The sequence below is a fragment of the Myotis myotis genome, unplaced genomic scaffold (genome assembly GCF_014108235.1).
Source record: "Myotis myotis isolate mMyoMyo1 unplaced genomic scaffold, mMyoMyo1.p scaffold_m19_p_13, whole genome shotgun sequence".
In the NCBI taxonomy this organism is placed as follows: domain Eukaryota; kingdom Metazoa; phylum Chordata; class Mammalia; order Chiroptera; family Vespertilionidae; genus Myotis; species Myotis myotis.
In genome coordinates, this window is record NW_023416317.1 from 13,260,962 (window position 1) to 13,481,163 (window position 220,202).

The following is a 220,202-nucleotide window of genomic DNA, read 5'->3' on the forward strand; positions in this document are numbered from 1 at the left end:
GCGGGACAGCGCCATCCCGCTTGCCCTGCCACCATCCAGGCCTGCTATCTGTGACCCGGGGCAGCGGGAGTCCGTGTGCGACCCGACCCGACCCGGGGGGGGCTGGGCGGGGCAGCAGCGATCCGCCAGCCCGCCTGGCCACCATCCAGGAGTCCCATGTGCGACCTGCCCGGGGCATCATGTGTGCGACCCAACCCAGGGCGGCGCCCCAACCCCCGGATCGGCCCTGCGTGTGTGCGTGTGTGCGACCCGGGGCGGCGCCCCAACCCCTGGATCAGCCCTGCCATGTGCATGACCCGGGGAGGCGGGGCAGGCACCGAGGGATCAGGCCTGCCATCTGCCACCCAGGGAGCAGGCCTAAGCCAGCAGGTGGTTATCTCCCGAGGGGTCCCAGACTGTGAGAGGGCACAAGTAGGGCTGAGGGACACCTCCCCCCCCCCCCCCCCCGCCAGTGCACAAATTTTTGTTCACTGGGCCTCTAGTATGAAAATACAATAATTAATAAATAATAATACAAGAATAAACTGTTTATGTACTCACAACTGTACATCTCTTTCCCCATCCTGTATATAACTCAACTTTAGGAAAACAAAAATCCAATAAAAAATGGGCATAAATGAATGGCCAATAGCACATAAAGAGATGCTCAACATAATTGGCCATTTGGGAAATGGAAAACAAAACCATGATGAGCTATCACTACACACCTATTAGAAAGGCAAAAAACAAACAAACAAACAAATGATAACACCAAGTGTTGGTGAGGATATGGAGCAACTGGAACGCTCATACATTGTTGGTAAGAATACAAAATGGTAAAACCACGCTAGAAAATAGTTTGGCAATTTCCTAAAATTTAAATATTACACTTACCTTATGACCCAGCAATCGCAATCCCACACCAGAGAGAAATGAAAATGTATGTTCACACAGTATTCTGCACAAAAAATTTTATGCCCTGGCCAAATAGCTCAGTTGGTTAAAGCATTGTCTTGATATGTCAAAGTTGCAAGTATGATCCCCGGTCAGGGCACATACAAAAATCAACCAACGAATGCATAAATAAGTCGAACAACAAATCTATTTTTTTTTTCTGTTTCTCCCCTTCTCTCTCTCAGAATGAACTAACAAAACATTAATAACCTGGATAAATCTCAAAGGCATTATTATATTGAGTGAAATAAGCCAGTCTCAAAGACGTATAGAGTGTATAGTATTATTTATTTAAAGTTCTGGAAAAAGCAATAGTATGGCAACAGAGACACAGATTAGTGGCTGTCAGGGATTCTGAGGGGAGGGATAGCGTCACAAGGACAGCAGGAGGAACTTTGGGGAGTCATAGGACCATTGTGTATCCTAATTGTGATTATTACCCAAATCTATAGCAGCTTCAAAACTCAAAGAGCTCACAATTTTTCTGTATGCTCTTTCAAAAACAATATTCTTTTTTTTTTTAAATATATTTTATTGATTTTTTACAGAGAGGAACGGAGAGGGATAGAGGGCTAGAAACATCGATGAGAGAGAAACATCGATCAGCTGCCTCCTGCACACTCCCACTGGGGATGTGCCCGCAACCAAGGTACATGCCCTTGACCGGAATCGAACCTGGGACCTCTCAGTCCGCAGGTCGACGCTCTATCCACTGAGCCAAACCGGTTTGGCCAAAAACAATATTCTTGAAAAGCTCACATTCGTGTAAAGAAAGGCAAATACAGACATATATGCTTATATACAAATAGCCCTTCTCTGTAAATACACAGAAGAAATGAGTCACAGTGGTTGCCATGGCAGGGGGAAGAAGGAGGATAACTGAGGTTCAGGGATGGATAGGGAGATTACTTTATACTTCTCTGGACTACTTGGATTTCCCCCCCTACAATAAGATGAATTTCCTATTCAAAAATATTTTTAAAAGTAAAAATGAAATTAAAACATAAGCGCATATGAATATATGGAAAAGAAATATGCAAAAATTATGAGATACTTTGCTAATGAGTGGGATATACCTTTTGGGGAAATGAGCAAGTTTTGAAGATGGTGGTGGTGGCTGAATAACAATGTGAATGTATTTAATGAGACTAAATGGTATACTTAAAAATGGTTAAAATGCCCAGAGGAAAAAAAAGAAAAAAAAAATGGTTAAAATGGCCCTGGCTGGTATGGCTCAGTTGGTTGGAGCATCCTCCAGTACACCAAAAGGATGTGAGTTCAAATCCAGATCAGAGCACATGCCTAGATTGTGGTCAATCCATGGGGTGTGTAGGGGAAGTAACTGATTGATATTTCTCTCACATTGATGTTTCTCTCCCTCTCTCTTCTTCTCTCTCTCAAATCAGTAAGCATGTCCTCCGGTGAGGATTAAAATAAAATGGTTAAGCCTTGGTCGATGTGGCTCAGTTGGTTGGAGTGTCATCCTGTGCACCACAAAGTCGCTGGTTCAATTCCCGGTCAGGACACTTACCCAGGTTGTGGGTATGGGAGGCAGCCGATCAATGTTTCTCTTTGACATTGATGTTTGTTTTTCTCTCTGCCTTTCCCTTCTGCTCTCTCTAAAAAAAAAATCAATAAAAACATATTATGTTTAAGAGGATGCTTATAAATATGGTTAAGTAACATGCAAAAATATATTTTTTAAATGGTAAAATTTATATTATGCATATTTTACAATAAAAAACAATCTAATTAGATGTTAACAAAAGACTTGAACAGACACTTCACCAAAGGATGGCAAGTAAGCACATAAAAAGATGTTCAAGATCATTAACCATTACAGAAATGCAAATTAAAGTCATGAGGAATACCACTATGTATCTATTAGAATGGCTAAAATAAAATAAACATTAATATCAGATGCTAGCAAGGATGTAGAGAAAGTGGATGTTTCATACATTGTTGGAAATAATGTAAAATGGTACAGCCATTCTGGAAAAAGTCGGGCAATTTCTTAAAAGTTAAACATACACTTACCAGACAACCATACTACTGGGTACATACGTGAAGAAATGAAAACTTATGTTCAAACAAAAACCTGTAAACCAATGTTCCTAACAGCTTTATTGGGAATAGCTAAAACTGGATACAAACCAAATATTCTTCAATGGATGGACAAACTGATTATAACTATCATACAACTATTCACAACAAAAAGGAATGAAATGTTGATACAATTTGAATGGATCTCAAGGGCAATAGGCTAAATGACACTCGCCAATACCAAAGAATTACATAGTGTATGATCCCATGTAAAAAAAAAATTCTTGAAGTAACAAATTATAGTGCTTTGAGAACAGATCAGTGGTTGCCAGGAGTAGGGGAAGGGAAGGGGATGTGACTATGAGGTAGCATGAGAGCTTCTTTGTGGTGGGACAATTCTGTATTCTGATTGTGGTGGTTACGTGAATCGGTACATGTGGTAAAATTCTACAGTGCTACACACACAAAAGAATGCATATAAAATTGGTGAAAGCCGAATAAAGTCTATCTCTACTTAATAGAATTGTACAAATGTCGATTTCGGAGTTTTGATAATGTGCTATGGTTATATAATATCATTGGGCAAAGCTTGGTGAACTCAACTATTTCTGCAATTTTTTTGTGAAGCTTAAAGTCTTTCAAAAGACCCTAGCTGGTTTGGCTCAGCAGATAGAGAGAGCCTCAGCCTGCGGACTGAAGGGTCTTGGGTTCAATTCTGGTCAAGGGCTCATGCCCAGGTTGTGGGCTCGATCCCCAGTAGTGGGCTTGCAGGAGGCAGCTGATCCATGATTCTCTCTCTCCCTCTCTGAAACCAATAAAAAAATTTTTTTAATTAACATTTATATGCCACTATGTGGCAGACACATTCTAGCAGCTTTACAAACATTAACTCATTTAACCCTCATAACAGTCCTATGGGGTAGGTACTATTATTATCCCAATTGCAAGAGATTAAATGTTTTGTTCCCCCAAAATCCGTACGTTGAAACCTAATCTCCAATGTGATGGTATTTGGAAGTGGGGCCTATTGCAGATGATTAGGTCATGAGGGCAGAGCCTTTATGAATGGGATTAGTGTCTATAAAAGAGCACCCAGAGAGCTCACCCTTCCCATCATCTGAGGACATTAAGAAGATGACTCTCTGCCCTGGGGGGTGTGACTCAGTTGGTTGAGCATTGTCCCATGTACCAAGAGGTCAGCGGTCAGGGCACATGCCCAGGTTGTGGGCTCGATCCCCAGTAGGGAGCATGCAGGAGGCAGCTGATCAATGATTCTTTCTCATCATTGATGTTTCTCTCTCTCTCCATCTTCCTTCCTCTCTGAAATCAATAAAAAAAATATTTTTAAAAAAAGAGTAAACTGCCGAAACCGGTTTGGCTCAGTGGATAGAGCGTCGGCCTGTAGACTGAGGGGTCCCAGGTTCGATTCTGGTCAAGGGCATGTACCTGGGTTGCGGGCACATCCCCAGTGGGAGATGTGCAGGAGGCGGCTGATCGATGTTTCTCTCCCATCGATGTTTCTAGCTATCTCTCTCCCTTCCTCTCTGTAAAAAATCAATAAAATATATTTTAAAAAAAAAGAGTAAACTATTGATACACTTAAAAATATGAACCTCAAAAACATTTTGCTGAGCTAAAGAAGACAGAAACGAAAGAGTACACATCCCTAAGTTCCCTTATTTTAAGGTCTAAAACAGCAAACTAAAATATGATGAGGGAAATCAGATCTGTGGTTGCCTGTGTGGTGATGTGTGTGGGATGACTGGGAGGAACATGAGGGAACTTTCTGGGGTAGTGGAAATGTGCATTTTACTGTTTAAGTTACATCTAAAAAGCTGGAGGGCAGGAGACAAAAAGCCCTCTTTAATAAACTTTGCTTGCAATCACACACACACACAGGGTCAAACCCATAGAGATTGAAAATTTGGCTAAAGTACTACCTGGCAATCTAAAGTGTCTTGAAGATAAATGTTCCTAAAATTTTAGAAAGCTTTAATTCTGAGAGGGAAGTGCCCCAGTTGGCCAATTTACACTTTCTAATCCCTTTATGTAAGATCTACAGCATATAAATGTAGACTGGTTTGGTAAAGATTACGTGTTAAAAATTCAGCACTTTAAAAAAAAATTCTTTTATTGATTTCAGAGATGAAGGGAGAGAGAGAGAGAAACATCAACAATGAGAGAGAATCACTGATGGCTGCCTCCTGCACGTCCCCCACTGGGGATCGAGCCTGCAAAACCAGGCAGGTGCCCTGACTGGAATCAATCGGTGACCTCCTGGTTCATAGGTTGATGCTCAACCATGGAGCCATGCCAGCCAGACAAAAATTCAGCACTTTTATCCTTTGTGCCTTTAAACAGAAAAACTGTGCCTGGCGTTTCCAAAGTGGGCATTTGTAGAGTTTGAAAGGAAAGCATCAGAAGTGTGCACAGTTGTTATCTCAAAGGAATTTCTCAGCGGAGGCCAACTGAGTCCCGAGTGCCGCTGCCTGGAGTCAGCTGGACAGACTAGCTGGGGTCGCAGCTTTTTGGGGTCTCTATGAAAATACGGCTCAGAACTACAGTCCTTTGTCTAGACCACAGTCCAGATTCTGGCTTCTCTTTGGGTCCCTGTTCCTTCACCTGAGGTCTCCTTTTGCTTTGTAATTCTAATCCTGAAACCGCTCACATTCTCATTCTAAGCAGAACTCCGGAATCCCTGAGCACTGACATCTCAGATCCAGGGGTTTCTCCGGGAAGTGCTGGGGCCTCCTCCAGGGTCTTGGCAGGTCTTGACTCCACACCTTAGAGCACCTCTCTTCGTTTTACAGATGACGAAGCAGCGGCCCCGAGATTAAAGGCCATCTCTAGGCAGCTGTCCCCAAATTTGTGTCTCTAGCCCGCCTAGCCTCTAGCTGTAGGCGCCTACATCCAGGCGGGGTATGGCCCAGTCGCCTAAATGCACCCGGTGGAGAATGGACTCTTCCTATCTGCTCCCAGCCGCCCCCACCCCCAGCTACCCAACCACACACAAACCCCCAGCTACCCTACCACACACACAAAACCCACATCTTCAGCCCTGGCCGGTTTTGTTCAGCGGATAGAGCATTGGCCTGCGGACTGAACGGTCCCAGGTTCGATTCCCGGTCAAGGGCACATGCCCGGGTTGCAGGCTCAATCCCCAGTAAGGGGCGTGCCAATCAATGATTCTCTCTCATCATTGATATTTCTCTCTCCTCCCTTCCTCTCTGAAATCAATAAAAATACTAATAAAATAAAGTGAATAAATAAAATGAGATGTCATATCGCTCCTCTGCTCAGAATCCTCCAGTGCTTCTTCTCAGACTCAGAGTAAAACCAAAATCTTTAGAACAAAACAAAACACCCCAAATCTTCAACTCTCGCCCTTCCCACACAGCAATCCTATTTATTCCCTTTGCAAACAGATCTCAAACCTGCCCCCTCTCTTCATCCCCGAATTGCCCCCGGCCCAGCTCTCCCTGCTGTTCCCGCCCTCGCCCCCTCCCCTTTCCCACCAGCAGCAGACACCCCTGTGATCCGATCCCAGGGCCCAGGTGAAACCCAGGCTCTCGGCGTCGCGGGGAGTAGGGGAGACGCAGGGATCCCCCGTGGCCCCACTCGACTCCCAAGGGCGAGAGGGAGGGGAACGGGAGGGAGCTCCCGGAGGCGGCCCGCCCTAAACGGGGGCTGCTGGGAACCTCCGCACAGGCAGGACCCCGACTTCTGCTGCAGGAAGCGGTGAAAAAGCCCACTCGTCCGAGTCAAACAGTCCCAAATCCAAATCCCGGCGCCTCCTCCGCAGCCCAGCCGGCTCACTTCTACTGCCTCTAACTTTCTCAATAAACTTCCTCTTATCATTTGAACAAAATAAAACTAATCCTGGCTCACGCAGCCAATCTCCTCTTCCGTTTACTCCTTTGTGAAATGGAGACAATAACGCATTACCTGCGAGGGTTCCCGGGAGGAGTCAATGAGCTCCAAAGCTCTAACCACAGCGCACAGTAGGCGTTTCATGCGTCAGCGAAAGCTCTCGCTCGCATTCTAACGAACCCACAGCCTGGACTCGCGCATGAGGCGGAAGTTGCCTGTCACTAGTGTGCAGGCGCTACTTGTGCCCACAGGATTTCAGTGCCCAAAGGGTTTCATGGCCCGGGGCACAGGGTCCCTCCAGCCTCCAGTTCAGCCCTGAGGCTGCCTCCTGGTCCCCGCGCTTCAAGCCGCACCGCCCAGGAGCGTGCCCTCGGCCCGCAGCCCGCATACCAGCAGCCGCCGGCGCGCAGAAGTGAAGTGATTCGCAGTCGACCCAGGAAGAGCCGCAGGACCACCCCGCGGGGAAGGGGCGGGGCACGCCCGCGCCGCGCTCTGCCATTGGTCCGCGCCAGCGGGAGGCGGGACCCTATACGACGTCGCAGCCCCGTTGTGTTGTCTGTCATTCGGCGGCGGCTAGAGGACACGGTTAAGATGGCGGTGGTGTCTGCGCTGGTGCGGAGACCCCTGGAGCAGGTAGGCGGCAGCGGCGGGCCCGACCACCCTGCGTGGTCCCTGTCGCCCCCTCTGAGCGCCCTTTTTCTCTCCCCGCCAGGTCTCGGGGCTGCTGAGGAGGCGCTTCCACCGGACGGCGCCGGCGGCGCTGCAGGTAACGCCGGGACACCGCAGGGGCCCTCGTCCCCGGTGGAGGCCGGGGTCGCGCCTGCGCGGTGGCGGGTGGGCGCCGACGGGGAGCGGCGGCGGTGGCGGCGGCGGCCTGGGAGCGGCGTCCAGCGGGGAACTCGCGCTGCGCCTGCTGCGGCCCAGCGTCCGGGCCCCGCGCCGAACCCGGCATGCTGCCCCGGCGATGGGCGACCCATCGGAGGGCCCTGGACTGGACGCTTTCCCCCTGATCACCCTTCCCCCTTTATTTTTATTGTGGCAAAATGTACGTAACAGAACTAAGCGCTTTAACGTGAGTATTCAGCGGCAGGAAGACCATTCGCCGTGTTTGGCAGCCATCGCCCCGTTTGCTAAACACTGACGCCCCGTCCCACGGCCCCCGCCACCTTCTCCGGCCCCTGGACGTGGCATCCGGCAATAGTCGTCCTTTTTACCCGGCTCCTTCCACTCCGCATAGCCAGTAGCCCGGGACACAGTTCCAGGCTTTCTAAAGGCCGAATGCCCTGCCATTGTGCGGATGCACCACGTTTGGTTTAATCATCTGTTGATGGACATTTGGTCTGTTTCCACCTTTTGGGTTTATAAATAATGCTGCTGTGGACATGGTTGTGCAAGAAGCCGAGTCTCTGTTTTCAGTTCTTTTGGGGAGAGATGGCGAATTGTTGGATCATATGATAATTCTATGTTCAACTTTTTGAGGACTCCCCCCCCCCCCTTTTTTTTTTACTAGAGGATTTTACCAACCTATATAGTAAAATAACTTCCTAGGTCCTGAAGGCAACGTGTGTGGCAGTGCCTGGCAAGTGCTGAATATGTAGAATTACTTGGGCTTCCTTAACAGTTCCCTGAAGTGGGGAGTAAAACCACCCAGGGTACGTTCTGCTTGTGAAGTTTCGCCTCTGAACTGGCCAGCCAGCAGGCAGATCTCGTAAGCCCTGTGCATATCAAGCAGAGCCTCCGTAAACTTCTCATTAACACACCCAATCACAGACTAGTTCCGTGTGATGGAATTATTACTTTAGAATTGACCTTTTAAAGAGAAGCCTGCTCTAGAAATAATTTTATATTACATACTGTGGGCAGCCTAGGTGCTGTGAAGGGGGAGAACCTCAGTAGCACCCTACAAAATCCTGGAGCTTATCGACTCTTCCCATACCTGTGACAGGTGACAGTTCGTGATGCCATAAATCAAGGTATGGATGAGGAGCTGGAAAGAGATGAGAAGGTGTTTCTGCTCGGGGAAGAAGTGGCCCAGTATGATGGGGCTTACAAGGTAACCAAGATACGGGAAAGCTGAACAAAATTGAGGTGATGACCGGGCTCCCAGGTACACTTTATAAAGTAATGGGGTCACTGCTTAATTTTAGGTCAGTCGAGGCCTATGGAAGAAATATGGAGATAAGAGGATCATAGACACCCCCATATCTGAGGTGAGCCTGCCATCAGGAAGCTGACGGCTAAAGGGTGCAGTGTTATAATTTTTATGGGTTTTCACATGTTTGTGTTTTATTTTGTAGATGGGATTTGCTGGAATTGCCGTAGGTGCAGCTATGGTATGAATCTTTATGAATCTCATCTTAAGTGTGGAGTAAAACCTTTTTAACATAACCTTTTGAAAACATTATTTGAATGTTGGGGGAGCGCAGCGGTGGTTTGCCCCTCTTCATTGCTGTTTTAAGGCTTTTTAACATCTGTGTTTTTGATTTGACAGGCTGGGTTGCGGCCCATTTGTGAATTTATGACCTTCAATTTCTCTATGCAAGCCATTGACCAGGTTATAAACTCAGCTGCCAAGACCTACTACATGTCGGCGGGCCTTCAGTCTGTGCCCATTGTCTTCAGGGGGCCCAATGGGGCCTCGGCAGGCGTAGCTGCCCAGCACTCACAGTGCTTTGCTGCCTGGTATGGACACTGCCCAGGCTTGAAGGTGGTCAGCCCCTGGAACGCAGAGGATGCAAAAGGACTTATTAAATCGGCCATTCGAGATAACAATCCAGGTCAGCAGAGGAGCTCTTGGGTCTCTTTTGAACATTCAAGAACTAAAATGAAATCTTTGCATGGGAGGCACCAATAAAAGCTGATTGTTAGGCTTAGACATATCATAAAAATGTTAATGATTTACAGATATAGTGAAGAAAGTAAAAAATGTTGTTTTTCTTATTTCTGACTACATGAGGGCCAGTTAGGTAAAGGAGACACTTACTATGTACCTACAACACTGGTGTAACCTCATAGGTAAAGTTAGGAGTGAGCAGACTACAGAAGTCAATACCTAAACCATCGTCAGGGAAACTGGCCATGGTAGACACAGGCTTCTTAATCAGCACAGTGAAGCTTCACAAAATGGACTGGTAGTGGCGCTCTCCCTCTTGGGAGCATGCCACCTTTCTCCCTCTAGGGGTGCATCTCCTAAGCTCTATGGGTCCCACAAGACTTGCACCCAGGGGAGCAATGGGCAACAGCAGCGTGTCCCCAGCTAACCCCCTGAACCTGTCTCCAAGGCCCCCTTTTCTCTGACTTTCCCGTGAGCCAGAGCCGCCCTGCCCAGTCTCCTCTTGCTGCTTGTCCTCAGCCCTTGTTTCACTGTCCCCAGCTTGAACATACTCTCAGAAAAGAAAGTGGTGTGTGTACATATTTAGTCACATAGTTACTTTTCTTTAAATATTTGTATTTTGTAGTGGTGATGCTAGAAAATGAATTGATGTATGGAGTTGCTTTTGAATTTCCCCCAGAAGCTCAGTCAAAAGATTTTCTGATTCCTATTGGAAAAGCCAAAATAGAAAGGCAAGGTAAGAAAACTTAGTATACATTCAAACATTATTTGTACTATAGCCCCTGTTTGTGTTACTCAAATTCATTCTAGACTGTATTGCCCTTTACTTTGACTAGGGAAGTATTAAATGAGTCAAGATAAGAATATATCATGCCCCGATTGCTCATACACTTGTGTTTTTCTAAATCTTAATCCAGTAGATTTGTATTTCATTTCTAGGAAGGTTGCCACATGCCTCATATTACTAGAATGAAGCTGAGTTGAAGATTTTATAAATGAACTTAGTTTCAGCCTGACTTCTGATCTGTGGCCACTTTGTTTCAGGGACACACATAACTGTAGTTGCCCATTCAAGGCCTGTGGGACACTGCTTAGAAGCTGCAACAGTGCTATCTAAAGAGGGAATTGAATGTGAGGTGAGTGGACATTCACTTGTTCCGAAAGAATCAGAAAGATTCCCTTTAAATTTAATACCCAAAAATAGGAATTTGAGTTCTAAACAGGCTAACTAGATGTGTAAAATCTTTTTCACTCAGTTCTGTCTCTGCTTAAAGCTGGAAACCTGCTTTTCAAATACATAGTTTTTTTACCACCTAGGTTCTGGATCTTTTAGAATAGTCCTGCGTTTTGAAGTTAAGATCCATCCTTGGAACTAGAGGTTGGGAGAAGGGGAAACATAGAAGTCAATGAGTCGAACCCTTTTATAACCAGCACTAGCACTTGTTATACTTGGGCAAGTTATGTACCCTAATCTCAAAAGATTTGGAGAGACAGGAGCTTAGAACAGCTGAGGGCCCTGGCTGGTGTGGCTCAGTTGGTTGGGTGTTTCCCACGCCCTGGCCAGTGCTGCTCACTGGTAGAGCATCAGCTGAGCACCAAAGGGTCATGGGTTCAGCTCTTCGTCATTTACCTGGGTTGCGGGTTCATTCCCTGGCCCAGTCAGGGTGCATGTGGGCGGCAATAAATCAGTGTGTCTCTCACATCAATGTTTCCCTCTTTCCCTTCTCTTTGTAAAAATCAATTAAAAAAACTTTATAGAAAGAAAGAAAACAGCTGAGGGAGAGCTGGCTTCAGAGAACAGAGTGGGGATAGTATGTTTTCTGTCCGATCAGGGTGGTTGTGAGAATTACACTTAGTGTAAGGGACAGGGAAAGAGATAGAAACATCGGTGAGAAACATTGATTGGCTGCCTCCTGCACACCAAGCCTGCAACCCGGACACGTGCCCTGACCAGGAACTGAACCGCAACCTCATGGTTCCAACTGACCAACTGAGCCACACAGGCCGGGCAGTTATTATTTTGATGAGAAGGAAGTTAAAGTCAAGGGAGGATAAGTGAATTCTGTAAGGTAACAGCAGCTGCTGTGGTAAGAGATAAAGATTTTTGTTTTAATTAAATTTTCCCTCTTACATGTTGTTTATGAATAGGCAGATTAGATTTTCCTAGACCCAAAGATGAATAGGAAACCTAAAGTGGTATTATGGGGATAAGACTATATTTACGATGCAGGGGCTCTCTAAAGCTTATCTCTTACTTTATCTGGTTAGGTGATAAATCTGCGAACCATCAGACCAATGGATGTTGAAACAATAGAAGCCAGTGTCATGAAGACCAATCATCTCGTAACTGTGGAAGGAGGGTGGCCACAGTTTGGCGTAGGAGCTGAAATTTGTGCCAGGATCATGGAAGGTATTTCAGAAAAACTAGTTTTAATAGTCATAGTTTATAGTATACACTGTGTACCCTGATACTGCATAACGAGATTAAAAGCTAGGAGAGGCCAAATGACTTGAACCTCCAATTTGTCAGCGTGGCACTTTTTCTTTGGGTAAATGTTTTAAAAAGCAAAACCAGAAACAATCCCCAGAATTAACATTCCTTTAGATTCTTGTCTTTCGGCGGTGGCCACACCTTTTGTGCGAAGGTGTTGGTGTTCAGCTGGCTTTTCTTGGCTCTCATTACTCCTTCTCTCCTAGGCCCTGCATTCAATTTCCTGGATGCTCCTGCAGTTCGTGTCACCGGAGCTGATGTCCCTATGCCTTATGCAAAGATTCTAGAAGACAACTCTGTACCTCAGGTTAAAGACATCATATTTGCAATAAAGAAAACATTGAATATCTAGTTGGGACTTGAATATCAAGTCATTGGAATTTATTTAAATACTTGCTGACACTACCTGGATTGAAGGGTAAGATCTTACAAGTCGTTAATGTTTTTGTACTGGGAAGAATGTACTTGTAAGTGGAAAACTCCATTCTTACTGCCCTAGACTCCATGCCTGTTTTTTTTGTCTGTTACAATTGCTCTTTCTTTGAATAAGACTAATGTAAAATTTTGCCCTCTCAATGGAAGGACAAAGTATGAATGGCAGAGTCCTGATGAAAGATAGATAGATATATATATATATATATATATATATACACACACACACACACACACACACACACATATATATACAAAAAGACAATTTGTATGTAAAGAAAAGCATATGATCTACATTTACTGTTAGATTGTTTTGATAAGGAATAAAGGAATTCCTAACTATGACTAATTGTATTTTTATATTCTTGAAAATAAATGGGGTGAAAGTTTTAAAATTCTATTAAGAAATTAATGTCATCTAAAATCATTAATCTCCTAGCCCACATCAACCTTGTCCATCCCTATTCTAATAGGGTTCCCTTAAAAATTATTTTTGAGAGTTAATCCTGACCTGAGGATATTTTTTCTATTGATTTTAGTCAGAGTGAAAGAGGGAAGTGGGGTTGGGACACGAGAGAGAGAGAGAGAGAGAGAGAGAGAGAGAGAGAGAGAGAAAGAAAGAGAGAGAGAGAGAAACATAGATGTGAGAGCCACATCAATTGATTGCCTCCCACACCTGCCCTGAATAGGGTGGGAAACCTGCCACCTAGGTCCATGCCCTTGACTGGAAATCAAACTCACAGCCCTTTGTGCAGTGGTTCTCAACCTTGGCTGCACATTAGAATCACCTGGTAATCTTTTTAAAATCCTGATTTCTGGGCCTCATCCTCCGGAAACTCTGTTTCTTTGTTATGGGGTGGGGCCACAACATTAGTAACAAAGAAACAGAATTTCCGGAGGAGGAGGCCCAGAAATCAGGATTTAAAAAAGATTCCCAGGTGATTCTAATGTGCAGCCAAGGTTGAGAACCACTGCTTTAGCGCATGGGGCGACACTCTAATCACTGAGCAACACTGGCCAGGGCAGATTCCCTTTAAAATTAAAGCAAAATTCATGTCAGGTATTTTTCTATTGCCAAAAAACAGACCTGCTATACATTGCCTTCTTCAGAAGTTACAATGGAAAAGACAGGTTTAAATTAGTTATAAAAGCATACAAATGGTGCCTAATTTAAACAGCAAGACAGGATTGCTTACTAACAGGGAAAATATGCCCTAGCTGGTTTGGCTCAGTAAAGAGAGTGTTGGCCTACAGACTAAAAGGTCCCAGGTTCGATTTTGGTCAGGGCATGTGCCCGGGTTGCGGGCTGGATGAGGCAGCCAATCAATGATGTTTCTATCTCTCCCTCTCCCTTACTCTCTGAAATTAATAAAAATGTATTTTAAAATAATAAAATATTTAGCCAAGCTATAGACAACCCATTTTCTTGACATGGTTTATTTTAATAAAAAATACAGCTGAACATATTTATCACAGATTACATGAAACTATAGACAATGACATTCTCTCTGCATAGTAACCAACACTGATGTGTGTACTTTAAGTTTTAAATGGATTACTTATAATCCTTTAAAGTGCCGTTTACTTAAGGATTAAGCAAATTATAAGATAAAGGATCTTTCTAATAAACGAGTAACATTTAAAGATGACGTATTTGAATAAACCTTTCCAAAGTCAGAATTCTATAAATGCCAAATTCGCTTATGTTGTAACAATAACTCCCCACAAAACACAAACTTAATTGCTCAGGAGTAAGGTCCTCTAATAGACAAGAGCATTTTCTGATGGTGACAGTTTTGTCTATTCAATGCATTCTAACTATAAGGAAATATGAGTCTAGAGTAGTTGCTTTAGCAGCCCAAGTTCTATATCCACAATGGTGTTCCCATTAGAGAATAATACACATTTTCCCCATCCTATTGGAGGGGAAAATGAAGACATCAGTTGCTTCTCTGACTCAGTTGCTTTGGACTACTGTGTTAATGTCTAAGATGAAATTAAGGGAGCAGGTATGGGAGTTACAATCTAAGAATAACCAGAAAATGCTTTAGAGAAATAAACTTAGGAACGTTTCTAGGAGCTGCCTGACGACATAGGAAGGATTGCAATACAAAGGCCATTCACTGCTGCGACTGAATATTGTCATTGTTTTTGTCCGTTTCAGTTGGTAGAAATATTTATTCTGATATGCTGCTGCTCCCCAAAGATGCCCATTAGAGGATGAACAACTCCTTTAAAATAGTAATAAAGGAGCAAAAGATCTCTTAAGGCAGCAATGCCAGCCTGATTTTATCATCTACTTGAATATTTCCCTCTTGAAAAGCCACTTACATGAGCATCTGCAAAACAACGTGGCTGTACTGGCTCAGCAGTTCTTCATCCAGGAAGAGGGTACTTTAGTGGTTGGAGGTGTGTAGAAAAAAGAACAACTTTTCCCTCCAAGTGTAAACACGAAACTTTAGCTGATCTTAGGAGCACTATGATCACAGGTTTCGGCTTTCCTCAGAGTTCCTTTTTGGAAATTCTGGATGGAGCTGAGTAAGGCCCCTCGGCTCATGCCATTCACAGCCTGGGGCTGCGGCTGTGTGGCTACCTCTGTGCTCAAAGGAGGCAAGGGAGCTGCTGGTGGTGGAGGCGGAGGTGGAGGAGGTGGAGGTAATGTGGAAATCCCTGTAGAAAAAAAAAGGGACAGTCAGCATCACCTCCTAACCCCCTGCATGCATGCTACTGCTCAGTCCTGGGCGGAACAGACTTTAGTGAGACAAAGTGTTTTCCCTCAGAGGGGCAAGATGCCCAGCACTGCATGATTTTTAAAATACTGAACAAGAAAGCTAGAAGCATCAAAGGGGAATTTTAATTAAAGGTTGCCACTTCTCCCAAATAACAGTCATGTGTGAAAAGACTGAATATCACAGATTACATGAAACTATATAGTGACATTCTCTCAGGATAGATGAAGCTCTAACTCCATTTCCAAATTTTAGTAATGATCCCCAAAGAAAAGTTCCATCAGCTACATTAACTAGGCCCACCAACTCCTGAGCTAGCAAAGACAGACATCTGGCCCTAGCTGGTTTGGCTCAGTGGACAGAGTGTCGGCCTGCAGACTGAAGGGTCTTGTGTTCAATTCCAGTCAAGGGCACATGCCCAAGTTGTGGGCTCAGTCCCCAGTAGGGGGTGTGCAGGAGAGAGCCGATTGATAGTTCTCTCTCATCATTAATGTTTCTATCTCCCTCTCCCTTCCTCTCTGAAATCAATAAAAATATAAATATATGCTCAGGTGAGGATTAAAAAAAAAGATAAACATCTGTATGCAGAGTTGAGCTACCTGAATATCTATATATGTAAAAGCTCAGCAACCAGAACAGCGGAACGATCAGAACAACCAGTGGCTATGACACACACTGCAGCAGCCAACCAGCCTGATCTGGGCCCTGATCAGCATCCCCACCCTGGCTGTCCTGGCCCCCAATTGCCTCCCCCCCCCTCCCCCGAACCCTGATGGGGGGTAGGGTGGGCCGGCCAACTGCCTGCGGCCCCTCCCCCTGGCTGGCCCTGTCCCCACTTACCCCCGCCCCTCCCCCGATCTGGGGAGGGGCCAGCCGGCCCAGCCCGATGGGCCCCTGTCGGGGTAGGCCGGCCGGACCCCACCCATACACGAATTCATGCATTCGGCCTCTAGTCAATTAATAATAAAGGGTGAACAGTTCTTTAGATGCTTCAACACACACAATATTTGAAGGATGTGATTTAATATAAAATGACAAACCACTCAGTATTCTTGGCAAGACACCAGTGCCTGCAGGGTTATGGGTTCCTCAGGGGCATCTATCTCAAATAATCATTTCCTATTAGGATGCATTAAAGAAATATAAAAAGCTAATAATTGTTGCAATGCAAAGTAGAGGGCAAAGAGCTCTCTCTTCCCAGCAATGGGATTCTCGAGGAGTCCTCCTCCTCAAGCTCCCTTCTTTCCACTGTGGCCCAACCCAGGAACAGACACAACTGCACTAACCCTATATCTTCGCTAAAGCATCAGGAGAGACTGGAATGTTGAGCTCTACCCTGGTGGGCAAGAAGGGAGCTAGACATGTGTTTCAAACTTCCCTTATCTTCCAGGCACACAAACATTTGGCACTTGAATGTTCTGAATGAATGAATGAACTGCTCTCCCAGAACAAAATAAAGACTGAATACAGAAAAAGCCCTGCCTTAAGGGACCTGCCTGTGCCACAGAGTTCATTGCCCCATTTCCTGGGAACCTTGCAGCTCTCAGTGACTCCACCCACCTGTTTCGAGCCTTACCCTCTACCCCTTCCAAGGGCTACACCATTCTGCCAGGTGGTTCCCCCCTAAACTGCTCCTGGGCTGTGGTGTTAACAGGTAAACATACCAATCACCCCGTGCATTTATATGGATGAGTGGTTCAGGGTTGCCAATAAAATACTTAGGTAAGTACATGACAGGCAATGGTTAAAATCTTGTGTTTCACAGAAAACCACTTACCTTTCTTTATATCTTTACCCAAACCTAAGGCAGCTGAAATTAAAGAATCACACAGACACACACACTCATGCTTTACAGTCTTGGAATTCTCAAATGATAGAGCAATACAAACAAACATTAAACAGACAAATGAACAAAATGTGGTTTCTATTTGTTCTATACAATAACAACTAATGAATGAAATTCGATTATGTCAGGTGGAGTGTGGGAAAATGTCCCTGGCTTTATGTTTCTGGGTTATAAAGATAAAAGGGACTTGAAATGAAAAACGAGTGTTGGGGTATGTGATACAAGCATTCCTCTGAAGGGCGTTTCAGACAGTGACCAGTGAAAAACCAGGAGGAAGGGAGCTTGCACCTCTGAAAGCTCTCGGAACTGAACTGCAGCACGGAGCCTGGAGGACTGAGCAGCACCAATGTCCCCTCCCTCCCCACTTGCCATGCAATGACCAGAAAAGGGCAGCAGAATCTGGACTGATGTTCAGGGCCTAACATGTATGGGTGGGCATTGGCGCTTCTGCCTTCCGGCTTTGTGCTCTGAACCTGGCAGAAGAGTCCCTGTGGGTTACAGATGAGACCGGGTCTGGACTGCAACAGCACTTGTGTCCTCACGACATGGAACTGGCCATCCAGAGAGGATGCCCCTCCGGCCCAGGATCCTGGGAGGCTAGCAATGGGCTGCCGTCTGGACAAAACTGCTTGGTCTTCATAAGGAACCAACCCTTGACTTTGGCCTCATTACCAGGAGCTCAAAATTAAAAATGCAAATTCACTACCACAAGGTTTGGGAGTTGGGGGGTGGCGTTTGTAACTGAATCTTCATTTCCAAGTAAAGGCTGAGATTGTTACCACTTGCAGTGAATTTCCTGGAATATGTAGGTGGTATAAATAAATACACTGTCCAAAGTGCCACAGGGTAACCTGTGTCTGCAATGCAAATGGGAAGCTGAGGGCCGTGCGAAAGGAGAGGCTGCTCATCCAGGAGCATAGAGCAAGGTCCCAAGGTCACCCTGATGTCTGCCCACAGAGGGCCGACCAATCGCAGGGCCTGACATCCCATGACGTCCACTTTTCCTCGCTGGGCCTGCGACACCTGGGGCAGATACTGATGTGTACCATCAGGACAAGGGAACCCAACTTGCCAGCTCAGAGCACTTGGGGAGGGGAGAGGAGGACCAGGAGTCAGAAGGCCTCCTGGAGGAGGCAAGGACACAGACTCCGGGACTCCCAGTCTGACTCTAGGCCCATCAACTTCTTTTTGTCTTTTCTATAGTCCACAAGCTTCCTTTAAAGTTCACTGGGGCTTCAGCTACAACACATTGGTAACAAAGGGAGGAGGGGAGGAATGGTAACAAGGGCCAATTCAGAGTTGGCTCTTTGGCCCGTGACAAACCTGAGCGCCCCATTCCTCAAATGTGACTGAGCTCCTGGCCAACAAAAGGCTTCCACAGCCTTATCCCCAGGCCACAGGCAACACCGGACAGCTTCCCTGCTAGGTTACTAACTGAACTCACACAGCTTTGAGAAACCGTGTTCTGCAACAACCCAGGATGAAGGAAGCGCCAGACAGCTTGTCTACAATCACAACCCAGTCAGGCCTGACTTCTCTGTCTCACTTTGTCTTAGACAAAAACCTCAAGAGTCAACTACTCTACCCTCCCCAGAGTCCCATCCACCAAACCAAATGGGTACCTGGCAATCCAACCGAGGCCTGGAACAGGCCACCGACGGTTGCAACCAGAGCGTAGGTTAGAAACATCCTTGCCAGCCTTGTGGCTCCCCTTGCCTTGGACCAATTTAACAATCTACAGGTGTCTGTGAGTCTGTGTTCCTTTGTGGTCCACACACAGAGGTGGGGAGGCCACACAGCCACCAGACCTGCCAACTACCCTCGAGGGAATGGAGAGCAGGACCCTGGGAAGCAGGCGGCCCCAGCTCTTGGGATCTGCCTTCACCTTTTGTCTCAGACAGACGAGGAGGCTGCAGTCACGTCCCAACTCAAGAATTATTAAGGATGTGTGAAAAAGAACCGCTTTTCCCAATAAGCTGTCTCTCCATAGCCAAGAACTCAACTGCCAGCACCCTTTCCCCTTCATCAGAGTAACAAGGAACAACATTTTTACAGGGACAGGACTCTGAGAGCCTAGTTTCCAAAATTAAAATTTACCAAATGCCATACAGTTGACTTGTAGGTTTTAGAGCTGTATTTTAAAACTAAAATCAGAGTGAAAAGGAAGATTTTGAAGGTCATGATGGAAATGAAATGAAGGTAAATGAAGTCACTTGGGTGCATTTTAAAGATGCTGCATTTCATTTAATGCTCAGTGAAGGAAATGGTCTCAAGTCTCCTTCCCCATTTGTTCATCACTTCAGAGACTAGATGTACTGGGTCCCATTTCACATTCAGAAACAGCATCTTTAAAGTGAGAGGGATCAGTATAGTTTACTTTACCAAAAACTCACGTTCAAAAGGGCGCATGCTCTACTGAAAACAGCAAAGAGAGAGAGAGAAAGAGAGAGAGGACACAGTCATTATTCAGATTTTAGTGTCATTTAATCAAATAGTAAGAGACAGCAAAATATTAGTCTGAATCACATGCTGGTTATTCTCACTGCCAAACTAGGAGACATGTAAGTTAAGCACGAGATGCACTGGCTAGTACACGACTGTGACCCTTTTAGAACATGGCAAATACACGAATGTGGTAACCAATGAGTCGCTTTCTTCCTTGTGGTCTTTTTCTTCTTTGGAGCCCGTTGGTTGCTATTTTTACTTACTGACAAGCACAACACTCCCTTCAGAAGACCCAGGAAGCTTTTTCCTTCCCAGAAAAGTGGAATGAGCACTAGGAGTATCCTTGGGTCTCTTATTAAATAAGAGGGGAGAAAAACTAGAACTCATAACTTTTTCCAAGCAAATGTTCTATAATTTAAAATGGAGACACGGCCTGGCTGGTGTGGCTCAGTGGTTGAGCATCGACCTATGTACCAGGCCACTGGATAGATTCCCAATCAGGGCACATGCCCGGGTTGTGGGCTCAATCCCCAGCAGGGGATGTTCAGGAGGCAGCCAATCAATGATTCTCTGTCATCATTGATGTTTCTATCTCTCTCTCCCTTGCCCTTCCTCTCTGAGATCAGAAGAATATATACTTCTTTAATTTTTTAAAAAAGAAGCCCTAGCCAGTTTGGCTCAGTGGACAGAGCAATGGCCTGCAGACTGAAGGGTGCCGGGTTCAATTCTGGTCAAGGGCATGTACCTTGGTTGCAGGCTCCGGGCTCTGGTCAGGGGCGTGAGGGAGGCAACCAATTGAGGTGTCTCTCTCACATCGGTGTTTCTCTGTCTCTCCCTCTCCTTCCCACTCTCTCTAGAATCAATGGAAAAAATATCTTTGGGTGAGGATTAATTAATTAATTAATAAGATGGAGACATCTTTTCAGAGTTGGGAGAGCAAGGACGCAGGGCAGGTCTAAGGTGGAGCGCCTGGGCAGGAGCAGGTGGCCCCTCCCCTGAAGGCTGCTAGGGCTGGAGGCTGAACTGGGCAGTGGGTGGCATTAGTTTACGTAAGATATAAAACCGTTATAAAAGAACAAACAAACCAAGGCCAACGTCTTTCTTCCTGTCTAGATTGCAAGTGAAATTTAAGAGAGAACACTTTCCCTGACAGTGAATCCCGGAGTCCCCACTGAACCAACCTGCCCGCTGCCCAGAGGAAGTGAGGCCCCTGTGAGGCAGGTCACATGGTGCAGCAGGGAGGGTGCTGGGGACACTGCCCAGCCCCAGCCCCACGCCCACCCCACCAGCAGAGGGCTTTGGGGAGAGCCCCACACTTGGGCGTGGAAGGCGCTGGGGAGGGCAGGAGAGCAGCACTGCAGGGCAGACCTGTTCATCCCAAAGACGGTGACTGCTCTGTGTTGTGTAGGTTTTAATAAACATCCTTAAGGCTTGAGACATTGATTTTGAACCTAAAGTGGGTTTCAGACTTTGATTTGGCTACACAAATTCTGGTCCAACATTCTCAACAACTTCATCTCTTTTTTTGTGCCTTATTTATTCTTAACCCTTCGTCCTGTTACTCAAGTCCTCAGTCACCCAGGGCCATAGGCTCTGTTCTCCCTCCTCCAGCTCCCGTCCAGATAGGAAACTTCCCTCTCTCCACTCATTCTTACAGACTGGGTTTCTACACACTGTCAGCCCTCTCTCTTTAAAATTATTGCTTAAAATTATAGACTGCAAGCAAGAAGGGCTAGAATTCTCTTGCAGGACATCCATCGCTTATACTTGATAGCATTTGACCTCTTTTAAAGCCTTGTCCTCTACATTATCTACCTAGTCAAGACCAGGACATCTTTCCAAAGGCAGCTCTGAAGAATGCGAATTGCTCGTCCAAGGTCACAGCTGGAAGGTGGTGAAGCCACAAACCAGGCCTAGGATTTCTGACTCTGCTTTCAGGGTTCTTCTCCCACCAACCATGCACAGCGCTTACCCATAGGCCGTGGGGTAAGTGAGCAAAGACAGAGCTATTTTAATCCTGGCTCTAGCATCCCCGACTTGTGTGACCTTGGCCAAAGTCCTTTAACTCCACTAGAGCCTCAGTTTCTTTGTCTGTAAAATGGAGCACCAGAAAAACCATTCTCCTTGGATAGAAAGTATTCATGGGGATCAAATGAAACAATGACTACACATCACTTAGAACAATACCTATCACAGAATAAGTGCTCAAAATGTGTTAAATACGATTAAAAACAAAAGAATCTAGGTCCTCCTGCTTGCTTAGCTTTCCCTAAATACTCTTTGCAAACCTGTTTTTTAAAAAAATAAAGACAATATTTTGCAAAAGCTGCCTGCTCCCAAAGGGAGGGTGAAAGGGAATATTGATGTGTATAAACTGGGACCTTCTAAATCAGTGGTCGCCAACTGGCGGTCCGTGAGGTCTGAAAGGTTGGGAAAGAGTGACCTTCTAGAGGCAGGAAACATAACCTTTTGCAGAAAACAAAGTGCTAGGAATGTTCTCACTGAAGAAGAGGTTTAGAGACTCGCACCCCACCTGCTGGAAGTGCCCACAGACTGAGGGGAAAGATATATTTCTCCTGTCAAATTGGTGAGGCCCTCAAGAGGAGGCCCGAGGGCAGGGAGGTACACACACCTGGACAGGCCCCAGTCCCTATAGTATATACCAGGGGTCCTCAAACTACGGGCCGCGGGCCACCTGCAAATACAAATATTGTATTTGTTCCCGTTTTGTTTTTTTACTTCAAAATAAGATATGTGCAATGTGCATAGGAATTTGTTCATAGTTTTTTTTTAAACTATAGTCCGGCCCTCCAACGGTCTGAGGGACAGTGAACTGGCCCCCCTGTTTAAAATGTTTGAGGACCCCTGGTATATACAAATGCTGGAAAGGCCTCCTGAGACTACGGCCACTTCACTCACAAACATCTGTCACCTCTGCCCCATCCTAAAAGTAACTGAGCTAGGACCACCCTCAACTACTGTTAGGGGCACAAATAGAATATTGGGGACTAGCTCTTAGTTATAAGAAAGAAGAGATATTAATCATGCCCTGTTAACCTGGACTGTTTTGTTCTGACTAGAGAAAGTACCTTCTAACCTGGCTGGGAGTCATCTTTGCCCCCTGGAGTCAACCTTGGAATGTGCATTCAGAAACTGCCTATTATCATGGAAAGATTGACAGCCTTGTTGCCCAAACAGTGGAGTCCCACCCAGCCTCCTACTTCCCCATGCCTGTAATCCCTACTTCCCCATGTAACCCTGGCCCTACCCTATATAAGCAGCTGGCTTATGGAGGGCAGGGGGCAGATTTTTGTGGATGACCTGCTGCTCTCCCATACTGTCAGCAGTACTGGAATAAACGCTCATATATGATTCAACCCTGTTTCTGCTTAATTGGCTCAAGTAGTGACAGGCAGACCGGACCCATTGGTTGTGCGGGTTCACCACCATGAATGTGCTTAACATGCGCTCTTTCAGGAAAAAAGGCAATGCTGTGACAATGAACTTGCCCAGGTTGAGCTATTGCTGTGCAAACTGTCAAAGGCAGGGTTCACAGTAACTGTACAGGGAGCCTGATTAGAAGGAACTGGGAGACAGTATCCTGTCACTCCCACCCTTTTGTCTGTTACAAAGGAGGTAAGGAAACCTGAGAAAGTGACTCATTCAAGGTCTCCTGGGAACTCAGTATGCCGTGGGCTTCCTGTGTGCAGGCACTGCCCTAACCTCGTCCTCACTGGATCCCCTTACTAACCTGACGAGGCAGGCACTGCTATTACCCTCCTTTACAAATAGGAAACCTGAGACACAGGGAGGGTTAGTGTCTTGTCCAGGTTTCAGAACCAGCAGAGTGGCGGCTCTCAAGTTTAGGCTCCTGGCCCAAGGTGTAATTCCCAAGAGCTCCCACACTGAGTTGCCACCTTTAACAGGGAATTCTTTTTTATACTAGCCCTTGAAAATGAAGAATTTTCCTTCATTTCTCGAGAAAATCGCATTTCATCAGAAAGTTGGAAGACACTCTCCTTGATTTAGTTAGACCATAAGCCTGGCCTAGAAGCAGAGACATCAATTGGAGTAAATGATTCCAGCAACAAGGTGGGCAGCGTGCAGGGAGGCAGCGAGAAAGCCGAGCCCAGTGAGAAGCCGGCCTCCAGCCTGGGGGGAAGGACCCCTCAAGCAAGGGGCTAAGGAACCAGAAGTTGCCACCCTGGGCTGACAGTCTGTTCTCACCCGGCAGAGACCTGGAAGGCAGAGCAAGTCCAAGCAAACCCACCCACAGGGTTGACCACACGCCTCCCATGGTACAGTCCACGAGGGCTGCCACCCCGGGCCTCCCACAGAACAGAAGCTCGAGATGTTGCTGTTGGTGAACTAGTTTTTCAGGTGGATTCTCTAGGAAGGGAACTACTGGGAGAAAAAAATGACCTGGCTGGGCCCCGGAGAATGCATTTGCTTGAATTGTGTCTATCATTCTGGGGCTTCTGACAGGTGCTGGAAACGTGACTCCGCTCCAGCTGGGGCCTTGCCAGTCTGTTTACCTGTGTGACCCAGGGCCAAGCACAGTGCCTGACATGCCGCAGGCTCCCCACAAATGCCTCTGGAGTAACCGAATGAATAAACTCACTGTGTGCCCCCCAGAGAGCCTCAGATGGTAGGTTGACAGTCAAGGGCTAGTTATCGCTTTTATGATATGCATTACAATAAATGCCCAGCAGAGGTCAGAGTGGAGTCTTTGGGGGCCGAGTTGGTAATTCCATCAACAAAATATTAAAGGAGATAATGGGAAGAAGGAGGCAATATTTGCTGGGGATGTCTCATGTCTGCCAGGCATTGTGCTTGGGGCCTCACTTGTGTTTTCCCTCTGAATTCTTAGGACTCCCCTTCAAGATAAATATTATCAAATCTGTGAGCAGATCTATCTTGAAGTGAAGCCCCCCAACTGCTCCCACTCTATGTTTTTCCAACATTGACTCTAACTACAAGACCCTTCTTTTCCTTCTCCTCTCATTCTAAACGTCACCCCCACTCATGCAAACCTGCTACATAGGAGATAGTTCCCTTCAAACCACAGGTAAATTAGAGGATTAACAACAACAAAAATCAAAATAGACTGAATTCCCCAAGACATTTAAACATGAGAACTAGCACTAACTTCCCAGGATCACATCCCATGCACGCTGAGTGCTCTGCACTCCAACAGGCACCGCCTTTGTTAAAGGAGAGCTCATGGAGCCTCGCTGTCCATTCTCCCCACTGTCCTTACTATGCCTAAGTGGTGTGAAAGGCACATCCTGTCTAGGAAAAAGTGGCTCAACATGATCTGGGCAGCAGATCTCCAGAAACTTATGATCAGCCGACACAGGTCACCTCTACAAAAGACAGAGAAGTCTATTTTCTGTCTTGATCAATATTTGGGGGCTTTCTTGTAAAAACCTGCTGACAAAGTCAGACAGGGGAAAGGAACATTGTCCCCACTAGCCAGGTATTTTGCTACTGAAATAGGTGCTGGCTCCAGCATGCTCGGCAGCGAGCCGCCAGTGACCATCCTCTGCCAGCCAGGACAACACCATGGCCAGAGTGAGCTGCTCAAACCAGTCCCCCTACACATGCTCGCCATTTTCAGGGAGGTCAGAGAGAAGCATGGGAGAGCAGTCGAGCAGTGATGCACCTGGTAGCTCCCAGGTGCCGCCTTAAACCTAGCGCATATGCTGTTGTCAACTCACACATCAACCGCAGCCAATGACCTCCTTCAGGTAGCTGCAGCCGCTCCCAAGCCCAGCGGCAAGCTGAGGGGCAGAGCAGCTCCGCCGGCATCTAGAACATCTGGCTCATTTAAGAACAAGGAGATACTGGGACTCCAGTGTGTCTTTATGGGGCTTATAAAATGGTGAGGAGAGAGGTAGTAGTTCAAAACGAAAGGAGTGGAGCTAGCACTGTGAGGCCACACCAGCGAATCAGAGACTTGTGTAAGTATTCCTGGGTTAACATTTTTCTACATTTTCCCAACAAAACTCGTAGTATCTGAGTAGTTCACAGGTGACACGAAGGCTAGCCACAGACTACCCGGATGACAGTTATCAGGAACCCAGGAGCGCCGCGGCTATTCCCCTCCCACACCTGGGCGTCTCCCCAGTTTTGCTCTGTGACAAAACCCACATAATGTCTGGGTTCCCTGAGGAGAGCGCTGGGGAAGGACAGGGCCTGGGCGTCGCTGTGACTTCTGTGTTCAGCCGCGTGGACCCAGAGCCTGTGCCCAAAGGAGCTCTCATCTGGGGAGCCCTGCAGGCGGCTTTTCGGCAGAGAGAGAAGCCTGGGGTAGAGGGTGGCTAGTGACCCTGAAACCAACCACTGCATTCCCAGGAGACCCGAGTCTGTAAATGCAGACGCTCTGCTCTCCCGATGGCACTGCTAACGTGCACTCCTCTGGTTCTCTGGAGAGGCCAGTACGGCCCCACCCTGAAAGGCTTGGGTGCAGGTGAGAAGAGAAGCCGGGCTCCTCCCCCTGCAGGTGGACTGCAGGGGGGAGCAGGCTACTTTGCCTCCATCACTAACCTGCTGTAGAGGGCGGAGTCGGCGAGGACGGAGATGTGAGAGGTGAGCTGGCCCCAGATCCTGCTAAGAGAAAACACAGAAACGCGTATGGGACTAAAGAAAGACACCTGGAGCTTGGCCCGCTGGGCCCCACCACTGTCGGAGAATCTGCCCGTGGCTGGTGTGTGGCTTGTGCTAAAAGTTGAGGAGGGACAGAGAATCCCGGGCCTGGACTAGGGACCACAGGCTTCCACGCCAGCACAGGGCTAGGTTAGGGCTGGGCTGCTCCCCCGCAGCTTGCTTATTTGAAACCAACCCTGCAAACCCACCAGCTATGCATTTGGCTGCAGTCCCTCTTCCTGACCCACGCCCCTTCCCTGGGAAATGAAGGACAAACGACAGTGCCTCAGCATGTCAGAGAAATGCTGGGACAGAGAGGTGCGGGGCCGTCCAAGGAGGTGAGTTCCCACAGCATCCACCCAGCAATGCTGTGTAAAAGCTCCACTTCATCCGCAGGCCCATTCCATTAGGTAGGGGCAGCCCATTCAGTGTGTGGATTTCCCAGGCCTTTTCTTACCCAAAATTCAATAAATACCCGTATTTACATTAAAACAATGTGCATACGCCCCTATGTTGCATGCATTTTCTGTACCCAGTCACCTTGTTGTATTTCAAATATTTCCAAGTTCCCAGCATCTCCCCAGTGCTCAGCAACTCCCAGAATACACGCTGCAGGCCTCACATGGAAGAAGCCCAATGAGCAGACAGAGGTTCCCACATGAGAGCCTCCCCCACGCAGAGGGGGTAACCACAGCTGAGGGAGGGCTGTGATCATGCCCTCGGGAAACCGCTAGCTGTTCTTCGGAAGCCTGCGCCATCCCCTCCCCCACTACCCACAGGACATGCCGACATGGCACAGGCACTGGGCACGAGGAGAAATGTCCTACCACACACCCTTCTTTCCACTATTTCCACTTTTCTCTCACCTTCCTGTAAACTATGAGGCGTTTTACTGGGAAAGGAGGTAAAGCTCAGCCCGCCCTGTTTCCTACTGCTTGGCAGTGCCAGCGCAGATGGTGATGGGGAGAAGACTGAACGTGTGGATCCCGTGGGATCTGGAGAAGATCTGCACATTTCCATCAACTGCTGTTTGCTCTCCTAAACTCCCGAGGGCACGGCCGTGCTTGGAGTCCCCGGGGCCCCATCTGCCGCATCTGGCACAGGGCCTTGCAGGCAGGCGGTGCCTCAGGAAGGTGGAAAACACAGTCAGGCTTTCTCTGCTTTGTAAGAAAGTGGCTGCTGGACAGGACCACCAGTCAGACATGCTGGTTGGAGACATGGGTCTTAGGGACGATAGTGACTGGCCATGTCCAGCCCATCCACCATGGAGAAAAGAGACCTCCAACTGTGGAATTGCCCACAGGCCACAGCGTCCTCCAGCCCCTCTCCCCTCTCAGCCTCCACACGCGTGCAGCCTGCCTGGGTCCTCACTGGGACCTCCAGGGCCTGGACTCTGCAGGCAGTGGTGTCAGCATGATTCTCACCTTCTTTGTGGAGTCCCCTCTTCTCCCAACTCTTCTAATTCCCAGCTCCGCCCACACCACCTTCTCTGGCTGGGGCTAGTCTGCCTGTGTGCCTCCCCCCCCCCCCCCCCCCCCCCCCCCCCGTTTCTCCCCTTCCCCCCAGCAGAGGCCCTCCTCCCTGACTTCCTGGAGAGGACCTGAGAACGCATGAACTGTGAATGCTCTCAATTTCCTTCTGCCTTTAAACGCCTCTACCTTTTCACCTGCCCCCCCCACCCCCACCCCCCGGCTCCTGCCTCCAGGAAGAGATGGATGGGCTTCCTCCAAGGCTGAGACTGCCAGCTGGGCTCTTGATGCTGAGTCCTGGGCCTTCAAGGCCTTTCACCCCATTACTCGCTCTCCTGTGTGTTCGGTTTCTCTCTGCTAGGTCCTCCTCCTGCCTAAAGCATATGCAGCTAGCCCGGCTGGTGGCTTGGCTGGCTGGAACATCGTTCCATGCCCCGAAATGGTTGTGGGTTTGATTCCTAATAAGGGCACATTCTCAGGTTGCGTGTTCAACCGCAGTCAGGGCACATAAGGGAGGCAACTAATTGATGTTTCTCTCCCACATCGATGTTTCTGTCTCTCTCTAAAATCAATAAAACAAAGAAAAAAACATATCCTTGGGTGAGGATTTTTTTAAAAAGTATATGAAGCTATTCCTGAGCCTAAAGAAACCTCCCTGTTCCCTTGGCCTTCCAGGGCTAAGCTCAAGCTGATTCACGGGTAGGAGAACTGGAAGGTCTCAAGGGATCATCACTTTGGCCCTAATTTCCAGAGAGGGAGACATTAAGGCCCAAAGCCTGTGGGGCTGGGTGAGGGGCAGCCGGGAGCGGCAGGGATGACTGCCTGCTCAGGACAGTGCTCTCTCACTGCCCGCCCTTCTGGAACGATGCTTTCTGCTATCCCACACACTATGGGGTCCTGCCCTTAGTGAAGAGGCTGCTGACCCAGTGACCTCTGAGGTCCCTTCTGTGAGCCATGATGCTGCCATACCCTTCATTAGGGACAGAATGCTTTTGTTTTCTTCACTTGTCACCATACTCTGGCTACCAGAACCCAAGGCCCCTCGACCAACTACAGACCCCTGGTCCTGGCCTTTGGGTGCTGGCTCCACTACAATCGATAACCAGTTACCTGAATTATTGGAGTTGCTATATTTTGCTGAATGTTCTTCACTATTTTCAATAGCAGATCGTTTTGACTTCTTTGAAAATAGAAAGAGAAGGGAGGGGGAGAGAAAGAGTAAACACACTGAAGCTGAGAGTTAGAATAAAAATATTTTCTAGGCATGTAGTTAAACTATCCACACGCAAGGTCATATCCACACACTCGGTAACTTAATACCAAGAAGAAGTCACAAGCCAAAACCAAAGGGGAAAATAACCACAATCCTGCTGGCTATTATTTCAGGCCAATCACTGCCCCCAGTTACATTCGGCCATAACCAGCCCAGCCAGCCAGGAAACGTACGGCCCATTTCTTTCCTGATGGCATGTAGCTCCTTTTTTAAAGCTGCAAACCAGTCATCTGCAAATAGTTTTGGCTTTCAAGGAGATACAGCACAAAACCCGCCCTTCACTAAATGTGCACCATTAGCCTAGAACTTTCTTTAGGTGGGACCCAGAACTCTTCTCCACACAGAGAGACAGCCGGCTCACCTTTCGAGCTAAAATCTTCCTCTTTTTTCTTTCTTCTTCAGATCCATGGTGCGACTGAGCTCTTGTCAGTCTTCGATGCTGGTGAATCTAAAAGAGAATGCAATTCGCCACAAATGTAAGCGTATCCTACACCAACAAAAACCTAATGGGTTTCGCCAAATCGAATTGTCTGGATGAAAAATCTTTCCCTGCTCCGAGGTCAAGCTTGGATGTCTGGGAGAAGGGTATACCTGAGGGAGGAGACCGTTCTCACTTCCCTCAGCTCCTTCCCGCCTCTCACACACAGAAGATGAGTGTGGTCCCCAGCACCTCTGAGCACGGACCATGCGTGCCCACCACGACCCAGCCCGCCCTGATCACAAAGGATGGCCACCCTGTATGGATCTGCTTGTTTCCCAACAGGCTGAGCTCCTCAAGGAAGGACAGCGAAGGATTCAGCTGTTTCATAGCACTGTGCCTGGAGCCTGGTTCAGAGCAAGTATGCAAGAAATGCTTGTGGCACGAACAATCAGTTAAAAGCAATCACTGGCCCTGGCCGGTTTGATCAGTGGTTAGAGCATCGACCCACGGCCCGAAGGGCTGTGGATTCGATTCAAGGGCATGTGCCTGGGTTGTGGGTTCAATTCCTGACCCTGGTCTGGGCATGAACAGGAGGTGACCAATCGATGTGTCTCTCACGTTGATGTTTCTCTCTCTCTTCTCTCCCCCCCCTCCACTCTCTCTAAAAATCAATGGAAAAAATATCCTCACTCCTCAGGGGTAAGGATTACAAAAACAAAAAAGTGAATCACCAGGAATTCCAGGCAGAGGGTGACAATACTTAAAGATCAAAGAGCAATGAGCAACCATGCGAAATTTACCTGTTTCTGTTCTTCAATTAGTCTCTTTTCTATACATTCTTTGGCAGTTCTCAATGCCTCTTTTAACTTTGTGGGGATCTGAAAGAGAAAGCAGATAATTTATTGAGGAAAACGGCTGGAGATTCTCCCAAATCTTGGTTTTAGAGAAGAAGCAATTGGTTATCAAGAGGGAGGGCATCTGGAATGAAATCATTTACAAGTTGTCCACTTGAATCCTGTCCTGGCCACTTCTGGTATCTCCCACAAACTCAGTTCATTAGCATTTCTTATCAATAAATATAACATGAACACAAAAACAGATATGATGTATGCTTCAAGTATTTCACTAATCCTCAAGGGACCCTGAATTACCAAAACAATCTTGCAAAGAAGATAAAAATTGGAGGCCTCGCCCTAACAGGTTTGGCTTAGTGGATAGAGCGTCGACCTATGGACTGAAGGGTTCCAGGTTCGATCTGGTCAAAGGCATATGCCTGGGTTGCAGGCTCAATCCCCAGTGGGGGCGTGCAGGAGGCAGCCAGTCAATGATTCTATCTTCTATCTCATCATTGATGTTTCTATATCTCTCTTCCTCTCCCTTCCTCTCTGAAAAAGAAAAAAAAAAATTGAAGGCCTCACACTTCTTGATTTTACAACATATTGCGAAGCTACAGGAAACAAAACAGTGTGCTACTGGCATAAAGAAAGACATACAGACAATGGAACAGAACAGAGAGCCTAGAAATAAACCCTCATGCATCTGATCAAATGGTCTTTGACAAGGGTGCCCAAAGCACACAATGGGGAAAGGACAGTTTTTGCAATAAATGCTCATGGGAAAATTGGATATCTACATGGAAAAGAATGAACCTTACACCACATACAAAAATTAACTCAAGGTTGGATTGAAGACCTAAAACTATAAAACTCCAAGAAGAAAGCATAAGGGAAAGACTTCATGATACTGGATTTGGCAATGATATCTTGGATAGGACACCAAAAGCTCAGGCAACAAAAGCTAAAACAGACAAATGGGACCACATCGAACTTAAAACTCCTGCACATCAAAGGAAACAATGACAAGGTGAAAAGGTAACCTAGGGTGGCAGAAAATGATTGGAAATCATATATCTGATAAGGGATTAATATCCAGAATATATGAAGAACTATACCTAAACAACAAAAACATAAGCAAATTTAAAATATGGACTTGTCACCAAAAACTGATTATACCACAATAAAGCTGGGGGGGGGGGGTAAGAACAGAAAATCAAAGAAAAAAGAAATGGGCAAAGGACCTGAACAGATATTTCTCCAAAGAAAAGATACACGTGACCAACAAGCACATGAAAAGATGATCAACATCTCTAATCATTAGATAAATGCAAGTCAAAACCACAATGAGATATCACCTCACACACATTAGAATCGTCACTATTGAAAAACCAGAAAATAGCCCTGGCAGGTTTGGCCCAGAGAATACAGCGTCGGCCTATGGACTGAAGGGTCCCAGGTTTGATTCCGGTCAATGGCACGTACCTAGGTTGCAGGATCCATCTCTGGCCCTGATTGGGGTACATGCAGGAGGCAGCCAAATGATGTGTCTCACTTATCATTGATGTTTCTATCTCTCTCTCCCTCTCTCTTCCTCTCTGACATCAATAAAAATGTATTTTTAAAAAAACCCAAAAGACAGAAAATAACAAGTGTTAGCAAAAATGTAATAAAACTGGAATCCTAGTGCACCAATGGTGGGAATGTAAAATGGCACAGCTGCTACGGGAAATAGTGTGGAAATTGCTCCAAAAAATCTAAAAATAAAATGTGCATATGATCCAGCAACTTCTAGGTATATATCCAAAAGGATTGAAAACATGATCGAAGCAACCCCATGTTCACTCACACCAGCCAAGAGGTGGGATGCCCATCAACAGGTAAATGGATTAACAAAATGTGGTAGATAACAGCACACGTAAGGGAATAGTACTCAGCTCAGAAAAGGAGACCCTGTCACATGCTGCAATGCGAAGAAAACTTAGTAACATTCTGCTGAGTGAAGTAAGCCAGTCACAAAGGACAAATACTGATGACTCCACTTTATGAGACACTTAGTTGTCAAAACCTTGGAAGCAGACAGTAGAGCTGTGTTTGCCAAGGCTGGGGCGGAGGGATGGGCAGCTGTCAGTCAATGAGTCTAGAGGTTGAGTTTGCAAGACGAAAAGCTCTAGAGATCCACTCAACACAGTGACGTGAATACTACTTAAAAATGGCTAAGAGGGTAAATTTTACATTTTATCATGATGAAAAGTAAAATATATATAAAGCTTATTGGAACACATACAAATTCAAATAATCATAATATTTTATTACTTCAGAGGGATTTGCTCTGTCAAAGATTTACTTTCTGAATTTCACAAGATTAAGCTTTTCCTGCTGAAAGATACTCTTTATAGCCTGGGAAGCTTCTGAGCCTCTCATTTCTGAATTTATTAGTTTTCAAACCATGAGAGCTCAGGCCTGGAAAACAGACACCCAGGTCATGCTTTTTATCTCTATTATTCTTTAAAAAATATAAACTTAAAACAAGTTTTAAGTAGGTAAGACAGTCATATGCTTCACAAGTACATATAAAAGGGTATGTACACAGTAAAGTCTCCCACCTACTCCCCTCCTTGGAGGCAACCAACCAATGTCACCGTTTCTTGTGTGTCTTTCCAGAAAGGAAATGCATTACAGGAAATTAACGTTGGCTTTTAAAATCATACTGTCTCTGGCCAGAGACTCTGGCTTAGGGGAAGAGTGAGGTCTGATGTCATCTTTGGGCTGGACCATCAGGGTCGGGGGAGAGCACAGTTATTCACAAGGCTGAATACATTTTCTGAGGAGACTCAATAAAGAGATAAATTTAAATGTTTTTATTTCCTACTTCAGATCTAAAGCAGCTATTATTGTCAGAACTCCTCTAACTGGTAAAGAAGGAGAGAGGAAAGCGCCTGTCACCTACATAGTCTTCTGACCCCACCTTGTTTCGGGTTTTTTCTTTTTTTCTAAATTTAATTTCATCATAAGAGTATTACATATTCTTGGGGACTATAAAGGGGAGAGGAGAATTCCCCTTCATTCTACTGCCTGAAACAACACTAACAGTGAGCACTGCGGACGCCAGGCCCTAAACTGGGTGTTCACGTAGATGGTCTGTTGTCCAATGACAGTAAACGGCATTACCCATCAGCCCCACACACTGAGTAAATGCAGACCAAAGGTGGCTCTCCAGTGGGGGTGATTTTGTCCCCTCCCCTTTCAGGGGACATCTGGCATGTCACAGGCATGTTTTTATCCTCACCCAAGGATATGCTTATTGATTTTAGAGAGAGAGAGGGAGGGAGGGAGAGAGAGACATTGATCAGTTGCCTCCTATATGTGCCTCGATTGGGGATCAAACCGGCAACCTAGGTATGTGCCCTGACCAGGAATCTAACCCGAAACCTTTTGGTGTACGGGACGACGCTCCCACCAACTGAGGAACCTGGCCAGGGCGGGGGGCGTTTTTGATAGTCACAGTGTGCGGGGCGCAGGGGGGTACGACTCACATCCAGGGTTACAGGCAGGGATGGTGCTTAATATCCTACAGTGCACAGGACAGCCCCTATAACAATGGCTACGTGGCCCAATACGTCAGATGCCGTGGCTGAGAAACCCTCCTTAGATAAACGGCTGGTATTTAAAAAGCAAAGCAAGGCATCACCCTGGTGTTTGGGGTTCCAAAGCCCCCCCTCGCTCCACAGCACACGCACCACTTCCCAGGACACCCCCTTCCAGGCTGACAGGCATTTTTTATAACTGTATTTACATCCTTCCCCCCCTTGGCCCAAATAATAATCATTTTCCATGCTACTGCGATGTCTTAATAAACTTCACTTTTACTAGATATAAATACTTTATCAACTAGATGCAGTATGAATCATTAAATTACTCCTTAATTGTAGGACATTTCGATTGTTTTCAAAGTTTCCTTATTGTAAGTACTAGCCTTCTCTGTTTTAATGAAAAAAGCGCTAACTTTCAAAGTCAACTTACGTCATAAACCAAAGCATGATATGATTTGCTTTACCTTAAACTGTGGCTTTTCAGAAGTGGTTAGTAAAACATCACTGAATAATCTGTACGGAGAAGGAAAAAACAAAATCTTACTTAAAACAGGTGCACTCTCAGAAGATGATCAAAGCAGAACGAGACATCTGTAGCCACGAAGTCCCACATCCCCCAGGCCTGGCCCAACCCACCATTTCATGCTTATCAACACACTCCAAACATCTATGGGCACCCAGGGAGCCTTGGGAAACCCCCACTCGTTTCCAGGGCACTGGGTCAGCTGCGTACGGGAGGTTAACCCTTTCATGCTGTACAGTAAATTAATTTACACCTTAATATACGCAATAGGTATTTCTAGATAAAATAACTGTCCCCCTCCTATCTTTAGTCTCAGAAGATAAAATTTATTCTAGAACTCATTAACATAAAAACATGCAACTAAGTAGAAAGGAATTGTTCTGATTAGAATCTAACGAGAAAACCATTTTCTTCTAAGAAAAGTAGTGTTTCTCGCTCTCTTAAAAAGAAATAGCAGCTTTTAGAGCAAATCTACTCTCTCTTCAAAACTATGTATTAAAAACTATAGCCTGAGGAATTCTGAACTGTTTTGGCTAAAACAGGTCGGAAAGTGGAAGTTGTTTGGGCAGCACCCGGAGGTCTGTGAGGGAGGCTTTTCCTTGACCAGTTCCCCTTTCATATCAGGAACCATGTGGCAAGGAGAGATGGCAGGCGAACCTTTCCCCACCAAGGCCCTGGTCCATGTACTCCCAGACAACACAGCTCAGCTGGACACAGCGCACACCTCCCCAAGTGCCATTCTCAAGGCTGAAGCCCACAGGGCAGAAAGACTTAACTAAGGGAATACTATTTGACTCACTTTAGAACTGGAGGATGGGAGGAAATACAAACCCAAGTAAATTAACATGGTTACAGGCTGTTGCCAACTACAAATGCATTTTGTCCTGAAAGCCAGTGAGAACTGTTTTGCTTCCCTATCTGGATCTATTTCCCCATGTTCAAACTGTTAACGGTGGCTGTCACATCCACGGGACAGGGACACAGGATGCTGTTCCTCACGGTGTCCCCAGGGCCTGGCACGGTGCCTGGGCTCTAGCAGACTCACTATAAGAACTTGAACTTGTCCTGACCAGTTTGGCTCAGTGGATAGAGTGTCAGCCTGTGGACTCAAGGGTCCCAAGTTCGATTCCGGTCAAGGGCATGTACTTTGGTTGCGGGCACATTCCCAGTAGGGGGTGTGCAGGAGGCAGCTGGTTGATGTTTCTAACTCTCTATCCCTCTCCCTTCCTCTCTGTAAAAAATCAATAAAATATATTTTTTTAAAAAAGAACTTGAACTTCCCGCTACCCTTGGGACTCAGCACTGTGTGCACCTCTCACTGTCCCCTGCCTGTTTCCCATTAATGCTTCTTCAGCACATTTGATCCTTTTACAACAAGCTGGCGCAGACCAAGCACCCAAACACTGGGTGTATCACATGGCATGTGATGCTCATAAAATAGAAGCTGAATCAATAGTAACCACAACTAACATTTAATAAGCACTTATTAAGTGCCAGGCACGGTACCGGGCATTGTCTCATTAAACCCTCCCAATAACCCTGTGAAATGGGGACTATTATTATCCCCATTGTACAGATGAGGAAACTGAGTTTCCAGAGGTTAGGGAACGTGCCCAAGGTCACCCAGGTAGAAGTGGTGAGGCTGGGTCCACCCCAGGTGCGTCTAATCTCAGACACACCCTTCTTTTTTTTTTCTCTTTTGAGGGGGGGGCGGGGGAGAGAATGTTCATTAAAGCTGGGGACGATGAAACAAGGAAGGGCTTACAGGTGTGACACACCTTTCTTAACCACCCTCATGCCTCTCCACAAAGGGACAGAAAATGTACCTAAAGGAAAGGCCCGAAGCTCTATTTCAACCTAATTACCTATTCACACCCCGCGTAAGAGTGAATGTCTTCTGAGCTGTACACCCTGGCAGTGCCTGGCCCCTGTCAGATGTTTAGTAAACATCACCCAGTGAGAAAACGAACAAACAAGTAGACGGGCGGCCAGAGACACCCTGCCCTCCTCACAGAGGGCTGACCCCAAGGCCAGTGGCTTGTGAACTAGCCACCGCTGGGATCCAGTGGTGCCCGAAACAGGCTCCTCAAGGACAGCCGTGTGAGGGGCCCTCCAAGTGGGGGGTTGCCACACGGACACACACACAATGCTAACACCAACAGGGAGAGCCATGAACACGGGGGTGTCAAAGGAGAGCAGTCAGCCTGAGGCAGCACAGAGGTCACAAGAAAAGGTCATGATATCATGCTGCAAGGGACTGTCAGCAAGGACCACAACTGAGCCTTTGCTAGAGCACCAGGCGCTTGGGTTAGTGGTCGGTGTCCACCCAGTCATGCGCATAACCAAGGCGTGGGATTCACTTACGGCATCTGTAAGAGCCGGGAGACGGTAGGCATGCCATTTTTACAGGCTTCACAAGACAGCGTAGACTCCAACACGGCCACTTGAAATGAACAGATACACACTTTAGTTCCACAGAACACGCTGGCAAACCACTGGGTGATGAAAAGTTTGACACCGCTTTGCAACAACTGTCTGCAGGCTGATCGGGACAGCGTCAAAACTCTCCTCGCAGACAGATGGGGGACGTGGGGAGGGGATACCGGCCGCACTGGCTGCCGGTGACTCAAACTGAGCGGTTTAGAAACCACATGCTGACCGAGAGCCCAATATGCTTCAAAGACAATGGGAGGAAGGACTCGCGCTATCATTCCTCAAACTGCTCTCTGAAAAGAGAAGTAAACACTAAACAGAAGTAAGAACTCTGAGCTCGAAAGACATTTTGCTGGTTGCCTGCTTTTAATCAAAACCAGCAAGCAAAATGCCGATTGCTGGTGCCGCATCACCCGACACCTTGGCTGACATAAACAAGCAGCCAGATTTTCCCACTCGGTCCCTGTTCAGTTTCAGCTGTGCAGACTCAACAGCAGTCTCAGCGCCTGTTCTCCTGATGCAAGAGTCCTGAACCAACTCACTTATCACAAAACTAGCAGTTGGTGGAGGGCTGACTCGCACACCTCGAGGCTCCGTGGTCCAGGAGCTACCCTGCCCTCCCCTCTGTGCTCCAGCAGTGCGGTCTGAGCGGGCTGTGGGGGGGATGAGAGGATGCCTGGTGAGTCTTTATCGGCTCCTCCATCCCTCTTTCCTAACGCTGCCTCTGCTGGTCCCCAGCTCTCCTCAGCCCCTCAGGTAATGCTGGGAGAGAGCGCTCCTGAATTCAACTGCCAGTGTCTGCTTTCCTGTCTGCCTTTCCTAGCTCTGGGCCTGCTAGGCTCCCACTGCCCAGGTAGCCGCCCATGGCTCCCCTGTTCCTGGCGGGTACACTCCAGCCCTGGTCTGACCTCTGACACCTGCCCGAGCCCTCAAGAATGGCTTCAAATAGCCCGATCCTGGCTTCTGTCTCCAGATCAGACTTAGTCTGGCCACACCTCTCTTTACATGCTCGTGCTATCAAGAGTCTAATGCCCGGTACAAAAATGCCCCTGACTCAGAGAGCCTGACAAATGGACAAGCCATCTGAAATCTCAGTGAAAAGCATGTAAGTAAATGACTCGGAACTGGTTAGCTTTCAAATTGGATAAGAATTTCTGGCTGTGGAGCATGACAACTTCCTCTGGGTCTTTCCTGGACTCTAGAAAGGGGGTGAGTAGCTCTGCAGACGACCAGGGCTCAGAAGACCCCTCCCAACCCCATACTGACCCACAGCCATAGACGGGGCCGGAGGGAAGGAGTCTACAGGCACCGCGTCCGGAGGCCGTCCGTAGGTCATTTCATACAGTAAGTGGCCAAAGCAGTGCACGTCCACACTCTCCAACGTCTGTGGAAGGAAAGAGGGAGCGGCATGTCCCTGCTCAGTTTGGCTTTGTGAGTCCCAGCGCCCCCGCCCTCGGCTCCCCCTGAGAAACAAGGCCCAGGGGGACTCCACTCCTGGTGGGTAGTGAAGACGCAACTCCAAAGCCTGTGAAAGCTCATAAGGCATTGCTCTGACCAAAGGTCTCGGTCCCGCCCTCCATGGTCTTCCAATCAGGGATCCTTGCCCCTCCTTGTCCCACCTACTGCTTCAGCTCAGCCTCTTGGAGATACAGCAGTGCTCTGTGGGGGGAACAGGCCACAGGCACCTTGCACCGCTTCATGCATCTTTCTTACATGGGCAGGTCAGGGGGTCTGGCCATGGGGATCATTTCTACCTCAGAACACCTGCTGTTTCATTACTTTCAGCAACTTACATTGATTTTCCTGAATTGTGAGAAGTAAGACCGGTAGAAGGAGGGAAGGCCCAATAAGGAATTCTCAAGGTCCAGCAGCCGACAAGTGTCCCCGTCCAGCATCACATTGGAGGCGTGCAGGTGCCCATAAGGGAATCCCTTGTCATGTAGAAACTTGAGCACCTTTTACAAAATATGTACAGGTTACATTTTCCCCCAACTCCTTCAGATATAAGATAGGTTCAACTTTGCTTTTTAAGTCAATATATTTTGACACAAAGTCTAACCCGTTGCTGGGGAGATTCCTAGAGAAAACTGCCCCCTCCATCCACTTCTCCGGGGAAGCAGCTGTGAGTGCTTTCCAGCTGTGAGTGCTTTCCAGCTGTGAGTGCTTTCCAGCTGTGAGTGCTTTCCAGCTGTGAGGTGCAATGCCACGCCCCTCGCGTCCAGAGAACAGAGAAGAGCTGCGTCTGTCTGGGGTTACAGCTTTCTGCCAAAGGCCTCTATTTAAGCACTTTCTCATCCCAACAGGCCAAGCCCCCTTCAGGGCAGAGTCTGGACCCTCCTCCTAGAGGAGTAAAGCTAGCGAGTCAGTGCTCCGGCCAGTTGTTCAGGAAAAGGGGCTGAATGGGAAGCATCTCTGGTCCAATCTCACCTTAGAATACACTTGGCTGCTCATTAACAGAAGCACATGACAGACTCTCACACAATGAAACAACCTTCTCAGCTGCTACTTAATAACAGAGGCTCGCCTAGTAGTAAAGGTGCCCAGGACAACCGATTGAGAAATAAAAAAACTATTACAATGTCTCTATTTGTCTTGTTTCTAATCTCATTCTTAAAGTATAATGTACAAAGTATGTTAATAGTAGTACATGAATATAATAGTTAAATATATACAACACTAGGGAGTTATGCTTAAACTGTATTTGCTGATAGGATTGCACAATCAAAGAGCTTGGAGAACACTGCTCTGATGGGATGTGGGAAAGGCTTTTCATGCTAATTACACTTGTGTAAGGGAGCCACATGGTTATATACATGCTATAACAAAATCAAGAATCTTGGCACAGCTCAGCCAGCGTGACTCAGTGGTTGAGTGTCAACCTTTGAACCAGGAGGTTGAGGTTCGATTCCCGATCAGGGCACATGCTCGGGATGTGGGCTTGATCCCCAGTAGGGGGCATGCAGGGGGCAGCCAATCTACAATTCTCTCATCAATGATGCTTCTCTCTCTCTCTCTCTCTGAAATCAATAAAAACATTTTTAAAAAAATCTTGGCACACAGATAAAGATCAACCAAAATAACACAAAGGTTGGTGCCCACATAGGTAAGTTCTTAAAAGTCAGACAAGATTCCAGCAGCGAAGCTTTTTGGAATTTTGTAGCTCTAAATTAGTCTTTGTCTCAAATATTGCTTTTTGGGATAAAATATGGCAATGCCATCAGTTTATAAACAACCAGACAACTTGAACTATTTTGGAAATTGCTTAAGAACTTCCCATGCCCGACCGGAGTGGCTCAGTGGTTAAGCCTCCATCCATGAACCAAGAGGTCAGGGCACATGCCCGGGGTTTTGGGCTTAATCCCCAGTGGGGGGCATGCAGGAGGCAGCCGATCGATGATGTTTCTCTCTCATCAATGTTTCTATCTCTCTCCTTTCCTCTCTTTCTAAAAAATCAATAAAAATATATATTTTTAAAAAGAATACTGGAATGCTGGGTGAAATTCCAATGCAACTTAAAAATTAAACACCTCTTACCTCTAGTATCTGCCGCCCATATGTTTTTATTTGCTGGAGTTCGAGGCCTTGAATCTTCTTAGGGTTGCAGTACTTTTTCAGGAAGGGCTCTTTTGGTTTTGACTTTGGAGAAAAACAAAGAGCACGTGAGAGAGCAGCAGCGGAGCGGCCGTCTGCTCGCAGGCTCCCCACAGGCAGGCTCGGCAGGGGGTGCAGGGTGCAGGAGGTGGGTTTTAAAGTACAGCGGTCCGCGCAGGGGGTCGAAAGAGGCTGACCTGGGTCTCGTCCCCTCTCTAGTCCAGTGAAGATGTGCCTGTCTTGGCCTTAGCTGACGCCCAAGTCGTATATACTGTGAGAATGTTTCACGATTATTTAAAAAATTTTCCGACTGCGCACGCGTGGCGGTTATAGTTTGTGAAATGAGTGACTTGGAAGATGACGATGTCCCCCAGCTTTCTTCCCACGCCTTAGCAGCTCTCCAGGAATTCTATGCTGAGAAGAAGCAATGTGCCTACCCAGGTGGGGATGACAAATACAGTGTTGGGAGAATAGAAGAGAATTGGCAATTGAGCCAGTTTTGGTACAGTCAGGAAACTGCTTTGCGCCTTGCTAAGGAAGTGACCGCGGCTGCTGGGGAAGGTGGAAGGTGCTGTCATGGAGGAAGAGGCAACAAAACTTCTTGGTGTGAAGACTTGCAAATTTATTCCAAAGCACACCCGGACCTTGGCAAATGAGTTTCGCTGTTACGTGAATTATGACTCTCAGCTAGACCATGATGTGTAAATGTAGGCAGTGTATAATGCAGGACAAATTAAAAAATAAATAAATAAATTTTTTAAAAAATAAAAAATTTCTCCCCAACTTTGAGATAGTTTGATATTGCTTTGTTAAATGAAAGACACAACTTTAAAACTAACCTAATGGAATGGTCATAATCATTAAACCTTCCCTCATGTGGGGAAAGGAATGCTTTTTAACCAAACTGGATAATTTTTATTATTAGAATCAAAATAAATTCCAAATAAAATTAAAATAACACCCTCAGCCTCTGAACCTTAGGGATAGAGTCTCCATAACAGGTTCTAAAGGGACTTGAAAACTTATTTCCGACCATAAACTTGTACTAAAAGTACCTTGTAGATCAGGTCCTTCAAAGTGCCTTTTTCATTAAACATCCTAATGAGCAGTGCCGAGGACTCGTTAGCTGTGGCAAAGGTGACCCGGTAGATGTAAGGGTGCTGCCAAAACAAAAAGGAAAGTCAGTTATTTGCATCGGCATGTGGGTCCTTTCACACCAGGGGCTGGTTATGCAGCGTCTAGGACCATCTCGGTGGCTCATTGCATACAAATGTGAGGGAATTCCCCGAACACATGGCATTTCCCAGTTTTCAGATGAGCAACCCGTACATCATTCTGTAGATGGAGAAGGAACATAAACAGTAAGGGCGAAAGGAAGTGGGTAACTGACATGCTAAGCTTCACAGGGAAGGCATCTGCTTTGATATACATGTTCTCATAGTTCAAGCAAAAGTGGGATGGAAAGTCTGAATTCTGGAATAGTGATTTTAATATTCTGCCTCTATAAACTGGTAAAGAATACGGCCAAACGTTAGGACAGCCAAGTGGAAACAGGATAAACGTGTCCTCATTCACAGCTTTACCCAACATTCCACACTGCTGCATGTGTCCAGCCAGGGGGCATGACAGCAGAAACACGCAGAAGCAGCATTCTGGGGAACTTGGTCATTTCCCAAAGCAGCTAGCATGAATCTTCCTGTCCTTCTCCTGAAATACACATTGTGATGACTCACAGTGTCCTCTTGAGATGGGGACTGACGTCAGCCAAGTGGGGTGGGGAGTGAGACAAATTATTAATGACTGAAAGGAAAGTATTCACATGAGCTAAAATTTTGGTTACATGAACCAGCTGGCTCCAGGTGTTACAATGTCCATTAGTTCAAAAAAGTACCATGAAAATGTAAATGCAAGGGAGCTGAGCTATGCAAAGATTTGGAGATCAGGGGTCAAGTGGGTTGAGGGGTGAAAGGGTGTGCCCAGGAAAATATGGTAATTGATTAAGTTTCTCTTGACCATCACATAAAAATGGTTGCTGGTGACATTTTAATAGCTTTACTGAAATATAATTCACATAGCATTCCAATTCTCCTATTTATTTTTTATTTTTATTTTTTTTGTTTTGGGTTTTGTGTGTGTGTGTGTGTGTGTGTGTGTGTGTGTTTTAATATTTTGTTGATTTTTTACAGAGAGGAAGGGAGAGAGAGAGAGAGTTAGAAACATTGATCAGCTGCCTCCTGCACACCTCCCTGGGGATGTGCCCGCAACCCAGGTACATGCCCGTGACCGGAATCGAACCTGGGACCTTTCAGTCCGCAGGCCGATATCCACTGAGCCAAACCGGTTTCGGCCCAATTCTCCTATTTAAAGTGTACAGTTCAATAGTTTCAGTATATTCAGAGTTGTGCAACTATCACACACTCTAATTTTAGAGTATTTCCTCACCCCAAAAAGAAACCCAAAGGATAAATAAAAACCCTTGATCTCTAAAGATTTAAATAAAAAAGGGACAATGGCCGGCCGGCATGGCTCAGTGGTTGAGCCTCAACCTATGAACCAGGAGGTCACAGTTCAATTCCAGGTCAGGGCACATACCGGGGTTGTGGACTCCATCCCCAGTAGGGGGTGTGCAGGAGGCAGCTGATCAATGATTCTCTCTCATCATTGATGTTTCCATCTCTCTCTTCTCCCTTCCACTCAGAAATCAATAAAAATATATTTTAAAAAGGAGGGGGTACAAGAGGAAGCTCTTCCTTACAATATAATGCCAACTAATAAATATAAGAAGAATAATAGGGTTAGAAAATCTCAATGAATTCTACAATTAGTGGGTTTGATAAAGAATGGGATATTTATAGTCTCAAAATATCTCCCTATAATTACTTATTAATTAATTCTAGTTATTTATCTTAAGAAAATAATTAAGGATGGATACAAACATTCAACTAGAATTGTTCACTGTGGATTTTTTTTAAGAGGAAAAAACTGGAGGTGATCCAAATATCTAGATTCACTGAGTAAACTGAGGTATAGCCAATGCTAATTCTATGCAGCCAGTAATAATGATATTATGCTATATTTTTGACAATAAAAGATGTTCAAGGTATACTATGAACAAAAAAAATCAAAATCAGGTTTTAAATCTTTATAGAATATATATGTGTATATATATATATATATTCATTCTAGAAAAGTAACATTTCTGGTTAGTTGAAAATAGGAATAAGTTTCCTTTTTCTTTTTTTGCTTATCTGTGTTTTCTGACTTTTCTGTAATTAGTATGTATCACTTGATTGCACTACCTTCTTTTTAAAAAGCACATCCATTAAAAGAAATTTAGAATTGAGCGCTGCCAGCCTGTGTCACACAATTAATCAAACTCAAAGACCACAGCATTTTTCTTGGCTTCACATCACACCTCATTCACAGCCTGGTTTTGCTAGCTTGACAAGACACTCTATCTTCAAAAACAAACTTGCCAACAGATTGGACAGGTCAGCGTCACTGCTCAGGCCATGACTGACTCCCTCTAGGGCCCCACATCCTCGTGCAGACCACAGATAAAGAGCATCAACACTAACTCAATTTCCTGGCCAGGTCAATCTTTTCCTGAAGACATCCTGCATCTATTCTGAAATATACTGATGTGGTTCTTCCCATCGAATGCCTTGGATCAGAATTGTGTATTAGCCACTTGTGTGGCCCCCAATCGATGGGACTGGCCGTAGGTGTTCTATGGAACAACTTGTCTGAACTGAAATCCAGTACAACTCTCCATTTGTTCGAGTATGTCCAGCACCTTCCGTCCACAGAAAATACTGCGACTATGTCATCAGCACCAAGAATAGAAGGACTTGTACTCACCAAACAGGAAGGCAGAAGTTTGATCAGACACTGAAAATCTTTATCTGACAGATATTTGTCAGGGCCAAGGTCAGCCTAAAAACATGGAAAGAAATGTCAAGGTGCTGCCTTTAGTCATAAAAAAAAGAAAAATTCCTTATTCTTATTCCTTATTCTTTCTCTCTTTTTTGTTTGTCCAAATATATGAATGTTAACCAAAGATGAAAACCACCTAAGTCTTGCTGCCTCAAGGCTTTTCTGAGAGAGAGAATACAAACCTATAAAAAGCAAAACTTAATTGTAACCTTACAGTTCCATTAACCACATGTATCACTAGAACTCCCAAAGTGAGAGATGACCAAGTAATGTCCAAGTACTTTCTTTAAAACAAACTGCAGAACTGCCAACCCCAAATGGTTCCAGAAAACTATTCCTCTTTCTTTCCAAATGTTTATTAGTTGATCAAATATAATCACATCCAAATAAGCAAATGTATAAGCAAAGTGACTTAAAATGACGCTCCTTTTGATGTGGGACTGATGAGGCCTTTATAACATCACTCAGGAGCACAAAATAATTTCATATTCCTCTTGTCCATATCTGCTTTCATGAACCCATCTAAGATCCCTGAAGTGAGGCTGACATAAAAAACCAGCTTACCCAGCTTAACACTAGCCGTTCCTTTGGCTGATTTTTAATCTTCATCAAGAAATATTTCTTCCTTATTCTCCAACCTGCCATAAAAGCAGAAATGTGTTTATAGCTACAAAATTTTTGTGCCAATTGATGCATTTCATTGACTAATTTTTTTTAAAAAATATATTTTATTGATTTTTTACAGGAGGAAGGGAGAGAGATAGAGAGTCAGAAACACCAATGAGAGAGAAACACCGATCAGCTGCCTCCTGCACACCTCCCACCGGGGATGTGCCCGCAACCAAGGTACATGCCCTTGACCGGAATCGAACCCGGGACCCTTCAGTCCGCAGGCCGACGCTCCATCCCCTGAGCCAAACCGGTTTCGGCTGACTGAGTAATTAATAAAAATTAAGCTTCACAACATTATCCATAGCTATATAGGCACAAATCAAACCACCATTTGGTAATGTTGACATGGTAAAGACTGCACTAAAAAAAACAGCAAAGAAATTACTCTATTCACAGAAACAGGAAAACAGCACTTCAGTTTAAATTTAGTGGAAAAGAAAGATGAGGAATGAGGGGGTAGGGGAGGCCAGGGGAATGTCAAGGGGGGGAAAAAGGAGACATACGTAATATTCTTTGTAATACTTTAAGCAATAACAAAATTAAAAAAAAAAGATGAGGAATGAGTGATTAAACTGTGCTGAAGAGATGTTACTTCCATCAAAATCCTCAGATAGGGCTTGAACCAAGATTCACTAAGTAGTAAGAGTTACGGACTGCATCCTCAAGCAATAGGGAAGCAAAAAGAAAAAGAAACCACCTGCATTTAAGAGCTCTCTTGGGATACATACATGGAAGCATGACAAAGAACCCAGTACTGGATGTGTCTTTTTAACGGAACGGGCATGCCAGTTTCTCACCTATGTCTTTCAATGGTTCTACTACCTCCCACTTTGGTTCGGATCGGAAGAACATGGAAACCTGTTGTAAGGCGATCTCTGCAAAGACATTTTAGAAACTCATTAGTCAAACATATCAGGAAAGTACCATATGCTTAAGATATCCTTGCAAATGAAAGTCTTATAGTCTATGACCTTCTTAATAAACTTAATTACACACACAGACACGCACAAACACACACAGAGACTACATGCAATGTGGGATTCTAGACTGGATCTGGAACAGAAAAAGGACATTATTGGGAAAATTAGTGAAATCTGAATAAAATCTGTAGTCACAAAGTACCAAAGTTAATTTCCTAGTTTTGGTAAACGTGCCACGGTTATGTAAGATGTGACATCGGGGGAAACTGGTGAGGGTTACATAGAAACTCTGTACTATCACTGCCATTCTTCTGTAAATCTACAATTCTTTCAAAGTAAAAGGTTTATTAAAGAAAAAAAGAGTTTGCAAACTAGCTGGTATACGCCAAAAATTCAATATATGCACCAGGCCCCACCCCACGCACAAAATTCAAAATGAGTTCTCAGGTCAGCCTGGAAGAGTACTCAGTGCTGCTCCAAGTGATATCCATCCCATCTCCATTCCTTGTGGAATTACAGCTTTCACCAACAAAGAAGCGATTAGCCTTAAATATATCCTGGGGGGGGAAAAAGCCAGTGTTTTAGAAAGCCGTCTACGTACAGCAGCAACACAGTCCTATTGTGGGAAGTGTGGTCTGCCTGTTTACTGGAAAAAGTCCATTCCTTTTGTGTTCGGCTATCATGAGAATGTCTGCTCCTTTTAAGAAGACAATGAGAAGAGGAAGTTCTTTGAAGTTCACCAAGTTAAGAAATTATCAGGGTAACTGTTCCTTGGTAGTTCCTACAAAAAGCAACATCTGTGCCCTGACCGGTTTGGCCCCGTGGACAGAGCGTCAGCCTGTGGACTCAAGGTTCCCAGGTTCGATTCCGGTCAAGGTCATGTACCTTGGTTGTGGGCACATCCCCAGTAGGAGGTGTGCAGGAGGTAGCTGATCGATGTTTCTCTCTCATCGATGTTTCTAACTCTCTATCCCTCTCCCTTCCTCTCTGTAAAAAATCAATAAAATATATATATTTTTTAAAAGCAACATCTGTAATTTGCTATTTCTCCTCAATTCAGTGAGTAAATGAGCCACTCCTGATCCTTGAAAGCAAAGAAATCATGCAGATGCACTGTGGACTGCACCTCTGCCTCGCATTAATTACAGTCCAGGCAGAGGCATGGGGATTGGCAGAAAGGCTCTCCATATGTCAAAGTTACCTGGTCTGGCTTCCCCTGCCTCTCGGGCACACATTATCATCTGGATGAACTTTACAGTACATGCCGAGTTAGGAGGTTCAGGGAAGAAAACCCACTAGCTATTTGTTTACTGACTCAACACGTAAAGTGTCAGTCCATCCACACAGAAGAGATGTGAGGACCAAATACAAACTGACTCCATTTACCTCGGTTCTAACTACTCCACGTGATACATAAACCATTTGGAGGGGCTGGGTTGACAGAAGCATATACGCTTTCAGTATCAGCACTGGGAACTCCGGACCTCCTCCATCATTAGTGTTGATACAATATGTTTTTAGTATTTACAAAATAATGTGAGTGTAAACAAACTTAAAAGGAATTTCTTTTAAGTGAAAATCATTCATATCAACTTTGAGAGAGATCATGAAAAATAACTTTCCAGATGCGGTACCATGTCGTTGTAAGAGACTGTGAAGGACAGCCTGTTCAAAACTAACAGGGACTCATTAGTCGGCGATATTTACTGTGTGTCACCGTGCAGTGTACAGTGTTGTCGACACCGGGTAATAGCTGTGAATAAGTGGAATGTGCTAGCTTTGTTACTGACACGCTGAGGACTGGGACATAGCTTTTATACCTTAGGGGCCAGGGACCTGTAGAGAGGACATTTCCTTTCCACTACACTATGACTTACTGTCAAGTAAATGACGTGACTTCTATGCTCCCAATTTTAATCCCCCCACCCCAGACTCAGCCACACACGTCAATCCTAAGAACCTATTCCTCAGCTTAGAAGCCTTCATTGGCACCTCATCTCCTACCAAGTCAAGACCAAGCTTCTCAACCCAGCACACAACCTGGCTCTGGCTCTGGCTCTGGCTCCCACACAGGGGTGCCTCCCATGCTTCTCGCTGAGATCTGCCTCCCTCAGCCCCTGCAGACTGGCTTGGCCCCACCCCTCAGCATTTTCCATTCTTGCTCATCTAGCCTTTGAGGCTCAGCCCAAATTTGCTGCTCCCTTAGCCAGAAGCCCTCCCTCCCTCCCGGCACACTCCCAGTGCTGCATCTGTCCCTCTCCTTTCACTCACACGCTGCCCTGTATTAGGGCGACTCTCTTCTACCAGACCAGAAACGTCAGCAGGAAGGACACACCTTAGTCTGGGTAAAGCCATATGGAAATGCCTCTCTCCCCTGGAGCTCTGCTCCTGCTCCTGCCTCTGGACCTGCCTGACTTCAACACCCCCTCCCTCCCCCCCGCCCCCAGATCTCCCTCCTTGAAGGTATCAGCTCTTCTGGGAAGCCTTCCTCCATCTTCAGATCTAAATCATCTGCAACCAGCCTGGGCCCTGGTCGGGGCTCATGCAGGAGCCAACCAATCAATGTGCTTCTCACACGTCGATATTTCTGTCTGTCTTTCCCTCTCACTAAAAATCAATGGAAAAATATCTTCGAGTGAGGATTTAAAAAAATAATAAAAAATAAAAAATAAATAAATTGTCAGCAATCCTACACCCTCTCCAACACCCCCTCCAAGGTGCTGCCCCTGTTTACCCTGCCATAGTCCTCTCCCTGCAGGGGGTGGGGGTGGGGTGGGAGAGAGACTATTCCTTCCTATTCCTAGCATCTGGCACACAGTAGGTGTTCAATAGGTGTTTCATGCTGTGGGAACTAAGGGTTCCAAACATGTTCAATGGGTGTGGATGCTCTTTCCTCTTAGAACATGAAAGCCATGAAAAGAACGGCATCTGGCCTCTATTTCTGTAGCACTGATAGACACGGGGGGGGGGGGGGGGGGGGATGCAGGCTCAGTAAATGCAGATAAACACTCCCTGGAGAGGAAACACAGAGCAAAGCCTTCAAGTCCATCCTGAGCTTCCCACAGAGCTCAGACCTCTCAGCTCGGAAGGTACCAGCTGCCCCCATGTGTGCAGTCTTTAGCTCCCAGATCCCAGCCCCTCGGGGTGACTACAGGAAACAAACACTGACGCCCCCGCCCCCCCAAGTCCTGCAGCTGGGCTCCAGGTCCCCAATCTACCACAGGAAGTGGTGCTGCAGAGGCCTGCACATCCAACAGCTTCCCCAACTCATCCTGCCTTGTTCTGAAGGTAACCCCACCCCCAACCTCTCCTTCCCTCCTTTTATCCTGGAGCCCACCACTATCACGCTGTTGAGGGATTCCTGGGGCGTTAAGACCAGAGGGAGCGTCAACACTCCTTCAAACCCCTCTCGAACTCTTGTTTTATAGGCCTGGACCCTGAAGCCAGAGCGGAAATGCTGCTGCCGACCAAGCTGGGACTAGGAGCCAGGCCTCCTGGTTTCTGGTCCAACTGACTTCTGTGTGGACACTGAACCCCCCCTTACTCTGAGGGAGTCTGAGGTTTGAGGTGGGAAGATGGCTACAGCGCAGTGAGGCTTTTACATGACAGAAGTGCCTTGTTAATCAGATAAGGCGGACTGTGTGTGTGTGTGTGCGTGTGTCCACACAACCCCTCATGACCGGGAGATGCTTGTTTTCCCTGTACAACAGCTGATCCTCAATTAGACTGTCTAATTCAAATGAACACCTCACAAGCCCCCAGAGGGCGATGAGCCGCACTGGTTTGGGGAAGCCTGGACATGTCCGCCCGGCTTGCTGGGGAATGAATGGCTCAGAGGAGGAGGCTGGGCGCCTGGGCATCGCTTCCTGAGACTACTGGTGAGTCAGCCCCAAAGCAAGACAAGTTTGGACATTTCACTTAAAGGGAGAAACAGATCAGCATTTCTCTGAAAACAGCCACTATCCGCTACGGCTCTATCACAGGGATGTGTCCTCTCATCGTGGCAGCCCGTGGAGTGTTTGGGTCCTGAGGGAGTCCCTAGTGGCCTTCTTGTCCCCCTGCTTTGGACTCCTGACTGTGCACCTTGCTGGGTGGGGGAAGGGAGACAAGGTCAAGGACACTGGCAGCACGACAGAGGTACAGCAGAAGGAGATATAGGGATCAGACCACCTTCCAGGTCTGAAAAGTGTTTTATTTATTTACTTATTTTTATATATTTGTATTGATTTCAGGGATAAAGGGAGAGGGAGAGAGATAGAAACATCAATGATGAGAGAGAGTCCTTGATCAGCTGCCTCTTACATGGCCCCTACTGGGATCGAGCCCGCAACCCAGGCATGTGCCCTTGCCCAGAATGGAACCTGGGACCCTTCAGTCTGCAGGCCGATGCTCTATCCGCTGAGCCAACCCAGCTAGGCTAAGCAGCATTTTAATCGGAAAACACCGAACACTGTACTCATACAGTCATGCAAATGTGCCACCCTAGGCAAGGCCTTCCCTCTCGGGGCCTCTCATCTAGAAAATGAGAGGGTGGGTCTTGATGTGCCTGCACTAAGATCCCTTCCAGCTCTGGCTCCAGGTGACTCGATGTTCTTCTGATACAAGCTCCCAGAGAGCAGGGGGAGTGTATTCCTCGCCTGCGCCCGCAGCACCCAGCCTGCCCCCAGCAGCCGCACAGGCCTAGTGGAGGCCAGGCTCGGAATGCACAGCACCATCGTGTGGGCACTGCACCTCGATGTGGCCCTGACACTAGCAGGAAACAAGGGGGACAAACCGATGAGCAGGGCTGGGTTGGGGCCGACTGGGTAACAGTCCATCCAGACGGCCCACGCTCTGACGGTCTGGGGAACAACTGAGGTGCAGCACAGCGGAATGAAAGCCATGAGCGATGCTACTGCGAGGGGTGCGAGCTGTGTCCTGTGAGGCTTCTCCTGCGTGATCCAAAAACCAGCGGGGCGTGAATGGAAGCCTCGTTAACAACTCAATGTCAGATCTGCAAGCTGCAGTCAACGGGAATTTGAAATAAACTTTCCTTCATTTCTGTGTGTTCTGCAAAGGCGTTTTTCTTGCTCATCTTGTGTTAGAAGATGGCAGGCACATTCTAGGGTGAGGAACCTCAAACTTCAATGCTCATGCAATCACCAGGGACCTTGTGAAACTCAGACCCTGATCAGCAGCAGGTCTGGGATGGGGCCTGAATTCTGCCTTCCGACACGCTCCCAATAACGTTAGTGCTGCTCACCCAAAGGCCACGCTGTGAGTAGTAAGGCCCAAGGGCTGTGGTCTTCAAACTGAGCTGCATAGAGGAATCTCTTAGGGAGATTTAAAAACCATGAGCCTGCCTGGTTGGGAGCTCAGCCGGTTAGAGCATCGTCCTAATGTGCTAAGGTTGCGGGTTTGATCCCTAGGCAGGCACATACAAGAATCAACCAATGAATGCATAAATAAGGGGAACAACAAACTAATCTCTCTCCCCGCCCCCCTCTCTCTCTCCCCCCGTCCCCCCAACTCTCCCACCCCCTCCTTCCCTCCCTTCCTATTTCTCTCTAAAATCGATAAAAACACCACCACGAGCTTCCCTGCCAAGTACAGCTGGGAGTCAGGTTCTGTGAGGCTCCCCAGTGGGTCTGTTGTGCAGAAAAGCTTGGTTCCTGACAAGCAGGCCTCTACTTCCCTCTCTCTGAAACAGGAACAAAGGTGCCCCCCCTCAAATTGCTTCAAAACTAGTGTTCTGAGTACCCAAAAAGTAGCATGTAAGCAATCTATTATTAACACCCAGAGTTCCACTTAGACTCTAAGCATGATTTAGCTCTAACAAGTCATCTGAATTCTAATCTTAGCTCAGTTCTACAATGATTTCCATTGGTCTCTTCAAGGCCACGCCAGGATGAATTTAATACTTAACCACCCATTGGGCGGACGCCAGGCTTAGGTTAGTGATGTCAGCTTTGTGTGGAATCGGTACCCTTCCCACCTCGGTCCCTGGCTGCCACCTGGTCCAGGGGAGGGATCTCCTCCTTATGCTCTGCACTGAGTCGATCTTGGTGAACGACTGGGAACACAGGGAGGACTCTTCTGAACCACTGTTTTGTTAAGTAATTCTGAGAAAAACCAGACACACTGTATAGCTATAAATACAAAATGGACCCAAATACAAATCAATTGATCACTGTATAGATTACCATGGCTTCTTTACTCTCTAGTCTGTCAGGGAAATTAACAAAGACAAGACTGTAAGGACAAAGACACAATAACTTCTCTTCCAGATTTTTCTGTGCAGACATTACAAACATGTTAGAAGTAACTATCTTCTTTTTATACATTTCAGTAAATTACAATCAGGCAAGAATTAGTAGATGAATAGTGCCCTATAACAAATACACACATCCTCCCATTTGGAAATAGAGTTCCTCCCACATGTTTTATCTCTAGCAAAGCACAGATCCCTCTGCTTACCAGTGTAGTTTGCGGAATAGTTGTTTGGATCTAAAAATTTCTTAACCAGCTCACAATTAGACAAGATGTGATTTGTGGTGATAACGTTGAGATAGTTCTGGAGACCTTTCTGCCTCTCGGCTATGAATTCACGATCCATGTTACCAATCAATTTCTTGGGAGGAAGAGGTAGACTTAGGCCTGCAATCTTTAATTAAGAAAAAAGGATTATACGCAGGTCATTCCCAAATAAGACATAATACCAGAATCCTGAGCCATTGTATTGCATTAAGTCTAAGACACCACAGATGTTAAGATGCATCCTAATTTTAGTGATATGAAAATGTGAAAAATCTATGCATCTTAGAATTCATAAAATATTGCATTAAGCAGAGCAACTATAAAACTTGATTTTTAAAAAGTGTTTTTCTTTTTATCAACCTTACATATGAATGTAATTTCAAGAGTCAAATAGTTCTTGTATTATTATTCAGTCTCATGACATCCCCCCTACCACCCTCAACACCAGATGACATATCCGTTTCCCAAACCCCAGAGACAGCCATGTTCAATTCTTTCAGCCAATCGTTTGGCATTGGGGAATGTTGAGATTGTTACGTCTTAATTTTTCATTTTTAGGAATTATCTATGTTTCTTATCATGGAAAATGAGGATTAAGTTCTTTCACTATCCTGACCTCACCCCCACGTGCCCCCCCCCCCGTGCCCCCCCCCGCCCCCCGCAACACACACCCTGTTCCTAATCCTTCCAGTACAGATACAACGCTAGAGTGCAGTTCTCATGTTTACATTAGGTAATGCTATTCACAACGGAGCCCAAATGCCATGCCTCCTATGCTAACATGCTTCCTTTCTATTTCTTGGTTTTCTATTCAACTTCGAACTCTCTGGCTATGCCTTTTCTCAACACATTCACATACAGAGATGCATCGATTTCCTCTCCGAGAAGTACCTTCCAGAACCCACCAACCTGCTCCGGGCAGGACTGACGGTCCCACACCTCCTGCAGAGCTGGCATCCGGGCCCTCCCTTCACCACCGTGCTGGAGGCACATGCGCCTCCCTCCTGCAGACCCCCTTCCCACAGCCACCCTTCTTCTTAGCTATTCCCGATTTTCGGTGGAGATATCCTCTGTAGACTTCCCAAAAGGGGGACAAGTTTTTGAAAACTTGTGTGTCTAAATCTGTCTTTCCTCTACCCTCACACTGGACTGATAGCAAGTCTTGATGTGGAATTCTACGTTGAAAATATTTTTTCTTCAGAATTTTTAAGCATTACTTCCTTCTTTTTACTTTTTTCAAAGAGAACAATTTTAAAATATATATTATTATTATTATTGATTTCAGAGATGAAGGAAGAGAGAGAAAGAGAAACATCAATGATGAGAGAGAATCATTGATCGGCTGCCTCCTTCCTGCATGCCCCACACTGGGGATTGAGCCTGCAACCCGGGCATATGCCCCGATCGGAAAACGAACCACAACCTCCTGGTTCATAGGTTGATGCTCAACCACTGAGCCACGGCGGCCTAAGCATTACTTTATTGATGCGTAGAACAGACTGAAAGATCTCATAGAGGAGGGGGAGGAGGGGATGGGAAGAAATTAATTAAAAAGCTTACATGCATACTGTTTATGTATAGCCCGTGGACATAGACAATAGTGTGATGAAGGCCTGGGGTGGGGCAGGGGGCTGAGTGGAGAGGGGCAAAGAAGGGGTAAGTGGGGGGACATATGTAATTCTGTCAATGATTAAAGAAAACTTTATTGTTGTCTGGTACGTGAGAACATGGGCCCTTTCCCAAGCTCCAACTCCCCCTGCACCCTGTGGGAATACAGTGGGTTAGTGCTGTGGGACTGGCCCGGGAGCCTGGCCAGCTGCTTGGTCAAGACATGGCCAAAAGAAACTGCTTCTATATGTGAACCTGGACGGTAAACTACGCAGAGAAACAGCTAGGGCCACCCCCCCCTCCAACCTGCCTGCCCCCGGCCCCGTGTCCCGTGTGCTTTGTTTTCTTCCTCTGTAGTGCCCGGTGCTGAGAAAGCCTGTGCTGCAGGAAACCTCACCAGCCAGCCAGCCACCACGGGGGCGCATGCAAGTCCTCACAAACCCATGTCTTTCACAGCCAGTCAGTCCTCTGGGTTATTTCTTCGGAATCGGCAAGCAGTACGCTGAGGTCTGACCTCCTTGCATAACAATTGTCTTCTGGTTTCTGGTGCTGCTAAATTCCAGATTCTGTTTTGTTTTTCCCTCTCTGTGTGAGCTTTTAGGATTGTCTCTTTGACTTCGGTTTGTGAATTCCATGCGCCTTCATGTGGGCCTACCTTCATCTTCTGCCGAGTGCTCGGCCCTTTCCTTTTAGAAACCAACACCGTTAATACTCTTACATTCTTTGGTGTCTTCCTGTATCACGGCATTACTTCTTCCCCTCCATGCCCTTTGCTTTCCTTCCTCGGAATTCCTGTTTTCCAATATTGGACCTTCTGGGCTAATCCTCTATTCTTATCTTTTTTCTCCTATTTTCCACTTTTGTTAACCTTTTTTTTTTTTTTTTTTACTACTGAAAAAGTTTTCTGGGATATTGCCTTTATTTTTCAGCCCTTCTAAAGAGTTTTAATTTCTACTATTATCGTTTTTATTTTTAAGCACTCTTTTCTCCCTGTCCCCAAATAGCATCCTGAATGTAAAACAATTTCTTATCTCTCTGAAATTATAAAAGAATTTTTCTGAAATGCCTGAATGTTCTTCTTCTTTTTTTAAAAAAAAATATATTTTATTGATTTTTTTACAGAGAGGAAGGGAGAGGGATAGAGAGTTAGAAACATCGATGGTAGAGAAACATAGATCAGCTGCCTCCTGCACACCTCCTACTGGAGATGTGCCCACAAGCAAGGTACATGCCCTTGACCGAAATCGAACCTGGGACCTCTCAGTCAGCAGGCTGACGCTCCATCCACTGAGCCAAACCGGCCAGGGCCTTCTTCTTTTTTAATATATATTTTTTATTGATTCCAGAGAGGAAGGGAGAGGGAGAGACAGATAGAAACATCAATGATGAGAATCATTGATCAGCTGCCTCCTACAATGATTGGCTGCCTTTTGCAGGCCCCCGATTGGGGGTCGAGCCCGCAACCTGGGCATGTGCCCTAGACCAAAATCGAACCTGGGACCCTTCAGTCCGTAGGCAAACGCTCTATCCACTGAGCCAAACTGGCTAGGGCTGAAATGTTCTTCTTACTGCATATATTCTGCTTCCTTATTCTTTTTTATTTTTTTTCCTGTTTGATTTGGTTGTTATCTTTCATGTTAAAAGTGTCTGCTCATATTTAAGAGGGGGCACCCAAAGCTGACTTGAAGCTCTGGGTGAGGGGCTGGCTTGTCTGCTGTGGGCTTTACTGTAGCACATGACCTCACTCAGCTGTTTCACTGGGAGAACGTGTGACCTTAGTGTTTAGTCTGAGTCTTTAGCTCTTTCCTCTTAGGCTGGGCAGACCCCTCAGAAGAATCTTCCAGCCTCCTACACAGAAGGTGTAAGTGCCAGTATTCTGGGAGCCGAGAGGAAGAAGAAGGCTGGGAGCGGAGGGGGGTTGGGTGCTGGGGTCCCTGCACCTGTTTACTATGTAAATATTTTCAGCTGTGCCTACAGTCTCCAGTCCAAAACTGTTCTGACCTCTCCTGGGAATAAACTTCCCGTTTTCTGCTGGAGCGAGAAGGGCAGGTGTAAGTTGCTCAGATAGGGAAGATTTGGGGACCTGACCGCTTCTTAAACATACTTTCAACTCCTGATTCTAGCTTGACCTTGGCCCACACCGGAGGCAGCACCTGTAGTGTCAACTGCTAAAACTTGTGGAGGTTCTGTGTAAATTGGACCCAGTGGGGTAATTCACCCCCCATGTCAGAATTCTGCCTTCCCATACCTGATTAATTGGTTAGTTCTCATCCACTGGATTTTCAGTTTCAAATGTTTTGTTGTAGTTTTCTCCTCTCCTATTTGTCCTTGAGGTGTGTGTGTGTGTGTGTGTGTGTGTGTGTGTGTGTGTGTGTGTATCAGACAGTTTACTGTTTAAGGGTGGCTTTGGGAGAGGAGAAAAATAAATACAGGTGCTCAACATACTACCATTTTCCAGATCATTTAAAACTTTAAAGTCTATTTTTCAAACTTAAAAAACGGAGCGTCAGATTAATATCTTAATTGAATGAGTAAAATCACGTTTAGAGAGCAGTGCTATTCTACACTTGTGCTTACATTAGGGCAGTGCAAGTGGCATGTGTACTGACTGAGGGAAAGGTCTAAAGAGAAGGCTGTCCTGAATTCAGACAAGGCTGTAACCTAAACCACCCATGTGGGCAAACCTAACTTAGCCTGTTCCACTCTGTATTTTTCAAATAACAATGAAGACCTTGAACTTGATATTGGACAAGATGAAAAGGTTGCCTGACAATTCCAAATTGCCTATTTCTCCAACTAAGAAAGTACGGCAGGGCACATTTAGAGTGAATGTTGTACTGTGGCATAATTCACTACCGGTAAGACACACACTGCAGGTGTTTTCCTTATTCACACAATGAGGCTTTACCTAAGAGCAGTTTCTTTAGTAGCTGAATAAAAATCACACTAATGAAGAAAGCACATCACTCAGCAGGTATACATCTAAGCAGTTACTTTATTATGTTTTCAGGAGCATTAAGTAATGAAGGGTAATCAAAGGTAATACATTACTGAAAACACAACTGATTTCTTTCTTTTTAAGACTCTCAATAGCCCTGACAGGTTTGGCTCAGTGGATAGAGAGTCGGCCTGCGGACTGAAGGGTCCCGGGTTCGGTTCCGGTCAAGGGCATGTACCTTGGTTGCGGGCACATTCCCAGTAGGAGTGTGCAGGAGGCAGCTGATCGATGTTTCTCTCTCATCGATGTTTCTAGCTCTCTATCCCTCTCCCTTCCTCTCTGTAGAAAATCAATAAAATATATTTTTAAAAAAAGACTCTCAATAAATTAAGTTGCAGAATATAATCTGGTGTGTGTGTGCATGTGTGCGTACTCACTCAGGATATCGATATATATGCTCAATAAATGTCTAAAATGACTCATACCACCTGCTTGAGAATGGCTACCACTGGGAGTGGGTTAGTCCAGGGGTGGGCAAACTTTTTAACTCGAGGGCCACAATGGGTTCTTAAACTGGACCGGAGGGCCGGAACAAAAGCATGGATGGAGTGTTTGTGTGAACTAATATAAATTCAAAGTAAACATCATTACATAAAAGGGTATGGTGTTGTTTTTTTTTAGTTTTATTCATTTCAAACGGGCCGGATCCGGCCCGCAGGCCGTAGTTTGCCCACGGCTGGGTTAGTCAATTAATTTTTCTTTCTTTCTTTCTTTTTTTTTTTAATATATTTTATTGATTTTTCACAGAGAGGAAGGGAGAGAGATAGAAAATTAGAAACATCGATGAGAGAGAAACATCGATCAGCTGCCTCCTGCACATCTCCCACTGGGGATGTGCCCGCAACCCAGGTACATGCCCTTGACCGGAATCGAACCTGGGACCTTTCAGTCCACAGGCCGACGCTCTATCCACTGAGCCAAACCGGTTTCGGCAATTAATTTTTATTTCTATACTATGAAATTATTACATTGCTCAACTATTACTTTTTTTCAATTAAAAAAAGGAAAAGGAAACCCTTTTTGCTTATCAAGCTGATCATATACACAGCAAGGACTTTTTTTAAATGCCATTAACAGGTATCAGCACATTTGCCTGCACTGGGTACCTGACCAACAGTGTACCCAGGAGAATCCCACATCTCAGAATGGAGAGACACCTCATATCCAATTCAAACCTCAGTAGGGTTATTTTTCATTCATGGTGGGGATGTGAGAATGAATTTGATACTGTATCTATTTCAAACTTTGTGGCCTCCAAGCTTCAACCAATCTATTTTTCAAGCTTCGTTTCACTTTAGGAAAATGTATTGATCTGCCCGGCAAACCATCAGCTCTTCTAAATCATCGGGTAACAGAGTCCTTTGCCAGCAGCTGCGATCACAGTGTCCCTGCTATGTCAGTCTGCTGGACATACTGGAGGTGTTTTCCTGCCCCAGTGGAAGATCTCACAATAAATATTCCTAAAAGTACTAAAACTATGCAATGTGTGTGTTATTTTTAAATCTTGTCTTTTAAAAAAGATTAGCATTTAAGAGACTTATTTTCTTTTTCAGTTTTCTCCTAGAATTTCTAAAATGCTTTCCAATCTCAGCATATAAAGTTTAGAACACCACTAATTAGAAGGGAGGGAGAGAGACACTAACATTGGTGACAAAATCACTAAGCCAGCAATTTCCTGGAAACCTCCACATTGGGTGGCTCAAAACCCTGACCCCCCATCATCCCATTTTCCATTGTTTTCCTCTTTAACGTGCCCTGTGGCCTCCTTCTTGAGTTCCTTGTATAACGGAAAGGGAACAAGAAAGGCAGCAGAGAAGTCCCGCAAATTTCCATTCATAACACCTACAGAGTGACAATGCTCATGGGAGATGATGGATAAAATGGGGTCTAAAACCCAGAATCTGTCCCATGCTGGGCTAGGAGAAGCCTCAAAATTATATGATAAACTATATTACAGTTTCAAGAAAACTAGCTTTAGTCTGGAGGGAAAACCTTCAGACTCTGAATGTTAATCTCTCACTTCCGGTGTCAGATCTTAAAAATCCACACAAAGCGTTACAGCATATCTCCATGAACATTCTAGAGAGTGCTACACTCTCCGCAGCGCCTTCGTTTGTCCCAATCTCCCCTTAGCGTATAAAGGGGAGTCTCTCCTATGTGAGCAATGGGCAGTAAAATTCAAATAACAAACTTTTGTGCTACAACAGACCTGAGGAGTCAGCTGGTTCAACCCTCCAGTTCAGAGGGGGCGTGAGGACCAAGAGAGGAGAGGAACCTGAGATGGGAGAGGAAGGACAGAGCCTGGGTCCCCTCCCACGGCTGAGGGTTCCCACCCAGTTCCTGTCATTTAACTCCTGCTTTATTCCTGTTCCTTCTGGTATGCTGTCTTCCTAGATAAGCAATTTCCCACTGTTCCCATCTCATGGCACACAAACTAATTACAAAAATTCTGCGGCACAACAAAAAACGTATTTTTTGCCGATCTGCCAAAAAATAATAGGTATAATTTTGATTCATTCACATCAGATAGCTATTATTGTGTTGGCTGCTGTCACTTTTTAATTTGACAAAGAGGAAAGAGGTCAGTGCCCTTGACTACACTGTCAGGTATTGCATGTTTTAAAAATTCTTGCGGAGCCCTGGCTAGCGTGGCTCAGTTGGTTGAGCATCGTCCATACACCAAAAGGTTGCTGGTGTGGTTCCCAGTCAGGGCACATGCCCAGGTTGTGGGTTCCATCCCCGGTCAGGTTGCATGCAGGAGGCAACTGATGGATGTTTCTCTCTCACATCAATGTTTCTCTCTATCTCTCTCTTTCCCTCTCCTTCTCCCTTCCTCTCTGAAATAAATAAAAATATATTTTTAAAAAATTCTTGTGGCCCACCAGTTGAAAACTGCTGCCCTAGATGATCACTAACTTGATATTAACTTTAAAATATGGTGGTGATTTTTCTTCACTATTACCACAAATATGCTCACTATATAAAGTGGGGAAGTGCAGCATTTTTCTGTTTTTTGTTCTGTTTTGTTTTTTTGTGGGTTTTTTTTGTTTACATGTGCTTGTTTATAGAGAACTTTGAAAGTACAGAACAGTATAAAGAACCAGAAAAAAAAACATAACCCATAATCCTACCACCTGGGTTCACCATGGTTAACATTTTGGCATATGTCCTTCCAATCTTTTTTCTAAACATTTCATGTAATTAAATTCTTCTGCATGTGTAATTTTACATCCTGCTTTTCTTTTCACTCAGGCATTTTTCCTATTGAACTCAAGACAACTCTGTGTATATTATATTTCTCTCTCTTCAGCAGGAACTCATTATCTGTCAGAAGGGTAATCAGACACTGAAAATCATGGTCACAGTTTTAGTCTGTGGTTTTGGAATACTCTGGGTCTGTTTTATAGAGGCTGTTTTGAAAGTATTTTGTTGCCAAAAAGCTGTATGTACTTTCTTCTGTTTGTTTACTTGGATCCAGAAAAACCTCCCACTTGAAATGCTGTCTGGCCATATCCTGCCCAACACAAGCCAACATCAATACACATGAATATTTGCATTTAAAATAAGATGCACGTAGAAAGTATCCATTTTAAAAGGGAAAATTACACTGAAGCAAAAAATAAAGCTCTATTATATTAAAAAGGCCATAATTAAATGTCACAGACATTCAACCTTGTATCTCCAAATAGGAGATAAAACCCTCTTCCCCACCCCCATTCTTAGGGGCTGGGCCTGGGCAATTTCAATTTGAGAAATATTTCTCCCACAACTCTTACTCAGCCCTGGCTGAATAATACTGTACAAAGATGACTCCCCCTTCCTTAAAACTTGTTCATAAAGGTAAAGACCCAAAGTAGGTTCAATGTTAACCCTCCAATGCTCACCCCACCGTGGGGCTGTCTAGAAGGGTTGGGAGACAATCCACGCTGGAATGAACTGCACATTGGTTGGTGCCTTATCTACAGTGTCATTCAGGCCCAGCTTTTTGTCATACAGCAAGTAATATGCTATTAAAATCCATATAGGAAACCAACTAAACCCATCTACGAGGAGAATTCAATCTCTGCCAATATACTATTAGGAGATTTAAATTGGTTATGCTATAATTAAAATTTAAAAAGACAACATGTGTCAAGTGCATGGCCATATGGCAATTACAAAAGGCTTGCAGATACTCAGGCCAACCTTACAGCAAGGCAAATAAGACAGTCATACTTCCAGCAGTGTTGTAAATAATGTCACAGTGTGGATGCGACACGTGCTTCAACACGGCCTTTGGATGGAAAGGAGGCATTATGCTCCCTCCCAGCCAGCAGTCCTGTCCTTTCTGGACAGGACCAGAGGCCACTCCGACTAAGTGACGATGGCTAGCTCACCAAAGAAGGGAGCAGTCCTTCACCTCCCAGCTGAGCTGGTAAGAAGCCAAGCGCCCTGGCTCAGGTTTAAAGGGTTTTGTGTAACCAGTCCAATCTGAGCTACGACACAGCCCAGTGGTGTTCAGTAACCCACGGCCCGTGAAGACCAATCTGCCAGGAGGAGACATGGTGGAATTGCCACTATTTCCCTTCGCACTAAAGCCCCTCCAGGACCAGCACTGACTGTGTTTCCAAAGGCTTTGCAGCTCATCTCTCTTTCCATTATGGCCACCAAGTTAGGGACATTTACGTCAAAGGGATTTAGAACTATGGATTTAAGAGGAAAAGTTACACCGAAAAGTCTCTAGTTAGTACTGAGCGTTGACCTGCAATGCTGACCATGCAGCCTGGTACAGAGAAAGCATCTGAAGGAGCTCCAGCTCCACCTCTAAGAGAACAACTCTAGCAATCCGTTTCATGCTCCCAGCCCTGAGAAAAGGAGGTAACTCACTTCCCATCGCTGTGGTAAAGGGTGCAGTGTGGCCCAAAGGTACGCAGTCACAGGGTCGCTATTGTAAATCACGTTTGTTCCCAAAAGTTCATTTTTAAAGCCACACAACATCTGTTCCATTGGCCAGGGAAACCTGCTAATTTCTTGTTCCCGAAATTGCCATTTCCAACTGGTTTCTAAGACATCTCAAGAAAGCAATGTATGTTGTTAGTGTTTTAAAAGACTTACCTGCAGGCTGTTGTTCAGCAAATCAAAATCACTGTATCTCCTAATAATCTGTAAGAGACAAGACAGTGGTGTTTTAATTCAGCAAAGACCATCTCTTTTCATTTTCTTATTTAGTATTTATTGGCATCGTAGAGCCTGGGCACTGGCACTAAGGTCCTTAACTTGCTTAACTTGACAGGCCCAGAAAACAGGCCTAGCAGTGTGCCCGAGCCGGCTGGGCCATGGGATACTGCCAGCCAAACTCATAAGACGCCAACAGGATGCCAACAGATAAGAGACAGCAAGGATGTATCTTTTCAGGGCAAATCACCATTTATTTCCTTTTTTTAATTTTTAATGTATTTTATTGAATTTTTACAGAGTGGAAGGGAGAAGGATAGAGAGTTAGAAACACCGATGAGAGAGAAACATCGATCAGCCACCTCCTGCACATCTCCCACTGGGGATGTGCCCTCAACAAGGTACATGCCCTTGACTGGAATCGAACCTGGGACCCCTCAGTCCGCAGGGCGACGCTCTATCCACTGAGCCAAACTGGTCAGGGCGCAAATCACCATTTAAATATCTTTCTTATCAACCAGGCACCTAGAAAGATGACTTAATGATTTACCAAAAAAAGAAAAAGTTTTACTGAACATAAAATCAAAATTAAGGAGGTGGACAGTTTTGAAGCCATTTCATCTTTGACTGAATAAAACGTCCCCCAATTAAGACCCCACCACGCTGGAGACTGGTCCACACCTGCAGGCAGTGAGCCTACAGCCCACACCTCTCCCAGGTTCCCAGTCCCCTGTGAGCAGACAGTCCAGCTTCCATTGTCTATACCTTCTTTCTTAGTTATGCCGATGCCATTGATTAGGCCAGTGATGTTCTTTTCTCATCTCATGGCACACATAAACTAATTACTAAATTTCTGTGGCACATCAAAAAATATATATTTTACCGATCTGACAAAAAAAAATAAGGTGTAATATTGATTCATTCACACCAGATGGCTATGTATTGACTATTGTCAGAATCAGTGCCCCTAAAAAATAAAAATAATAATAATAATAAATATATAAAATCAATAAAATAAAAATAAGTTAGTGCCCCTGACTAAATAGTCAGGTATAGCATGTTTTAAAAATTCTTGTGGCACACCGGTTGAAAATTGCTGTATTAGGCCATCACCAAATTCTACTAGCTCTTCAGGCTCTGGGAAAGAAATTATTTTACTGTTGAATAGTTTGACTTCAACCATTACTGATGGTTCTCAAATGTTAACGTGCAGAAGAATTACCTGGAGGTCACCTAGGACCCTACCACCCAGAATTTAATTCAGTAGGTCTAGGGAATCAAACCTGTGACCTTGGAGTATGGGACAACACAACCAACTGAGCCAAGGCCCAGGAGTGGAATTTTAAATCACTCAGTCTGGAACTGCCTGATCGACATTGGTGAGGTAATCCGCCTGATAAGACCCAGCCTTCGCCTAAGAAAAGGTGTCCTTGCCTGAAATAATCCATTCTTTTAACTTAGTCCCGGCCACCTTGTGCCTATAAGAACTTCCTATTTTGTACATCTCATCGGAGCACCTCTCTAGTTGCTAGATGGGATGCTGCCCAGTTCACAAACCACTTAATAAAGCCAATGAGGACTTCGAATTTACTCTGTTGAATTGTGTTCTTTAACAGAGGTAAGAGTCAAGCTGGGCTGTGAAGGACAAGGTAAGATGGGAGATGGGAAGAAATGGCCTCCACACAGAAGTCAGCCACCCTCTGCAAGTCAACTGGAAAGACCTCTAGATCTACGCAAGAAGTTCTCTCTCTGAGGCCACCACTGAGGAAAACAGAGCCACACCATGAGGGAACCAGCACTAGAAACTGCCCATGAGTGAACTCGGGAGTCCATGAAATGCAGTGTCCAAACTGTATAATGTCCAGGGCACTGTCTCACCTGCCCACCTGGTGGACTGAACCCTAACTTCCCCACCCTGCAGGATGAGGTTTTAACTACTAGGAACAAAACAAGTAACTTGCCTATCCTACTTTGGGTCTAGCCAGAGAACAAAGTCCTAGACACTCTCCATGGTAATATCATATACAAACTAAACCAAATAACTAGCAATAGAAAAGCCTTTTATAATATACATCTAAAAGCTAAAGATCCAGGGGCAGGCTGGAGGGAGTCACTGGGGGGAAAAGGGGACATATGGAATACTTTCAATAACAAAGTTTTTTTAAGCTAAAGATTTATATCTAAAAGAAATGTGATTTATATTTATGCGTGTTTCCATTTTTTCCTGATTTTTAGATGCCACAGTCAGAATTTTGTTGAAAAGTTTAAAACACTTTTCTAATCACACACACACACACACACACAAATGCTTACCTGCCAGCTGTTTTCTACAGAAATTCCTCTTTGAACCCGAATGATATACTCCTAAAAAAAAAAAAAAAAAAAAGCCTCATTTATAAGACATCCAAATCAGAAGATCAAAAACAAGTGAAAATATCAGATAGACTAAATTACTAGAGACAGACAGGGACATTATGTAAAGATAAAAGGGTAATCTACCAGCAAGACATGGCAATTTTAAATGTGTATGCACCAAACACCAGAAATGCAAAATATGTGAAGCAAAAACTAAGAGAAATGAAAGAAGAAACTGACAAATCCACGATTATAGTTGGAGATGTCAACACCCCCCTCTCAGCAATTAATAGAACAACTAAACAAAAGACTAGTAAAAATACAGAGGAACTCAACAATACCATCAACCGACAGCTGACTTAGCATTTTAGAAGACGCCATCCAACAACAGAATATACATTATTTTCCAGAGGATATACAGAGGGCAAATAAACACATGAAAATATCTTAAAGATTACTAGTTGTCAAGCAAATGCAAATTAAGATCACAATGAGATATCATTTTACACCTATAATGGCTGAAACAAAAAATAATAACACCAAATGCTGGCTAGGACATAGAGAAACTGGACCACTCATATATTGTCTATGCGAATGTAAAATAGTACAGCCACTATGAACATAGTTTGGCAGTTTCCTAAAAAATTAAACATGCAACTAGCATACAACACAACAATTGCATCCCCAGGCATTTAGCCCAGTGGAACAAAAATTTACATTCATACAAAAACTTGTACACGAATGTTCATAGCAGCTTTAAGAGCCCCAAAGTAGACACAAACCAGATGTCCTTTAACAGGTGAATGGTTAAACCTTGCTGCATCCAAAGCATGGAATATTACTCAGCAACAAAAGAAATAAACTATGAATACATGCAACATCTTGATGAATCTCCAGAGAATTATGCTGAGTGAAAAAAGCTAATTCCAAAAGATTATAAGCTACAGGTGGTCTCAAATTTATGATTTTTCTTACTACTTTACAATGGTGTAAAAGCGATAAGCACTCAGTAGAAACCCTACTTCAAACTATAAATTTTTATCTTTATCTGGGCTAGCAATATGCATGTGATACTTTCTCATAATGCTGGTCAGCGGTAGTGAGCTCCCAGTCAGCCCCAGGATCACAGGGTAAATCAGATACTCTAAAGTGTACTGCGTTGCCAGCGGTTTTTGAATATCCTGGTTGAGCATGTTTAAGGTAGGCTAGGCGAAGCTATGAGGTTACATGTATTAGAGGCATTTTCGACTTCCGATATTTCCAACTTCGGATGGGTTTATCAGGATGTAACCTCATCATAAGTTGAGATGCATCTGTCTATGATTTCATTTATATAACATTCATGAAATGACAAAATTATAGATATGGAAAACAGATCAGTGGTTGCCAAGAGTTAAGGCAATGGAGTAGTAGGTTACATGCCTCAGTAACTTGTTTCCTGAGCCCATTTCTTCTACCTCTGTGACTTTCTATTTTTTGTTTGTTTTAATCTATCTTTATTGTTGAAAGTATTACAGATGTTCCCTTTTTCCCCCCATTGGCCCCCTCCACCTGGCTCCCGCCCCTTCCCCAGATTTTCGATGTACTATTGTCTGTGTCTGTCTGTATGTGTGTGTGTGTGTGTGTGTGTGTGTGTGTGTGTATATATATAAATGAAAGCTTAGAATTACTCAATTATATGTGCTAATTTCAGCTCTACTATCAGAATGTAAACGCCCAGAAAATTTGCCAGTAAGACAGTTCTGAGAAAATTTCAAAGCTAACGGACTGATCCCATAGACACGTTTTTCTGATGTCTAAAGTTGGGGGGAAATGTTAATTCTCAAAAATCATTTGGAGCATCCACTGCTTCGCTATAATTTACCAGAGAGGAAGTTTAAAGTTTGCACCTGTGTTTTACAAAGATGTTACTGCCATTGCAAACATCAACCAGCACCTATCATGTTCCAATCCCTGTGCTTGGCTCATGCTGGGGATTAACTCCAAACAAGAAAGGTCTAGTCGACCACTGCTCCGTGTTTACCTGGTAGACACATAGTTTAGATTTTTCTTTAAAACTTGGCTATAAAATGGCACACGATAATGTTTGGGAAAAGCCTTTGGCCAAAGGGAAGCAGTAGCTACAAGATAGGGCCCAGCTGGGTGCTGATGTCGGACTGTAATATCCCAAAATGACACATTAACTAATGTTCCTGCCAACACACTCTATGTTTAGGCCAGTGTTCTCCAAAAAGGGTGACTGTGCCCCCGGAGGACAACGGGCAATGTTTGGAGACATCTCTGATTGTCACAGGGAAGGGGAGAGGGTTGCTACTGGAATCTAGTCGACAGAGACCAGGAATGCTGCTCATACCTACAAAGCACAGGACAGCCCCTACAGCAGAGGAGTTCTGGCCCAAATGTCAACAGTGCAGAGGTGGAGAGACTCGGGTTCAGGAGCATTGAGTACCCGAGTTATCCTGGTCCATGGAGGCTTGGGATGCGGGGTGCTGGAGGGGGTCACTTCTATCACCCTCTGCCCTTGGCCACAGCCAACCACAGTGGGTGGTACTTTGAGGCGCTGGTAACTGAGTGTACACACAAGCATTTGTAACATGTGCACATCCACTTAGAAGGTACACTCAGTTACCAGCGCCTCAAAGCGCCACCCACTGTGTTCTCCTGTGAAGACACCTTATGAATGAGGCTCCAGCCCTGGCCAGTTTAGCTCAGTGGATAGAGCATCAGCCCTGAAGGGTCCCAGCACTGATTCGGGTCAAGGGCAAGAACTTCCGTTGCAGGCTCAATCCCCGGCCCCGTCAGGGTGTGTGTGGGAGGCAGCCAATTGATGTGTCTCTCACATTGATGGTTCTCTCTCCCTGTCTCTCCCTCTTCCTTCCACTCTCTCTAAAAAATCAATAGAAAAGTGTCCTCGGGTGAGAATTAACAAACAAACAAAAAAGAATGAGGCTCCAGCCCTGGGCAGCATGGCTTAGTGGTTAGAGCATCGTGCACCAAAGGGTCTTGAGTTCAATTCTGGATCAAAGGCACATTACCTGGATTTCAGGTTCTATCCTGGCCAGGTCAAGGTGTGTGAAGGAGGCACCCCATCAATGTGTCTCTCTCATCTCTCTCTCTCTCTCTCTCTCTCTCTCTCTCTCGCTCTCGCTCTCGCTCTCGCTCTCTCTCTCTCCTCCCTCCCCAGCTCCTTCCTCCCCCCACCTCCTTCCACTCTCTCTAAAAATCAATGGGGAAATATCCTCTGGTGAGAATTAACAACAACAGCAAAAGGATTGAGGCTCAGTGTAGTCCCCACCCTCCACCCCATGCCATCTGCCATGTGGTTACAGATACAGAAAGACAATAGGAAATAAGATAAGGTGATGTTGTTCAGAAATAGTTTATTCCACTTCAGTGGAGCAAGTTCTTCCTTAACTATAAAACATTTGAATTATTTTAGTTTGTTTGATTCCACCATCCAGCCTGACCAAAAACCAAAAAAACCCACAACACTTTCACCTCAAATCTCCAATGCTATAAACTAAAAAACATAGTATGGCTGTCTAATGCTTACAACCAGGCCGCAGTTCTCATTAACGCAGAGAGAAGAGTGTGCTGGAGACCAGCAGAAACCCTACATTGGAAGCCTGGCCTCCACCTCCGGAGCTGGAGTCAGCAGCCAGAATCCTCCAGTGAATCATTCCCAGCTTCGCCACCCTCTGCTGTGGAACAGAGCCTGTGTGTGCAGAACACGGAGGCCCATCAGGCATAGAAGGGGGGCAAAGAGCCCTGCAGGGCAGCCCTGAGTCACACAGACCTATGCCCCCAAACTGTGCCATCTGTTGCCACTTCCCCAAAGGGCCTTCTTCCTGCTCCTCCTCAGGACACCACACCCTTATCTTGGAGGGGCAGGGTGGCTGCTTGTCAAGCCCTAGCATGTGGGCATTTTGGCAAGTCAGTGTGGTCTGGTGCTGAGTTCTTCAAACTGGAAAGGCACCAGGGCCATGTGACTTCTGACTTCAGTAAAAGAATTCATGGAAAGTGAGCACTGATTTTGTGCCAGGAATGTTAGTAAGCTCCTTACTCAATAGTCCTCATTCAATTCTCACAGCTGCCTAGACGGCTGGCGCTCTCAGCTCTCTCAGCTCAGCAAGAGAAAGTGAGCTCTCCAAGGTCACACAGCTAGGAAGCAGCTGACTGGGCACTGGAACCCAACTTGCTGGCTCTAAGGCCATCCAACCTGCCAGTCATGGCTGGCAGCCCCGTGCCCATGAAGATGGGGGTCCTCACTAGCCTGTGGTATTCAGGTGGTTCACCCCGAATGGTGTAGACCTATGGACTCTTAGCCCGAGACCCTGGGGGTAGAGCTGTCATTGCCACACCATTGATTAATGCTCCCAACATAAGCCATTTTCCAAGTAAGCGTCCTTATTGGCATTTTGTGTTTCCTGAGTTTCCAAAAAAGATATTTAAGATTTCACTACACAGTAGCTGGTATGTAAAGCTGCCTCAGTTTGGTGAGATTTTAGGAAAATCACGGAAGAAAATTTATTTTGAATCTGTCTGGCTCCAAATTACTTTAGTGAGGCTACAAACACAGACCACTTTGAAAGAAATGTGTTAAAAGAACTAAAGCCAAAACTTAAGCAAAGCTTCAAGCCAGCCTAACCCACGTAATTCTTCTCTAACCCACATAATTTTCTCTCTTCCCTTTTGGCACAGCGATTGGATTTACCCTGAGACTCAAAGTACAGAAAGACGGGGAAGCTCTTCGGAGAGATGTTACACAGAACCTGTCAGCGTTCCCACATGTCTACCTCTAAAGCACAGGCTCTCAACTCAGCTGCATTCTAGAATCACCAAAGAGAACTTAAAAAATGTTTTTAATGTTTTTATCTTATTTTATTGCTATATATAGATATAAAGATAAATTTTGTTTATTTCAGAGAGGAAGGGAGAGGGAGAGAGAGATAGAAACATTCATGATGAGAGAGAATCATGGATCGGCTGCCTCCTGCACACCCCCTACTGGGGATCGAGCCTGCAACCTGGGCATGCGCCCTTGAATGGAATCGACCCCAGGACCCTTCAGTCCACAGGCTGATGCTCTATCCACTGAGCCAAGCCCTCTAGGGCTTACTGCTTTTTAGAGAGAGAGGAAGGGAGAGGGGGAGAGAGAGAAAAAAATCTATGTGAGAAACATTGACTGGTTGCCTCCAGGTATGTGCCCTAACCAGGAATTAAACCACAACCTTTTGGTGTACCAGATAATGCCCCAACCCACTGAGCAACCCGGCCAGGGCACCTAGAGAATTTTTAAAAAAGATACCTACTAATACCCTACTGTCCGAGATTCTGACTTAATTTGCCTGGGCTGAGGCACAGGCATTAGTAGGACTTAAAACTTCCCCAGGTGAGTCTACTGTGCTGCCAGGGGTGAGAATCATGGTTCTAAAACCTCTTGAATAGGAAGCAGCTTCACACTACAAAAATAAAAGCCTTCTCAAGAGAGGAAGGAAACAAGTGAACCAGCACCCACCAAACCCACCAACCCTCGGTCTCCTGCAGCCCCCACCTCCCGCTCCTCAGGAGCACTCCGCTCTCCTGTCTTCTTGGGCAAAGGGCGTACCCATCCCAAGCCCTCAAGGGCCCTGTAGTGGTGGCTTCCACAGACACCACTCACCATCCGTCAATGGCCCTGTAGGTGAGCCCGGAAGAGCCGCTCGCTCATTTACAGCTGGGACATGCGTCTGCGAGAGGACGGGGGCCTTGGTTAGAGAGTGCCAGTGCTAGATCGGGGCCAGAGGTCTGTCTCCAGCGCCCACTAACTAACTACCCCGCTCCCCTGGGTTCCCTCCCAACCGGCTTCCTCCTCCAAAAGCCCTGCAAAGAACGCTGAGCACGAGTGGCCCTGCTGGACAGCCCACACTATATGCTACCTCACGGCTCAGGAGCCTTCCACGGACCCACGGCCACAGGATAGAACCCACACGCCCTGGCCTAGCTTCCACGTGCTTCGACCACCTGACCCTTTCTACCACTAGACTATCCTAGCTCTTTCTTTGTACGTAAACCCTCCTGTACCCAGTCAGACTTTTTGTATCTAAACACTCTTAATGCCCTTGCTTTGCTGTTCTGCCTATTCAAGACTTAGTCCAACCTTTTCATCATGGTACTGCTATTTTTGCCCCATGTCTGTCTGTGTTTGGGAATCTCTCCAACTGGATTAAGTTCTTCATGGGCTGGAATCACACATTTCTTTGTATTCCAAATAGCAACCAGCACAAGGTCAGGCCAATCGCAGAAGCATAACAAACACTCACTGATGAATATTTGTTGACGGATGGCTTGCACCTCTGGCAACGAGGAAGCATAATGCCCCTTTCCATGTGCGCCACCATCCAGGTCAAATAGCACTCTCAAGAAAATCTCCAGTGATCGCCCAAGCCCTCAGACTAAATCAATATTCAAACCCACAGTCACACAACACAACTGCAGTGGGCAGCCTCACCCTGAAGGACAGCAAGGTTTCTAAGGAAGTTCTCAGTTGCAGGACTTGTGCTCAGCTCACTGGCCACCTGCCTGGCTGCTTACGGTCCTTAATATCTCACTTAGAATTCATGATTACTCTTTGATCTGCTAAATATTCAGTATTTATCATTGTCTTATTTGCAGATTCTCAGTGCTGAAACGTACCTATGCTTAACTTTAATTGCTGTTCAGTCCAATAATGTGCAAAACCTGCCCTCCCAAAACCAACGAAAACATTAAGGATATTAAAAGCATCTGAAGAATCACCATTATCTTGACCTGCATTGTGGCAGGGGAGGGAAGCCAAGTGCATCTCCTTTTCGACTAAAATAAATTTCATTTGAAATCTAACTGTTGGGATCATAGAACCGTGTGCTTTAAGTTTATGCAAAACAAATTCTCCAGTTTCTAGTCTGTGCTCACAGAAGGGACGAGGAACACAGCACAAGCATGCTTTGATTCCTGAAGGGCAATGCAGGGTCCTATCCCCTGTGGCTCAGTCCTCTCCCTTCTTCCGGCCTTTTGAAGTCAATGCTCTTCTCTGTGGGACAGGCTCCTGCCCTGCCAGAGGGGGGCCAGTCTCCACACCGACTTCAAAGACAGCCCATGTTCCAGCGAGAGAAATACTGCAAAGCAGTATCACAAATTCTCCTCACCTCAGACATGACTACAGAATGGATACAGCACTTTCAAGAGCAGTTCCTGTAGCATTCTACAGTACAATGACCTTTAAATGACACCAAAGCAGATTACATAATTTGTAAGATGGGGACCCAGTATTCTATCTTACAACCAAGCAATAAAAGAAAAACCTTCAACAATATGAGGTTCAATTAAATAGTAATTAAAAATGAAATGTAAGCTTAACCAGTTCAATAATCCTCCCATCCCTTGCGCCAACACCCTAAAAGTGTAGAAACAGACACAGTGAACCACTCACCACATTGTGGGACTGCCAAAAAAGACAGTCAAATACGCAAACTCCAATCTGATTGGAGAGAGTGATTTTTCTGTGGGCTCTGGCAGCTCAGGTGGCCACCTCCCCTTCCCTAGTGCCCTCAGCTGGCACCAGCCCCGGTACCTGCCAGGACTGAAGTGCACCTCTCCTGGGGCCACCTCGCTGCGAGGAGCGCCGAGGAATAACAAAAAGCAGCCATTACCTCTGAACATGGGAATCCATTTCATCAGTCTCTGACTTCTAACAGGGAGTGCCACACTCCAGCCTCTACTGTCCCAGCTTCTGCACCACTTTCAAAGAGGGCTCATTAAAAAGCCTGCCCCTCAAATAACCTGGGCATCAACACCAGAGAAACTGTAAGTTACTTATGGTTTATCCATTTAGTAGAAGAATATGCAAGCCTTTATAAAGGTGTTTTAAAGTATTTTTTTATTACATGGGGAAAGGTGTTATGCTATAATGTTAAATATAATAAAAAGGATAAAAAATTCTGTGATAACTTTGACAGGAAGAGGGAATTACACCAAATGGTAACAGTTGTTGTCTCTGGAGATAAAAATTATGTGTTGCTTAAATTCTCTTAGCTAATTTTTCTATATTTTTCAGGATATCCTCAATGAGCATATATTATTTTTCTAATCAGGAAAAACAAGTTTTTAAAAAGTTCTTTGGTTTGCTACACATGTGATTTAAAACATGCTACTTTAGCCTGGCCGGCATGGCTCAGTAGTTGAGTATCAACCTATGAACCAGGAGGTCAACTGTTCAATTCCCAGTCAGGGCACATGCCTGGGATGCAGGCTCGGTCCCCAGAGGGGGACTTACAGGAGGCAGCCAATCAATGATGCTCCCATCATTGATATTTTATCTATCTCTCCCTCTCCCTTCTGCTCCGAAATCAATAAAAATATTTTTAAAAAATAAAAATAAAGCACACTACTTTAACATAAGGGTTCCTGAGTGATGAGATAAGGACTGAGACAATCTGAGCTTGGTAAGAGCACGGTGTGGAAAAAACCAAGATGGCGGCATATATAAACACCGGAGTTTGCTGCCTTCAACAACCACTTCAAAAATACAGCTAAAAGACTGAACAGACATCATCCAGAACCACAGGAAGGCTGGCTGAGTAGAAATTCTCCAACTAGAAGGAAAGAGAAAAGCATACCGAGACTCAGAGGAGGCGCAGTGCGGAAGTAAAATACTAAGATACAGAGGCACACACGGAGGGGGCTGGCGACTGAGGGCACAGTTGTCGTTTTCAATCGGGAGGGAGTCTCAGGCTCTGAGCTCCAGTTCTGGGCAAGTCTCTGGGGACCCAGACTCATACGGGAGAAGCGGGACTGTCTGGCATCGGTTGGAACTCGAGGGTAGCTTTCTCTCGGAGAGACACTGAGAAGCTGGGCCTCTGAGAGCAGCCATAACTGCTAGCCCCACCCCACATCCCTAGAGATCCAGGAGCCAGTGTACCCAGAGGTCAGAGTGGGACCATCCAGTTTGCAGCTCCATGGAACCATAAAGGACACACTCAGGGGGCAGACTCAGTGAGCACCAAAGCCCCATTGAAGCAAGTCTTGCCCCGGAGGGGTGTCTCCAGCACAGAAGTTCTCCCACTGCAGACACAGCTGATTCTCATAGCCAATTGGCCTGGAGGTCAATTCCTCCAAGTGATACCTACAACAATCAAGGCTTAACTACAACAAGACTGTGCACAAAGCCCACAAGGGGGTGCACCAAGAGTGTCCTCCTCAGGTAATTGGGGAGTCTGAACCACTGGGCCCTAGAGGACACTTAGCACAGAAAACCACTTTACCAACACAGGGAAGCATAAAAAATGCGTAGACAAAGAAAAAGGACACAAATGACAGAAATGGAGGAAAGAAAACGACTGGATATAGAGTTCAAAACCACACTTTTAATGTTTTTCAAGAATTTTCTAGAAACTGCTGATAAACTTAATGAGACCTACAAGAAATCTAATGAGACCCTCAAGGTTGTGACAAAGGACCAACTAGAAATTAAGCATACGCTGACTGAAATAAAGAATATTATACAGACTCCCAACAGCAGACTAAAGATCGCAAGAATCAAGTCAACGATTTGAAATACGAAGCAAAAAACACCCAACCAGAAAAGCAAAATGAAAAAAGAATCCAAAAATACGAAGATAGGTAAGGAGCCTCTGGGACAGCTTCAAGTGTGCCAACATCCAAATTATAGGGGTGCCAGAAGAAGAGAGAGAGCAAGATATTGAAAACCTATTTGAAAAAATAATGACAGAAAACTTCCCCCACCTGGTGAAAGAAATAGACTTACAGGTCCAGGAAGCACAGAGAACCTCAAACAAAAGGAATCCAAAGAGGACCACACCAAGACACATCATAATTAAAATGCCAAGAGCAAAAGACAAAGAGAGAATCTTAAGAGCAGCAAGAGAAAGAAAGTCAGTTACCTACAAGGGAGGGCAAGAAATATTCAAAGTGATGAATGCCAAGAATCTACAACCAAGACTACTTTATCCAGCAAAGCTATCATTCAGAATTGAAGATCAGATAAAGAGCTTCACAGATAAGAAAAAGCTAAAGCAGTTCATCACCACCAAACCAGGATTATATGAAATGCTGAAAGGTATCCTTTAAGAAGAGGAAGAAGAAGAAAAAGGTAAAGATACAAATTATGAACAACCAATACACATCTATCAACAAGTGAATCTGAAAATTAAGTGAATAATCTGATGAATAGAATGAACTGGTGATTATAATAGAATCAGGGACATAGAAAGGGAGTGGACTGACTATTCTTGGGGGAGAAAGGGGTGAAGGGGATGCAGGAAGAGACTGGACAAAAATCGTGCATCTAAGGATGAGGACAGTGGGTGGGGAGTAAGGGAGGAGAGTGGGGTGGGAACTGGGTGGAGGGGAATTATCGGGGGAAAAAAGAGGAACAAATGTAATAATCTGAACAATAAAGATTTAATTAATAAAAAAAAAAGAGCACGGTGTATTATCAATGATAAATGCAAACGATCAGCTTTCTTCCTTTGGTGAGGGAACTGTTTAGTCATTTTACGACTCATCAGCACTTTTACTGGGGAGACAAGGAAACAGGGAAATAAAAGTCAAATAAAGTAACCCTTTCACTGGCATCAGGGGTGGTAACCATTTGGTGGGAGCCCTAGCTGGTTTGGCTCAGTGGATAGAGCCCTGGCCTGTGGACTGAAGGGTCCTGGGTTCGATTCCAGTCAAGGGCACATGCCCCGGTTTTGGGCTTGATCCCCAGTAGAGAGTTTGCAGGAGGCAGCCAATCAATGATTCTCTTTCATCATTGATGTTTCTAGCTCTCTCTCCCTCTCCCTTTCTCTCTGAAATCAATAAAAATACATTTAAAAAAATTTAGTGGGAAAAAAGCTCGAAATTATGAGTTCAAGTCAAACGAGGGGAATCCCTACTGGTTTCAATAATTTATAGTAGAACCAGTCACCATCACTAAGGCTCACGGAGAGGCTACACATAAACTTATTCTACAGAAGCTAAAAATGTCAGTGTTCTCCTGCGACACTAGTTCCCATTCATAACCAGCCACGTGACTCTGAGCCGTGTGCCGTGTAACCCCTCAGAGCTCACGGTAGTAACTGTTTATGGAGCACTTACTCTACGCCTTCAGCTTATTGCATCTCCCAGCAATGCTTGGAGGTGTCACTACCTCTCTTTTACGAGAACCCCAAGGCTCAGAGAGCATAAATGCCTTAAACAAGTATACTGCTAAGTGATAACAGTGGACTTCACCATGGGCCTGTGTGGCACAGGGCACAACAGTTCCTACATTCTGCGGCCTTGGGCAGAATGCTTTCACATCACATACCCTCTCAGCTTGATGAACAGAGGTGAGCTGAACAGGCAGAACCAGTCCATCAGGTCAGGAAGAAGCTGGAGGAGTGAGGGGCGGATGCAGACAAGAACCCTGGGGAGAGGGGAGGGTGTAAAATGACCTAACATAGCTGTAAGCTCTCAGGACCCCGCCTGGCTTAGTCTCCTGACTTTAACATCCCTGCACTTTGTAACCCTCCTCCAACGACACGTACACAGGCTGCTGTCTGTAAACCTGGCGGAATGTGACCTGGCACTGCATAGAAGCCGCTGCAAATAAGGATGCAATGCTCTCCTCGCCATGTTAAATAAGCCACGTGAACATAGGCAGGTTCTGAAGAAGCGGAAAGGAGCATTTTTATATGAGTGTGCCTCAAGGAGACATCAGGGTTATGGAGTACCCAGCAGTGTGAGTGGCAGTTCATTTCAGTTGTGCCAAAATGGAACTGGCTCTTGGAGTAGGTTGTTTTGCTTCCACACTATGCTCCTGTTAAAAGTTAACCACAGCTTGTGGCACAGTGAGTGAGCCTCCCTCCTGTTACAAGCCACGGAGACTATGGTCGCAGTGGACACAAAGCCCCACTGGGGGCAGGGCTAGCGGGTCCTCTCTAGCTCAGCCTCTCTCTACGGTTCAGCGGTTAGAAGGAAGGACTGGCCTAAGGCTGTAGCGTCCAACATGGTAGCCACTATGAACATCGGGCTTGTACCACTGAGGGACCGAATTTTAAACTTCATTAACTTAAAGTAGTCTAGTGACAACAGTGCTGGACAGTACAGTTATAGCTACTTATTTGCAGATGTAAACATAAATTTTTTTAAATGTAAGCATATTAAACACTATTATGATTTGCTTTATTTCTACTTAAAATACTAAATGAATCTCTTTCCATACTAGTATTATTTTTCATGTCTATATCTGTGCTGTCCAATATAGAAGCCAAAAGCTATTGAACACAAGTCCAATTGAGATGTGTTGTAATTGTAAAATATACATGATTTCAAAAATTTTGTACGACATAATGAACATAAAACATATTAATAATTTTTAGACTGACTACCTGTTGAAATGATAATATTTTGGACACAATAGGTTATATAAAATTAATTTCACCTGTTTCTTTTTATTTTTTAAATGTGGCTACTAAAAACTTTTTAATTATATAGGTGATTTGCATTATGTTTCCACTGGACCGCACTACCTAAGGCCTCCACTGTATGTAATGAATTAACTTTGAGAACTGAGAAAACAGTTACCCAAATCAGTGTCTGGTGGGTTAGTAACAGTTTAGAACATGATGGACAACTAGAGGCTCTGGAAGGTGTTTCAGGATTTATGTGTTAATGCCAATGAGGTTTCTATTTTATTTCTACTTTTTAAAAAATCCATCAATAAAGTGAATTATTTAAATATCTTCTCACTTTACCCTTAGCTGGTTTGGCTCAGTGGACAGAGCATTGGCCTGAGGACTGAAGGGTCCCGGGTTCAATTTCGGACAAGGGCACGTATCTTGGTTGCAGGCTCAATCTCCAGCCCTGGTCAGATGCGTGCAGGAGGCAACCAATCGATGTGTCTCTCTGAGTCTCTCCCTCTCCCTTCCACTCTCATAAATAAATAAATAAATAAATGAAAAAATGACCTTGGGTGAGGATTAAGAAATATTCTCTCCCTTTAGCTGAGACTAAGAGCCTCAAGTATGCACTCAGGAAGTCTGGGAAGGGTCATGGAGATCAAAAGAGCGTGGTCATGATTCAGTTGGTTTATCATGGTTTTGACCATCACACAGCTTTATAACTGACTTTGCTCTTTGTCATATATGATTTCATTTACACCCATAATGGACTATGACTAAAGGCAGGCTTAAGGAATGCCAAAAGCAAAACATGAGTTAGTGAGAAGTTAGAAATATGAGAAGTAGAATCATCGTCAAACTGGTAATTCTGCCAATTGTTTGAGATGCTCTTTGCCAGTGCCTTAAGTTGTAGTCATTTTGTCACAATTCTTATGTCTTTAATATTTCAAAAACCTTATAATTCAGATCCCACACATTAATATCAGTTTTAATAATGCACTGATCTGAATAAAATACTTTTTAGATTTAAAATAATTTCCCTGGGGGTGAGCGGGTGCGGGGGTTCAATCAGTATAACAATGAAAGGAGTTTGTAAGTTAAAGAGAAACAGGGGCCTGGCTGGTGTGGCTCAGCTGTTGAGCGGCGACCTATGAACCAGGAGGTCATGGTTCGATTCCAGGCTGGGTTGCAGGACTCGGTCCCCAGTGGGGGGCATGTAGGAGGCAGCTGATCAGTGATTCTCTTTCATCATTGAGGTTTCTCCCTCTCCCTTCCTCTCTGAAATCAATTTTATATATATATAAATATATATATATATAAATAAATAAATATATATATATATACATATATATATATATATATATGTATATATTAAACCCTCCGACAAAGGTGTGTCTGTGGGTTTTGTCTTTGGGCATGTAAGAACTGGAGGCAAAGAAATGCGGACTTGGAGAAGTCTGGAGCCAGCTTGCTCCCTGCAGGCTCAAGATCAGCCATCCCACATAGGAAAAAAGAAAAAACAAACAAACAAACTATATATATATATATATATATGTGTGTGTGTGTGTGTGTGTGTGTGTGTGTGTGTGTGTATTTTTTTTTTTTTAAAGAAAAGAAAAACAGGGGAGTGGGGATTTACAACATGTCCTCTGAAAGGCTGTAAAGCCTTTCCTAATTCCCTAAACCCAGGGGGTCCTGGGTGGACGGAGCTACTCCCACAGTGCCCTCACCGCTCCCAGGCAGACCAGCAGCGCATTCAATACCTTCCATCACCTTTGGTTTCGGTGTCTGCCACCTCTGTGAGCTCCCTGTTTCATTCATCATTCATTGTAACTCACAGCACAGTGCCTGGCACACAAGACACTCTTCACAAGTGCTTGCTAATGTTCCCAGCCCCTTAGAGGCTTTCTGACATAGACACAGAGAAAACTGTCCAACCCCAGGGTACATACACGTCCACTTCGGGGAAAGGAAGCAGCTGGGCTATAGAGAACACCGTGCCTTTCCCAGGGAGCAGCATTCTGAAGGTGGCAGTCACCTCCCAGCCATTCCCTGTGTTCTGCTGGGTCTGTGGGTGCTGCACACTGGCCCAATCCCTGGCCTGACACTAAAGGTCTAGCGTGAGCAGGCCCAATTCAGGCTTCATTTCCCTCTGTTTGGGCAAACAGGAAAGGGTGCATGCAAGTGTGTGCCTGCGTGCGTGTGTGCATGTGCTTGTGCGTACGTGCTAAAGTGCAATGGCCTACAGTGCAATGAGTCCCTGCCCAGGAATCACTTGCCACGGCAGGGGGGGGGGGGGGGGGGGACGGCTCAAAGGAAGGCACTGGATGGAACACTGCTTTTCCTTTTCACCTCTGCAGGTGGTTCTTAGATATTTTTACATACAGGATTATGCCATACCAACACGCCATTCATCCCCTCTCTCCACCACCAGAAAAAAACCTCAACTGAATTAATAAGGAGAGAAATGACCTGCTTTTGATGAGCCATGTCAAAGAAATGCAGGCAGCCTTGTTTAGACCTCACAGACAGAGGTGCTGTGATAAGCAGGCGGAGCCCTGGCTAGGCCTCAGGCACCCTGCTTCCCGCACTCCAAGTCAGCTAGGCAAGCTGCAACCTATAGCAATTTTTCACACCAACAGGACATAATTCATCTGCTATTCTAAGTATAGGATTTTCATAAAGTAGGGTATCCTGTGGTTGTGTACACATTAAAATGCACTTATCTCACCAACTAAAATAAGTAATTCTCCAAGTTTACAGTTCTTAATAATTTTCCCAACAGGGATCCAGAGCCTAAGAGCAGGTTTTAGGTCAGTGAGGTTCTGAGAAACATGTGTTTATGGAGAATCTGTCCCTCTGAGAAGATCCTTAAAGGAGCAGATCTGAAGAGCTAAAGACCTTGTGCTTAGAATACATCCCAAGTTTAGCACCTTGCAATGTTATAAAACTTTCCAGGGTAAAGTCTAAAGGGCTCAAGGGTTCTTTTCAGAGTAATAAAAATGTTATAAAATTGATTATGGTGATAGATACAGAATTCTGTGAATAAACTAAAAGCCATTGAGTTGTTTATCTTAAATGGGTAAAATGAATGGTATGTGCATTACACAAAGCTGTTTAAAAAAAAAAAAAACTTTCCAGGAAGAATTCCCCAAACTAGCATGTTAATAAACAGAAGAGTACTCTCTTGGCCATCTCGATTATCTGAAGACAACAATGACAATGGAATTCCCTTTTGCTCTCAACTGCACCCCGTTAGTAAGTAAGCAGGAAGCAACACGATATCTTGACCTTCAGCCAGAAGCAGCCAGATCTTCCACGAATTTGGTAGTCAGCAAGATCAGCTGGAGACAAATGGTCCATCTGCACAAACTCTTCCCTTCCTGCAGTCCACGTATTTACCCTGTAAGTGCTTGTCCCGTGGTCCTTAATCAAAAATTTCAAACTGAAAATGATGGGCCCTGTTATCTCTTCTGAAAAGAAGTGGCACCTTCATGTCCCCCTCCCAAGTGCATGTCATTCATGAAAGAAGTCTCTGACAAGGACGGCTTCCAGTGTAAGAGGAAAAACAATGAAAAAAGCCTATTGCTCTCCCTCCCACAACATCCCAAACACTTAAGCACTTCTGAGCTCTAGAACAATGTTCGGGTCCAGGTCTCTCATTTCAGGATGCCAAAGGCTGGAACGTAAAGGAGCTTCATTTCTTTCTTTCTATTTTTAACATTTTTATTGATTTCAGAGAGAAAGGGAGAGGGAGAGGGAGAGGGAGAGGGAGAGGAAGAGGGAGAGGGAGAGGGAGAGGGAGAGGGAGAGGGAGAGGGAGAGGGAGAGGGAGAGGGAGAGGGAGAGGGAGAGGGAGAGGGAGAGGGAGAGGGAGAGGGAGAGGGAGAGGGAGAGAGAGAGAGAGAGAGAGAGAGAGAGAGAGAGAGAGAACATCAATGATGAGAGAGAATCATTGATTGGCTGCCTCCTGCAGGCCCCACATTGGGGATCGAGCCCAAGACGTGGGCATGTGCCCTGACCAGGAATCACATCCCAACCCCCTGGTTCATACGTCGACACTTAACCACTGAGCCATGCTGGCCGGGCAGAGTTTCATTTCATGTGAAGCCGCCAGAAACCTCTAGCAGCCTGAAAAAGAACCTGCGTGCAGTGGGTTTGTATGACTTACTCCAAACGGCCTCATTTAGACCCTAAATCAAAATTCTGTATTTTGGACAATCTCAAGATCACAATCCATATGGAAGCTGTGTACACAGGGTGGCTGTTTCCATGATTCCCCTAGGGAGCAAAACATTTAACTATCTTTCACATAAAATAAACTTCAGCCCCAGAATCCTACATCTCCTACTAGTAACTATAGCCAGCTTCTTATTTGTATTCCTACCACAGGAAACCTTTCTAGTGTGATAACCCTCAAAAGAGGTGATATATGAGGATTAAGAATCACCAAGCCCTAAATCTGGCTGCAAAAAATTATCTTCTTCAGTAGGAAGAGATGACTTACAATTTCTAAATGCTTCCAACTCCATCTGACTGCATCCATCCCAGGTTTAAAGGACAAGTGGGGAAAATTACATAACCAAGGAGAAGATGATTGATTAGCTTGCCAGAAAAGAACTATTATTATTTTATTATAATGTATGGAAGTGCTACAAGTTAACTCCCATCCTGTCTGCATCTGAACAAGACCACAATCCATATGGAAGCTGTGTACACAGGGTGGCTGTTTCCAAACATCTAATAATAATAATAAAAACTTTTTAAGTATTCAGTATAAATTGGAATTCTAAAAAACTTCCAAATAGTATCCCAAAGGGAAGACCGGAAAGATTCTGGTACTGAGCACTGGATCGCCTTAAAATGTCAGGATCTGCTGAAACCGGTTTGGCTCAGTGGATAGAGCGTCGGCCTGCGGACTGAGAGGTTCCAGGTTCGGTTCCGGTCGGGGGCATGTGCCTGGGTTGCGGGCATATCCCCAGTAGGAGATGTGCAGGAGGCAGCTGATCGGTGTTTCTCTCTCATCGATGTTTCTGGCTCTCTGTCTCTCTCCCTTCCTCTCTGTAGAAAAATCAATAAAATATATTTAAAAAAAAATGTCAGGATCTGAGGACAACTGGCCTCACATTTGAATAGGTATTGTGGACGAAAGGGGCCACACACTAACCTGACAAGCTCAGGGAAGGCCTGCATGGCGGCCTTACAAACTCAGAGACCTAAAGTAACCACAAAGGATGGTCTGAAATTAAACTTTAATTAAAAGCAGTTATGGTGGGTAGTTACTGCCTAGACTGCTATCTTCCCTGACAAGATCGACCTTTATCTTAACTGAGCCTATCTGTCTTTTTGCATCTATAATAACATACCCTTGAAATGCCTGGGTAACTTGTAACTTCCCTTTTTCTGGACCCTTTGGGGCACAACCTAATGTGCCTGCATGCCAGGACAGATACCACAAATTCCTTCATTGTTAATTGTTCCTGCACCCACCTAAGTATGTGTCCGTCATTCTACTTTTTATCCAATCCCAGGGGTTACCCCCCTCCCCCCACTCGCCCCCGCTTTGCTTTCTCCTGCCTCTCTAGTCTATCACCAGTGGATTTCATGTAACCTACCTATGTCCCTTCCTTTGATTGCAATGTATAAATATAGATGTAACCCTCCATCCTCCGGAGCATCATCTCAATTCGTTGAGGATCTGCTTCCCGGCATTTGTCAACAGTTTAGCTTAAATAAATTCATAAACATTCTTTACAGGTTTGAATGTTTTGGGGTTAACAGTATTCTGGTAAAGTATGGATAAAATTTTAAACACTATTAAAAAAGGTCACTGACTAAGAAGCTGAAGCCCAATAAACGAAACCACAAGAGGAACTTCAAAGCCATTGGTGTTGTGACAGATGGAGATCCTGGTCACCTGCACACACTTTGTAAAATGGGAGGCCTCAGAGTCTGATGGAACCAAGCTCTGCAGGAGCCGGAGCTGTCCAGCTCGCCACCATGTCTCCCGTGTGCGCCTGGCGCGTAGGCACTCACTACATTTTTGTTAAATGAATGAGTATTGTCGAATAAACAAACAGTGCAGGAATGCAGTTTCTAAAGTCAAAGGTTCAAGGGGAGATCCATTTTCAGTAAAGATCTTAACATGTAATCTTATCTGTTCCACAGATTTAGAATTTTTTCTGTTATGTCTAAATATCACTAAAATTATCTTTTGTTTCTCGAGAACAAAATGCACCAAACACAGAGAAAATAGGTCCTGATTCAGAGGAACCTCGGAGAAGAATATTTAAAAAGGAGAAAACTGAGATTGAGCTATCACACTACAGCATCCTGACCAGCAAAAATCGGATGTGCATCTTTGATAACCTCCCCAGAACTGTCTGTGTCCTCTGGTTTCTATTTCAGCTAAGTAAGCATTTTTTTTTTTTTCAGTCAACTGGCTTTTAAAAGTTTTCCTTTTCATGTAGCCAAGAACTTACAGATTTTCCTTGCCTTCTCTCTTAGTCCTCCCAGACTTTCCCACCATTTATCCAAATGGCTTCTTACCAGAATTCCTTCTGTTTGGAAAGTCCTTCCCTTTCCTCCCACCCCCTAAATGCTGAACACATCCTCTCTCTAATACTGTCCTTTCTGATTTTATAGAACCTTCATTTCCTTGCAGCAGAGGCCTGGTCTATTTTCTGACGCTAAAGTCACTGTGTTCCATAAAAGCAAAAATAAAATCATTCAAACCAGTCAGGCACAGAATCACCTACCAGCCTGCACCTTTCCTGCCAGTTGTTCATCCCAACAGGCTTTTCTGGTGGTAACCATGTGTTCCCATCATCCTTGTGGCAGCTCTACTTTTCATTTGACAAAATCTTTCCCTCTCCAGTCCATTAAGCCTAAATCATACCTGACTTAAAACTTTCTGCTATAAATTCTTGTTTCTCAAGGCTACACAACCTTGATCGACCAAAGGAACAATGGACAGAAATTAGCTTACCTGCAATGCTAACATTTTAATGTGTTTAACCCTTTGCATACATGTCACCAGGGAGGAACGCACTTTACAAATATTTCAGAAAGATTATTTCAGAAGGTAACTACCTATGAAGGTAACAATCTCGAGAGGCGAGTAGGGTAGGCATTTATTAACCCGTTTACAGTTGACAAACTAAACATCAAAAAGGTTAAGTGCCCAGCCGGCGTGGCACAGTGGTTGAGTGTCAACCTATGAACCAGGAGGTCACAGTTCAATTCCCGGTCAGGACGCATGCCCGGGTTGCGAAATTGAACTCCAGTGTGGAGCGTGCAGGAAGCAGCCGATCAATGATTCTCTGTCATCATGGATGTTTCTATCTCTCTCTCTCTCTCTCTCCTTCCTCTCTGTAATCAATATTTATATATATATATATATATATATATATATATATATTTTTTTTTTTTTTTTAAAGGTTGTGACTCGCCCAACCAATGTCACATGACTAGCAAGTATCAGCCCAAACCCCTACCTATGAAGGTCTTGCCTCTTCCAACCTCAGACTGTCTACTATACACTCTCTGTAGGTTTCTGTCCTCTAGCCAAGGAGTGGCTTCCTACAGACTCAGCATTTCAGAGAAGACGCCCCTCTGACTTCTGGGACACCATCTCCCTTGGCTAACAAGCCAGAAAGCCATCTTCAACCTTCCCACAGAAAACAATGCCTTTTTCTCCTATATACCACCCTCAACAATGACTTCTTTCCAAGATAATTCCCAGCAGTTCCTGTTTTAAAGGGACGTACTCAGAAGGCACTAGTAGCCCAAAACACATGCATCAGCATTTGATTTTCTCAATAAAGTTCAGGGCTGATGCAACATTTCTCAGTCTCAGATTTTACAGCGACATTGACAAGAACACAGAGGAATAAAAAATTATGCAAGACAATGCTACATTTTTTTTTTTTTTTTTACTCCAACACATCTGCCTCTATGAGTCTCCTGTGAGTCACTGTCGTTTGTGTTCAGTCATCGTTACAGGAACAGCCATTCTCTCTAGCCTCAATTATTTTACTTTATTCCTTAAAGAAAAGCTCTGCAATAGAAAAGGAATTCTATTACATCTTTTACCACTTTGCTGAAGCACTGATCCCTTAACTTAGCGCCTCAGATACGATGTTGTCCCAATTTTCATCCCTACCATTTTACACGAACAGAAGGAGAGGCCAAGTAAGGTTGTGATTCATTTACTAATCATTCAACAAACGCAAATGAAATCCTCAGATGCCAGGGACTGGGACCAAAAAATGAACAAGAAGTATCCCTCCTCTCACAGCCTACAGGCACTCTCCCCTCTCCCCCCCACCCCCTGCCCCGCCCAACCCCTCCCAGAAGACAAGAACGGAGGTCTCCTCATCTAGCCAGTAACATCTTTTTGGTGCCGTGACAAACCATGTATCTACATCACCACCTCTGTGTCAAATGATGACACTTCTGGAATTCCAGCCCATCCCTACTTTAGAAGAAACAGCCACCAGTCACTCTATTGCAGTCTCAGATCCCATTCCCCTGTCTCCCTTAGATCAGACATGGCGAGAGACTTCCATACCCTAACATATACCATTATCAGCAGGAAGCAATTACTGAAAACAGACCCTTCTCCCTCGTCAACCCTAACAGATTTTAGGGGTGGAAGTCCCTGAGGGGGAAATGTTATAGAATAGTAAGAAGCTAGGAAAATTCCCAGACAAGTGGAATCGGGAAACTGAGCCGGATAAACACCTAGTACATCCTATCTTCCTTAAACCAAGGACACTTAGAGTTAATGGTTTGCCCAACTGGTGCAGCTCAGGCTGGGATTCCATTCCCCCTCTTCTTCGCACCCCTCGCCCCGCCCACCCCCACCCCCACCTCCATATCCTCTAGCCCAGGGGTGGGCAAACTTTTTGGCTCGAGGGCCACAATGGGCTCTTAAACTGGACCGGAGGGCCGGAACAAAAGCATGGATGGAGTGTTTGTGTGAACTAATATAAATTCAAAGTAAACATCATTACATAAAAGGGTACGGTCTTTTTTTTTTTTTTTTTTTTAGTTTTATTCATTTCAAACGGGCTGGACCCAGCCTGCGGGTAGTTTGCCCACGGCTGCTCTAACCTCTAAGGGACCCCATGAGATTTGCAACCAGGGGAGCAATGGGCAGCAGCAGCTTGTCCTGGACTAACCCCCTCAATCTGTCTCCAAGGCCCCTTTTCCCTCCTTTCCTCTGACTTCCCAGTGAGTCAGGCAGCCCTGCCTAAGGCTCTCCTGCTGCCACTTCCATGCCCTTCTTTGTTTCACTGTCCTAATATATTTTTGCTGTGGTCAATAAATTCTTGCTTGCTTAAAAAAAAAAGAGAGAGAGAGAGAAGTTAGTACAGAATAAACTGGTCAACGTTAAGGTAGAGGTGAGCACGTGGCTTGGGGCAGGCCATCATGGAATGATGATTCCTGGAAGAAGTGATCTGTGGGCATTTACAAGCAACTCCTTCTTTATTCTCAGTTCAAAATAAACTTAAAAGACTCAACTCCACTTCTTAAAAGGTTATAAGATTTACTTGTCCACAGTCAAGTCAAAAATCTAATTTAATAGCAGAATTTATTCTTGGCCATGGCCAGGTAGCTCAGTTGGTGAGGGCGTGGTCCAGATATGCCACGGTTGCATGTATGATTGCCAGCTGGGCATATACAAGAACCAACCAACGAATACATAAATAAGTAAAGCAACAAATCACTGTTTCTCTCCCTAAAATCAATCAACCAAATTTTTAAAAACATTTAGAAAAGAATTTATTCTTGACTCCCTACCATGGATTTCAACCCTTAACTCACACTCCCTTAACACAAATTATAGAGTTTAACAAATTCTGTCCTATATACCACCTTCTCACAAGTCTGTAGAACAGGATTAAAGATATGCACAATGAAATAAAATGTACCTTAAAAAATACGATCATTGCCCTAGCCGGTTTGGCTCAGTGGATAGAGTGCCAGCCGGTGGACCACAGGGTCCTGGTTCCATCCAGTCAAGGGCACTGGGCTGCAGGCTCCTCCCCTGGTCCAGGCCCTGGGTCTGGGCATGTGAAGGAGGCAACCAATCCATGTGTTTCTCTCACATCCTTATTTCTTTCTGTCTTTCCCTCTCTCTTCCACTCCCTTTAAAATCAATGGGAAAATATCCTGGATTAACAACAAAAAACTATAAACAACAGAAGTATCATATTAAAAAAAAACACAAAAACACGCTCCTTTTCCTAACTGGAAATGAACACTGAACAATCCAAGCCCTACGAAGCATAGCTGTCGGAAGAGGAAACTGAGGTTCAAAAAGTCCCACTTTAATACAACAGGATAAAAGGTCTCTTTGAAGCCACCAGAACAGCTTGAACAAAAAGAGAAACAGAAGGCTATTGTGGGGCCCGAGCCTCCAGATGATGAACCCCAAACACACTGCAGTGGTAAACAAACAAGCCTGCGAGCCGGAATCTGATTTGGTGACCAAACAAAACACTACAACTTAAGGAATCCCTCTCTTCCCATTCATTATTTCCCAAAGTCCCACCGGCTGGCAGCTCCTGTTTCCTTTCCTGGTTCTGGGGTTCATTACTTGTAAATTATAATGGATGGTGTGCTTTTCCAAAAAAGGTACCGGCAAATGAAAACCACCATGGGTTTAAAGCCACATAAAAGACAGCATGTGTAACAGAAAGGAACTCTGCCTGTGTTTACTATGAGGACCTATTACCCCTTTATGCGACTCCAGTGGATTTTAAACTCCAATGATCGCTGCCGCTGCCCACTAAATAGCAGGTTAGCGCCGGGCAGGAGCACATGCAAACACCTGCCTCAGCAGGACCCCAGGCTGCTCCGCGGTCTCCCCGAGCCCAGCCGGGCCAAGGCCCAGCACCTGACCGGGACCCGGCGGCACGCCCCGGCGCCGCCGCCCCGCGGGCCCAGCGAGCGGGCTCCGGAGCCCTGTTTGCATGTGGCCCGGCACCCTCATCCCACCACTCAGACCCCGGCGGGAAGGGGGGAAACTCCGCGGCCCCAAAGAGGAGGCTGGCGGCGGGCAGAAGTGGATGAGCGGGTCCCGAGTGGTCTGCTTACCCCGCCGGCCCAAGGTGGGGCCCGGGGCCCCAACAGCACCCCCAATTCGGAGTCCCCCCGGGGCACCGCCGCGCCCCTCCCGCTCTCTGGCCCTGGGGGCTGCGATCCCTCCCCCCTTCCGGACCTCAGGGATCGCTCGGGCCCCGGACCCAGACCCAGAACCCCCGCCACCCAAAGCCCTCCGGCCGGGGCCGCCGACCCCTGCCCCGTCCCCGCCCGGGCTTCCCCGCCTCTCGGGGCCCGGGCCCGCCGGGCGGGCCGCGCACCGTGTGGGACTGCAGGCTCTGGCTCGCCTCGATGGCTGCTGTCAACGGCACCGTATCGTCCAGCAGCACCTTGCCGGCCGGCGGCTTCTCCATGAAGGCCATCCCGGGACGCCCGTCCGCCACCGCGTCGGGACCCGGGGCAGGAACCACAGGCGCCGACTCCCGCCTGCCCGGCTCCTCCGCCGCCGCCGCCGCTGTCAACACGCGCCGCCCCACGCGCCGCCGCCACCCGCCGGCCCGGCCCGCGGGGTCCTAGCGCCGCCCGTCCGCGCCGCCGCTGCTCTCAGCACTGGCCACACTTCGCGCCGCCGCCTCCCGCGGGGTCCTAGCGCCGAAGGCATCAGTCGGCGCTGCCTGGACGCGCTCTTCTCCAAGGTCCTTGCCGCCGCTCCGCACACCGGGTGGTGCGCTTGGCCCTGGCCCTCGGGCCCGCGGACACTTCACCCTCCCTAAGCATCACCTCCAGAGATCCTCAGATCCGAGGACACCGGGTCCTCTGCCCTGTGATCCAGGGACCCTCAGGCCCACAGGTCCCCCAAACCAAGCCGCTCAGTGTTGGGCTTGACACATAATGCCCTCCGAAGCTGGACTGTCAGACTTGAAACCTTTACGCTGGACCTTTCCCACCCAGGCCTTTCAGACCCAAGGACCCTAAGGCCCAGAAAAAAGGCCTTCAGGACGGGACCCTCAGTCTGCGCCCTGTAGATCCAGAGATTTTCTAAAAACAAGTCTCTCAAAGTCAGGTTTTAAGGGCATGTTTGCACCTCACTCTTCAGAGCCAAGAACCTAAGAGCGGGGCCCTCAGAATTAGACCTCACAGTGGGAGCCCCTGGACTCCAGAACCCTCAGACCCAAGCTCTTTCGATTAACTGGGAACCTTAAAAACTGGGCACTGGCCCAGGGACTCCCAGCCTCTACCCTTGGTCCAGCTCTTAGCTCAGTCCACAGGCCTTCAACCCTGAGCACCCCCAAACAAGATCCCTCAGACTTGGGGTCCTCATGAAGAATCTCAAACCCAGTGCCAGAGAACTTTGCGTCCAACTTCTTGGCCCCAAATTTGTCCCACAGTCTGTCTGAACCCAAGGCCACAATACTGGCACTCCTTACCAGTGCCCCTACCCTACCCCTTTATCCTTTATTCCCCCCACCACCACCCCCAACACACACATACACGTAGAAATCCCACCCACCCTGCTCTCTCCTAGGGCAGCACCCCAGGATGATGCAGAGTTAGACTTGGAATTAGATGACCAGGATCTCCAGGGCTCTGGCATTTCCAGCTGTGTGACCCTGAAGAAGTTACTCAACCTCTCTGAGCCGAGCTCCCCATGTGTAAAATAGAAATAATACTTGTATGGAAAGGTTGATATGAAGAATGAAGTAGGATGGGAAGGGGCTTGGCATATAATAAAAGCTCAATATTACTTTCTTCCTTCCCTTCAGTTCATATAACAGGCTTCTAACTCTTACCTTTGTATCCCCTAAATTTCTACATTTCAGACAAGAAAACAATGTTTCTTAGTAACACCCCCACCACCAATACCCCAAAATTTGATAACACAGCAAAGGCCTAGTACAGTGGTTCTCAACCTTGGCTGCACATTAGAATCACCTGGGAATCTTTTTAAAATCCTGATTTCTGGGCCTCATCCTCTGGAAATTTTGTTTCTTTGTTATGGGGTGGGGCCACAACATTAGTAACAAAGAAACAATTTCTGGAGGATGAGGCCCAGAAATCAGGATTTTAAAAAGATTCCCAGGTGATTCTAATGTGCAGCCAAGGTTGAGAACCACTGGGCTAGTATCTAACGGGTACTGTCTCCAGATCTCAAACTGAATGGGATTGTTGGGCAATTCTAAGTGGCTAAGGAGCCTTGACAGAGTGACGTAGGGGCCAAAACCCAATGGATAAAGATATGAGGAGGAAAGCATGGAACTTCTTGACTCAGTCCTAAAATAATCCGAACTCTTCCTGCATTCCATTTCTGTCCGAGTGTATTTATTTATTTTTAATTGTTTTTAAATGATTTCAGAGAGGAAGGGAGAGGGAGAGAGAGAGATAGAAACATCAGTGATCAGAGAGAATCATTGATAGGCTGCCTCTTGCACATCCCACACTGGGGATCGAGCCCACAACCCGGTATATGCCCTGTCTGGGAATTGAACCACGACCTCCTGGTTCACAGGTCGAGCTCAACCACTGCGCCATGCTGGCCAGGCCCAGAATGTTTAAAAGCATCAGTCTGTTAAAACAAAATCTTACATCACTTAGAGAGGATTCAACTTGTAACTTTTATTTTTTCATGCAAATGGATTATTTCATTGCCAGAATCACACATACCCAAATTCTGCTTTAATCAATTCTCCAATCATGTGCACTGGCCATGCCAAAGTTCTTCTGGCATCCTGCTGGTGGGACTCTGCAATGTTCCAACCTTTCTAAAGGCACTTGTTCGTTCAACAAGTACTTACTGAGTACTTACCATGTAATAGGTCTGGTGCTGGGATTCAACAAGATTTATCAAGGTCTTTGCAAATGTTCTCACTCAGTAATTCTATATCTAGGAGGGTATCCTAAGGCAATAATCAGACATCAGTGGAAATATACAGCATGAGGATAAGGATCTAACAAGAGGGAACTGGACGAATCATGGTTAATCATAAATGGAATATTTTTCCATTATTAAAAATAAGATTAAAAATCAGATTATCAAAGAATATGTAACGATGTTAAGAAATGCTCTTTATATAATGGTAGGAAAAAAAACAACACTGTTGATTCTTCAACAACGCAGGTTTGAACTGTGCAGATCCACTTATCCCTGGATTTTTTTCAATAAATATAGTCCACCCTCAGTACCTCCAGTTTTGCATCCATAGATTGAACCAATTATAGACCAAAAACAGTATTTTGATCCATGGTTGGAATCTGCAGATGCAGGGGGCTGACTATATGCTTTTTTCTATGCCTTTTTATATAAGGGCCTTGGGCATCTGCAGATTTGGGTACCCATGGCGGGGTCCTGGACCCAATCCAATACCAAGGGTTGACTGTAGTTAAGTTTTGAGGCAGGTAAAAGTTATTTATGGAATTTCAACTGCATGGGGGTCAGTGTCCCTAACGCCTGCATTGTTCAAGTGTCAACTGTATATGCATTTGTATGATACCAAGTTTTAAAAATGTATATTATACGAAAAACACCAAAATATTAACCTAGAAAGTGGGAGCACGATGCTTTCCATTTTTATGCTCTCCTGTTTTTCAAAATTTCTCTAATGGAGATAATTTACTTGTATGATTAGGGAAAAAAAACAGTATCATACAATGAGTTGCAAAGGTCATAAAATAACAGCCTTGTCTAGTCTTCCTCACTGGGAAAAGGAAACTGAAAGTGAGAAACCAGATATTGGATGGAATGAAACCAGAAACCAACTTTCAGTCTAGCCATTCCCTTTCTCTGGAAATTCTTGCCTGAACTAAGCCCCTCAGAATAAAGGCTATGGTGAACCTTGTAATTTCATTTTCATCTTCTCAAATCAGTGCCTTGTCAGAGATCCTCTTAGGACCTTCAACTTAACTGGATCCCTAGATTCACTGGAGACCAGGCCCCAAACCCTACAACTGCCTCAACACCTGTTTGGCTTTTGAAGTGGCTCACACAGCAAGGGGGGAACCCTCCCCAGGAATAACAAATTAGCTTTTCTTCCAGTCTCAGTCTGAGCAAAGCTAATGCATTATGCAGGACCTTAGTTTTGCCACATACACTACTACTCAGGGCTGGCAGGAAGCAACAAAAGATTTATATATCCTTGTATGTTGCCAAATGTTAGATGGCCCAAAGGTTATCTAATAACTTGACGTTTGGCCAGATGGGCTGAAGATGAGTTTTAGTGAGGATGCTTTTAGACCTGGCAACTGCTCCACAAATCACATCATAGAAGCTTGTGGAAAACTCAGTGCTTCCTAAGCAGCATCGCCTCCAGACTCAAAATGACTTTATTTCTTTAAATATTCAGACAGACAATCCTAACACTGGTGCTTGGGTGCACCTTCTCTTCTGGGAGGGAGGGACTTTGGAGCTGCCATTTATTTTCTCCTGGTGCTTTCATTTCCTGACGACTAGAAACTTCATGATCTGGATAGAAAAACAAAATTCAACTCAAATTTGATCTTATTTCTCTTACGTGTTGATATTGCCCATCACATTGCAGAGGAATATCCCCAAGGTTTCAAAGGTCATGTAAACTATTAGAGCTAAGAGGCACCTAGAAATTGACTATGGGACCTCCTACTAATCCATTTCTATTCATGCAGTGTCAACATTCGTTTTGGGTTTTCCTGTGATTTGAACTTAAATTTCTTCAAGTTGATTTTGCTCCAAGCTGAAGTTTCACTGAAGACGTTGAGAATTCTTCTCTGCTGTGTTTGTAACCCAAATGAAGACAAGCCAAGAACAAAGGAAGCAAAACATCTGGGGCCCTGGAGATGTTCAAGAGCAGCCCAAGAGACATTCCACAGTGCTCCCATTCTGCTCAGACAGAGCCAGTTCATAAATTCTGCCAACACATGAGGCATTCAGAGTGGCACAGCTGCTCAGAGTGACAGCCCTTGGTGGAGTATGTTTTAACATAAAAATTTAATAGATGTAATTTAATAGCAATTTTCTTTGGGAGTAAATTACTCTGAATCATACTCTAAGAACATTAAAAAAATTAGTAATTTAGCACAAACTGAAAACCTGTGGTTACCTAAGAGGTACCAGCGTGCATTTAGCAATTTCTTGTTTTTCTAGATGAATATACAAGTCAAGTCCACAAGATGAATGGTGGCTGTGGTGAGGCTTTCTCCACTGTTACTCAAGATTTGCTGCTCAGAAAAAGAAACATATTACCAATGTGGAAATGTTTCTAATAGAATATAAAAATCTGTTAAGCAATTTTCCAGTACATTAGGCTGAAATTGCTTAAGATGAGTATATCTTCCTGTGACAATCAAACATTGCATAAATTGTAGTCTTATAATGCCCCTATGTGGAAAGTGCTAGTACACTTTGGCCTGCTATTTTAGTCAGTCATTTGTACTCACTTCCATGTGTGACCTCACATGGTCAAAGCCATCCCTGTTATCTGGAAGATTTCCTAATTTCAGGGTCACCCACACTTTCATTAGAAGTCATTCTTTCCAGCAGCTTACCCGGACAGGATTCAAAATGAAAAAGCCAACCCGCTAGTTTTTCTTATTGCCAGCTTTAACATAGCTGGTTTGAAAATCTTGGCTCTGAGTAAAAATAACAAATTATCATTTACAGAGAAGCATCCCTAACTTCTTGCCTACTCATCTATTCAACTTTGTACTGATTTATAGAGATCAAAGATCATGACGCCTAGGGAGCATTAAAGAAAAAGGAAATGAGCTTGAGAAAATACTTTTGAGTTATACAATATAAATCAGCTAACAGCCAGTTCTGACACCCCTTCCCACCTACCCCCAAATATTTGGCCTGCACATAATTTTTCATCTTTAGAATAACTCTTTCAGTAAATCTGCTCTGGAGACAAATAATCACTGAATGTCAACTTAGAAAAGGGGCAAGAATAGGTATGGGTGGAAGGCATAAAGTAATATATAGAGGGAAATGCTACAACTGTAGCAGGGAATAAGATCTAGAACATTCTGAATATAAGAAAAAATTCTATAGAATGATGTCTCCAGATACTTTTAATGGCCATAAAAAGATACTATTATAGAAACTGACATTGCTTTAGTAATGGGAACATTATAAGACACAGGGTGATGTAAAAAAGAAATGTTTGGAGCCAGGCAGGCCCGTCTGAATCCCAGCTCTCCTGCATACCCGCTGTATAACCCTGGGCAAGTCACACAGCATTAGTCTGTTTCCTTGCCTATAAAATAGGACAACATAAGTTTAACTTCACAAAGTTGTTCAAAGGATTAATGTAGAAAACAGGCTCATTAAGTATTGAAGAAATGGTAGCTATTAGTATTAATGATGATATCACACTCCATTTCAAGACTGCTACTAAGTCAGAGAATGAGATCTATAGAATTTGAATGTGGGCTTCAGTCCACATTTTGTGCAAGTTCCCCATTTTTTCAACGTATATCAAATTTTCAACATGTGCAGTGTTTTATCTATCAGCAAGTCTTCTTCCGGTGGATCTGAGCCTGTGAATGCTGCCCACTCTGAAATGCATGAGAATGGCACCCTTGTTTCTCACATTGATTTTGATTATTTTTACTTCAGTCACAAACTAGAGTATGGTACAATATTAAACAAGTTTAAAAATACCTTATACACATCACTGCCCTCTAGTGACTAGAATTCTTTCAAGTAATCCATTTAACTGATCCCCTTAATGTAAAAAACTAAAATAAAAATCTAGTTATTGATCTACTAGCAGGAGAAAAAACCCTTTTCCAGGAAATGTGGGTTGATCCAACCAATTACACTTGATCTTACTTTCCTGATCAAAGCATCTAGCTATGGTCAGAGTCATTCAGGTGGGCCACATGCATGTTCCGTTACAGACTGTCTTAAAAGCATTAGCTGTGTTGGGGATGACTATGGAATACTAACACATTAGGCACATTTTCTCTTTAATGCCCCCCAATTCTGAAGAATGTGGCCTCCACGGTGTTCCTTATACTTTTTATTTCTTATAAAATTTTTTACAATAGGTATATATTATTTATATACGGGGGGGGGGGGGGGGAGGGGGGGGTCCACATTATCAAGGGAGGGAGAAATAACCTGGATTGCTAAAATAGAAATTTTGCACTCAAGAACTATTCCAGGTTTAAAATACCAAGAGCTTAGTTGACATCCTGAAAGACTGGCCTGTATACCTGCAGGCCAGTTAGCTTTAAACTCAGGAAAACCTCTAACCTCATTCACAGGGGAGAAGGAACAATAGTAGTAGCTACTGTTTATAGGCTAGGCCTTGTGCTTTGCTATTTGTATCTCCAACAATCCTGTGGTAGGTGTCATTACCCCCATTTTGTAGATTAGACCAAGAGTTTAAATAACTGACTTTAAATCTTTCTCTGATAACAAGAAACCATCTGAGAGGCACGTTCCACTTGAAGGTTAAGCAAGATGCCATCCTGGTATAAACAGTAACAAATTACAAAACACTCTGACCCAGAAACTACTGAAGAACAGTATCTAAATATTTATTGGTAAAGACAGGTGTTCAAAGATTACCCAACTCCTCTTCTAATTGCTGTCAAAAATTAAATGCTACCTAGCTATAAATTCACTGAGAAATTTATTCTATGCAGATATAGGTAAGTTTGTGTTATCCAAATGCAAATTTAACTTGGTTTGAAATCCTAAAATTAGAACCTTGAGCTAAATGATAACTTTCCCCATATTTTTTCAAATTTACAAACTTAGATGATAAATAGACTCATCTGTATGAAACATAAGGCCGAATTAGAAAGTGGGCATGTGAACCCCTCGCTACCTGCTGCCTCCCCCACTGTGGGCTGCTGGGTCTGCTGGCCACTCCTCGTTGAAGAGCAGCAATCCGTTTTCCTCAGAGGCTCTTCAGTAACAGTAACACTGATGCCTGAGCTTGCATCTTTAAACACATATTTCAGGGCTTGGAAGCTTCTGGGACCATAACTTTCACGCAGCCTTCCATAACAGTCTTTTCACTTTCTCTTACAAAGCATGACACAGCAATAACCGCAATGAACCGCTTCAGCCTTTGCACTTCTGCAGAAGCTACAACAACTTCTCCAACATATAAAGGGGCTGGAAAGTGAATTTCCTGGGAAATAAATACACAGCCTGGGCCTGGCATTTTAGTCCCCAGGAGAGCTGAAATAAGTCCATTGATCAAAACTCCATGCACAATTGTCTTTCCAAACTTGGTGTGCTTTGCAAAATCTTCATTTAAATGCAAAGGATTAACATCCCCTGTTAGTTCTGAGAAGGCAACCACATCCCTTTGTGTGAAGGCTCTGCTGAGTTCAGCCCGGTCTCCAACTCGGATGTGCATATGCTGAAAGTGCTGCCTGCTTACAACTGGTTGGTTCAGGCAGATTCTCCTCTGAAGGCTACACCACCAAAGACGACGGCTGGAAATTACGGGGAACATCTTCGGCACCCTCAAATTCCATCAACAGCAGCGCTGAGCCTGTTTCAGTCATCAAGCATTATGCTGGCACCAAAAGATAGTTTTGAGAGCAGAGGAATGTTTCTGAAATTGAAGACCATTCAATCCAATACTAGTTCCCTACTATTACCAGATAACGCAAGGAGAAATGGAGAAACCTATAATAGAAAGAAAAATGTTTACACAGTTATCAGGAGAAAATTGCACTGAAACGCAGGGCAATGTAGAAACATGCCTAGCTTACAGAATAAGCCAAGCTGACGCAGTAGCATTTTAACAAGCATTCTGAGAGGTAGCCATAGATAAGCAAGTGGTCATGATGAGCTCAGAAAGAGCATGCCAATACACAAGTCACTAGGCATTATGCAGTAAGTGAAAGTTAAGATTTCTCCACAAGGTTCCAAGTTTTATCCCAAAACTCTTCCCATACAATCTAAACTCTAAGTGCTTTGCCTCATGTTTCCAGAAGCAATGAATGCCTGGGTTCCCCTCCCTCCCCACTGGATGACAGTAACCAAACTAGAGTTATACAAGCAGAAAAATGGAACACATTTTAAAAAGCAGTTTGATCCACTACTCAGCCTTGTTTGGAATATGTGAAGCAATAGTCTTTACCTGAATCACTCTGAAGGCACACTTCTTGCCTTTATAGGATCCTAACAGGGTCAAAGAGCTCCACAATCTGACAAGGCCACTGCAGAAAAATTGAGAAAGCATAAAGATGTGTCCCTGCAACATCTCCCAAGTAGTTTTGTTTGTGACAGCTCAGAAAACTCAATTTAAATGAGAAAACTTTAAAGCACAGTACACTACCGGCAGAGAATACAATGAACCACAATTAGAAATGTTTCCAAAATATGTATTTCTGAATTTTAAAATAATACTAATTTCTTTTTTTAATATATTTTTTAATTTTAGAGAGGAAGGGAGAGAGAGAGAAACATCAATGATGAGAATCATTGATCGGCTGCCTCCTGCACACCTCCTACTGGGGATTGAGCCTGGAACCTGGGCATGTGCCCTTGACCATAATCGATCCCAGGACCCTTCAGTCTGTAGGCCAATGTTCTATCCACTGAGCCAAACCGGCTAGGGCTATATCTCTGAAGTTGCAACCATCACCATCAATTGGGAAACACTACAGTTGTAAGCAAATCCACGTTTTGCTCTCTAGGGTGTAAGCTCCTGCTAGGTGAATGTTCATGTTCTCCCCAGTTTAAACTTCCAAAAGCTGCTCAGAGTTCACAATGACAAAGCTCTTCTTATTCTCAGAAAAGAGCATTTTGGTTCTAGTTCCCCACCCATCTCTGCTCCGTTATGCTAGAAATGCTGTTTGTCGTACCTGCTACATATTCTCAATATGGCTGACAAGGTCTCCTCTTCGTAGGTTAGGATGTCCAAGGGTAAGGCAGCGTCAACCTAAGTATGGGACAATGCTATTAGCAGACTATTACCTTCATCAGTCTAGGCCAGCCGTGGACAAACTACAGCCCGCGGGCCGGATCCGGCCCGTTTGAAATGAATAAAACTAAAAAAAAAAAAAAAAAAAAGACCGTACCCTTTTATGTAATGATGTTTACTTTGAATTTATATTAGTTCACACAAACACTCCATCCATGCTTTTGTTCCAGCCCTCCGGTCCAGTTTAAGAACCCATTGTGGCCCTCGAGTCAAAAAGTTTGCCCACCCCTGGTCTAGAATCTAGTAACTAATCCTGTCAATTGCTTTCCTCCTCCAAAAAGAAGCAGTATTTTACTGAATGGCACTGGAGCATTTTTTTTTTTTTTATTAGTTAAGGTATTACAAATGTGTCCTCATCCCCCCCATTAACGCCCAACCTCCCCCCCCCCCTCCCGCACTGGAGTATTTATAACTCTTCACGGCCTGGGATGTTCTTCCTGTAACTCTTCACATTGCTAATGCCTCTTCACCTTTCAAGTCTTCATTTAAATTGTTCCCTCCAGATCCCCAAGATGAAGCTCAATCACTTGCTTTGCTCTCTCACATACAGGTCCCACATATTTCCCCTTTCATAATAGTCATCATTTTTTTGCCATTTATTGTTCAACCTGGTTGCCTACCCAACATAATCAAGACCATTAGTCCATGAGACAGAGGCCGTGTCGATTTATAGCTATCTCCCCAGGAGCCAGGTTTTATACCTGACATGGAAAGGATACAAAGATTTTTTCTTAAATTAAAAAAAAAAATCATTTAATTTTTTATTGAATTTATTGGGGTGACATTGGTTAATAAAATTATATAGGTTTTAGGTGTATAATTCTAGAATACAGTCTCTGTATATTGTTATTGTTTTTAAAATTGATTTCAGAGAGAAGGAAAAGGGAGAGATAGAAACATCAATGATGAAAAATAAATAATAATCAGCTGGCTGCCTCCTGCTTGCTCCTACCTGGGAATGGAGCTTGTAACCCAGGTCTGTGCCCTGACTGGGAATCACTGAACCGTGACCCCCTGATTCATGAGTCGACATTCAACCACTAAGCCACACCAGCAGGGCACATTCTCTGTATATTGTATTGTTCACCACCACAAGTTTTTTCTTAAACCTTTGACTTTCAAAAATTAGAGTCTCAGGCAATTACAAAGAAATGTACAGGAAGGTTCCATGCACCTTCTACCCAGTCTCCCCCAATGCTAACATCTTGTATAATATAGTACGATATTAAAACCAGGAAACTGAAATTGATAAACCAGAGTTTATTCAGATTTTACCGTTTATATATGCACTCATCTTTGTTTGCTTATGTGTGTGCATATGCATACTTCTTTGCAATTTTATCACATAGGTAGTTTCATGTAACCACCACAATCAAGATAAAGAACTATACCACTGCCCTAGCCGGTTTGGCTCGGTGGATGGAGCTTTGGCCTGCGGACTGAAGGGTCCCAGGTTTGATTGGGTCAAGGGCACATGTCTGGGTTGTGAGCTCGATCCCCAGTAGGGGGTGTGCAGGAGGCAGCCGATCAGTAATTCTTTCTCATTATTGATGTTTCTATCTTTGTCTCCCTCTCCCTTCCTTTCTGAAATCAATAAAAATATACTTTTTTTAAAAAAGGAGCTATATCACCACCACAGGCTCTTTCCTTCTATCCCCTTACAGCCACACCTACTCCTAAATTTCTCCAGTTTATACATTTATGTTATTTCAAGAGCATAATATAAATGAAATCACCCAGTCCATTTCATTTGGGATTGGCTTTTCACTTAGTAAAACTCTCTGGATATTTGGTCAAGTTGTTGTATCGATAGTTTGTTCCTTTTTATTACTGAGTATATTCCATAGTATGAGTGTATTATATATTATAGTTTAACTATTCACCCATTGAAGGACATCTGACTTATTTCTACTTTTAGGTTCTTACTAATAAAGCTGCTATGAACATGCATATACAAGTTTTGGTGGAAAGTTCTTTTCATTTCTCTAGAATAAATGCTCAGGTGTGCAACTGCTATGTTTTATGATGGGTACATGTTTAGTCTAAGACAGGGATGGGGAACCTTTTTTCAGCCAAAGGCCATTTGGATATTTATAGCATTATTTGCAGGCCGTACAAAATTATCAACCTAAAAATTAGCCTATTACTTCTTCTATCCTAGGCCCTTCTTTGCTTCACTGCCCCCAGCTTTAATAAAGGTGCTCTCAAAATAAAAAATAAACTGCCCAACTGTGTTCCAAAGAGGATGTACATCTTATATTCCTACAACCTAATGAATGAATAATTCAGTTTCTCTGCATCCTCGCCAGCATTTAGTGTTATCTCTATTTTTTATTTCAGTCATTCTTCTAGATGTGTAGCATTATCTCATTGTATTTAAAAAAATTTAATTGCCTTGAGAGAGGAAGGGGTGGGGTGGGAGGGAGAAACATGGATCTGCCCAATACATAACTCATTTATGTATTCACTAGTTGATTCTTGTATGTGCCCTGACCCGGGCTCGAATCTGCTACCTTGGTCTATTGGGACGACTCTCAACCAACTGAGCAACCAGGCCACGGCTCACTGTGTTTTTAATGTACATTTCCCTAATGGTTAATGATACTGAGTATCTTTTCACTCATGTGCTTGTTTGCCAACTGTACATCCTTTTGAGTGCAATGTCTATTCATGTCTTTTACCCATTTCCTTAATTGTACTGTTTGGTCTTAATTGTAGTTTGAGTTTTGGGAGTTGTTTTTTTTTTAAATATATTTTATTGATTTTTTTACAGAGAGGAAGGGAGAGGAATAGAGAGTTAGAAACATCGATGAGAGAGAAACATCGATCAGCTGCCTCCTGCACACCCCGTACTGGGAATGTACCCACAACCAAGGTACATGCCCTTGACTGGAATCGAACCTGGGACCCTTGAGTCCACAGGCCGACGCTCTATCCACTGAGCCAAACCGGTTAGGGCTTGAGAGTTGTTTTTTTTTAACACATTATAGATATTAGTTCTTTGTCAGGTATGTGGTTTGCAAATATTTCCCCTGAGTCTGTAATCTGTCTTTCCATCCTCTTAACTGAGTATTTTGTGGAATAAAAGTTTTTAATTTTGATAAGATGCTTAGCAGATTTTCATTTGGTAGAATATATGAATCAAGAAATAACTTCCTGAAAATTATCTGTCTTGGTTCTCTCTCAAAACTCCACTTGCTTTCAAGTGAATGCTAACACAGGACTGCTCAAATTGTTGGTCCGTGGTAAGATAAGGAGCTGCCTCAGAATGTAAATCAACAATGTCAGTAAGCACACCTTTTAGTTCAGCTGATTTGTTCACAGGGAGACTTTCTCAGTAAAGGAAATGTGTGCTAATTTACATTCTACTGGGAGCCACGAATCTTTAAAATGGGCAAAAAAACCCCATCAGCTGTCAGTCTCAAATGTACTTTGAATAGCACTGCACTAAAATAAACATTTGTCATAAAAATGAGTTCCTTGTCAAAAAGAACGCAGGTTAGCCTGGCTGGTGTTGCTCAGTAGTTGAGTGTTGAGACCTATGAACCAGGACATGGTTCATTCCCAGTCATGCCTGAGTTTCGGACTAGATCCCCAGTAGGGGGTGTACAAGAGGCAGCCGATCAGTGATTCTCTTATCATTGACTAGAGCAGTGGTTCTCAACCTTCCTAATGCCGCGACCCTTTAATACAATTCCTCATGTTGTGATGACCCCCAACCATCAAATTATTTTCGTTGCTACTTCATAACTGTAATTTTGCTACTGTTATGAATCGTAATGTAAATATCTGATATGCAGGATGTATTTTCATTGTTACAAACTGAACATAATTAAAGCATAGTGATTAATCACAAAAACAATATGTAATTATATATGTGTTTTCTGATGGTCTTAGGCAACCCCTGTGAAAGGGTTGTTCGACCCCCAAAGGGGTCGCAACCCAGAGGTTGAGAACTGCTGGACTAGAGGCCTGGTGCATGACATTTGTGCACTGGCGGGGGGGGGGGGGGGGGGGGGGGAGAGATTCCTCATCCCCGACTGCCCTCTAGCAGTCCGGGACCCCTCGGGGTCCTTAGCACTGCCGTGGAGGCAAGAAAGGCTCCCACCTACCGCCACTGTGCTTGCCAGCCATGAGCCTGGCTTCTGCCCCCTGGTGGTCAGTGTGCATCATAGCAACTGGTCGATCCACAGTTCAGTTGATTTGCATTAGGGTTTTATTACATAGGATGTTTTTATCCCTCTTCCTTTCTCTCTAAAGTCAATAAAAAATATATATATTTTAAAAAGCATATCAGAACATACCTACCAAATATTCATCATTTCTGACATTTCAAATATGGTTTCAAAGTTTAAAATGTTTGGAAAAATGTTCTTTCAGTATTTATTACAAAGATCTTAGGAATGGTCCAATTCACCAAGCGATTCCATACCTCCCCAAATAGGTCCTTCAGGGCTGAAATAAGCAGCTGTTTGAACTGTGCAACATTCAGTCCAACCCCATGTTCTTGAAATTCTCTGTAAAAAACATTGAAAAGAAAAAATACATTGCATTAAATTTCATGCTATTCAGATTCATAAAAAAATAAAAAGTAGAACTTAGGAGACTGAACTTACAGGCAGACTTTCATGTAGTGGTGCTCAGAGGGATTTTTGTAAACTATCCTCTCATATGTGGCAGCTGGGGCTGGCATCTTTTCCAATCCTGACTGCACCTACATTGAGTCAACAGGGCTAGAAATTAGCAAGGTACATGCTATTTTTCACTTTTTAAATGAGCATTTGACCTGTTTGATTTTTTAAAAGAACTCCTAAGGACAGTAACTCATCCAATTTTGATCAAACTAAGGTAACTCATGCAGACACAAAGGAAGTTTCTGTATTTTATAATATGCCAGACTACTGTATTCTTATTTAAATTCTAATAATATAATCCTCCGTATATTTTCCACTACTGAGTACCCAACTCTGCACTACATGCTTCACATGCCTTAGGTCATATCTTCAAAATGCTCCTATGAGGTAAAGCCGTTTTCATTCCCATTTCTGAGAAGAGGACACCAAGGCTTGGCAAAAATAGGCAACAGCTGCCCCAGGGCACCCAGAGATCCCAACTACGTCTGAGTGTCCTCAAGACCAAAGGAAAGGCTAAGAGTAAAATCTGGGATCTGAAGGCCCTCCTCTTGTTTTCCGTCAGTCAACACAGAATATGAACAGGACAATGAGAGGCCGCAGGTAGTTCCACTGTCCCCTCCCACGCTGGGTCTGCAAATGCTCTCAGTCCAGAGGCTAGGTCGGCACAGGTCTATTTGGCAGCCCCATGACGGAACTGAGCTTAAACAGCAAGGGGCTGAGAAGAGGAATTCCTGAATGGGCCCCCAATGCCACTTCTCACAGATCAGAAACTCTCAGGACGCCTGGCACATGCTAGGCGTTTATTTAGGTATGATGGCCTTGATGGAGTTGGCTGCCTGAGCTATGTATGGGAACGATCAGATCACGCTGATCTCCGTGTGGAGAATCCCTATCCTTGGCTCCACTCCTACGCCCCTCTCCTTCAGGACAGCTCCTGTTCATCCTTCAAATTTTAGCTTTGAGCTCACCTCTCCCAGGAGGCTCACCACTGCAGGGAGCCCTTCTCTGACACCCTGTTCTAAGTTAGGCTCCTTTTTATGCAATCTCTTAACACTGTCCATTTGTGTAATATCTGGTTCCCCTACTAAAGGGACCAGGAAACAGGCCCCCCCCAAGGGAAGGGACTTCCTGAAAGTCACAAAGCTAAAGACCAGCATTTGCCAAAGCCTCTTGTGGGTCAGGCCCAGTCCCACCATTTCCAATGACAACCACCAGAGAAAATGAGAAATCAGGGTCAAGGAGCTGTATCCAACTAACCATCCCACAAACATGAGTATCTACTGCAGCGGTTCTCAACCTGTGGGTCGCGACCCCTGGGGGTCGAACGAACCTTTCACAAGGGTCGCCTAAGACCATCGGGAAACACATATATAATTACATATCGTTCTTGTGATTAATCACTATGCTTTAATTATGTTCAATTTGTAACAATGAAATTGGGGGTCACCACAACATGAGGAACTGTATGAAAGGGTCGCGGCATTAGGAAGGTTGAGCACCACTGATCTACTGTGTCTGCAGTAAGTACTCAACACTTAACTGAATACATAAGTGACTGAATCAATGGTGCAAGCGTTCGGCCTTTATGTTCAACAGTATCTTTGACTTCAGGACCACAACGATGGTTACCTGGTGCTTCTTTCTCAAATCGCTGGTCCTCCCCGACTAGGTCAGGGAGAACAGAACCCTCGGTGAGTTCATTCACTGCCTGGCACGTGCTAGGCGTTTATTTAGGTATGACGGCCTTGATGGAGTTGGCTGCCTGAGCTATGTATGGGAACGAGGCTGGACCTGGGTTTAGGATGCCGATAGCAATGAAGACGTAGGAATGCTCCGGAAAGGGATGGCTGTGAGTGTACTCGATGCCCGTGAGCTGCACATTTCAACAAAGGGCTTCAGCAGCAAGCGCTGCGCATCACCTCTGGCTGAACAGACCTGAGCCGCAGGGTCCCCGAAAACACCGCCCTCTACAGGCTGCCCTGAGACTGCAAAGGCTGACGCCTGCGGAGCCCGCGCTCACCGGGCTCAGCACAAAAACGTGAACACTTCCACGGTAACTGTCATCATCATCATCTTTCAAGTTCGCCACTTTAATGGCCGCAGGGATGCCCTAGAACTTAGCCGTTACTAACAGGCCTCCCTGCTTCCCTTCCTAAACCGGCCTCCACTGCGGCCTGGGTGGACTTTTCAACCCCGATATTCACGCCACGCCAGTTCCCTGGCCCAAACGCTGCAACGGTACCCGTTCCACCCAGGGAAAGCCGACGCACCCAGACCCTGCGTCTTCCCTGCTGCCTCCCTCCCACCCACAGGCCTCCTGGCTCCTCATCACACACCGGTTCCCTCCCGCCTCCGCCTCCTCCTAGCGTTTCCGCAGGGGCCACGGGGCTCACCCCTCCGCTCCTCTGCCCAAGGCTCACCCCTCGACGTGGCCCCGGAGCTACGGAACCCGGCAACTGCCCCCCTGCCATGCACCCGCCCCTCTTCTCGCAGCGCTTCCCACCTGGGGTCCGACCATGGGACTCATTCATCACTGTGTCCCCGCCCGCCCCGCCCCGCCGCCTAGAACGTACCCTCCGCAAGAGACGGACCCGTTTCTTCCCTAAGAACCAAACAGGGCATCACACTCGGCAGGCAGTCAGTATATAATGTCTGAGCTAAATCACTGATTTTTTAAAAGCACTGAGGTCATTTCCAACTTCCCCGGACACACGTCAGCTATGTACTTCGCGCGCACGTGACGCCCAGCGCCCGCGCTCCGCACCCGGGTCCCGCTCGCCCCCGCCGCCACCCTCCCCTCCCGCGGCCGCCCGGTACAGAGGCCCCGGGGGCCGGGAGGTTCGCTGCCCGGCCTCGCCCGCCGCGTCCTCCGCCGAGGAAAGGCACTGCGGCCGCCCCGCCGCCGCCCCGCCCTGCGCACGCGGCCTGGGTCGCCGGCCGCCGTCACCCGCACGGCCGACCGAGCCGTTCCCGAAGGTCGGCCGTCCGCGAGAGCCCCCGCCTACCGCTCTCGCCGGACCAGCCCGACGCCTCCCGACTCCCGTTCACTGCGAGAACTTCCCAGGCCGGGACCTCCGCCGCCGAGCGGGAGCCTGGGCCCGAGAAACTCCGGGGCTGTTTATGTTCGGCTTCCGCTGCCCCGCCCCCCGGTGCGCGACGCCAGGCGCGGATGTGACGTCACTGCGCGGAGGCCCAGGGACGGGCGCGTGAATCCGGATCCGGAGCTGAGACCCGCCGCGCTCAGCGCCCTCTGGTGGCCACTTCGGGGAAAGCCGCGTGTGCCCATGCCCGCGTGGGTTTCGGCACTCGGGAATGTTTATTCCGGGTCCATAGCCATTCTTCACCCATCATGCATTCATGCAACAAGTTTACATCTCGCATCTCTTCTGCGGAGCATCTCCTAGGTCAGGCACTCCCCAAGGCCGGGACTCGCTCTCGGTGGCTCTCAGCACATAGTCTATGCATCTATTCATTAAGCTGAGCCCCTATAACTAGTATGTGTTAGGTACTGGGGACTCCGTGAAAAACCAGAAGATCCGGCTTCTGTTCTCATGAAACATAGTGCTTGTATTTAAAAGTAACAGCTACTAAAATAAATAAATAAATAAATAAATAAATAAATAAATAAATAAATAAATAAATAAATAAATAAATGTAACAGCTACTATTTATCAAGTGTGGGTTGCTTCGATCACAGGCACTATGGGGAAAACTTTCCACATGGAACTCTCACACAGTCCTAAGGTAGTTGTTATGATCAGACCCATTTTACAGAGGTGCAAACAGAGTCACAAGAGGCTAAGTTACTTGCCCCAAATCACAGTTGTAAGTGGTGGAGCAGGCCATCTGACTCCAGGTGGTGCCCTCCACACTGCACCTTATCACCATCAATTGTGTGGTATGAGTCAGGGGTATATGGGAAGAGGCTGGGGCTGCCAAATCTTCAGTGTAAGCCCTATGAGGAGGGGGCCTTGTCTGTGCTGGCTTACCGCTGCATTCCAGTGCTTGGCACTCACCCCGTATTTACTGAAAGCAGTGGTTCATGAATGGGGGTGCTGATTTTGCCTGGGTCAGGGGCAAAGGGCTGGCTGCCTTGCACACCTGAGCCTTAGCCAAGTGGCACCTTCTGTCTCATTTCTGTTCTCAAAATGCCACTGTCTGCTATTTCCTGAAGCTTCAGTCCTTGCCTGTGGACAAGTTCCCCAGTCCTGTGGCTTCTGCTTCCCTTCCTTCACCCCTCAGAGGAGACAGAACTTGTTCCAGATCCGGGGAAAGGGAGCGGAAATCAACACAGGCCCAGGCAGTGGCATTTTCCTCCAAGAGCTTGGACTTCAGAAGCTGCCAAATTTTATTTCAAGTCCATCCTTTGCCACTTATTCAGTGTCCTAATCTGTCCCATGGAGAGGTTAGTACCATCTCCCTCAGAGTGTTGAGGAACAAATCGTTTTTGTAAAGTGTCTGGCAGCCAGAAAACACTCTGGAATGAGAGAGAGTTCCCTAAACCCCTCCTGCCAGGCTGCAGCCCAGAGAAACCGGAGCACCTCATGCATTTTGGATTTCAAAGAACTGGGATAATTTTCACCGTCTTGCAAAAACCCTGAAAGTGAAGGCCTTCCAATCTGCCTGAATTCTCTCAGTACTGTCGGAGTTTGGGATCAAAGGAATACCCCTGAATGAGAAAAACAATAGTTGATTGACTTGTTTTTCAATTTTAAAAATTTTAATAGACATTTAGGCTTACAGCATACACTTCAAACGGCAGAAAGGAAGAAGCAATCAAGGGTAAGTCTCTCTCCCACTTTCCCCTTGAGCAACCACTGGTATGAGTTTCTTTTCTTCCTTTAAAATTCTTTATTGTTTAAAGTATTACATATTGGAAAAGCAGCCATGTAGGTTGGTGAAAAAAAAAATAAAGTATTACATATGTCCTCTTTTCCCCCGTTGACCTCTCCCCAGCCACTCCCCCCCTCCCCCCCGCCCCCCCAGCACATGCCCTCACCCCTCTACTGTCTGTGTCCATGGGTTATGCTTATATGCATGCATATAAGTCTTTTGGTTGATCTCTTACCTCCCTCCCTGGTATGAGTTTCTTAAGTGTCCCCTGGAAATGTGGTGGTGGTGGTGGTGCATTCCCTTCTTCACGATATATCTTCATATCACTCCAAATCAAAATACACAAGGCTGTCTGTCTCAGTCTTGACAGAAGTTGCCCAGCATCGCACTGGGTGGCCTCACAAGAGGCATTCCAGACTCTGTATCTGACATTGCAGAGCAACGTTTTGGGGCAGATCTGTTAGTATTTTATGTTCCTGGAAGCGATGCAGCCAAGAAAGAGTTGGATCCATACTCCTCCCCTCTGCTGTGTTCAGCTCCCCTCCCTGTCTTGTGAACTGGTGCTAAATGGATTTTGCTAAAGTTGAGGAGCATTCACAACTTTGGGGGCGGCCGATGGTGGGGGGAGGGGAGGCCAGTTTGCCTCAGTGGATAGAGCACTGGCCCACAGACTGAAGAATCCCGGGTTCGATTCTGGTCAAGGGCACGTACCTCGGTTACAGACTAGATCCCCGGCCCTGCTTGAGGCTCATGCAGGAGGCAACCAATTGATATATCTCTCTCACATGGATGTTTTTCTCTCTGTCTCTTTCCCTCCCTCCCACTCTCTCTCAAATTCAATGGAAAAATATCCTCGGATGAGGATTACAAAAAAAAAAAAAGACAAGAGAGAGGCCCTAGGAGGATGACAGTCCCTTATCATCCGCAGCCACAATTCCCAATGGAATTCGTATCCACTTATGTGGAGATAAGACAAAGGAGTCTAGCCGGGGTGGCTCAATGGTTGAGCATCGACCTATGAACAAGGAGGTCAAGGTTCGATTCTTGGTCAGGGCACACGCCCAGGTTGCAGCTTGATCCCCAGTAGGGGACGTGCAGGAGGCCAATCACATCAGTGTTTCTCTCTTTCTCTCCCTCTCCCCTCTCTCTCTGAAAAAAAGAAGAAAAAAACCTCACACCAATAAATCAACCATTTATTCGTATGCATGTGTGCATGTGTGCATTAGAAGGACTCCCAGGGGACTGATGGGGGAAGGGTGGGGTTGTTTGGAGTGAGGAGGAGATGCTCACATTTTCAGCACTTAATTTATTTTAAAGTGACAAGGCATCGCTTTTGTAAGTAAAAATCAGGAGCCGTCCCTTACGGTCACAAGAGGGAGCTGTGTACCACACCCATCTGCAGACCTGCCTACCTTTGATGAACAGACAGACTCTTCAAGGTGTCACCTGGCCGGTGCCTCATTGGTCAGATCCGCCAATGTTGCAGGTTCCATCTCTGGTCAGGGCACATCCAAGATGCAACCAATGAACACATAAAAGGAACAAATCGTTTCTCTCTCTCTCTCTCTCTCTCTCTCTCTCTCTCTCTCTCTCTCTGTCTCTCTCTCTCAACAAACAAACAAATGATGTCACCTCAGTGGACCAAAATGGGAAAGTAACCTCGCAGGGTGATCTGATCATAAGTTTTTAGCTGGGCAGGTCGTGCTGGGTAGTCATGCCCTAGGCCAGTAACTTTAGTGAATGGTTTCTAAGCGAGCCCTGTTCTTATGTGTCTAGGTTAACGTACTTTTAAAATGCCAGAAATAATACCCCTCAAAGGCATAACCACCCTCCAGAGAGCACAGGATCTTGTTAACTACCCTGACATTTCATGCCAGTCCCTCCTTGCTTTCTTTCACCTTCAAGCAATCTTTCTAAGTTCCCTTCTTAATTTCAAAAATATAAAAAACCTGCAAACTGCTACTCTGGGAAGCATTTGAGATCTTCTTTCTCAGCAATTGTCATCAATTTTGGCTCGGATAAACTCTTACAGACATTCCCCACAGCTCTGGGCGTTTTACGTCGACACCTCCCAAAGCAGAAGAGAGGCGGGCAGTGCAAGCTTACTGTCCCTTAGCTGCAGTCCTGAAATCCAAGAAAAATCCGGGAACCCGTTTTTTGTTCATCTGGTGCCAATGCTTACTTTGACTTGAGGCGAAGCTTTTTATAGCTTTTGTCCCATTTACTGTGGGCATTCACACGGTGCACAGCGGAAATATGAATACTGTTTAAAAAAGGAAACAACGGGCCAAAATGGAGTCACTTGTGCTAAGCCAGGTCACCAAACCAAAACTCAGTAACTAGCCCAGCCGTGGGCAAACTACGGCCCGCGGGCCGGATCCGGCCCGTTTAAATGAATAAAACTAAAAAAAAAAAAAAGACCATACCCTTTTATGTAATGATGTTTACTTTGAATTTATATTAGTTCACACAAACATTCCATCCATGCTTTTGTTCCAGCCCTCCGGTCCAGTTTAAGAACCATTGTGGCCCTCGAGTCAAAAAGTTTGTCCACCCCTGAACTAGCCCAATCGAAGTTTCAGCCTCTCCCAGGAGTGGGATCTTAAGCAAATTAGTCTGTCATGTCCTGATCAACTCTAGTGAGGCAATCCGCCTGAGGGGACCCCACCCCACCCCACCCCTGACTTCCCCTAAGGCAGAGGTTCCCAACCTGTGGGTCGCGACCCCTTTGGGGATCAAACGACCCTTTCAGAGGGGTCGCCTAAGACCATCAGAAAACACATATATAATTGCATATTGTTTTGTGATTAATCACTATGCTTTAATTATGTTCAATTTGTAACAATGAAACTGGGGGTCACCACAACATGAGGAACAGTATTAAAGGGTCACGGCATTAGGAAGGTTGGGAACCACTGCCCTAAGGGGAGGTGTCCTTGCCTGAAACAATCCATCCCAGCCTCCTTCTGCCTATAGGAACCTCCCATCTTGTACAGCTCATGGGAGCACCTCTAGTTGCTAGATGGGATGCTGCCCAGTTCATGAATCGCTTAATCAAGCCAATTAGATCTTCACATTTACCCAGTTGATTTTTTGTTCTTTCACAATATATCTGATCATGTAAGACGGTCCCAGGCTGTACTGGGGGTCTTTAGGAGTGTACATACCATAATACCTTCCTAAAATCAGGAAACTCCTGAATTACAGAATCCTACCTCGCTCTGTGAGATGTGGTCAGAGATCGTAGACCGACACTCCCATTAAATAGTGGCCCTTCAGCAACTTACCCCCAGCCAGCTTTGACCTTGGTCATTGGGATTATCACTTCAGTATCACTTTCTGCCCCTTCTCCCTTTTCTTATGCTGTGAGGAGCTTGCCAGCCCCTTAGATGTGCCTTAAAGGTCCAAGTCATGGCTTTGCGGGTTTAGGGACCAAGGATCCAGAAACTGATGAAGAAAGGTTCCTCTAGGAGTTGCGGACGAAGGAGCCACAGGCTGACCTGACCGCTCGGGGAGGCCTGCATGGCGGTCTCGCAGACTCAGACCTAAAGTCACCACCAAGGACGGTCTGAATTAAACCTTAACTAAAGCAGTTACGGTGGGCAGTCACCTCCTAGGCCGGTATCTTCACTGACAAGGTCAACCTTTACCTTAACCGAGCCTATCTGTCTTTTTGCATCTATGATAACATACCCTTGAAATGTCTGGGTAACTTGTAACTTCCCTTTTTCTGGAGCCCCTGGGGCACAACCTAATGTTGTGCTGGGCACCAGGACAGAGACCACAAATTCCTTCACTATCATGTTAATTGATCCTGCACCCACCTAAGTATGTGTCCATCATTTTACTTTTTATCCAATCCCAGGGGTTTCCCTTGCTTTGCTTTATCCTTCCTCCTTAATCTATCACCAATGAATTTCATGTAACCCACCTACGTCCCTCCTTTGATTGCAAATGTATAAATACAAATGTAACCCCACCATTCTCCGGAGCATTATCTCAATTCGTTCAGGTTCTGCTTCCTGGTATATGTTGACAGTTTGGCTCAAATAAACTCACAAAAATTCTTTACAGGTTTCAAAGTGGTTTTTTTTTTATGTTAACAGAGTCAAGGGAGAGGGGCTGTCTTCTTGCTGAAAAGAACCATCAGATGCCCTCCCCCTCTGTAGTCACACAAGATCCTCATCCCATCACAGGCACAGGCAACCCAGGCCCACATCCTGGTCATTTCCAGCCCAGAGAGCAGCAACTGTGGGCCCGTGGCAGCTGGGGTACCAGCACAGTCACCCCCCGAACTATTTGGTGAATGGACAACTGGTCACCACCCTCAGCCAGGGCCTAAGGTGTGGCCTCAGCGACCTGAGTTGAAGCTGCCACACGCTGGCTTCGTCCAGGTGAGCCAAAAGGGACCCAGAACCCACGAAACACCGGGCCAGAGAGCTCCTGCCTGAACCAGTGAAAGCGTTGTTTTTGCAGGTCACCTTCGAGCCTTAACGAAGAGGCTTCGCTCTGCGTGTTACCTGTGTCCTTGGGCAAGACCGTCACCTCTCTCCGAGCACCAGTTTCCTTGGTGCAGGTCACATGTACCTCTCAGTCTGTGTGACAGCTTAATACGGTGATACGTGGAAAACACTTAGAATAGCGCCTCCAAGCCTGGGTTGTCATACTTTAAAATCCCCAGTACTTTCTGGGAATCTCCTTTGGACAAAGCCACAAAGTTCTCTGGGAGGACAATAGTCAGGGGCTCAAATGACACACACACAGGCAGGCCCATCACACCGATGTGTTTCTCGCATCAGTCCCTCCAGGTGTCACCTCTGCCCTGGGCAAAAAGCTCAGACTAGTGGCACATTGAGCCCTAACCACTGCAGGCCCCTCAGCCCCTTCAATACCTGCCCCAGGGCCCCTCCTCAGCACCTGCAGGCCGACTCCAGGCCGTGGGAGCAGGAGCCCACTGGCATTGCCAGGCCTTTGCTATTTCAGAAGCTGCTGGCAGTCCTTCAGGCAGGGCTGTGATGAATGACCCCTTTCTTCTTCCCAAGGCGGTCATGAAAGGCACACACCAGCATGGTGTGGCTTGGGGGGGGCAGCCAGCTGGCATAACCAGCAGGCCCTTCATAATCACAAAGGCGGGAAGTGGGACACAGGGGGAGCTGTGCTTTTCCGCTTGGGAGTCTTCCTGGCACGGCGGGGCCAGAACTACAGGACCAAGGGAGACCCTTGAAAACTCACTTCATGCATTTGTCACAAGTGACTCGTACATGCTCTGCTCATGACTTCCAGGCGATGCTTTCCTGTGACAGTGAGGGGAGCCAAGTCCTGCTGCAGACCCTGCCCACTGTCCCTCCCGGTGGCTCCTTGGCAGGTGATCCTGAGCTGCTATCAGCCCAGGAAGCAATTCTTGCACCCAGCAGGGCTACTGATCTGAGGCTCTGACCCAGGCCTGGGCCTCCCTGTGACCCTGAGGAAACCATCTCTCACCACCCAGACCCACCAAGAACAACCTCTCCCCGAACTTCACTCAGCTCAGAACTCGTGTAGAGGTGGGAGATTGGAACAAGCAGATGTCTATCTACTTTCTTTTCTGTTTCACCAATTTTTGCTCTCTTCTGCATGGTTTCCTTCTATTTTTTTCCTAGGTTTGATTTACTGTTTTTTTTCTAGCTTCTTAAAATGGAAGCTTAAATTAATGATTTTCAGCTTTTCTTCTTTTCTAATCTATGGATCGAGGCCTATACAGTTCCCTCTGAATACTGCTTTAGCTGCAATCCCACAGGTTTGATATGTCACATTTTTATATCTTGTTTTAAAGACCCGTTTCATCCTTTTTTGATAAATTAAAATATTCAGACAGAGTCCCGAATTCCAAGTTAAACTATTAAGCTCATCTCACTTTATTTCCAGAATCACTTGGCTGTAGATTCTCTGTAAAAAATTTGAAAGAGTGAAGAAGCCCCTGGGGATTTTAGGGTCCCAAACTCAACAGAAGAGGGTCAAGGGGACAGCTTGATGGTGCTTGCCCTTTGTTTTTGTGTATGTGTTTTTTAAAAAATATATATTTTTATTGATTTCAGAGAGGAAGGGAGAGGGAGAGAGAGAAAGAAACATCAATGATGAGAGAGAATCATTGATTGGCTGCCTCCTGCATGCCCACCACTGGGGACCGAGCCCGCAACCTGGGCATGTGCCCTTGACTGATATTGAACCCGGGACCCTTCAGTCCACAGGCCGACGCTCCATCCACTGAGCCAAATCAGCTAGGGCTTGCCCTTTGTTTTTGATAAACCACTTCAACTGAATAAAAGTTGTAAACATGAGAGAGAGAGAAACATTAATTGGTGGCCTCCTGTACAGGCCCCGACCCGGGATTGAACCTGCAGCCTAGCTATGTGCCCTGACTGGGAATGGAACCCACAACCTTTGGTGTACTGGACGATGGTTCAACCAATCGAGCCACACAGATCAAGGCAGAATAAGCCCGACTTTATAACACACTTAACCCAGGGAACAGAAAATCTGCCCATGTCGCACATAATTAGGACCTTAGAAATAGTAACTGTCTGCATGCTGTTGATCTAGGCTTATTACGTTTATTTCATATCACTGTGATCATTTACAGCTGTTGAGACTGATTCTCGAGCACATGACTGTTCACAGAATTCACAGAATTCATCAGCTCACTGGTGTTTACATCCAAGGGTTCTCGTAGCACCACCACATAGGACAGGCCCATGAGGTGCTTGTGTCTGATCATTTAGGACCCGAGTCTGGCTATTTAGATAGATGTCTACAACATTATTGCTTCATTAGTCCTATTTTTAAAAAAGACTTTACTTTTTAAAAAATTATTGATTTCACAGAGAGGGAGGGAGAGGGAGAGAGAGATAGAAACATCAATGATGAGAATCACTGATGGGGCATGTGCCTTGATGGGGAACTGAACTGTGACCTTCTGGCTCATAGGTTAACACTCAACCATTGAGCCACATGGGCCAGACCATTAGACCTATTTTTAAAAATAAATTATTCCCAGAAACCCACCCTGCCAGGTGTGCTTCCCACTGTGACTGGGTTCCCTCGTGGCACAGCTGACACGTGGGGCAGATGGAACCCCCACGGGAGAAGTGTGTTCTCTGCTGCTCCGAGGGCTGGCCGAGGCGGAACCATGTCCCTCTGCAGGTGCAAACATCTCCTGCAGCTGCCCCTTCGCAGCCGGGTCTTGCAGCTGACGGACTGCACTCACACAGGGGCCTCTCTGTAAAACTTAAGACATAAACAAGAAGGGCTCGGCGAATGGCGGCTAATGCTCCTAAAACAGCCACTGACCATGCAGGGGAGAACGTCTGAAGCAACAGCAATACCTCAAGTCTCAGTCTGTAAAACGTGTTTCAAAGAAAATGATGTCCTCAGCGATTGTGGTTCAAGGGGACCGCGTCGTGAATGAACCTGAAGACTTCTCGGTAGGTTTCCAGGCTGGGTTTTCTGATTTTGTTCCATGTGAGTTTCTATTTCGTGAAAAAACATCTTGGAGATTTCTTCGTAGCCCCCAGAGCTCTGTGGGTCTGACCGGGGCAGGGCACTGGCTTCCTCAGGGCTGCTGGCGCTCTGGCCGCGTTTGGGGCAGGATCCCTGAGAAGTGGTGGCTGCGTCAGATCTGGAGACGGGAGCGGATGCGGCGTGCGGATGGCAGGCTGCGCTTGGGGCCTCAGTCCAGCTTCTTGTTGTTGTCTGTACTGTGCACAGAAGCTAAAAAGTCGACGAGGAGCTTGGCCGTCTTCCTAGGTCTCTCCATCACCACAGAGTGCCCACAGTTTTCCAGAAGTTCCACCTGGCAGCTGGGGATAGACTTGGCCAGCATGTCTGCCCCGGACACGTCGATCACCTGCAGGACAAGAATGGAAACTCGATGGAAAAGATTCAGACATCTGGGTGTACTCGGTGGACAGACTCCCACGGAGACCGCAGGGTGGTTTTGGGGACAAGCCGCTTAAGTGTTAGGGCTTGTGGCCTTCTGACACCGTGACTCATGGCTCCTGGTTTATTCTGCAACTCGGGGCCAGGAGTTGTGGTGCTGCCTGTGTCACTGAGGGGGAAACACAGTGCCTGCCCTTGAGGAGGTTCTGGACTGGCAGGGAAGGCAGACAGGTGGGCGGACAAAGGCGATGTCACAGAGCGCTGATGGGGGAGGATCCTGGAAGCTGAGGGAGCACAGGGAGTAGAATTCATGCACGAGGGTGGGAGGCCATGGCAAGCACAGGGACGGCCAGTATCTAGGGGCTGAGACACAGCATGCAGGGAGTGGGGAAAGCAGGAAGTGAGGGGGACTCGGCACACTGGGAGGGGGGAGGGCCTCGTAGGGAGGTGCGATGGGGAGGAGGGGCCCCACTCCTCCAACCATGTTGGGTGTTGACCTTAATGCCAGGACAGTGGGGAGCCCCGAGGCTGTGTTAGGGACAGAGACGTGGTCAGGCCGGGCCCAGAATGCACCCGAGGGCTGGATTCGGGTCGGTCAAGCACGGGAAGGACACAGGGAAGATACCAGAGGAGAACACTAATTACCAATGATCACAACCGGGGAGCTCTCTCTGAAGGTCTTTTGGGGTCCCCAGCTGTGAATTATAAGCAACTCTTTTCCAATGTGAAAGCCACAGGGCTGACACTTTTCAACAACTTCGTTAGTTTCACTTCAGTTACCTGGGTTGCCTTGCTAGTAAGCCAATCCAACTTACTTTTTCTCCCCAACGCCCTTGCTTGGTGATGTATTTGCATTCATTCCCCTTCTCTCTCTCTTTTTAATCCTCACCCATTTTTATTAATTTGAGAGAGAGAGGGAGGGAGGGAGAGAGAGAAACACTGATTGGTTGCCTCCCATACACACCCGACCAAAAGCCAAGTATGTGCTCTGAGATCAGGAATCAAAACCTGAAACCTTTTGGTGCGCCCCTTCTCATCACGTTCACCCTCAACTCATCCCAGACAAGAAGGCCCCTCCTCTCATCTTAACAGCAAAAGCAAAACCCCAACACACTTGAGTGCTGTCTGTTTTTGAGCTTCATTCTCATCACCCCACATCATGAAAATCAAGATTTCCCACCCATTTGGAAACGGGGCAAGCAGAATGCAGAGCACCCCTGAGCGGCAAAAAGAAACAGTGAATGGGGAGCTCAGCGAGAGGGGTGCACCCCCTGGAGAACCGGAACTCCTCTGCCTGTCACTCACTCATAGACAAGGTTGCTGTGGCAACCGCCTGAGCAGATAGAAAGCCTGGCTGCTGTGGAAATGCAGGTGGAGTCAACATGTCAAAGCATGAAAAAGCAGAAGCGCCCAATGGGGTCCCTGTCCTATAGGGAGATCAGGAACAGCTCACAGGCAAGAAGACCCACTGGAGCTTCCGGCTTTGACCCTGCTCTGCAGCTAAATGCAGCATTCCCATAGTCACCCACGTGAAACAGCTGGACGGGCCCTCACGAGGGATGCACGTCCGTGGGAACCATGTCAGCGATTTGTTGGCAGGACATACAGATAAATGGTGAATTTTCCTCCATCCCTACTAGAGTGAGGGAAGCGAGGCGCTTGCCTCTGGCACCAACATTTACCTGGGCGCCAAAAGAGTCGGTACTTAAGACGAATACTATTTTAATGCAATATGTAAAAAAAAAAAAAATGTTAGTACAGAAAGATCCATGATGAACAAAATATCAAAATTATAAAGAGACAGGATCCGCCCCTGCGTTACACGAGACACCTCGGAGTTCCAGCCCTGCCCTGTGCTATAGTGGCAGGTCCACTGTAAGCTGCTGGAGGGCAGATCCTGTCTGTCTTGGTCCCCACGGTATCCCCAGGGTCTAATACAGTGTCAGGCGCATAGTAGGTGCTCAATAAATATCTGTTAGCGGACTTAAATGTGTAGGCAGTCATTTGGTGGGTTTGTCCCTTTGCTAGTTTGTTCATTCGCTTTCTTGTTCACTCATTCTCTGTGTGCTCTGGGTCTCTGTGTGCCAGGCACTATGCTGGCAGGGAGAAGGGACCTAAAGAGAAATACGCTTTGCTGATCTCCCCACGGCCCTCCCACTCTGTGGACTGAACGGAGGAGAAGCACTTGAATGAGCGAGTGCACAGAAGTCCTCAGGAAGGTCTGCCAGGTTCCGTTGTGCAGGGTGTGTACTGCCCACATCCAGGGGGCATCGCTCACATCGACGGCGATGCACACGGCTCCCCTGCAGTTGTGCAGTACAGCGCCCGCCTACACGGGTCCAAAGCGGGGGAGACTGAATTCAGGCTGGCAGGGGCGTGTCTGTGACACCAAGTGATGACAGAGCAGGAAAAAAGCCAGACAGCTTGGGAAGCAAAAGGCTATGAAGCAAAAGGCCATGAACACCGGGCCCTAAAGTCTCTGCTACTTGGTCTCTGCCCTCAGGGTGGGCCAAAGGACATATCAGGGTCTGGTCATGCTTATAGCAGGCCCATGGGATGTCAGGCTCTTTTTCCAGAACCAAATGGACTTAAGAGCCCTGGAGGCAACTCTGGACCTTGGCAGAAGCCGGCTGTCAGAGGCAAAGGACATGAACAATAATTTGTTTCTGATAACTGGAGGAAGATCACCTTCATACACAGGTTTACCGTTGTGAGTATATGGGATAGTTTATTCTTGTATTATTAATGATTAATTATTGTATTATTTCCCACAGGAACAACTGTAGCCCTACTTTGCCCCACCCTATCGTTGTCTGGCTGGAGCTTCACAGTCACCTGGCAGAAGAGAAGCCAATGATTTAGAGCAGCTGACTGTCTTGCTCAAGGTCACAGGCTAATAAAGGGGAAAGGCAGGGCTGGACTCCAGACTTTCCGACTCCAAGGCCAGTGATCTAGTTTCTGCAGTGTCTCTGCAGGTCCTGGCCTCTCTCTCCCTGCTGGTCCCCGAGAACCCTGACCACCTTTGGGATTTTTAGAATGAAGAAAGGCCTCCATTGTTCTGACTCCGATTTCTGACTGAATGGCTCCCTGCTGGCCTAGCCCGAGCCTGCCTCTTGCACAGACACACACAAAGCTCCTTTCAGCGTCTGGGCGGCTGCAGAAGGGAGCACAGAGCCCGCCCCTCCCCACACCCTCATTCTGCGCTCTGCATCCTGTGCGTCCTCGGCCAACCTGGCTGACTTGAGGTAGCTACTCTCTGCTGATGCCCCCGTCCTTCCCTCACACACTGTGGGCACGGCCTGGCTTCTCCTCCCGTCTCTTCCTGGGTCATCGCACACAGCTGTGAGCCTGTGCGGCTGCAGCCTGACCTCCTGCCTGTGCTTTCATCAGCTGACACCGTTGGGATGTGCCGCAGGCCAGCAGTGCTCACATGGTGACTTTCACCTTGGGGTTCTCAGAGGATCTGTCTCAATGGGGACAGCTTTTCTCTAATATCCTTTGCTCACGGTATTCAACAGCCAAGACCCTTTAACAGGCACTGCACTGCTGTCTGCCCGTGGGCCTTGTGAGGGCCCCATTTCTCACCATTTCTTGCTTTTCAAACTTTAGAGGAACTTTCAATAAGAGATGATTTCTAAAGAACAGTTGCAAACAAAAAAAGGAGCTTCTGGGTATAAATCAGGATTTCTTTGAGGGTTTATTATGGTTTGATTATGCCTTCCCCAAATTCACATGTTGCAGTTCTCACCACCCGGTACTGCAAAATGTGGCTTTATTTGGAAATGGGGTCGCTGCTGATGTAATTAGTTAAGATGAGGTCATACTGGAGCAGGGTGGGCCCAGAATTCAATATGACTGGCATCCTTAGAAAAGGGGGATGCCATGTGAAGATGAAGGGAGAGAGCCGGGCAAGGCATCTATAAGCCAAGGGACGCCAAGATTGCCAGCAAAGCACCAGAAGCTGGGGCAGAGGCATGGGACCGCCTGCCCTTCCCGTCTCGCAGAAGGAACCACCTGCTCACACCTTGGTTTCAGACTTCTAGCTTCCAGAACTGCGAGACAATCAATTTCTATTGTTTACGCCACCCAGTTTGTGGTACTTTGTTGTGGCAGCCCTAGCAAACAAACCCAGAGCCATCTGACAAAACCTATTAAAATTTAAAAATGCACATGCCCTCTGACCCAGTGATTCTACACCTAAGAATTTACCCTTTAGATATGCTCTCACGCTCCACAAACACACGTATAATCGTGCTCACCGAGGTATCGCTTAAAAGCAAAAAGCTGGAAATGACCTAAATGGCCGTCAGAAGGGCACTAATTCACAACATCATGCAGCTCTCAGAAAGAAGACGGTGAAACACTGTTTTGGGCATGAATCACTCATGGAAACCTAGAGGGAATGTGTGATGAGGAGCAGGCTATCTGCACAGTCTCCAAGTGTCTTCCCACCAACCGCTTATTGGTTGCGAGGGGAGAAAGAGTAAATCTACAATGAAGAAATCAGACAACACCCTATTATGTGTCTGAGGATGTGACATTTATAACTCATCAAATATTTTATCCAGGGAATGTAATATAACCTGCGGTTAATCATGAGAAAGCGGCAAATAAAATCTCAAATTGAGGAACATTTCATAAAATAACTGGCCTGTGCTCTTAAATATCTCAGCGTCATGAATGGCAAAGGCAGACTGAGGGATCCACAGAGCCATCACCTGTAGCAGGTGACCCTGGAGTAAACCCTGCTTCAGGGGCCCGGAGGAGGACGAGGAGGCTTCTGTGCAGGACATTATTGAAACGACTGATGAAACTGGAATATGGATCGTAGATTAGATGAAAGCATCTCATCCACGTTAAATTTCCTGAATGTGATAATGTACTGTGTTTACAAGAGAGAATACTCTTGTTCTCAGTAAATACACTCTGAGGTATTGGGGTTCAAGGGGCATAATGTAAGCAACCTACTCCAAATGGTCCAAACATATATACTGCTAGGTAGATAGGTGAGAATGACAAGCCAGTGAGGCAAATGTAAAACACTAGTTACGAATAAAATGTGGTAGCAGAAGGATGGAATGACACTCAGCAATAAAAAGGGACGATTGGCATATGCAACAACATGGGTGAACCTCCAAAACATGCTTGAGGGCCCTGACTGGTGTGGCTCAGTGGACAGAGCGTCGGCCTGCGGACTGAAGGGTCCCGGGTTCGATTCCGGTCACGGGCATGTACCTTGGTTGCGGGCTCATCCCCAGTAGGGACTGTGCAGGAGGCAGCTGATCGATGTTTCTCTCTCAACAATGTTTCTAACTCTCTATCCCTCTCCCTTCCTCTCTGTAAAAAATCAATAAAATATATTTAAAAAAACCCAACCATGCTTGAGTGAAGAAGCCAGATGCAAAAGATTATGATACCACCTATATGAAAATTCTAGATAAGGCAACACTATAGAGACAAAAACCAGATCAGTAGTTGCGGGGTCTGGGGTGATGAACTGCAGATGGTCAGGAGGGAATTCTGGGAGTGACCGAGTGTCCAACACCAAGGTGGATTTTACGGCATGTCAATCTACCTCCAGTAAAGCAGGTAAAAATTTGGGAATTTAGGTAAAGCATATACAGGAGTAGTCTGTACTATTCTTATAATTTCAAAATATTTTAAAAAATAAAATGAGTAGATCTGTATGGGCTGATATGAAATGATTTCTAAGATATATATTTCCTATAAATATGAAGGTACAAAACTGTGTATATAGCATGTTTAAAAAACTTAAATATGTATGTAGAATGTCTGAAAAAGTACAGGTAAAACTCCTCTGTGGATATGTGTGCCTGCTAAGAACAGTAGGCGGACGTTGGCTGCTGGCTTTGTCCATAAAGGTCCTGGGACTCTGCCTGCCATTGGGTTGGGTGTTGTCAGTGGCTGCGCTGACACCACGACAGCAGAGCTGAATGGCCCACAAAGTGGAACATTTTACTCTCTGGCTTTTTACAGAAAAGGTCTGCCAATCTCTAGGAAATTAAAGAAATATACTCAGGACAGTAAGTGTTGCCTCAAGGAAATGGAAATTGGGATCTGGGATTTTCATTTTTAATCTCTTTATATTTTCTGAAGTTGTTGTTGTTTTAATATGTTTTTATTGATCTTTTTAGAGAGAGCATGGGAGAGGGATACAGAGATAGAAATATCAATGAGACCCCCACTGGGGATGGAGCTGCAACCTAGGCATGTGCCCTAACCAGGAATTGAACCAGTGACCTCTTGGCTCCTGGGTTGATGCTCAACTGCTGAGCCACACCACCAGGCATTCTCTGAAGTTTTTATACTCTATGGCTTTGATAAAAATAATTTGTAAAAATGATTTATAATTGCCTTTATTTTAAAGGACCAATGTTGTTGCTCTCAACTCACAGCACGATGCTGCCACCAACACTGGCACTGACCCAGGGGTGTCCCTCTCTTCCTGGTCTCAGACACCAGCCCACCAGCTGGTTTTACCAACGGCCTCCCGCTTTTCCTCAGAGGCGGGGGTACCTGGCACAGGTGGCCCCAGGGACACGCTACATACCTGGTCTTGTTTCCCCCAGATGATCTGCGTGGGGGCCTTGATCTTGTCCATGTTCTGATGGAGGGAGTATCTCGACTTCTCATTGATGATTTCCAAAAACACTTTTTAGAAAAGGAAAACAAAGTGAATGAATGCTGGGCTGTGCCCTGGGCAACACCGCACAGCATAGGAGTCATTGGGTCCAAGCCGCCACTTTCTCCCTCAGGGGCTCAAGAAAACAGACTCCGAATGTAAGAAATAAAAGCCAGCCACCCATGAAGCTTCTCTTGTCCCAGCTCAAAGCTCAAAGCAGGCTACTCACGCTTCCGGTAGAAGCTGTTATGAGGGATGCGGACATCGACAAGGCCTTGCAGGATCTGAGGACAAATAACCCACAGTTAGAAGGCAGGGGAAGATCCACGTCCTCAGGCTCCTCACAGCGCGGGGACAACGAAGGAAATGAAAGTCCAGACATTCATGGCATTGGCAAGGTTTTTAAGGCCTGGTACCCCGAATCCCCATGATACAGTACAATATGATGTAACTGCTCACTAATATCCAAATGCAGAATAAGGTCTATTTAGAAAATTAAACTATTGTGGATGGTGAGTCTCTTAAACGATAAAGAATTTAACTATTGCCCTAGCCGGTTTGGCTCAGTGGACAGAACATCGACCTGTGGACTGAAAGGTTCCGGGTTTGATTCCGGTGAAGGGCGCGTCCCTTGGTTGCAGGTTCCCCGGCCCTGGTTGGGGTGCATGCAGGAGGCAACCAATCGATGTGTCTCTCTGTCTCTCCCTCTCCCTTCCACTCTCTCTAAAAATCGATGGAAAAATATCCTTGGATGAGGATTAACAAAAAACAAAAAACAAAAAAACAAGAAAAGAAAGAAAGGGAGGGAGGGAGGGAGGGAGGGAGGGAGGAAAGGGAATAAACTATTGGGAGAATCTGGGAGGGTGCAGAGTCCCTTGTTTATTGCTCAACGTTGTCTTGGCCTCCCCTGCTGAGGTCTGTGAAGGCTGCAGCAGCTGTGGATCTCCTGGACCCAGACACTGACTGAGAGGTACATGGCCAGAAGGAACACAGCCCCCACTTCCCCTGCCTCGGGGCTCTTGAGGTAGGCCCTAGGTTCACATTAGCAGCCACCACTCCTCTCAACTTCCTGGGAATGGTCTGAACCTCTTAAATGCACTCTCAGGAGTCCTGTGCATGGATTGAAGTGGGAAAATCAGCCATAACTGCTCTGGACTAAACCAACTCCTGGAACATGACTAGAACCTAACAGGACCAGAGTGCAAGTCCAGAGGTGAGCCAATGGCAAGCTGTCAACACACTGTGTTCAGCGTCAGACATTTTCTTTGCTCTATCTATCTGCACCCACGCATCATATCCATCGGGCATCCACCCGTCCATCCTCCACCTCTGCTCCACCTACCTATCCATCCACCCATCCTGCATCTCTGAATCATATGTGCATATGTCTACTGATGCATCCAACTGCTTGTAATCACCAATCCATCTACTCTCCATCCTGCATTCCTAGACATCCTCCCACCCAGCCAATCAAGCATCCAGCCATCCACCTATCCTGCATCCTAAATCATCTATGCATGTGAATACACCACTTCATGAATCCATCTATCATGCATCTACCCTCACCTCCATGCTCCGTTCCTGCGTGATCCAGGCATCCTTGCATCCACTGACTCATTCAATCTACACCTAAGACCTATTTCATGCAAGTATTGTGCCAAAAGCTGAGGACAGAGCAGCAAATTAAGACAAAGTCCCTGATCTTACAGAGTTTAGACTGCAAGACACAGACAGACAGACAGACAGATAGACAGATAGACAGTCATAACACCGGTGCTTGGTTGCTCCTTCTCTCCTTCGAGGGGAAAACTTTGGAGCTGCCATTTATTTTCTCCTGGCATTTTCATCTCCCTGACAACTCAAAAATTGGAATTTTCTAGAACTGTTTGGCCACTCTATTGGGGGAAGAGATCGGTGCCTGGAGGGGATCAGCGCAGCTTCACAACTAAAAAGGATTCAGGGCCCGACCGGTGTGGCTCAGGGGTTGAGTGTCGACCTATGAACCAGGAGGTCACGGTTTGATTCCCGGTTTGATTCCCGGTTTGATTCCCCGGTCAGGGCACATGCCCCAGGTTGCGGGCTTGATCTCCAGTAGGGGGTGTGCAGGAGGCAGCTGATCAATATTTCTCATCATTGATGTTTCTATCTCTCTCTCCCTCTCCCTTCCTCTCTGAAATCAATAAAAATATATATATATTTTTTAAAAAAGGATTTTCAGGGATAAAATACAGGACAGAGTCTGGGTGCTTCCTCAGAGACAGGATACACCCAATAACTGAGTCATGCTCACAACCTCTGAATAGAGCCCATTCTCTCACCTCCTCCGAGGACCCATCCACCCTGAGGCAGGGTCCAGCTCTGACAACTGAGGGAGATCGTCTGCTGTTATGAAGCCTCTGCCCTGCACTTTCCTCTCTTGGTTTTCTATTCTTTCCTCAGATGACTCCATGCAGACCCAGGTCCTTTAGTATAATCATCGGCTGTGGCTCTAATTGTCTAGCTCCAAACAGACTTCCCTCAGCAACACCTGCCTGCTTGACATCTGCGCTTGGAGGCCTCACAGGCAGCTTGAACTTAAGGCACCCAAAATGGAGCTGTTAGCTTGTCCCCTAAACGCACCCTCCCTCTCCTTCCCTGCCGGGGTCCAACCCCAGCGGGTCCAGGGGTCCCCAAAGGTGCGGACGGAGTCGGCGAAGAAGGAATGACACGGAGACAGCATTCAGTTGATCAGCAGCCTAGCCAGGATCTCCAGCCAGGATCTCCAGCCAAGTTCTGGTCCGGATCTCCAGCGAAGTTCTGGTCCGGGGCCCCAGCCAGGTTCCGTGTCCATGCTCTCCTGCTAGGTTCTCCAGCCAGGTTCAGTCACCAGGCTCTAGTCAGGTTCTCTTGCCATGTTCTATTCAGGTTCCATAGCCAGGTTCTGTCTCTAGGTTCTTTGGCCAGGTTCAGTAGCCAGCATCTCCTGCCAAGTTCTGTCTGGTTATGTTGTTTTTCTTATCTTGTTACATCTGTTTTTATACCAGTTGATTCCAATCCTATCAATCTCTATTCCAAAGGTTAGGGTGTTTCTTATCTCCATTCCAGGGAGTAAAGATTATGTAGCTTAAGCATGATTGTTCATAGTTAAAGTGATTAATTACCCGCCTGGCACTTAGTTAAGTGGTCTTATTCCCTCCCTAACTTCAGGGGAAAATCCCTACCTGGGGAAACAACCTTTCTCGGAGAGGTGACCTTGGTTAAAACACATAGTGCCAAGAAGGGGAGCAAACGTATTAAGAACAGTATGCCATATATCCCAGGTCCCTTGAAACAGCAAGGATGGACCGGCTCCCGGCACTTCCCCTATTCAGGAAATGCTGCCTTTATCCAACTCAAGTACCGGAAGTCACCTGTGACTCTTCACTTTCCCTCATCGTCCACATCCAATTTGCTGGTAAGTCCTTGTTCTTCCTTCTAAAGCATTTCAGATCTCCTGTCTCCACTGCTGCCACCCTTGTCCATCATCTTTGAGCCTCATCAGCACCCTCGTGGCCTTCCCTGCTTCTGTCTGTACCCCCTACAATCCTTCAGGGGTTCTTCGATCCTACTTAGAGAAACCCAGACTCCTTCCCAGAACCCATCCAGTGCTACATGGTCTAGCCCAGTGGTTCTCGAAGTGGATTTGGGGAGTCCATGAGGTTAAACTATTTTCGTAATACTACTACATGTTATTTGCCTTTTTCGCTTTGACTTCCTCAAAAGCAGACTGATTTTCAGGGCCTACAGAACAAGGGACAATGTCACTCTGGTGGCTAATGAAAGGAGTGCATCTATAGTCTTGTGTTTGAAGTTTTTATGACTTTTAATTTCTAACATGGTAAATATCAACAGTTCTAACTTTCACCAACGAACACTCTCTGGGGTTCTCAATAATTCCTGAAAGTATAAAGTGGTCCTGAGATTTTTCAAAAATTGAGAATCTCTGGTTGAGCCCCTGCCTCCCTTTCCAACCTCATCCATCGCATTCTCTCCCTCATCCTCTGGGCTCTAGTCACCCAGGGCCCCTTTTAGTGTCTTGAACTTGCCTATATTTTTTCTAACTCTGAACGTGCTATTCCTTCAGAGAGGCTTATCCAATCTTCTGCTGCCTCCCTGTTTTTATTCAGGGCACCATCTTCATTTCCCCTAGAAAACTTACTATAATTTGTAAGAATCTATTTACTTGTTAACTGTCTGCCTCCCCCCTAGTCTGTGTCCACCCAGGAACCTCTTCTGCCTTATTCATTTGCCACGGTGCCCCAGCACAGTGCCTGACACATCACGGCCACGGTACAGACGCTTGTTGAGTGAACAGATAGGTAAGTGCAGGGAGGAGGGTGCATGAAGGGAGCTGTGCTGGCCAGTGCCCCCCTGGCAGGAGGCAGGCACCTTGCTGCTGCTGAGGTCCCATACCTGCTGGGGCACCTTGAAGCGGACGTAGGAGCAGAGTTGCAGCATCTCGCTCATCTCCTCCGGGGTGGACGGGATCAGCGGGATCTTCTCTACGGCGGCCGATTCCTGCAGTTCTCTGAGCCGTTGTATGAACTGGTTATCAGTTGGGTATTGCAGGCCTGGGGGATTCAAACCAGAACAGCTTGGCCATTCATCTACCTTCTTACCAACCCCCATCTTAGAAAGGGAACTTCTAGTATCAGCTAGTATGTTTCAGGGGTGTTTCACCAGATTCCTTTTTAATGGGTTCTGCCATCCTGGCTCAAGGTCAAAAGCACATTCTGAAGAGAAACAGAAAAAAAAAAATCCCTCCAGGTACTTTACAGATGGGTGACCAGCAGCATGGGGAGCCCGTAAGAAAACCGAAGCTCAGCCCCTCCCTAAGTCTCCTGAATCAGAGCTGCCCGTTAACAGCTGTCCGGAGACTTATCTGTATGATAGAGTTAAGAAGCATTAGCCTGGAAGACAGCGCGCCTGAGCCCCTTTCACATCTGTGCTGTTGAGAGGAGATATCACGAAATGCATGATGGTAAGAAAACGGAGAATTGAAGGAACTGACTACTCCTCCCTTTGTCCTGGACCCACTTAGTAATCTCTTATTTGGGGTCAATACACAAAACACAGTGAGAGCAAGTCCCCCTCTGAGCCATCCCCTATGCTGGGGCAGCGGCTGCCCTCTGTACAGTCTCCCTTCCTCCAGGAGAGCACCAGGCGCCATCGTGAGACTGGAAAGCTTTGAGATGGCCCTGGCTGGTTTGCTCAGTGGTTAGACTGTCACGGGTTCGATTCCTGGTCTAGGGCATGTATCTCGGTTGCAGGTTCCCCAGCCCCAGTAGGGGCACATGGGGGAGGCAATCAACTGTTGTATCTCACGTTGATGTTTCTCTCTCTCCTCTTCCTCTCACTCTCTGTAGAAATAAATGGAAAAAATACCCTCCAGTGAGGATTTGAAAAAGAAAGCTTTGAGACGGACCATTACTTCCTGCAACCTGGAGCATGGCACAAGAGAGTTTACAGAAACTGATGTACACAGGAGGGCAAAAATAATTTCCACTTCCAACAATGCGCATATCTCTAGGTGTTTAACTTAGCTACAGAACTGGATTCTATTTATTTTAATTTTTTTCTATTTGAAGAACTAGATTTTGGAAAGGCAATGGCGTTGATACTAAGCTGCAGAAACCCACACTTTACAAATCTACATTCAGTAGCTCCTTTAAATCCATTATGGGCACGGAGTGGCTTTCGCAATGCCATGAGGGCAGACTGCGTGATCTATTTCCTTTCACTTTAAAAATAATCCAGACTAAATGCCGTGTGGTATCTTGCATTGGGTCCTGGAATAAAAAAAGGGCACGAGTGGAAAAACGAATGAAATCCAGATAAAGCCTGGAGTTTAGTCAACAGCAATGCACCAATGCTGGTTTGTTAGTGGTGACACATTGACCGTGGTAGTGTGAGCTGTTAACAATGGGGAGGAAAACTGGATGAAGGGTAGATGGAACTCTGTACTACCTTTTGCAACACTCCTGCAAACTTAAAAAAATTATTTCAAAGTAAAAAAAGTTTATCCTTCCATTTTCACATACAAACAGTTTTAAATTTTCCATGGAAACTCAGGTGTACAACTCTTTGAGCAAATGAACATACACTCGAAAAAGCCAGTCAGAGCTGACCTCCCATAACCGATTTAAAGTCTAATAACCTTCCATAGGAGCGGCTTCTCCAATTCTCAAACTTTATTATTAAAAGAACAAATGATTTCAGACACGGCGCTTGGGAAGAGGAGGAGAGAAAACCCATTGGGGGCTTGACTTCAATTACAATCTCCTCACCAGACCTGAAATTATTTACTTTCAGAGTGACTGAAAGATTTTAAAGGTCCGTTTAGGCCGTAACCGGTTAGGCTCAGTGGATAGAGCATCGGCCTGGGGACTGAAGGGTCCCAGGTTCGATTCCGGTCAAGGGCATGTACCTTGGTTGCGGGCACATCCCCAGTAGCGGGTGTGCAGGAGGCAGCTGATCGATGTTTCTCTCTCATCGATGTTTCTAACTCTCTATCTCTCTCCCTTCCTCTCTGTAAAAAGTCAATCGAATATATTTTTAAAAAAATAAAAAAAATAAAGGTCCATTTAGTTACGTTTTAATGAGGTATACAGGTTTGGCTCCAGGCTGGGTTCTAGTGGGAAAAGGGCTTTTTTTAATCCTCACCCATAGATATGTTTATTGATTTTAGAGAGAGGAAGGGGGGCGGGGGAGAGAGAGAGAGAAACATGGATATGAGAGAAACATCGATTGGTTGCCTCTTGTAAGTGCCCCAACTGAGAAAGAACCTGAAACCTAGGTATGTGCCCTGGCTAGGAATCGAACTCGTGACCTTTTGGTGTACGGACGATGCTCCAACCAACTGAGCCAGAGCAGCCAGAGCTCGGATTATGGTTAGACAACTAGTGTTTGGTTAGTTTTCACAAAAGCGTTGCATATCTCGGAAGGACACATCAAAAGATGATTCTAAAAGCCAGTCACAGCAGATACTGCCGCTTGGTCCTTCGCAGATGCAGGCCCTGCAGTGCTCCACTCGCCCAGGGGGACATTCTAGCCTGGCAACTCACCAGCAGGGCACACGAGGGTCAGGCTGCAGATATCCGACGGGTAGTAAGCAGCGTACACGCCGGCCACGTTGCCGCCCATGGAGGTGCCCATCAGGTGGAACGGTTTTTTGTTCAGCTTGAGGCATTCCACAAACTGGGAAGGAAAATGAGAAGGGCGGTTGGTTATGCAGCTGTAGACAGTGGCACTCGTGATCGCAGAGCAAACAACCTCCATTGCCGCTGGGGACAAACGAAAAGCATATTGATGAAAGGGGGCCGGAACCTCTCCTGGACCCATGATCCAGATGGACCCTGAGGCAGGCAGGCAGGCACTCACCTTTACCTGGCACAAGTGACTGAGGGGTCATTTCTGAGTATAAAACCAACAAAGATTCTCCTAATTCTGAGTCAGCAAACTTTTCTATAAAGGTCCTGAGAGTAAACATTTTCTGCTTTGTGGGCCATCTGATTTCAGTAGCAACTACTTAGCTCTTTTGTTGTAGCACAAAAGCAACTAGACAATACGTAAATGAACGAACACGGATGTGTTCCAATAAAATTCGCTTACAAAAATAGGCAGCAGGCCAAATATAGCCCATGGGTCATGGTTTGCTGACTCTTGCCCTAATTTAAAGTCCTTCTCATCTTTCCGACCATCCATTCATATAACTATCCACCCATCCATCTATCTATTCAACCATCCAGCCAACTATCTATCCATCCAACCAACCACCACTGATGCTTTAGATAACTGTTTATCTTAAAAATATTAATTGGATATCTGTTATGTACAAGGAAGTATGGTCAGCTGCAGAAGATACAGCAAAGAGTCGAAGAGACAAGGTTCCTGACCTCATCAAAGTACATAGTTTAAAGGGGGCGGGGGATATATACACACATTAAATAAACATCCTTATCTGGGGGAAATACTAATATCAATGTAAAACTGTGGATTACTAAATTCTGAAATGGTCCATGAGCCCCAGGACCTTGAAAGCCCAGCCAGAGGGGGGCTGAAGATGCTGAAGCAGAACGAAATGCAAAGAGCATCCTCCCCATCTTCCCCAGCTAGGCAGATGGGCTACTGCGGTCACCACGTAGTTGGTAAGCAGAAACACAGACTCCAGGGAAATGGTCTTGAGAAACACTAAACTTCCTCAAAAAGCCAAGAAAATGCTCAGATTGTCGTATTTCTTCACAACAATTGCAACAGGCTTAGAGGAGAATCGTCTGCAATAAGCCCTGGCCCTCCACAGCCGACCAAGGAGACCACTGGGGTGCCACTTGGTGTGCAGTCACTTAACAGAACTCATTGGAGACTCATTACGAGTCAGTACTGCTCTCCAGGCGTAGGCATGCAGTGGAGGGCAAGACCCACACTCTTGGCAATTGTTGGTGGAGCCCTGCTTACCTGGTGTATCCTCTTGACTTGCCCGTCTATGGACAGGTCATCCAGGGGAGAGCGGGTGGTACCCTCATGTCCTGGCATGTCCACGCAGATCAAATGCAGGTTCTTTGGAAGGAACTGAGGACACACAGGTGCAGAGAGTCAGTACGCGGCATGCAGACAATGTCGGCCCACTTTTCTGAGAAGGCTGCGCCTACTTACCAAGTAACCTAGATAGACAACCCTGGGGACATATGGTCCTGGGCCACTCGGAGTTTTACCCTAGTGACATCTGATGGGAATAAGCATTGCCAGTCGCCTCCTAGGGAGCAGAGGCCTGGAGACTAATACATACATAGGTGAAGGGGACTCGGAGGATGACCGGAAAAGGGGGACAGAGGTGAAGGCAGCAAGTCTGCATCTCTCACTTTTGACACTAGCTGACAGGTACTGCCTCCTCCTCCCCCCACCCCGCCCCGCCCCCACCCCTTCCACACTTACTCCAGTCATTCAGCCACTGACTGGGAGCTAGAGGGTTGGTTTTGTTCTGCTAGAGCCCTGGCCAGCCCTGGAGCCCACAGGAGCAAGGCTTTCTTTAAGAGCCATGTCTGATCACCCCGATTCTAGTTTCTTCCATTTAAATATGTGCCGCTTTCCACCAGGAAACCGAGAAACATGGGTTATCAATAAACCAATACCCGAAATACATGAAAGATGCTTATCTGAATTGGGGACAGGAAGGGAGAGGGTCAGGAAGGCATGAAGATGAGTGTCCTCACAGTGGAACTTGGAAATAAAAACACAAGTAACTAGAGGGTGTGTGGCCTTTTCACTCCTGGTGCAGGTCATCCTTGCGGTAGTCGGGTACAGTCCTGCTTGAGGTGGGAGCCTGGGTGCTTCCCTCCTAAGACCTCCCCAGTCCCAACCCACACCAGCTGGTCGCGCCTGCCAAGTAAAGCAGCTTGCCACACAGGACAGAAAGTGAGCGATTTGGAGAACTATCCCAGGAAGTTGCCAAATCAAGATCATTTCTCTAAGTAGATGAGGGAGAAAGGAAGAACAGAAAGGGGGGAATGGAAGGGGGAGGGAGGAGGATGAGGAGGCATCAGGGAGAAATCGGGGGAGGAAGAGGAGACACGTGGAGTCTAAAAGAACAATGATTTTTGCAAAGCCTCATCTTGCCAGTGAGAGTTCTGAGATGAAGCTGCCAGAAACCTTTCCTAGGAACTACTCAGGAGGCGAAATGATTTCTGAGGCACCGATTTTACAAACAACATTCAATTCAATGCATTCTGTCTGATAAAAGGATGTGAATCATAGATCACACTAGTTTTAAGCTATCTGAGCCACAGTTCTGGGTTCCCTTCGCTTCCTCCCATCGCCGGGGACAGCATGTCCGCGTGGAAACCCGTTTCCCGGCCGCACCTTGACCAAGTGGAAACCCGCTTCCCGGCCGCACCTTGACCAAGCTGAGCCACATGTCCTTGTGCGCGGAGAAGCCGTGGAGCAGGAGGACGGACGGTCTGTGCCCCGGCCTGCCGCGGAAGGAGTAACAGAACTGATAGTCTTCATGCTGGACATAGCGGACCTGCATGCCCAAGGCCCGCCGCCAGTACCTGGAAGGAAACACACAGGCCACGCCAAGTCAGCACGCTCCGGAGCCGTGGCCGTGGGAGGGGCACAGGTCCTCGCGACAGGCCCACCTCGAGGTCAGACCGACACTTCTCCTGCCCCTCCTCCTCCACATGACTCTAGTCCCCAGAGCCTCACCCTCAAGGAAAGCTAAGTGAAAGGATTCCAGAAAGTACCTCAAATGAATATTGTGGTAGGTATGTCACCACATAATCACTCTAAACCAGGAAGGGGAGGAGGGGTATTTTCTTAGGAAGCATGACACGAAATAACCTCTTGTGAACACATATTCCTAGCGGTTGAGTGGCAGTGCGGGGGAGGAGTCGGCAGTGGGATCTCCCTGGGTGTCTGACTAGCACTCACTCTGCCTGGATTGTTTGAGCTTCTGCAGAATTGGAAATGGCTGGCGGTAAGACTGGGAAGGACGCCGAAAAGGCCGCGACCAGGCTGGTTTCCTCGCGCCGAGTCGGCTAGCAGTCTGGTGGGCCATATTCACCGACACCTGGAATCTGAAGCGAGCAGCCATGGACATGTGGGCAAGACGGCCGCTGCGTGCAGCACAGACATCCCGGAGTAAGTACAGCACTTCCCTGCAGAGGCCCTTTAATTGACAGGAAAAGCATCAAAAACTTCAAGGCAGTGTCTCTTGCAACATGCTCTTCATGGAGATGAAGAATTGGACTCTCGCCCAGCTGGTGCGGATTAGTGGTCGAGCATTGACTTATGAACCAGGAGGTCACGGTTTGATTCCTGGTCAGGGCACATGCCCAGGTTGTGGGCTCCAACCCCACTAAGGGGCATGCAGGAGGCAGTCTATCAATAATTCTCTCTCATCATTGATGTTTCTATCTCTCTCTCCCTCTCTCTTCCTCTCTGACATCAATACACACACAAAAAAAGAAGTGGACTCTCATCAAGGCTGCAGTTGCTGGTGGTGGTATCATTCACACACCCACAAATCTCTGGGAAGAAAGAACACCAGACAATTGCCTCCAGGAGGCCTGCCTTTCTTAAGATCTCGGGACTAACTGCGCTAACAGCTGTCCAGTGCTGGCGATTCTCTGTAAAAAACACAAACTTACCCATTTGTAAATCTAGTTGAGCAAGTTGGAGATTTAATTAGTGTTCCAACCAACCTAATTTCCTTCATTTGAGTCTTAGCCATAAAGTGTTACTGTAGCTTTAAAGTTGGTAAGGATTCTGAAGTAGTGGATTTTGATAGAGCTGACAGTTTTTTAAAAACTCTTTGGATTCTAATTGTGATGCAGAAGTTGTAACAAACATTTGGTTTTGTACAGACATTATTTCCACTCCAGCAGATAAGCTCAGTCAAGGTCACAATTCTAACTCTCCCCAGAAAATAAGAACATATTTTTTTATACAGATTTTGAGAGTGAGAACTTTTTTTTTTTTAAAGAACTATCTGCAGTAATCCTCTGAGTTTATTCACTACAACATATGGCAGCTGGTTGAAAGCTCAGCTTCTGTTCGTTACATAAGACTTGGCAGTGCTGGAGTTTGGCCTGAAACTGATTTCAATACGAAATTACCATCTAAACACATTGAACTTTCTGCATGAAGAATCTTTCCAAGATGAGAGGCAATTAATTCAATCAGAGATTCACTTTGTGGTGTACTTTGCACCAAAGAAGTAGCCAAGTCTTGCAAAAGCAAATAGCCCAAGTTGACTGGTTTTAGCCTTTTATGTAAAAGAAGGGGAGGGAAGATGAGAACATAAATTCATATTTATTTCGAGCTGCATCCCAAAAGCATAGGAACAAAAACAAGACACTATTAAGGTGAGCATCTGAGTGGAGATGGGCAACACCGTGAGCAGTAGATGGAGAGGCAACAGAGGCGGGAAGGAGCCTTACCACTTTCTTTTTAGTACTTTTGCAAATGAATGTATTGCCTATCCAAAACATTAAAAATAGAATGAAATTGGCTAGTTTAAAGCTCCTCTTATAACAAAGCAAGCTTATTTCAAAATTCTAAATCGTGCACCACAATACAAATTTGTTCGTTCATTCATATGCCACCTCATTCATTTATTGACTATATGATCTTGAGTCTCATTTATCTATAACGAGGGGGAAATGTCTCATTCTGCTACGGATATGGTAAAGATTAAATGAGATAATCCATTTACAAAGTTTTGTTTGATGCTCAATATATGCTAAGTATTCAATAAATGGCAGTAATTAGTGTTAAATAAAAAAGATTATATTCTTGTGAATATATCACTTGCCAAAACTCAAGAGGAAAATTTGCAACATATAGGAGGGCCACAGATTCATTTAACATATAAAAAGCTTACAAAATGATAAGATCCAGGCTAAGACCCCAATTCAACAATGAACAAAATAAACAAAAATACTATTCAAAGAAGAAGAGAATTAAGGACTAACAAATATAGGAAACATGTTCAATTTCACTAATACCTAAAGAAATGAATATTACAACAAGACATACCTTTTTAATAATCTAAATTAGAAAAATGCCTTTAAAATAAAAAACAGCCCTGGCCAGTGTGGCTCAGTTGTCCTGTGCACCGAAAGGTTTCAAGTTCAATTCCTTGTCAGGACATATGCCTAGGGTTTGATCCCTAGTAGGGGAGGCAACACAATCCATGTTTCTCTTGTACATTGATATTTCTCTCTCTCTCTCTCTCTCTCTCTCTCTCTCTCTCTCTCTCTCTCGTCCTTCCCCTCTCTCTAAAACCAGTAAAACATATCTCAGTTGAGGATTAAAAAAACACCCAATTATATGTTCAACCTTTCTAGGAAGCAGCCTGGAATTAAGCATTGGGGGTCTGTAAAAACCTCATGCCTTTTGACCCAGTAATTATACTTCCAGGAATAACCTGTTCCAAGGAAATAAGCAGAAATCTTAAAAAAAAAATTCTAAAGATGTCCAACAGTGTTATTTCAATTAGAAAAAAAAAAATCTGCGCTAATCTTTATGCCCATAAACAGAAAATTTATTACATAAATTACAATGTATCCAGATGATGTAATATGTTGCTGTTTAAAAAAAATGAGGTCTTCAAAGACTAGTAACAGGAAAATGTTTATGACATGATATCAAATGAAAACATAGGACTCAATATTTTTATACTATTGATTCCAATTCTGTTAAAAAATTTTAAGCTGTATACAAATGAAGTGGGGAAACAGGTGGTGAGAACAAAAGAGGCATTAAAGAAAATGACTTGGGGGTGATGGATAATTTATATTTTCTGTTACCTTTTTATAACCTTCAACTCCTCTATAACTCTAACACAAAGAGGAGTATGAGATCAAGGGAGAGCTGGAAGGACCTTGCAGAGATGGTGATGTTGCTTAGGCATCTGGATACTCAACACCTACTGGTTCAGCGGTAGACAACGCAGCCAGGTGTGCACAGCACAGACAGGGCATGGGAAGACCAAGCATGACAGATCCTGAGCGAAGGGAGATGGGGCTGGAAGGGCAGCCTGGAAGCTGGGCTCAGGGCGCGAGGAACCCTCCATTACCAGGTGGGTACTAGTCCAGGTATCTCATTTAATTCTACATCCCTGGAAAACCTCGCCTAGGCTTTGGAAATAGGAGCTTGAGAGCCAATATTTTCAGTAACTTCAAATGCTCCTCTCAATGGAAGAGTAGGAAGAAGACTCCTTAAGCTACCAGGTCAGTTAAAAATTATGAAAGGAAAACAAACAAACAAATCCAACTTTCTTTGGTTTAAGGATAACAGAGAATAAATTACCTCTAAATGATAAATTTTACAAAGGCAGAACGTAGAAATAACTGCAAGTGGCCTGGCTGGTGTGGCTCAGTGGTTGAGCATCGACCTATGAACCAGGAGGTCAGGGTCGATTCCTGGTCAGGGCACATGCCCGGGTTGCGGGCTCGATCCCCAGTGTGGGGTGTGCAGGAGGCAGCCAATCAATCACTGATGTTTCTCTCTCTCTCTCTCCCACTTTTTTCCTCTCTGAAATCAATAAAAATATATTTTAAAAAATAACTGCAAGCGTACAGGACAGAAACAAAGGGAAGAATTACACTGGAATAAACAAATGTCTCAGGAACAAGATCTTTTCCAGATGAACAATCTTGGTACAAAAGCCGAACTGCTCCTGTTTCAGGGACAGACGTCACTGAAGCCCTACAAAAGCAGCCTCCATGGGGTTCCTTCTTTGAGAAAGGCGCCCAGGGTCCAGACCTTTATTTCACGAGTGCTGCCTTCTCTAGTTTACAAGATCCTCTGAAGACAAGTACTTCTACAGTATATTTCTTTTTTTATTACTGTGGTAAAATATAGATAACATACAATTTACCATCCTAACCATTTTAAGTGTACAATTCAATGCATTAAGGACATGCACAATATTGTACATCAACCATCATAACTATCCATTTACAGAATTTCCTGTCATCCCAAAGAGGAATTCTATATCCTTTAAACCAGTGGTTCTGAACCTTCCTAATGCCGCCACCCTTTAATACAGTTCCTCATGTTGTGGTGACCCCCAATTTCATTGTTACAAATTGAACATAATTAAAGCATAGTGATTAATCACAAAAACAATATGTAATTATGTATGTGTTTTCCGATGGTCTTAGGCGACCCCTGTGAAAGGGTTGTTTGACCCCCAAAGGGGTCGTGACCCACAGGTTGAGAACCGCTGCTTTAAACAAAAACTCCACATTCCTGCCCTGGCCGGTTTGGCTCAGTGGATAGAGCATTGGCCTGTGGACTGAAGGGTCCCAGGTTCAATTCTGGTCAAGGGCACATGCGTGGGTTGTGGGCTCAATCCCCAGTGTGGGGTGTGCAGAAGGCAGCCAATAGATGATTCTCTCTCATCATTGATGTTTCTATCTCTCTCTCCCTCTCTCTTTGAAATCAGTAAAAATATATATATAAAAAAAATTTAAAAACTCCACATTCCTTTCTGTCCCTGAGCCCCTGGTAATCTCTATTCTACTTTCTGTGTCTGAGTCTGCCCAGTCTAGGTACCTCACTCATATAAGTAGAATCATATAGTCTTTGTCATTTTATGCCTGGCTTACTTCACTTAGTGTAATGTTTTCAAATTAGCCACAGTATAGAATGTGTCAGTACTTTATTCCTTTTTAAGGTGAAATAATACTCCATTCTATGGACATGCCACATTTATTTATCCATTCATCAGTTGATGGACATGGGTTGTTTCTACCTTTTGGCTACTGTGAATAATGCCACCATGAACATTCACAAGCTTTTGTGTGGACATGCTTTCAGATCTCTTGAGTAAATACCTAGGAGTGGAATTGCAGGGCCATTTAGTAGCTTAAAAAAAAAAAAAAGGGAACAAAAATCAACAACAACAAAAAAATCTTTTGAAGCCCCACCAGACTTTTCCAAAGCGGCTGCTCCACTTTGCATTCCTACTAAGAGTATATGAGGGGTCCAATTTCTCCACATCCGTCATTGTTATTTTTTAGAGACACTTTTACTTGAAGTACAAGTCATACAGAAAAATGCACAAATTGTAAGTGTGCCCGGAGCGTGGCCACTCGTTTCCACAGGGACGTGGGCTGTGACTGCTCCCGCAGGCGGCACCGAATGCTTCGCCGTGAGCTACCAGAGCCACCACCGGAGGTGCCGTGGCCACAACAGAGGGCATCTGACTCTATAAGGCCCTCCCGGCGACCCAAGGAACCTGGGGGCTGCGGATGGTGTGGCACAGAGCTGGCTTCGCACGGGTGCGGGGAATTAGCCTTCCTGTAACCACACCTCTGCTTGCAGCCGTAGCCATGGTGACGGGCCACAGCACCAAATTATATTTTCCATTTCAATTTGATTTAAGAAAAATAGCATTTGTGTGTGGAGTCCACGGAGCCTCTGCGGGACACGTGGGGCACACGCTCTGGCCTCTCCATGTCAGGCTACACGGGATCCTGGGCCCAAAGCACGCCTGCTGCTAGGGCTGCAAGGACGATGGCATTTCAACAGCTGGCGTCTCAGCTTCGTCAGCACAGAGGTGGGTCCTGGGTGAGCCTCTGAAAGGGTCACCACCTCCCAAGAGTGAGGGAGTAAAAAATAAAATAAAATAAAAAAGCTCCCTCCTGTTCAAGCAGCTTCTTTTCAATGGTCAGCAGCTTCTTTTCAAGGGTCAGAGCCTGGCTGGCAGGTGGAAAATTCCACACTCCAATGAAACAAAAGGGAGCCAGAAAGGAGGGCAGACACAGGGCACACGCCAACCCCTGCACTCCTCTCTGTGTGCACAGAAGGCAGTTCTAACTCCCAGAAGCCCCGGTGAAATCTCAGGGCACTTCCCGATGGCACCGGGAGGAACCTGGCCTATCTCGGTATTTCCTTCACCAGGGGACGCATACCATGCGGTGGGAAGGGTGCTTTCATTTGGTAAATGGACTGTGGCTTGGAAAGTCCCTGAAGCACATCGCGAGGAAGCTACTCCCTTCTCAACAGTGGAGCTTCTGATTCCCTGGAGGAGAACGGCTCTGCTGGGGCTGCGGGTCTTTCACACCCGCTGAGACTTTCACCAGAGAGAAAGGAGGCCCCGCCTTCAGTGGGCAGCAGTCTGTAGGCCAGCCGTGTTGAATGGTATTCTGCTTATTTTTACTGTCTTATATTAATTGACTTTGGATGGCAAGCTTTCCACTTAAGAGGGTGATATTTATACTGGTATTGCTCTTAAAATAAACTGATTTAACCTACAAAAGTGACTTACTTTAAAGAAAATGTCAAGGCAGAGGCGATGGTGTGCCGATAGGGCAAGCAACCACGAAGGTGGTACGAGAATGACATGATTGGAAACGTCTTTTTCTTTCTGCCACTTTAGGAATGAACACTTCTAGCACAAATCTGAAGCCATTCTGTCCCACCCACATGCCTTCTCCAGGTCCTGCTCTTCCTAATTCATTTATCAGTGCACATCACCGCACCTGTCAGAAACCACTGGATGAGAACCCAAGGACCAAGAACCTGCCATCGGGATCCCCACCAATGCACACAATCCTTGCTTAAAGAATCGGTGACTTTGGGAGTGAGGGTGGCCTCCTGGGCAGAGATGCCATCAGAAGCCCGAAAGAAGTTACCAATCATTCCGGAGCACTCCCAACATTCAAAGCAGGACATCCTTCAGCTTTTCTATATGCTTGAAATATGTCATGGTACAACGCTGAACCACCAAAAGGACCAGCAGAGAAGATGGCACTATTTTGGTTCCCCTGAAGACTTCAATCACAGAGTTAACTCACCAGTAATAGATTTTTATCAGCGCCGAAGGCCACAGGAGAAAGGAGGCCACAAATGCCAGGATGGGGATGGCCAGCGTCCCACCCGCGATCAGGAACATGTTGACCACATCAAGGTCCATCCTGCTCTTCGAGGCTGGCTGGTGCCTGCGGGGCTGAGAGAGTGACGGGAGTGAAACTCTGTCGCGAGAGAAGGGGGAAGAGGCAGAGGGGAAAAGAGAAGTGAAGGACCCAGAATGAGGACAAGGATGAGGAGGAAGCAAAGGCAGGTAATGGCTTAAAAAAACTCAACAGGCATGACCTGTACCTGTAATGAAGGATCCCTGAGAGCATCCGAATTGTATTTTAAGCTGTAAAGAAAACGCTTAGGACTACCGGGGACATCTAAGTAAGGACTGAATAGTAGGTAATATTATTGTGTTGGTGACACAGTTCTGGAGTGTGAGGTGAAACTGCGGTTATCTTTGCACGTAGGAGAACGTCCTTGTTCTTAGGCGATGTATGCTGAAGTATGAAGGGGACAAGCATAGTGCTATCTACGACTCGCTCTTAAAAGTTGAAGAGAAAGCCCTGACCGGTTTGGCTCAGTGGATAGATAGAGCTTGCGGACTGAAGGGTCCCAGGTTCGATTCCAGTCAAGGGCATGTACCTTGGTTGTGGGCACATCCCCAGTAGGGGGTGTGCAAGAGGCAACTGATCGATGTTTCTCTCTCATCGATGTTTCTAACTCTCTATCCCTCTCCCTTCCTCTCTGTAAAAAAAAAAAATTTAAAAAAAAGTTGAGGAGAAAAATATATAATGTGTGTGCATGTCGGTGGGGAGAGAAATAAAGCAAATATGCTGAAATGTTAACCAATGGTGAATCCAGGTGAAGGTTACGTGGTAACCTTCAACTTTTCTATAGGTTTAAAAATGTCTATAGCAATTATTAAAAATTAAGTTACAGAGGACAGAGGACCTTAAAGGAATGAAAAAATATACGTGTACACTTTTCCAGCAAACTTAAGTCATCGGTCTACTACATGAGAATTTCCATCCAATCATCGCTTTTGTCTTTTCCTACTCTGGTGACTTTTGAAACTTGTCCAAAATCATGCCAGCAATTAAAGAGTAAGATTTGGCTTGCCCCAACAAGAATCTTGTATCCCAGAACATAAAACAGTACCTGGCAAGTATCTGCTGCTTGATAATGCTCATTGCCTGAATAGATTGAAAATGAAAAATGCACTCACTTTGCAGATCTGCTGTGTGAAGTGAGGCACTTCAATGTTAAAGACAATGCGTTTGGTGGCCTTGCAGCACTATGTAAAGCCAGCTGATGTCAGGAAAACCAGCTGGCCATCATGGCACCCGGGAGAGTAACACACGCTCACATCGCAGGCTGGAGCCTACTCCGGCCTCCTCCTGTTAATAGCCAGGCTGTGCACTCCAGGCCTTTATCTCTGAACACAGGGACAAAGGTTCCTTGGGTAGAGGATATGGGCATCTCATGCTCCCAAGTTTAGTCTGGGGTGAGCGGTAGGGCATAATATGTCACAAATGTCTTTTCATGTTCTCAGATTTTAGAGCCTGGGGAACCCGAGTTCCAATGCCTTAATCTTAGGGTACAAAGCAAAATTCCAAGAATAAACAGAATATAAACACTTTCAAAGATACAAGAGCGATGACCTTCATCTGTTAACTACTGTATGCCAGACCCAGTGCAGGCAGTTCACATACACATCCTCTTACTCCATCCCTCCCCACATTATAAGGTAGGAAGCTTTTCTCCCGTCTTATAGAAGCTGACAGGTGCCCCCACGGTCATCCTGCAGGTAAATGGCATGCCCTGCATTTCAACCCAACCCCGCAGGCGTCCCTGGCTCATGCCACCTTTGCCCCCTCTCTGAGCTGGCTGCAAGCAGATACTTATTTTGCATGCATTATGCACAAGGCACCAAGGTCTGTGTCCCCATCACCATGCTTCACATTCCTCTAGAACTGCTTTAAAAGCAAGTAACCAATGACCTGATGGCCTTATTCCTGCTGGTGGCTTTTTAAAACTATCCAGTGCTGCTTATAATTTTTTCCTTTGATTCTGCAATATGAAAATTCTTTCCACGCTGCTTTCCACTAGATAAACACGACATCATTCTTCTCCTTCTCCCTCTTACTATTTTTTTTTCTTGTGAATTTGTTCTTGTAGGATGTAGCAGATGGGTCAGCGGGCGGTTCTATGTCACCAGGGTGCTGTACACTCTACTCTTCCTGGGATAACTTTTGGAGTCTTTTCTGTTCCTTGGAGGCCGCTGCTCTTGCTACAGCAGCCTCTTCAGGCCCACAGCTGAGCGGCTCCCCTTTCAAAGAGCATTTCCGCTTTTTCTTGGGGACACTCCTAGTTCCTGCCTCTTCAGGGTCACGGACTGGTTCCTCTTTGGGGAATGATGTCTCCCTCTGGGAAGACTTCCCCTGCCAGCTGTCTCCTCAAGGTCCCTACCAACCAGTGCCTCCTCTTTCTTGGGTTCAGATGAAGGGACAGGCGGGTCTCCCAGCCCATTCTCCCGAGGGGCCCCCTCGAGCTTTTGCTTTTGCTTCTTTTTGGGTTTTCATGTGTCTGGCGTGTTACCGCTGTTAGGGAGCTACTACCTTCTTGAAATCTGAGTATAATATCCAGCTATTAAGTGCCATTGCATTTACCCAACCCTGGTTTCTGAAACTAGTTTCTTATTCCTCAAAACTATCACTAATGATCAACAGTTGGGGGTGTGCAGGAGGCAGCCGATAGATGTTTCTCTCTCTTTGATGTTTCTATCTCTCTATCCCTCTCCCTTCCTCTCTCCATAAAATCAATTTTTTAAAAAAAGACTTTAAGGTTATACTGATTTAATTTTTGGCGCTTTGCCTCTGGGTCCCAGTTAAAGTAAAATATATTCTCATTAATGTAGATGGAGACGGAGGTTGTATATTGACGGCTGAATTTTGGCATAGTGGCTGTACCCTATCAATAAAGGCTGCAAGTGTTGTGTAAAAAACCTTGCGCTGTTTAATGTGCGACTATTTACACTGAAGTGAATTAAATACAACTCAAAGTTCAGTTCCTCAGCCACACCATCCCATTTTATGGGCTTGAGAGCCACATGTGAACAGAAGCCACCCTGCGGACCAGCACTGCTTAGGGCTCTCCACTCCTGAAAGCCTCTTACAACCCATTCCTTATGCTCCCTGGGTTCCCCATTCACGAGGAATGTTGGGTGGGAGGGAAAATCCCCGCCAGTGTGAGTCAGACAGACCACACGCGGCTCCCTCAGCCACAAGGCGGGCCCAGGTCCTCACTTGTGGCTCCCATTCCTGTCCCGGGTGTTCTCTCACAGCCCAGCTCTGCCAGAGGCACCTCGCAGCTCCCTCCAGGGATCAGCCTGCAAGCCCCGCACAGCCCCACATTGTCTTGCCTCGCGTGTCCCCTTCACAAGTACACTCACGTCCTGGCTGCCCGATGAACTCCTCTCTGCCTTTGTGGCTGAATCCAGCGTCACGCTGCCCAGGTAAACATCCTGGTCCCCATAGGCCCAGGACTTCAGCCTCCCTTCCAAGTCAGAGCCCTCCTCCTGGCAAAGTCTCTGTGAACTGCTTGTAGGAGGTTCTGGGTGCATATCTGAGCTCTGAAAACCTTCAGGGATCCACACCCTTTCCGCCAGTCCTTCTGAAATCACTCACCAGAGGGTGGTTTCCGGGGAGCTTACAGAGGAGTCCCAGGCTCCTCACTAACTGCCCCCCCCCCCCCCCCCCCGCTTTTAATCTATGGTTTAAAAAAGCCATACTCACTGTTCAAGGAGCACAGTCTTCTTTCCCAACGGCTGCTGGCTCTGGTAGAAGATGAAAATGAGATTCTGAAATTACAAAAAGCGAAAGCAAGGAAGCGTTAGGAAATATGAACTAAGTGATAACAGCCAGCAAAACTGCTGGCTTTTCAGGAGGCGCCGAGCTCTCCTCGAGGCACAGGCCAAGCACAAATGCCCGGTGGCTTTATAGTCGCCTCTGTCCAAGTCGCCTCCCCCTCTGTCCAAGTCGCCTCCCCCTCTGTCCAAGTCGCCTCCCCCGGTTGAGCAACCCGCACAAAGGGCAGGGCGTGCCAGGTCCCGGGAGGGCAAGAAGGAGGTCAAAGACCAGCTGAGGTGAGAAGAGAAGCATGGGAGTGAGAGGAGGAACCTGGTTGTCTACTGGAGGATCAACTTAACTGAGACCCTCCAATAAAAACTAAAACTCTCCTTCTCCATCGGGGAACAGGGTTAACCTAAAAGCTGTCCTCGGAAAGAAATGAGAGGAAGGTGGCAACACCGTGCACATGGGAATACTATTTCTACTAGAGCAGCGGCTCTCAACCTGTGGGGGGTCGCGACCCCTTTGGGGGTCGAACGACCCTTTCACAGGGGTCACCTAAGATCATCAGAAAACACATATATAATTACATATTGTTTTTGTGATTAATCACTATGCTTCAATTATGTTCAATTTGTAACAATGAAATTGGGGGTCACCACAACATGAGGAACTGTATTAAAGGGTGGCGGCATTAGGAAGGTTGAGAACCACTGTCCTAGAGTAACTAGCTTCGATTCAGGGCTAGACAGAGCACGGGTGCTGGGAAGGGCACTGCAGTAGGAGGACGGAGGGAAGGGCAAGGGAGGGCCAATGCACAAACCCCGAATTATTTCAGAATATGGTGGGCAGTTAGACAGACATGAGCAGGGTGAGGACAAAGGGCCAGGGACAGAAAGTCACCGGGGTGGGAAGCCCCAAGTGCCTAGCAACCACCTAGCCATGGACAATCTGTAGGGTGGGACTCGTCCCCAAGCGACCTTTCCTCCCCGTGCATCCTGATGTGGTGTAGACCCCCTGACCTTTCCTCCCTCTGCATGACATCCAGGCCTCAGTTGTGTTTTAGCTCCAGGCCCAGAGAAGCAGCAAAACCAGACAAGCGACACCATGGCTGACCTCAGGACCCGCTGCACTGAATACTGACCCCCTGCCCTGGCTCTGACCCATTAGTGGAGACCATGACACCTGGAAGCTGATGAATATTCTATTGGATTCTAACCTGGGTCCTCCCCTAAGATCTTCGCCATTAAAAGCGTTTAGGATGGAGGACCCGTGCCCGAACCTATCCCCACCCCCTTACCACTACCTCCCTCACTCCCAAGCTCCCTTCTGCCTCTGTAACCACTGACCCGTTTCTTTTACCACTCACTTCTTTCCTCTGAAATTTTCTAAATACATGTTCTCTTATCGTTGGAGTCTTGGCTCTGATTCTTCCTAGCCAGAACTCAAGCAGGCTGGTCTAACACCCAGGGCTGTTCCTCCTGCCACCACCAAGAGGATCAAAGAGTTACACATAAAGAAATAAAACGATAAATTTCTCAGGGAAGACATGAGAACTCTTTTAAAGTATCTTCATGGGCAAAGTCTTTCTAAGTAAAATATACAACCAGAGGCCATAACAAAAAGATGAGTAAGTTGACATCATAAACATTTTTTTAAATTAATTGTTTTTAGAGAGGAAGGGATGCATACACACACGCAGAGAGAAACAATTTCTTCTACTTATGCATTCATTGGTTGATTCTTTTTATTTTTATTGATCTTTATAGAGAGAGGAAGGGAGAGGGAGAGAGAAACATCAATGTGAGAGCAAAACATTGATAGGCTGCCTCCTGCATGCCCCCAACAGGGATCCAGCCCAAAACCTACACCTATCAGGAAGATCCGCTAGCCCACTGGTTGCCAACCTTTCGGACCTGATAGACCACCAGTGAGTCTAGCCAACGGACCTATCCGGCCAGGGCATAACAATGCTATTCATTCATTCATTCATTCATTCATTCATTCATTCATTCATCCTTACCCCAGGATACGTTTATTGATTTCAGAGAGAGAGGAAGTTGAGAGAAAGAGAAACATTGATGTGAGAAACATCAATTGGTTGCCTCCTGTATGCACTCCAACTGGGGATCGAACCACAACCTGGGAATGTACCCTGACCTGGGATGGAACCCGCATCCTTTTGGTGTTTGGGACAATGCTCCAACCAACTGAGCCGCCCTGCCAGGGCATAAAAATGTTCTTAAATGGCCACATGGAAAGAAGTTAATTTTTGTTGATACATATTAGATGCAACAGAGTAATTTCCTTAATGTACAAAGGGCTCCTACACATCAATATAAATATCAATAAAATCTAACAGAAAAATAGGCAAATGATCTGAATAATTTACCAGGAAGTAATACAAATGACTCTTACAAATATAAAAAAGATGCTCAATCACATTTAAAATAAGAGACATGTGCCGAGCTGGTGTGGTTCAGTGGTTGAGCACTGACCCATGAACTGAAAGGACCCTGGTTCGATTCCCAGTCAGGGCACATGGTCAGGTTTCAGGCTTGATCCTCAGCTGATCGATGTTTCTCTCTCATCAGTGTTTCTATCTCTCTTCCTCTCCCTTTGTCTCAAAAAAAATAAATAAAATAAAAACATATTTTAAGAGATATGCAAATTAAATCTATAAGGTAATGGTAATGTTTATTTATCACACTGGCAAAGAACAAAAAGTTTAATAATAGACTATATTGCTGAGGCTGTGGGGAAACAGAGGCTCTCATACAATGTACCAATTTACATTTCTACCAACAACTCTATAGATGGCAATTTGGCAAAATCTGCAGCACTCTTATATGCCCATACACTTGAGCTAACAATCTCACTTCTAAGAATTTATGTTTATAACTAACTGAACATGTCTGAAAACATGTTTTTGCAATATTATTTGTTACAGTATTACTTATTATGGCAAAAGATTGGAAATAATTCAAATGTCCACTTATAGGAAACCTATTACGTAAATGACGGCATAACTTTGAAAAAGAAGTTTAATGAATAGCCATTAAATACAAGTAAAATTAAATGTAAGCCATTAAAACAATGAGGCAGTCTATTTGTCTCTATTAGTAATAACCTCCAAAGTACATTGTTAACTAAAAAAGCAAGGAACAGAAGAGAGTGGATGGAATAACACCTCTTGCATTAAGCAAGAGAGAAAAAGAAGTACATACATATGCTTGTATATGTGTGAAACGTTTTTGGATAGATACACGAGAAACTGTCATCATGGCTGGCACTGGAAAGGGAAATGAGGGGCAAAGGGCAGAGATAAGAGGGACTTTTCACTGATACCCTTTTGTTCCTTTTGGATCACTACCATGTGCATGTATAAGGCTTTCCCTATGTAATTAAAAAATAAAACTCCTAAAATAAAATGGTCTATCCCAGCCGTGGGCAAACTACGGCCGTTTGAAATGAATAAAACTAAAAAAAAAAAAGACCGTACCCTTTTATGTAATGATGTTTACTTTGAATTTATATTAGTTCACACAAACACTCCATCCATGCTTTTGTTCCGGCCCTCCGGTCCAGTTTAAGAACCCACTGTGGCCCTCGAGTCAAAAAGTTTGCCCACCTCTGGTCTATCCAATACCCTAGCCCAGTGGTCGGCAAACTGCGGCTCGCGAGCCACATGCAGCTCTTTGGCCCCTTGAGTGTGGCCATCAAGTTTCAATCGCACTGTACGTGCGTGCCCGCACGTGGTATTTTGTGGAAGAGCCACACTCAAGGGGCCGTAGTTTGCCTACCACTGCCCTAGCCACTAAGCCACACATGGCCGTTTACATTTAAATTGATTAAAATTAAATACAATTTAAAATTCCGTTTTCTGATGCCATTGCAATAACCTGGTTATTGTTTAACAGGAAGTGAGTAAAGGGGAAAGCGAGGTAATAGAGGCATGCCAGTTATACAGCTTCGCCAAAAAGCTGAATTTAACATGTCAAGGCTGTTCCCTGCTGACCGAGGGGGGAAGGGACCGGAGGGAGGAAGGGACACATGCCCACTGAGGTCTGAGTGATGTGGGACGGTGCTTTCCCATCAATCACACCTGAAGTCAAGCCAGTGGCCAGAATGGGCATGGTCACTCCAGCTCAGGAAACCTAAATATTTAAACGTCCAAACAACGAAAGTTCAGCGCTCTCTCTCTCTCTCTCTCTCTCTCTCTCTCTCTCTCTCGCTCTCTCTCTCACACACACACACACACACACACACACACACACACACACACACACACACGAGTGCTTCGGACTCCTGCTACAGGGGAATGCGCTTCCCTGTGCCCGCATGGAGCACACATGAACTAACAGGCTTTCATTAGCTTGGACCCTGAAGCACACCCACCCAGCTGCAACATGGTGCAGAACCTCTGCACACTGGCCCTGCTTCTGGCCCTGCTGAGGCCTCAGCTGCACCTTTGCCAGGACTGGCTTGAGGGGCAGGGGGCTTTGGAGCCCAAGAAAAGTGACTCCACGCAAATAAAACCTGCTTCCACATCCCATCCTCCCGTGCACATCTTAGAATATTCATTTTCTGAAGATATCGCAAGAATGACACTCCCGCAAGTGACCAGGGAGTTTAATTCTCTAGTGCTGCCGAGGCTTCTGGGTGAGCGGCTCTCCCCCTGGGAGCGCACTGACCACCAGGGGGCAGCTCCTGCGTTGAGCATCTGCCCCCTGGTGGTCAGTGCATGTCATAGTGACCAGTTGTTCCCCTGCTTGGTCGATTTGCATATTAGCCTTTTATTATATAGGATTATATATAACAGGATATTGTAAAAATTAAGTTACAAAATTTTTATTAAAACATTTCTTGCATACCGTTACATTGGCTGGTCTGAAAAAACATTCGTGGTGGGCCGCATGTGGCCCACAGGTCGTGAGTTTGACATGCTTGATGTAGAACATTTTCATTATCACAAAAAGCTCTACTAGCCAGCTACAAAGGCCCATTAGAGAGAGCAACCAAACTTGTTTCTCATGTTAAGAGAAGAAATACAAATTCAATGCTGAAAATCCCCCTCCCTCTACACAATCTAGATGGCCTGGCCGCCTACGAAGATAACAAAGCCTGGGCGCTCCTGCCCTGTGTGACTGTCCAAAGGTGAGGTCAGCTTGGCAGGGTCGAAGTCCAGCACTCTAACACAGAAAATGAAATATTCCCATGCAGGAACCTCACATGGTCCATGAACCAGAAATTCATAGCTCCTTTGTGGTTCTGGGAGAGGTGCTAATAAGAGGATTCACTCTGGCATGCTTTGTACCAAAGCCCTAGCAACTGGCCCCCCCAGGGTGGGGGGGTTCTTGCTCAAGAGCCAGCCAAGCTCACAGCCCCCTCCCCTGCTTCTGCCACCTGGGACAGTCATGTGGGCAAGGAAACAGCCTACCCAGGCAGGTCCTGTGGACAAACAATCAGAGAACTAGAAAACTCAATCCTCTGGAAAGTCAACCTAAGAAACGTTCAGACCTGCAGAGAATTTGTATAGCTTATGTGAGCCACACTGACAATCTCCAGGAAACAAAATCTCAACCGATTGAGAAAATGCTCCTGAAAATGGCAGTGAAATAGGAATTTTTAGGGGTGAAAAAGGTAGGTTTGGGGAATTTTTAAAATTAAGGGGGTCCATGGAAAAAACACAGGGCTACAGAGTTGCAAAAGGTTTCATTTCCATAAGACAGGGAGCAGGGAGCCAGCAGAAGTTACATTTCCATAAGACAAGGGAACTAGGAGAGCAAAATGTCTCTATTTATGAAATAAAGGAGGAGGAAGAGAGCCCAGAGGGAATGGGAGAACAATGAGGGAGGAGGGCCTCACATGTCCCACGTGAGGTTTGACCTTTGAGCTCAGGAGTTGCTATAGTGACCAAATCAGGAGGGAATAGTGACCAGTCAGAGGGGATATCAAGGCACAAAAATCTGCAGCCTTTATAAACCTGGGAAAAAGGAACCCGGTGGGACTCTTTTCCCTCCCCACGTGGGAGTCTGTACTTGTTCTTCAATAAATTTCCACCTTTGCTATTACCATCTTCTGTCCGTGGTTTCACTCTTCGACTCCCACGGACAAAGAATCTGGGGAAGCCATCCTACTCAGGGGAACACTGCGTGTTCCAGTCCAAAAATCCCATATCGGCAGTTTGACCATTATTTTATACGTCAGAATCAAACAGGAAGACAGTCGGTGGCTTACTATTACATGAAATCCCTTGGTAACAGATTAGGGAGGCAGGAGAAAGCAAAGCAGGGAAATCTCTGGGATTGGATAAAAAGTAAAACTAACAGACATACTTTTTTTACATAGGTAAGTATGGAATAGTTAACTATTGACATAACAACAATGAGGGGATTTGTAGTCTCTGCTCTGTTGCTGGCTGTTCTTGGAGGGGTCCAGAAAAAAGGAAATTGTAGGGAGCGGCTATAGGGTTAAGCCTCGGACTGACCCGTTGGCAAAGCCACAACAAGTCCCAGCTTAGAGGGCACAGCTTAGCTTAATTAAGCTTATGACTCTCCTTAGATCAGCTGTGGGCAAGCTACGGCCCGTGGGCCGGATCTGGCCTGTTCGGCTGTTCTATACGGCCCGCGGAGCTGAAAGAGCGCTCTCCCCTCCGCTCCTTCACCAGCAGCAATGTTAACATGGCAACGTCGGGAAACACGGCCGCAGCTCCTTCTTCTGAGTCCAGTTTAAGAACCCATTGTGGCCCTCGAGTCAAAAAGTTTGCCCACCCCTGCCCTAGATCCTATCTGGGTAGCTAATGGGCTGTGGCAGGTGCAGCAAGTGCTGCCAAAACAAGCGAAACTCACAAGAACATTATAACTATGGTGACCACTACCTTGTTTACCTCTGGCTATAAAATAAAGACTCAGCTTCCGGTCTGGATCTCTCTCTGTGGCCTCAGCCAGGCACAGGAGATCCACCTAGACCCAGCTTATTCTCTTTGTCTGTCTTCTACATCCTTCGCCGCCCCCTCTCAGGCTCATGGAACCCTTGACTAAGCTGGCCTACCACAGGAAATTACTTTGATATTCCAAAGGTGTGATCTTAGATGCAAAAAGACAACAGACAGGCTCAGTTAAGATGAAGGTTGACCTTTGTTAGGGAAAAATACCATCCTAGGACATGACTACTCACCATGAACTGCTTATAGTTGGAAAGTTTTAATTTCGGACCATCCTATGTGGTTACTTTCGATCTCTTAGTTTGTAAGGTGCCATGCAGGCCTCACCTGAACTTGTCTGGTTTAGTATGTGCCCCCCTCCCCCCTTACACACACACACACAAAAGGCAGGCAGATCAATCAGGGGCTCAGCTGGAAGGCAGGTGGCTCACTACCCTGTGGTGGATCTTCTAAAAAACCATCCTGGCCAAGAGGGAGGCAATGAAACTTGCAACCCCTGCCCTGGGCTAGCCTAGCACCTTCAAAACATCAGCCTCTGGGTTCAAGATGTGGGCTGTGGTGATCGTCTGAAACAACCACCTGCTTGAAATCACACTTAAAACAAGAAAGCCCTACAGAAACACACGCCTGTTCCTGCCGGAGGAACGATGAGCCAAAAGCCACTTGATCCGTTACCTCCAAGTGAAACAGGTAGAATAAAATGTTCCCCGAAATGCCTCCATCGAATTAAGCCCTGCGAGAACTGTTAGGATTTCTGACTGGTGATGCAGGCTCTGAAAGAACTGAGAGAAGAGGGAGATGCAGAGAGAGAGAGTTTATTTTTTACTTTCCCTACAGGGAAAGGACTGGTGCATTGCTAATCAATACAAGGGCAAAGAACAAAAGCTGCTCCCCCTTTTGAAGCCTTGGTTACTGTTGCTAGGTGACAAGGAAGGGAAGGGGATTTGAGGGCTGGAATTGAGCAGACATGAGGGGGGTTGTCTTTTAAAGTTTGTTTGCTTTTTTAGTCTGGGCAGATATCCTAGGGAGGTGTCTTTATCAGTATCTTCACAAGCCTATAAAACATTCTTAGAGTGAAAGTTACAAAGAGTTTGAAAGAGGCCTGTTTGAAGGGGCGGGGGGGGGGGGAGGAAGGGACCTTTCTACTAATTACCCCTGAGTTGTAAAAAAAACAAAAACAAAAAACCAGCAGGGAGGAGGTATATGTAAGAATGTAGCCTTGAAAGTAACTTATCTTAAAGTTTGAACAGAGGGGTTGTTTGGATCAAAGGAGCTAACAATCTTGGGGTTTAATTACCAGGTGCTTCTCATAAATTATGGAAGGCCACAGGAAAGAAGAAAGAAGAAAGAAGAAAGAAGAAGAAGGGCCTTTTTTTTCTGTCCTTACAAGAACCATGGCAGTTTTCAATAGCTAGCTATAAAACAATGGTCCAGGAACTAAACTGACTTTCTGTAAGTTTATTTTTCAGATCTAAAGGCAAGCCACAAACCCCAGAGACAAACTCATTACCTGATTGGGAAAGTCCCTTCCTACAGCATGTAATAAGTCTTGCACAGTCCAGAATGCCTTGCTTTACTGACGTGCACCCAGACTTCAGTAGGACCCCAGTGTCCCTTAAAAGGAAAAAGCCAGCCAACCTACACCCTGATTGGTTAACCCCACCAACCTCTTTGTTCCCAAGGAATAAAAACCCTGCAATGGGTAAACAGAACCGGGGACCCTATTACAGTGTTCTTGTCCTCTGCAGGGCCTCCATAAATCTGCCTTTGCCTTTATCAATGTCCCTGGTCCAAATGCTAACACAGGGGCCCCAAAGTCTTCAGGCTCTCGGGGAGCCCAGAACAATCTTTCAGTGTATGAATTAGTGCAAATAAATGCATGTGCTTCATCGCCCGAGGTCACCTCTCCAAGGTATAAAGTGCTAGGAGGAGCATCACATAAGTGACCATTTCCCACGTGAATGAAAGACGTTAAAATAGCCTGTATGAGTGTACAACAGCAGAGGGCCTAAAATAGAACCCTGGCACCCAAGAACATCTCCCTGTGCCCGAATCTGCACTCCTAAGTGAAAGGAAAAGCAAGAATCAAAGAGAGTTTTGTCATTTGTAAAGGAGGTGAAGTTGGCCTGCAGTAGTTTCTAATTGCAGGAACAAAGCCGGTGTTAGACATAGAAAAGCCTGGTTATAAACCAGGTTTCTATCAGGACAAGATTTCTTCAGGATCCTTTGTGAGTTGTCCCCCACCTTTTTTGGGGGGGAGAATCTTCTTTCTGGAGATCTCTTTAACCCAGGAAAATTAGCACCAGAAAAAGCTACAGGCAAAATTTCATAGTTAAAACATAGTTTTGTTTAGAACTTTATCCAAATAAATAAAACATAAAAATGTCTATTTAAAAAGTAACAGTAAATATTGAACAAAATTTTGGTTATAACTGCAATCCTGTGCTAATTATGAGGACAAAGAGTAAATCTCAGGTAGACTGTCTATAGTAAGATACATCTGAAGTATGGTAGCAATCATCTCAGGTAGAAACTATAGTTCAACTTTAACCCTGCTGTATGGTTTCTGTACTTATTTGCTTGCCAAAATAATAGAAAAGTTATTTTGATTTTCTGAATTATATAAATCATCCCATTCGATTAAATACCCTATTGATTGTAATGTGAATATCCCATTGGTTGTGGTCATACTGGTCTTAGAAAGCACATTCTTCTGTACCTGGGAAGGACAGCACAATTATCCCAAGGTCAGAGGGCTCCAGATAACATGTCCTTGTTGACTCAGTGGTCCCAAGACCCGAGGGCTCTAGATAATGTGTTTCTGTCAATTCAGTGATCCGGAGACCCAAAACTATAACTTAGATAACATGCTGCTTCTGCTTCTGTAAACTGCTTTTTTGCAAACCAGGTTCCTCATTCCAAACCTTGGGATGTAATCAATACCTTGTGATCTTTGCCTATATAAATCTGGTGTTGGGGCTGGGGCAGGTACTATGAGATCTGGGAGAGCGAAATGCCCCCTCATAGTCCCGGATTTGCAATAAATGTGACTCTTTAATTCGACTTCTTGAGGCATCCTTGTGTGATTCTCTGGGTACATTAGAACACATCCTTCCTATTAACATTTGGTTATCAAAGTGGTATCAGAAAGAGGACATTTTTGCAAAAATACTTTATTGCTTTTTCAAAGGCTTTTCAATTCTTTGGTTTTTCAAGTCTCTTTCCCCTTCTCTTCATCCATTAACAGACCTTCATCTATTACTGCCTTTGAGGCAGGATAGTAAGGAGGCAGGCACATTCCTTGGCAAGTAGAACGAGGAAACTGAGACAGGTAGCTGTGGTTATCGTTATGATTAGCTACTTTTAATACTAGGAAAGGAGTAAAGGGGAAAGGTCAAACGTTATAAGCATGGTCATTTGAACACCTTCACCAGGAAGCTACAATTTCACACTCCCAGGGAACGCTGTGGGGGAAGGAGGCCAACAAAAGGAAGACAGACACATGCCAGTCAAGTTGGATGGCATAGGAAAGATACTTGTCTGTCAGTCACACCTGGGGACAGAATTCAATGGCCAGAATGGGCAGGGCCAATGCAAGGGGGCCAAGATTTGGGAATACATAATCCCCTAAACAAAGGAGCTCTCTCTCTCATTGCTCCCCACTCTTGGCTTGTGGAACTCTCGATTTGCTCCTGCCTGTGTTTCCTCCATAACCATGTGGCCCTGCAGAGAAAAGAATGTCCTGAGACCCCCGTGGGAGGATGGGATTTGGTGGAAAACTTTATGGATGGAGTCGAATTAAGGGAGTGCCCCTCCAAGGTCCCATCTCTGTCTTGCCATGGGCAAAGTCCAGTCTTGCCTTCATTAGGGCCAGAATTAAGGCCACTGCCCAGCATTTCTGTGCCACAGACAATGGACTGATGGACTGCAGAGGGAAACAGAAGCTAAGCTAGCCTGATGCTGGACTGACCCGGCTCCAACATGGAAAGGAAACTCTGGACACCAGCTCTGATTTAGCTCTACTGAAGCTGGACTAAGGGGGATGGGACCTTGAAAACCCAGGGGTGTCATTCCACAAAAACAAAACTTTCTACTGTACCTCATCCTCCAGCGGGGGCCTCTGGAAATGCTTACGCCAGCGACACCTCCAGAACCCCACTGCCATGAACAACTGGGGGAGACAAGCCCCTCTCCTATCCTACAACAGCTGAACAAAATGACTGAGCGATTTACAGCCAGATACAGAAGAGAGATAACACCTAGGCCTCAGTTGTATTTCAGCTCTAGGCGCAGAAAAGCAGCAAAACCAGGTCGGCAATGCCAGGACCAGTGGCAATGCTAAGGACCTCCTGAAAGGCACACCCTGATGAATATTCTGCTGACAACCTCCCCTGAGACCTCCCCTGATTTCTGCCTGCAAGAGAGCAGATAGAGCCTCAGGACAAAGGCCCAGCACATGCTCTCCCTCCCAGGAGCACCCCACACCCACACCTTTTCCTTCCCCTTCTTCCCCTCCCCCCCACAGGGATGCATCTTCTAAACTCTAAAGGACCCCACAAGGCTTGCAACAGGGAGCAATGGGCAGTGGCAGCTCGTCCCGGGCTAACCCCCTGACCCTGTCCCCACGGCCCCTTTGTCTCTGACTTCTTAGTGAGCCAGAGCAACCCGGCCTGGGCTCATTTCCCCACCTAGTCCCTCTCCTGTTGCTTCTTCTCTCCTAAGCCCTTCCTTGTTTCACAGCTTTATTAAACGTCCTCTAAAACCCCCCTGGACTTGTGTTATCTTTCCTGCATGAAGTCAAGAACCCCCACACTCTCGGCCAGCCCTAGACAGACCTGCTAAGGGCCAGGTCCCCTTTCCGGCAACACCGTGACATGTCAAACAGTTCTCCAACATCCTTGCTTTTATTTCATGAAATCCCTCTTCTCTCACAAGAGTTACAATTTCACTTTCTCCTGTTTGTCTTGTATTTGCAAAATGGTCTATGATTTGGGAGAGACAGAGGACCCAGATGTGAGTGGCTGGACGTAAGGGTTGAAAACAGAGAGGGATGTTTTCGGTAGAGGTTGAGGTGCTGCAGAGAAAAGAATACCCTGAGGCCCCATGGGAGGATGGGATTGTGTGGAAAACTTTACGGATGGTGTCAGGTTAAGGGAGTTCCCCTCCAAGGTCCCATCTCTGTCTTGCCAAGTCCAATCTTGTCTTCAGGGGCATTATTAAGGCCACTGCCCAGCATTTCTGTTCCATATTAAGATCCAGTCCAGCATCTGGCTGGCTTAGTTCGTGTTTGTTCCCAGCTGCATTCCATGGCGTGTGGGGCCTGCATGGCCATGGGCACATGGCAGGCCAGCATGTGGGGCAAGTGCGGGGCACAGAGCTTAACCAATCAAGCCTTCAAGAGTTCGTGCACTTGCAGCGGCTTCATCCTCTAGCCACTGATCTGTTTCCCAGGTTAGACTGACAGGCCAGCACCTTCTCTATGTGACCCTGGCTTCACTGTGCAGGTGCCCCCCCCCCCCAACCCCCGCCTTTGTTCGATCCCTTCCCCCAGTGATCTGCAGGGAATGGACAGTGGTTCCCTGGGAAGCACGAAGCTGTAGATTCCTGGTGAAGCTGCCCAGGTTACCATGCTTATAATGTCTGGCCTTCCTTTGCTTTCTTTCTCTTATTAACACTAACTGGCTAATTATGATGATAACAGGATGATGGAGTGGGACCGAAGTTTGTAAGTGGCGAGTCCATTAATATTTTCCGGTTATGATAACTTTTATTTCCCCTCTATCATCTGGAAACTGTGGGAAATCAGATCCAAGACACGGGTAATCTGATCCTCTGGGGACTGTACCTGAACAGGGCATTTTTCTCCATTTCCCCCACCCTCTCTACCCAGAAGATACCCTCCACCACCCCCCACCTTCTCCTTTTCAAACCCTTCTGGCAGAGCTAGGAGTTAACCTTCCCTCCTCCTCTAGTCATGAGTAATCACTCTCCATGCTCTAGAGCAGCAGTTCTCAACCTGTGGGCCGCGACCCCTTTGGCGGTCGAACGACCCTTTCACAGGGGTCGCCTAAGACCATCCTGCATATCAGATATTTACATGACGATTCATAACAGCAGCAACATTACAGTTATGAAGTAGCAACGAAAATAATTTTATGGTTGGGTCACAACATGAGGAACTGTATTTAAAGGGCCAGAAGGTTGAGAACCACTGCTCTAGAGAGTATTTTGTAAGAACACCTCTCTCGGCATTTGTAATTTTGCCTCTTATCATGGTCCTTGTGAGAACACTGTATCCCACTAGGCTGCAAGCTCCTTCAAGACAAGTCTTTCTACACCTCTGCAACAGCCACAGCACGTGAGCACACTGTGCCTGGTGGGCACTTGGTAAATACCAGACAATAAGCTGGAATGTCATGAACCAACAGGGCTGCCGGGCCAGCACCACTGCAGGCCATTCCTTCTCTCTGTTTATTTTGGCCACCAACAAAATGAGCATTCCTCAGCAGAGCCATATAATTTTAGAGCCTTCCGTCCAGATGGGAAGCGGGGACCCAGAGAAATTGAGCAGGCTGCCCAATGTCACACAGCTCTTCTCTGCCTCTGCCCCCAACCCACCAGGGGCTCCCAGTGACCCTCGGCATGATGTGGAAGGCCACACAGGATCTAGTGCCTCCCATCTCGCAAGTGTCACCCTCTTCTGTCACACCCCACCCCACCCCACCCCTTTTCCTGAACGATCTACATTCCCTGACATGGCCAAGGCTTTAGCACCCAGGCTCCCCTCTCCCTCTCTTGCCTTTTCTCCCTCTTGCCTGGTGAGCTCCAGCTCATCCCACAAGTCGCGGCTACGACCGTGTGAAAAGTATGAAAGTCAGAGCTGCCATCCCAGAGGGACTGCCTTGCTTGTCTTATTTCTCAAACTTTGGAATGTTAAAACTGGGCAAAATAACCTTTGGGCTGGGCCTAAAGCAGCTGTATTTCAAACAAATGTTTGTTATGACTACAGCACTCGAAAGTAAAAACATCCTTTAGAATTAGCCTCACTATGTTAGCTTATCTGCAGCTATAGAAATTCCTTCCATCCCTGTACTGTTCCCCTCTTTCTCATCAATACCCCTTGCCTTCATCTCCCAGCTACAACACTATCTGGGTTTCTGCGTGAACCATTGCTTCCTGAATAGCTGGATCTCAAATAAAGGCTTGTTGCCTCTCATTTTGGCCTTTTATTTTTAGGTTAACAACAGCATTACCCTGTCTCTAAATGCTTTTCCGGTTACTGGTGTTTGTGTTCTCGGGTTCTCCAAGATAGAAATCAAGAGGAAACCCCATGGAAATATCCAGACAGACTTTATTAAGCTTATGCTCGAGTACAAGGGAGGCAGCACAGAGGAAAGGAAGGTCCTCTGAACCGACTCCTGGGCTGATTTTGACAAAGCAGCGTTGGAGAAGCAAGCTGTTAGAAGGGAGTAAAATTACGCATTTTTTTTGAGCAGGGACTGGAGGGGTGGTAACATTCTTCTGGGTGGCTTATCTGTGTTTTGATCAGGCCAGGGGTGGCAGAGTGGCACCAGCTCTGCGGTTTTCCTTATCCAGTGTCCCAGGTCCTTATGCTGTCTCACAGTTTTGCATTTCCTGGCACCTACAGCAGTTCCATGGCCTGGGTTCAAATCCCTACTCTGCCACTGACCAGCTGTGTGACTCTGGCAAGTGACTCGACTTCTTAAGAACCTCAGTGTGGGGACAAAATGAGATGGTGCATGGAGACTGCTCAAAGCAGCGACTGGCAGATACCAGGTGCTCATCCTGCCTTCCTACCAGAGCGGGTTAGGCAGCCCTGCCGCACGTCTATCACCCTGCAATGCCACTGTACCTGCGTCTGTGCAGATGCTAGAGTCTGTAAGCAGGTCTGTGTTGCTATCTTTGTCTTCCCCAGTGTCTAGCCCAGCCGTGGGCAAACTACGGCCTGCGGGCCGGATCCGGCCCATTTGAAATGAATAAAACTAAAAAAAGACCGTAACCTTTTATGTCATGATGTTTACTTTGAATTTATATTAGTTCACACAAACACTCCATCCATGCTTTTGTTCCGGCCCTCCAGTCCAGTTTAAGAACCCATTGTGGCCCTCAAGTCAAAAAGTTTGCCCACCCCTGGTCTAGCCCGTGGCTCAGTTTCCAGACTTCATCACATATAAAGCTTAAATCCTACCATGGGTACAAACAAGGTGTGGATGAAAAGGGGCCCACATACTAAACCTGACAAGCTCAGAGGAGGCCTACATGGTGGCCTTACAAACTCAGAGACCTTATCTTTCCCAACCAAGGACACTTGAAAGCAAATGGTTAACACCTCTCCTCCCTAATCAGAGAATACAGTAAGAAGGGAGAGTTCGATCTCACCCACTGAACAAAGAAGTCGGCGGTCTTGGGACTTTCCAAGGTAAAATCACCAGATGTTCTCATGAATTCTGAGAAAGCTACAACAAAGTAAAAGGGGAACCCTGAAATCTAGTCTGTTGCCCAAGATATCCAGCAGAGGAACCTTGAAACTTGTAGACAGAAAAGTATAAAATCCTACATCTCCACCAGGCAGGGCATTCAGACTAGCTGGGTGCCCATTTGTGCTACATGCCACATGTGTTTTTAGTCAATTTGCTTGCCTTGTTTCCTTAATAAATTTGCTTACTTTCCTACAATGCTATTATCTGTCACTCCCCTGAAAACCCTCTCACCAGACTGACAAGAGCTGAGAAGGGGACAGCCCCTCCAACTCAGGAGGCTGTCTGGTAACTATTAGGTCTGATCAAATAATTGAATCCATATCCTCTCCCCTGGGAACTGACCTTTAGACCACTTCACAACCGGCATTCCCTTTCTCTTAGACCACATTCCAATGGCTAAGACCACATTCCACTTGCTAAGTCCATTATCTTTCCCCTTCAGACGCGCCCAGAGAATTCTCCACCCAGAAAGAGTCCTTCTAGAGTCCTTTGAAATCTCTGACTCCCTGTCCCTGGGTGCTGGCTCAGCCCCCATTTGGGGGCTCAGCCCATCTGGTATCCAGATGACCTAATCTCTCTATATAAAAGCCTAAGCAACTGTCCGACCATTCGACTGGTAGCTATGACATGCACTGACCACCAGGGGGCAGACGCTCAACACAGAGGCATGGAAACATGGAACAGACTGATGAATCTCAGAGGGAAGGGGGGAAGGAGGCGGGTGGAAGAGATTAACCAAAGACCTTTTATGCATACTAGAGGCCTGATGCGTTCCCTCAGCCTGTCCTGAAAGGATTGAGCTGAAACCGGCAGTCTGACATCCCCGAAGGGTCCCAGATTGCAAGAGGGCACCTCTAGTAAAATTTATAATCCCTTACCACTTTGGCCTCATGCGTCCCTCCTTTAGCATCCCTCCTTTAGCGAGGCTACCAGTAACATCTTGACTTCCAGCACTATGCCCTGATTATTTACATTGTCTGAGTCAATAACAGCAGGTAAATCCAGGTTTCTTCCTTCTACCAAAGGATGGAGACCTGCCCCATTCAAACAGAACTGCACAATTTGGAAAACTCATTTGCATAAAAGTGGGAACTTGGGCAGGAACTTCCTCTCTAAAAGTTGGCCTCCCCTTTATCTCTGTGGAACACAACTTAGGTTGCTACTTGAATCTGTGTCTCCGAACTGCAGCTCTTTTTGCTCAAATAAATGCTTTCTATTCTTCATTGGAGTCGAAAATTAATTTTTGTTTACCAGTTGCTATTACTTCAGATAATTATTTAACAAGAAGAAGAGGGGCCCAACCTGCAGCAGTGTAAGAACCTCTGCCTACACTCTGCCTCGTTCCCCTAAATTAGCAGTTTCCTGGTGCTGCCCCAAATGCATCAGACCACAGACAGCAACATGACTTCTGGGACCGGAAAGCCTGGAATATAATCAAGAGGGTTTCCGAGGATCTGGTTGGTTTAGGAAAATATCTTCATCTTCTTTGAAGAGGCAACAGCATTCAAGGTCAGAGAGGGCTTTGGTTTGCAAAAATTATGTCTAGATACGGGTTTCTCAACCATGGCACAACTGACATTTTGGGCCAGATTCTTACTTGTTGTGGGGTATTTAGTAGCATCTAGGAACGCTACACACTGGATGCCATCCCCAAGTTGTGCCAAACAAAAATGTCTCCAGATGCTGCCGTATGGTCCTGGGAGGCAAAGCTGCACTCAGTTGAGAGCCCTTTCAGAGGAAGTAAGCCCACTCAATTCCAACCCTGGATTTATTACCAAAGTAAACTGATGAGGAACATTTTTAGCCACTCACTGTATCTACCTTGAAGCACTGTCTTCTAATCCTCAGGGCCTTTTTTTTTTTTGTAATTCAGAGTTTTGAAGGCAGTTGTTTTCAGCCCTGGCTACACATTAGAATCCCCCAGGGAGCTTTTTAAAAATAGGAATTCCTGGGCCCCACTGGGAGCTTCAGATTAGCTGGCCAGGGCAAAGCACAGGCAGGAGCACTTTTTTAAAAGTTCCCTAGGCAGTTGGAACAGGCAGCAGGGATGGAGAAATACTGCCCCCAGGCATTTGATCTGATGCGCCCTCTGCCCCCTCCTTTGAATCTGGCAGTGTTAACGCAGCTGAGCCAGACAGCCAAAAGGAGGCTATGGGGATTTATTACCATCTCCACTCTTGACAATGAAACGTCCTCTCCACACTCCATTTCTTGGCCTGCAGATGACTTGCCGGAAAGAACAGAACTTAATAACCAAGCAGCTTCCCCATGGCCTCGTTGATCTAAACAGTCCGGCCCCACAGAACTTTCTGTGAAAATTGTTCTCTATCTCCTCTGCCTCACATGGTACTGCTGGCCCTGTGGCTATCCGAGCACCTGACATGTGGCTAGTGTAACTGATAAAAAGAATTTTTAGTTTTATTTAACTTGAATTTTAATTTAAATAGTCACACAGTGGCCAGTGGCCACGATATGCGACAGTACAAAATAAGTGTTTATGTCCCTACAGGGTCACAGTAATAAAGAAAAGTCCTATAGCCTGTTAAATTCCACAGAACTGTGAAATTCACAACATTTATGTCTTAAAATACCTAAACTCAACAGTCATTAAATTCTCAAATGGGATTCTAACTTATTCTAATAAAGAATCAATTTAGGAGAAATTCTAAAATAATTTTTTTAATCAACCTGCAGAATTAGTTTCCCAGCATATTCCAAATACTTGGACAAGGAAGCTGATTCTACGCTAAGCTGCTTACTAGCCTGCCAGGAGAAAACACTCATGCTTGCTTTCCTTCCCTCCAAATCCACACATTACCTTTGATTCAGACTTCTTGCCCCCCAACTTAGGCCTAAAGCAGCAACACACACTCTTATTTCCTCATATCATTAAGTTTCATAATTACTTACAATTGCACAAACTGCGGATTCTCACAGAACTCAAAGCCCATCAATTTTGAAAGCAAAAAAATAGAAAGGCAATTCTAGCTCTTACTGCAAAGGCAACGGGTGGTTTAGAGTTGAAGAAAGCCTTGCAGGCCTTTCTGAGCACACACACACAAAAATGCTTACCTCTTCTTGGCCCAAACTCCCCTGGCCCACCTCTAAGCAGAGTCAGCATGAGCATTTTAGTATTGATTTACCATTTTGGGGTAATTCAAGGTGGTAGTCCCTCTTCACAATAGCTGGTGTCCATCGAGCGATGACCACATGCAGGGCCCTGTGCTTCATTTCATCTCAATCTTACCACTGCCTTCTGAAGCAGGTACTGTTCCAGAAGCGGAAGCTAGGTACCTGGCCCATGGCCACACCGCTAGCAAGTGACAGAGGTGGGATCTGGACCCAAGTCTCCGATTTTCTGGTGGGAACCCTTTGGGTTACGAACAAAGACAAACATGTAACTCTAATGTTAGGTACCACGCTGAGCCATTCTCCCGGTGATCTAGCTGCAGCGTTTGGCATGGCAGGGTTCAGAAATCCTGAGCCTATCTTTTCTTCAGAAACTACCCCATCCCCCTGGACCACTTTCTGTCCTGAGGTTTCACCGGGCAGGTGAAAAGAGGGTCTTTGGGGAGCACTTCTGATCTGCCAGCACAACTGCACCTCTGAGCGCAAGGCAGACACATGCAGTAGAACTTTCCAAATGCCATCATGGTGGTGGAAGGTAGTGAGATCCCATAGCTGGGAGAAAGGAACCGATTTCAGTTGGGACCAGGGGAGAAATCAGCGGAGTGTTCATGGAGGGGACAGATGAGCTAGACCCTAAGGGGTAGGTAAGATTTAGACACCAGAGATCCCAGGGAGGGCATTCCCAGAGGAAGGAACAGACTGAGCAAAGGTGCAGAGGAAGAATGTGTGTTCTCCTGCTTGGGTTACAGCAAAGGAAGCAGGGAGGGTAGGGGACAGGTGCCGGAAGCAGGTCCACCCTTGCTGCTTGACACAGTCGCTGCAGGGAAGAAACATCTGCACAGCTTATGTTTCAAAGGACCTGGCGTATATGGCATATGTTTGCTCCCCTCTTAGCGCTGTTTTAAACAGGACCACCTCCCCAAGAAAGGTTGTTTCCCCAGGTGAGGATTTTTCCCTGGAGTTAGGGATTAACAGGACTAAGGAAGAGAATAAATCAGTAAAACCCCCTAGTGTTACAGAAATACCATGTCCTACTTATGAAGAACTTGGACTAAGACTGTTGGCAATAAATTTGGGACTTGTTGGGCCCACATCCCCAGGGGTCTGCCCACCAGGGAAAGCACCAAAGCCTATACCCCTTGAGACCCACCGACACAGGGCAGTCCCAGGGAAGGCAAGCAGCGAGGCTGGGAGGACATAACCTTTACTGGGTCGGATAATCTCCTTCAGTCACTTCCTTGTAGCTTATCAGTAGAGCAGTCGAATAGTGATCTTGGAATAGCCCTTATAATGGAACACAGAGATTAACCTAGACAAGATTAACATCAACAGGACTAGATAGAGACAGGATTTTTGGCAAAGGTCAGATAAGAAACTATGGAAATGAAACAAGGAACTGTAGAAGATTACCCAAAACATACCATGCTGTGATTATAGAGGCATGCTTATAGGATCAAATGGTATAAATACAGATGTAACAGGAGAATAAAGAGAGAACCTGGCTATGCTGATCATCTGAAGGCTGTCTCTGTGTCATTCCTTCTTCGCCGACTCCTTCCACACCTTTGGGAACCCCTGGACCTGCTGGGGCAGGACCCCAACAGGCAGCGTCTCCAGGGGCCTAGGCTGATGGGCTGGGGCAGCACAGGGAACCCAGAAAGTAGCCATTAACCATCCCAGGAGGTGTTTTGCATCCCACCCCTGGTACTTTCTAGCCGTGTGGCCTCCAGCAAGTCCCTTGAGCAATTTGGGCACCAAGAACCCCTTGCTGATCTGAGAACCTAATTTTAGAAAAATAAACTGGTGCTAGGAACACAGGTTATTAATTTCTCTTTCTAACTTCCCATATTATAAAAATATTGTTCATAAGAATTTATTATTTACAATTGGGTAAAAATCAGTCTAGTGATTCAGAATGGGGTCGTTGAGGTCAGATTCACTGAATGTCCTGGGAAGAGACCATCTCGGGGAGTCTCACCTTCCTCCTCTGAGAAATGGGTGGCTCATTGGTACCTACCTCTTGGGGCAGCTGGGAGGAGTAAGGCAGGTTATCACTTAAAGGTGTTTAGAACATGGCCCGGCATGCAGAACTTGCTTATTGTCAGTTATTGCTAACAATAAGTTATTTTTAAGCTCTTAGCCAGGTGGAGTCAGCCATGAGGGATTTCTGAGCAGATGAGAGTGGAGGCCAATGCTGGCCTCCGGTTCCTGTTGGGATCTCTTCATAACCCGCCAGCCCCTGGGGCATAAAAAGCGCTCAACATACATACCCCTGGATGCACAACCTCTAGACCAGTGGTTCTCAACTTTCCTAATGCCGCGACCCTTTAATACAGTTCCTCATATTGTGACCCCCAACCATAAAATTATTTTCGTTGCTACTTCATAACTGTAATTTTGCTACTGTTATGAATCGTAATGCAAATATCTGATATGCAAGATGTATTTTCATTGTTACAAATTGAACATAATTAAAGCATAGTGATTAATCACAAAAAAAGTATGTAATTATATATGTGTTTTCCGATGGTCTTAGGCCACCCCTGTGAAAGGGTCGTTCGACCCCCAAAGGGGTCGTGACCCACAGGTTGAGAACCGCTGCTCTAGACCCTCTGGCACCCTCGTCCTCCCTTCCTACCTCCCTCAGTCAACTTGGCATCCCCCCAAGGACTGCGGGTTCCAGGATGTAAATGTTGCACGTGCTCGACCTGCGGCCGGCGGCGGCGTTACACAACCGCATTTACAAGACCCGCAGGAAGCCCGCGTAGGCGTGGGCTAGGGATGCCGAGGTTGCAGGGTGGGCGCCGGCTGTCAGGGTGTGAGAACAGGCATCCCAGCTCGAGGGTTTCGAGGAGGAGAGGGCGCAAGGGCGAAGGAACCGGGGCAGGTTGCGGAAAGAGGCGCTGAAAGGCTGCTGGGGGTAGGTACCGGCTGGGAGCGGTGCAGACGCCTGGGGCTGGACGGGAGGTGACTTGGGCTGGAAGGGCGAGCTGCAGCCCTTCCCTAGGCAGTGGGAGGAACGGGGGTGCAGGAGCCTACACACCAGCCGGGCGCTGGGAGGGGCGCAAAGGCTGGTGCCGGCGCGACTGGAGGGGAGGAGGAGTGGAAAGGGTGCAGGTCCCCGACCCGTCCTCACCTTGTCCCCGGGCTTTGGGAGGCAGGCATCCTGGTCCCAGGAAGTGGGGGAACCGGGATTCGGGAATGTCGAGCCTATCGGGGTACCGGGAGGGAGCGCGCGGAGGCTGACGCCAGAGCGGGGAAGTGGAGAGGAAGGGGGGGGGTGCAGGTCCCCGACCCGTCTTCACCCCGGGGGTGAGGGCCGGGGCGGAGGCCGAGCAGCCGGGACTCGGGAAGTGCAGGAGGTCACTGGGTCATCGGGGAGCCGGCGGACACCCCCTCCCAGGCGCGCAGCCCCGCCGCCCGCGCTCACCTCACCTCACCTCACCTCACCTCCGCCGCCTGCGTCCCGCCGCACGAGCCCGACTCCCGCACAGTCCGCGGCTCCGTCCGGCCGCCGCGCTGGTGCTCGCGCTGCTCTCCGCTCCCCCGCCCGGCTCTGCGGACGCCTTAAAGGCGCGATGCGCTGACCTGCGTCCTCCGACAGAAACGCCGGCGCCGCCCGCCCCACCCCCAGAGCTGCTGCTCGGGCGCCGCGTTCCCGCCGCGAGGGCTCGGGCGTGAGAACTTCCAGCTCCTCCGCGCCCAGGCTCAGAGCGTTAAACTCCGAGGGTAGAGAGTATCACGCAGTACCCAACCCCAGCTACCCGGCTCCAAGAGCCAAGGGCCGAGCACGAGCGCCTACTGTGTGTGTTCCCCTACGCAAGCATGTCAAACTCGAGGAGGGCCGAACCCAGTCTCCCAAGAGCTCACTAGGGCATGGAGGAGAGATGGGAACCCAAGGCGTCACTGTTCCACAACGTGACACCAGAATTCGAGGAGGCATCGGTTCATTCACTGAGCACCTACTGTGCGCCTGGTGCTGCTGGGCACCATCTGCCGCAGTGGCTGCCACCTAAGGGTTGAGAGCAAGCGAGGGACAGGCAGGTACACAGGCAAACAAAGCCGGGGTTGTCTCATTGAAGCCAGGAAGCGGGCCTGTAGTTGGCTTCCTTTCTCAGAAGAAAGGCGAAGAAGCCGGTTCAGCTTGCAAAGGACAGAACTAGGAATGCCAACCAGGGATCATCTAACTCCTAAGCTCTGGGGGCAAAATGGCCTTTCAGACACCACTGGTTAAATCCCCACGACGGTCATTTCTTCCTTTTAAGGACAATTAAACCTCACTGGGCAAAAGGGTAAGGAGGGGAGCATAAAATCCACCACTCGTGAAATTCAGAGGTGTTTTCTGACAAGTTATCCGCCTCGAAGCCGGGTTTTTGCACACCTGGCCTCGGTTTACCACTTCCGCCTCACCTCCTCGTATTCCAAGGGCACGCAGGCTGCACTGGACCATCTAGGCTTCTGCCTGGGCTGTTGCTTCCACCAAGGAACTCTCTTCCTTGCCCGCTTGGCCTGGCTACTCCTTCCTCTTTTCTGTGCCTTAATTAAAATGTCACTTCCTCCAGCAAGCCTTCCTTAAATCGCTGTGGGGCCACACTACCGTGGGGGCTTCTTCCCTCACAGTGTTTACGCATTCATTTAACAAGTATTTACTAAGCGTTTACCATGCTCTGAGCTCTGTGTGAGGGGGTCTCCCTGCTGTGCTGAGAGCTGAGTCTGTGGCTTGCTGTCTGCTTCTCTCTCCAGACCTAGATGGGACCAGTGCCCAGAACAACTCTTGGCCATTTCAGTCCACCACAAAGACAGCTTCCCCGCCTGTACTCTCAAGCCCTCCAGCCTGGCAAGTGTGGTTGGGCAGATCCTGGGTTTTAAGAATTGGGCATGAGTAATTCCCAGTGATATGGCTAAGGGGCATCTCTGACACCACTGGTGACCACCCTATAAAATCTGCCTCTGCCAGAATCCAGCCCAGTTTGGGATAATCTCTCTGGCTTGGGCTGGATCACCTCCCTCTAAGACAGCGGTTCTCAACCTGTGGGTCTCGACCCTTTCGGGGGGTCAAACGACCCTTTTTCACAGGGGTCACCTAAGACCATCGGAAAACACATATAATTACATATTGTTTTTGTGATTAATCACTATGCTTTAATTATGTTCAATTGAACTGTATTAAAGGGTCGAGGCATTAGAAAGGTTGAGAACCACTGCTCTAAAATGTTGGCCACCTTATCACTGGGACTTCAGGAACTGCATTTGACTCCCTTCCTGGAATTGTTCTCAGAGCTCCGGTGAATTCCACCTCTCGGGCCTTATCTGTCCCCACTGTGAACCTTTCCCAGCCAGCTGTGTTCCAGCACACCCAGAGCAGGCCCAGAGAGGCAGCAAGGAATAAAACTGGCCAGTCTTTTAATCCCCACAAGCCACTTAGCAATCTAGGCTCAGGGCGCATTCACCAAAAAGGTGCTGGGGGGAGGAGGGGCAAATAAATAAATAAGTAAATGAAATGCATGAAGGGCTTCCCACAAGGCCTGCCCAGAAGCCATCAATGAACTTTACCTGGTGTATTAGAAACTTGAAAACAATTCTTAAATTTGAAATTTTTTCCTCTCCAAAACCTTAAAAATGTGCAATTGCCCTTTTTTAAATTCATAGCCTGCGGCCTCAGGGGCCTCCTAGGGTCTGAAGTTTCTAAATCTAGAGATTTTGCCCCTAGTTTTATATATATATATTTTTAAAATATATTTTATTGATTTCCCACAGAGAGGAAGGGAGAGGGATAGTTAGAAACATCGATGAGGGAGAAACATCGATCAGCTGCCTCCTGCACTCCCCCCACTGGGGATGTGCCCGCAACCACGGTACATGCCCTTGACCAGAATCGAACCTGGGACCCTTGAGTCTGCAGGCCGACGCTCTATCCACTGAGCCAAACCGGTCAGGGCAGTTTTATATTTTGACACACTGAGTTGAGCCCAGTGGTAGTCACATTCTCTGTGACTCTTACCCACCTGTTGACCTGTTTGACTGACAGGAGAGAAGCTTTAATTAGGTCCCCCCCGCCCCCCCAATTCACAGTGAAGCCAAGGAGGCAGGAGGAGATGAGGGGACTCACCTGTAATACCCTTTCTGAGTCAGCAATGCCCTGAGCTATGTCCCTAAAGAATCAGGAGAGGGTGGAGGTCAGGGAGCAGTCCAAGGGGCCACCCACATTCCTAATGGCATCCCAAATAGAGACTCCTTACGATCTGACAGGTCTCACCTGAGCATTAGAAAGGAGTTCTGGAACCTCTCACCTGCCAGCAGGTGCAGCAGCACCCCAGGCTGCACCCGATCACATTTGTAAACATCTCCTGGACTTGTCAGCATACCAGTTAGAGCTGAGTGGTGCCAATGGTCACCGTTGTTTAAGGCACATGTGTTACCTGATGGACACTGTGCATCATCTCACTTAGCTCTCACCACCACCTGTGAGATGTGCTAACCCACTTTACAGATGGGAACACTGAAGCACAGAGGTTAAGTGACTCCCTCAAGATTCCATAGTCAGGACATAGTGGGGCCAGCAGTCAAAGGCGTTTATTAATTCAACATTCCTACTACATGCCAGGTACACTTTGGGTGAACAAAGACATACTTGCTGCCCTCAGAAACTTAGAGTCTATTAATAATAAGAAAATATTAGAAACTATTCCATCAGGGATCACACACAAATTATGATGGAATCATGAGTAACAACAAATACAAAGGCCATGTCAGCACATGGAAATGCATGTAGGGGAAAAATGAAAGACACAAGGTACTCTGTGGACTCAGATGTCAGCTGGCAGCCTCCCTGGCCTCTGAGCAATTTGCATGATTCATTCTCCAAGCATTTATTGCATGGCAACTGTGAGCCAAGCACCAAGCGCCTGGCCCATGTGCAATTCAGATATCTCCACCTCGCAGCAGCCTTCCCTGATTACCTCTGAAAAATTAGTTGTTCCATCACCCATACCCTGTGGCACATTGTAGATGATGATTTATTTATTCATCTTGACCCCACTTAGTTGTGAATTCCTTTTTCACCTCCATATCCACAGGGGCCAGCATGATGAGTGGCACAGAGCAAGCAGGTATTAATTAGTCATTCTGTGTTCAGTACTTCACATGCATTATCTCACCGAACCTGTGAGGTGTGTATTATTATTGGCGGCATTTTACAGATGAGGAAATTGAGACTCAGAGAGGTTAACCTACCCACGGGCACGTGACTAGTAAGTGATACTGTCAGAATCCAAACCATGTTGTGTATGTCTGAACACAAAGTCTGCATTCTAACCATTAAGATGCCTGCTGCCATAATTGGTAATGGAATTAAATATGAGCCCAGCCGGTGTGGCTCAGTGGTTGAGTGTAGACCTATGAACCAGGAGGTCATGGTTTGATTCCCATCAGGGCACATGCCCGAGATGCAGGCTTGATTCCCAGTAGGGGGCGTGCAGGAAGCTGCCCATCAAGGATTCTCATCATTGATGTTCCTATCTCTCTTCCTCTCCCTTCCTCTCTGAAATCAGTAAAAATATATTTTAAAAATAGATAGCTCTGTCCGGTTTGGCTCAGTGGATAGAGCGTCGGCCTCTGACCAAAGGGTCCCGGGTTCGATTCCGGTCAAGGGCATGTGCCTTGCTTGCAGGTTCCTTCCCTGCCTGGGCCCTGGCTCGTGTAGGAGGCAACCAGTCAATGTGTTTCTCTCATGTTACGGCCAAAGGGGCCTACTCGGGCACCACTTGTTACAGCCAAAGGTGATCCTGAGTGGGGGGGTGAAAGGATTGAGAAAAGACAGACAAGAGAATGAAAGCTGGGTCTCAGTGGGACACTGCTCCCTGATAAGGAGACAGCGCCAGTGCCCACAAACCCTGTCTTTATTTTATAGCTGATGCCATGAGGCAAAGTAGGGGCGTGATCACGTTGTTTACAGCATTCTCGTGAGTTCCAACCTCACTCAACTACATGCACCTGAACTCTAGCACAAGGCACGTGGGGCTACGTGTTCGGACCATAGGTTCAAGCTTACAACCACAGCCATTGGCTATGACTGTGCTGGGAGGGCCCTGCCCTTCCAGCTGGGACTTGCACGTGGCGATGAGAGGACCCTGTCCTTTCATTAGTCTGAGGCTTGATCCTGGCCAAAACACTGTAGCCGTGCCCCACATCTCCCCCTTTACTTTTGTTTTTAAACACGCCCATTTACATTATCCAAAAAACTCTAAACAAATTATTCAGCATCATCAAAACAGACTTCTGGTTATTAACAAAACTATAGACACAGCAATGTTAACAAGAGAGAACAAAACTCTGGCTAATAACAAAGCAATACCAATGCAAAATCAAACTACAAACATGTCAACATTTTCAGGATATCTTACTCAAAGTCCTTAGATTTAGCTCCGTAAGATTTTACAGAAAACTGACAGTTCACCAACGCTAGCACAGCTTCCACTTGCTTTTCTAACATTTGCTTGGCCTCAGTTGCCATCTTCTTCAGCTGACTCCATGCTGATACCTCGGTCACTAGCGTAGTAAGATGCCGCTGATGCGAAGATGTCGTAGATGCAAAACTAGTCCCCTGGATCAGGCTGGACGGTTGACCTCGGCACTGAGTAGGCATCAGTCCCAGTCAAATCAGCCCTGTCCACGCAGGTGGAAGTCTGGTCCCTTCTCAGCCTCTTTCTTTAACCGCAGCTGCATGGAAACGAGCAACCCTCAGTCCTGCAGAGCTGGAGACTTCCAGCTCTGAGTCTGGGGTCTCACACAGACCCAAAGTCCCAGGGAGCTATCAGGTTGCACAAAGATAACCAAAGCCTAGAAACAATGCAACAGCTGCAAGAGCTTACAATCTAGGTCTAAAACAAAAGTAACTTCCTTAAACATCATCAACCACAGCCATCTTCTGCTTTACAGTAGCTTAAACAAAACCTAGGAGATTTCTACCTTATTTTGTACCTCCTAATTACTTATTTTCTACCACTTATTTCTACTTATTTCTCTATTCCTATAGCTTATTTCTACCGCTTATTTCTACTTATTGCTCTATTTCTACCACTTATTTCTACTACAGCTTATTTCTCCTACCGCTTATTTCCTACTGCTTATTTTCTACTTATTTCTCTACCTCTAACTATGAACTGTAGGTAGGCTTGGCTGCCCTTGCCCAAACCTTCCTAGGTTGCAACCCCGGCTTACAGAACCATAGGTACGCCTGGCTGCCCTTGCCCAAACCTTTCCTGGGTTGCAACCCCCGCTTATTTCTACAGCTTATTTCTACCACTTATTTCTACTTATTTCTCTATTCCTACAGCTTATTTCTACTGCTTATTTCTACTTATTTCTCTATTTCTACAGCTTATTTCTACCTTACCTATCTTTAGCTTAACAAAACCAAAGAGATTTCTTATTCTCCACTGCCTATTTCTACCGCTTTTGTTTGCTTGTTTGTTTTTAGGGATCCACTTCTTTTTATGCTTTTCTACCTTATTTCTTTTCTATTTTTTACTTATTCTCTCCTTAAGAAATTTAAAAGTGCTTCAATTAAGCATTGCCCCATGTTTTACACCGAGCTGTTACCAAACCTCGGCTCCCTACCTTACTTTTGCTTTTAGCCTTACTTTCTGCTTGTAGCCTTTTTTTTTTAGTGATCCCCTTCCTGGGATCCTGAATTTCCCAAGTTTTACACCGAGCTAATATTACCACACTTCGGCTCCCTACCTTATTTTTGTTTTTTGGCTTTCTTACTTTAGGTTTTTTTTAAAAAATATATTTTATTGATTTTTTTACAGAGAGGAAGGGAGAGGGATAGAGAGTTAGAAACATCGATGAGAGAGAAACATCGATCAGCTGCCTCCTGCACATTCCCTACTGGGTATGTGCCCGCAATCAAGGTACATGCCCTTGACTGGAATCGAACCTGGGACCCTTCAGTCTGCAGGCCCACGCTCTATCCATTGAGCCAAACCGGTTAGGGCTTACTTTTGCTTTTAAAGGTTACTCTCTGCACGTGCCTTGGAGCCTCCTTTCACCTGACCACTTTTTACATTCCCCCGAACTCAGGCCTGTTCCAACCCCACTTGTTACGGCCAAAGGGGCCTGCTTGGGCACCACTTGTTACGGCCTAAGGTGATCCTGAGTGGGGGGGTGAAAGGATTGAGAAAAGACAGACAAGAGAATGAAAGCTGGGTCTCGGTGGGACGCTGCTCCCTGATGAGGAGACAGCGCCAGCGCCCACAAGCCCTGTCTTTATTTTATAGCAGATGCCACAAGGCAAAGTAGGGGCGTGATCACGTTGTTTACAACATTCTCGTGAGTTCCAACCTCACTCAACTACATGCACCTGAACTCTAGCACAAGGCACGTGGGGCTACGTGTTCGGACCATAGGTTCAAGCTTACAACCACAGCCATTGGCTATGATTGTGCTGGGAGGGCCCTGCCCTTCCAGCTGGGACTTGCACGTGGCAATGAGAGGACCCTGTCCTTTCAATAGTCCGAGGCTTGAACCTGGCCAAAACACCGTACCCGCGCCCCACACTCTCACATCGATGTTTCTCTCTGTCTTTCCCTCTCTCTTCCACTCTCCTTAAAAATCAATGGAAAAATATCCTCCGGTGAGGATTAACAACAAGTAAATAAATAAATAAGAAAGATATGACAAAGGCTGACCTTGAAAGAGCTTGTATCTAGAAATCTATGAACTATGAACATTTTTAGGCAGAAAAAGCATCTTCTTTCTAAACAACTCAAAATATTGCCAATTCATGGCTTTCTTTTTTACTTTCTCCGAACAGGAATTAAGATTTATTGGGGGGTGTAAGGAGGTGTCAGCGCCCAAGCGACTGCAGGGCCTGCCATTTGTCCAGGGGACCAGATTAGGGGTGCATTTGACCCCACAATCATCTGGGATGAGCTGCTTCTCAGCCACCATGTCTTCAAACTCATCCGCATTAAACTTAGCAAAGCCCCTCTTCTTCTGGTGGCCAGGGAACTTGAACTTGGCTCTATGTAGGGCCTAAATCACATGCTCCTTGTTCTGCAGCTTGTGCAGATGGATATGATGGCTTGACCGATCTTGGCTTTGACCACCGTACCCTGGGTTTTCCAAAGGCACTCCTGCCAGCCCCTCTACAGGACATCTTGTTGATACAAATGACGTGGAAGGGGGGGAGCCACACTCAGAGGTGAAAGCCATCTTTGCGGCAGCTTTTCACCATGTACGTATTGGCACAAAAACGGGCATCGTGTTCATCGGGCGCCATGTGGCCACAGGGTGGGAACTCCTTCACTCCTGTCTTCTTCCGCACCAGGTCAAAGAGGTGGACGTTGGCATCAGGGACACCTCGGCGGGAGGGAGACTTTGGGTTTGGCTGCTTGTTCTTAGAACACCTGTAACACTAGGCAGGTTGGCAGCTCATGGCGACATCAGAATCTTCAGTGGCACACCGAAGGGAAAGAGATTCATTTGTTTATGAATTAAATGTTTATCGAGCATCTGCTTATGTATAGGGCCAAGCTGTGGAAGATCAATAAGATGTCCTGTAGAGGGGCTGACAGACTAGTGCCTTTGGAAAACCCAGGGTACAGTGGTCAGGGCCAAGATTGGTCAAGCCATCATATCCATCTGCAGAGGCTGCAGAACAAGGAGCATGTGATTAGGCCCTACATCCTTCTCTTAAGGAATAGAGTCTAAATTACAGGTTGTTATATACACCTGAAAAAGGAATATCAATGCAAGACTTAATAAAAGTAGATCACAAAGCAAGTCAGCCTATGTCAAATGTAGCATATGATCATGGGAGGAAGGACTCAATAATAAGGAGGTTCTAAAATTACTGAAAATGCCCGTTAAGCACAGCACTAGCCAGAGAGGATGGGAAGGAAAGGGGAGACCTCAGGAGAGCAGTGGGGCTGCACAAGGAGCTCTGGGCCAGGTTGCCCAAGCACCTGTATATAAGTTGGAAGGGCAGAAATTCCCAAAAAATTAACCTAGACCTTTAACAAGAGGCAAGGGATACTAATGCTCAGAGTGGTTGAGACTGGAATTCTAAAGACAGGAAAATTTTAATTTATTAATTCACATTTGGATCAAGAAGATGAATAAAAAAGGAATTGAGCATCTGTGATGGTAACAGATGTCAGAGGGAAATCAAAGCTACCAGTTTCCTATTTTACTTCATCTTCGTCATGGAGAAAGCTTCCATTTGGTCAGGTTAGAATATCACAAAGAGAGAAACCAAGCCCAGGGCAGGAAGAAAAGACAGGGAAAGGACACTCAGCAGTTTAAATTAGCTCCGTTTGTCAGGTCAAGAGAAAGTACTGCCCAGGATACTAAGAGGATTTTTAGAAATGATCTCAGAAGCCAGAAGTCTCTAATTAGAGTGAGGGTCCCATTTCAAATAGGGAGAAAGATTAATATACAAATCCAGAGACCAAGTGGTCTGGTGTTATTTCTAGCAAAGTTCTGCACATGATTATAAAACTAGAACAACAGCTGTTATTAAACTAGAACAGCTTGTATGGGTTCACTGTGCATAATCACAGCAAAGGAATGATTTTTCAGTTACTAGCGTAAGTAGATTTGGATTACATACAGAACCCGGACTGTAGTAGGCTTTGGACAAAACATTTTATTATCTGTTTATGGGCAAGATAAAGCAATCTAGACTGCATAACAACACAGGCCAGTGAATTCATCGGTTAAACCAGGGGTGGGCAAACTTTTTGACTCGAGGGCCACAATAGGTTCTTAAACTGGACCGGAGGGCCGGAACAAAAGCATGGATGGAGTGTTTGTGTGAACTAATATAAATTCAAAGTAAACATCATTACATGAAAGGGTACGGTCTTTTTTTTTTTTTTAGTTTTATTCATTTCAAACAGGCCGGATCCTACCCGCGGGCCGTAGTTTGCCCACGGCTGGGTTAAACAGTGGCCCAACTTTCTTTCATCTGACAATATTAGACTGGAAGCAATTTTATTTTCTTTTTTAAGTTGAATTTATTGGGGTGACATTGGTTAATAAAACCATACAGGTTTCAAGTGTACAATTCAATCATATGTCATCTGCATACTGCATTGTGCACTCACCATTCAAAGTCAAGTCTCCATTGCCATTTATCCCCCCTTTGCCCAGTTCCAACTCCACCCCCCCCCCTTCCCGCTGGCTATCACATACTGTTGTCCGTGTCTATGTCACACACACACACACACACACACACACACATGCACGAAGGTGCTTTTTTTTGCTTATTCCCTTCACCTTTTTTCATCCAGTTCCCCAACCCCCCGAACTTCCTCCACTCTGACAGCTGTCAGTCTGTTCTATGTATCTATGTGGAAGCAATTTTCTAATTGAATGCTCTAGTTCTCTGACATTAAAAAAAAAAATAATAAGAATTTATGTAAGCAGAAATCCAGACTTGCCATCAAATTTTAAATCAAAAGAAGCTGGGGAGAAAATTTGGATTTCAAATTGTTTCAATAATGTGGAATAAGCCAAAAAAACATGGTGAAATTTAATAGTCTCACTTTTCGACTTTTAAAATTCAAATTGCATCTCAACATATGGTATACCAGATATTCTGAAGCATGCTTCTTCTCAAAACACCTCTATCCTAGATAAAATAGACTTTGTCATGTGTTGCTGGGCTGAACGTGTGTCAAAATAAGAGTAGGGGACAGTGAAAAACAAATAAATGTGAAATGCAAGGTTTTCCCAAGACCAAACATATATATCAGACCCTAAGTAATATTAGGAGATCTTATCCAGCTCCAATGTGGAATAGCTGAACCTAGAGTCCCATACTTATCAGGACCCTTGAAATGAGCCGAAGTGGTCTCAGATGGGTAGCATTCCTTCACTCCATTCCAATGATAAACAAAACAAGGATGCTTTCTGTAGGAAAGCACCCAGGAGTCTCATAGATACGATTAACCAAACAGTGATTTGGGAAACATATCTGAAGAGATTACATAGAATTCAGCATGGAGTGATATGACATGAAAATGTTTTTGAAAAGATATGGAATACGCAGGATAGACTGAGAAGATCAAAATCCATTCAATCAGCATCACAAACAGAGATAAAAAAGGAGAGGCCATATTAGAGATAGTAATGGCTAAGAATTTCCAAGGTAGAAAAAGGACATGAATCCACAGATACACAAAGCATAACATATCTAAAGCAGGATACATAATGCCAGGAAACATTGTAGTGAGACTGCAGAACACTAAAAACAAAGATCTCTTTTTAAAAAAATATATTTTACTGATTTTTTACAGAGAAGAAGGGAGAGGGATAGAGAGTTAGAAACATTGATGAGAGAGAAACATCGACCAGCTGCCTCCTGCACACTCCCTACTGGGTATGTGCCCACAACCAAGGTATATGCCCTTGACCGGAATCAAACCTGGGACCCTTGAGTCTGCAGGCCGATGCTCTATCCACTGAGCCAAACCGGTTAGGGCCAAAGATCTCTTCTCGGGCCTGCTGAGGTCCTGCAGGGAGCCAGGGCACACATCTGTATGCATGGATCACAGCCTGGTCTCCCTTCAGGCTGTGGTCCTGGTGCCCAGGTTGGGGTTCTGGGAACTGGGAGTCCTGGGTACCCAAAGGGGCCAGGAGCAGGAGAACCAAGTTTGGTCATGAACAGGCCAAAGAGTCAGAAGCAGGATGGGTACTGGGACAGAGCGGAGAAGGATGGGGCAGGTGAAGCTAGGAGAAGCCAGTTGTGAGGTCTAGATATCATCTGCCCCTTTCTGTTAGTTCCCAAGTGGGTTATTTTTATTTCAAGCCGTAAGGTGGGCAGATGGCAATTAGTAGCTAGTGTACATTTCTTTTTTTCCTCTTTTAAAAATATGTTTTTATTGATTTTAGAGAGAGGAAGGGAGAGGGATAGAGAGCTAGAATCATTGATTGGCTGCCTCCTGCACCCCGCCCCCCCCCCCCCCCCGCACTGCGGATCGAGCCTGCAACCTAGGCATGTGCCCTGATCAGGAATCGAAACGGGGTTCATGATTGATGCTCAACCACTGAGCCACACTGGTGTACATTTCGTAATTGCCTGCTCTGTACTGGTACTGGGCATTGTGCTTTGCATGCATTATCCCATTTGTTCATCGTCACAACAGCCACACATATGGTGTTGTTATGGCCACAAGTTTAACACATGAGGGAACTAAGCTTAGAGGTTAGGTGACTTGCCCAAGGTCACATAGTCAGCGATTGGTGCAATAGAGACTTGTCTCCTGAATCCATGCTCTCAACCCACTGCTCCCCATAGTGCTCCATGAGCACCTTTAGGGCTTGTGTAAGACTGACATTTTGCAGACTCCACTGACGTTGCAAATGATGGAATGGGCATTGGGGGGTGTTCAGGAAATTGCGGCTGAGCGTCTTTTCCTTAAGAAAAATGCACCTCTTTTCAGTGACGTCAGCTCCCCTCCATTGCAGCTATATGTGAGCCTGATTGGATATGATTGGTCTCCATAGAAACATAAGTTCCAATGACTTCTGCTTCCAGAGGAGTCAGCTTCCAATCTCTGAGAATTAATTACAAATATAGTCTTGAGACTTCATGTCACTACATTTACACGTGCGATCTCAGGCTGTGCAGTCAGGGCTGGGAACACAGGATTCGCTTTCTGGGAGGCTGACTCTGCCGTTTACAGAATCCACTCCGACAAGTTTACACCTCTGTAAACAAGGGTATGATGGTATTGACTTCATAAACTTGCTCTAAGTATTACTAAAGTTGTAAACAACTGACTGTTGGCTAATCCTCTCCCACCTACCTCTTCCCCTCCTGCTGCCCCTGTTCACACTATGGTGACAAATTCATCCAGATTTGCTCAGGACTTTCCCTGCCTGTACACTGAAAGCACCCCCTCAGTCTCAGGCTGTTGCAGAAGACCCCAGAAAAACCAAGCGAAGCTTTAAAGAAGTGGAGGAACACTGTTTTAATTACAGACTCCGGGAATAATTTCCAAATCAGAGTGAAGTAACATGCAGAGAGCCTTTCTATACATACCCCGCTGGGGTTTTTGTCTTGCAGATACGGTTCCGCCCCCTTTCGTGGGCTTACAGGAAGGCCCCCAGGTGTTGGGGGTTCCCAGGTCATATGGGCCGATCTGTCCTGGGGCCAGCGATAACGACCTCCCCCCCACCCCAGGGCAGTGCATTGTTCAGTTTTTATGGCCTGACAGGCCTTGCAAAGACCAGTTTCCTCCTCAAGGCAAATGAGATGCTTGGTCACCCTCCCCAACTCCACAGAGAAGTCACAATAGTCCAGATAATATGGTGGCCATGGGGGTCTATAAGGTTTGAGTCCAAGATTTACATTGGTCATGAAAATCATGACCATTCTGTGGCCAATGGATGTGGACTGATAGCTCAGGGATGCAGGAAACTTATGAATCCAAAGGTAAGTCCAATGAACTAATTTTAGTTCAATTAGATCCCACATCCTAATGAGTCCCCAAGGGCAGGAACTGTCTTACTTATCTTTGTACCACGCCCACCCCCCCCCCCCATACACACACACTTAGACTTAGTAGGGTGAATTGTTAAATGAGTGAATAGTGAAATCCTCCAAAACACCCACAGTGCAAGATGATCCCTAGTCCCAGGTTTGTGTCAACAAGTCTCCAGGGCTGATTTCTTAAGGTCCTGTGTTATGAATGTCACTGGCCTGCACCTAATCTGGTTCTGAGATGACTCTGGAGCAGGTTCTGCCTGTGGCGGGGACTCTCCTCCTGGAGTGTGGTTCCTGCCTTGAGACTCATTCATGAGTCACTGTTTGATAAGGATTGACATCTTCTGCTCATAGTTGCTCACTTCGCCTTGTCTTTGGGATAGATGTAGTTTTCGTTGTGTGGACAAAAGGGGCCACATGCTGACCTGACAAGCTCAGGGGAGGCCTGCATGGCAGTCTTGCAAACTCAGAGACCTAAAGTAACCACAAAGGATGGTCTGAAATTAAACTTTAACTAAAAGCAGTGATGGTGGGCAGCTACGTCCTAGGCCAGTATCTTCACTGACAAGGTCAACCTTTACCTTAACTGAGCCTGTCTTTTTGCATCTATGCTAACATACCCTTGAAATGTCTGGGTAACTTGTAACTTCCCTTTTTCTGGAGCCCCTGGGGCACAACCTAATGTTGTGCTGGGCGCCAGGGCAGATACCACAAATTCTTTCATTATCATGTTAATTGATCCTGCACCCACCTAAGTGTGTGTCCATCATTTTACTTTTTATCCAATCCCAGGGGTTTCCCTTGCTTTGCTTTATCCTTCCTCCTTAATCTATCACCAATGAATTTCATGTAACCCACCTACGTCCCTCCTTTGATTGCAAATGTATAAATACAAATGTAACCCCACCATTTTCTGGAGCATTATCTCAATTCCTTGAGGTTCTGCTTCCCGGCATATGTCGACAGTTTGGCTCAAATAAACTAACAAAAATTCTTTACAGGTTTCAATGGTTTTTACGTTAACAGTTGGATTTCTAAATAATTGCCCAATGCATGATGATGACTCCTAGAGGACATCACACAACCTATTGAGGTCTGCTAATCAGAGCTTGGGTGTCTCCCAAGCTCTCATGCCCCTTATGTGCTGGGTAAGCAGGGGGTTCCAGAATATGGAGAGAAAACGTCCCCATTTGCTGGGAGTCTGGGGCAGGGGGTAGGGACGTGGATTATCTCAGTGTTCCAAGCTGGAATACTCGTGGGTCCGTGTCACCAGTAAGTGCCAGGGGTGACATGGTGTAGGAGACAGACCAGGTGCTTGTACTCAGGGGTCTAACGGTCCTGGCAGTGCCTTTCCTAGCTGGAAGACCTGAGGCAAAGAGATGGACCCTCCCTGAGGCTCAGTTTCCTCACCCATAAGATGAAGATAAAGTAGTACCCTAACTGGTTGGGTGGCCCTAACCATTTTGGCTCAGTGGATAGAGCATCAGCCTGCAGACTCAAGGGTCCCAGGTTCGATTCCCGTCAAGGGCATGTACCTTGGTTGCGGGCACATCCCCAGTAGGGAGGGTGCAGGAGGCAGCTGATTGATGTTTCTCTCTCATCGATGTTTCTGACTCTCTATTCCTCTCCCTTCCTCTCTGTAAAAAAATCAATAAAATATATTAAAAAAAAAAAAAAAAAAGAGTAGTACCCGGGTGGTAGTGAGGTTTAAAGGCCTAGTACATGAAAAGACGATGTGTAATATGGGGCCTAATACAGCTCAATACCTGTAGTTGCTATTACTGTTTTATTACTGCTGTGATCCAACATTAGCACCCCAACAACATTGTTCCAAGGGGAGAACACCCCCCAAATCAACAAATGCAGTCTCAAATAGCAGCACGTACTAAAAGTTAGGTGCTGAGGTTAGGAGCTTTTAAATCATAATCTGCGTCCTGGGTTTCAGTCACCGGCTGTCCTGTGAACACCAGGGGAAGCTCCTTTAAGAAATTCCGTGAGATGCATTAGTGGTATTCCTGCCCCAAACGCATTCCCTGAATCTAATCATGAGGAAACCTCAGACAAACCTAAACTGAGGGAGATGCAACAACATGACTGGCCTGTACACTTCAAAAGCATCAAGGACATAGAAAACAGAGAAGCCAGCGAACTGCTCAGGTTAGAGGAGACAAGGAGACAGGACTGCTAGGGGCAATGCACAATCTTGGATCGGATCCTGGGCCAGAAAGGAAAATTGCTGTCAAGGACATTATTTAGTGTCACTGTTAAAATTTGAATAAGGTTCATAAATTAGATAATATCTTATAATTGCTAAACTTTTCATATTGTCCTGTGGTTATATAAGAGAATGTACTTGTCCTTGAGAAATTACCCTGAAGTGTTTAGGGGCAAAGGGTCAGAATGTCTCCAACTAATTCTTTAACAGTTCAGAAAAAAAAGAGAGAGACATCCTTATATATAGAAAACTAATGAAAAAGCAAATGGGGCTAAATATTCATTGATGAGTCTGGGTAAAGAGTACACAAGAGTTTGGGGCTATATTAGCAACTTTTATGCACATTTAAAATAATTGAAAAATACAACATGAATAGAATAAAGCTGAGAAACTACCAAACCCTTAAGAAGAATAAGACACTGTGCAGTTAGGCAGGCAGCCAGCTCCCTGCTCAAGGCCCACGCGTCAGCAGCTGTGAGAAGCCCTCCACCTCTTGAACCTGTTTCCTCACCGGCCTCTCTCATGGTTGGCTTGGAAAGGCGTACTGTCTATTAACAGTCAGCTTTAGGATAGGCCAAAGAGGCAAGGACACGTCCTGGGGCATATTTGTTCTGGTGGTAATGAAAGAAAGGCAGCGGGCCCAGGGCCGTGCGGTGGCCAGGACAAAGAGGTGGCCTGGGGCTTCAACGGCAGCGGGTGACCTGCCTCAACCTCTCAACCTAGGTGTCTCATGGAGAGGTCAGGGTGAGAAGCATGGCGGTGCCCACAGGGTCTGTCCGAGCACTGAGATGCACAGACGGTGAACTTGGCTCCCCAGGAGAGGAACAGTGCTGACTATCAGCCAGAAGAGGGCTCTGTTTCCCCCCCCCCCCCCCCCCCCGTGTCATCCTTTGACCGACAGGCTTTTCCATTCTGGGGGTGCCCAGAATGGTTTCACAGATCTGCAGATCCCAGGGGCAGGATTAGGGTGAGGTGGATGAGGCAGGGTCGTGAAAGCTCAGGGTTGGGTTCTGTCATTATTAAAGATGTTGATACTTTGTTCATCATGGATGTTTCTGCATTAATTTTGGTTATTCAAAATATTGCATTAAAATATTATTTATCTGGATTATTGAGTTGTTTAGCTCCCGCTCACATTTTGCATCAGAGGCCAGTGTGCCATTTGCCTCACTCTAGTCCCCCTGGAAGATCTAAACCATTCATTGCAACGGCATCAGCACAGAGTTTTCGACTGGCCAGACAAGGTCCAAGTTAATGTGCCCTTTTGAGTCTATAAAGAAAGGGTTGGCAAAAGAATCAATCCTGAGAACCCGAATTCCTGCCTTTGATATCACTTCACAGTCAGCGGCTGGGGCCTGACTTCTTTATCTCTCAATGTTCTCATCTGTAAAATAGTGATAGCAATCCATTCTGTGCACAGTTCATACTGAAGACAGAATATCACCCTGATTGAGACACTGTGCTGAGTCTGCCCTTCAGTGAGAAACTCAATAAATTGTCACAGATCTACCATGTAAGCACTCTCACAAGGTGGTGGAGAAGCTGGGTTCTGGAGTCAGTCAGAGCATCATATCAGGAATTCAACAATGATTTATTGGGCACCTGCTACATGCCAGACCTGTTCTAAGCCATGCACACACACACATAGGTGTCCCTGCCCCACAGAGCTGTCTGGGAGGCAGACAGACATTAGACAACAAAACAGAAGAACTAGGCCATGAAAGACAGTAAGAGGAAAGAGCCTGATGGGCTGAGGGGCCCAGCAAGGCTTCTCTGAAAGTGGCATTTTAGCTGAGACCTTGAGATGGGAGGAAGCGAAAGCATTGAAGGTGGAAGAGACAGCTATGCAAAGGCCCTGAGGTGGGAACTGAAAGCTAGGCCGTGTGAGGGGAGCCCATTGGGGGAGGAAGAGGAGAGTAGAGCCATGTGACCTTGAAGAGGTGCATAAGTAAAGGCCTCAGTAAGGAGCTTGCCTTTATGGCAGATAAAGATCATTTCAAGGGTTCTCATCAGAGCAGTGCCACACCAAGGCCTGCCCTCCAGAAAGGGACCTGCTTGAGGTCCAGGCAAGGCCTGTGTGGAACATGCTGCATGAGGTCTAAACTCAGGGCCTGGCCCTAACCGGTGTGGCTCAGTGGATAGAGCATCGGCCTGCAGACTCAAGGGTCCCAGGTTCAATTCCGGTCAAAGGCATGTACCTTGATTGTGGGCACATCCCCAGTAGGGAGTGTGCAGGAGGCAGCTGATTGATGTTTCTCTCTCATCGATGTTTCTAACTCTCTATCCCTCTCCCTTCCTCTCTGTAAAAAAATCAATAAAATGTTTGTTTGTTTTTTAAAATAAATAAACCCTGGGCCTGCTTCATTGGCTGGAAACCATCAGACAAAGGTGAGGTCTGTCTCCCTCAGGCAGCTTTACGTAACACACCTCCCCTGCGCCAAACCCCAGCTGGTTGTGAAACGAGATGACTGGAGCAATCGGCATACATTACAAGAGTGTTGCTGGGGCTCATTCCTTGTTAGGTGAAGAGTAGCATCACACATGGAAACACCTGTTTGGGTCACGGGACTCATCGCCTGCCAGTATCGGGGACTTTCCCACAGGCTCCTTGTTTCTTGTTGCTGCTTTGGGTGACTCAGCTTGTGGCACCTTTACTCCCTCTGGAATCTCCGTCTTGCCTTCCTCAAATTCTGAGGTGTCCTGCACCTCAGTGTATGGGCCCCCCCTGACTCCTGCCCACCAGGGCCCGGGGTGCATGGCCGTGGCTGCCACTGTGTCTGAACTCTTGGACCGCATTTCTGCCCACTCATGTGACTTGCATGGGACCCCTTGGTAGGGACTGATTGGCAAGACAAGAACTTGAGCTTACGGCCTTGAAGGTCTGACTATTCCTGTAATTGTCAAGGTGGACGTTGCTCAAGATATTAAATGGGATTATATGAAGAAAAGGGTTCCATTGACAATAAATTCAGAACTTTTCAGAACATTTAATATGCGAATGTGGATTATAAATCTCCAGAAAGAAGCGATATATATTTATCCATTTCTCAGGAGCACCCTGTAGACGAGTGTTGGAAGTACATCCCCCAGGAAATGCCATCCGTAGCCACTGAGCGGCAGAAGAAAGGACCCCTCGGTGTTCAGCGAGGGTCAGGCCAGTGGCTGCCCTTCCTTCCAGGCCCCAGGCTCCTAAGGGAACTGCCTCACACTCTCCAGTTCCCAACACCAGCCCAGCAGGGGATGAGGGAAGGTTTCGGTTTTGCCCAGCCGAGCTGGCCAGCACAGCCTTGTCACCGGCCCTCCGATGCCGATGACTCCTGGAACCGGGTGAAAGCTGCCCACAGCTTAGCTGCACAGAGACACGTTGGCATGGACATTGTTTAATCTGCTTTAAACATAAAAAGCTTTTAGCACTTTTCTTTTTTAATTACTAAATAAGTGCGTGTTTTTTTAAAAAAAATCAAATACCAAAGTGCATGCGGTAAAAAGTGGAAGTCCTTCTAGCCGTTGAATTCCTTATTGAGACTCTGCCTGGTTTGGCGGGGAGAAGGCTGGTCTGGAGTCAGCAACTGGGTTTGAATTCCAGCTCTGCCAGATGCTAGCTGTGTATCCTTGGGCACAAGCCTTGGTTTGCTCATCTGTGAAATGGAGGCGCCACAGGAAGAGGTTGGGGGAGTAGTGAGTGAGATGAAGCACAGGAATTTTTGAAGCATAGGGCTTTTCTTCCAGAACCCAGCTACTTTTTAAAGTCCAATTCCATGCAATGAGTGTGCTAATTACAGAATGGGGCCAGTCTCTTCGGTCTGTTCATGTGACTTTTTTTTTTTTAAGTCCTCGAGGGCAACAGCTATATGCAGAAACCACTCTTCAGAGGTTTATTTTATTTTTCAAATTAATATTTAAATTATCAAAGTTAATAATGCAAAAACTGATTCGTTCGATCATCTTATAGGTTAGCTGATTTTTCACGCTGGGAACAAAAATAAAACCTTCCCCAGGACCTTGACAAGGTGGCGATTGCCTTGGAAAATGCCATGCTTTTCAGTTCGGCTTATGAAAGTTCTTATTCTTTTTATAAGGCCAGCTAGGATGCCAGGTATAGGATGCCAAATTAAATTCAAATTATCTAAAGGTCAGATGTACTTCGTGCTCTGTATTTTTATTTGCTACATCTATCAACCTTGAATCTAGCAAATGTAAATGATTACTATTAAGGGCTTATGGGCCCATTTACAAAATTTTAAAACTTTTTTTTAATGTTTAAATTGTACCCTATTTTCTTGTAAAGTTTTTTAACTGTCTGAACTAACAAAAAGCTATCTTTTTATAATACTAAATAATTCTAGCTCTAATAAATTGAACTTATAAAACACTGCTAACCTAAATTTTTTTTTAAATTTTATTGCTTGATTTTTGAGAGAAAGAGGAAAGGAGGGAAGAAGGAGAGAGAAGAAGAGAGAGAGAGAAACATGGATTTGTTGTTCCAGTTAATTATGCAGTCATTGCTTAAGGCTTATATAAGCCTGGGCCGGGGATTGAACCCTAAACCTTGGTATTTTGGGTCAATGCTCTAACCAACTGAGCTACCAGGCCTCAACCTAAAATTTTTATAAATGTTCCAGAACTGTACGTTAACTCAGGTTTCAAATTAAAGTCACAAATCTAAATTGATGCCCACCCCCCAGCAATTGCACATTTTATGTTGGCATTATAAGATTGTCAATTTAATAGGCCAAAATGTTACAAGTTTATAAAATACCACATATATACAAATCCCTTCTTAAAAGACACAAAAAATGTGTGCCTCACTTAATTCTTCCTCCAGTTGGGAGATGCCAATTGTCAAGGCTGACAATCACCACCCCATTGGCCAGAGTTTCACTCACCAGAGATTCACCCAGGCCCAAGGTCTGGGCCATAGGTAACAGGGGATTCAGCTCACCAGGAGCTCAGGAAACCCTTACATCCTTCCATGTACTATTTGGGGTTATCTTCTTAGAATGCCTGGGTGTTCTGACCAGAGATTTTGGCCAGGCTGTTGACTGGACGTATGTTGGCAATATACATACTTCCCCTGGGCTACGGCCACATGCCCATCACTTCAAGGGGATGTGGTCCAGAGATCCCAACCCTGGTTTTCCAGTTATGCTCATCATCTGCCTTCTTCACAGAAGGATTTGCTTTGCCAAAGTCTGGAAATCTCACCTAGGTTTGACTGAACTTTATATTTCTTATGATTTGCAGATCTTCGGATCTTCCTGCCCAAATCTCTAAGAGTCCATTTACTTGAGCTGAAACCCTCCAATTCTTGCAAAACTTTCTTTCTTGGGGCCACATGGCTCTCACAGGTTTTAACATCACATCCGTTTGTATCCTGGATCCCTCCAGGGGCTTTAGATGTCCTTAAAAGCCCAAGGACATTTCTCTGACCCATCCTAGCAGACCAGGGATCGCTCGCCCTGCAGCACACTGCTAGCATTTGGTGTGTTAAAGTACACACGTAAAACGGCCTTTAAAAATTATGTCATTCGAACTCGACTTGACCTTAATGACGCGCATCAGAGTGGTTGCAGAATCAGAGCCTGGGTGCACCAAGGGACAGCTGGCTGCCAAATCCCGGTGCTGGCAGAAAACAGCAGAATTCCCTGCCCCTGCCTCCCTGCCCCCCACCGGAGGCTCCATCACCCAGGTGCCCTCTGGGGTGCGCCACTTCTAATTTTATCCATTTTCAGGAAAAGGCACAAGGCCTTTTGGGACCACAGGAGAGATAACCAGATGCCACAGCTGGCTCCCAGATGTCAGAGTTGGCTCGGGTGGAGATACAAGTGACTTTGCCGGGGATGGTGCCTAAATGAGGCAGGCCAATTTCCTTACCAGACTGACAGAAACAGGGGATCCTAAAAGACAAGCCCATTTCCTTAGGGAATGAAACCCATGATCTTCAGTTCCTCAGAAAAGTGAAAGTAGCAACCAGGAATCCAGTAATTCCTGTTGTCTGCAGGCTTTATAAGTCTGCTGAGCACGAGGAGGTGGCCTGAAGACGCGCTGGGACTTCACACACTGCTGTTCTCCGGACACTGCTGTCCCCGACCCAGCCCTGAGCCCAGGAGCAGCGCCAGGATGTCTCAGCCGCTGGCCGCCCTGCTTCTCCTCCTCGCCATCAACGGCGCCCTTGCCCTCAGGATCTGCTCCTTCAACATCAGGTCCTTTGGGGAAACCAAGAGGGAAAACCAGAAGGTCATGGATGTCATTGTGAAGGTGAGCCCCTTTCTGTGGGAAGGATCGCGGGACCCTACCCACTGCTTTCCGACTTGAAGAGACTCAGGAGGAATTGAACTAAAGTTAGTTCCTTGGGGAAGGTAGCAGCTGGCTTGAAATTTTATAACAATAACAACAGCAGTGATTATAATAGTCACTTCACCTCTCTGTGTCATTATCACCTCCCCATAGGACGTTGTTGTTGTTGTTGTTTTAATTATTTATTGACGAGAGAGAGAGGCATTGATTTGTTGTTTCACTCATTTATGCGTTCATTGGTTGATTTTTGTATGTGCCCTGACCTGGGATTAAACCTACAACCTTGACATATCAGGACGATGCTCTAACCAACTGAGCTACCCGGTCAGGGCCATGTAGGACTGTTTGGAAGAACACATTGGTTGATAAATATAAAGCTCCTAAAGTAATACCTGGCTCCCACTAAGCTCAGGTAAGGGTGGGCTACTCCTATAATTCTTACCACCATTTATCAAATGCCGTGTCAGCACTCTAAGTACAAGATTTCATTTCATAACCCCCAGGAAGGAGGATACTTATCCCCCATGTAGAGATGACGAACAATGAAAGGTGAAGTAATACCGTACAGCTTGTGGGTGGGTGGGGAGCTGGGGTGCCAGCCAGCCTGGTCTTTTAACCATCACTGCAGCACAGATTTTTACTTGCTTTCTACCTTTCTTTCTTCCTTTCCTCTTTCCTGTCTGCCTTTTCCCTTTCTTTTTTTCTTTTTCTTTCTTTCTCTCTTTCTTCTTTTTTTCTCCCCCTTCCCCTTCTTCCTTTCCTCCTCCTTCCCTGCTCCCCACCCCATCAACCTTTTCCCCACTCCCAATTCTAATCTTTTTCTCCACTTAGATAAGACTTTTCTTGGATAATATAACTAGAGGCCCAGTGCACGAATTCATGCACCAGTGGGGTCCCTTGGCCTGGCCTGCAGGATCGGGTCAAAACTGGCTTTCTGACATTTCCCAAGGGGTCCCAGGTTGTGAGAGGGTGCAGGCTGGAAAGGGATGTGGGAGGTTGGCCAGCCAGGGAGGGACTGCGGAAGGGCTCCAGGACGTGTCCGGCCCATCTCACTCAGTGCCAATTGGCCAGACCCCAGCAGCAAGCTAACCTTCTGGTGGGAGTGTCTGCCCCCCTGGTAGCCAGTGCATATCATAGCGACTGGTTGACCGGTTGACTGTCTGCCCCCTGGTGGTCAGTGCACATCATAGTGAGCGGTTGAGCAGCCTTAGCATATCATTAGCATATTATGCTTTGATTGGTCAAATGGCCGACTGGATGACCAGACACTTAGCATATTAGGCTTTTATTATATAGGATGCCTGGGAACTCTGCCCACACTTCTCTGGAGTCAGTTGACTCTCTTTATCCTACAGGTTAATTAATTAATAATTAATTATTTTTTGGTTAATCCTCACCTGAGAGTATGAATATATACATATATATACATATATATATATCCAAAATATAAATATTTCAGAGAGGAAGGGAGAGGGAGACAGAGAAACATCAACAATGAGAGAGAATCATTGATTGGCTGCCTTCTGCACGCCCACTACTGGGGATCGAGCCCGCAACCCAGGCATGTGCCCTGACCAGGAATTGAACCTGGGACCCTCCAGTCCGCAGGCCGATGCTCTATCCATTGAGCCAATCTGGCTAGGGCTGAGGATATTTTTCCCATTGCTTTTCAGAGAGAGTGGAAGTGAGGGAGGGATGGTTGCTGAAAACTTTCCCAGGACTGGGACTGGGTGTTATGACTTTAGAATACTCCGGAGGCACCAACCATGCTGTAGTGGGAATGCCAGGAGCCTGGGTTCAGATCCCATCTGGCAGCAGGTTAAGTGCGCTGGGAAAGTCCCTTCCGCTCCCTGAGCCTCCAGGGCCTTTCAGGAACATGGACCTTACACAGCCTGGAGCGGAGTGTGGCTGAGCAAAGTCAAGATGAATAAGGCAACAAGGCAGGTGATCGCAAACAGGAGCTGCCGCTCTGTCAGTCGGCACAGTGGATTAGAGTGAGGACTAGCACACTCTGTTCTAGCTCAGACGGTCCTCGCAGACCTGCTCATCCCTGCCCTTTGGATGGTGCCCAAGGCCTTGGGGATGTCGGTTTTTAGCCAGGACAGCCATGCCAAGCCTATGGCTCAACTGGAAACTGACATGCGAGCAAACGATTTCCCCACTTCCCCGTGGGGAAGGGCCCCTGGAGAGTGGGTGCTACTGAATTCCTGTCGCCCTCCTCACTTACTCCACCCGGGAAATGTCACCACAGGCTTAAGAGGCTGACATTTTGTTCTTTGGTGATTCCATGGAGGGGGCCTACAGTCAGCATCTCCCTTAAGCCACTGTGTCCTAGAGGGCTGACTGATGGACAGCCCATCACACCAGACACCACCCATGTCTGAAGTTGTCAAGGCCCCTGACCTTCCCCATTATTGCAAAACCATCCTGTAAACAGAGGCCATCGGAAAACAGAGCCACCCAGAGCACTGAGGCCTGACTGGCCCTACCCGGGCTCTTCCCCACCATGCTGGCTGCTCTGTTTAGGGGCATGAAAGAGGCTTTCATAGGCTGCCTGCTGCCCCAGATTTTTCTAGAGTTCTCCAGGCTGCCCCTTCCCGTCTCCCCAGGCTCACCCGTGACACCCCCTGCTGGGATTCCCTCACCACTAGCCATGCACTGCCCCTTCTCCCCTCTCCTCCTCTCTGTGAAGGGTCAGGACAGCCTCACTGGGTTTCAGGGCTGAGAAGGCCTTCCAGGGACCCTCCTCCTCGTGAGGTCCTCCTCCTGGGGAAATGGAGCCAGGGGAAATATACTTTTCCTTGTCTGAAATATATTTTTTCTGGCCTGAAGTTGGGGCAGAAAAAAATGTGTCATGAATGAATTTGAAAACTGAATCTTGACTGTGAGGGAAACACAATGTAATATTAGGTTGAAAAAATAGATGAAAACTGTATGATAAATATTGCCATTGTTTGCTGAGCATCTGTTTTGTGCCGTGGGCTGGACAGAATTTTATATCCACTATGTCACCGAATCCCTATGCGGGGGAATCGTCCCAGTTCCCAGATAAAGAAGCTGGCATTCAGGGAGCTTACATGGCTTGTTCAAGGTCACACAGCTGGTGAGTGACAGAGTCAAGACATAAATCCAAGGCCCGGCCAGTGTGGCTCAGTGGTCGAGCATTGACTTATGAACCAGGGGGTCACGGTTTGATTTCTGGTCTGAGCACATGCCTGGGTTGTGGGCTGGATCCCCAGTGTAGGGAATGCATGAGGCAGCCGATGGATGATTCTCTCTTATCCCTGATGTTTCCATGTCTCTCTCCCTCTCTCTTCCTCTCTGAAATCAATAAAAATATACCTTTAAAAACGACATGAACCCAAGGCCATCTGACTCAGAGTCCATACTTTGAACCAATGGGCTAGTCATTTTGCTGCCACTTTTGTCAATAGATATAATGGGGAAATCATGTGGGAAAGGAACTTCTCCTGCATTCTTTAACCACTAAGCTCCTTCTCACCTGTCAGGGCCTTCAAATGCCCTCTCCTCCTCAGAGCTTTCCTTGGTGTCTGGGCAGAAGGAATTAGTTATGCCTCAACATTCCTACATCTGTGCCTTGTTTAGTCCAAATGTCATGTCCCTCTCATGGTAGCTAGTTGTTTCCATTTGTCCCTCTCACTGGACCATCAATCAGTCTTTCAGGGCAGGGCTGTGTTTTAACAGGTTGGCATGGTGGCCTTTATAGTCACACCGACCAGAGTTCAAATCCTGGCTGCACCACCTCTGCTGGCTGTGCCTTTCGGCTCGTCACTCAGGCCTCTGAGCTGGTTCCCTCCTGCGCGTCAGGGACTAACGGTCATTCACAGGGCTGGTGAGGCTCGGCGTAGGCTCACAATAATGTCAGCTCTTACAGTCATTATCGTTGTGGTTATACCTCAATATCCAGCCTGGTACTTCTCATTTACTACGCGTTTAATGAATATTGGTGATTATTATAGTAATTATTCAAGGGAAGCCGGGAGGTGGGAAGTCGCGTCTGATCATAGGCTGTGGATTTGGATTGCCTAGGTTCACATTCTGCCTCTGCCACTGGCTGGGTGACTCTGGATACACTCCTCACCTTTCCAGAGCCTCAGGCTCCTTGTCTTTAAAATGGACACGGTAACAGCACCTCCCTCAGGAAGCCCTTCATTTATTTTAGGCAAGAATTTAATTAATTTAACAATGCACCCAATTTGATACTTAAAACATAGTAAGTGCCCCCCAAAAGATTTTTTATTGTTTGTAGTAAGTGCTCTCAACCCCTTGGGAATTCTCTCCCTGCAGGTCATCAAACGCTGTGACATCATACTCCTGATGGAAATCAAGGACAGCGCCAACCAGATCTGTCCCTCGCTGATGGAGAGGCTGAATGGGTAAAGATGGGACCCAGACCCTCTGTGGCTTCAAGGTCAAGTGCAAAGGCACCTGTAAAGCCCCAGGGAACTGACTTAGCGTGAGAGCAAGCACTCACTCTGACCACCAGTTCATGTGGCTTCCAACTCAGTTAGCCACGGTTCTAAGAACATTCAACCAGCTAGCTTTAATATGATGAAACAAAATAAGGGAAACAGATGGGGAGCCAGAACAGAGACAGAGAAATGAAAGAAATAGACAAGAGGCTGAGCTGAGAAGTGCTGTTCTCAAGAAAGATCAGGTGCCAGTAGGAAATATGAAATGACCACAGACTGGGATGTTATGCAGCCATTATAAATCATGTTTACTGCAGAACAGGTTAGACCTAAACAGGCCAGCATGGAAAGATGGCTGCAATTGAACAGAACAAGTTCAGAATTGTAGGTAGAGCAACCCAGTTTATTAATCACATCACATTATAGAGGAATAAGAGTATGTTTGAGTTTGCATGGGCATAGAAGAAAAACTGGAAGGATGTGCTCCAACCTGTTAATTGTGCTCACTTTGTGGGGCTGGGGGCTGTGATTGGAGGATCATTGTGTAAGAGGCCAGTGAAGGAATGGGGAACATTTGCTTTTTATTTTATACTAGAGGCCCGAATGTCGTGCACTCAGGGGATCCCTCAGGCTGGCCTGCGCCCTCTTGCAGTCCGGGAGCCCTCAGAGGGTGTCTGACTGACGGCTTAGGCCCGCTCCCTGTGGAAAGCGGGCCTAAGCCAGCGGTCAGACATCCTTAGCGCTACTGCGGAAGTGGGAGAGGCTCCCGCCACCACCGCCACTGCACTTGCCAGCCATCAGCCTGGCTTCTGGCTGAGAGGCATTCCCCCTGTGGGAGCACACTGACCATCAGGGGGCAGCTCCTGTGTTGAGCGTCTGCCCCCTGGTGGTCAGTGCACGTCATAATAATCGGTCGTTCTGCCATACGGTTGATTTGCAATTAACCTTTTATTATATAGGATAGTTCTACATTATTTGAACATTTTACAAAAAGCCTGAATCGATTTTACAAGCTAAAAATTACAAAAATAATGTCCTCAAATAGTTTTACATAACGTTGGATTATATTTATAATTTATAATTTATATTCTTTCTCAAAGAATAATCAGCAGACCCACCCACCTGAAAATCACCACAGAGTGAATTAAAAGTGCATATTCAAGAGCCTCAGGTCTATGGAATGAGAATTTCTGTGAGAGGGGCATCTTTATTTCAATAAACTTCCCAGATGGTTCTGATGCATCCTGATTAAACTCTTATAATATAATGTTTCTTTGTAGACACATGATAAAATTAAACAAACTCAAGTATACAATATGTGCCAAATAGTTCAATTATGTAAAAATAAATAAATAAATAAATAAAACAGAACAAAAAAACGTATGAGAGATTCAAAAGCAGTGAACCAAAATGTTGACAGTGGCTATCTTAGAGGACAAATTTGTAAGGAATTTAAATGGGATTTCTTCTACATTTTTTCTCTATTTTCCAAAATTTTCTACAGTGAGAATATTATACTCCCCTTCCTTTTTGCTTAGGAAATACTTTAAACATACTTAAAAGCACAGAGAAAATGAAAACAGCCTTGTAGCCACCATACAGCTAGAGCAGCAGGACATCTGGCCATTATTATACTTTTGTAATTAGGAAAACTCACATGGTTGTTTAGAAGTGAATGGTCAGTCCAGGCGGAACAGCTGTGGCCATTCTCCTTCACACAGACGGCCCCTGGGCTGGTTCCCGCACCCCTCCCCCCTCCCCCGGGGCCTCGATTTCTCATCTGAAAACAGAGTAGGAGCTGAACTTCTCCTTTTTGTCCTCGGCAGGTGTTCTGTTTCTGGATCTGACCTTTGACAGGAAAGGGGGCGTGCAGCACAGGGTTTAGGCACCGATGCTCAGCTCAGACACTTGGGTTTGGATCCTGGTTCTGCTCAAGCAACTGACCAACCTCCTTTTCCCTGTCTCTTCATTGGGGCTAACAATAGAAGCAATCTTCCTGGGATGTGGAAGATAAATCAGGCATGTAATTAAGTCATGCATGTGCCTGGCATGTAGCAGTGGAATTATAATGGCAGATGATGGTCCAGGGGGCACCATGTAACAGCTACCATCAACACCCTGGCTATGGGCCAGGCATCCTGTTAATTCATTTACAACCCCGTGGGGTAGATACTGACTGTTCCTCTTAGAGGCGAGGAGCTGAGGCACAGGGAAGAGTGACCGGCCCAAGGTCACCCAGTCGTCAAATGGCTGAGCCTACTTTTGACCCTGGGTCAGGTCTGACTCCAAAGCCAGTGCTCTATTCCGAGCCCCCTCAGTTGTCTTTGGAGCAGCTCCAGTCAGTTTTCAGAAGTATGGGGGACCGAGAGGAGGGGTCCCATGCTTCTCCCCCAGTCGGCCCGGAGAGTCTTCCTGCCTCCAGTTATCTCAGTTCCCCCAACCTCCCTAGACTGTCCTATGGACCCCAGGCAGAGCCAGGCCTGTTTGCTCCCTTCCCCTGGAAGCCAAGAGGGACCTCAGGCAGTTCACAGCTGAGTCATTTCTAACATTTTGCCAACCCAGGACGTAACAGTCCAGAATCAGATGAGGGCCAACTTCCCAGACTCGAAGCCCAGAGGAATCCATTGTCCACACTCCTGGGGTCCCAGGGGCCAATCTGCCTTAGAACGTGCAGCTAAAGCCCCAGGAGTTTTTGTGGGGTCTAACTGGGCCCCTAAAGGTCCCTTCTGCTTTCTTCCAACTGAACCTGAGACCGTGCCTGGGGTCAGACATGCCCTAGATTTCTCTGCAGCCAGAGGGAGGAACACCGGGTCAGGCTCTGCCAGGGTGGAGTGATCAGCAGGTTTGGCAAACACACTGAGAGTCGGGTTTCTCCAGAAAGGTGAGGGTTAGGGTCAATGGGATTTCATGGCTGTATCCCCAGTTCCCAGAAAATAAACAACAGCTGGTTTGAAGTTATAGTTCTGGGCTTATTAATGCCTGGGGGTTTTCAGAGCAGGAAAGAATGTCCAACGAAAATGTGACTAAGAATCCTGCATACAATAAATGCTCAGGGGTGGTGCCTGGGTAGGTGACCAGAAAAGGTTGCTCCAACAGGGAGTATGAGCTGCAGCCCCAGCCATGGCCCAGAGTGGGGTTTGGGCTGATTCTTGCCTGAAGCTTCTATGGTCTCAATGGTCCCTTACAGGTACAGGCCCAAACATATGGATTCGGGAGTGAGTAGGATCTGGGTTCAAATCCCAGCTTAGTGCTTACAAATGATAAAAATGGGGTAACAGTAGCATCTACCTATAAGGACAAGAAATAAAGGTCCTGGCAGATGTTACATTTCCATTCAATGGTGGCCCTTCTTATTAGACTCTCCATGGTGCCATTGGAGATATGGAGGCAGATTGGAGAGAGGGGAATCTCTGCAATAGGGAAATGTTTTCTTTTAAGATTCAATATAAAATCTTTGTTTTCTAGAAATTCAAGAGCCACAACATACAACTGTGAGATTAGCTCTCGGCTCGGAAGAAAGACATATAAAGAACAGTATGCCTTTATCTACAAGTAAGTATCATCTATGCTTCCTGGAACATGGTTCATGTATAAATGATGGCTATGAATTTAATCAAAATGCATACCCTTTCTTCAAAACGAAATTTTGATCTCTAACCAGTTCTCAATATCAATAAAAGTAATTGCCCTCGAAATTGGGACTGGTGCAAAGTATTAACTCTTCAAACTAGAAAACATGAGCAGCTTCCTAACACCTAATTTGTTGGTTAACCCAGTGGCTGCCTGGTCAAGGGGTTCAGGATTTCTTCCTTCTTCGTAGTCAAGTCCTGGCCCAGGGATGGAAACCTGAGTTGCCCAGCACAGCTGACTCCAGAACTTCATATTCTCACCTTCTTCCTACTAGTAATTTGTTCTAAGTCTGAACATTAACTGTGGGTGCCCCAGATACTTAGTATTGCTCAGCTCCTTGGCTCCCAAAGGACCCTGGCCATTGAGAAGAGTTGACTGAGCCTTGTTCTCAAGGTAAAGATCCTTTCCAGCTCTCGAGCCCACTTGGGAGGCTAATGAAGCCGAGGGAACCTACATAATTTTTTTTTTTCCGTCCACATTCTCTTTTATTTATTTATTTATTTATTTTTTTAAATTAAATCTTTATTGTTCAGATTATTACATTTGTTCCTCTTTTTTCCCCCCCATAACTCCCCTCCTCCCAGTTCCCGCCCCACCCTCCGCCCTCACTCCCCACCCACTGTCCTCATCCATAGGTGCACGATTTTTGTCCAGTCTCTTCCCGCATCTCCCACACCCCTTTTCCCCCCAAGAATAGTCAGTCCATTTCCTTTCTATGTCCGTGAATCTATTATAATCACCAGTTCATTCTGTTCATCAGATTATTTATTCACTTGATTCTTAGATTCACTTGTTGATAGATGCATATTTGTTGTTCATAATTTGTATCTTTACCTTTTTCTTCCTCTTCCTCTTCTTAAAGGATACCTTTCAGCATTTCATATAATCCTGGTTTGGTGGTGATGAACTCCTTTAGCTTTTCCTTATCTGTGAAGCTCTTTATCTGACCTTCAATTCTGAATGATAGCTTTGCTGGATAAAGTAATCTTGGTTGTAGGTTCTTGGTATTCATCACTTTGAATATTTCTTGCCACTCCCTTCTGGCCTGCAAAGTTTCTGTTGAGAAATCAGCTGACAGTCGTATGGGTATTCCCTTGTAGGTAACTGAGTTTCTTTCTCTTGCTGTTTTTAAGATTCTCTCTTTATCTTTTGCTCTTGGCATTTTAATTATGATGTGTCTTGGTGTGGTCCTCTTTGGATTCCTTTTGTTTGGGGTTCTCCGCGCTTCTTGGACCTGTAAGTCCACTTCTTTCACCAGGTGGGGGAAGTTTTCTGTCATTATTTCTTCAAATAGGTTTTCAATATCTTGCTCTCTCTCATCTTCTGGCACCCCTATAATTCTGATGTTGGTACATTTGAAGCTGTCCCAGAGGCTCCTTACACTATCCTCGCATTTTTGGATTCTTTTTTCATTTTGCTTTTCCGGTTGGGTGTTTTTTGCTTCCTCGCATTTCAAATCATTGACTTGATTCTTGCGCTCCTCTGGTCTGCTGTCGGGAGTCTGTATAATATTCGTTATTTCAGTCCGTGTATGCTTAATTTCTAGTTGGTTCCCCAACATAACATCAAGGGTCTCATTAGTTTTCTTGTAGATCTCATTAAGTTTATCAGCGGCTTCTAAACAGTTCTTGAGAGACCTTAAAAGTGTGGTTCTGAACTCTATATCTTCCATTGACAATTTTGTCCTGTTTCTTTGTCTCCGCATTTTGTTATGCTTCCTTGGTGCACCCCCTAGTGGTCTTTGTTCGCAGTCTTATAGTTAAACTTTGATTGTTGTAGCTAATACCAGGGAGGGTTTGACCTCCAGGCCAAGTGGCTATGAGAATCAGCTGTGTCAGCAGTGAGAGAACTTCTGTCCTCTAGGGAGGTGCTAATCTGGCGTTTGCCTAAGGCTATCTGGCAAATGCCTCAGTGCAGGGCTTGGGCGGGGGGCGGGTCGCACAGGATCAACAGGGTGGGCCGGAGAGAGCAGTTATGGCGGCTCTCAGTCCTGTCCCCAGGGGCTCTGCCTCTCTGAGTCCCAGCACCCGCTGCAAAGCTCGGAGAGAAAGCTGCACTCGCTCTGACCGAAGCCAGACAGTCCCGCTTCTCCCGTTTGAGTCTGGGTCCCTAAAGTCTCTCCCGTATCTGGAGCTCAGAGTCTGCGACTCCCTCCCGATTGAAAACGCCAACCGCGCCCTCCGCCGCCAGCCCGCTCCGCGCACTCCGCACCTCAGAATTTGACTTCAGCACTGCGCCTCCTCTGAGTGTCCGTAAGCGTTTCTCTTTCCTCCTAGTTGTAGGACTTCCACTCAGCCAGCGTTCCTGTGGTTCTGGGTGACGTCCGATCCGTCTTTTAGTTTCACTTTTGAAGTAGTTGTTCAAAGCAGCAAACTCCGGCGTTAACCTATGCCGCCATCTTGGTTCTCAACCTACATAATTACTTCTTGAAAGAAGTAAGAAGACAGCTGACTCAGCTGGGTGGACTTCTTTTTTCTCCTCTAGGGAAAAGCTAGTGACTGTGAAGAAAAACTACCTCTACCATGACCTTCAGGATGGAGACACAGATGTATTTTCCAGGGAGCCCTTTGTGGTCTGGTTCCAGTCACCTCAAACCGGTGAGACCCACACACCTCTCTTGCCCATGATCTCCCCAGAGCAAGTGGGCAACAGCCCTAAGTGTGAGCTGTGACCCTGGAGTTTATGCAGCATCTTTGGGGAGGCTTTATGCTCGATGGAGAAGGCCATTAAGAACTTCTAATACCTGGCCCTAGCCGGTTTGGCTCAGTGGATAGAGCATCGGCCTACAAACTGAAGGGTCCCAGTTTCGATTCCAGTAAAGGGCACATGCTGGGGTTATTGTTTCAATCCCCAGTAAGGGGCGTGCAGGAGGCCACCGATCAATGATTCTCTGTCATCATTGATGTTTATATCTCTCTCTCTCTCTCTGAAATTAATATATATATGAACTTCTAATGACTGTAGAAGATGCAGTATAGTTTGATGGCACCAGGCTGGCTTCTCAGAATGCCATGACTCAAGAACTCCCCAGCCTGGAGCCCACCTTCTGGAATCAATGATAACTCCACTGCCTTTGGAGCATTTAGGCTGATAGGAATTATTTACCTTAATTCCTCAGTCCCAACCAAGTACAACCATTTCTTCGTTTAAAAAAATTCCCAGTGATGGCCAGCAAAGTTGAACTCCTCAACCTAGGTTTTCCCTCTAGTAACTACATAGAAGTCTCCTCCACAGAAATCCAAATGATTGCAGCCTGAACTTGAACAACAATAGTACTTGTATTAACTACTAACCATTGTTGATCACTGATTAGTGCCAGGCTTCTAGACTCCTTGAAATAAACTAGGATTGTCTCCACTTCAAAAAGATGGAGTCACTGAGCCAAGTTCACCCAGCATCTATTGAAGTAGATGAGCCAGGGTTGTGACCCAAGCCAACATCTCAGGAGCTCATGCTCTTACCCACTACGTGACACTCAAGGGAAGTCAAGAATAAATTTGGTTTGCCACTTGGAGCTGTATAGAAGCAAATATATTTTCAGTACCTACTATGTGCCAGGCACTCTCCCAGGTGCCAGACAAGATAGACAAGGTCCCTGTTCTTGTGAAGTTATATTTTAGCAGAGGAGACAGATAATGACCAAGCAAATCTATGCAGAGCTATAGGTGAGTATACCTATAACTACAAATATAAACACCCTGAACTAGTTCTGCCCTGGGTCAGTGACCTCAGAGGCAGGGTGCTGACAAACATAGGAGAACGGGGAGGGAATTCCCAGGAGGGAAGAGAGGATGTGGGGCTATTGAGGGCAAGAAGTGCCCTTCAGAGAGCACGCTCATGATTCACATTTAGCTGAGCGGAGCGATGTTCAGAACACCCCACGCCCCTTGCTGACTGTATTTTCTCCTAGTGAGTCCTTTGTGAATTGCTAACAAACCTGTCTGTATTGAGCTTCCAACTTCTACTCTTCTCTACCCCTTTCTCTCCCCTTGAGATGGCACCTCAGCCATGTCCTGTTTAGTTTTCTCTCTTGTTTGAGAAAAGCTCCTTATGTCCTCTCTATCTGGGGTGAAAGATGAAGGAGTTAGCTATTCATACATCTTTTAATTCATTCATTCAGTCAGCCAGCCAGTCAGTCCATCAACAAGCATTTTGAGCACCTCCAACGTGCCAGGCACGGTGCTAGATACTGGAGCCAAGAGGGTGAGCGGGACAGATAAGCCTGCCCTCACAGCCCTGGTTCCAGTGGCCAAACATAGACATAAAGCAAATAAGTTCAGAGCATGAAGGAAGTGAGCAAGACGTATTGCCTAGCAGGGTGAGGGGCCCACCTTCGAGGTGGGTGGAGACCAGGGAAGGCCCCTGGGAGTGACATTAGGCTGTGACCTGAAGAAATCAGAGAGGACTGGCAGATGGCAGAGGGAGGGCAGAGTGAGCACACATGTTCAGAGGTGGGAAAGGGCTTGGGGTGCGCAGGGGGGACCACCAAGAGGACGGGGGTGCAGTGGAGGTGTGAGGAGCAGAGTGGGAGATGAGGCTGCTGGATCCGTGTCCTGGAGACAGGCTGCCAGGTCCTGGCTCCCCACTGTGTGACCAGCCAGCAGCACCCAGCTCCCAAGTAGGAGTGGGGACCCAGGCATGGGATGAGGGGAGCCGGAGGACTAGGCGTTCAGAGCACAACAGCTGCTACTGGCAAGTGGGCATGGCCTGGTTCCGAGGCCGCCCACATGCCCTCCCTCAGGCCTCTCCGTTGGGCCCGGTTTTTAGACACTTCCCAAACATCCGCGTTATTTTTTAAATAACATTTTTGGGCTTTTTTTCCCCTGATTGCAAAAGGTGTATAAACTGACGTGCTTTGATTTTTTTTAATTAGAAAAAAACTTCTTAGTACAAAAGCCAGCCTTATTATTAAAACAAAAAAATAGAAGATACAGTTTTTAAAAAAATGAGAAAGTAGAAACACCCACAGTGCCAGCAAGGAACACGGTCTCCCAGCTTTCTCTCAGCCGCAAAGGGCGAGTGGGAGAAGAGAGGCTCTCGTGTACAGAAAACAGCCGCCTCGTGACCCTAAGATCATGCACCTTCAGCCCCGGGCGGGCGGGACCCCCTGGAAGTGGGGGCCCAGGGGCAGGGAGCGCGCCTTCCGGGAGGACAGCCGTTTCCCTCAGCCCTGGAACTGGCAGGGCAACCGCGTGACCTCTGCCTCCTTCCTGCTCCCCAGCTGTCAAGGACTTCGTGATTGTCCCCCTGCACACCACGCCCGAGGCGTCCGTGAAGGAGATCGATGAGCTGGTCGATGTCTACGAGTACGTGAAGAACCGTTGGAAGGCAAAGGTGATGACCCTCCGTGTTTGTTGGCTTCCCCGCTGGCAGGGGCGGAATCTGGTCCCCGAGAGGGAGGGGTGACTCCCCGGGCGGGTGAGGGGTTCAGAGCCTGTGCAGACCACCCCGTTGGAGCCTCACTGTGGGCCTTTCCTCAGCCCTAAATCTCCTTCTTTGGAAATCTGCCTGGTGCCACTGGGTGGGTCTGGGGCGCTCACACCTGCCCCACTCACATGGCTGCGGACGTTCACTGAGGGACTAGCTGGTGCCGGGCACGTGCTGCGGCTGGACATGGACGAGTGTATTGCATCCCCCAGTGACCCCACGAGGCCGCTACCTTTATCATCCTCACTGTGTGAGAACAGTGACACACAGAGGTCGGCAGTCTTTCAGGTGCAAGTGACAGGATCTCAAACTGGCAGAAGCCATTTATTGGTTCTTGTAACTAAAATGTCCAGGAGTGGCTCAGGCACCGCTGGTCCAGGGCTCCGCAGGATAACCAGGGCTTGGCTTGTTTCTGTCCACCCTTGGCCGCCTTTTCCTCTGCGGGGGGCCCTCCAGGCTCAGGCTGGCTCCCCTCTGGGACAGCAAGATGGCCATCAGCAGCTTCTAGACCAAATGATAAATTTCCTCTCCCACCATGCAGCAAATACCCTGCGAGTGAGTCCTATTGGCTCTGATTGGGTCACATGTCCAGCCCTGAACCCATCACTGTGACCAGAGGGTTGAGAGGCTCTGACCGGCTAACTCTGTGTCAGCTCCACCCGACCTCAGGGGCTGAGGGGAGGAGGGTTGCTATTCTCATAGCAGGACAACACGTCTACCATCCCTTGGTCCCAATTATTTCCTCACATGGGAAACCGGGAGGCCACCACCTGTGGCTGTGAGGTCGGCGGAAGAGCTTGGCAAATATGGAGGTGCTCGAGAGGGTTCTTCCGCACTCTTCTTTCCTCCTTTCGGGATGTGACCCCATTGGTCCTGTCCTCCCTCTCAGTTCCACAGCCGGAAGTGCAAATGAGTCAAGTGTGGCCCAGAGCTGGGCATGGAGAACACAGCGGGTGTCTTTCATTGCTTCTTTGTGAAGAGCAGGTCAAGAGAAAGGCTCACTCATTCAACAAGAATGTATTGAGCATCTGTTAAGTGTTGGGTACTGGGGAGGTATCAGTGGCACAAAAATGAAGAGGAGAAATTCGTGCTGAAGAAACCTCCAGTGAGGCAGATTGGGGTTCAGTTCTTGGTTTCACGCCTTGAGCCTCCCAGTTGAGTGGTGTAGAGCAGGCCCTCTATCCTGTTTCCACAGGGGCTAAAGGCCCTTCTACCTCCGAGTGTTGGTGAGATTGAAACTTTATGAAACACTTAATGCTGGATTTGGCACACAGAGAATGCTCGGTGAATCGTGCCTTTATTAATAGAAGCTGGTAGTCACTAGGGTTAAGGATGACATCCTGTCCTCAACTGTGCCCATCAGTCACAGGGAGAGCCATGATCAGAGGTCAAAATAAGATGTTTTTGAAGAAAACTCTAAAGTCAGCAGCAGCCCCAAACAATAGCACAAACAAGGAAATCTGGCACTTCCTCAGGATTGGGGAAAATTAAAATCCTGTCCCAAGAGCCCTCCACGGAAAAACACTTCCAAGATAGAATGTTTCTGTTGGTGACCTAAGGTTCTTCCCACTTCCTCCACAGACAAAATTCACAGGAATAAGTTTCCAGCTTCAGGACAATAGGAGGGAGAGAGCTGTGCCCAAGCTGTTAAATACACCACCCAAGTTCGTTTTTCCTGCTTGGAAACAAAAGGCATTGCTTCATTCATATGTTTGAGCCAGAGAAAAAAGATTCGAGGGAATCAATTAGCAGCCTTCTTTTATCCCCACCTAACCCTGCATGAATTATAGAGACATGGTGACTCAGAACAGGAGGGAGCAGCTATAGCAAACACCCCCTCCCTGTTAAGAACACCCTCCCTTGTACACACCTGCCTGTCAAATACCATCAAAACTGTGACTCAGTTTCGTTGATTTATTTTTTTAATGACAATTCATTAGTTATGATCCCATGGGGATCAGGGACCCAGGAGCAGCCTGGCTCAGTGGTTCTGGCTCCTGCTCTCTCTGGGGCGGCACCGTCAGACGTCAGCTGGGATTCCGGTCTCTGAAGGCTGGTTTGGGGCTGGCTGACTTGCATGGCTAGCAGATTGGTGCTGCCTGGAGACTTCATCCCTCTCCCTGTGGGTCTCTCCATGTAGATTGGGCTTCCTCACATGATGGTGTCTGCGTTCCAAAGATGGACGTCCTGGGGCTCCTCTGGGGGGAGGAGGGGGGTGCCCTTTCCACACCTCTCCCCTCCGACTGGAAGTTGCTTGCTCCCTCCTCCCTCTGGACTTACAGTCCCCTCTGTGACTCGGTTTTAAACTGTGGCCTCTTCTTGTAAAAAGCAAAAAGAAATTAAGAAAGACCCTATTTTAGTTTGCCAGGGCTGCCATAGCAACGTACCAAAGACTGGGTGGCTTGAACAACACAAATTTATTTCCTCACAGTCTGGAGGCTAGATGATCAAGATCAAGGTGTCAGCAGGCTGGTTCCTCCTGAGGCCTCTCCCTTTCTAATCTTCTCACCAGTCATCCTGGATTAGGGTCCACCCATATAATCTCATTTGAACTTAATTACCTCTCTAAAGGTCCTCTCCAAATAATGTCCCATTCTAAGATACTGGGCTTAGGACTTCAAAACACAAATGTGGGAGGGACACACTGTATCCCGCCATTTGCTGAGCATGGAGGACGGAGCCCATCCGGCGACTGATGCTCCAAATCATGTCTTTCAGAATTTCATTTTCATGGGCGACTTCAATGCCGACTGCAACTATGTCCCCAAGAAGGCCTGGAACAGCATCCGCCTGAGGACCGACAGCAAGTTCGTTTGGCTGATCGGGGACCAAGAGGACACTACTGTCAGGACGAGCACCAACTGTGCATATGACAGGTGGGAGACAGCTGCCAAGCCGCTAGCCCAGGCAGGGCTTATATGCATTAGAAGAAGCGCCCCCCTCTGGTCAGATGAGGCATTTGGCTTGGAGAGCAGAGTCACATTTCAGGCCTCTCCACCTAGAGCAGCGGTTCTCAACCTTCCTAATGCCGCGACCCTTTAACACAGTTCCTCATGTTGTGGTGACCCCCACCCACAAAATTATTTTCAAGGCTACTTCATAACTGTAATTTTGCTACTGTTATGAATCGTAATGTAAATATCTGATATGCAGGATGTATTTTCATTGTTACAAATTGAACATAATTAAAGCATAGTGATTAATCACAAAAACAATATGTAATTATGTATGTGTTTTCCAATGGTCTTAGGCGACCCCTGTGAAAGGGTCGTTCGACCCCCAAAGGGGTCGCGACCCACAGGTTGAGAACCGCTGACCTAGAGCTTTGCACCGCCTACAAACGGCATGAACTGGGCACTGTAGTTCAGCAGTGGCCACCATGGGCTTCAGTGTCAGACAGGCCTGGGTTCAAACTCTCACTCTGCCACATAATATGTCTGTGACTAAGAGACATGTGCCTTTGTTTTCTTCCCAATAAAATGGAGATTACAGTACTACCTCATTCATGGACACAGGATGAGAATGAAATGCAGTAACATATAAATCCTGTAACACAAAGCCTGCCATATAAGCGCTCAGTACATTCGCTGCTGTTAATTATTCCATCACAAAGACATGTCGCAGTTTACTCATCCAATCCCTTATCATTAGGCATTAGGATTGGACATTAGGTTATCATATTATTCGGGGTCAGTTATTCAAACATTTCTGATTCTATATGTACTTTATGCATATATTTATGATTTCCTTAAGGTAAAACCCTAAAATATGAGAGCAGTTAGAGCAAGGAAGTGTTTACACTTCTAAAGCTTTTGCTGCACATTCCGAAATGAAAATACATACGTTTAAATAACTGCATGCCCTTGTATGTGTAAAATCTCTCTGGGGATGTCCCATCAGCTTTCACCTTTGCTCCTTAAGGCGGGAGGGAGGCGGTGAGAATGCCTGAAGCCTGTGAATGCTCGTGACCTGGCCTCCCACAGCAGAGACCGCAGGCAGGGAATCCCCTGGGAGCCCTGGTCCCACGCTGGCTTCCGTTCCCAGGGCTCAGCCTGGTACGGGGAAAGCATGCGAGTGCACGCTTGTTCTCACTTCTCTCGTTCTGAGGTCTGGCTGTCGTTTTCACCCCATGACCGCCTTTGTTCCTCTCGGAGCTCTCAGGGCTGGTGTGCCCAGTGCAGAAGTCGTCACTCCAGCCCTGGGAGGTGGAAGCAGCCCTCGCTCTGGGGGAGCAGAGTCAAGGTGGGAGGCCCCGGGAGACTGAGCTCTCTTCCCCTCCCTCCATTTTGAGGGGCTGCCAGCAAGGGACATGCCAGTTGTGTGGCCTTGGGCACATCAAGTCCCTTCTGTGGCCCCATTCTTCTCCCCAGCAAATGCGAGGGAGGTGATGGAAAATGTCGAAGCATAAGAACAGTGAATCGCAGGGAAAGAAGTCCACAGCAGATTAGCTGGGGTGGGGAACAGGTTAAAAACGGTGTTCCCTGGGACCCCGGTGTTACACACATGCATGCCAAAGGATGGCAGGATGACGTGTGATTTTTTTCCTTTTCATTAAATTTATTGGGGTGACACTGGTTAATAAAAGTATCGAGGTTTCAGGTGCACACCATCTGTATACTGTATTTTATATTCACCACCCCACGTCAAGTCTATGTTTTCTTTAACAGCACGTATCTTTGGTGGTTTTGTAAAAGTCATATAAATGTTTTTGTTTTTGACTCAATGTGAGTCTTTGTTCTGTGTTCAGATATCCCTTGAACACCTCCCAGGCTCTGGGCTGGCCTCGGAAGAGCTTAGCAGGATCAGCCAGCCCACCTGTGCACATACCTACTAGTAGAAGTCAGAAATGGGGGAGCCTTAACTATGTCCTTTTTGACTCTCTGGGTTGGAAAGGATGGCTTTCAGAAATCTCCACCTGCATGTGAAGAGTTTACTTGTGGATGGAGTTCAAAGTTAGCCAGGTGATGGTGTTAGCCAACACAGGAAACCAGTCAGCCCTTCAGAGTCAGGGAAAGCTCAGTGGATGGTCATGAACCAGCAGTTGGACTCATCAGTCTTTAGTCAGTCTGTCAGGGCCATGCAGACCCCAAGTGCATCACCTCAGTTGGTATCCATTAGAGTTCATGTTTCCAAAACTCAGTTAACTATCATGTAACCATTGGTTTTTCTCCATATTTGTCTTTAAATACATTTGTTTCTTACTGAAATAAATTAATTTTAAAGAAATGTTATAATACCAAGGTAAGAAACCAGCATCATTTGCCATAAGTCGAAAATAACTGTACAAATAATTCCAGTGAAAACTGAACAATGCAAATTCTGCCTTAATTCTCTTGCCTCTTTACTGCTTGCAGCCTGCTCTCTCTTGGTCAAAGTGGAAGCTTAGGGAGTATTAAAGACAAGCCAGCACCTTTCTCCATAATCAAATCAGGAAAAGTGAAAAATAATTGCAAAGGAAATGATAATCTTAGAATGCATGATACTCTATGTAGTGTCCATGTATCATATAAAGTCTTCTCTCCCACCACCAGGGCTACCTGTCCACACAGGGAGAGACTGTCCCGGTGCCCACAGGGCTACAGAGGAGCTAATCCTATTTCCCAATCTTGGGCACTGTCCTAAGATTGTCACAGGCTAAAACCAGGGGTGGACTTTGAGCACCGAGTGACAGGCCCAGGCTGCTCAGTCAACTTCAGATGTCAAACATGGACCTTGGTTTGATCTCAGAAATCAGCGGTGGATTAACATGACTGTCTTCCCTCCTCTTCTGTAGGATCGTGCTGACAGGACAAGAGATCGTCAACTCCGTTGTGCCCAAGTCAAGCAGCATCTTTGACTTCCAGAAAGCGTACGGGTTAACTGAAGAGGAGGTATGGCTGCCACCTTGTCTTTCTAAGCCACTGTCCTGGACAGATGGGTTGATGTCATCACTGAGGCCAAACTAGAGACCTAACATTGGGCCATTGGACCTTGAGTCTCAATGCCTATGGTTCTGTGATTTGAGGACCTGCCTAGGCTTCTAATTGAGCTGGTCCAGGGACGATGCTCACCAGGGTGTGTGCTGTTGGGTGACTGTGGGCATTCCACCTTCTCTCCTGGAGCCTGAATTTGCTCATCACAAACGTAAGAGTTCCTCCTCATTCTCAGATGTCTCTCCCTTTCATCCTTACAGGCCCTGGAGGTCAGTGACCACTTTCCAGTTGAATTCAAACTACAATCTTCAAAGGTCTCCACCAACAGGAAAAGACCCTCCTCTTCAAAGAAGAGAACCAGGGCCCGCCGCACCTAGATCCAAGGGCACCATTTTCTTAACCATTTCTTGCCTCTAAACAAACAGCTCTAACAGCATGAACTGCTCCCTGCAGCCCGGAAACAAGACTGGCCCGCTGCTCTCATTTTTCAACTTGGATTTAACCCGACTTAACCTGAATTGGGAGGAGACTCTTCCATTATCCCCCGTGACTGGTACCTCCCCAGAACTGCCCAAGAGGAAACGGGGCTTTTGCAGCCAAAAGGAGGGTTTTCACGCCCTGAGCGAGAGCCCTGCCACCGGCATGGCCGCTGCCCAGGCTGGCCCTGGAGAGGCTGCTGCAGGAGGAAGAACATCTGTTTTCAGTCTCACGAGGGACCCTGTTCCACCGGAAATGACCAGAAATGCCAAGGCCCCACCTGCACCCCATGATTCGGGCAATTCACTGTTTGGGGAACCTGGCCCCCTTGTCTGAGGTTGGGCCACCATCACATCTCACAGGGATCAGGGACGAAGGCTTCTCCCACCTGGCCTTCCTGCCTCTGAACTGTCCTCCAACTCAGCCAGCCCAGTGGCCACCAGTGTCCTCCTTTGAAATTTTATTCTGACCACAGGCCACCTTGTTCTCACCACCATTTGGAGAGAGCCCAGAGGTTTTGGACACCACGAAGGTCTCTGTATCGGGTGTGCCATGTCAGACTCCCCTTCGTCCCACCTGGCACTTTGCGCCCAGCAGGGCCGCCTCTTCCCTGTGCCCACGTGCCCTGTCCCATCCCAGAGCCGGGGCGAGGTGCCCGGCCCCATGTCGGCTGCATCCCTCTTGTAACGTTCCCCACATGGCACTTGTCACCAAGGCCACTGTTGGGGCTCCTTGGGGGACCCAGTGGATCAAAGGCCCAGGTGGCTGGCAGAGACTTGAGGATTTTATCATATTTCTGCAACCAAAGAGCTGCAGGGGGGCCCAGCGGCAGGGCACATGCTACCTGCGTCCTGTGCGGTGACTGCTTTTGCTGCTTTTCCTTACATTGTCTCCTTGTCCAAGCAGTTCATGAACATGACTAACGACACGAGCAGCGCCAGAGGAAAAGCAGTGACAAAGGATGCCGCCCCCATCCCTCCACCCCCCGCTTCCTGTCTCAGATGCAACCCCCCTTCCCAGCTACGCATTCTGCCAGAGTCTGTACATAAACGAGCACATATGTAACCTTGGAAAATACAGAGGAAAGCACGCTATCAGCATGGCCCCACTCTGCTCATTTCCCTTAATATATGAGAGACCATGTGGCTTCTTATGTAAGAAAACTGACCACAAGCTTGATTTTCGAAATTTGGTAACATCCAAGAGAATAAAACCAAAAGGCCCTGCTTAAGCGGGGAAAACCATTTCTCCAAACATCCAACTAACCTCAGAGGTCTCGCCGGCGTGGGCAGGGGAGGTGGCGAGGCTGTCAGGCTTCTTTCGTCCCCTCTTCTGAGAAGGGCCGCCCCAGAAAACGTCCAGTTTCCGAGGTCCAAACGGTCAAGCGGGCACTTCACAAATGAACTTATTTCGTAGGAGAGAGTGTCCTTGTGCCCCCGGGCCAGTGTCGTGGCTGGGACGGGAGTCCTGTGCTGGTGGGTGTGGGGGGAGGGGGCAGGGGAAGAGGACCAGACCCTAAGAGAGGGTGCCCGAGGCCCTGACCTGGCCCCCCCCCCATCCTGCGGCCTCCTCGGTGATGAGCCATCCCTCCGTCCCTCTGTCCCCTCTGTCCCTCTGTCCCTGTACAGAGCAGGTTACAGGAGCCATGGCATCTGCCAGCTCTCAGTTTGGGCAAACTGCTGGGCACGGGGGCCGGTGGAGGGGGAGGCACAGAGTGGGGCTTCTCACTGGCCACAGCCTGAAGCAGCTGCAGACTCCCCCCATCCCCCTCGCCCTGGGTCACCTGCCTGGACGGCGCTCCCATGGCCCTTTGGGGAGCGCGCCTGGTCGTAGGCACTCTCTCAGCATCAGCCTCGTTCACAGGTTTGTAACTGGGGGCACCTGTTACCACGGGAATCCCCAGCCCCGCCTGAGCCTGCCCACTTAACAAGCCCCCCGTGGCTGCAGGCCAGGCTTTCCGTTCATGAATTATTTACTGAGGACCAGGTTTTAAACTCACTCTCCCAGCCCTCCTTAGCAAGAAGAGGCACAGCGTGCGGAGGGCCAGGCCCACTTGGGAGCCATCCTGGCTGTGGGACACTGAGCAGGTCGCGTACCTTCCGTTTCCTGAAGCGCCAAATGGGGTTAATGAGAGGATCAGCTGCACAGGTGACGTTTAAACACGATAATGCAGGTAGAAGGCCACGTGCCCGACACCAGTCAGCCCTCCACAGGCGGAGCTGGGTTTTCATGCACAGGCCTCGCTCCGTGGAAGGGCGGCCGCTTTAAGCTTGGGTGCGTGTGGCTCTCATCTAATGACTGGGAGTGAGTTTTCACCACCCACTTCTTCATCGTCCTCAGCAAGTATGTGGGCAAGTGAGCCCCGAGAAATGGAGACGCCCCTGCTTCCAGCCCTTGTTTTCTCTTCCTCATCAGCACCCCTTTCCTGCCTCCCCCCGCCCCGCCCTTCATCCTGTCCCTGTGGGTGGGGTGAAGGGGCAGCTCCAAGCCAGCAGCTCCTGTCCCTTGGGCTGGAGAAGGACGTGAAGGCAGCTCCACACCCAGGACATCCCTCTCCCCAGCCAGGTGGGCGTGGGGCGGGCAGAGCCAGGAGAGGGCTCACACCTGCATCGCTGCCACGAGTCCCCATCAGAGCTTCCACCCAGATGGTCCTGAAGGCGGAGGTCACAGGTCATGGCTGGGACGGGAGGTCACGGAATCTTAGCCACAGTCATGTCTTGAAGGAGAGTGGGTCACCCCGGGCCTCAGGACCCGGCCCCAGCAGCTCCAAGCCTTAGCGACCAGAGAAGCTACTGAAATGAAGTGGCACTAAGGGAATTTAAGGGAAACAAGGATGTGTACACACACACACACACACACACACACGCACGCACGCACTCACTTGATTCTTCAGAGAAAATGGGTCGGGAAACAGTGCCCTGAACGGAACACTAGCCGAGTGGTTGCTTGGTTTCCCAGGTCCCATGTAAGCGAGACAAAGCTGCAGGCAGGCGCCAGGCTCCTCAGGGCCAAGGGCCACGGGGGCTGCCCTAGCCCCAGTCACAGTCTTGCTCAGTGATAATCAGTCGCTTTGTCACTAGTCCCACCACCTCCACTGTTGTTCCCTATCATCTGTTTTCCCAACAAACAGGGTGTGCTTCCTAAAATGCAAATTTCATCCTATGTCCCCCGTGCCTAAAACCCTCCATGGCTCCCCATTTCTCTCTGGATAAAGACCCAAGTCCTTACCAGATCCTGCAAAGCCCCACATGTCTTGGCTTTGACCTAGCTTTCCAGCTCCATTTTCAACCATCTGTACGCTATAGCCACACCGTTTAGTTCCTCCATTTATCGTGGTCTCCCCAGCCTCTGGGCCTTTTCATGTGCTGTTCCCTCTCCTGGATCGCTCTTCTCCCCCGTTCACTTAGCAAACTTTTTCTCATTCTTCAAAACTCAGCTTAAACCCCGCTCGGTCAGGGAGGCCCTCTCTGACCAGCTCCCCCATCTATTCTGGGACCCTGGGTTACATCTTCCCACAGCGCCCTGTATGGCTCCTTCTTAACCCTCGTTACCCGTGTAATTACTTATCCAATGTCTATTTTTGTATGTTAATTTATGAATGATTTTTTTCAGTGAAAAATACAAATTCAAGAACCCTGTACCCTAGATTTTAAAATGATAATAGCTTTTACAGAAAGAAAATATTTGAGCGAAAGGTAGCAGATAATGAGTAGTAAATTGTTGCATTTTTTCTTTTAGAAATCCAGATGGAAACACCTAATTTAAAAAGTTAAGGAATGATTTTTGAGGGCATAAATTAGGGATTGAAAAATTGCCCTCTAGTATGTTAAAGTTTCTCAAATAATATTTGAAGGATATAAAATGGGATTTCAACAGGACAGAAGAACTAAAACCTTAAAATCCACTAGAGGTAGATGTCACTAGGTTCCTTTTTTAAAAAAATACACTTTTATTGATTTCACAGAGAAAGGGAGAGGGAAAGAGAGATAGAAACATCAATGATGAGAGAGAATCATTGATTGGCTGCCTCTTACATGCCCCCCACTGGGGATCAGTCCCACAGCCTGGGCATGTGCCCTTGACTGGAAGGGAACCCGGGACCCTTCAGTCCGCAGGCGGACGCTCTATCCACTGAGCCAAACCAGCTAGGCCATTGTGGTTCCTTGAACTTGCTCTCTACCCGCTTGCCTCAGGCCTTTGCACATGCTGTTCCCTCTGCCTTCCCTTCCCTCTTTGCCCCTCTTCCCTGCAAACACAGTGTCTCTCTCTCCATAGGTCTAAAGCTTTGATGGCCTTCAAAACTCCATGCAAATCTCCCCTTCTCTAAGACAAATGCTTCACACACACACACACACACACACACACACCCCTTTTTAAGGGTCGGCCCAGCTGGCACACATTCCCCAGGTGTCCCAGGTTCGGGCTGATTGGAGTAAGCCCACGTCCCTACCTCTATGAGTTCCCTGATGGCAGGAGAAAATACGTATTTGTCATTTGTAAAAATTCCTCCTGACCCTCTCTGCTTTAGGAAACTCTATTTCCCCTATCAAATACCCTGGATGTTTCATTTCATTTTTCTGACTTATTTGTTTTGAGATTTCTGCTTGAGAAATTTTAGTAGTTTCATAGAAGCTAGAGTTGAAAATATCTTTAAAGGTAGTAATAATGATAAATAATGATAATAATAACTGCCATTTGCCAAGGTTTGCTCTGTGCCAGGCTGTGTTCTAAGAAGGCACAGCAGTATACACTATCTCACTAAATTCCAACCACAGCACTGAAAAGGTGGGGTTTGTTGTCTCCATTTTATGGATGAAGAAACCGAGGCCAGAGAAGTTAAACAACTTGCCCACGGTCACACAGCTGGTGAGTGGAGCCCAGGGCGACTCCTCTATGAGGCATCGTAGGGGTAGGGTCTAGGGCCCATGAAACTTTTAGGGCTATGGAAGTGTTTTAATTTCTTTGAGAATAAGAAGGAAAAAATAAAATTTTAGGTTGAAGAAAAATTTTAATGTATAGTATTAATATATTTTTCTTTAAATCAATGTAGTTGTAACATATAATTCATTTTTAATATTGTTTTTATTGGTTTTAGAGAGAGGAAGGTAGAGAGAATAGAGAGATAGAAACATCCATTGGCTGACTCCTGCACCTTCCCTAATGGGGATCAAGCCGGCAACCCAGGCACCCGCCCCGACCGGGGACCTCTTGGTTCATGGATCAACACTCAACCACTAAGCCACACTGGCCCCATGTAAAATATAACTCATTACTTTTTTTAATGTAAGAAGGGATTCATGAAGTCACAGGTGCCTAAGACCCACAAAATTCATAATGTGCCCTAGTGGAGTCAGAAGTCAAATCAGGTCAGCCTGCCTGCAAAGTGCACATTTTCACTGGTATCACCCCATGTGACAGCTCAGGACGGGAAGTCCAAGGCTACACAGCAGAGAAGGCAGAGCCCAGTGGAGAATGCGGTTCCCGGTCCAAACACCATACCCGGCAGACGGACAGCACCACCTGGTGGTATTCTGGGTAACTTCCCTTTAGTGAAAGGAGGAACCTAGAAAGGGTGCAGGTTCTAACACCCGCTGAAAGCCGCCGCCAGCCAGTCTGCCCTTGGGCTTCCCTCTCAGCAGTGGATAACCAAGCAAAGGAGCCACCGCCACAGGCTCTGGTTAGGTTATCATCGGAGTTCACACATCACTCCTACACACACACACACACACACACACAGTCACACACACGTACACACACACACATCCACACACACACAGTCACCCTCACACACATACACACACACACACACACACACACAGTCACACACACGCACACTCACACACACGTACACACACTCACACACACACACACACACACATACACACATGTACACTCACACACACTCACTCACACACAGTCACACACAGTCACACACACTCACACACATTCACACACATTCACACACACACACACACACACACACACACACACACAGGCTTCTCCCCAGGGAACAAAATATCCCTCAGTTTGCAAAGTGCTTAGATCCAATAGGGATGCCACGTGAGCCAATTTGTAATTTTTCTAGTAGTCACATTAAAATAAAGAAACAAAAAAACAAGTAAAATTAATTTTAATAATATATTTCATTTAACCTACGGTTCAGCCAACTACTACTATGGTCAAATCTAGCCCACCACAAGTTTTTTTAAATAAAGTTTTATTAGAACACATCCATGCTCACTTGTTTATGTTCTGTCCACACTGCTTTTACACTACAACAGCAGAGCTGGGTGGTTTTGTGGTTCAGACCTGATGGCCCACAAAGCTGAAAATATCACCCTGGCCGGTGTGGCTCAGTTGGTTGGAGCGCCGGCCTGTACCCAAGGGGTGGTGGTGGGTGGGTGGGGTTTGATTCGGTCAGGGCACTTACTTGGGTTTCGGGTTTGACCTGGTGGTGGCACAGGCTGGGGATGGTGGTGGGAGCTCTGTGAGGAGCTGCGGTCACCGAGGGCAGATGGAGGCAGCAGGTGGGCCACCCTGAGTCCTGGGGTGCCCAGCAGGGACGGGCTGCCAGCACAGGGAGGGCGGGTGGGCAGCATCTCCCCTCCGCAGGGTCCAGCTGGACGAGGGCAAAGGAAGGAGCCACTTCTGAATCCCGCGAAGTTCACATTAGCTGGTCTGTTCGCCGAGGAAAATGGAAGACGCCACATTTGCTGTGAAAGGTTTCTGTGATGGGCTGGCACTTGGCATATATTGAAAGCCTGGTGTTCTTCACAGCATCCCCTGGAACATAGAAAAGGCCCCGCTGAGCAGGGGGCACCACGCCTCCGGCCGGGCCTCAGGCCAGCAGGCACCCCCTGCTGCCACTGCTCCGGTGGTTAGAGTAGTGAGTCCCCTGCGCATTAGCAGCCTCCGCCGCCTCTCCCAGAGGACCCACTCCTCACGAGGACCAATAACTAGCGGGCACGCCTGGCACAGCATGGCAACCTGGAGGCCCTGCTTTGGCTCAAGTGCCAGGAAGTGCCCTGATGGATGGCACCCAGGCCATTCCAATTGTTACCTATTTTATCTCCATCCCTACCCCACACTCACTTACCCCCCATCGCATTGCTCCCCCAGTCTAGTGGCACCCCACCTGGCCCAGTGCTCCATGTGAGCACCTCCAGGATCCTGCCCAAGGCTGAGCTACCGCCCCCCCCACCCCAATGCCCACAGGCTGTCAAACCTATCTGTTGGAATAATAATAATAATAATACCAGTCACCATTTGTTGAGCACTTACTATGTGCCAGGCATAGATTGCTGCTTTCTTTGTGTTAAAGGGCACTGGGGCTGACCCCTCTGGGGCGCTGGGGACGATGCCTTTAACCCCCGTTTCCCACGCTCTTTGCTCCCACTGGGATGGCACAACTCTGTCTGTAAGTGTGTGGGGAGGTTGGAGAAGTGGTCAGCAGAGGGTCTGTCATCTCTTCCCATCTGGCCCCTGGGCTGGTTGGGTTACTAACCGTTAGGGCCACGAGGCCAGAGCTTACACACTGTTCCAGAGCAACTGTGAGCTTTAGCAGAACCCCTGTGGAGGCAAGTCTCCTGTCTTCGCCCTGAACCCAGCCTGGCCCTTGCACCCAGGGGGTTCCAGAATCAGAGTCAGCTTCCCGGCTCCAATGTCGGGGTCACTGGGAGCCCAAGTGCATTTGCATTTCAGATAAACAAGAAACAGTTTTCAGGGTCAGTAAACCCCATGCAATATTTGGAACATACCCACACTAAAAAATTGTGCACCTGAAATTCAAACTAACTGGGCGGCCTGTATTTAAATTTGCTCCATCTGGTGGCCCCAGGTCTGGCAGTGGCTTCAGAGGCAGTGGGAAAGGATCGTGGCCAGGCAAGAGGGGGAACAGGGAAGACACGTAGGGCCCTAAAGGGAGACTCACTCTGTGGGTGCAGGGTGGCAGGCCGTTCTCAGAAGAACTGGGTGGTAGGTAGGACTCAGGACACTGCTCAAACGCCCCCTCCCCAGCGGGCCTTCCTGACCATCCTGGCTACCATCGCTCCTCAGTCTCCACCTCCTTCTCCTGGTTTCTCTCTTTCTATAGCCGGACTCTCAAGCATCGTCCACGGACCTGCAGCAGCATCGGTGTCACTGGGGAGCTCTTTAGAAATGCAGAATCTCGCCCATCCAGTCCTTGCCTGCCAGATAAGAACCTGCACTTTAACAAGATTCCCAGGTGGTTCCCGGGGAGGTGAAGATTGAAAAGCTCTGCTCAGCAGCAGGGACACATCACACATCTGTCTGTTGCCGGGCCCCTGTGAGGGACCCTGCCTTGTTTTCTGCAGTAGTCAAGGGACAGAAAGTCTTGGCACATATCAGGTGTTCCATAAACATTTGTTGAATGAATGAATGAATGAACGAACCAGAATTCAAACCCAGACCTCCTAATTTCCAACTAAGTCACTCTTCTGAGTATTTGGGGCAGAGTTGGGATTCCAAATGAGAGGATCATGTGTTGAATGAATGAATGTCTGTCCTACCCACCTCATGGGGCTTTTGTGAAGATGATTCCTGTTCAGTGTGTTTCCCACCTGATTTCCCCAAAACTCTGTGATACAGGAAGGCAAATACTATTTTTTTTTCCCCTTTTTCAGATGTGGGAACTGAGGCCCGAGAAAGTCAAGATACTTGCTGGAGCTCACACAACTTGGAAGTGGTATAGCCAGGACTTGAGCTCACACTTCCTGATTCCAAACGGAGCCCTCCTTCCCAAGGCTACATTCATTCCAATGTCACTGAGAACCAGCCCCAAGCTGGGAGCTGGGAGGACATTAATAAAGTTACCTATGAAGTCCTGGAACCCAGAGGGCTCACCAGACCAGATGCATATTCAAGGAATGGTGACACAGTGGGCCCAGGGCTTTTGCAGACTCAAAAAGCTGCCTGGAGGACTCTCAGAAGGCTTCCCAGAGGTGGTGACATAGGAAAGTTAGCCAGCAGAGAGAGGGGCAGGAGGAACATTCCAGGCAGACACACCAGATGTGCAAAGGCCTGGAAGAGTGGAGGTGCCTGCCTGCTCAGAGGGAGTGAGCCAGGAGGGCGTGCTGGCGAGGGAGCGGGGATGAAGCACGAGGCTGGGGAGGGGGCCAGGCTACCTGCAAAGGCCTGGAATGGCAAGAGGTGGTGGCCCTTACCCACGTGCCAGCCGTACTCCCAGGAGGATAAGACGGGATACCGAAACTTCTCCGCTGGCTTCTTTCGGTTCCGCTCCCGGAGGTACAAGGCCCGGCCTTGGCCGTCGTGGGAGAGGCCTTGGAAGAGCAGCTGCCGGGTGCTCGAGGGCACCCGCCTCATTTCCAAGCTCGCTCGTTTGGTCTGGCCTGCGGGCTCCCGAGTTGCTCTTTGGGCCTCCGGGACTCCCACTGTCCCAGATGGCTGGGCCCTGACCCCCTGGGTCTCCGGCAATCCGGTCCTTCTGCCAGGGGAGCTGGTGGCAGGCAAGGACCCCACTCCCGGGGCTGAGGGGAGGAGGGCCTGCTGGAGCCGCTTCCTGGGCAGGGACCTCTCCTTGGGGTACTTGTGGCCATGGTTGACCTTCCAGGCGGCTCGGGCAGCAGCCTCCTTCCTGAGGCGCTCCTCCCAGCAGGCTTGGTTCTGGAAGGTGAACAGATCCCTCATGGCAGGGAGGTTGGAAACACTCTGCCCACAGCTCTCTGGCCTGTGTTTGCACTCTTGGTGTCTTGTCTCCAAGGATACGTGTAGCCAGTGAGGCCTGGGTTGCTAAGGTCCTGCTGGAGAGGAGGGGCTGAGCACAGTGGGGACTGGGGCCATTCATAGGCTGCAGGAGAGACCAGGCTGGAAAAGGGAGCAAAGCCACCACAACCCACCCAGGGTGCTTGCCCCAGAGGGATTCAGGGCTCAGGGGTCTTGGGGTGATGCATGGGGTGCCATTGCCTCTGTTCCATTTAGCAAACCTCAGTGTACACCTACTATCCACCAGGCATCCCAGGGGGTCCAGAGAGAGGCCTAGTGTCCTCCCTCAGGAAGCTCCGGACACATGGCTGGGGATGGGGGGTTGCCATGGCAACTCTGGGTGCCAACTCCTAGACACAGCTCTGCCACTCCACAGCTGCACGGCCTCATTGGCACATCCAGAGGATCGTGGAAAGGACCCTCAGCATTGAGGGAATGGCATTAGGCCAGCGCATCACAACTTGGGCCGTTCCTGACATAGAGCAGCCCTCCCTGAGTGTCAGCGGCGGTTGTCCAGCAAGTACCTGCCTGGCACCAGCCGTGCTCCACACACTTTAAATCACCCCTCGATTATGGGGCTTTCAGAGTCTCCTTTTCAGATGGGGAAATGGAGGCTTAGGGCAAGGATATGCCTGTTCCAGGGCATGCAGTTGGTATGTGGTGGTACCTCTGTGCCAGGCCCTGAGCTGGGGTTTTCCTGAGGGATTTCACTTAATCCTCACAGCGACTCACTACCAGGCTTCTTAACTCGATTTTCCAGATGAGGAAACTGAGCTCAGCAACAGTAAATGCTCACTCGGGGAAAACCCACGTCATGTATTACAAACACAGACTCTACCATGGAGTGTGGCAAGCACCATGGGAGGGGCACAGGCAGGGCGGGGCCGAGGAGGACCCACCAGGACTCCGCAGCACCCTCTGCCCCTGACCAGGGCCCTCCAGGGTGAGAGCCAGTGAGGAGGAGGTGAGTACCACTCACCTTTTCACTCTGCAGGTTGAGCTCTCACCTATTCATTCCACAAACATTCGTTTACTTTTGAGCCTGTGGCAGGCACAGAGCCAGGCACTACAGGTAGATGAGGAGGGACAGAGTCCCCACGCTGCCTGTCCTCAGGCTTTCACAGTGCAGAAGGGGAGAGAGACATACCACTGGGTGGGTAGAAGGGGAGGCAGGAGAGGGAGGCTGGTCAGGGAAGGCTTCCCAGAGGAAGTGCCCTTTGACTGAGACCTGAACTATGGACCCGAGGGAGCCAGGCAGCGTGGGAGAAGAGGTACAGATGGGACCCCCTTCTGAAAGGCGAGGAAGGACACAGCTGCCGGGACTGTCCTCTGGGCCTCGGTGCTCCCACCTGTAGAATGAGGGCTCTGAGGAAGTTTGGGAAATAGAGCGCCAGCTAGTTAAGTGGGACAACCTGGGTCTGCAGGCCTCCATCACGGTGGTCACTGATGAATTGTGCAAACACCGTTTTAATCCAGGCTTTAAAAACCTGGCTGTGAGCACCATTCCTTCCAGACTGAGGGCCTCCTGTGTGCCAGGAGCTGCGAGCGAACAAAACCGCAACATGTCTTGGCTTCGGGGAGCTTGCGCCTCTGGGCCCCGCCCGCCTCCACGCCGGATCTGTACCTCTGAGGTGCTGCCTGGCACAGGCAGGTGCTTAGAAAAGGCTCACGGTGGGTAGGGCGCTGCACCTTAGCTCTGTGGCAGCTGGTGGTGGGGAAGGAAGGAGGGAGAAACTCGGTAGTTGCGGGGCTGAGCGGTGGCAGGGCCCGGGGGCGGGGCCGATCCCGGAACTCCAGAAAGCCTCCCTGACCCAGGCCGCCCCCGCCCCCAGGCTGGTAAGTCCAGGTGCCGAGAGCACAGAGGGCAGCAGTGGGTGTCCCCTTCTCTGGGCTTTGGTGACCTTGCGCCTTCCGCCCCAGGGGCTGCGCTGGGTGCCGCAGTTTGCGTGTCCAAGGCGACCCCTGGCGGTCACCATGGCAACGACCGCCGGGCAGCCGACCTCCCCGCTACTTGGCGGACAAGCAGACAGAGCAGGCGGGGGACCACCGGCTCCCCTGCAGGATGGTCAGGCTCCCCAGAAGGGGAGGGGAGGAGGGAGCAGAGAAGCGCCCCAAAAGTGCTGCCTTCCAACGGGCCCAAGGGCAGCCAGCGGCCCGCAGGGAGAGCCGCCTTCGGATTCTGGGCCCCACCCCGTGCAGACCCCTGCGCGCTGCGCTGGGCTTCATGCCCGCTTCCTACATGTAGGCCCCCGGGTTTTAGCACAGCCTTGGTAGTTACTGCCTGTGTGATGTCAGGCAGCCCTCTTAAACTCTCCGAGCTCCTGCGAACTCCCTTGTAAAATGAAGATAATCCTAAGTGCCTAGCGTTAATGCTATTCGCGACGATAATTTTCTTTAGTAACCCATGTAAAACCCATCAACATCCCCTGGGCAGGTGTGGGGTCAGCCCCAGGCCTGTCTCTGGCCTCCGCCTGTGCTGAGGAAAGGGGACTCTGAAGCTGGGAAACCGGGGGAGGCTGGGGTGGGAGCTGGGCACCCTCCCACCTTTCTGGCCACACCCCCAACAGCCCGCCTAGTTGCGGTTCTGTCACTGGCCCACCCCGCCCACTGGTAAGGCTGCACCCCAATCCAAGCCTGGGGCTGTCACTGGCTCTCCAGGACGCAGTGCTCACTGTCCCTCACAGCCCCTCCTCGGCTTAAGCTCTCGGTGGGGAGACTCCTCTAGGCACCTTCCATGCATTGTTGTGATTTTGTGAACTGACCATGTACAGGATGGACACTGTGCTCTTCACATGCATATGTCTTCATCCTCAAACACTCTAAGCAGTAGGTCCCACTGCCCAGTTTATTGGCGAGAACCAGGCACTGTTCTCCTGTGAGGGTCAGTGATCTGCTGGAGGCCGTGGCAGGGCCCATGCTTGTAACCACCAGCTAAATGGCTGCCCTACAAGCCACACCCCTCATTGGGTACCCCTTCCACTCTGTCTTGGGGAGCTGAGTCTCCCTAATACTCAGGCAGCCCCTCTCCCAGCAGCTCTGGGTGGGGAGAGTGGTCTGCCCAGCCAGTGGGGGTGTGGTTGTGTGGTAGGATCTTTCTAGAGGTTAACCTTAGACTGTAAGTTTCCCATTATTTTTCCATTTGATGGATGAGGGCACTGAGGCACAGAGCTGGCGGCAGAGCTGGGACTGGGATCCAGACGTGAACCTGCAGCGTTCGACCCAGCGCTTTCTGAGCGTTTCTCATGCACCAGGTTTTTCTTTTTCTTTTTTTTTAATCTTTATTGTTCAGATTATTACAGTTGTTCCTCTTTTTTCCCCCCATAGCTCGTGCACCAGGTTTTTCTGCTGCTACTTGCACTGGTTGCTTGTAGCTGGGCCCGAAGCTGGCATTTCCGGGGCTTGGCACCTCTGCCAGGGTTTCCTCCTCTGAGATCACCTGCCAGTTTTGCCCTAAGAATGTCCACGCCAACAGGGAGAAGCGTCTGGTCTCTTGGGAAGGCGGTGGTCATGGCAGAGGGTGTCATGTGGGCAATAAAAGGCTCACGGGTTCTTTCATCTCAGCTTTGTCCAGGGAGATAAGCAAGTCCAGAATGCGAAACACCCTTGGACGCGAGCCACATGAGTCAGGCTTGTAAATTCCCCATCCCCGGCCTGCCTGCTGGGACTCTTGAGAAAGAGGGGTGTGGGGTGTGGGCCACCCTAAATTCCTTGCACATACGCTGGTTCCCTGTGTACTCAGGGGCCCAGACAAAAGCCTTATCACGAAGCAAAAGGATCCTTTTGTTTAAAAAGATTCCTCCCACCAAGTGTTTGGGCAGCATCCTTGGGACAAAGCCAGAGGGAAAAATC

General features: G+C 46.8%; 6 protein-coding genes, 1 non-coding gene and 1 pseudogene across 33 annotated transcripts; 3 read left to right on the forward strand and 5 right to left on the reverse strand.

The window, feature by feature from the left end:
- Positions 1 to 7,333: 7,333 nt before the first annotated feature.
- On the forward strand, positions 7,334 to 12,947 carry PDHB (pyruvate dehydrogenase E1 subunit beta). 2 transcript variants are annotated; one of them, XM_036331742.1, is made up of 10 exons: positions 7,334 to 7,479; positions 7,559 to 7,612; positions 8,792 to 8,899; positions 8,994 to 9,056; positions 9,144 to 9,179; positions 9,338 to 9,623; positions 10,305 to 10,415; positions 10,724 to 10,815; positions 11,948 to 12,089; positions 12,377 to 12,830. In XM_036331742.1, the coding sequence occupies exons 1-10, from the start codon at positions 7,438 to 7,440 to the stop codon at positions 12,520 to 12,522; spliced, it is 1,080 nt and encodes a 359-aa protein (XP_036187635.1). In that variant the 5' UTR covers positions 7,334 to 7,437; the 3' UTR covers positions 12,523 to 12,830. The 2 variants fall into 2 exon arrangements, with proteins under 2 accessions (XP_036187635.1, XP_036187636.1); XM_036331743.1 differs by lacking the exons at positions 7,334 to 7,479; positions 7,559 to 7,612 and adding an exon at positions 7,619 to 7,891 and having other exon boundaries at positions 12,377 to 12,947.
- Positions 12,948 to 14,020: 1,073 nt separating this feature from the next.
- PXK (PX domain containing serine/threonine kinase like) lies at positions 14,021 to 88,552 on the reverse strand. Of its 13 annotated transcripts, none has more exons than XM_036331757.1 (19): positions 88,342 to 88,552; positions 64,524 to 64,574; positions 62,151 to 62,198; positions 52,391 to 52,577; positions 45,812 to 45,889; positions 44,907 to 44,980; positions 44,268 to 44,342; positions 41,462 to 41,566; positions 40,350 to 40,451; positions 38,609 to 38,770; positions 38,082 to 38,199; positions 36,747 to 36,825; positions 34,324 to 34,372; positions 30,234 to 30,311; positions 29,374 to 29,460; positions 28,850 to 28,919; positions 26,172 to 26,231; positions 17,105 to 17,141; positions 15,086 to 15,272 (listed from the first exon to the last, which is right to left on the reverse strand). In XM_036331757.1, the coding sequence occupies exons 1-19, from the start codon at positions 88,441 to 88,443 to the stop codon at positions 15,086 to 15,088; spliced, it is 1,749 nt and encodes a 582-aa protein (XP_036187650.1). In that variant the 5' UTR covers positions 88,444 to 88,552. The 13 variants fall into 13 exon arrangements, with proteins under 13 accessions (XP_036187638.1, XP_036187637.1, XP_036187646.1 ...); XM_036331756.1 differs by having other exon boundaries at positions 26,172 to 26,234; XM_036331752.1 differs by lacking the exon at positions 17,105 to 17,141 and adding an exon at positions 19,571 to 19,592 and having other exon boundaries at positions 15,133 to 15,272; positions 88,342 to 88,551.
- LOC118668684 lies at positions 78,346 to 78,475 on the forward strand. Its single transcript, XR_004971705.1, has one exon. It is a non-coding gene; the product is annotated as a small nucleolar RNA SNORA38 (small nucleolar RNA).
- A 6,960-nt stretch (positions 88,553 to 95,512) lies between the features above and the next one.
- HTD2 (hydroxyacyl-thioester dehydratase type 2) lies at positions 95,513 to 96,503 on the reverse strand. Its single transcript, XM_036331775.1, has one exon. The coding sequence runs from the start codon at positions 96,466 to 96,468 to the stop codon at positions 95,962 to 95,964; it is 507 nt and encodes a 168-aa protein (XP_036187668.1). The 5' UTR covers positions 96,469 to 96,503; the 3' UTR covers positions 95,513 to 95,961.
- Positions 96,504 to 96,505: 2 nt separating this feature from the next.
- On the reverse strand, positions 96,506 to 165,316 carry LOC118667941 (ribonuclease P protein subunit p14). Of its 14 annotated transcripts, none has more exons than XM_036331766.1 (14): positions 165,169 to 165,316; positions 143,094 to 143,158; positions 139,296 to 139,472; positions 131,879 to 132,035; positions 130,444 to 130,557; positions 129,054 to 129,186; positions 126,403 to 126,560; positions 122,201 to 122,255; positions 121,900 to 122,000; positions 102,564 to 102,661; positions 102,380 to 102,464; positions 97,829 to 97,905; positions 97,102 to 97,180; positions 96,506 to 96,644 (listed from the first exon to the last, which is right to left on the reverse strand). In XM_036331766.1, the coding sequence occupies exons 3-14, from the start codon at positions 139,412 to 139,414 to the stop codon at positions 96,588 to 96,590; spliced, it is 1,233 nt and encodes a 410-aa protein (XP_036187659.1). In that variant the 5' UTR covers positions 139,415 to 139,472; positions 143,094 to 143,158; positions 165,169 to 165,316; the 3' UTR covers positions 96,506 to 96,587. The 14 variants fall into 14 exon arrangements, with proteins under 14 accessions (XP_036187659.1, XP_036187656.1, XP_036187661.1 ...); XM_036331763.1 differs by having other exon boundaries at positions 139,296 to 139,447; positions 165,174 to 165,315; XM_036331768.1 differs by having other exon boundaries at positions 165,174 to 165,315.
- On the forward strand, positions 164,518 to 207,856 carry DNASE1L3 (deoxyribonuclease 1 like 3). Its single transcript, XM_036331774.1, has 9 exons — positions 164,518 to 164,643; positions 186,438 to 186,694; positions 191,042 to 191,130; positions 194,632 to 194,718; positions 197,281 to 197,393; positions 200,018 to 200,130; positions 202,942 to 203,099; positions 205,997 to 206,093; positions 206,396 to 207,856. The coding sequence occupies exons 2-9, from the start codon at positions 186,557 to 186,559 to the stop codon at positions 206,510 to 206,512; spliced, it is 912 nt and encodes a 303-aa protein (XP_036187667.1). The 5' UTR covers positions 164,518 to 164,643; positions 186,438 to 186,556; the 3' UTR covers positions 206,513 to 207,856.
- On the reverse strand, positions 172,573 to 173,163 carry LOC118668578 (annotated as a pseudogene).
- A 4,662-nt stretch (positions 207,857 to 212,518) lies between the features above and the next one.
- On the reverse strand, positions 212,519 to 218,339 carry LOC118667946 (protein ATP6V1FNB). The gene is made up of 2 exons (XM_036331785.1): positions 215,795 to 218,339; positions 212,519 to 213,395 (listed from the first exon to the last, which is right to left on the reverse strand). Exons 1-2 carry the CDS (start codon positions 216,276 to 216,278, stop codon positions 213,277 to 213,279), a joined length of 603 nt encoding a protein of 200 aa, XP_036187678.1. The 5' UTR covers positions 216,279 to 218,339; the 3' UTR covers positions 212,519 to 213,276.
- Between the last annotated feature and the right edge of the window lie 1,863 nt (positions 218,340 to 220,202).

Excerpts from the sequence above, each read along its gene's own strand:
- PDHB (XM_036331742.1), top strand. The coding sequence starts at position 7,438 with ATGGCGGTGGTGTCTGCGCTGGTGCGGAGACCCCTGGAGCAG. Across the intron at positions 8,900-8,993 it reads AGTATGATGGGGCTTACAAG|GTCAGTCGAGGCCTATGGAA; the intron begins GTAACCAAGATA and ends GCTTAATTTTAG. Across the intron at positions 9,180-9,337 it reads TTGCCGTAGGTGCAGCTATG|GCTGGGTTGCGGCCCATTTG; the intron begins GTATGAATCTTT and ends TTGATTTGACAG.
- PXK (XM_036331756.1), bottom strand. The coding sequence starts at position 88,443 with ATGGCCTTCATGGAGAAGCCGCCGGCCGGCAAGGTGCTGCTGGACGAT. Across the intron at positions 45,890-52,390 it reads CTATTCCGCAAACTACACTG|AGATCGCCTTACAACAGGTT; the intron begins GTAAGCAGAGGG and ends ATGTCTTTGCAG. Across the intron at positions 40,452-41,461 it reads TGAAGGACCTGATCTACAAG|TCAAAACCAAAAGAGCCCTT; the intron begins GTACTTTTAGTA and ends TTTTCTCCAAAG.
- HTD2 (XM_036331775.1), bottom strand. The coding sequence starts at position 96,468 with ATGTTCCCCGTAATTTCCAGCCGTCGTCTTTGGTGGTGTAGCCTTCAG.
- LOC118667941 (XM_036331766.1), bottom strand. The coding sequence starts at position 139,414 with ATGGACCTTGATGTGGTCAACATGTTCCTGATCGCGGGTGGGACGCTG. Across the intron at positions 132,036-139,295 it reads CTGATAAAAATCTATTACTG|GTACTGGCGGCGGGCCTTGG; the intron begins GTGAGTTAACTC and ends GTTTCCTTCCAG. Across the intron at positions 96,645-97,101 it reads GTGCCTTCAGAGTGATTCAG|GTTTCTCCATTTCTCCTTGC; the intron begins GTAAAGACTATT and ends TTTCTATTATAG.
- DNASE1L3 (XM_036331774.1), top strand. The coding sequence starts at position 186,557 with ATGTCTCAGCCGCTGGCCGCCCTGCTTCTCCTCCTCGCCATCAACGGC. Across the intron at positions 191,131-194,631 it reads CTGATGGAGAGGCTGAATGG|AAATTCAAGAGCCACAACAT; the intron begins GTAAAGATGGGA and ends TTTGTTTTCTAG. Across the intron at positions 206,094-206,395 it reads ACGGGTTAACTGAAGAGGAG|GCCCTGGAGGTCAGTGACCA; the intron begins GTATGGCTGCCA and ends TCATCCTTACAG.
- LOC118667946 (XM_036331785.1), bottom strand. The coding sequence starts at position 216,278 with ATGAGGGATCTGTTCACCTTCCAGAACCAAGCCTGCTGGGAGGAGCGC. Across the intron at positions 213,396-215,794 it reads GGAGTACGGCTGGCACGTGG|GGGATGCTGTGAAGAACACC; the intron begins GTAAGGGCCACC and ends TCTATGTTCCAG.